General features: G+C 37.9%; 4 protein-coding genes and 2 long non-coding RNA genes across 9 annotated transcripts; 3 read left to right on the forward strand and 3 right to left on the reverse strand.

Annotated features, from left to right (window-relative positions):
• Nucleotides 1-1,932: 1,932 nt before the first annotated feature.
• On the reverse strand, nt 1,933-29,813 carry pld1a (phospholipase D1a). Its single transcript, XM_051868271.1, has 26 exons — nt 29,630-29,813; nt 23,848-24,025; nt 23,011-23,180; nt 22,798-22,940; nt 22,095-22,206; nt 21,558-21,623; nt 21,036-21,094; nt 20,460-20,552; nt 19,842-19,994; nt 19,600-19,749; nt 19,185-19,268; nt 17,101-17,182; nt 16,814-16,924; nt 16,543-16,734; nt 16,168-16,363; nt 14,858-14,986; nt 14,579-14,697; nt 14,292-14,405; nt 13,990-14,100; nt 12,365-12,453; nt 11,500-11,613; nt 7,744-7,793; nt 6,419-6,553; nt 5,279-5,432; nt 5,076-5,193; nt 1,933-4,062 (listed from the first exon to the last, which is right to left on the reverse strand). Exons 2-26 carry the CDS (start codon nt 23,942-23,944, stop codon nt 3,838-3,840), a joined length of 3,066 nt encoding a protein of 1,021 aa, XP_051724231.1. The 5' UTR covers nt 23,945-24,025; nt 29,630-29,813; the 3' UTR covers nt 1,933-3,837.
• Nucleotides 29,814-35,655: 5,842 nt separating this feature from the next.
• Nucleotides 35,656-36,802, forward strand: LOC127498325 (uncharacterized). The gene is made up of 4 exons (XR_007925846.1): nt 35,656-35,951; nt 36,059-36,145; nt 36,257-36,297; nt 36,680-36,802. It is a non-coding gene; the product is annotated as an uncharacterized LOC127498325 (long non-coding RNA).
• A 5,912-nt stretch (nt 36,803-42,714) lies between these two features.
• Nucleotides 42,715-46,913, forward strand: ghsra (growth hormone secretagogue receptor a). Its single transcript, XM_051865808.1, has 2 exons — nt 42,715-44,306; nt 45,594-46,913. Exons 1-2 carry the CDS (start codon nt 43,529-43,531, stop codon nt 45,896-45,898), a joined length of 1,083 nt encoding a protein of 360 aa, XP_051721768.1. The 5' UTR covers nt 42,715-43,528; the 3' UTR covers nt 45,899-46,913.
• Nucleotides 46,914-49,329: 2,416 nt separating this feature from the next.
• fndc3ba (fibronectin type III domain containing 3Ba) lies at nt 49,330-189,932 on the reverse strand. 2 transcript variants are annotated; one of them, XM_051917714.1, is made up of 27 exons: nt 189,757-189,932; nt 155,233-155,380; nt 151,432-151,602; nt 151,068-151,143; nt 106,026-106,102; nt 102,472-102,703; nt 101,191-101,466; nt 90,735-90,793; nt 85,677-85,834; nt 84,579-84,638; nt 82,631-82,769; nt 81,423-81,476; nt 80,958-81,082; nt 78,572-78,746; nt 78,106-78,192; nt 75,893-76,031; nt 74,807-74,878; nt 74,233-74,351; nt 73,065-73,170; nt 72,144-72,316; nt 70,943-71,056; nt 70,627-70,776; nt 68,450-68,730; nt 63,485-63,700; nt 58,884-59,050; nt 58,640-58,767; nt 49,330-52,986 (listed from the first exon to the last, which is right to left on the reverse strand). In XM_051917714.1, the coding sequence occupies exons 2-27, from the start codon at nt 155,350-155,352 to the stop codon at nt 52,675-52,677; spliced, it is 3,786 nt and encodes a 1,261-aa protein (XP_051773674.1). In that variant the 5' UTR covers nt 155,353-155,380; nt 189,757-189,932; the 3' UTR covers nt 49,330-52,674. The 2 variants fall into 2 exon arrangements, with proteins under 2 accessions (XP_051773674.1, XP_051773682.1); XM_051917722.1 differs by lacking the exon at nt 151,432-151,602 and having other exon boundaries at nt 189,757-189,924.
• Nucleotides 123,783-129,486, forward strand: LOC127525293 (uncharacterized). Its single transcript, XR_007933305.1, has 3 exons — nt 123,783-124,332; nt 125,666-126,072; nt 128,128-129,486. It is a non-coding gene; the product is annotated as an uncharacterized LOC127525293 (long non-coding RNA).
• A 7,167-nt stretch (nt 189,933-197,099) lies between the features above and the next one.
• On the reverse strand, nt 197,100-271,197 carry ppp2r3a (protein phosphatase 2, regulatory subunit B'', alpha). Of its 3 annotated transcripts, none has more exons than XM_051869048.1 (15): nt 271,003-271,197; nt 257,005-257,068; nt 227,545-230,187; nt 204,679-204,945; nt 204,139-204,242; nt 203,942-204,044; nt 203,302-203,376; nt 202,090-202,176; nt 201,824-201,980; nt 201,539-201,587; nt 201,360-201,449; nt 200,272-200,447; nt 199,732-199,850; nt 199,525-199,631; nt 197,100-199,383 (listed from the first exon to the last, which is right to left on the reverse strand). In XM_051869048.1, exons 3-15 carry the CDS (start codon nt 229,672-229,674, stop codon nt 199,287-199,289), a joined length of 3,561 nt encoding a protein of 1,186 aa, XP_051725008.1. In that variant the 5' UTR covers nt 229,675-230,187; nt 257,005-257,068; nt 271,003-271,197; the 3' UTR covers nt 197,100-199,286. The 3 variants fall into 3 exon arrangements, with proteins under 3 accessions (XP_051725008.1, XP_051725016.1, XP_051725024.1); XM_051869056.1 differs by lacking the exon at nt 271,003-271,197 and adding an exon at nt 257,195-257,231 and having other exon boundaries at nt 257,005-257,072; XM_051869064.1 differs by lacking the exons at nt 227,545-230,187; nt 257,005-257,068; nt 271,003-271,197 and adding an exon at nt 206,734-207,383.
• Nucleotides 271,198-283,723: the final 12,526 nt, after the last annotated feature.

Genomic DNA, 283,723 nt, shown 5'->3' on the forward strand with positions numbered 1-283,723 from the left:
GCTCTACATGATCCCAGCCGAGGAATAAGGGTCTTGTCTAACGAAACACTCGGTCATTTTCTAAAAATAATAACAATTTATATACTTTTTAACCACAAATGCTCATCTTGCACTAGTTCTGCGATGCGCCACGCATTACACAATCACGTTAGAAAGGTCACGCGTGAAGTAGTGATCCAGTGTCTACAAAGCGAACGTCCAAAGATGAAGCTAAACACCCTTTACAAAAAAAGGTAAAACAACAATGTCGGACGAATTTACAGCACCTTTCCAACATGATTACATAATGCGTGGCCGATCACAGAGCAGTACAAGACGAGCATTTGTGGTTAAAAAGTATATACATTTTTATTTTTTATTTTTAGAAAATGACAATCGTTTCACTAGATAAGACCCTTATTCCTCAGCTTGGATCGTGTAGGGGCTGCATTGAAACTGCGATTTGGACCTTCAACCCGTTGTACCCCAGTGAAGTCCACGATATGGAGAAATATTCTGGAATGTTTTCCTCAAAAACCTTAATTTCTTTTTGATCTTGGATGACATGGATGAAATTTTAATTCTGAAGTAAACTAATCCTTTAAGATCTAGTACGACCCACTAGCGGTTAATCAAGGGATAGTCATTCTTACTTTTCGGTATCAAATTAGGCCAAATTAGGTACGTTTTATGTAAAAAAGTCTTAAAGAAAAAATTTTGATGACTAACTTGTAAGTTTAGCTAGTCTTAGCAGCACCAGTGATTGTGGAGGCCTTTTGAGTATAGGGAACTCATTCTTATGTTCAAGAAATCAGCTTGAGATGACTTAAGCTTTGTGACATGGCGTGTTATCCTGCTGGAAGTAGCCATCAGAAGATGGATACACTGTGGTTATAAAGGGATGGATGTGGTCAGCAACAATACTCAGGTAGGCTGTGGCATTTAAATGATGCTTATAGTTGGTACTAAGGGGCCCAAAGTGTGCCAAGAAAGTATCCCCCACACTATGTCTAAAATGCAAGTTGCTCCATATTACATTAACTTCTTGTTTATTCAAGTGTTTTATAAAAGCAACATCATACTATCAGTCATGCTGTTGGTTTGAATATCAGTGTATTTGCTTGTGTGATTTTGCTTAATATCTTCTAGACTATACAAAGCTTTATACTGCATCACCGCAGACTTCAGTAGCAATACTGTATTTGTTTATATTATGAGAATAATGTGCAGTGCAAAAATGCATAATTATTAACATATGGACTCTGCATACTTGTAAACATAAATGTACATTTGCCAGAGAATGCTTTTCTCATTTCAGAAGAGGACAATCTGTTTAATGAGCCATTTCACAATATTAGAGAACTACAGTACACAGTAATTGAGACAGTGATTCTGTTTTCAAATGACACATATGGTTAGTGAGGCATGACAGCTCATAAGCAGATCGCGCTTGAAGAAACCAAATGCTCAAGGTCTGGATGTGTTGAGCAGCTGGAGGCTTTTAGACCATCAACGATAAGAAGCCATTAAGGTCACAGAGATAGATAATCTATCAACTCTTTTCACTCTTGATTTCAATACCTCCGAACGTGATTCCACTCAGAGGATGTCATTAACGTTAGCCACTCTTTATCAGGTGTCTCCTCCAATGAGGCACTTTTGGGGATGAGCCAGTGGCCAGATTTGCATTTAAATTGCTTCATAATGACCGTGTTTCAAGACTTCCAGGTTTGGGCACAGATCAGAGCCGGTTCCCCTTGCGAAATGACAACGTTAAAACTAATGTTCACAGGAATACAACTCATATATTTAAACCTCTGTCCCAGCCGCTGGTGCCTAAAGGGCATGTTTTGATTGGATTTCGGTGTTAAAATGGAAAGAAAGACAACATTAGAATATGATTTAACATAAGCTATTGCAGTAAAACACCCAAAGGAAACCATTCACAAAACGTTTTACTTAAGAGTTTTTGGATTTATTTGAAACAATTCTCTGTACAAATGCATTATCGAAATGGAGCCAGGGCTAAATACAGTTTGCTGTCAAATTCACAATTAATATAACTAGAAACATCATGCCGGTAATGAAATGTGCTAGAAAAGGTAGCACAGGAGTTCGTTTCTCCCTGAGAGCTCAATGTTATTCAGTCGGGTTTGGCTTTTCAACAATTCAGAGAAGATGCAGCAAGCTTTAATCTTCAGATATAGTGATATATGTTCAGAAAGAGAGCAAACAACATTCTTAACTCTTCCATTTTAACTGATTTAGAAGTTATGCTAAATCATTTTAGTGCCAACATGAAACATTAACAAAATTAAAATGGCCCCCATTTGCTTTCACAGTGCATATTCCAGCTCTAATTGTGAAAGATTCAGCTGTGCATTTTATACTTAACAGAAAAAAAAGAAAAAAATGCTTGTATTTAGGCACCATTATGGTTTATAACGCCCACATATTACAGATAGATAAAATTCTCATCGAGTATCCAGTTTCACTCAGAAATGTGTCACATTATGGCAGCAATATTGGTTGAAAATATTCACACACAACCATTCAAAAGGTAGGGGTCAGTAAGATTTGGAAAAAATGAATACTTTTTCAGCAGGGATACATTAAATTGATCAATAGTGACAGTAAAGACATTTATAATGTTACAAAAGACTTATTTCAAATAAAAAATTTTTTTTAAACTTTCTATTCACCAAAGAATCAAGGTTTCCACAAAAATATTCAGCAGCACAACTGTTTTCAACATTGATAATAAGAAATGTTTCTTGAGCAGCAAATCAGCATATTAAAATAATAACTGCTGCAAATTCAGCTTTGCCATCACAAGAATAAATTACATATTAAAATTAAAAACAGTTATTTTAAATTGTAATAATTTCACAATATCACTGTTTGTACCAACCCCAAACTTTGAATGGTAGTGTATTCCCATACAGTACTCTTTATTTGAGAGGGGAAAAAAAGAAAAAGCAGAAAAAATAAAAATCACAAAAACTATTTGTGAAAATACCATCAAAAATATGTTTAAAAAAATGATAATTGCAGAAAATGGCTGACCTGATGATATTCAGACACCAATGGACAATGTGAAAATGGCAACAAGCGCTGACTCGTGAAAATCTACCTGTGCCACATTTGTGAAGGGGAAAATGTAGGATTGGACGCCACATGTCGATGTTTGGTGTTGAGAAGCACCAATTTCCTTCAGTTACTCAGCACTTTAATTCACAGACAGATTGTCTGGTCTCCCCAGAGCGCCGACACTTAGACGCAGGCAGTGAAGCTGGACAGTAAAAGCCTCTGCAGACTCGGCCTAAGAGCAGGTTCACCAGACAGAAAACACATATCACTGTCCTCAGCCTGTCATGGATGCGCTTCCACTGGGGTTGCCGTGCTGAAGAATGGGCCGCAGTGACAAAATTATATCTGACAGGGCTTCCACTCTCCATTTTGCCCTTTATTTTGAGTGGTGCCTTTACAAATGAGCCAGCTCTAGCAATAAAAATCAAATGTACATTACAGTTATATTATTTACCTAAAAGCCCTTCTGTTTGGCATCTCAGAGAGGAGACTTTCATTTATACATTATAGTAAAAGCATGAGAATATGTGCTGATAATCACTGTGCTTATAAAATATCATTATGTACATTTAAAACATTGATAAAAGGTACAAAACAATATGAAGCTGTCCATTTCTTTCATGACAAAGGACAGACAATTTGTCCTTTGCTCCTTCATATCCGTTGGTGTGGCGTTTCACAAACAAAGTTTCGTCTGCCACAGTGGAGTTTTGTATCCCCCTAATGCTGGAAGCAGATGGTCTTTTTTGTGGTTCTGATTTGGCGCCATCAGGTCCAGATCTCAGTGGGCACCATGGCTTCTTTGGTGCCTACTGAGGGCATGAGGTTCTCCTCACAGAGAAACTCCAGTGGGAACTGGACCAGGAAGCCCCTAATCTTCTTCAGTAGCTCCAGAGCTTTAACAGGGTCCTCTTTATCAAGACCTGCTTTGGACTGGAAATTCAAGAGCTCCTGTTTGTTCCTCACCAGACTGGAGGGCAGACAGCGAAAAACCTGCAATTTCATCACATCAAAAGTCCTCAGTTTTTTGCTGCTCACATTGTATTTGGCAGTTCAGCACACATGATAAATTCTTAAATTTTTTTAGTGCACCAGAGCTGTTATTGTTAACTAAAATGATTAAAAACAATTGTTAACTGAAATAAAGCTGCAATTTAAACAAAAAGTTGAAGTGCTAAAATTACTAAAACTGAAATAAAAAATAAATTAATGCTAAATATAAATATTAAAAAAGAAAAATGTATATAACGAATTAAAATGAAAACTGAAAATAAAATTAGCATTAAAGGTAAAACCAATATTACAGTGGTCTATTATTATGCAAATCTAGGTTACTGATGGCGATGGCATTGTAGAAATGTGACATTTGACATCATGATTAATTTATTCTGCAAATAATAATTAGAGGAATTTGCATTTTATTTTATATTTTCTTTTAGATTTTTTTATTTTATATTTCAATTTTTATTTTATATTATATTTTATATTGTTTTATTTTATATTGTATTTTTATTTTATTTTATTTTTTTGCTTTATTTTATATTTATATATATATATATATATATATATATATATATATATATATATACATACACACACACACACATACATACATACATACATATATATATATATATTTATTTATTTATTATTATTTTTTATTGTATTGTATTGTATTGTATTGTAAACTAAAGCTTCCTAATTGTTGTGTGGCTGATGTGTGTGGATATTTATGAATTTTCCAGCCTACAATGATGGCTCAGAATAAGAATCTCTCGTTCCATTAAGCCTCATTATTACTGGCCTGCCATGAGACTGCCAAACAGCCAGCTGAGCCTGAGAGCTTCGGTGGTGATTGAGAGCAATCCCTTTCAGACAAATGACCAAGCAACACCTCTAAATCATAATTCAAATGTTCCATGTAATAAAAAGATGGAAAGTAGCCATCATTTATTCCATTACATGCCCAGGAGTGAGTGGAGAAAGACAAAAGGAATCACACACACCTTCTCATAGATGGTGGCATTCCGACCCGAGACGCTCATCCAGACGTCTTTGTAGAATCCGTTACTGATGGGGTCACTGACATCAATGGTTGGATCAGTAAAGGCACCGAGAATGGTTCTGGTTTATGGAAAGACAAAGACTTTTAGCTGTGATTCAGTTTTGTTGCCAACACTAGGATGGTTGACTTTCCATCATATCTTACTTGAAGCACTCCAGTCTGAGCTGCAGCGCAAACTTGCCAGCCTGGTACTCTTGACCATCCATCACTGATGGCGTTGTTTCAGAGTCCTCGAAAATCACAGCTACCTCGCTGTCCCTCTTCCCCAACATGCTGCGGTCATTGATGTTGGCAGAGCCTGTTAAAACAAAAAACAAAAAAAACAAAAGGTGTTTAAAATAATAAATATACACATTTTTAGTTTAATATTTGACAGAATTATCTATAAAAATATCTTAAATATGCCTAGTAGCATTAAAAGCAAGACAAAACAAAACAATTCTGAGCTGTATCATAAATTGCAATAACTATGAAAGGAAAAGGAAACGCAAACCGATCATGACTTGCTTAATCCAAAATATCAAGAACAATAATAATCACAGACAAGAAAACAAGATTTTTTTAATACTTTGCGATTCAATTTGATTCATTGTTTTATAAGTGATTGGATCTTGAGGCATTTAATTCAATAGCACACAAATCTTCCACCTACAGAATCAGAGATAACTCAATTTCAGTATGTGGCTAAATGTTCCCGTCTGCCTCCTTCTGATCTATGGCTTTCCTCATTGGATTTCTTATATCATCTGCAGAAATCTAAAGCTGTATCTGAAATGACAACTCGAATATCTTTTATGAGTTTCTTCCGCTCCTCATACTCCTCATAAAAACTTTTTTTTACAGATGTGATATGTCTTTCAGTCATGGTATGAAAACAGAGGACTTAGCTTAGATCTGCTGAGCAAATGTCAATACTGCACATCTGGCAGTGCAGTCATGTGTAAAATACACAGATCACATTGTTTCCTCATTAAAACTCACTTCTTTTGGAAACAAAGTCTGTTGACCTCATTTCAAATACACTATTTTAGGGAAATGACAAATGAGTGGACAAATGTGAAAACCAGCTATTTAGCTGCCAAATCAGTGATTATATGGGCCCCGGGGTCTTAGGAACTATACTTCAAAATCAAATGATGTACCACAGTGTTCCACAAGGGGGAGTAAAAGGCTCTAGCCATAAAGAAATGCACTTGCTCAGCGAGTCACTCAACACTTAGAGAGAAGCAAGCATAAAAACACCCTATTAATTTGTTTTGGCAAACTGTAATAATGTTAACTTACCAATAATGACAGTGTTGTCATCAGCGATGAGCAACTTGCTATGAACATAGATGAGTTCAGTCACCAGTCTGCCCTCCAGCTCTGCATGAGTCCTCAGACCACAAATCGAGATGTAGTTCATCCACTGGTCATCCACTGTGGGGGTGTCAAGAGAGAATCCGGTGAAATTAGGACTGTACAACACTGCCCAGAAAAAAAGCCATTTAGACCATTCTAGAAGATAGTATTTTCTGTCATGGATCCACAAACTTTTTTTGTGAGCCGAACCCCTTTGACACAAAATATTTACTTGAAATCCCCCCTGAGATTTTAACTCTTGTAAGCAGTTCGTTTGGAATGTACACTCAGACATTAAAATGTTATTTTGTAAGAAAATAATGTTGTTGTTTGTGTGTTTGTTTTTTTATATTTGTGCCGTTTTAGGGGAATTTATGGCATGTTTTAATTTCTAATTTTCATTCATGGAGATAACATGGACAATTTGCCATGGTTTAGTGTAAGATTTTACATTTAAAGCTCTGTTGGAAAACAGAGCTTTAAATGTAAAAAAATTATCACTTTCACCAATAGACTGCTATAGAGTTCCACTATTGCTATTTGCTATTTACTATGCTATTTGACATGCTTTTTCACTAACTGAATTCATATCTTGATATTATTCAAGATATGAAATCAATTATTACAATAAAAATCACTTTTTGTCCAAGTTTAGCATTTTTTTGTACTAAAGTAAGTTTTGTACTGAAGTTTGTGCTAAAATGTATTGTCTCATCCTTTCATCTCTCTCTTTTTTATGATTTAATTAATTATAAGCTTTTAAATAAACTCACAAACCCCATTTTGAGAAAAACTGTCACATGTAGTATGAAGGTCCCCAACTCAACTGTAAAGTATTTGCTTCAGATTTACTTCTACTGTTACCAAAAAAAAAACAAAAAAAAACCTTTCATATCTACAATAATATATTATATATTATATATTAGGCTGACAGTTTTGTCATTTTAAATCTTTCTTAAGCAGGTCAGAGGAATACTGGGAGTTCTGAGTTTAGCACAACAGCTTCATAAATTTCACCCCTAACCCCAACTCAATACTGGCACAAGCAGACAAGCAATTACAATAAGTCATAAATACAGTACTTATGTAACCATTTAGCACATTTCGAAACATATGATCACTAGTCTTACATATTGCAATGTTGTGGTAAACCACAGAAGAGAGCTCCCTGCCACCAGTTCACATTAAACTATGTCACAATCACATCATCATATCGCTCCTTCCCTAACATCTGACACACAGAGAGAGATGGAAACAATCAGACTTACTTTCTTTCTTCAGCTGAGAGATTATGGAGTACTCTCCTCTGTTCATGGTCCTAAAAAATAGACATTCAGGCCATGATTAGGTAGAGAACAAATGGTTTTTCAAATGTTATTGTAACATTATAGCAGCTCATTGTGCTCTCTCAATGACTTGACATTATTCTCTCAGTTACCATGGGTATCTTCCAAAAAGAAAGCTTATAAACCAGAAACATGTGGCAGAGAGCTGCAGCAAATGTATAAAAAAAAAAAAACTTGTAAATAAACCTTGCGGCAGTTTTCCATGTTTAATGCGACACTGAAGCACTGCTTATTTCCATTTATTTTCCAGAGGAGTGAAACAAGCATTTAACACTTGGCTGTGCCTCTTACGTGTGTAATGGAATGAACTGGTAAGCTGGTATTGGAAACAAAGGCGCACTGTCTAACACGGGGTCATTATCCTCACATCAGCGCCATTTACAATTTTCCTTGCCAAATTCCTCCTTTCATCCAAATGATATGCAGAGAGCGTGATTGGAAGGTTATCATGGAGATGAGGATGAATATGCCTGACTGCAAAATGAAAGCAGGTTTGTCTCGTAGATCAGGGCTGCTTGCGCTTCCTCTCTGATAGGGTTGAAAGAAGCTGTGAAGCTGTTTAGCGTGTTGTCAGACTCATTAAAGCTTAATCAGGGGAGGAGAGGAGAGAATGTGTCTGAGTTCACTAAAGAGGAAGCGTTAACTGCATCACTGGGAAACCAGCTACTGCTGTAAACTTATGAATGACACTGCAGAAACTGGAACAGACAGTCAAGCCATGCACAGTGTACATGATACATCCTACTTTTCTTACTTTTAAGAAAATGTAATTCAAGAATGGTTTGGAATATAGACATAAGGCTAGATATTTGGCAGATTATTGTAGAAGTGAAATAAATTATGTAAGTGAAAAAGTTGTGGAAGTTTATGAAAATGTAAAAGGTAAAAATATAATATTTTATATAAAATATATATTTTACAAAACATGTTTTATTCTAAAATTGCAAGAAAAGAAGTTGTGTTCCAAATTTTAGGCTGATTTCAAAAAATGAGCTTTCCGTAAGATTCTGTTTGGGTGCAGTACCAAAATGTCTCAGTAGATGACAACCAAGCTCCATTACTGACCATTTAAGGGCGCCTCCATTTCCATATATGGTTTGACTGATCTGAACCATATACAGTGGGTACGAAAAGTATTCAGACCCCCTTAAATTTTTCACTCTTTGTTATATTGCAGCAATTTGGTAAAATCATTTAATTTTTTTTCCTCATTAATGTACACACAGCATCCCATATTGACAGAAAAACACAGAATTGTTGACTTTTTTGCAGATTTATTAAAAAAGAAAAACTGAAATATCACATGGTCCTAAGTATTCAGACCCTTTGCTGTGACACTCATATATTTAACTCAGGTGCTGTCCATTTCTTCTGATCATCCTTGAGATGGTTCTACGGCTTCATTTGAGTCCAGCTGTGTTTGATTATACTGATTGGACTTGATTAGGAAAGCCACACACCTGTCTATATAAGACCTTAAAGCTCACAGTGCATGTCAGAGCAAATGAGAATCATGAGGTCAAAGGAACTGCCTGAAGAGCTCAGAGACAGAATTGTGGCAAGGCACAGATCTGGCCAAGGTTACAAAAAAATTTCTGCTGCACTTAAGGTTCCTAAGAGCACAATGGCCTCCATAATCCTTAAATGGAAGACGTTTGGGACGACCAGAACCCTTCCTAGAGCTGGCCGTCCGGCCAAACTGAGCTATCGGGGGAGAAGAGCCTTGGTGAGAGAGGTAAAGAAGAACCCAAAGATCACTGTGGCTGAGCTCCAGAGATGCAGTCGGCAGATGGGAGAAAGTTGTAGAAAGTCAACCATCACTGCAGCCCTCCACCAGTCGGGGCTTTATGGCAGAGTGGCCCGATGGAAGCCTCTCCTCAGTGCAAGACACATGAAAGCCCGCATGGAGGACTCCAAGATGGTGAGAAATAAGATTCTCTGGTCTGATGAGACCAAGATAGAACTTTTTGGCCTTAATTCTAAGTGGTATATGTGGAGAAAACCAGGCACTGCTCATCACCTGTCCAATACAGTCCCAACAGTGAAGCATGGTGGTGGCAGCATCATGCTGTGGGGGTGTTTTTCAGCTGCAGGGACAGGATGACTGGTTGCAATCGAGGGAAAGATGAATGCGGCCAAGTACAGGGATATCCTGGACGAAAACCTTCTCCAGAGTGCTCAGGACCTCAGACTGGGCCGAAGGTTTACCTTCCAACAAGACAATGACCCTAAGCACACAGCTAAAATAACGAAGGAGTGGCTTCACAACAACTCCGTGACTGTTCTTGAATGGCCCAGCCAGAGCCCTGACTTAAACCCAATTGAGCATCTCTGGAGAGACCTAAAAATGGCTGTCCACCAACGTTTACCATCCAACCTGACAGAACTGGAGAGGATCTGCAAGGAGGAATGGCAGAGGATCCCCAAATCCAGGTGTGAAAAACTTGTTGCATCTTTCCCAAAAAAACTCATGGCTGTATTAGATCAAAAGGGTGCTTCTACTAAATACTGAGCAAAGGGTCTGAATACTTAGGACCATGTGATATTTCAGTTTTTCTTTTTTAATAAATCTGCAAAAATGTCAACAATTCTGTGTTTTTCTGTCAATATGGGGTGCTGTGTGTACATTAATGAGGGAAAAAAAAAAAAAAAGAACTTAAATGATTTTACCAAATGGCTGCAATATAACAAAGAGTGAAAAATTTAAGGGGGTCTGAATACTTTCCGTACCCACTGTATTTCCATAATTTTCATGCAATTTATGAAGTAGACATCCTATATAGATGTAGTATGGGAAGTTTGCCAGAATTTGATATGAATTCAACCTCTAATAAACACATAATAAGAACACATATGTGCGTTATAGCTCACTGCCACATCACAAATGGAAAATCTGTTATGTATTTTCTTTATATTTAAAACATTTTGAGAATTTTTTTTCTCAAAAAATTGAATGGATGTTATCTTTTGAACTTATGGCATGAAAACAAACTGAGGTTTCTACCAATCTTTCATGATTTTTCATGTTCATCGCTATTTCAAAATAAAGGTCTGAACACGCCTTATGAGTATGAAAATATTGTTGCAAATTCATAAATCACTGCTCCTCTGTAATTTATTTTTTAAAATAAACTAGAGATGACGATTGTTGGCTTTCATAACATATAGTGTTTGTCAAGATTAACTATGAAATGCAACACAGTACAAAAATTAAATGTGTTGCAAATACTGTTTCAGTTTCACGTCTTAAACTATAAATTGAAATAATACAATACAATATACAGTAGTATATATACATAGTACATAATACAATATAGTATATACTGTATATATAGTAATACAGTATAGTATTACAATATAGTACAGGCATATACTGTTCAAAAGTTAAGGGTCGGTAAGAATTTTGGTACTGTGCCATAGATCAGATCAAATTCAATGTTTTTTTTTTATTTATTTTTTTTATCATCCTTTCCAAATTTTGATGCTGTTGTCTGTAATGAATATGTTTAGATTTGGATACTGCCCTCATGAAAAGCATCAATAGCAAAACATCCATTGCTAAAGTCTTACGGATGGATAACCTATGCAAGTTTTTTTTAATTTTGTGTGTGTGTGTGTGTGACTGTGCTGCCCTTTCTTTGCTCAAAGACACGTGCACAGAAACGATTTCATTCCTACCTGTAGTTGAAATGCATAACAGCCTGGAGTGCACTTCCTCCACCTGTGGTAATGTCTCCCTCAAATCCAGGCAGCAGGGGTGTCACCACATACACACGGAACTTTTTATTCTCCCTGTGATAAATTACAGCAAACATCAATTCCAAGACAGCCTGTGTAAACACACATATGCTTATTCTTAAATCATATACCCTCACTTCCATTGACATTAATGGTAAAAGATCCTTTCCAAGCCATTTCTCTTTAGCAGCATTTCCTTGTGTTCAATCGGTGTGCTGCCTCCATAATTATAAAGTCATTACGAATGGCTCTTCTCCCAGAGAGCTCTTTAAGCACATGCCAACATTGTTACAGCGCACACAACAGCGCACTATTTCAGTATTGAGGACAACGCCTGGAATGACTAAATGAAGAGTGGCGCACCCACAGACCATGTCTGGCTCACATCAGTGCGGTGGCAGGTGCTAGCTTCTCATTAGCCGTCAGTGCGCATTAAAGACAGGCCTGTCTCTGCAGCTGAGCCTGCGTGCCCGACAGCAGCGGTGAGAGACTCGTGTCTCCTGTAATTCAGATACTTCACAAGGAACTACAGTTTCCAGGACTCCATTAGCATGGGATAAGGCTGTACTTTACTGTTGATCTCACATGCTTTCAATAAAGAAGCGAGGCCATACTAATACTGTATGTCTGGGTAATATTGATATATACAGGAAAGATTGGTTGGCTTGCATGTGTTGATATGCATGTGTAGGGATGTCATACACCTATTTTTGTGTGGGGCAAGTAAGACAACCCAACATGATAAATTACAGTGAATGGTGATAAATTACAATCAGTGTTAATGCATTAGGATTCTCACACTTACTTGTGAGCTCTGATAATTCGCTCAATAATGGCATCACCAATCTTGTTGTAAACATGTTTGTTATCGGCACAGCTGATGAAGAACTGGTTCTGAAACAAAACAATGAAACAGGAACAATCAATTCAGTTTATCAGGCATATTACAGGGTCGGGAGAATGCTTGCATATTTTACTTCTGCTAGGCCGTGACTAGGGCAAATAATGGAACATTTCTGTAATCATGTATGTTATTTATGGCATGGATTTTCAAAGGGCCTCCCCTTTGAAAGAACCTACAAAACAGACTCCACTAATTGGTCATCATTTTGTCACTGATTTGCTTTGATTGCATAAACTGCAACATTCTTTTATTAAAAAAATTACAACCGAATTCCGGAAAAGTTGGGACATTTTTTAATTTTTACATTTTAATTAACTTAATTAGTTGCTAGATGTTCTCCCAGCTGAATATTTTCAAAAAGTTTTCCCACATTTAATCTACCCACATAACTATAGTATCCAGGATTTTGTTCTTCCCTAATGAAATAACATCCTCAGAGGCAGAGCTAAAGAAAGCAATTTTCTTCTTCTTTTAACATTACTTTTATTCCCTTTAAGGGGACCTATTATGCAAAATTCACAGCAGTCCACCATTTCGCTGTAGAAGCTGGAGATATACAATGTCAGCGCCAAAAAAAAAAAAAAAAAACACACATTACAAATGTTCTGTTATTGGATGTACCAGTCTCCATTGGCTCTCGGCATCTGAGCCACTGAGGACACTGTGGTTAAATTTAAATTTATGAATGAAATGTGCCAAAGAAAGTGTGATATATTTGCGCAAATCATTTTACGCCAGACTGCTTCACAAACGAGTGTCAGTGCAACGCTGGATTTGCACAAAAGTTTAACTTGACGGTACATGCCAGTCATGAGTTAAATCAACTCCACAACAACTACATAAATTTAACCACAAACCATTCAGAAATGTCCAGTTGCATTCTAAAAGTTGTAACTTCTTCCTAAGTCTTTTTTTAAATCAGTGTCTGACTCCGGTTAAAACAATGTAAGGCTGAACACCGCTACTGACAATTTCTGACAATTTGGCTGCGTGAGATTCTCCAGCTTTGTTGTTGTTGAGTATCCGAAGCACAAGCTGTTAAAGCTCCGCCCTCTTCTGGAAAGGGGGCTGGGAGCAGCAGCTCAGGGACATGCACAAAAATAGCATTTAAAGGGACACACAAAAATGGCGTGTTTTTGCTCACACCCAAAAAGGGGCAAATTTGACAAGCTACAATAAATGATCTGTGGGGTATTTTGAGCTGAAACTTCAGAGACATATTCTGGGGACACCAGAGACTTATATTGTGCAAAGGGACATAATAGGTCCCCCATTTAAATTTTATTTATTTGTTTTTACTTGATGAACATCCACGATATGGTTCTTCTAGAATTTCCACTGAATCATTCTTGGCACCTCCCTTGATATGCTCTGATAAGCACTGATGTATGCCATTCATCAATAATATGAAGCAACTGAAATGTCAAAAGTGTTTTATAACATAAATTGCACAACAATGGTTGTCAACACATTTGAAGCATATTAGTGAATGCTCACAGACAGCGTGAAAGCGGGAGATTGTGTACCTCAATGTAGATGAAGTGCTTGCTCTTGGCAATGACCTGAATATACGCATTATGAATGGACTCCTCATGGTGCTTGATTCCAGCCGACCAGTCTGCTGCTGACCTCAGAACCTGAGAGACCATTTACATTTATGGGCAATTTTATGGGCATTTATGGCAAAGTTACTTAGTGTTCATTCAAGGCATCCATTTTTTTTTTTTTTTTATCAGCAGGCATATGTGTGTTCCCTGAAAATCAAACACATGATGTTCCTGGCATCATGCTCTAATAGTTACATGTACAGCAAATGATGCTTTCTCACCTGGACTTTGGTCTGGATAGACTCTGGCACTTGGTACTTCAGATCATTGCCTGTGCTGTGAGATTTGGGCAGTAGAAATGGGTAGGAGAGTGATCTGTACTTTGGCTTCATTATCTAAAGGAGCAAAAAGTCTTTACTGTGACAAAATCGAATAATGCTTCATCAAATCTCAGAGCTTAAAGTTATATTGAAGAAGTTCACAAAGGGATTTCAGAAGACTGTCAAGCATAAATTAAGTTTAAATTGTGTGGGTCATGGCTCAAGCACAGGGGTGGTAAATTTCTCACTTTGGTGAAGTTCCAGCGTTGTATAAAGTGCCTGGCCACATCTCTGGCTGCTTTCCCATGCACCACTGAGGAGATGTCATGCCAGGGCATTCTGGGGGTTGTGTACCTGTCAATAAAATCTATAGTCGAGCACAGTGTTAAAAAGCAGGATTGTAAACATCCGAAATCCACTGAAAAGACTGCGTTTAATAACACAATTAACCTTGGAAAACCCGGATTAATGATCATTGAAATGAAGAAAGAAAACAAAAGCAGCCAGGCAGTAAACGTGTGGCTCACCATCAAAAGGCTTGTCCAGCTGAACCCAGTCTTTGTAGACAAAGTTGCAGTAGTCTTTGCCGTGCCAGAAGCGTGTGTTTCCCATCAACTCTCCAACTCCTGTCTGAAGACTGTGCACTGAGCCACTCTCTGCACACACAAGACATACAAATCTGATCAAAACACAAACAATATTTTGTAATAAATGACAGTTACTTTCAAATCTACTAATTTTACAAATAAACACAATATGTAAGAGAATAAAGGCTATGAAATAACTATAGAAAATAAAATAAAAATAAATAATTGTACAAAAGATGGTCATGTACAAAAATAGTGTCTGAATTAAAACAAAATAGTTCATAAATAGTTTAAATATAGACAGTAATTTACTTGTTTTTTTATTTTTTATTCAAGTTAAAAATAAAAGATTTTGATGCTTATAATTTTTCAGTGAGGTCTCTTTTGAACCCCACTGTATATGCTAAAATATGTACATGTTGCAAATGAAAAGGTTACTAAAACAGATTACTGTTAGAAATAATTAAATGCCTGACATCAGACCAAACAAACAGATTACTGACACATTTGGGCCATTATTTTCCATGTCAAACATGCAAGACATTAATAGCCACTGCACGTGTAGCAAAATTTTAGATTTATCCACAGTAAAAGGATCACACCATAGTCTAAAACTGAATAATTAGTGGGAATCAAAGGATTGGTTATCTTAACAGCAAATGAATGTGACTTTGGTGTAAGAATCAGTGACAAATGAAATCTATGATAAGGTCAAAGTAATTTCTTAGCCTTAAGCCAGTCTCAAATACACTTAATCCTCTCTCAGACAGACTGCAAACCGATCTATATGTTTCTTATATGGCAGGGAGAACAAACAGAGAGAGCTAAACCAAGAAAATGATGGGGCACTCGCTCGAGCCAGGGCAGGGTGTCTAGAGCTACACCCACAGTACTATCAGCCAGGATAAGCATCACTGCACAACCAACAGAGAGGAAAAATATAGAGATTCACACTGACTGACATTGACAAGTAACAGAGAATTTGTGACCTTTTTGCACAATTTACTGATCCAGATAGTCTAGAGATATAAAAGAATTTAGATTGGGAATATTTTATGTGTATATATATATATATATATATATATATATATATATATATATATATATATATATATATATGTGTGTGTGTGTTTATGTGTGTGTGTGTATATATATATATATATACATATACACATACATACATACACACATATAAACAGTTTGTTTTGTGGAATCAGTTTCCACAGGTTAGTTGCAGTAGATTCTCTTACTGTTCGTGCTGTCGATGCTACTGATGCTGTCAGCATGGTGAAGGCCACGTTGGATATGACGGTACAGGCTGAAACGTGTCTTGCGAGTGCGACCGATGCCTTTTAGTTTGGGCAGGTCCACTGAGTCACCAACCATCGACCGGCTGCTATTTCCACTGGAGGACACTTTTTTCCTGGGTGTGGATGAATCCAGTCCCTGAGTCCCAAAACAGCATAATTCCACTTCATTAAAACTAGCAGAAACCTTTAATCACAGTCTTTCATTTCAAACTTCAAAGCCAAAAAGTTAGGTTAAGTGTGTCATCCATGGGTGTGGCACAAAAAATGCAGCCAAATAAAGCATGTTTGTATAGACATGATGAGGCTGTCTCTAACCTGCTCTATGGCCTGAGCAACAGAACGTGTTACACTCCCCACGTCTGTCAGTCGGTGCTCACGATCGTCCCAGCGGCCGTACGCCAGGTCAATTCCCCCAACGAAAGCAACTGATTGGTCGATGACTACAATCTTCTCGTGGTGTGCCCATAAGTAGACAGAGGAGGACATGTGATCCGGGTGTCTCATCACCTTTAAGAGGGAGGAACAGTTATAATCAATAAGATGTCACAAGATATGCAAAAGCAGGTAAAAGTCACACACAGCTTACCTTTATGTTTGGGTGAAGGTGCATTAGTGTTCTTTTGCTGTATTCACTATTGATGCCGAGTGCCAGCTCCACTTCCTTATACAGCATAACAAAGATCCTCACTCCTTGTTGCTAAAAGTAAATAAATAAATAAAAAGTTAATAAAAATGTAAATAAATTAAATACTGTAAGTAAATAGGTTAATAAATAAGTTCATAAGTTCATAAATAAATAAATAAATGTGTATTCCACTTCACATTCATGTTAAATTGTGAGAAAGGTACCAGAATAATGTAAAGAGGACTTACCGCCTTGCGTTTCAAAATGCAGTCAAGCCTCCAGCGATTTCCTTCCACCACAGGTCTCTTCAGAAAGATCTCAGGGCTCAGCCTGCACATTATAAACACAATCATATAGCAAATACAACATAATGCACCACAAGCGTACCTCCTTTATAGTCTACATGAAATCAAAATGGACACAACTTGCTTTCTTAATACGCATTCCTGCTCTTGTTGTGTACATCATTATTATAAACAACATTTTTTTTTTAAATTACTTCATTAAAAAAATATATATAATTTCATTAAAAACGTAAAATAATATATCTTTAAAGTTTAATTGCTCTGCTGTTTAAGATACAACCAAGTGTCAAGGCGTCAATTGTTTTAAGAAGGGAATAGTCATGCATCATATTTAACTGCAAATAGAATAGTCATACTTAAAGGGATAGTTAACCCAAAAATGAAAATTTGATTTTTATCTGCTTACCCCCAGGACATCCAAGATGTAGGTGACTTTGTTTCTTCAGTAGAACACAAATGATGATTTTTAACTACAACCGTTGTGGTTTGTCAGTCGTATAATGCTTATCAATGGTAACTCCATCTATAAGAGTCAAAAAAACATGCAGACAAATCCAAATTAAACCCTGTGGCTCGTGACGACACATTGATGTCCTAAGACACGAAACCGAACAGTATTTATATAATTTTTTTACCTCTAAAACACCACTATGTCCAACTGCCTTGCGCATCCAGTTGGTGAGGTCTGAACGCGCTCTGACAACGGATATAAGCACGAGACATCACTTCCGTCATCAGAACGCGTTTTGAGACCTCACCAACCGGATGCGCAAGGCAGTTGGACATAGTGGTGTATTAGAGGTAAAAAATGAAATAAATACTGTTCGGTTTCTCACACAAACCGATCGTTTCGTGTCTTAGGACATCAATGTGTCGTCACGAGCCACAGGGTTTAATTTGGATTTGTCTGTGCATGTTTTTTTGACTCTTATAGATGGAGTTCCCATCGACAAGCATTATACGACTGACAGACCACAACGGTTGTAGTTAAAAATCATCATTTGTGTTCTACTGAAGAAACAAAGTCACCTACATCTTGGATGCCCTGGGGGTAAGCAGATAAACATCACATTTCCATTTTTGGGTGAACTGTCCCTTTAACTGCAATCTCACATTTAGATCTGGCTCCATTTTATAGTGAATGCCAATAAAATGGTTTTCATGCAGACTTAAATCAATGTTTGAATATTTCATATTCTACAACTACATCAAAAACACACAGCGATTTCTCATATAACCACCCACTCCCTCACACACACACACACAGACACACACACAGACACACACACACACACAGACACACACACACACACACACACACACAAGATTAGACCACTGAGTCTATTCCAGGAGTGATATTTTTGAAATAAGGTAGGCTGAAACTCAACACTAGTGAAGTAAGAGATACCGGTCTTGCTGTATAACAAACACCGCCCACTCTGAGCCCCTAATCCATGGCTACAGATTCTGCATGTGTGCACGTAATGTCTACTCTACAGCAATGCTACTACAAAGCATTACTAAACACAGAGAAATAAACACAAAATACCATTTCATATCAGATTACTAGATCATTCAGGGAAGATCAAAATCAATCCAGCCTTGCTTTCTGTCAATGTTTGACAGTTAACTGTGGCTCTTTTCTTCCATCCCCATTTCACACTAAACTGAACCACTAGACTATCCCAATAAAAAGAAAAAAAGTCCCCCTCTGGTCATGATTTGTCTCACTTACATGAGCGTGGACTGCCACTGGTGCCCCATTAAACAAATACATGCATGTCATGTGCTTTCTCCAATCATAGCTGATATGCACACACAACTACACATAAACTATTTATCGGTTGATTTCCAAGAAAAATTTAAACACTGTGACTGTGGAGTTATCAAAATATTGTCCTGTTTGTTGAAGTGATCTGTCCAGCCTGTGATAGCAATATTGACTCAACCAATAGTGTGAGTTGAGCCGAGACTATCGGTCTGCCTGAACATGTTTTCTTCCTGGAGGGTAAACAGTGAGTACATACCACCAGTCTGTAATGAAGATCTCCTCTTTGGCCTCCTCCAGTGCATTTGCAACATCCTCCATGTAGGTTTTGCCATTCACATACCTGGACAATTGAATTTCTTTTTCTTAGTTGTCAGATATCAAAGAGTAGAGGGTCAAAAAGAAAGCTAAACATGAAATTGTTTTTTGTCTTAAATGGAAAGTTCATTCAAAAATGAAATTATGTCATTGTTTACTCACCCTCATGTCATTAAAAAGCTGTTAGACTGTATAACAACATTGGACCCCATTGTCTTTCATTGCATGGACACACAAAAAAAAAAAAAAAAAAAAAACCCTTGTGATCTGAAAGTCATACAGGTCTGAAATGACATGAAGGTGAGTAAATGATGACAGAGTGTTTATTTTTGGGCAAACTCTTAGATTAAATATACCATTTAGAGGGTATGTTCTCCTCCTCCCTTGCAAAAGATCCAAAGCGGTGGGTCCTTAAAAAGGCCTTGCCATGTTTCCGGACAAAGCTTTCAATGGCCTGACTCCACCACAGTGCATGTCTGTAGCTATTAAATTTCAGCACTAGTTTCCTGCACAAGACACACAAACAAACACAAATTGTCTACAAGCTGAGAGAGAGACATTTATAAGTGACATTAAATTTGAGATTAAGTGAACACACCTGGACAGGTTCTCAATGCTCACTCCATGCTTGGTCTCTGTGTATTTGGAGTCCATTTTGATGCTGAATTCATTGTCCACCAGCAGGACAAATGAAATGGCACCAGTGTCTGGCTTCATGTACAGCAGAAAAGAGTCCTTCACAACAAGCCACCTAAACAGAGAGCACAAAAGAATTCATCATTAGACTCCATCACAACCATGAGGTCAAACCTAACCTAAAGTATGCATCTCTAAAGTATTTTTATACCGAGAGCAGTGGAAGGCAGCGATACGGTGTCAGTTTAATCAGAGAACGAAAGTAGCACGGTATCAGTGGAGCAGAGATAAACAGCTTGCTAGACTCAAAGAGACTGAATGGTGTGTGTGTGTGTGTGTGTGTGTGTGTGTGTGTGTGTGTGTGTGTGTGTGTGTGTGTGTGTGTGTGTGTGTGTGAGAGAGCAGGTGCCCGCTCTATCTGAATTGTGTATTTTCACAGATAACACTGCTTTAAAGAGTGTCTCACAAATGTTAAAGCTCAAAGTGAAGAGCACAGCCTCACTGCATGAATGCATTTCATCTGCTCTTGTGGTTTCCTTAAAGAATTCAGCAAAATATTTTGTGTTTTATGAATAATTACCTCTTGGACCAGCGGTAGCAGACTTCATTGCGGCCACAGCAGTTCATGCCTGGGATACGGTGACCTCCTGATCTTTTATAAACAATGCCTTCTCTGAAAGATACAGGTTTGTATGAGTGAGTTAAAGGGTGAATATCATGAAATCCATTAAAAACATTGCGTCATATTTCAGATAATAAAGGAGATAATAGATTACATGTTGCAAAACATTAAACATTTTAGGAGCATCACATTTTTTTCATTGTGACACTTTCATGACAAGCACGTCCCCTCCCAAATTCTTATGACTTTTGGTAATTATACATCATGGGAACATTTGTGATTTGTCAAGCATCCAGAAAAACATCCTGACACACGGTAGTTTGTAGCACATTAAAGAATTTGTGATTAACATGCTTAATTAAAACTTGTTTCACATGTGTTACATTGCGTCACAATGTAAAAAAAATAATAAAAAAAAATAATAAAAAAATTCAGAGACCCTAAATAAATAAAGTTGCATTTACTATGCAATAGTAAATGCAATTATTGCGAGGCAATAATAATAACAGTAAAGCAAAAAGCATGTGTCCTTACAAGCCTTTAGGGCCCAAGTCCTGAATGAAGGACAACTGGCTTACATCAATAAACTCCATCTGGAAAAGAGAAACAATTCTGCTTAAAACCAGTGAGACAGAGACGCAGCTTCAATTAAAAGAAGTTACACTAAATCCTCAGCTATATTGACCCTCTGAGGGTATTAAAAAGGAAGAGAGGGAACGGAGGAAGGAATTTGAGAGAATTTGAGAGAGAGAGAGAGAGAGAGAGAGAGAGAGAGAGAGAGAGAGAGAGAGAGAGAGAGAGAGAGAGAGAGAGAGAGAGAGAGAGAGAGAGAGAGAGAGAGAGAGAGAGAGAGAGAGAGAGAGAGAGAGAAAATTACGGATGTCCTTGATTAAAGCCATTGGAATTGCACTGCGCTGAGAGAAAAGGTTGCACATTAACACGCTCAGGACACACAGTCTCCATCTGTAATATCGATCCTCACGCTGCTGCTTCATTAAAGATAACTCAACGTGAGCTCCATCAGGGCCTGAACTCTATAATCAAGTGTGAGCTTACGGTGGCGTAGTATTTTCGGTACATTGACATCCTCAGCAGCTTGTTTAGGTAGTCTTCCAGTTGTTTCTGGAAAAAGAAAAAAATATTTGTTAGTTTGTTTTAAAAGTTTGATTCTGTAGCACCAGTTGTGTACCATGACAGATAATAGTAAATCTCAGAAAGTAAAAATGGCATTGAAAGGAAGAGCTGTACACTAGTTTATCTAAAGAATTTCCTTAAATATCTACAAAGAAAATGAACAGCAAATTTACTTCAGAAACTCAGGAGACTGAAAAAGTTTTATTCAACAGCTGGACACTTAAGAATTTAATCAGTAGATCATGAGAATATTCTCATGTGACTCACATGATATGATATGACAAGCAGAGTATTGTTGTATATGCTCAGATACCACTAAATCATGTCAATGACATTGTGTGGGAGAGACCTGACCACAGACTCACACGCCTTGTGATGATCCAAATTACGTCATGCTCAACATTGTCTGTGATCACTTCCTGTCATGTGATCAAGGGTTGGTGATCAAAACTGACTCACCCTCCGACTAGACACTTGCTCCTCTCGTGCCAACTCGTCTCTGCCTCCCCGAGGTAGTGCAGGCATCCGCCTCACCTCGCTCCTCTTTATGCTCTTCCTTCTCTCAGTATGGCTAAAAGACAGAGATATCATAATCATATCATCATATCATAATAAAAGATAAAGAGGAATAACAATAGCAATAGTAAATGATGAGAATAAGTAGCCGTTAAATCTGAGAAAATAACGCAAAGCAAAAAACTAAAGAGCACAGGGAGAACAAAAAAAGAAAAGAAATTTGATAGCGAAAAACAACAGGAAAAAAAAAGGAGTGTAGAGGAAGTGAGAATAATAGTTTCTATAAGAATGAGAAGAGTATTCACTAATCTGCTTCCTTTACACCTGGTATTAAGGGCTGTCTAGGGCCATTGAATCTCAAGTGGTCATCTGAGACGCATTACCGCTTACACCAAGTAGTAACGTGCATCTCTAAAGCATCTCTTGTAACCGCTTGTGATCAGGAGTGAATTTCAAACAGCATTGTTGAGACCTTAAAAGGCACAGTGAAAAGAAAATGCTACTCAAAGAGTCGTTCCAAATGAACTAAATCCCTTCAGGAAGGGATTTTTCACAAGGCCGTTAGAATAAGGTAGAAGAAAGTGGTTTGGTAAGAACAGGTGTAAAAGATCATTTAGTGAGTTTATCTGTAGGGCAGGGGTCTGACCTTCGGGTGGGCAGTGGGATCCTCATGAGGGTCTTGTATCGCAGAAGCTCTCTATGAAGGTCCATGAAGTGCTTCTCTTTTCTTTTGACTATCCAGGTGAAATTTCCATGTTTGAGCTCTATCTTAAACACCGCTGGCATTGCCTGTAGACACAGCAGTGATATGAGATCTGTGACATCTTTTAATCTTTTAACTAGTGTGCGCTCCACAGACCTTGGACACGCCTCTGTGTTTGGAGATTTTGAAGCGGTCCGGGGCCCTGGTGAAGCGTTCCACATCTAGGATCTTGGCAGTGATGGGGGCAGTGGTCAGGTAGACCTGCACTTCTGTCTCTTTAAAGCCAATTGTCCTGTACACGGCAGAGAAAGGGATACAGGAAGCCCCTGTAGGAAAACAACAGTGCAAAATGAGGCATGCCTGTGGGGAATGTGAGCTTCAGTGTGTGTGTGTGTGTGTGTGTGTGTGTGTGTGCTGAATACTTGTTGTGACGTGTTGCATCATGTTACACAGTTGTCCTCACATCACTTCCTCTTACACGTCCCATAGTTGAAAAATGCCTGATTAGACAGACCTACTGTAACCCTTTTCCACTTCCTGTCTGAAATATTATTGGCAAAATAAATCCTGTTTATCCAGTTTCACTTGTATCTAGTCATTTTGATAACTAAACAGATGAATTCCGCACACTGATATAGCTTGAGAATCTTAATTTATTACAAAGTTTCAGTCATGCAACCTTTATCAGGTATCATTTTCAAACAGAAAAAGCCGAGCCCACCCAGATTTAAAATACAAAGCAGCCAATGAGGAAATCATTAAAATCAACAATAGCCAGTCACATACCAGGACCGAAAAAGTGATAACCTACTTCAATGGATCAACAATCAAATACAATTATCCAAAATACATGCATTACACACTATACTTCCAATGCAAGACAAACAGACCATAGACAACAAGCCTTCCAGTATTATCTCCAACTACCCCTATAAAACTGATAGTAATACATCAAATGGATTATTTGGGTCTGAAATAATTATAATCACCTACCTGAGGGGTTGAACTTGCAGTCCACCTCTTCAGGTTCATCCTCAGCATCTGAGAACCCCAGATCCCTGGTGTCCAGGTTCTCCACGGTGTCACTCATGTCTGCTTTTATCAGATCGAGTTACTTCTTATGGGCTCAATAAAACATTCAGCACTCTCCAGCCTGAAGGACCAGCATTGCCTGTTTGGACAAACACAATACACACACGTTCAGTCAATACCCTAAAGAAATGGTACTCAACTACTGTAGAAGGGGGAAAAAAATAAATATAACTCAAATAATAATAACTAAACTAACCAAATAATCACGCATAATTAGGATTGTTTAGCTAATCATGTTTAGCAACTTATAAAAAAGGAGAAAATGTTTTAATGTCAATGTCAAAGCTGTATGTGAATGTAATCTCAATGTCAAAGCTGTATGTGTGTCCAATCAAACTCTAGTTTTGGCCAAAACTTATCTGTGACTTGGCAGAAGCTAGTAAAATTAGATAGATTCCATCATAGACGGGCTGTGTGACATGCACTCATTCTTAAGTCATGAATATTAAATACTGATTCACTAGCAATGAGGATAAAGTTGGATTGTGCAAACAATAATTTGTTTTCTGTAGTGAATCATTGCCTGCCAAGTGCATAAAATTCAATTTCGCATGATAAACAACTCCAGTATTGTGCTGTGTCACCACTTGATGTCCAATTTCAATTTTGGGTCCTGAAGCAAAACCAGCTCTAATCTAATTAGATTTGAGTTGGTAAGCAACCAATATGTCTTTTTCATATTCTTTTTCATTCAGAAATTAACGGGTGTCATGTTTCCATTGTGCTTGGTACATTTGTGTAGAATCATAGTGTAATTTAATTTCCTTTAGTCTTAAAAACCTTTGTAATTATATTATATATTATATTATATTATATTATATTAACCTTTATTCAACAAGGACACATTCAATTGATCAAAAGTAACAGTAACGTATTGTTTTGTTAAAAATTGTCTATTTAAACAAGTGCTGTTTTTTTAACTTTCTATTTCATCAAAAAAAGGGAAAAAAGTTTGCAAAAAATTAAGCAGTACAATTATTTCAACACTGATAATAAGAAGAAATTTTTCTTGAGCACCAAATCAGCATATTAGAATGATTTCCGAAGGATCATGTGACACCGAAGACTGGAGTAATGATGCTGAAAATTCAGCTATGCCATCACAGGAATAAATTACATTTTAAAATAAAATAAAATAGAAAAGTTATTTTAAATTTTAATAATATTTAACAATATTGCTGTTTTTACTGTATTTTAGATCAAATAAATGCAAGAGAGAGAATGGGTGATGCATTTTGCAAATGGTGTCTTAGCATTCCAGCAGGAAATGAATGATCCATGCTAACCAGCCAAACCTTGACCCCCTAGTTTGCTAATTTCTATTTAAAACATTTCCTCTTTCGATCAGGCCAAAGGTCAGAGGTCAAAAGTCTTCTCCTGTGGAGCACAAAGTCCCTTCAGTGAATATTAATCTAATAATAAACACAAGATCAGATCAGTGTCATTCTCTCACAAAAACAGCTATTAAAAAGGAAGCCACATCCTGTTTCCTGCAATAGCTCTGGGAGCAAAACCAAGAAAATTCCCTAAACCCCAAAACAGTACAGGAATCACACTGATAATTACTGTCAGAAATACAAAATCCAAGAAGCTGTTCACCGCTAATGCCTTTTTATATTCCTTTAATATTAATTTGCCAGTTAGTGGCATGACTGAGAGATTAAATATGAATTCAGATCTCTGAAGGTGACAGGATAGGTGACCCATCTGAAACTATAAACATACAGGTAAATCATAAAGTGCGAGGTGAGATGATGCCACAACAGAGTAATCATAAGCCACTGAAGCCATAAAAAATATTGCAAAATCATCACCAACAGAGTTAATAATAGATGTGTGGCAGAATGGAGTGCTTCAATAGCTCGATAATCGCAGATGTGGGTTTTATGTATAAAACAGAGTGTTCCATATGTGACGGAAAAAAAAAATCGAGCAACACAAAAGGAAAAAGAATGAGTCAAAAATATTAAAGAAAAATGCTGAAACTGAGCAGCTAAGTCAGCGCTTGTTACTAACACAACACAATTCACATTGGCAAGTTCAACTAAACTAAATGTAACCACTAACACTATTTTTCAAGCCTTTCACACAACATAAAGTCAACATTTGTGTTCTTAAAACAAAATTATCATTATTAGAGAAAATAAGAGGAAACACACAGGGCTGCTCTCTCAATTTCTCTCACAAAGACTTTAGTTGCTTTCCTTTAGACTGCAGTAATTTTGCTGCCAAGTGCATGTTCTCTCTGTAACTACCCCACAAAACCTTCTATTAAACATAATGGAACATTTTCTCCTCTCATTGGTTGGTTGCAGTGGGCTGCAGAGTGTAGATACTAGCTGGTCTATTCAGAGTGATCACATAATGGCCATTTTAAATGTGTGAAAGAGAAATAATGTGTCTTAGAGAGAAGCTGAAACGTCTAAACTTCCCATCTTACGTAAGGAGAGTCTAACAGTGAGGTGTGGCTCTATAATCTGAACTCGATACGACATCATCTTTTCCAGTCTAGCTACCTTTGGAAGCTTCTGCTTAACTCTGAGAAACAAAATCTTCCTTCAATCCTTACTCACTAGAGAGAAAGCCCTGAAATCCATTCACAGACAAAGAGACAACACTGGCATGTTTCAGATCATCTCACAATATGAAAATCCTTCACTACAATGTCACTGTTCACCAATCTGGACTTTCTTTCAGTCAACGTGAAATTGGAATTCCATTTACTTCCTCAGTGTACGTTCCTGTTCTTCCTGTGAATGATTGATCGTTGCAAGTGGTTTCAAATGAAAAAAGGTTTATCTTTGTGATATCAAATCTAAATATAATAACTTCCTTCTGCAGCTGACTTCATTTTGGCTTGTCAGGTTGAGGAGGCAGTAGGCAGTATTTTAGAATGCTCCTATTAAACTCACTCCATCCCCATGGTATGAAACTCCAATTTTCCCTAATCAAAATCAATAACTGCCCTTCATTTCATACAGAAATACCACACATAACAGAAGTAAAATAGATTGACTTCAATTTTTTGACTATGATGGCTGAGTTTACTGTAAACATAGAGGACGGTCTAGCTAGTGGGTAGTCTAAACAATAGTGGTACTGGTAGAGAGGTTCCTAATGGAAGGACTCATTCACTCTCTCTGTGTATAGGTGAACATTTATGACTGTGGTATCTCATGCGTGTCTCCCACCTGTGCACTGACCTTTAGAGGCAGCTTTAAAGAGTTGTGCAGGTCAGAGAGGGGCAGTGAATTAGATGCTTCAGCTATCACTCCGTTGGTACAATATTGCATTTTTATGATTCTTTAGATATCATCTAGCCCAACCCTTACAATCTCAGAATGGAGCATTCCTGAGAAAGGGCGCATATATTTACTGTTTCAAGATATATACACACACGTGTGATTGTACAGACAAAAAAGAAAGCAATCTAAACCCAAAACATGCTCTATTTAAAAGCAGCCAAACATACAATAACACTAAGCTACCATTTAAAGGGTTAGTTCACCAAAAAATGAAAATTCTGTCATTAATTACTCACCCTCATGCCGTTCCAAACCCGTAAAACCTTTGTTTATCTTCGGAACACAAATAAACACATTTTTGATGAAATCCGTGAGCTCTCTGGCCTCCGATAGACTGCAATGTTATTAGCACTTTCAAGGCCCAGAAAGGTAGTAAAGACATTGTTAAAATAGTCCATGTGACTACAGTGGTTCAACCTTAATGTTATGAAGCGACGAGAATACTTTCTGTACGCAAAAAAAAACAAAAATAACAACTTTATTCAACAATTTCTTATCTTTTAGTCAGTCTCCTACACTGTTGATGTTGTAAACACAGTGCAGTGCTTCCAGGTTCTATGTCAGAACGCCGGCTCGGAATTGGTCGACGCTGTTCACGTGAGCACCACGACGCATGTGTGTGATGCTGTGAGGCAGGAGCTGGCCATAAATGAGTCGCCGTTTTTATGTAGAACCCGGAAGCTCTGTACTGTGTTTACTACATGAACAGTGTAGGAGACTGCCACCGAAGAGAAGAAATTGTTGAATAAGGTTGTTATTTTTGTTTGTTTTTTGCGCACAAAAAGTATTCTTGTCACTTCATAACATTAAGATTGAACCATATATGCATTATGTTTGTCCAGCAGCTCTCTGAGAGATGTGTTATAATTCAAGAGGAAACAAAACAAAACAAAGATCATTGGCTCTCTGCATCTCTTAATAAACAAATCTTGATGTAAATTATCTAAAGCAGGACATAAGCCATGCAGTGAACTGTAGAAAATAACTGCAGTACTGTGAGAACTTTGAGCGCTCTACCTGTTAGACAAGCCAAGCTATTATAAACCAATGAACCATATGTAAAGTGATTTGAGTACCCAGAAAAGCGCTATATAAACGTAAGGAATTATTATTATTGTTATTATTATTAAACACTTTCAACATGTGTGCACCCCTCATTTTCAGTATTTTGTCTTCACTGCCAAGAAAAATATTAAAAATTTCTTAAAACAAGAAAATGTTCTTGAAGCAATATTATTTATATTATTATATTATACCAAGGTATTATATATATAGTATATTTTGGGTACTAAACTACAGAAATACACAGATAATGAAAAGTCTGTGAGAACATTCTGTGGATGGGATATCAGCTGTTGCTTCCTGCCAACAAGTTCCTGCCCATTGTAATTCGTCATGGAGACAACGCTCATAACATTTGGGAGGAGAGCAAAAAAAATATATTATGCAACCACATAGGTTAGAGCTTTACAAGTGTGCTACAGACAATTGCGTGTGTTGGGACATGCATGAGACTAAAGAACTGTGGGAATTTTTTGCATTGTCATTGTAAGACATGAATCCATAAACAAAAGTAGTCCATTCATCTTTCATATTAGGATGGGCTTTGTGTCATGGAATGACAGTCTCCATGTAAATTTAAAATGTCCTTGCCAATCTGATATGCAGTTTAGCAGGACTGTTTCTCCCGTTGAAAAAAAGCCTGATTTGTATTAAGATCTGTTTTCAGAGCAAATGCACTTTGTACCTGAAGGCTATTTATGACAGGACGGTGTTCACCAAACAAACCAGTACTACAGTTGTTCTGTCATGTGTCTTTTTACACATTTTAAAGATAGCATGAAGTTCCCAAACAGCTCAGGGTCAGAAGTCTCTTGCATTCGGATTAATGAATGACATGATTAAATTATAAGAGATAAGTAAACAACAAAGAGGGCCATTTAAAACAAGCCAGTGACAACAAAATTAGCCAAACTGACAAAGTGCAAGATTAAAGGGTGTACTGCATTATTATTTATATTAAATGGAGTTAAAATATAATTAGTATATTTAATTGTGTATTGTATCCCTGCCCTTTAGCACAGCTGAGAAAACAAGAGAGGGATTTTGGAGCCTGAGCAAAGCCAAGTTGACTTTCCTCTCTCTTGTGCACTGGTCACACATTCCACACTGGATACAAAAGCCTCTCACACTGGGGTGAGACAGGAACCAAGGCATATCGGTACCAGAAAGACTTTCACAGGTCACAATTAAACACACACACATTCATAACAGTTGCTAGAAATTTCCAAGTTTTCATTCCCTTTAACTCTGCAAGCTGAGACAGAAGTTTGAAGCAGAGCATGAAACAACAACGAACAGCACAAAGTTTCACTGACCTGCCCTGGTAGACGTGATTCCCACATGATAAATCAGCTGTGCTGTTTGACTCCTACAACAATGAATGACTTACTCATAATTTCGCAGAGAGCGTTAAAAGATTATCTCTCCTTTTCTGTGACTCCAAACAGACTAAACAAGAGGGCAGTGAGTGGAGAGATCAGTCATAGGCCAATGTGTTTGAACGGGGCGGGGCCTTTCCAGGATTCTAAAGTGTCAGTCACAATCGCTCAGCCAATCAAGTTCAGAAAGTCAAAATATGCTCCTCCCCTCCTCATCTGTTTTATGCATTAAGACTGACTGATATCTTAACATAGGAAAGAAGAGATGTTTGTAATGGTTCGGGAAATTTGATGTTTTTTTTTTTCAGCCTGTTGGGACACTATAGTGGGTTATTTTTTTTTTCTGTATCTCAGTTGCTGTGTCACATTTACTGTCAATACAACTGACGAACCCCCTCGCATACCTTCTCAGCTCTGGGTCAATGTAACCCAGTGTTGGGTAGTGTGTGCCAAACCTGATAAATACTTTTGTTAACGGTCATTTTGTATTCTGAAAATTTCCTGAATTAAATCAAATTTGAATTATATTACATTGTAGTCTCACATTTTACCATTTTTGTTTATATGTATGTCGCAGCTAATGTCGAACGCTAGGGATCTACTCTCAGAGCGAAAATCGCTGTCATATGTAACAAAGTTGCCGTGCGCTCCACTAACGTGAAGACAATAAACACGCGAATGCGACAAGATATGGATTATTATGTGTGCTTTTCAAGCCATCTCAAGGTATTTATTGACAAAGTATATGAACAATGCAGTGCTAATTGGCAACCTTTTGTTTTTGAAAGAAGTCTCTTATGCTCGCTAAGGCTGCATTTACTTAATCAAAAAATAGCCTACAGTTAAAACAGTAATATTGCGAAATGTTATTACAAATTAAAATGTAAATATACTTTAAAATGTCATTTATTCCTGTGAGTTTTCAGCATCATTACTCGAGCGCTGCGTTCAGCCCCGACAAAACGTTTTTTAAGCGGAAACGGTGGTGCGTTGAACACCCTGTTCTGATGACGCCGGAGTTGCAACTATGGCAGCTGAGAAGGCCATTCTTTGTGTTCTTTTTGAAGAATTTTCGGAGCCTGAATAAATCGGTATAAATACGTGTTTAATACTGCAAAATACGCTCGATGTTACAGTCACTACCCTTGCCGTCCAGAATAAAAGAGAACATCCCAATCGAGTGAAGGGATTTGCGAAAACTTCTAATTATTGTGATCCAACATTTGCCTTGCATTTCAGCATGAAAAGACAAACATTTCAGGTGAAGGATAATCCACTTCTTACCTCCGAGACTGTGTTGATCTATATTGGTGTATGAATGGGTATGAATGTAACATAAAAATACTATACATATTTATTTATTTTGCTATTGTATTTTGGAGTGACACTTTAATAAACTTTTCTATTCTCATCTGATTATATAATGGTAAATATTACAATATCATAGCACAACAATAGTGATAGTCAATAATGGTAAGCCTAATACTCACAATAAAAATAATAAGGTCATATAGATCATAACACAGTCTCGGAGGTAAGAAGTGGATTATCCTTCAATGTTTGTCTTTTCATCCTGAAATGCGAGGTTGGATCACAGTTTTCACAAATCCCTTCACTCGATTGGGATGTTCTCTTTTATTCTGGACAGCAAGGGCAGTGACTGTTACATCGAGCGTATTTTGCAGTATTTAACACGTATTTATACCGATTTCATCAGGTTCCAAAAATTCTTCAAAAAGAACACAAAGAATGGCCTTCTCAGCTGCTTGTGGAATTTTTTTCTGGATTTTTTGAGGAATAGAAAGTTAAATGAATAGCATTTTGCATTTATTGTCACTGTCACTTAGATAAATTTAATGCACCCTTAATGAATAAAAGTATTAGCCTAATATCTCTTTTTAATCTTACCACAAATGTTTGAATGGTAGGCCTATCATGGTTTCTACAAAAATATGAAGCAGCACAACTGTTTTCAACATTTATAATAATCATAAATGTTTCTTGAGCAGCAAATCTCAGTATTAGAATGATGTCAGAAGGATCATGTGACACTGAAGACTGGAGTAATGATGCTGAAAATTCAGCTTTGCCATCACATGAATAAATTACATTTTACAATATATTCACATAGAAAACATCTATTTTAAATTGTAATACTATTTCACAATATTACTGTTTTTACTGCATTTTTTGATTAAATAAATCCAGCCTTGGTGAGCAGAAGAGACATAAGCCTATTTCAATTGTACAATTACAATTGTAATGTTTCCAAACTTTTTAAAGGTACTGTATTTTCTGCCTTATTCTGTGTTCTTTTTTTTTTTACATTGTATAAAATCTATGAGGAGTTTTATACTTAATGCACAAGTGTTTGTAGTACATAAACCAATCATAAAATTGTCATAAAATATAGGGAAAAATATTAGATATTGGTTATTGTTCAGTAGTGTATTTGATTTCTTATTAAAAGCAAATTAATTTCAAATTAAAAGCAAGAGATGAGATAAAAAATAAATAAAATCTATCAATTAGACAAAGGTCAGATAAAAACTGGTATTACACCCAACATTTCTGTCCCCCTCACTTCTGAAATGATGGCTACGCCCCTGGTTGACAGAGATCTTTAATAGCCTAATTTAATATACCTTTACAGTAGTAACAATTAATATGATTTTTTATTATATGATATGATTAATAATGTAACATTATAGGCCTTTACTGTCACTTTTGATCAATTTAAACCGTCCTTGCTGAATAAAAGTATTAATTTCTTCATTTACAGTGACTTAATTTACAGCCATTGTAATTTACAGTAACAGCTGTGTAAAGTCCTGTTTATGAGGTCTCATGCATGTCACTGCAGCTACAGTATGTTAAAATGACAAACATCGTCCCTGATACTTGGAGGTCGAAATGTCAAACCAACTTATCTTTAGGCTGCTCAGCAGTCAAGGCCATAGTTTACCCTCGGAGCAGTTTGTTCTGCTTCTCAAAAAAGCTGCAAGCATTTTCCTGAAGCCCTTCCTCTCAAACAATCCATCTATTCTCCATGCTGAGGAGAGTTCCACTCCACTGTGTCTAAATGGATTAATCACTGAAGAACAAGAGCAAGACGCCACACTAAAGGACGTCCCAGCGTATCTGACGCTCTGTGGCCAACAACAAAGACAGAGGAGAAGATAGACTTCTGAGCACCATAAATCATTTATATTTTCAATTTTCCGCCTTGTCTGATGCAGGACCTCTGGTCTATGGAGTCTGTAATAATTACCACGGCAGGGTGTGCCACAGCGGCCATACCTTTGCTCAAATGGCAGGCATTGCCATTTATCACAGCTGCAAGCAAACATCTCTGTCTCTCTCACACCCACAAAACAATATCAGCTGAACCACAGACCTTTAAGTGCACAAGAGAGAGGGGGAATGAATATAAAGAGAGACAGTGCAATGTAAGGTAAACAGGGATTAAAAGAAAAGTTAGAGTTTAATGGCTTTGCATGGCAGCTAGTTTCATTACTACCACATGAGTCCATCTGCTACTAACAACACTCATAAGGAGCAAACTTTAACACTCTTTGACAAAATAATGATGAACTTAAGGCCATCATACTGTAAGTCAAGTAGATCATTGTGGACAATTTAGTGCCCACTATAAAAAATAAATAAAAAATTATATATATATATATATATATATATATATATATTTTTTTTTTTTTTTTCCCAGACTGTAAAATATAGTTCTGATAATGTAATATATGACTTGATATTACACACAGCTACATAATACCGACTACTGAATCTTGAAGGGTCAGCACAGTTACATACAGCGCTCTTGCCCTCTAGTGGACAGTATTTAAAAAAAAAAATTAAAAAAAACCATTTTTCTGCCCCTTTGAAACTCCATGCCCTTCTTAGTCATTTGTGTTCCTCAAACCCTTTCTAAAGAGCAATAGGTAAAACAAAAGCTGCTATGATTGGCCCTGCTATCTGTGTTTATAATGGTCTGAGCTCTCCAATTCCTGTCAAGCTGAAAATGAATTTCTTGCTCTTATGTGCTATAAAGATTGTATGTTGAATGTGATCACTAGATCACAGGGTGCAATATTACCGCAAATGTCAGCTGTTGATTGAAAACAGTTATAATGAAGACTTTGATCACACCACACCAAACCATAAAGTAATAACAACAACAAATATAGCTGCAAGCACTAATTATCAGGGCCACGCACAAAAATGAGTCATACAACCATGGCTAGGAGCATCAGACTGTTTCAACTGCATCAATAAGTAATTAAAAATTTTTTTTGATTATTATATGCAAAATGACTGAAAAATGGTTGATACAATCACCAGTAATAATATTTAATAGCTGATCACTTTTGATAAACACAATAGGTGGTGCTGTTATCAAATTATTATGGTGTGGTCAGTGTGAGCAGCGTTGTAGTGTTACAGCCTCAATCAGCTTGGTACCATGCTATCAAATTTGTTGATGAATTATTCAAGAATGGTTTAGTCAGTCGAAAAACTTTTAATAACTTTCGGCTGGCATGGTCTGAAGATGATCCGAACCAATTTTGGTAAAAATCGGCCAACGGTATAGAGTTCAAAAAAGTATGTTTTCAAAGAAATACAAATTGGCGGACAGGTTTGACCAAATATGGCATAATTGGCACCATTGTTCTCAGTATGAATCTATCAAAACCAGTTTCATTAAAAATGGCAAAATTAATCAAATGCTATTAGCATTTTTTGGAATTTCATTATAAATTCTGACCACAAGATGGCAGTCTTCTGAAACTTTTTGAGTACGTTCATGGCATAGTCCTGATGACGCATTCCAAATTTCATAATGATATGCTTATGTCTCCATAAAATACAGCAATTCGACGAGTAGCATCTGCCTGCACAACAAATTTTCAGGACCGCAGTTCTAGGACCGCATTTCTAGGACCCTAGATGTTTAGTGACAACGCCACCTACCGAATTACAGGACCAGTGACCGCATGCTTTTCGGAAGAGATGGACGACATTCAGAGTGTGAGTATCAAATGTAAATCAATTTTTATTTGTTTAACATTGAAAACAATTGTGATGCATTTAATTGCAAAGTGAAGTGATCGTGAGTTGCTAAATAGTCTTGAATGCACTTTATAGCCATCATATATTAGCTTCTAATGCTGTAAAACGAATTGTTAGCATATTCGTTTAACAAAACTGTAGCACGACTGGCAAGTGACTATGGTATGATTAATAATCCTAGGCAGTACAATAAACTGTAGCACTTCGTTGTAAAATCTTGTTAGTTACTCAATGTTTTTCCATTTTAAGTAAGTTAAAATTATCTTAATGTTTTAACTATCACATGCGTGCTCACTGTCAGCCTGCCCAGGTCAAAAAATACTATAGTAAATACTATAGTGTTTTTGAACCATACTATAGTAAATTGTAGTAACTTATACTGTATAAATAATACTATTTACAACACTTTGTTAATGAATCCTTCAGCATACTGTAGTATACAGTGAACTGATAAACTGTAATAAATACTGTAGTATATTTTTTACTACAGTAAACTGTAGTGTATTGTATATACCCTATAGTTGTAGAAAAGTACAGTATTGAGTAAAATAATTTGACTATATTACTATAGTTGTTATGTTACCACAGCAACTATAGAATTACCACAACAAATGAATTCAAGTACTTTACTATAGTATGGGTAAAAAAAAAACTATAGTATTTACTATAAATTACTATAGTATTTTTTTACCTGGGCATGTTTACCCTACAATACATGTTATGAGCATGTCTCTTCATTTTGACATTGTTTTTGTAATGTTGATTGAGGCATTTGACAATTGTAATAGTCAGACATAACAGAGAGGCCATCATAATAATAATACCACGTGTTAGATTGTGTCATGTACTGTGTTCTCTATAAGTGATTTCAGTGCAGGCAATATATGACAAAAGAATAATAAATAAATTGGTCAAGTACTAGGGTTAGGCCTAATTTATGTCTATTTATTTATATGAAATGAACTTAAAATGTTTTATTTGACCAATTGGACTCTCTCTTTTTCAAGAAACACATAACAATCCAAGAAGGAAGATCCTTTCCTGGACTTAAGAGATGCACCACATGCTGCAAGGAGTTCCTCTGCCCGTTCTGCAGTTCTTCTTTGTTTCACCCAACAAAGTTGAGCAAAGTGAAATCCCATTTGGAGAGCCATTTCAAATGCAGTTCTCTATGAAGGTAACATTTGCAAACATTCTTTTGGGAGATGCAATGTTATGATTAATTCAATTTGACCTCAATTCCTAGATCTGTGTATATTTCAATGAACAATTTTCTTTTGATAGACCATCATATATGGCCTGGCTGGGCTGCAGAATTTCTCTGTGGGATGTTGAGAAGGCCTTCTTCTCTGGTCCGGATTATCATCACATGTAAGAGTAGAAAATGTAATTTTTTACACAGTGTCCAATGTATCATTTTTTAAGCATTAACAGTATTTCTGTTAACCCAGCAGTGGTTATGTTCTCCATTTACTATTTTAGTGAAGTGGAAGAAAAGAGAAAAGAGGGGAGAGCATCCATTGGTAGGTAGTGCTGCTGCATACTTCACAATCTGTGCTTTAAATATTTAAAGGTCAGGAAAAGTCATGTCAATAACATGTTATTTCTATTCAGATTTCTTGCATCTCCCTCTATTATTATTATTTTTTTCTCAGTTCAGATGGACTTTATTGACATGAAAGTTTCAAGAACCTTTGTTCCCACAGCATCAAAATATTTTTTTTCCAAATCTTTGAACAGTATGCAATAACAGTAATATGAACATTAATTGGTATGAAGATTGATATAATTATTTTTGTATCGTATATAATGTGTGTGCTCTGTGGTGACTAAGATCTTTTAAATATGACATTTAAATATGACATTTCATTCACTTCTGTCTCTCTCTCTCTCTCTCTCTCTTAGGAGTCAGTGAGGACGTTGTCGCTGAAGTTCTTTCTGTGTGGTTCACGTCATGAACAAATTTGTTTTTGTGTGTTCAACTGTTGTAATGTATTATTTTATAAAATATACACAATCTTAAATCTACCCCCAGAGTCATCCTTGTGTTTCCCCTCTGTACTTGGAAATGTGGTTCATGTAGTGACTGAAAAGCTATACCATGATTCCTTATTTTACTTGATGGGTTATTATATTATACTAGTTAGTCACAATAATTACTCAACATTCAGCTCGTAGCAACCAGGTTTAATTGCAAGAATGAAAGTAGTATTTGGGTGTTATAAACCTTTAAAAACCTCTAAAACTCTTAAGTAGTTAAAATTGGGTGGAAATACTGCCTTGGTGGCACTTTTTTCAGTCCTCCTAAACTAGGGTCCTAGAACTGCGGTCCTGAAAGTGCAGCCTCCGGTTTTGCAGACGGATAATATTGAATTCAATGCCCAGAATGGCCTATATGGGAAAAATAATCATTCAACTCAGTATGCTGCTCTGAATCAAAAGCAAACTATTCAGAAGTTATATGCAAAAATAGGCATTTTTCATATCTCTTGACCAGTAGGTGGCGCTGTATCGGTTCACAGGTCATGTGATGACATGTACCAAGGCTGTCTGAAATCACTCCCAATACCCCTAATCACCCCCTATAATAGGGCATTATTTGACGGGACAGCCATTTGTAGTGGTGTCCGAAACCATAGTGGACGTTATCGAGTGCACTCATTCAATTCCACAATGCACCACAATAATGAGTGTACAGCCAACGTACATTCAACGGCTAGAGAATACCCTTAATGCACTGTGGGGGTCGTGCCCATCATCCATCCATCCAAACTGCTGGTCCAATGTCGGTACAGCGTGATATCATACAGGTATAAATTCCTTTTTAAATGATTATTAAATTGTTTAATTAAGGTTTATGCATGTTTGTTTCCATTATAGAGTTCAAGATCAATCTTTTCATTACTACTGGAGCTGCCAGTTTGCTAAGTTTCAAATATTGTTAAACAGCAAGCACAAACTATACAAACGCGGCAGCCCTTCTGTCGCACTTAGTGTTCGAATTCACTCACTCACTCATTTTCATTCATTCCTTCAAGTGGACTATATTACTAGAGTAAGGTAGGGAATAGTGAATGAGCGTAATAGGGGATTTCGAACACAGCTCAAGACTTGTCTCAATACGCTAAAGCATTGTGTAGATATAGCCTCGCATCCAGTTGGGTTTATCAAAACGCTTTTAACAACTTTTTGCCAGCATGGTCTGAAGATGATCTTAGCCAATTTTGGTTAAAATCAGATTATCCGTCTAGGATGGGTTCATAAAAGTTCAGAAAATTCAAAATGGCAGAAAAATTTGTATGATGGAAAATTACGTCATAGGTATTCGAATTGTATTGAGGCAAAGAATTAGAGGAAAAAAGAATTTTGTTTTTAGCCCTTACAGTTTAAAAGTTATTAGCACAAACAGAAGTGACATTTTGGACAGTAGGCGGCGCTAGAGGGATTGAGTTAGAGATTCCAAAATTGCTGTGGTTAATGTTCAGACTCTTCTCTATCAGTGTTCCAAATTTCACAACTACCATACGGTTCTATGGGTTCCCACAGACTCAAGAGCAGAAGAAGAAAAAGGAGAAGAGGAAGAAAACTAATGCAAACAGTACCCATGCACCTTTGATGCTTGACCCCTCACAACACCGTTTAAATCACATGTTGAAACACTAAGCTACATATTACATACACAAATGCACAAACTGTATAATACCTTGCATCTTTGATTTAACAGAAGAGAGGATAAAATGCTGAGTTAACATGAAGAAAGAAAGAAAGAAAGCATTTAGATCTCTGTTTCTTGTTGCTCATGCTACAGGATCAGGTTAGTTCTAGACATGATGTTTTATTAACAAAGTTCTGGAGGAGCACTTGCAAATGATCTATCCAATCAACTCATCAACAGCAATTACCATGTCTATCCCATCAGCATGGGAGGAAGCCTATATATATATATATATATATACAGGTGCTGGTCATATAATTAGAATATCATCAAAAAGTTCATTTTTTTATTATAAATTATTTTTAAAAATGAAACTTTCATATATTCTAGATTCCCTACATGTAAAGTAAAACATTTCAAAAGTTTTTTTTTTAAATTTTGATGATTAGAGCGTACAGCTCATGAAAGTCCAAAATCCAGTATTTCAAAATATTAGAATATTTCCTAAGATCAATCAAAAAATGGATTTGCAAAACAGAAAAGTTCAAGTTCTTTAAAGTATGTTCTTTTGTGCACTCAATACTTGATCGGCAGGACATATTACAGCAAATGACTTGCTCCTAGCACAAATTACTGCATCAGTGAAGTGTGGCATGGAAGTGATCAGCCTGTGGCACTGCTGAGGCACTACTGAGCCTTCAGATCATCTGTATATTGTTGGATGGACTGTTTCTCATCTTTCTCTTGAAAATATCCCATAGATTCAGGTCAGGCATATTGGCTGGCCAATAAAGCACAGTAATATTATGGTCAGCAAACCACTTGGAAGTGGTTTTTGCACTGTGGGCAGGTGCTAAAGTCCTGCTGGAAAAGGAAATCAGCATCTCCATAAAGCTTGTCAGCAGATGGAAGCATAAAGTGCTCCAAAATCTCCTGGAAGATGGCTGCATTGACTTTGCACTTGATAAAACACAATGGACCAACACCAGCAGACGTCACGGCCCCCCCAAATCATTATTGACTTCAGAAACTTCACACTAGACTTCAAGCAGCTTGGATTCTGTGCCTCTCCAGTCTTCCTTCAGACTCTGGGACCATGATTTCAACATAAAATGCAAAATTTACTTTTATCTGAAAAGAGGACTTTCGACCACTGTTCACTATCCAGTTCTTTTTCTCCTTAGCCCAGGTAAGATGCTTCTGACGTTGTCTCTGGTTCAGAAGTGGCTTGGTAGTCCTTTTCCTGAAGATGTCTGAGTGTGGTGACTCTTGATGCGCTGACTCCGGCTTCATTCTACTCATTGTGAAGCTCTCCCAAGTGTTTGAATCGGCTTTACTTGACAGTATTCTCAAGCTTGCGGTCATCCCTGTTGCTTGTGCACCTTTGCCTACCCAATTTCTTCCTTCCAGTCAACTTTGCATTTAATATGCTTTGATACATCACTCTGTAAACAGCCACCCCATTCAGTAATGACCTTCTGTGACTTACTCTCTTTGTGGAGGGTGTCAATGATTGTCTCCTGGACCATTGCCAAGTCAGCAGTCTTCCCCATTAGTGTGGTTTCAAAGAACAAAAGATACCCGGAATTTATACTGTAGGGATGGTCATTTAATCAAACTCAAATGTAAATATTCTAATATTTTGAGATACTGGATTTTGGACTTTCATTAGCTGTACGCTCTAATCAACAAATTAAAAAAAAAAAACTTTTGAAATGCTTTACTTTACATGTAGGGAATCTAGAATATATGAAAGTTTCATTTTTTAAAATAATTTACAATAAAAAAATGAACTTTTTCACGATATTCTAATTATATGACCAGCACCTGTATATAAAAACACAGGCGACTCACCTATGTTCCTCGACAGTTTTCAGCATCCCTCCACCACCCCGACTCGTCACTCTTTTCCTACTACAGCCAGGAATACGGGGGGAGTACTCTGGGTTTGGGTAAGTGTGAACTTGTGAAAGTGATGATGGCAATTTACAAAAGATCTCAATTTCAGCAGTTCAGTCCTTTCCAGTCATAAAATAGGTTAATGATCTATATCTTAATTCACGTCTCCACAATATTCAGTCAACATCAAAATCTAATTTGCATGAGATGCATATTTCTTTGAATTTGTCAAAGTGTACACATCTTCACTTGCCAGCAGAATATTTTAATGTAATGCTTGTACTTTGTACATTAATTAAAGCATCGGATGGGGTAGGCCTATAGTTTTGCACGTGCAATAGCATCTTGCTAATAGAGATAATTTCCTATCCTATTCATATGACCTGGAAAGGGTCACCCCTACAATCCCCCAGGCCAGGCTCAATGAATTTTTAAAGTTATGACTTTATGAAACCTAACATAATAGAATGAAGACAACACAAATGTAAAATTTCCAAAACATTGCTTCAGTTCATTGAGGTTTGCGGGCATTTGTTTATGCACAGAGATTAAGAGATTAAGATCCCGCCACAGCATTTCAGTCTTGTTGAGGTCTGGACTTTGGGCCATTGCAACACCTTAATTCTTTTCTTTTTCAGCCATTCTGGTGTAGATTTGCTGGTGTTCTTGGGATCATTGTCCTGTTGCATGACCCAATTTGAGCCAAGCTTTAGCTGTCGGACAGATGGCCTCACATTTGACTCTAGAATACTTTGGTATACAGAGGAGTTCATGGTCGACTCAGTGACTGCAAGGTGCCCAGGTCCTGTGGCTACAAAACAAGCCAAAAATCTTCACCCCTCCACCAGCGTGATGGACATTTGGAATGAGGTGTTTGTGCTGATATGTGTTTAGTTTTCATCAAACGTGGCGCTCTGCATTATGGTCAAACATCTCCACTTTGGTCTCGTTTGTCCAAAGGACATTGTTCCAGAAGTCTTATGGTTTGTTCAGATGCAACTTTGCAAACCTAAGCCGTGCTGCCATGTTCTTTTTTAGAGAGAAGAAGCTTTCTCCTGGCAACCCTTCCAAGCATGCCATACTTGTCCCGTCTTTTTCTAATTGTACTGCCATGAACTTTAACATGTAACATGTTAACTGTGGCCTATAGAGGTGTAGTTCTTGGGTGTTTTGCAATTTCTTTGAGCATTGCACAGTCTGACCTTGGGGTGAATTTGCTGGGACGTTCTCTCCTGGGAAGATTGGCAACTGTCTTTAATGTTTTCCACTTGTGAATAATCTTCCTTACTGCAGAATAATGGACTTCAAATTGTTTGGAAATGGCCGTATAACCCGTCTCAGATTAATGGGCAGAAACACTTGCTTCTCTAAGATCACCGCTGATGTCTTTTCTCCTTGGCATTGTGTTAACACACACCTGAAGGCTCCAGACCAGCAAACTGCCAAAACTTCTGCTTTTATAGAGGTGATCACACTTGCTGATGATCAATTAATCAAAGACATTTGATTAACAGTGCCTGACTGCTACTTACCCTCTTAATTCCTATGGAAGCAGTAAGGATGTATTTAGTTTGTCACCCATGGCTCTTCCATTTTGGCCTAGTTTTTGTAAATAACTAATGATACGATGTAATATGTCATGTGTTGTTGTTCTTCTGAGGTTGTATTTACCTAATTTTAAGACCTGCCAAGTTTGTATTATGTCCTGATATAAAACCATAGAATTCAATAGGGTGTCCTTTCTTTTTCACATGACTTAATTAAACTCCATACAGTTTACATGTATTCTTTTGTCAGCAATAACATAAAATAGGCTATTTATCATGTTTGGAAAAATTACCATCAAACAGTAATGAAGTTACATTAATTGGTTAGACGAAATCTGTTTCATTTTGACACGCTATAGGTTTAGCCATTGTAACAGACTACACAGATTCAAAGACTGCAAACGGATATTGGACAAATCAGCTGAGATAAAAGTGGCATATCTCTGACGCAACAACGCCACGCCCCCTGTATCTCGCGGAAAGAATTTTAGAAATCAAAATGATAATCCTTTATTCGAGAGACAGGCATATCAATTTTAGTCAGATGGTGTCTTTTTAGTCAGCTGAAATTAACTTTACAAGAATGTGTTACACTGCATTCTATCCTATCACCTCACGATGGCACTGTTCAACAAGTATCCATCTTCATCACCCTCCGTACTTTTTTCTTTTAAATAACGTGGCTGTTTATTTTCTATCCACTTCAGACACTCTACCCATATTCCGCATCCACTTAATCAATGATGAATCAATGACATCAGTAATGGAAGAGTCCTTCAGCTTTCACAGGTGACACGCCGCGCGCATTACGCGCCTCTCTCATCCTCCGCGAGGTGATTTCATCTTTCTGACACTTATCTTTCTTCCTACACCAAAGATGCCTTAAATAGCTTTAAGACTAACGATTTCCTGTCCAATGTGGACAGATAACTTGGCAGAAAAAGCTGGATTGCCATCCTTAAATCCTCTGAGTTTTCCTATCAGTTGGAACGATATTTAGACGTGGAACGGGGTAAGGATGTGTCATGAGGACATTTATTGGACAACTACAAATCTGTAGAATGCAACAGGGTGCGAAATACTGAATGACCTTCAGGGAAGTAGACTTTTAAAAGGAATTTCTGTCAGCAATTCTCTGGCAGGGCGCATGTTCGCGCGCGCCTCTGAAAGTAAGTTCAACTATTAAAAAGACGTTTAAACAAAACGACAAAATTTTTGTCAATATATTTGTTAAATCTATATTAAAGTAACAATGGTATTTTTCACGCGCCAAACTGAACAGAGCGCTCGAGCGGCTTACTGTTGCTATGGTTACTTCCACAGGCTGAAGCGACTTCTGTTCGCGAGCTTTTGTTTAGCGCACTAATGTGACTTTCCTAACGTTTAGAAAACGCTGCTGAAACATATATGTAAAAAACATGTTTTGAAGATTTATTATACCTTTTTTGACTGCTTTTAGGGGGCTTGACGCCGTTATTAGGAAGGTCAGACCCTCCAAAACCCACATAATTCGCACCCTGCAGTACAGGTTGTATAAGTTAAATTATAAATGTTGGGCAGCACTGAGCGCAGCACGATGGGGAGTCGGTGGGGAGACTGTCCTCCCCGAGCTCTCTCTCAGAGGAGAATCTAGACGCTCCATGATCTCTCAGCATGCCTGCCTGGACGAACCGGTCCAACTGTTCCTTCAACTGCAGTTGGGATGATAACGCGACATACTGGGGCGTCGAGCACCCGGTCAACATTTTCCCCATTCCAGTGCTAACCGGGGTCACCGTCACCTGCGTCCTCTTCTTCTTTGTAGGTGTAACGGGGAATCTGATGACCATTTTGGTTGTGACAAAATACAAAGACATGCGAACCACCACAAACCTGTACCTGTCCAGCATGGCCTTTTCGGATTTACTCATTTTTCTCTGCATGCCTCTGGACTTATACAGAATCTGGAAGTACCGACCTTGGAATTTCGGCAACATACTTTGTAAACTCTTTCAGTTTGTGAGCGAGTGTTGCACATACGCGACCATTCTGAACATCACTGCTCTCAGTGTGGAGAGATACTTTGCTATTTGTTTTCCTCTTAGGGCAAAGATAGTCGTGACCAAGGGTCGCGTGCGAGGGGTCATTTTGGTCCTCTGGATAGTATCCTTCTTTAGTGCGGGACCTGTATTTGTGCTCGTCGGGGTTGAGCATGAAAATGGGACAAACTCGTGGGATACTAACGAATGCAAAGCGACGGAATATGCCATTAGGTCTGGGCTCTTAACCATCATGGTTTGGGTCTCCAGCATCTTTTTCTTCTTGCCTGTGTTCTGCTTAACTGTTTTGTATACTCTCATCGGGCGAAAGCTCTGGAAGAGAAAGAGGGAGACGATTGGAGAAAACGCTACGAGTCGTGATAAAAACAATAGACAGACAGTGAAAATGCTGGGTGAGTGTCCGGTTTCATCACAGTATCAGGTGAACGCGATTAAGGTGTTTATCATTTGCGCACTTTACGCACAAGCGCACCCATTACGCACGGGGTGCGCTTGGCACAAAACAGCAGTACAGCCCTCCATACACTAAAAACCTAAAAATGGGAACCTAAAAATGTACTTTATATGGTAACACCTAAATTAAATGATTTTATTTAAGTAAAATGGGTACATTTTCAATATAAATATCTTTAAGAATTTCTGTCAGATCAGTTTTCCGTTTATTTACTCATTAAACGTAAAGGTCATGACACTATACTGTGTTTAGTACAAAAAGAATGGAATGCTGATATACATACATACACATATATATATATATATATATACACACACACACACACACACACATAGTCAAACCAATATTTATTCAGACACCTTGAACATTTCATTCATTAATACAGCTTATTCACTATAGATTAAAAAAAAAAAAAACGGTAATAAAATATGACAAGATCTCAGAGTTAAACTGTGTCAGAAAAAATCTTAATTATGTCAGATAACACTTAAAAGGCAAAACATGGCCAGATCAAAGTGTCTGAATAATTTTTGGTTCCCAATTTTTATCAATTTTACTGGTAGTCCACTGTATGAAGAATTTTTGGGTATATATATATAATCCAGCCTTAATTAAGTAGTTCTTTATTGTACAAAATAAAAGCAACTGGGCTGACCAATTAAAATTGTCTGTAACACTTTATTTTAAGGTGTCCATGTTACAGTTTAATTATACATTAAAGTACTGAGTAGTAATAATTAACATGTACTTACTATAGCATTAGTATTAGGGTGTGGTTTAGGGCTAGTTACATGTAATTATGCACAATTTATAGTAATTACTATAGTAACTATGTAACGTGTAACAAGGATACTGTAAAATAAAGTGTTACCAAATTGTCCTTTAAAAACAAACTTAAGAAATATAAGATAAGGTGATGAAAGAGGGGACACTTGTTATTGCAAAGTTTGCATTGTGAAAGAGTGATGTTATGTTTTATTTATTGAAAATGTTCATCATAACAGGGTTGACAACTTAATAAAACAAATAAAAAAATTCTTTAGAATATAATTAAACACATTACTAATTTTTGTGTGCTAAGAAAAGTGCTTGAGCGTGAGCCTTTTGTTATTGTTAACACATATGTTCAAGTTTGTGATATTTTTTAACAATATTTGCTTTTTGCAAAAAACCACTGTTATTTCAGTGTTCATTTACTTTCATTACCTCTCTCTCTCTCTGACAGCTGTGGTGGTGTTTGCCTTCGTGCTCTGCTGGCTGCCCTTTCATGTTGGACGCTACCTGATCTCCAAATCCACAGAGATGGGCTCTCCTGTCATGTCTCTCATCAGCCACTACTGTAATCTCATCTCCTTTGTACTCTTTTACCTTAGTGCAGCAATCAACCCTATTCTGTACAACATCATGTCCAAGAAGTACAGGATGGCAGCTTGCAAACTTTTCGGACTGCGTAATAACCCACGAAGAAGCACATCAGTGGCCAAAGGAGAGAGTCCACCGTGCTGGACGGAATCCACTGCCAGTGTGTGACTGCATGTGACAGACTCTCTTTATCATTAACAGCCATTTCAGACCTCATCTACCACTGCCATCATTTTATAAGATGATAGTCTCTTAATTAGACAAAAGATTTATATGAAGGTCTCGTTAATTTTCAGACAGATCAGGGAGTATTTTAGAAAGATGTCATTAACAGCCATTTGTCTATCCAAGCTCAACATTCCATTAGATACTTAGATGTTTTATAGAAATATGCTTGTAAATATAGAGATCTAAAAATGGAGAGAAAAAGATAACTTCAGTTGCCTTAAATCTAAATAAAATCTGGATGACAAAATTAGCACTGTAGATACAGCAGCATCCTCATGCGCCTGATGACAGGGACTGCAGAGGTGATGCCGTTCATTTGCCTCGTGCCTGAAAGCACGTCATGCTCTTTTAGCAAGTGTTGTCACTTTCTTTTCGTAAGGCTCTGCTCCACACCTGAAGCAATACACAGAATCCAAAAGCTTTTGAGAAAAGTTCATTGAAAACAAACAGTCAAAACTGCGTTGGTACATTTAAGTACTCGAACATCATAAAAGCTTGTTGTGTTTCATGTGCTAAATATGTGAACTATTGGTACTGAATTACACAGTTGTTGAGAAGAGTTTCATTTAAAACCACGGCAATAACCGTTGTGACAGTATATTTGTACGTTAACAAGTCCTCTTACATCCAGTATTATCTGTTGTGGAAAATGCATGTGTCTTGTGTCCTAAAATGATGTACAGTACATAAAATTGCATATTTGTACATTGTAAAATATGTAAATATACCCATGTTTAATTGGATATCAGCTGTGTTGGAGGTTTTCTTTTGTTGTTTGTTGGTTTTGATGGTAAGAACAATGACAGTTTGACAAACAAATTATGAGATAGATAGATAGATCGATCGAGATAGATAGATAATACTTGGAATAATAGTTCAGTTTAGGACTATGTGGTCATTTACATGATCCCAGAAATAGACACAGCTGACTATAATGGGCTTTAAATAAATAATAAGGAGAAAGTGATGCAATGTTAATTTGAGATGTTCTTATTCTTCATCAGAATCAATGGTTCATCGGTTTCATTATATCTCGTTAGAAATCCTGCTTTATGTCTTGTGTCCATCTGTGAAGTCTGACTGTTGGTGTTTTATTGATGTCAAATCAAGGTCAGAGTTCCCAGACGGGAGAGAAAGAGGATTATAGAGGAGAATGGTTTCATAAATCAGTCAGATCTCCTCATAAGGCAGAAGGTGACGCTGCAATATGAGATTGTCCACCATTCACACATGCCACTTCTGCCTACCATCACCATAAAACTTATAAAATATAAAAATACCACAGCCCTGATGGAGAGGGGGAGTGTAAACACTCTTCAAAGTGTCAATTACAGCAGGTCAATTAAAAAAGAAAAAGAGCATCATACCTGGACAAACCGCTTTTAACGTTTGACTTCAATTAAAAGGCTTTTGCAGGCTTTATAAAAGTCAGATTTTAATTAGTGATTGCAATTTATTTCCAAAAAACATAACTCTATGGCCCGATTTCACAGACAGGGCTTATGCTGCGTTGCAGACAGATCGGATTTTGGGTTTTTCCCACCTCCTACTAGGAAATAACGTCTGGAACGACCGAACGACACTCAAAGTCGGACATTCGGCGTGTGAACTCGGGGTACATCGATCAACCCCGACCTCAGCGAGACACTTCCAAGATGTCGGCGCGTCCTGCTTCCAATGAATATGAACGTAAAAACAAACTTTAATACATTAAGTTAATGCACGTAAATCTTACGTTCGTTTTTTGCTTTCGTGAGCTGTTTTCAAAGCGATTTTATGTTATTTTATTCTATTTTGCCTTAACTGACACAAAAACACGATATGCTCTCATGGGTCAACATGTGAACGTGACGTATTGTGACCGGAACGCACTGAGGTTTGAAGTGGGACATTTAATTTGGGATATTCCCACGTCCAACCTCTGGAACGCAGCATAAGACTAAGCCTGGATTAGACCTTGGTTTATTAGCGCATTTAAGTAGCTTTTATAAATGTACCCTAGAAAAAAAATATTACTGGTGTGCATCTTGAGACCAAACGCCGGCACTGACATATTTAAGATAAGTCAGTACAAGTTGCTTTCAGTTAAAACAGCTCAAACATGCATTTTAGTCTGGGACTAGACTTAAGCCTTGTCTATGAAACCGGAGGTAAAAGTCTTTATCAGTGTTGGGGGCATTACAAGTAACGCGAGTTACGTTACAACAAAATATCTGAGTAGCTTTTTCAAATAAGTAACACAAGTTACTTTGTTTTCCCATTTATTGACTGTCAGCTCTCCTGTCCCCATGTTGAGAGAAACTGTAAGGTGCAGAAGCATTGTGTGCGCTGTGTAAACATGATGGTTATTGTAGTTCTAGACTAAATGTGAGCATGCATTTAATCATCTCACTTGGACAAAAATAGATTCAGAATTCCTCAAAATGAATCAAAACAATGAAATGCAAACCTGGAATAATAAACTCCAGGTTTGGAATTTAATCTAGGCCTAAACCAAGATTAAGCCTTCAATTATGGCATTTAAGTAGCTTTTATAGACGTTCACTAGAAAAAAAGAAAAGAAAAAAAAAAAAAAAAACATTGCTGATGTGCATCTTGAGACAAAACAATGGCACTGACTTATTTTAAGATCTGTCAGTACAAGTTGTTTTCAGTTAAAACAGATCAAACATGCATTTTAGTCTAAGACTAGCTTAAGCCTTGTCTGTGAAACCGGAGGTTTATGTATTTAATCTCACTTTACTAACCAACGTCTTTGCTGCTGACCTTTAATGATTCAAATACCTGATACTAATAAACAAAATTACAACAAGCAATTACCACAAAAATATAGCAACATGATGTAACACAAACACAAACACTCTAAGACAGACTTGAAGCTAAAAAAATAGTCATCTATCATTAATGGAGAAAAATAAGTGCTTTACTTTTTAGGCATTCTGATGGTGTTTAAGTTATTCAATATTTATTCATTTTTATTCTTTATGAAGCTATTCATCATTTCATTCCACAACATGAATCTTTACACCGGTTTAACCCTTCTTTATGAATGACTAACCGCTTCAGCGTGTTTATACTGTATGAGGTACTTTTGGTGGTGGATGAAATTGGACTAGCAGCTTCAATGAGCAACATCTTTCTACATCAGACACGTCAGCACAATTGCAGAACAGCCTTTCAATAATGGGTTTTTGAGAATAAGGACATAATCTGAAGTTAGAAATGTAAAATAGCCGATCCAGTGAAGATATTGTGGTAGATGATCAGCATTTGTACTCATGGATTTAATATTCATGACATGCTGCAACAGACAAGAACCAGTGAGTGACTTCAATCATGAAAGATTAACATCTCCAGTACAAAATACAATCTGTCAGAAAAAATTAAAACATTTATTGGGTATAAATATATTACATACACGCTACAGATACAGATAAGTCTTACATACATAGGGTAGTATTTGCAAAAATCTATACATTAACATTGATATGGCAGTTTCTTTTATATATATGCATATGAAATTGTCTAACATTTACAATACGAGAAAAATTTATGACTTTTAAAAATTGTAGATCATGACAAGCCTGGAATGTTTTGTATATTTGTCCTTTTTCTGTCTTTTTTTTTTTTTAAACTCTGAGGTAAAAATACACTTTTTTTTGGAAAATAGTTGAATACACTTACGGTTCTATACATTTCTCTGGGATGACTGAGCTGATCGATCTCCAAACCATAATTTTCAAATTCATTTTCATATTTAAAACAGAGCACAAATAAAACAGAGATAAAACGGAATAAAATACAATATAAAAATACAAAACTATACTTGGGCCACAAAACTGTTTTGTGTTCTTTTTAAATTTTACAAGGACCAATAATAAAAAAAAAAAATTGAGATCATCGGTTAGGACCAAATACTACTTACATAATTTTGGGGGGAATACTAACAATAAAAGGACCCCAATGTATTTTCAGACTTTCCACTAAATGTGTTGAAGCCTGTGTGGACCAGTTTTACAGATATTTCTTACTGCATGATACTCTCGATTTGAAAGCAATAGCAACATTGACTAGGAAATACAGTTTTATCAAGATAAATTTAATAAAGATTAATGTTTCACTTTAAAAAGTGCTTCATTTCTGTTAGTTGTCATACTATATATCTATATATCTCTATATATAATTCCTTAGCAAAAATACTGGAATAAATTCACTATTGCGCTATGACATGTCCGGAAAATAAAAGGAAATGAGAAAATGTCACTTGCCTGAAAACAGTTTGATTGTTTTTCTTTCCTTTCGGTGTGAAGCGGCATGTAAGATTTCACCTCAGAAGGATTATTAAAATAAATGGCACAATTTTCACTACTAAAAAAGTGTAGTCACAGATGAAGTTTAACTTAAACTTATGTTTTTCCTTTTCAAGAAATTATGTTCTAATGTCACAAAGGATTTCTCAAGTAACCCTTTAAATAACAATAAAAAGCAACATAAAAGTGGACAAGCTTCCGCTTTGGCAAACAGTAAGATAACATAAGCGTATAACACTCTTTAGCAATGCCAAATGTAGCTATGTACTGTATGTCCCATTACACACTCACAAATAAAAAAAAATAAAAAAAATGGTTAAACATTTGCTACGGTTCTCTATGAAAAGACAACTAACTGGAGTTCGGCACTTTGTAATAGGAGATGAACAGACATTTGGTTATATATAAATGTTTCAGCATGGTACATGCTATATGTTCCCAATTAATGAAAGACATAAACATTACCAGAATTATGAAAGGAATGCTGGCCTTTATCGTTAATCTACAATACATAGAAAAATAACTGGAAAAAAAAAAAAAACATGCTACAAGAGAAGAAAAAAAAAAAAAAAAAAAAATAGTACATAACTACATCTCTTAATTTCTTGAAAAATAAATAAATGAAGATTGCACTTTAATTGCCATTTAAAGTACTGTATGCAATAGATAGTATAAATAACCCTAAAGAATGATACCTTACTTTCCCATTAACTTTGGCAAAGGTATTCTGAGCTAGTAAACGATTTGCTTACGAACAACTGGAGCAAGGCACAGCTTAGGTGAGAAAACAGATCAAATAAATGCATTTAAAACCGCAGAGGCAGATACAACGGAATGAAGCTACTAATGACAGCAATATCAGAATTACTCGGCAACGTTTAGTGTTTCGCAGCACCCTCTCAGAAACATAGTATTTACTTCTTCACCTCTGAAAAGTCCATGTCCCTGAGGTACAATACAGGCTGTCAGTTTATTTCTCCTTTTTAGAAACCTCCTAATCGGTTCTGCAAGAGTAATGTGGGAGAAACTCTTTGGATCGATGGGAACTGCTGGTTTGTACCTTTTACTTGGCTAAAGATGCACTGCAAGCACATCAGGCTGTTTTGGCATGAACATCAGCTGCAGCGGGTGGAGGAATTCACTGCTGCTTTTGACAATAACCTTGGTAAAGCACCTTAGAAATGTCCAACTGGCTTTTATGGATTCAAAAATGATGAAACATTCAATGCGTTGACACAGGCTGCAGAGAAAACACAACGGGCGACGGACGCCATTCACAGAGTGAGGAAACAGGCTATTTCGGTTTCACAGCTACGGACTGGCTATTGTGACTCCAGCCTTCAGCTGGTCCCTGGATCTACAGACACCACACATAGCCCAAAATCAGTCTGAGAGGGCGACGTTAGCCTAGCCTAGCCAAGTCATTTGGGGGGGCCGGAAGGCGAGAAGTAGCCCTGTGTCGCTGCACCTTAGGACTAGATGGCCAGTTTTCTTCGGCGGAGGGCGTTGTTACCGAACGAGTGGCACGTCAAACTTCCCTTACCCTCATCCGCCACCACTACTGACCACAGATAAAGCACCATAGATTGTGAATTGACACGCTCCAAAAGAGAGATCTACTTCAAACTCATCGTTACTTATATTACAATAGCTCTATAGAATCTTATAGATTTATATTTTTATCTATATATATATATATATATATATATATATATATTAGATAACTGATTCCGTTTGTAGGAAAAATAAACACACAATAGCAGCATCACTTAAACCACACTTGGATTGCAACTTGCTTTGGCAGCTTAATGCAGGGGGCTTTACAACAGTCTTACTACGGTAACAGTATTTCGTGTTTCTGAGAAGGATCGTGGTCATGTGTACTGTGACGTAGTACAAACAAAATGTGAACATCACGTGATTATGTATATTAAAACGGCATTGGGTGGACTGTGATCGTGGGTATTACACTATGATAAAGCTATGATTCCGACAACTCGTATATGGCTGTGAAACAAATGCTGTGAAGCACACAAAGTAAGGCCATGAACGTGGAGAAAATACCAATACATTTTCCTCCCAACATATACGTACACTTAAAGGGATACAAAAAACGAAGCATGCAAAAACAGGCCGTCGCGCAACTCTTTGTAAGGCTTGATGATGTGGTTTTGCTTCCCTAAGAGTTCAGAGCAAAATCCACTCGCTGTAAAAGAGTGGCACAGTGATGCACAGGCAGGCTGGAAGGCATCAGAGAGAGAGAGAAAGAGAGGATGAAAGACAAGAAGAGAGCCTGTATAACATACTCAGCCTACAGTACGTCGCGTCGGATGTATACTTTAAGTGTTCGTGTGTTACTCGAAACGTAAATGGCTGGCTGCTGGTTCTGCGTTGCTTTTATTATCTTCACTTCATGAAGAAGTATTCCACCACAAAAGCGATGAGGAAAGACAGGGCCGCGAAAGCCCCGACTAAGACCGCCGCGAAGCGTTCGTCCGTGGCGAACATGCCTCTGGGCTTCAGGGTCTCGGCGGAGCTGAGCTCTCCAGGTAGGGCGGGCTCTGTACGCCGCAGTGTGAAGAGTGAGGATGGGCTGAGGGGTCCGCACAGCTCCTGCGTGCTGTCCTGACACCGGCGACACACGTACACGCGGAAGCGATAGTCTGTATTGTTGTGCAGGCCCGAGATCTGGAAGGTTGTGTCCTCTCCCTTATATAACTGAAAGAAAGAAAGAAAGAAAGAATGTTTGTTAAAAATTCAGCTTCATATGCTCAAACTCTTTAAAACTCACTACAACGTCCAACTGGTCACCATCAGGAATTGTTAATGTTCACATGTTCAATTCAAGTTAAGTTTATTGCATTTATGTTGATTATCACAGAAATAATATTAGTTACACATTTTCACAATTTCTGTGTTGTAAAAGCAGAACATTGAAGCTCTTATAATACAATTATTAATAATAATATATAATTAACAATAATACTTATTAAAAATACTAGTAATTATTAAATATATGTAATTGTTTTTAAATAATAAACAAAAATTTGCATGATTAAAAAAAATATGAAGCTCATTTTTGTTACAATTTACATTACAATGACATTTTATAATAATAATTCTTTATAATAATAATTATGTATTTTATAGGGGTGTGATGAGATCTCCTGCCACCAGATCTCACGAGATTAAAATGTGACTAGATTTCTCAGTCTCGTGATACTGTCATGACGGAGCGTGGAGGTGAAATTAGGATAGAATATGTCACCACTACATTTACATTACGCCGCCACTGTCGTTTAATAAAAACCATTTAATTCAGTTGGATAACGGTCGCTTCAATTCTATCCAGCTCATTCAACACGAGCAGCAGAGCCGTACGCAGGAATCAGAGTTCACTGATCACGTGACGAGAGATGACTGACGAGACCATGGCGGAGGATTCGTTGCACAACACAGCCTAAGCGTCTGATAAAGGTCTTATCTTGTAGAATTCACACTAAGCACCCTCGCTCCCTAAATTAGGTCTCTATTTGCACTATGAATATTGAGAGAGTACTTTGATTATGGTTGCACTTATCGTTTGCACTTAAGACTAAGAGAAAACTGTGTTATTCATTTTTATTTACTGTTTTTTTTTTTTCTATGATCAATTTGTGGAAAGGAGTTCAGTTAGGAGGTCAAAAGATGTAGAAGCTCATAATTCATGTACAGTTCTAAGGTCTGAAGAGACTCATGTGAAATCACACAGGAGAGAAGCCAGTCAGTTGAGTTTGTGCCAAAACCTTTTACAGTGCTTAAGTATTGTTGTCTTTTATTGCATATGATAATTCATACTCACAAAGTTGAACTGAAATGACATTCAGTGCAAGATGATTAGTTAAAACATTTCAAATGCACCTGCAGACTATTTTTCTAGTCATGTATTTCGTCATTGAGGATTTCTTAAAATTACTGTTTAAAAATCTCGTTCTCGTGAACTCAATCTCATGTCTCGTCTCGTGAGCTGTCTCGTCACACCCCTAGTATTTTATAATACTACTACTATTAAATATTCAGTATTAATTAAAATAAATGTTATAAACAACAAACCAAATGAATGAACGAACGAATGAATTAAAGTTTGGATATAACTAGTGATTCTATCTATCAGGATAAAGTATAATTCACAAAAAGTAATAGTAGGATAAGGAGCTTTCAATATTTATTAAAGTAAGAGCAAAGGAAAGCCTTTCTATGTCAATATGATAGATAGTGGTCAATAGGGTGCATTCCTCGTGTGAGCAACAGCTTTCATATCCTGTAGTTTTGACAATGCCATTATGTGCAACAAAAAATATATATAAGGTATGAAGGAGAGTCTAGATAAGAACACTAAACAGAAAAGATGATTTTCACCAGGAAAACATATCTTCCAATTGCACTACATGCATGATATGCTGTTACTAACATTAAACATTCAATAAACATTCAAGGAAGTTTAATTAAAATGCAGAATAGGTCATGGGTGGGAAGAAAAGCCCATTTTAACAGAGCACTTGCTATGTATGAGGCTTTTCACATGTGGCTGCTTTTGGTTGCCAAACAACAGCTGTTCAATTTCACTGGAAAGCCACCCACAATTTTTAACCTTCCTTACTCACTACTAAGATGATGGACACGTTTTCATTTGTTGACACAAATGAAACGAAGAAAAATGCCTGAGTTTCTTATCACCATGCAGCTCTAATAGCACAGAGAAGCCAGGAGCTAAATACTTGCTTAGTTTCACAGACAGGGCTCCAGTATTAAGCCTTAGTTCATTTAGGACATTTAAGTAGCTTTTACAAACGTGCCTCAGAAAAAAACATTACTGGTGTGCGTCTTGAGACAAAATATTAGAAGATATGTCAGTGCAAGTTGCTTTCAGTTAAAACAGCTCAAACATGCATTTTAGTCTAGGACTAGCTTAAGCCTTGTCTGTGAAACCGAGCAATTAAGACCTTCATTGTTTATCCTATGAGTCCTTTTTTTCCCTCCAAACATTTGATTTCCAAGAGGAAAAGTAGAACTTCAGCTGAGTGCACACCAGACTTAGGCTACTTTTGAAAACACTAATGTATCAAAGATATACACAAGCTATGCAAATACATTTGGAAACTGTCCCTCTCAGCAGTATAATGCATTGAAAAAGATAAACTTAATAGAAGTTGTTTCTGGCAACCCTTTTTGACAGCTACTATTTCATTTTTCCATTTGCAGGGAGGAATGAAACCGATGCCATTTGAGTTCAGAACAGCATGTAAAATGGAGACAGCAACTGCGTCCGTAAATGAAAATTGACAAAAACAAGCCAATTACTCATGAGTAGACAAAATAAAACTAAAAACAAGCTGAATCTAATAGAACAAATAAATAAAAATACAATAAAACGAAATAAAGTACACATTCATTTATTCTGGAAGATTTCACTATTTGTATCATTTAGCTTCTGTTTTCAAAACAATACTGGATATAGAGTCGATATTGAATATTTTATTGTTCAAGCTCATTTCCCACTATTTCTATTATCTGTTGCTAAAATGTAATCTTTAAAAGCACTAAACATTTAATAACCATGTTAAATGTAATCTTTAGCAAATCTCAAAATGAATATCCATTTTCCATACTGTACATTATAATGTGTTGATGCCTAAACTCACTTTTTTTTTATTTTTTTTTTTATAATGAGTAAAAAAGTGCAGAATTGTAATATTGACCATTTATTGGTTCTCGACCATAACATGAAGAAAATTACAGGCCAAAATTGCAACTAACTTTAACATTAAATGGCAAGATGTCTTTGCTTGCATAATGTTAATTCAGTAATGTATAGTGAACATGCATTAGCTGTACAGTTAGCTGGGTGAAAATGATCTGAGATGTAGACGGGATTTGTGCTGGATCCCTGCTCTGTCTATAACTTTTACATGTTTTATATAGTAGAATAAGCTGGTGAAATTGAGACATACACTGGTTGCTCGCCACATTAGCAGAGTTCACACAAACACACCAGAACCAGAGCAAACAGAACACAGCCATTAAACGCTCACATCTCTTTAGATGCAAACAATCTGCTCCTGACTCTGCATCCATTTTAACAGCTGACAGAACAAGGCACACATTAGCACAGTAATAGGAACCATGCCAGCTACATTAGACATTAGAGCAGCAGCGCTCTCGCCCCTAGCAGATAGATATATAAGTGAAGAAAGGGATCTGATTGGTTTGCTTTGGTCATGACAGCAGCAGTCACGTAGAACTCCATGGAGAGACCGCATGGCCTTCAGAACCGCTCAATGCTCAGTGGATTTAGATTCACCGGCTGATCTACTAATGTGGCCATTAAATGTAAAATGATGGCACATTTGTAACAGAATTGACATAAAATGTGTCCTTACACAGACACACACAGGAACGTTTGAAAGCAGGCATCTATCAGCAGATCCCTAATATATCCGCTGATAGATGCCTGCTTTCAAGCACTCCCATGTGTATCTGTGTAAGAGCTTGATGAAGAGCATCAAAGATGTCCATTTACAACATGTTTTCGAAGTGTTGATCATTGTAGTCAATTACAGACATATCTGTTGAGCGTGTGAACACAATGGCCAATCAGAGGTGTTTAAGAATCCGCTCAACAGTGCTCAAAATGCTAGGGGCAAATGCTGGTATCGTCACATTTTTAAAATTTCAGTACCGACTTGGTACTGAAGTCGGTACTTTTGACAACACTACTAAAACACTAACCTAACAGTCTACTAATATTCTAATTAGAGTTAGTTGACATGTAGTTGCAAATTAACTCTTTCCCCACCACTGACTTTGGATTTTCCAGTAATAACCAACTGCAGAACCATACGTCACAGGAGTCTGAGGACAACAGCGCCAGGCCAGCAGTCTCACACTGGTGATGGGGTGAAGCATCATTAAGGCCAGGTTTAGTGGTTGGGTGGAGTTCGCATTTGTTAAGGTTGAGCTTTTAGTTATAGTGAAGGGTAGGGTTAGTTGTTGGGGCGGGTTACGCAATTGTCAGGACCACCCCAACTTCAGATCTGACGCTGTTGGCCTGGCGCTGTTGTTCTTAGACTGCTGTGACGTGTGGTTCTGCAGTTAGATACATCTCAAATTTTCCTGCTTTCCATGTTTTCATTGTTATTCGGTAGGGGGCGCTACTACACATCTTCTGAAAGTGTACAGAATCTCCGGATCAAAACACAGGCAAAAAAAGAAGCAGAAACAAGCAATAAAAGCATTGCTTACGCACATTGTAGTCTTCGACAAAAACACGATTTTCTCAGTTTGTGTTCAAAAATTATTATTTTTTTTTTATGAAACTTACTCACATTCAAGTGTTGATAAAAAAGAAAGCATGAAGCTAGAATAAAATGTGTTTTTTTTTTTTTTTTTTACATTAGAGGCTCTGTTCTGCAATATTTATGCAACAAAATATTCTGGGGGCCATCAAAGTTTTGTGAAAATGTTAATAAGAATTAGTTGACATGTAGTTGCAAAGTTACTTATAGTTAGTAGAATGTCTAAAGTTGAAATAAAATAACCAGACAGTCATTGATGCTTAAAGAGGCAACATACAATATTAGGTGTAAACTTTTGAACAGAATATTTTGTGTAAATTGAGTTATATAAGGATTGGTGTAAATACTTGTTATGCTCAATTTAATCAGACTAAACCTTTGAGCAGAACTGTATGATGTTTTCCTGTATTACTAGAAATTCTCAAAATCACAACCAATGCATTTTCAAGTCAAAAATAACAACCACAAAAGATGAAAGACAATTTGTTTTTAAATGCAGACTGTTATTTCCTTCAATTGTATCAAGTATGATAGATGAGCTGGTTGTTAGTCTCTATCAAGCCATCAGCAGTGGCATCAGCGTCAGCCGCAGAATACTAATATTCTCAGGCAGATGACACAGACCTAACATCCTACACTTATCTAAGACTTAGTCTGTGGGGATGACATCTCACTCTCTTTCCCTTTCCTTGAATAACAATACACTGCAAAGAGAAGCATGCATTTTCCATTTGTCAAAGTGTTGCCTAAAGCTTTGGAAATATTAATAAAAAAATATATATATATAAAAAAAAAAAAAATCAATAATGTTAAATTAATATAAAATAATCATAAATGACCCAAGAATGTTAATATGCTGCAATACAAACTAAATGTCTCAAACTAAAAGCAATTTTAACAAATAATATAAAAAAGTTAACAAATTTAACATGCACTAATGCATTTGTCTATTTTAATACAAAAATTCCCTCATTACATTTTTGCAGAAATATAGAACCTACTTTTTTTGCAAATGAGATGAGTAAATGAAATCTTACCTGTTTGTAGTCAGATTCTCGGCCCACCAGCACCTGTAGGATGTAGATGATGGGGTCTCCTCTCATTGGTGGAATGCTCTCCCAGCTGACCTCACACACATTCCCTTCCATCTGTACCACTTTGGGAGCTAAAAGATAATATACAAGTATAGCTATATAAACAGCTAATAAGTATCCATCCAGTACATGAACACATGTGTGTCATGAAGCAATATGTGGATGTTCTTGTACAAGGATACTTTACCCTTGAGAGCTGGAGGAACAGATTTGGTGGTATGGAAGGTGTGTATTTCAGAGAAAAGTCCCTCTCCTGCCTCACTCACAGCTTGAATCCTGAGACAGTAGCTGCTCGACTCATTTAGTCTCTGTACCTTATATGTGTGGCTTGGGCCTCTGTAAATAGTGACAAACCTAAAACACACACACATTTCATTTATGTTAATGATGCGTAATTCACCAATTTACTTAGTACCAATCAAACATTTGGGGTTGGTCAGATCTTTTTTTTTTTGACGTTTTCTCTATTTTGCTCTCCAAGGCTGCATTTATTTGATCAAAAACACAGTAAAAACAGTAATATTACAATTTAAAATAATTGTTTTCTATTTTAATATATTTTAAAATGTAATTTATTCATGTGATGGCAAATCTGAATTTTCAGCATGATTACTCCAGCCTTTAGAGATCATTTTAATATGCTTATTTTAATATGCTGAAAACAGTTGTGCTGTTTAATATTTTTGTGGAAACCATGATACATTTTGTTTCAGGATTCTTTAATGAATAGAAAGCTCAAAAGAACAGCAATTTGAAAATTTTTTTGTAGTAATCTAAAAGTCTTTAGGCCGGTTTCACACCGCACGTGCCAGCAGAGCGTAAGCAGCGCGTATGTTTTTCGGCGCCCATGTTAACAGATGAGAGCATTCACACCGCACACAGAGGCTGCGCGGCAGCGCGTAGCAGGAGCTGACGCTCAATTAAAGTGAAAGAACACCTTTGATGGACAAAATAAATATGATTTCACACAAAAAGTGCTCAAAACGCACAGAATAAGCATGTCTAGTGTGTTTTAACAAGAATTGGAGTATTAATATTAAAAAATATTTATAGAAGATTTACTCATTTAAACTTGTTTTTAATTATTCAGTTTGGGTTAAAGTATGGTGTATTATAAAAAAACTAAAGTAAACTGGCCAGAAAATATGATACATAAACATTATTTTAGTTATTACACAGACAGCTATAGGCTCTAGCATACCCAAATCAAACCCGAGTTTGCTGGCTTTTTTCGCCGAGTTTGCTGTCTTGTAAACATGTGCATGCGGCAGATGATGTAAAACACAAAGCTTACCTCATTTGCGTCCAGCAATGGATAACACAAGGCTTTTATTTATTTATTTTTATTTATTTTACGTTTATATGCGAGTGTTGTACACCTCCCCATGTTAACAAACTTTCAAGACTATAAATGACCAACTTGTAAAAACTAATTTATAGCTGTCTTTGTAAAGAAATGCTCACTTTATATGCAGCTTGGAGCCGCTGCTGTGACACTGTACAAAAGTCCTTGTTGAAATGTTTTTTTTTTTTTTTTGTTAACGTCCAAACTATTTATTTAATTAACCGATTTTGTTTACAATTGCCACCAGTTTTAATGATTAGCTACATTTGTCTAAAATAAAAAGCAAAAATGTCAATAAAATCATAAAAAAAAAAATGTTAAAGAATGCTCTGTTATGCCAATTTGTGTATTTCTAAGACAAAAAAGGACATAATGACATTGTAAGCCAGCCCCAGACATTTAAAATTTAATTTAACCTTTTTTGGTCTCAATTACGATAAATTAGGTGGAAATTTCTGGTATTGGCAGTGAGCTCTGGGTATCCTCATGCCATGTCCTGTCCTAGCGCATCACCATCCGTCTAATGCACAGCACCTCAACACCTCAGGCCAAAACAGAGAACAAAGCAACAGCTGCTATTTAATGACTGCTTCCAAAGGTATTTTGCCAATCTCGAGAAATTCCTGCCAGCTTGATATCTACTAATTAGATGAAGGTAACAGACCAGTGACCTGCAGTTCATACTTAATATTCCCACTGAAGCCTGTCAAACTCTCCTCTTCATGCTCTGTTTATTCAAGGCTGGTCTATTTTGGAATGCTGCCTAGGATCCAAAGTTCTTAATGTGCATATGAAGGAATAGCACTAAACATCAATCTTGTGCAGATCCAGCTCCAACATATGGTAACAGATCACATTCTGAATTTGAATTATAAAATGAAATGCAGAAGAAAGGATTTTTCAAAGAGAAGACTCACAGAGAAGTGGTCTGATTCAATATCTGCTATTGTTCGTTTGATGGATTGTACATCTGTGGTTACTATATGGTAATCTGACCAGAAATAAAATGTGTAATAGCAGGATTACGATTTCATTTCAGAGCCGTGCTGAATCGAGACTCTCCGATTGCGCAGTCGGCATCTAATTTTGATTAAGCAGCTGAATCAATCATTGTTAACATACATTAGCAAATACTCAAATAAAGCAAATAAAAAACGTTTACCAAACTCTAATGCACACTGATGATGGAAATTGGATCTTAGGCCTTTAGTAAATATGCTTATCGCTATAATTTGATCAGGACTAACACAAAGTCAAGGGGACATTATGCTACCAATTGATATTTGTTCATCTGTTTATGACTATGATGTTTCATTTTGTGACTTCCAGTCTCTGCACAGAATAAGACGCAGTAAACAATGGAAACAAACGGAAAAGCCTCAATAGCTGCGTTTCCACTGTCGGGCCAAAAGCGAGAGTACTAGTGCGTGCCAGGGCCAGTCTCGTTTCCATTGTCATGGCCACGTACACACTGTAAGGTTCAGGAGTGACAACTGCATTTAAATTATCGCTACATGTGTGTACGGAACACGACTCACTCTCGAAACTGCGATGATTGACAGCTTGGGAACCATAGCAACGTTCTGGCGTCTGCATGTTTGTTACCCGTTATTGTGACCAAAGTAATATTACAGTGACAAAATGCTCGTTATTTTCAGCAATTTAACAGTCGACGGAGGCGTCGTGTTTTGTTTATGCTTGTATGGTCTGTTTCACACAGAGCACACTTTTTCTGTGTTGCCATGATCCCTCATTATAAGCGTTTTTGGGCTTGTTGTTTAAACTCTGCTCATAAAGAGATCAAGTTTATGGAGTTATTAATGTGAGCAGACACGAGTTGTGATATTTTGGTCTTTTTTCAGCATAAAGCATTTGGATTTATTTAGGTTTATTATGGGCTTGTTCTTTTTATTTGATTTTTCTAGCAAGATCTGGCAACATGAATGAGTCAAGGCTCGTGCTTTCCCTGTGATTCACTGCACGTAAAGAAGAGAGAAACATCTCTGATGCACGTTAAAAAATGTCTCTAACAACTAGTTGTTCAGTTTGGTTCTGTACTACAGATTGCATAGAATTTCTGTAAATGCGGTTGTCACTACCTGTATTTTTCGCGAGTTAGGCCCCGTTTACACATTACGCCATTTTAAAACGAAAACGCATGTCACATGACCGTTCGTGCACACTGGGCATGCGCGTACAAGTACATAAACAGTTGCCTCTTGTTTTGGTCCGTTTACACTGAAACATTTTCAAACTAAAACGGGCTCTGCAGTGTTTCCAAAAGTCTACATTTTCAAGGGGCAAAAACGGCGGAGAAGTGTTTTAAAACAAAAACGCACTAATGTAAATGGGGCCTTAATTCGGTTGTAGAATGCAGTTGTCACTTCCGTATTTTACTGAACTGTGTGTGTAGAAAACGCAATTAAGCACTAAAAGGTGAACTGACAACCGAATTTAGATGTAGTGTGTACATGGCCAATAGAGATCAGAGACTTGTTATTAATGCTCCCCCGTTACTTTTATTAATAAAATAGCTTCACTACTGAATCGCTGCACATATTTCTTAGCAACGAGGGGGTAATATTGTTGGTTTTTAAGTTTTTAAAACTTGCAGTTTCACTATTAGTAGAAAGATGCTGCAAAGCCGCAGGTAATTCACACATGGATCTTTCTCTCTCTCTGTCATAATTAATTAAAATAAATGCTATTATTCATTCATTTATTTAAATGATTGTAATCTTACTACACTACTTTATCTCTATGTCTGATTTAAAGTGAGCAGAATGCTAGATCTAACAAGATGTAATTACCAATGAAATAACTGATGAAAACTAACTTTTAAACAGCACTGTATATAAAAACCATATAAACTACCCTTGGTGCATTTTTGGAGATAAATGCTTCTATCACCCGTCCCTTTGTAGCAAAACTGTTACTGGCTAAAGAGAATCATTAGAATAATTAGTAAATTAACCAGTCTACCATTAAAAGGATTTTTGACAGTGTTGGTTGGGGAATTCATTATATTTTTTATTAAATGCCCATCTGCCAGGCCTGTTGCCCATTCACAAATACTGCCAACACGCCACTCTGCCAAGGAAAACAATCAACAGTTACAATTAAATTAGGAAGAGAGTCAAACTGAAACTTGGGTAGGTTAAAAATGTAGTGACCTGACCGATCTACAGGTATGTCAGTACAGTAAGGCCTAAAGACCTATAATATACATCAGACCTCAAAGCATTAATTTCTAAAAAAAATAAAATAAAATAAAATAAAATAATAATAATAATAAAATGTTAAAAAAATACTGCTGCCATCTAATGACAGTTCACCTTGTCTAAATTATATGATTGCTCACAGCATGCTCTAAAAATGAATTCAATTTTCCTTTTAGTGGTGCCTCTGTTGCTATTTATGAGATGTGATTGAGATGAACTGACCTTCTGTTCTTGTCCTCCATCTGCAAGTTGTAGACCATCTCTTCTCCAAGCAGACTCTTGGCATTGCTGCTGTCTCCCCACTTGAGTTTGAGGCTCTGGGGTCCCGCGGCAGTGCACTCCAGTCGGGGAGGGACAGGTGGCAGTGGCCTGGTGCGGGCCAGCAGGGGAGGGCAGAAGGGACCGGCACCAATCTCATTCACTGCCTGAATCTGCAGACTGACAGCACAGAGAGTCTCATTTAAACCATGTACATCAGGTGATCTTCAGGGCTGGGCAATTTTACCTGTATAAATGTGTAAACCGCTAAAGATATACCATTTACATTTGTGCTGATAGTAGTGAGCAAGACTTCCTTATGTTATGTAAAAGTAAATAGTTTATCAAATGGACTATCAGGCATTATCACATGGTTATTTTTGCTGAATTTTCTCCAAAAATAACTATAACTGAGCTAATGTGTGAGTCACTATACTACACTGATTCATGTGCATGTGTTAAAACCACGACATTTCCCTCCGCTTACAGTTGCCGTTCATGCAGGAGGTGGGCAGATGACACTCATATGAGCAGCTTCATCTGAATATGCATGTATGGATGGAGTACATGGGGTTTCACATGTTTATCAACAGGCCAACAGATGTGCACCAGTTTTGCTGTTAACCATGTGTAACACTTCATGGCATTTCCATGGCACAACAAACATACAAAATCTGCTGTAGTAGGCACACTTTAATCAGTGCTTGAAGTGCATGGTAGAAATTATATAAATAAAATTTCTTATTTTTTTCTAAGACTGAATGCATTAAGGATGAAAAGGAAAAAATATACTTTGAGTCATGATATTAAATATATATATATATAAACAAACAATTACAAAAACAATTAAATTAGGCACCAAATGTAATGTTGACTGTTAAAACTTGGCACACTTCATGAACTAACTGTAGTAAAATCAAAAAAATATTTGTTTTTTTGTTTTTTTGAGACAACAGCTATTTTTTCAGTAATTTGTAGCTTCACCTGACTGAAACTTGATATGAAATGAGATTCAGTCGATCTCTTCACACACCGCCACTGTAAAAAGTAATAAGCCACGTCATGCTAAGTCTCGCTCACTTGAGGATGCAAATAACTTCCTTAACTTTCACCTTGCTAAGCTCAATCAAATTTATATTTGTTGGTTGAAAGTGCTTTGGGTAGGAGCCCATCATTCAAGGATAATGCCTTGTCATGTTATTAAATCAAACGGAACCAAAATCAATTTCTGGGTTTAAAAAAAAAAATTGGAGGGTTGGGAGTCTGGACTGGAATTAACAGCAGCTCTCCCACAACACCAGACTGTTTGGTTGACATTTAACTGAAAACAAAACATACTTTAACCTTTCACAAGATTTCATTAGTCTGTACGCCCCTAATGACAAAAGACAATTGATCTAGGAGCGATCAAGTGGATATACAGCCTGCTTTACACTGGGTATGGCTCAAAAAACTGGTCTTGATTCACATACAGTGGGGTTCAAAAGTCTTATGTCACATCGAAATCTGGAGATTCAAAATCTTATCTTCATTTTAATTTGGAACTAAATTATGATGGCATAAAACAGAGGTATTCAACCCTGCTCCTGGAGATCCACAGCCCTGCAAAGTTTATATCTGCTTGTGATTTTGAAGCGATCCTGAAGACATTGATTAGCTGGTTCAAGTGTGTTTGATTAGGGTTGGAGCTGAACTCTGCAGGACAGTTGGTCACCAGAAGCGGGGTTGAAGACCTCTGAATAATTGAGAATGAGTAAAGCCGGGTTCACACTGTACGATCTTGGCCACGATTTGGCCGCCTGACACAAATGTTGAGAATCCTATAAGATTTCTCTGATCCTAAGCCAAAAACTGAAGTCTTTGATTGCTATTTTGACATGTTCGCCAGCAGCCGATTAATGACCGTTGCGATCAAATTTTACCTTCAACAAAATTCTGCCAGTGTCAGAAGATTTGACGTACAGTCCTACATATGGTTTCTCCCACAAAAAAAAAAATCAAAAACTAATGAGCGGAGAACCTGATGATGTAATTATTGAGACAACAAACCACCTCTTGCTCCACACACATTGTCTCAATCCCGCATTTAATGCAGTTTGTAAGGTACAGAACGTGTCACGGATTGATGTAAAACTCCAGACGGGTCTTCTTGTATGCATCTGATTTAACACACCTTGCTGTACAGTCTGACATGAATAACAACAACTGAAATCCTATAGTGTGACATGGCTTACAGCTGGGATCATGTTCATACAGACTGACAAGCAAAAGTCATAAAGGACTATTATAAATCTTATAGTGTGCACTTGGTTTAAGACATTTTTGAGATTCTGCTCTATTTGAGGCCACTTATCACTTAAAGGTGCAGTATGTAATATTGACAGCTAGTTGTTGAAATGGGTACTGATGGGTAAAATATTGGAGAGAGTTGTTTCCCCCGCCCCCTCCTCCTCAGACTCAATGCTCACGTGAATTGCCAGATTGAGGACATGCATCAGGAATGAGAGCAATTGAAAATGGAAGGCGACGAGCACCTACACTAAGTTGATGAGTTGATTTATCTGCATTTTTTATATGTCTCTGGACATACTGGACAGATGGATGCTGAGGCTTTTTAGGTTGGGTAGAATCTACGATCTCAGACCCAGTTCATTTGCTTGCGTCCATGGCTGCAATAAGCTGTGTTTTCTGCCATCTGGCAACCCGGGGTGTCAAAATACTATTGGGTAAATTGGCAGTGGGCGGGATAACAGACCAAAACAAAAACGGCAAACATATTATGCTATTTTTATGCTTTAGTAAGTCAAAAAATTACATAAAGCACCTTAAGCAAATCTGTGACATTACTACCGTAACCCATTTGTGTGAATATGAGGTACTAGCTATATTGATAAATAGAAAAGAAAAAATATTGTCCGCACACTGAAGCTACTGCTTCATACAATATATTATATATATATATATATATATATATATATATATATATATATATATATATATATATATATATATATATATATATATATATATATAAACAGCACGTTTCGACTGATTAGGTCTTCATCAGGCACAATTTACAAAGTGAGATGCAACTCTTTATAGACACAGGTGAAAGCATTAAATATAATGAACAGAGAAACGGAGCTTCTTGTATGAGCAGGGGAAATAGCAGAGGTTACACTGCCATCAGGTCAGTCAGAACACTGGCAGTAGATTACTGAGATAGCCTGGTATCAGATAATGAAATCTGTGAGTGGACTCCTGCCATCGGTTTTATTTTTTAAATACTCCAAAAGCAAATAAATGAAAAAAAAACAAAAAAAAAGCATATGAAAATAAATAAATAAAAAGTAGACTGGACGTTTTTGTTATTGTTCCACAATGGCAGAAAAATTAAGCACAGTGAGTGGGGCATAATGCGTGGCTGAGAATGCTAACCAAGAGTACAACATTATTGAGAATAAGCTTCACGACAATAAATTTAAGACACCTGGGGGAAAAATGGTCATAAGGTAGCGAGACCACCCAGTCATGTTGTATGGCTTAGAGAACTTTCGTCCTATGTTCCTGTAGAAAAAAATGTTTACTCTGAAAATCTCTTAATCTCTTTTTTTCTCTTTTCTTTCTTACAAATCAGCCCAATGCCTTGTCATAATATCCATATAACTGTTCTGTCTATTGAGGGGTGAGAAAAAAAAAAAAAAAAAAAGGTAGCGAGACCTACACTACCGTTCAAAAGATTGGGGTTGGTTCCATTTCATTAATATTTTTGAAAGGAGTATCTTATGCTTACAAAGGATGCATTTATTTGATAGTTCAGTAAAAGCAGTAATATTGTGAAATATTATTATAATTTTTAATACCTGTTTTCTATTTTAACACTGTATATTCTTATATGTAATTTATTCCTGTGATGACAAAGCTGAATTTTCAGCATGATTACTTCAGTCTTCAGTGTCACATGATCCTTCAGAAATTATTCTAATATGCTGATTTGCTGCACAGGTAACATGTCTTCTTATCATCAATGTTGAAAACAGTATTTTTGTGGAAACCATGATGTGTTTTTACAAGATTATTTGATGAATAGAAAGTTCAAAAGAACAACATTAATTTGAAATAAAAACATTTTGTATCATTATAAATGTTATTATGGTCACTCTTGATCAATTTAATGTGTCCTTGCTGATTAAAAGTATTCTTTTGGGAAAAAAACAAAACAAAATTCTTACTGACCCCAAACTATTAAACAGAAGTATGAATTGAGTGTGAGTAGGCAGAAAGAAAATCATTAAGTGGGGATCAGGTGGACATACAGAAAAATCTAAAAATCTGCAGGACCCAGCAGAAAGTGGGATGAAACTAGGGGGGAAAAAAATGAATAAATAAAAACTCATCAGTCTCACGCAGATCTCTAATTTAAAGACTATAATCAAAGCTCTCAGACAAAAACATGGGTTGCATAAGCTGGCTGATGGAGGCACTTGTATGTGCACAGTGGTGGCCTCATGCAGGGATTGATGTCCTGTTATGGACACCACTTCGTAGATACACACATAAAATCTGCCCTCTGGCCTTCTCCTTTCATTAGCTACCGATTAGCGTCATTAACACGCTGCTGTTTACCCACTGTCTTCCTGGGTAAGGGGAGGAAACATGCAGTGGGGTGACGTGGTTGTGGCGTCACACTTCGCTGAAATGGACAACTTTGCTGAATGCAAATGAGACTCAAGATGGAGCGTAACTACTCCCTGCAGTACACAGATTTGGCTCAGAGGCAATCAGAAAGCTAAGCTGTTATTATTTAAGACTGTTTTCCAATATCACAGAAGTGCTTATGTAAATCACCAGATAAATGTGATCTAGTAGACAGACTGAAGGTGTCAGAATGGTTCATGGTTGTGTGTTTTAAGTGTGTGTTTTACATACCTGTATTCATTGTCAGGCTGTAGGTTCTGCAGCACATGGCAGGTGCTGGAGTCCAGGCTGATGAGCTGCTCTCCCAGTTTAAGAGTGTAGGACATGATCTCCAGTCCATTGTTGCAGGGCTCGTCCCATTTCAAAGCCAGGCATGTGGAAGGTGAGTAGACGCCGCTGTCTGTGGGGTCGTGCTCAAGTACACACAACACTGAGACTGGGTCGGGAACGGTGGCGGGGGTCTGACAGCTCATGTGCTCGCTGTACGGTCCTGCACCTGCTTGATTCGCCGCCTTTAAAAAAAAGGGACAAGGTTTTACTTGCAGTATAATGTGCTTTAATAATAATTTTGTTTTAGGGCTGTCAATAAATTTAAAAAAATGTTAAAATTTAGCTGTCACAGTTTTATTTAATTCAACATTGACATTTTATTCACTTCTGTGATTTCTAAAAAATTACAGTAAATGACAAATTATGCCAAACTGCCAAACATAATTATACTTAGGCCTGGTATTTAGTTTTCTTTCCCTAAAAAGGAACTAAATGTATTAACACTTTAACTATGAAAAATGATTGTATTGATTGAATTAAATAACAGAATTCATGTGCCCTAATGTGATTTCTTGTGCAGTAATGATGTCACCTAAAAATTACAAGAAAAATATTCTTGATTAGAGTGACATTTATTAACACAAACTTTCTGTGTTTTATTTCATCAGCATACATTTGAAATATTAAAAACATTAGTAAACATTAAATATTTACAAATTTTATTATATGTACGTATATATATATATATATATATATATATATATATATATATATATATATATCTCAGAGAAAACGTAGTTATCTCATTCCTTTTCTGGAAAGCATTTTGAGCTGCATGACAATATTTCCTAATAAATTAAAATGATTATAGTGATTATTAATCCTCACCATATAATATCATCTCGACATGACTGTCACTAGCTCATTTATTAAAAGCATAATGACAAGAACCTTTTTACAGCCTCAGTGCGCAAGAGGATACAGTTAATGAAGCAGCAACTTTCATTGTTCTTTTCAACATTTCCTGTCATACTTTTACTACTCTAGTCATAATTAAATGGGCTAAAATGGCCAAGAGCAAACGTTAAATACGTTAAGTATGGCACAAAAGTCTATCCAAAGTTAATCCATTCAACTTCTATCCAAAGTTTTCTCATTTTGGTTTGAGTCGTGAAGCTGCAGCAGAGCGACACACCACAGCCATGAAAAAGTACTATAATAAAACCACTTTGTGCGCTAATCAGTTATTTTGGCTTTGCTACTCCCAAGGGCATTGTGTCTTAAGGCTGATTTATACTTCTGTGCCGGACCTACATCGTAGCCTCTACGCATTGGTTTTCATTTATACTTCTGTGTTGTTGTCCTCGTTGACGTGCAATTACACATGCAGACCGCTAGTAGGCAGTGTCCACGAGCTTATGAGGAAATGTGACACTATTGCAGATTTTTGACCTGAAGGAGGGGTTCTAGCAGACCAATCACAGCACTTGTATGGGGTTAGAGTCCCGCCTAAAGTATTGCGGTCATGGATCAAAAAATAATAAGCATGAATCAAAAATTTAAAAACACATGTAAAAATATATTGCACAAACTGAAACAAATAATGCAAAATGATTAGAATGGCAAAGAAAGTGGTCACGGATAAAAATATAATAAGCGTGAATAGAAAAATTAAAAGCGCATTTAAAAAAACAAGCATGAATCAAAACTTTAAACACATTAAAAATGATATTGCACAAATCTTAAACTTGTGTTTATGTGTTTTTAAAAGTTGTTTTCCTTGCTTTTATTACTCTGTACTTTTTGCTCTCTTACATTTTTTGTTCATATTTTACTCTTTTGTACGCTTGTGCCGTTTTTCTCTTTGCTCTTCTTTCCATGTTTCGCTCTTGCGTTTCCAAATGTTGCAGTTCGAGTTTAATGTAAATTAGAGCGGGCTTAAGTGTCACCATTGGTCCACTAGTTCTAGATTGACAGCTCCTCCTCTAGCCAATCAATCGAAAAGATGGAGATGACATTTTGCACAGTTTGTACTGGCAAAACATTTCACATCAGCAATAAATTGTTCCGTACTTTAAAAGAATTGTTGAACAATAAATATGGTGTAAATGAAAAGAACCCTTCAGTGACAGTTATACCTGTAGTCTGCAGTAGTAATGAGTAGCAGGTGTCAGGTCTGAGATCTCACACTGCGTGTCAGGGCCACAGTAGATCAGCTCCATGGGCTCCTCCTCTCGGCCCCACTCCAGACGGTACTCAGAGATGTCGGCCCCTGAGCTCTCTGGACTCTGAAAGAGAGAGAGAGGGGCAGTGCATTAAAAAAAAAGCTATTGGCTGATTGTTTGAACTTCAGCTCATCTGACCATCAATAATGACAGTATTTCTTTGCTGAATGTGTTAATGTATGATCTATGTCCTATTATTGATGGGTCTGCTTTAAATATGATAAACTACCTCCCAGCTGACCAGCACACAGGTATTGGACATTAAGGTGAGGGATGGCGCCGCACATTGGCTGGGAGGACCAGCTGCGGTTGTTATTTCTGTTGGTTCAGAGAACTGCCCATACTGTGAGCAGAAGAGAGAGAGAGAGAGAGAGAGAGAGAGAGAGAGAGAGAGAGAGAGAGAGAGAGAGAGAGAGAGAGAGAGAGAGAGAGAGAAAGTAGTGCAAATTAATATTCAAAACATAACATGAAATGTCTCATAGGTGCATTTCTATCAGAATACAATATGAAAAACAAATAAAACACTTAAGACCGAGACAATCATCCTTGTGAAAACAAAGCATGTTTCCAGTACTGCAATCTGATACGAGACGCATCGATTCCTCACTTTTGGGAGTTTGCCTCACACAAACAATGAAAAGTAAACAGAGAAAAGGATTAAATTCAGTCCTTTGGCTCTAGCGCTTACTCTGAATGTTGTATTAACACTCCCGCAAAAGAAACAGGAAACTACTTAAATTGAACAAAGAAAAATATAAAGGAGAAAAAAGACAGCCATAGCTGATCTCTGCCTTCCTGAAGTAAATCATAATTATGACATCAATAATCATAATTCTGAGACATACCAAGTGATCAGATTAGATTAAAATTTTCAAATTATGACGAATTTAAAACTATAGAATACAAATTCAGAATTATCAGATAAAAAGTAAGAATTAGAGTACAATAAAACAATTTGGCTAAGTCGAAATTGACAAAAAAATGGGTCATAATTGACTGAATATTGCTTAATTTTGACTTTGTATCTGAAAATTTCCATTTTGTCAATTATGACTGTCATGATATCAACTTTTTGTCATAATTATGACTTATTTATGAATTATATCTCATAATTTCAACTTTTTATCTCACAACAATTATAACTTAGCATTTCATAATTTCAACTTTTAATCTCATTATGATTCCACTGGTTCCTCACATTCCAGATGGATTCATATAATGATTGGCTGGAGAGGAACGAGGTGCTGCGATCAACTGAAAACTGAACCTGAGGTGCATTATGGTAGGTTGTCTATCAATGAGCTAGTCGATTAGTGCGGTCGATGAATTTCTGTAGGTTTTTTCAGAAGTTTAGCATTATTATTATTAGTGGCTTTAGAAAACAAATGAAGAATCACAATTTGATTATTGAATTGTTGAGCATCACTCACCCCTGCCTCGTTGGCGGCACGCAGGCGAAAGCTGTAGGTGGCGCCGGGGAGCAGACTGCCCACGGTGCACTCCAGATCAGAGCCGTGATAGACCTCAGTGGGCTCTGACTCTCCCTCCCTCATTTCCAAACTGTACTCACTCACCTCACATGCCCCCTCAGAGGAGGGACAATCTGAGATGAGGGACAGAGACAAAGCACTTCAGTACAACAGAAATTACAGGTTCAATTCAACCTTTATAACGAAAGTAAGGGGTTTAAGTTCTTCTAAGACAAAGCAAATTTTACCACTTCTTTACAACTTCAAGCTTTACCAAGCTTCACAATTTCAGTTTAAAGTTTCTTGTCCAAAAGCCTGAATCCAAAGTGTTCACTTGGAAAGTCTGGAATCAGCAGCTCAGCAGACACAGAACTCACTCCCGCTGAGGGTGTTTAGCTTTTAACTCCCTACTGATAGCTTTGGCACAGGAAGTATGTGAGTCAAGCACACTTCAAGAGCACCATTCTAGTCTACAACTAAAAAAAATGTGCATGTTGAGAATGTTACATTGAGGAAATGTAGCAAAAATGGTGGAAATATTGATCTTACACTGTTTCTGGATATGACAAAACGGTTTACTTGTGTGAATGCCATAGAGGGGCTTGGTGAAATGTAATTACACATCATCATAAATAAATGTGAAACTGCAGAGATCTTGGGACAATGTAATTTACCAACTTAATAACGCTTCTTGATAGCATTACTTATAAAGCATTGTGTTAGTAACACTGTGGGTCACTACCTTGAATACAGTGTATGTTGCTTTGTATAGAAACATAAAATGCAAAAATGTGAACATGAAAAAGTGGCTAAGGAGTGAAAAACTCTCAGAAGTGTGATGTATTGGAAGGACAGAGAGTTTATGTATTCATAGAATCTTACCCCACTGTAAGTGTACTTCTTTGTGCTTGGCTTTACCCACAATTCTGGGAGGTTGGCAACGTCCTGGAGCTACAGATAGTGTACGCACAGGCAGACACTCAGAGCACTGCAAGGACACAAGCATAACAATTATGTATCTATAACTATAACTGTAGCAAAATGTACGGTAGTATAAATCACATACAAAAGGTTTCAGGTCAGTAAGATTTTTTAAGAAAGAAATTAATGCTTTTATTCAAAAGGGACACATTACATTGATCAAAAATAACAGTAAAGTCCTTTGTTGTTACAAAAAAAAGTATATTTCAGACAAATGCTGCTCATCAAAGAATCCTGGAAAAAAAAGTATCACGGTTTCCAAAAAAATAAAATAAAAAAATTAAAAATTAAGCAGCACAACTGTTTTTAAACATTGAAAATAACAAAATGTTTCTTGAGCAGCAAATCAGCATATTACAATGATTTCTGAAGGATAATATGACACTGGAGATTTAAGTAATGAGAGAGTAATGGAGTAATGATTGGAATAATACCATCACAGGAATAAACTATATTTTAACATTTTTAAAAATTGAAAACAGTTATTTTAGACTGTAATAATCATAATGTTACTGCATTCATTTTTGATCAAATAGCCTTGGTGAGCATAAGAGACTTCTTTCAAGAATACTAACTTTATCAACCCCAAACTTTTGAACGGTAGTGTATATAATGCATTTTGGACTGAATTTATACACAAATTGGCCATAAAATGTAATCCAATCTTTATTTTCAAAAGTCACAACATCAAACAAGCAATGATAAGTTATGATTTCTTTTACTGCTAACACACAAAAAGAGCATTTCACACCAGACTTCTCAAGAACATTGCTGAACTGAAACGGTTTGAAAATTTCTCCTGAACTTTTGTGAGGTTAGAAGGTTAATGGAGGTAACTGCTTTTAAAGGAAGGTCAACCAATTGTTAAAATCCAAACTTTTCCCACCCATGAATGTTTAAATGGTCTGTTCAAGTGAAAAATTAACAGTCTGTGTGTTTTTCTATTGTTGTACTTTTTTCCTGCAAATGTCCAGCTATAGACTCTCATTCTTTCTAAATGCATTTTTTTTTTCTCGCGAGTCCATTTGGACAGATGTGACGTACAGCTGTTGTAATAGATGTGAGTTACCTGGCTGTGGCCACCTGTGCTGATGCTGCAGGTGCGCAGTCTGTACATTGTGCCGGGTTTCAAGTCCTCACACTCACACTCTGTGGCAGGCCCGCTGTATGCAATGTCCCACTGATTGGCTACCGAATACAAGGCTTAAAAAAGTTAAACATTCGCAGGGAAATCACTTTCAAAAAGTTATTCAGTCAGTCAGTTATCCATGTAAACCATCAACTGTTCCCAAAGTTTAATTAATCCATTGCAAGATAAACACATAGGTATCAACGAACATGCAAGCATTGGGTATTTTTGGCTATATGAAATTCCTTTTAGAGAAATAAAAGCTCTGACAACATCTGTGTAAGAAAAGAAATACAGATGTGACAGCATGAGGACACAATAAGATTAATTATGAAATTATCTTATGTTTTTGTAAAAAAAATTCATGTGAAAAAGGAAAAAAGCTAGAAAAAGACTAGATGGATTTCTAAATACTTCTGAAATAAAATTAAGATGCAAGGACAAAAACATACTTAAACATGCAGGCAGATGGTGAATGACAGTGAAGCACTGTGACATATACATTAATACATACCATCAGAATTTCCTTCTGAAATCTCTAAGAGGTATTTCAAGATTTCTGAACCTCCATTGTCTTGTGGAGGATCTGTAGTGACAATACAGACAGGATATTATAAATACACACACACACACACACATATAGAGATACATTTGCCAAAAAACACTCACAGCCCCCCTTAAAAAGTACCCAAACAACAAAACACTTAAAATGAGACAGTGACTGACTACTAGCTGTTAGGTATACAATATGGTATAGTACATAACAGATAAAGTAGTATAAAAATATTTTTCATTTATTTTTTCCTGCTGTCCACTTAAAATGTTAGTAATGTTGTTTGCACCAAAAACTATTTAGTAATTTACAGTTTGAGCCAGAATTAAGCAGCTTGTTTTTTACTACTGTAAGAAATAAAACAAAGCATGGTCTTATTGTACGCTGAACTCATATTTTAAAAGATATAAAGGAAAATTGATTTCTCATGAAATGACTCTACATGTATTCAGACTTGATTTTTATTAGGCTGTTGTATCCCTTTGCATTGACTGAGCAAAAACTTTTCAAGTCTAAACTCCCTGAGTCAAAACTAAATTTTAGACATTGCCCTTGAAGTTTATTGCAGCTGTCAGAAATCTACTGTTTGGTTCGTTACTGTGGGGAAATAAAGTGGTATTTATCACGCACAGAACACAATACAACCGCAGACCTTGTCCTACTCTCCTTTGCAAACAAAGAACTAGACTGGAAAGTGGCAGAACCCAAGCAGAGCATCACAAAGAAAGACATCAAAATGAAGTGCAGTGTGACTCACACATCAGATAGAGACGAAGCTATACCAGTACTAAAGGACATTACATTGTCTATGTTTGTAAACACACAATTTTACAACTTTATTTTTAATATTAACATTAAATATTTGCAGATTTTTCTTCTTGATTTCCAAGATTAAATCTCAAGCTCGAAAGATCAAGCTCAAAAGAAAAACCGATTGCATTTGCCTCCAAACATAAATGAGATTTCCAATTTCCCCTCACAGCAAGAAACCAATTCAGCAAATGCAACAACTCCAACTGAACATTTTTGCTGCACAAACAGCCATACCCCATTTGACACTGAAGCTGTAGGGTCTGATAGAGCCCTTGATGCAGGGTCTGGAGGGGGGTCCAGGTTTGTCTGGACTGGTGTTACACACCAGCACCTCACTGGGACTGCTTCTGCCCTCCAAATTAGAGGCTATGAGCTGCAAGACACAAAAACAAGACAGAAGAGGCTTAATTCTGTACATTAATGATTTTCTGCCCTTTTAGTTCATCAGATGAACAAGTCTGATTGCTTAGAAAAGCACAACTCCTGTCAAATTGCATAATTTGAGATATCATTAACTCATGGGTTCATTCAAATCTTTAAGTCTAACTATTAGCAATGGACCCTTTTCACATTTCTGGGGTTCTCAGAAGAAGAAGAAGAAAAAAAAAGAAACACTTTTAGCTGTAGGAAGGTGTTTTGTCAGTGAATCATAATGAATAAATGAATGTTTACAGGTTTCAAAAAGTGGCAAATAAGAGACATGCATGATACATTTCAACATATAATTAAAAAAAAAAAAAAAAAAAAAATTTAGTCTCATCTTCAAGCATATAAAACGTAAGATTATCCAAAAATAGAAACCTTTACACAGCCTACTAAAGAGCTTCTGTACGCAAACAATTGATCACAAATGCAGAGGTAATGACATAACACATTTACACACTCCCATTGTTTGCACCTGCAGCTTTAATGGATGCCTTCACTTAAAAAAAGACAAAAAAACCCTAGAGGTGTGTGCACCATTTAGGGGAATTACTATTAATTATGAAAGCACTTAAGCCAGACCCACACACTGCATTACAGCAGCACTTGACGTGGGCTGCAGTTCACTCATAATTGGATAGGAGAGTTCTCTATATGAACGTGACAGAAGAAAATATTTGTGATGATAAAAAAACAACAACTGTGGTATGAGTCAGTGGAGCACAGAGAAAGGTTAAAGCAGTTTGTTGCCACTGTAATAAACAATGTATGACTCTAGCCTTAATTTGTCAGGTGTCCCTGTAACACAAACACGCTTCCTGCACATATAGTTACTCACCCACACAGTGGAACAAAAACATACAAAATGCTGTGTGTACCTGTGAAGATCATGTGTCAAACGCAGCACACTTCTGGCTAATAATTATTACAAAAGCGCTTGACCAAAACATGAGGTCACTACGACTTGGCAATTAATATTTGACCTGTACTTTAGAGAGAGCATTATTCTTTTCAAAACAGACAAACGCACCTCTTTGGTATTTTTGAGCTTGTCAGTGTTCCAATATGAGCTTTCAAGTCTCTTTAACATTTATTTGTGGTTTCCTTTTGTCAAACATTCTTTCATTTCACAGATCATACTGAATCAACAAGCTTTAAATATAAATTTACATATTCCTCGCAGAACTAAAACTTTATATATACAAAGAAGATGCACTCATTTTACTCGTATGAGAGAAAGTGCAACGCGCAATATGGCGGAATAAGTCCCGCCTTCTAAATAAAAGAGCCAGTTGATCATTGATAAAGTCAGTGTGTTACTGAAAATGCTGTTAAAAGCTCCGGTTGCTATAGAAACAGTCAGTGTTTTGAGACGTGCGCTTAGGATTGCAAATGTGCATTGGCTGGTCTAGCCTGAAATATACTTTTTTTTTTAACGCTATTTGAGCATAAGAAACACAATTTATGGGCAAGTCCACGTCAGATTTTGTTGCGGATTTGAAAAATGTTAATTAATTGTGAGTTCGGCAAGCATGTTTTTGAGATTTCAGGATTCCCCCATTCAAGTAGATAGGACTTAGTCTTGGATGCCTGAAAGAGCTGCCCAAGGTGTTGCAAATTCCTTGAAAGGGTTGCAGAATAATTTTTGTTATTTATTGGTCTGTCCACTCCAAATTTTGTGCACAATGTGATTTCACTGTAGGCCTGTTTGCATGGTTTTGTTATACTTGTGTATGAGTCCTTGGCTTATCCTGAGCAGTGAAGCAGCCAGTAATTCCCAATATGATCTGCACATTTATGTTCCACAGTTCCACAACGATGCTGTGATCCAGCTTTGTCCCTCAGCACAAAAGGGACTAAAAGGATATTAAAATTTTAAAAAAGAAGCAATTTTTATAATTTATTTTTATTTTAATGACGAGCATCTAACATCTAGGGGTGCATAAACTTATGAACTCTATAAATCACACAATGTCATTATTTGTGATATTCAAAGCTATACGTGGAAAATTGCATTCACTCACCCTGAATTTATACTGTGTGCTTCTCTTCAGACCCTCTACAGTACATGTCAAGTTTTCTCCAGTGTACTTTGGGTGAAACTCTGTTCCCTGCAGAAATAAGCACAAAAGCTTATGTCACTGTTTACGCCACAGCAAGTAGTGATGGGAATCTTAAAGAATCTATAATTTTTATTTTTAAATAACAATTCTTAATAAAAGAGCAACTCCTCAATATCTGGTTCCAGAGGCGGCCCTTTGCAATTCGGAGGCCAATTTCAAAGAAACAGTTGGAAGCCTCTCCTTGGTGGAACAATGAAAATGTCAAAGAAACACTAATGGAGTCGAATGTTATAAAAAAATATTTGGTTCAAATATTTTTTGAAAATTGGCAAAACAACCAAATGCCATGGGGGTTCAAGTATGTTGGACTTGAGTATGTGGAAATCATGCTATAACTGATGACACTTCTGCCATCTAAATAACGTACAATGTTCTCTTCCTGGATCTCCAGCGTGTATGTAACAGGTTCCTCTGCGGTACAGCCATCTGGCCGGCTCCACTCCAGCGTGATCCATGTGATGCCGGCACGCACCAGCCGAGGAGCGTGGGGCAAGTGGGGCAGACTTCCAGTCGTGTAGAAGATCACCTCAGGACTAAAGCCACTGAAAAACAAGACAGGAGACAGAAAATTACATACACACACACACACACACATATATATACACATACATACATACACAAAATCAAATTAAAATTTATTCAGACACCTTGAACATTTCATTCATTAATACAGTTTATTCACTATAGTTTAAAAAAAATGGAAATAAAATATGACAAGATCTCAGAGTTAAACTGTGTCAGAAAAAATGAATCTTAATTATGTCAGATAACACTTAAGCAAAACATGGCCAGGTCAAAATGTCTGAATAATTTTTGATTCCAAATTTTTATCAGTTTTACTGGTAGTCCACTGTATGAAGAATTTTTGGGTATAATATGTCACAGTTTACTTTATTTTGCTATCCTTACTTACATAAATGAACTATAGTGTCCTGCACCCACTAGTAAAAATATATCAAAAATGTCTGAATAGTTTTTGGTTTGACTACAATATATATATATATATATATAAAAAATATGTAGAACAGCCAGGAATGGAGATTTTTTAGTTTTTTGGTTATCCATCAGGAAGGTCGTATAAGTGTGATTTGTATAAACTTAAAAAAACTTTAAAAAAGCCTCAACATCTTATTGCAAGAGCTGTGTTCATTTGCATCCCTCAAAGGGCGGACACTTTGATTGAGTTTATTTTTAAGCACAGCTCCAATATGAATAACTTCCAGGCTGACTTATTGAATTTGAATAGTTTTCCTCTCCTCTCGATAGCGGCTTTAAATCTAGTTTCTTCCAATTAACTGTTTGTGACAAGTTTACTAGAGCCCTCAGTATTTACTGTGTGAGAGTGTCTATAACTGCCACTGGGAAACAGGAGATGTTAAATGAGCTTCTTTCAGTTAAGAAAGTAATAAAAAATGTCCCTTTAGACTGGGTGAAAGGTGGTTTGCTGGAGGTAGAGTCTCATATTTCAGCAGTGTTGCTTCACTCTCTGAATGTGTCTAAGGTATTAATGTCAGGAGATGGAGGAGATGAGGGATGGTGAACATCTTTCCTCAACATTTCTACCCACTGGACCAAACTTTACTTATTTTACAGATATATTCTATATATATTCCATAGATTTGGGCGGGAGGCAATTCATGATTTTTTTTTCTCCTCTTTTTAAAAAAAGAATATTATATACATAAAAAAAACCCATATTAAATTATATCAATAGAAATTATTTTAAAATTATTTTTGTATAATTTTTTTTTTCTATGTGTTAAAAAAATATATATAGAGGGGTAAAATGGCGAAATGAATAAATAGAGAGAGGAGGGAAAGAGAGAGAATGCTCCACTGGCTGTCTGTTCTTCTGCATCAAGGTGACTTTATGGCTCTCCTCCTCCATTATGACTTGAGGGATGGTGATACGATCAGATCACAGAAGGATAATGGGATTATTTTGTCACACACACAGGGTTTAATATGCATCCTATATGACTCATATTACCTTCTAATTCAAAGCTCAAATCATAGTTGGTCAAACAATGTTTGGATCTTTGGCTGTATCCTAGCTTGCACACAATCCATATTAAATACTACGAAAGACTAAAGGTTAATGTGTTTTAGTGTGTAGTGGGAGTATGTAAATTGGGATGCAGCAAAAGTGTGTCTGTGTATGTGTTTAATGGTGCTTTCACATTTGGTTTGATTGCCTGGTCCGAACCTGAGTTCCATTGCTTCCCCCTCCCCCTGTGACCACTGGACTGTTTTCACATTATATTATTTGGGTCCAAACCATGGTGTGTTTTCATAATCAAAGCAGTAGCCGTTTACCCTTGTTGACTGATAACGAGAACAAAAGAGAAAGCAGCAAATTGCATAGCGTTGCTCAACTCTCTTTTATATTTTTGTTTTTTGAATTTTTGTTTTCAAAGCGTCACACATAACGGCACTTGCGTCTATCTGCCACGAATGTACAGCAAATGTTCTCAAGACCACCAGAGTAAATTTCTTTTCAAGGCAAGCAGAAATGAGATATACCATCTCTCTGCTTGGAGTGCATCAGTCACGCATGTTAGGAAAGTGAGTGAAAGCACACACAAACACACAGTTTTATCAAATAGACTCTGGTACGGTTTGTGGGTGTGCACCTGAGTTCGGAAAACAGTTCACATCATCCAAAAGAACCAAACTTTGGCATCAATCGAACCCGGATGTGCACCAAAAGTGGTAGTGTGAAAGCCACCATGCATATGATTCTGCAGTGATACCTCATTCCTATGTCGTTGCGTGCCGCCACCCGAAACGTGTAGGCCATGGCTGGACACAGATGTGTGAGTTTGTAGTGCCTTTGGCTTCCGAAGTAACATTCTCTGAAAATGTTGTTCTTTTTGCCCTAATAGATAAAGTGGAGTAACACATACATTTCAGTCACTACATTACATAAAATCATTGAAGCCATTCAGCTTCTCAAAACCACTGTAATCATAGCTGGAGTGAGAAATGCATGAGTGACAACAGTGTGCTGTGGTCTGTGAAGAATGCAGAGACATCAGTCAGATATGAATTTTTAAATAGAGTGAATGTGAACAGTGCTGATGTCAAAGAGGCGTCATTAGCGTTGAAATGCAGTTCAAACAGGAGGCCCTTTTACTGAATGAAAAGAAACGGAATGATAATAATAATAATAAACCTTTTAAAGTCTTTCCTGTGGAAAAAAAAATATATAGTAATACCTCATCCCACTCTAAAAGGTAACTGGTGATTTTCGATCCATTATCAACTGGTGCCTGAGAGAGGAGAGAAATAAAAAGAAACAAATTAGAAGCAGACAAAAAGAAGGAAAACTGGAAGAAAACCTTATTTCCTGATAAAATTAGTGATATAACAGGAAGTACTGTGTACTGGACCATGAAAATCTATAAGTAGTTAACCCAGTCATTTACTCACACTCATGTTTTTCCAAAACTCTTAACTTTCTTTCTTATTCTGAACACATAAGAAGAGTTTAAGCTTCTCTTTGTCATACAATGAACATGATTTGTGATTAGGGACTGTCAAGCTCTTTAAAAAAAGAAAGAAAGAACCACACCATAACCATGTCCATATGACTTGTGCTATATATTCCATGATGTAGTGATGTAAAAATTGGTCTTAATATATACACTACTACTATCAAAAGCTTGGGGTCAGTAAATTAATCAAGTGTGACATAAGAGACATTTATAATGCTACAAAAGATTACTATTTCAAATAAATGATGTGCTCTGCTGTTTTCAACATTGATAATAATAATAAATGTTTTATGCGCAGCAAATCAGCATATTAGAATGATTTCTAAAGGATCATGTGACACTGAAGACTGGAGTAATGATACCGAAAATTCAGCTTTGTCATCACAGGAATAAATTACATTTTAAATCATATCAAAATAGAAAGCAGTTATTTTAAATTGTATATTTTTCAACATTACTATTTTTTACTGTATTTTGATCAAATAATTGTAGCCTTGCTGAGCACAAGAGACTTTCAAAAACATTAAAAAACAGTGTACCTTCAGAAAGCTTGAAATAGCGCACGAGTCATATGGACGCATATCTAGTCACCATTTACTCTCATTGTACAGAAAAGAGCAGCGTGAACATCTTTTTTTCTTTTCCTCCTCTTATATTCCAGAGAAGAAAGAAAGTCATACAGGTTTGGAACAACATGAGGGTCAGAATTTTTATTTTTAGGTGAACTATCTCTTTAATACTTCAGGAAGGTGGACCATCTCCTTTAAATCTACCAGGCTCATTAGGCTTGAAAGAGTTCTCATCCGTAATAAAACTTTACAAATTTTTTAAAAGAATTAACAAAATTAGTCCTATATGTCTGATGCCAAGGAAACGATTTGGCTATGGCTTTAACTTCCATACTTATATGGGATAAACAGCAGTCTCACCTTCCACTGCAGGGTAAGCGTGCTCTTTGTGCGGTGGGATAGTTTAGGGGGCAGTGGGCAGTCTGGGGTACTGCTGTGGGTGGTGAAGGCCCCCACCTCAGAGCACGAACCCTTCACAGAATTGCACACAGCATTCACTCTGAGAAAGACAAACACACATTCATTTAGAAGACAGAGTTCATTTAAAGTGATCTATACTAAATTTATAGCAGAAATTGTGAGGGGGAAAATAACCTTTTTGTGTTTTCCATAGAAGAAACTTACAGTGCCATTCGAGGTGTACATTTTAACAGTAATCAAACTCATGACCTTCTAGCGCCAGTTAAGTTACAGGAACAAAAGCACAGCTGTGCCTTGTTCAATACTCCACTACACTACAATCAAAAGTTCAATATATTTTCTGATTGAGTGCACATTGCTTTTACAATTCCAGGAAATTGCTTTTAAAAAAGGATGAGTTAAAGTCTTAAAGCGCTCCACTTCACCTCATTGCTTATTCTTGTGCTGGAAAAGGTGGGACAAAATTAATCTGGCCACACATGACATTTCTCAACAGGTCGCTTAGATTTATAAAGAGCAAAAAAATAATCACTCTTAGGGGCAAATGAAACATTCAGGGTCACATCTGACTGCAGAGACAGAGAGTCTCCCCACTATCCCTTAATCAGAACATATATTCAGGTACTAGTCCCACTGCTGCCAGGGGTCAAAGCTCGACCGAAAACTCAGCTGACAATTTCAATGCGTTTTAATGAGGATCCAGGAGGAGCACTGGATTCTCCATTAACAAGAGCTCCCGATGACAGAACAGACTAGCATTGCCTATCCCCGGCAAAGATTACATCAGATGGGCTTAGAGGTTCTTTGAGGACCAGTACATGCATCATATTTAAGCATGACCTTTCCAGCGCTGTGATGCACAGCACTTTTGGCTCAATTAATCACAGGTAACAGGCAGATCATTAGAGGGACATTTAGGTAGAGCTGAGGACATTAAACAAAAGTGGAAGTTAAAAATTATGACTAATATTCCATTAATGTTAACTTCGATCAATGACGCCTGCAGCCATATGACTGTACGCACTGTGTGTACCATGAGAGGGCACTAGTTAATGCCGTTTTTATTTTCACATAATTTTTAAATTGATTATTAATCTATCTGTGTACACTCATGACATATTGAGAAAGCAAGAGAGAATGAGAATAAATAAAGGTGTGCGTTTGTGTGTTGTAAAGTCAAATGTGTGTATGCGTGCATGGGTGAAAGGAAATCTGATTGGCTTATTTAGTTTTGTTTAATTGATGCTTTTTCCACACACACACAAAAAAATTAATAGTTAATGTTTAAAACCAAGCTCAACATGAGTAAACACTCTCTAAAAGAGCTAAACTTGATTGAAAAATTTGCCAAAGGGTCTAAAACTCCTGAAATGAAACCTCTTAAATCTTTGAAACATTTCTCTGTTTCAGGAAAAGATTCAAAGCATCAAGAGTGTCGAAAACATTGCCAGTCATAAACCCAAGTGCGCAAGCAGCTTTGTTTTTTTTTGTTGTTGTTTTTTTTTTATCCATTAAGCACAAATAAAACCCTGACAAAATGTGTTAAGTTTTCTGATAATATAATTCACATATTAAAGTATGGCAATAAATTAAATGTAACAACAACTATAATTGCAATAACACTAATTATAATATTTTCAACCAGTTCTGTGCGTACCGAGATAAAATCCTGCATGCGCCCCTGACTTCGATTACGTATAAAAAAAAAAAATAAAATAAAATAAAAAAAAGAGAGAGAGAAAACTGCAGATAACTAATGACAATACTGTTCATCTGAAATAGCATGAATTTCTGGGAAAATGGGCTCTACAGTAATAGTTTGAACTACTGTTCCTGCACATGTTCTTGCACAAGGCAGACTGCAAGAAAAAAAGTTGACAGCACTTACCTTACGTGGTAGTCTGTTGCTGGTCTGAGATCTTTTAAATTGCATTCCAACTCCTCTCCACTGAAAAGATACACACACATGATGGTTACTAACCTTAATGGATGCCAGCAATAGAGTTAGGGTGCTGTTCAAAGTGCAAAATTGACTTTCATAAGGAATGCTGTTCAGTTATTACTGAGCTCAACTGCTCAAGGGAAAAAAACTCTGAGTGGTTTTGGCTTGATAGATTTTAGGGTTTCCTGCGACCATTTTTCCTGCTGGTGTGACTATATTTTGTTAGAAGTCACATTAGAGTTGAAATTGCCCCATTCTTTTAGATTATGCTCTGTCATTTTCTTTTTGCGTGTGGGAAACAAACAAAGGCAAACATTCAAAAGTGGGCCGGAACAGAGCTACCCGACTGTGAGGCCAAATTGAACAGTGCTGCACAAACCAAATTTAAATGCAATACGAGTAGTGCATCCCATTTAAATATGAAAAAAATCTGTTACATAAACCTCAATGGGAATGGCAAATTACTTTAATATGCAAGTTGAAACCATATTAAACATCCATGACATTATAAACAGCACTGGTGAGGAAAACAGGAAAAATCTATTTATGCACAAACATAAATTAGAAGGTTTGTGTCCACATATCACCCTTTTTATCCATGGATTTACTGTAGTGACTATGGTATTTTGGCAGAAATGTTGTATATTTATACAAAATATTATTATAGTTTAATATAATACAATAAAATATAATTAATGAAATAAAATAAAATAAAATATAATATTCCCTATAATTTTCACCAGCACCACTGCTTTCATGTGTTAGTCTGGAGTCATGCTTTGAGACTCATGCTTCAAAGGGGTGATGACAGGGTGTGAGGGGTCTGATTATCTTTCCTGTCTGCTCTCTGGATATTGAATCATACACGTCCTGGTGGGAGAACAGGCTGCATCCAATGATTCTTTCAGCTCAATGGATGATGTGTTCATGTCTAATTTGCTCCCTTGTGGTGAACACTTGTTAATTTATGAGAACAAAGACTTCTCAAGGATTCTGAGCAGACTACACAGCTCCTCTGTGATTATATACTGCAGTCTATCTTACCTATAGATGACACGGTACTGGCCATTACGACCCTTGTCTGAGAGAGTGACCTCGTAGCTGCAGGTAAAGGGGTGTCCGTTACTGTGCCTGTCTCTGTTCTGGAGGCCTGCTGGTGGAGCCCAAGTTAGTCGAGCTGTCCGGGCCTGGATATTAATAGCCTGTGCAGCAAACACAGAACAAAGAGCATCTACTGTAGAATCTGAAACAATATTACTGTATCAGTCATATCTAGTGTCTCTGAATATGTGGGTAGGTGACGCACACAAGTCAATTCATTCTTTAAAAAAAATAATAAACATAAAGATAAAATGTGTAAATGTAAACAATTTTAGTTGCCATTACTGGTCATTATTTTTTTTATAGGAAAACGTTTGTCAATTATTCTGTCATCATTTATTCCTTATTAATATATTTGTAATATTTAAGTATAAATACTCGATTTAGTCTCTCAATTAATATGATCATAATACTGCAGGACATGCCACTATCAAAACGACTTCATGTCAACCACCACTGTATAAACATGCTGGAAAAACAAATCGTTGTTATAATCCAAGACTATGAATTCACAAGCGATAGACATTTTAAAAAAACACAGTGATTTTCTCAAAAACAGCTTTCAAATGTTGCTGTAAAGAGCTCCAGTAAAGCAGCCAAATCCAATTTAAGTCAAAATTGGAAGGAGCAAGTCATTTTGAAGAGAGTTTGTGGGATTGTCATTTCATTATGAGGTTAGCATACAGTTAACCCAACTTTGAAACTATTAATTTGCTAAACCTACCAGGATTATAGACCTGCAACAAAAAAAAAAAAAGAAAGAAAAAAAGTAACAACCAAAAAACAACAGAAAAAAACATGGCTAGTTAAGAATCTGTCCACCATGTCAGGTAAGAAATTACTCAAAAAGACTTTAATGTGACTGTGTAAATTATATTGTGAAGACATAAAACAAAACAAACATCTCCTCAACTTTTAAAGGGTTAGTTCACCCAAAATTGAACATTATCCCATTACTTACTCATCCTCATCTTCTTTCAGATGAACACAATCGGAGATATATTTAAAAATATCCTTGCTCCTCCGAGCTTTATAATGGTTGTGAATGTGGGGCCACATTTTGAAGGAAAAAAAAAAAAAAAAATTAATAAAAAGTTATCCATATGGCCCCAGTGGGTTAATAAGGGCCTTTTGAAGTAAAGCGATGGGTTTTTGTAAGAAGAACATCCATATTTAAAACTTTTTTAACTATAATAACTAGCTTTCGGCAGATGGCTGTACGCAAGTCAAGTTCCGGCGGAAGAGCAACCTTTGACCCGATGCATGATGTAATGACAAACGCGGAAGCGCGGAGGACAGAGGAAAACACTGGACACGAATTAGAAGTCTACAACGAGAAATTTTAAAAAGAAATGTTGGAGGACATAGAAATAAGAGAAGAGGAGCTTCAGTTTGTTGCACAGCCCTATTTGTTTAAACCGCGAGCAGCATTTAAGCTTACGCTACTCCTCCATCATACGTCGTGTCAGAGAATTACTCATTTGGCGCAAGTCGACTTGCACATTCTGCATACGGTCGTTTGCCGGAAGCTAGTTATTTGAATTTATGAAGTTTTAAATATGGATATTTTTCTACAAAAACACATCGCTTCGCTTCAGAAGGCCTTTATTAACCCACTGGAGCCGTAATATGGATTACTTTTATGATGGATGGATGCATTTTTTTTTTTTTTTTTTCCCTTCAAAACGTGGCCCCCCCATTCACTAATATTCTAAAGCTTGGAGGAGCAAGGATATTTTTAAATATATCTCCAACTGTGCTCATCTAAAAGAAGATAGTCATTTACACCTAGGATGGCTTGAGGGTGAGTAAATCATGGGATAATTTTCATTTTTGAGTGAACTATCTCTTTAACCACAGACTTTATTTAATCCGTAAATCAAAAGCTGCTCTTCTAGAAAACCCAACCTGGGAAAAAATGGGTAATACTAATTCCCATCCGTTTTTAGGCCTGCAATCTGAACCACTCTATAGCTCTGCAAAACCAACTATTTATGTCAAACACAGAAATGAAGGTGTAAACGGAAAGAGGCAGAGCGGCTATAACTCCTCTGTTAACAGGTCATTCAGTGTAACACTGCATATAAGGGTATAATGTCTATAGATGTCTCACTCTGCCTTCAGTCAGGCAGAAGCAATTTAATGCCAGAACCAAACAGCTCACCAATCCCCTCTCAAACGTTTGTCTGTCCCCTCGTAAAGTTTGTCTGTGGAAAAGCTATGGTTGTTGCTCTCGGATGTGCTCAGCTAGCATTGCCACTGGCACTTCTGAAGCTACAGCAATATGTTCTCAACAAACCGGCTGCCATCAGACCCGGCTTTCTCACAGAGATACTTTAACACTTTCACCAAAGTGAAAAGCTTAGAGACCTATACTGTTCAATAGTTTGGGGTAGGTATGATTTTTTAAATGTTTTTGAAAAGTCTTTTATGCTCACCAAGGCTGCATTTATTTGACCAAAAAATAAAGTAAAAACAGCAACATACATGTTAAAATAATTTTTCTATTTTAATATATTTTAAAGTGTAATTTATTCCTGTGATGGCAAAGCTGAATTTTCAGCATCATTACTAGTGTTCAGTGTCACATGATTTTTCAAAATCATTGTAATATGCTGATTTCTTCTTATCATCAAACATTTCTTCTTATCATCAATGAAAACAGTTGCTGCTTGATATTTTTGTGGACATTTGATACACTTTTTCAGGATTATTTAATCAATAGAAAGTTTAAAAGAACAGCATTTATTTAAAAGATTTTGTAACATTATAATTTAGAAATGTCTTTACTGTCACGTTTGACCAATTTAATGCATCTATGCTGAACAAACGTATTATATTCTTTAAAAAAAAAATTCTGACCCCAAACTTTTGAAAGATAGTGTGTGTATGCACCTGTGTATGCATGTATGTATACATTATTTGAAAAAGGTCATGGTAAGGACATCAAACAGGAAGTGATGCTCTGTCTTGGCAAAGATTTGATATGCTGAAATGAAATTTAGTATATGACCCTAAAAACATGCCCTTGGGGTAAAGTATGTTTGGGTGCAGTGCCACCAACTGGTCAAAGTTGTAAATTATGACTAAATCTGGTTATATTTGTAAAAACTGCCATAATTCTCATAGTGCTGTATTTCTTTGGATCACGGCTCAATCTTGGGCCAACTATAATGAGAAGTTGAGCATGAAGCATGAAGATTGCATGTGATTTTGAGAACATCACTTGCCATTAAACTTCAGCCATACAAAGGATTTGGCCCCAGTCTGTAGTATCCAGTGCGTTTCTACTCTCTGAAACACTCCATTTTAAGTTCACGAAGAAACTGATCAAGAAAGGCAGCTCCATTATAGGTTGTTGCAGAGATGAGGATGAGGGCAAATTGAAGTCCATGACTTCCATTACACATTAAGTCACAGATATTTTCCACCCTACCTGCCTGCATCCATCAGGCTATATTCCCTCGATATTCCTGCATGTTATGCCACATTTTCTCCCATTCATGGAGCTGCAGGTATATTTGACAAGTATATACGCTATCGTTCAAAACTGTGGTTTCAGTATGATTTTGGGATGTTTTTGAAGAAAGTCTCTTATGCTCAACAAGGCTGCATTCATGTGATCAAAAAATAGCAAAAACAGTAATATTGTGGAATATTATTAAAATTGAAAGTAACTTTTATATTTTAAAATTTAAATTATTCCTGTGGTGACAAAGATGAATTTTCAGTGTCACATGATCCTTCAGAAATCATTCTAATTTACTGATTTGCTGCTCAAGAAACATTTCTTCTTCTTCTTATTATTATTATCAATGTTGAAGACAGTTGTGCCACTTAATGTTTTTGTGGAAAGCGTGATGCATTTTCTTCAGGATTTTTTAATGAATAGAACGTAAAAAAAAAAAAAAAAAAGTTAATTGTAACATTTGATGGTTTTTTGCTGAATGAAAGTATTATTTTGGTAACACTTTATTTTACACTTTATTTTTATCCTAAACCAAACCCTAAATGTAACTCTATAGTAAGTAGATGTAGTTAATAGTACTCAGTACTTATTTGAGTAATTACAATGTAACTATGGCACTGTAAAATAAAGTGTAACCTTAATTTCTTAAAAAAAAAAAAACAACAACAACAAAAACAAAAACAACTTATTGATCCCAAACATTTGAACGGTAGTGTATATAGCGGCGTTTTTTTGTACTATAAACAATGTATAGTAGGATATAATATATAGTATTATAGGATAATGTATAGTAGTTTTCAGGCACAGACAGGATAGGATGGGTACGTCTAGGATGCCCCTTTGTTATTATTAAATATAATAATATGATCTGTCTGTCTGTCTGGACTATTTGTTTTATTTGCAGTGTTAACAAACAGATTTTTAACTTATTTACTGCCTTAATACCACTAATATTATGGTAATGAGGGATTAATCTTACGCTGAGGGAGTAAATGAGACAGCTGTTCAAATATCACACACACTAACAAATACATGCAAACTAAAACACAAAACAGAACAGATGATTGATGACTATGGGTTAGTTTCACTTATGGATTATCACTTAAAGGGACAGGGTGTCCTTAGATAATCCTGAACTAAACAACAGCAAGAGCAGCAGGCTGAGTGAACAGATGGGATGGGAAAAGAACAGAGCAAACATATTGGTCAGAAAACATTGTTTTGATGGTAATGTTCACCTAGCTCCCAATTGCTTGACAGTGGAACATAAAAACAAAACAAAATGCTGCCCCTGTGTGGCTGCAATGGGAACAGTTTGAAATTGTAAACAAATGTGAAAATATCACAGTGACTTTTACTGAATGTCTACTTATGACATACAAATTTAATTAATCATGTCATGTTTTTATGCCCACTTGTATTTGCAGCCTGTACTTTCTGTTGGCCGTTAAAGGACACCATGTTTATCTGATAACATTAAAACCATTAGTATTCTTCACTTGTGAGGTTTTTAACTCATATTCCAGACCCACCTGTGGTTTTTCCATTCCCGAGAGAACATCCTGAACTCTCTTTGCTTCTGAATCATGATCTGCAGTTGTGAGAAAAAAAGAAGAAAAAAAAAACAGAAAAACAAAAGTGTTATTCCATTATGAATCAGCAGGGGTCAGGTTTACGTCAGAAACTGAGCAGGAGATAAAAGCATGAAGTGTTAAAGGGATAGTTCACCCAAAAATAAAGAATATTGTGTCATCATTTATTCACGCTCATGTCATTCCAAACCCAAATGACAACATTTTATTTTTATTTTTTTATTTTTGGGTGAACTATTCCTGTAACCACTAGTAATCTTTTCAGGTCATGAACTTCTCTGAGAAAGAAAGAAATACACATATTGGTGGAGAAAAACAAGAAAGGCAAAGAAATAAACACATTTGAGGAGAAAACAGCATTATGTTTGAAAATAGAATATGAATTTGAAGAGAAAGGTGTTTTTGCCTCCCTACTTTCTGCACAATAAGGTATTAAAAAAATACATATATTTCATAACTGCAGACCCCACTGAAAGAGCGCTGGAACAGCAGATACATGAGCTGTTGGGAGTTTGCGTTTCTATGTCTCACTACAGAACCACGTCCATAACTCGTATGCAACTCCCATGCCAATTTGAAATCTGCACGAGGAAAAAATGCTCAATTACCTCATGTTCCCAAAGCCGGATTTGCTCACTTAATCTACCAGATCATCAGCGACAGACAGTCTGACATAATACCTTTAAATCTTTATTGGCCTGAGTGGTTATACACACACACACACACACACACACACACACAACTGCTCACTAACCCCTAATTTATCATTTCCACAGTAGACCCAAACACACAAGATCCACATGAGCAGATTCTTCTCTTCTGGGGAGTAAACTCTCGCTCGATTTCACTCTCTGGATGTTAGCGTTGTAAATTAGTGCATACGGGAGAGTTTGCGTGTGTGGCCTCCCCTTGGTATCTTGGTATAAAGTATATATGTAAAATAATTTTTAGAAATTATATAAATACACACACTGATGAGCCAAAACATTATGACCAGTCACAGGTGAAGTGAATATCGTTGATCATCTCTAACAAGGCCACATATCAAGGCATGGGTAGATTTGATGGCAAGCAAACAATCATTTTCATAATCAACATGTTGGATCATGGATGCAGTAAAAAATAGGCAGGAATAAAGATCTGAGTGACTTTGACAAAGGCCAAAATAATATGGCAAGGTAACTGGGTCAGAGTATCCATGAAACGGCAAGGCTTATGGGTTGCTCCTGGTCAGCGGTGGTGAGAATTTACCAAGAGTGGCTGAGGAGGGACAAACCACAAACCGGCAACAGGGTGTTGGGCAATCATCCTCATCGATGCACGAGAGCAACAAAGGCTATCCTGTCTGGTCCGAGACAACATAGGGTCTACTGTGGCACAAGTCACACAAAATGCTAATGATGGTTATGGAAGGAATGTCACAACACACAGTGCATTGCACTCTGCTGCATATGGGGCTGCGTAGCCGCAGACTGATTAAAGTGCCTATGATGACCCGTCCATTAACAAAAGTGCCTATAATGGGCACGCAAGCATTGGAACCGGACCTTGGAAGAAAATCGCCTGGTTCGATGATTCAGATTTTCTTTTGCATCACGTGGACAGCCATGTACGTGTGCACCATTTAACGACACCAGGATGCACTGTGATCGACAACAAGCCGGTGATGCTATTGGCAATGCTCTGCTGGTAAACCCTGAGTCCGGCCATTCATGTTGTTGGTAATGAGAGTGGAAGAGAGCGCTGTTCATTCACTTCCCCCACCTACATTTCCTGCCAGTACTGAGACTTGAACCCACGACCTTTGGGTTACAAGTCTGACTTTCTAACTATTAGGTCACAACTGCCCCCAGGTGTTGCCCTGGCCTCCAAATTCCCCAGATCTCAATCCAATTGAGCATCTTTGGGATATGCTAGACCAACAAGTTCAATTCACGACAATCATATTATCATGGTGATATTTTGTCAAGTCATAGCACCAATATGAGATAAGATAAAATTTCCTAAATAAAGTCAGAAACATTAATCTGATGCTGAAAAAACAGGTTTATAGACACATTATTTGTCACCCACCCAAATACACTACATGTGTATGATTGATGTGTGTATTTATTTCTAGAGATGATAGCACACAGAGTTCACAGCGCCTCTGGGCCTTCATGAGTCATGGCAACAGTGATGTCATACACAATAACCTTAACATGACCCCAGGAGGTAGGCACAGGAAATGTAGGCTTCCCCGAGAGACGGAAACCTTACTAATGCTGTGTGTGTGTGTGTGGGTGACAAATTGAGTTATTACTAAAAAAAGGAAAAAAAGATGAGTAATTGTGCAGACGTGGAAGAATATGAGCTCGCCTTGCTCTTTGCATTAAAAGAGCGCTCATTTAAACCCACCCTAACACGAAAGATGGAGTCATTGTAGAGCAGTCAACACCTGGTCACTTCAAGCGTTTTCTCTGATCAGACAGCTATCCGATAATAAAAAAGACCCGGTTTAAATGCTTTCGAGACAGATTTTTAAATGCAATCACTCAAACTACTTCAGGAGGTGGTTTGAGATGCATTACAACAAAACTGGACAAGTGTAAATGCATCTGTTTGTTGAAACCACATATGTTAATTTTACTCGTAACAAAATGGTAAAAAATAAAATATGTGTGAGGGTGTATTATAGGCTTTATGAAATGTTATAGCCAGATACGACAGCACCATTGCCACAGATATGGCCTGCCACAGATGAGTAGCTCAGTATTAACTCTATATGTAATTAATTTTACATATAGCGGGGGAATTGACGATCAAATTTATATTCATTTTGCAGAGACACATTTATGTGTAAATGGAACAGTTTTAACAAATTAGATAACTCTCCTATCAGTAAAAACGCATGAAGTGACCAGGTGTAAACAGGACCTTAATCCAAATGTGTTAGCTTTGAGATCATCAATATGCTAAAAGTTGACAAAATTAAGTTTCTTTGAAGATTTATCCTGCACTACACAGATTTTTTTTGTCCAACTGAATGTCTCCTGAATAAGAATGTTGCTCCCCCTAATTCAACCTGCTCATGGCGCATGGCTGTAATGTAACTAATACCCGTTATTAAAAAAAAAGGAATAAATAAATTAAAAAAAAACAGACAAGGATGTCGCTATGTCCTATTGAAACTTCCTATTTCAAAAAGAAATACATCAAGACAGGAAAGAAACTGGGCTCTTTAAGCAGTTTCATGTGGTCTGTAAGTCATCTCTGCAGGGGAAGGACTACCTGTTCATTACCTACACACTTCAACTAGCCATCAAGTCCACTACCAGTATGTCCATCCTCTCCTCTCCTTCCACTTCTGCCCTCTGAGGGAACCTCTTTCTGTTTTGCTGCTGCCAAACACAACACTCGACTTTCCAAAGCTTCACGTCTGTTTCTCACGCATGTCGTCTCCATAGGGAGCGGACGGTTGAGGCTAACTGCTCACTCTCTGTCTCGCCCTCCTGCCACGTTCTGAATAACTGCTGCTTCACAATATATAAATGAAAATAAATAGAGGAAGTGAAGATGATAGAAGAGGAGGAAAGAAACAAACACCTCTCATTTTAAAAGTAGAACTATTTAATACTATTCTGCATTATGCTGAATAAGTTTATTTCCTTCTTTCTTTCTTGTGTCTCTCTGGATATTTGGGGTGGAGAGGAGTTTCTGCCTTCAATTACAGGCCAAGGTCAAAGACGGGAGAACGGAAAAAGGGGGGTGGGGATAAGGAATGTGAAAAAAGGGATTGAGCTTAAGTGAATATAACCGGCAACATGGAAGTGACAGAATGGGAGGAAAGATAATGTGATAGAGGGGGAAAGAGAAACATTTGACCCAAGCTCTAACTGTAAGTTTTAAACTTTGATGTGTAGCACCTGCTTGTTGAAAAGGGTTGCTATAATCATGTTTTTTGCTAACAAACAACCTTAATACCCTACCAACCAAGTAGAAACTAGGGCTGGGACAATAAATCGATGCATCACTTGATTCTGAGATTTTCCAAGTGCATCGCGATTCTCTCTCGAATCGATTTTGAGCTTATATTTTAAACAGCAGATGGCGCTCTAGGCTAGTTTTTAACCGCATGCTCAAATTCTCACAAAGAAGAGCGTTGAAGAGCGCTCATGCGTTCTAGTCTGACATGCAGGGGAAAAAAATAGGCTAAATCGTGCGCACGATTTAGCAAATTGAGGGAACAAAATAGTAAATCGCACACTAATCTTACACCTCAGAATGCTTTCATGATGTGAGATTAATGTAAACAGCCCACTGCAAACGCCCTTGTAATTCGCTTCAACCTTATCGAACTTTATGAATGATTATTTTATAGAAGGTTCAAGTGGTGTGTGTAAGGAATTGGAAACAAGCAGAGTATGGCTGTTTCTAAAGCACACAGTGCAATGTGCTGTTAAAAACTAAGCTCAGAATCGATTTGATGCATTCAGAATCAATTCAGAATCATTTCTTGATTCACGATGCATCAATTTATTGTCCCAGCCCTAGCTAAAAACACTCTGAACAACTGTATAGCATCTCCCAGGGACCCCTTACATAGTTAATAAGCTGAAGGTCAAAGGTGATAAAGGCTATGCTTTGAGTCATGAGAGAGCTCACACTTGACCCTGCAACACTCTTTAAACCAACATGGAAATCTCTTTCTGGACTTCAGGAAGCATTTAAAAAAATCTGACAGTGGTCTAGAGCTGCAGTGTGAGTGAAGTGTTTGGGTGTTTAGCTCTATGTGAATGAGTGTGCATGTGTATGCAAGGAGGTGCTAGGTAAACATCCAAAACTGAATTTGCAGACTATTGGGAAAAAAAAAAAAAAAAAAAAAGGTCTCCAAGAACACCCACAGAGCTGCAGACGCCAAACGGTCAGGCCAGTAACTACACCCACATGTCTGTGCGTGCGTTTGTGAATGTGTGCGAGAGCTAGAGCACCGTAAAGCTGCTACAGGCACTTAAAAACAGCTCACATCCTCTAGCTAGCATCCTGAAATAGGGTTACAGATAGGGAAACTAGGCCACCACTATCAGGAGGGCTGATCAGTCAGACATAAACAAGTTTCACAGTCCCAAATTCTGTTAGTGGGGTCGATTTGTTTGTTTGCTTTTAGATTAAAACCTCCTGGAATTTTTCATGCATTTCACCCAGAAAATAAAGAGTTCTTTTGTGAACTCCATCTTTTGGAGTTCCATCTGCTAATTTCTGCCCCCTGGTGGAGTGAGACGAAACAGCACATTCTTGATTAGTGACGCTCGTTACACACATACAGCCTACAGGACCAGAAAGGTGCTGCTTTGAGTCCAATACAAAAATGTGAAAAATGACAGAGCAACAGCTTAGTCAACCAGAAAATCATTAGGAAAGACAAACTGAGGTTGTGGCTATACTAACGGAACACAGTCAAGATGAATAGACAGCTAGAAAATCAAACTTGGCATTTTCTTTTTTAAGCACTTTGTAATACACACTGCATTTTATTAAAACAGGTATTGCTTTTAAGGGGCAACAAGACAGTATATTGCCAGGTGATCAAATAAAACTTTAAGAAATCTTCATCTTACACATTTCTACAAAAAATATGTCACTAATAATGGGTCGTGAGGGAGGAGGGAGTGTGGGAGGAAGAGAGAAAAAGAGTTGCAGGCTCCCAATCGTTCTCATCTCTGCATAGCACACATTCCATCTGCTCAACAGCTGGCTGTCTAATCCCTCTCTCACACAAACCTGTGCCTCCCTGAGAACCACTGACACAGTGCGCTCGCTCTCACACTCTTACATAGTACAACTGACACAGCCATCGCACTCAAAACAGAATGTTGAGAATGTTGTATATTACACATGAACTGTGTAATATACACACACGCTCATATTCTGTATCTGTCTGTCTATCTATCATCTATCTAGAAAAATAGATAGACAGACAGATAGATAGATAGATATCAATCTACAGATAGACATCAGTGTAACTATAAGGAGGAAAAACCTTCCTTGGAAAGGTTGAAATGAGGACAAGAAGACACTCGGTCGGTCTGAGTAGATAAACTACTCAAAACGTTAGCATTGTTTATACCTGCTTTTTGATTTTTTTAACAAAAAGCATAGGTAGGACAGATACTGTAGGTGTGTGTGCATGTGTGTATAAACGTCTGACAAACTATTGTTTACTTTCATTTTAGTATCAGAGACCATCAGCCTCATCAGCAGAATGGATGTTTTTCAACAACTGCCAAGCTGGCATCAGTCTCTTGCCTTTAGTGTGCTAGCTCCATGTCTCTAGCTATCTCCAGAGGGACTCTCAGTGGCATTCGCTCACAGCAGAGATGCATGGCCTCACTACTGCCAAGGGACACAAGGATACGCCAGCGCTTCCTGGAAGGGAACTGGAAAGAATGGAGAAAGTTGGCAGAGGCTAGAAAGTAGGGATAGAGGGGAATGGAGGGAGGCGGAGGGAACGAGACTGCTGAGAGCTACAGAGGAACTGAACCGGGGTGACCTGCTCTGGACGCCCAGTGGCACAATCTCCACAGGTGCCAGTGTATTTTTGTATTTACTTTGTGCCTACTTATAGAATGTAAATAAGAAGTATATGGGGCTGGAGGGGGGGGGGAATGAATACTAAATCTCATAAAACCTATTTGTACTCTTGTATCTCAATGTCTACAATATTTTTGCTCTTCTTTTAAAATGTGCATCATGTGTAACAGGGCTTTGGACCTTGTGAGTTTCAGGTTAGTTGAAAAAACTTGCCCTTTTCAGCGACTGCTGCATCATCTCTGAATATTTCATGTGTGTTGATCTTGTTTATCCATTTGAAAACAATTTTATTTTGTGTGTGTGTGTGTGTGTGTGTACATGATGGAGTAATAAGTTGATTTGACTGATACAGTAGAACTCCAGCTATCTCTGAGTTGTCTTCACAGGTACAAACACTACTAATAACCCTGTCACAGTCAAACACTTCCGCTGAAACAGACGCAGTTTGTGCATTGTGTTACTGTAAAAGCTGTAAGAGAGACTTCCCAGAAAAACACACAAATGTTGATTTTGGCCCAGTTCTCAGTGCTTTCTATGGTAACTTCTTGAAAAGCAACCTACCCAGACTCATAAGAATCTCTTGATAGGTGAGAGTTCTGGCGTCCCAACAGTAAATGACAAAATAAGTACCGGCAGATAATAGAAAGGTCATGTTTAATTAGTTGAAGAGCTGGCATCCGGTTACCAGATCTTGGCTGCCCTCAACCTTCTCATCTTATTCAGTTTCCCCAAGTTGCGTCACCCATCATTGCTCCATTGCATGCTGTTATCGAAGCGACCTCAGGGCATAACCTTTCTCAGTGACTCATATGTTATGAGAGAGTGAATGTGGGAAACTGTTACCATTGTGGCAAAGACACAAAGCCAAGATTAAGAAACATCTGTTGCTTCTGGACGATAATGATGGAGTGAAAGCACGTGGCTGGAGGAAATGCACAGTGCCAAAGAGGAGCAGAAGTGAACATCTGTTTCTGCTGGAGTCCATGCAAACACAAGGAGAGCTGGAGATAGAAAGGAGTTAAGGTTGAAGTGCTGCAAGCCTGAGACTATGAGAAGGTTAATCTAGTGGCTAGTCTTCCTCTGCACACAGGCTTAGCCCCAGCCTAATCTAGTTAATGACAGTAGAGCAGTAAAAAGCACAAATATCCTTGCAGCTTAGGAACTGAGGAGCTGATGGGCCCCGGGATGTGGTTTCCTGCCTTATGTAATCGAGCTTCATGAGCGGAGGTGAGCGCGTTTGTGGCCATGGGGTGATCTGAGCAAAGACCATCCAGGCGAGGTGCTGAGAGAGAACAAGTTGAGTTGTTTTCACAGCTCCAGTCGTGCCTGGTAGCTAGGCCTGGATCTTCAAGCTGCTATGCCAACAACAAAGTATTTTCGACAGCTGGAATGTCTGCCCTTTTGTTGTCCATCTCTCTCTTTCATTCCCTCTATTTTGCTCTTTTTTTGTTCTTTTTTAGTTTTGAGAGTTTGATTACATTATTGCAGCTTCCTCTCAAAAAGAAAAAATTCTTAACCTGATCTCCAGCGTGATCCGGGGAGCCAAGTACTCTGCATATGTGGTCATGATGATTTATGCCTAGGAGCAAGGCTGCAGTGAGGCCCAGATGGCTGTAGCCCTCAGTAAGTGACGTGAGCTAGAAGCCTCAAGTTTGTTTTCTATACTTCATCAACCATTCAGTCGACTCCACAGTGGAAGGCTGCAAGCTGCAGTATCTTGAGACTCGACCCCAGCGCCTTGCTTCTGGTGATCTCCACAACATTCATCCGCTTGGCCTACAAATGAGTTCATTTACATGCAAGATTTTACACCAGATTATGCTTGATAATCTGATACGATCATTTGCAAGCTTTAAAGGGATAGTTCACTTAAAAATAAGAAGTCTAACATAATTTATTCACCTTCATGTCATTCCAAATCTGTATGACTATTTCTTCTGTGGAACATGAACATATTTTGAATGCAACGGTTTTTGTCAATACAAAGTTATTGAGTAATAGCTTCACAGGCAATCTTATCTCCTGGGAATTCTGCCACAGTCAGCATTCGCCTTTGATCCTGAAGATACTCTAAGAGTGAGTAACATATATATACCATATGGGTGTACGAGCACTTCTTTAGCTTGTTAGACTGTGAAGGCCTATCGCGAGCTGATCAAAGGACGGGCGGCTTGCGCTTCCAGCAGGCAAATCACGTTTCCATGATGTCAGTGCGCAATGAGTCAAGTCTTACAACACCTGCATATAATGCTACATGTTCTGCCTTTAACATAATACACACAGAGACAAATTATTGAATGTGGAATGCCTTTTTTTTTTTTTTTTTTTGAGGGCAAAAACAGCCTTTTTGGCAGATCAAATAAAAGAAGGGGTCATTCCCTTTGCCCCACTTGTCAGCACTTGCAAATGTGCATGCATTGACGAAACACCTGGGATCAGCGGCACATACATAATTTAAAGCTAAAACTTCAAGGACACTAAAGGCTGAGAGAGAAAAAATTGTCAGAAGACAGTGCAGAAAAAAGTATCGACCTTCTGGATTATAGGCATGTGTTTAAATCATTTAAAACAGTTATGAATGTATGCTCTGAAAAATGTTCTTGAGAGCAGAAAATGGCATGTGAACACCTTAAATGGAGCTCTTCTCCAATCAGCACTGCAGGAGGCCTGATAAGGCACATGTGGAATTGGTGAGGGTCGGTGGCCATGCTCAAAGGACCCCTTCATTGGGAGAATGTGACTCCACAGGTATGTGGGCTGCCTTTCAGCAGAGGCCCAACCTGAGATACAAGGGCCACATTGTGGGTGCTGGAAAAATGATAGCACCTTGGCGATTCCCAGCTATGCAGTTTCCGCAGCATGACGATCCCCTTTACCTCTATTGATGCACTTATCTTTTTCTTTTTAAGAGGAGAGAGAAAAACTTTGTGGCCACATTGAGAGAAACATGCATTACAGATGTCTAATGGAAGCCGTGAAACATCAGAAGCTAAATATTCTAGCCATGTACAAGATGATTTAATGTAACCACAACAACATCTATAATGTCTTGTGTAAACATTGCTGAGAATTTTTGGCACAAAGCAGAACTTAACCATCTCACTCTGCTCTGACTCTAAAAATTCAATGTAATGTTTCCTTTACATTATGAAAGAACAAGACTTTACATTGAGTTATTTTTTATTAAATAAATAATAGTAAAATAATATTTTTAAATTATAATAAAAATTAAAATATATTATGTTTTAATATTATTTTACACACAAAAGTTTGGGGTCAGCAAAAAAAATGTCTTATGCTCACCAAGGCTGCATTTATTTGATCAAAAATACAGTAAAAACAGGAAAACTGAAAAATATTATTACAATTCAAAATAAGTGTTTTCTATTTTAATATATTTTAAAATATAATTTATTCCTGTGATGGCAAAGCTGAATTTTCAGCATCATTAGTCTTCAGTGTCACATGATCCTTCACAAATCATTCTAATTTGCTGATTTGCTGCTCAAGAAACATTTATTATCATTATTATCAATGTTGAACAGTTGCTGCTTAACATTTTTATGGAAACCGTGTTGCATTTTTTTTTTTTTTTTCACGGTTCTTTGATGAATAGAAAGTTCAAAAGAACAGAATTTAAAATTGAAATCTTTTGTAACATTATAAATGTCTTTACTGTCATTTTTGATCAATTTGGATGAAAAAAATCTTACTGATCCCAAACTTTTGAATAGTGCTGAACATACTTCATAGTAGTATTTCGAAAAAAGTGAAGAGACTAATTTATAAATAGACCTGTTGACTAGACTACTGCAAAAGTTCTTACCTTGTAAGTCTGGATCGCTGGATCTGGGGCTACTCCGAGCTCCACGGGTTGTTTTTTTAGATCCAGGACTGCTTCCACCACCTCCACCACCCCCAAGATTTCCATGGACCTTGCCGTAGCCATTGTACATGTTGTTGCAGCCCACATTGCTCTTATAGATGGAAGGAGGGCTGTTTAGACGATTCTGACGCTCCAATCTGTCCTTCATCTTTTTTGGTGGTGGTTTGTATGGCTCATCCCGCCCAAGGTAGTTCATACCGTACACAGGAATTATCTCTGCAGCACAAAACAATCATTAAAACATGAAACTGCCATACAAGTCGGGAATAGGAAAAATTATGGTGCGTTCCATTTGTCCTCGGAAGTGGGAAATTCCTAGTCCCCAGTGGGAACTTTTAAGCGGAATGTACCTTGAGTCAGAGTTACGACTAAGAAACTTCAACAACTTTGACTTCAGAATACAATATGGCTTCTCAGCGCATCCACAGTAGTAATATATTGTTTATTAGAACTTCTGTTTGTCTGTCTCAATAAACTCAATGGTGCACACAGTATTATGCAACCTCTATTTGTGGACATGATACTTCAGCATTATCTGTGCAAAATACCACTTTTTTATGTGTTTGTATTCTGAAAGAGCAAGAACAACAAAAGTTCGCCTGGATGTGTCCATCTTAATTTTCTGACCTATGTACTAGAATGTTGTCAACTCAGGTGTGATGTCATTCCTAACTCCGACATCCTTCTTCCGAGGTAAATGGAATGCAGCATTACACTTACAAAAACACTGAAAAGGTGCAGAGCCCCTAAGGCGAAATGGTGCTGGAAAAAAATATGAGATGGGAGGAAAAATTATACTTCAAAGCTTTTGCGTTCTCTAGCAAAAGTATTTAATTTTTTCCTCCCATTTCATTTTTTTATTTTACCATCACCATGTCTCTTTAGTGCAGGGGTTCTCAACTCTGGTCCTCGAGATCCACTTTCTTGCAAATTTCAGCTCCAACCCTAATCAAACACACCTGAACAAGCTAATCAAGGTCTTTAAGATTACTAGAAAGTTATAGGCAGATGAGTATGATTAGGAAAGTGGACCTAGAGGGCCAGAGTTGAGAACCCCTGCTTTAGGGGCTAAGTTAACACAAAATATGATTTTTTTTTAATAAGTGTGGACAAAATCTTATCAGTTTTGGCTGTGGAACTGAAATATTAGATTTTTTTTTTGGTATCGTGACAATACCAGAATAAGAGGAGAGTAAGCTGTGATCATATATGCACTCCTACCTTCATTGTACATAGGCGGGATATGATGATGATAGTACTGGTGGGGGGGAATGTCCCCAGGGCTGACGGGTGGGTAGAAGGCCGTGTGTGAGTTAGGAATAAAGGGTGGTGGGGCCATGTATGGAGGTAAGTGATGAGTTGGAGAGATGGCTGGAGAATAACTGGGAGGATAGCATTCTGGAGACTGAGGGGTAACCACCACCCTCCGAACACCTGTGTTGTCCTCCAGCACCTTTAGTGAGAAACAAACAAGATTTTTTTTTATTTTAATTAATTTTCCAGAGCTGAAAATCTGGTTTTTAAAATTGCCTGAAATTTCCAACTTTTCCAGGACTGTGGTAAATTTGAATGCATACGAATAAAAAAAAAAAAAAGAACAAAAAGTAAATATTTATGCTAGGACCTGAAATATCAATACAATATCATGAAAAATGAATAACAAGCATTATTATTTCATAATACTAAGAGTAAGGAAAATACTGCATTGCAATACTAGAACACTACTCCATCTGTCTGACCTGCAGATCCTGAGAGTGTGTTTACGTGTGTGTATATGGCAGCCTGTTTGACAGGCCCATCAATAAGCAGACAGCAGTGTGAGAGAGAGGGTGTCAAGAGTGATCAGCGAAGCTCAGATCAAGTTCAGCCTTGCTGTGCATTCAGATGTTGAGCACACGGTGAGAGACACTGTTCCGTTATGCATGTCTATGAGAGACATAAGACTGAGGATGAGGAATGTGAGCTGAGAGAGGGTCAGTGTTATTTTATATTATTGAGATACTATTACAGTTTTTAAATCAATATTTTGAATCAGTTTTTATTTTTAAATTTTAATTTTAAAGTTTTAATAATATTGTTGTTGTTTTTTTGTCATTTTATTCATTTTTTAAAATATGTCTATATAGTTTTTATTTCAGTACATCAAATTAGATGAAATGAAAATGAGAAATGTTGTTTTGGCAACAAGCGAAAAAAAGTTTTTTTTTTTTTTAAATATTGTAACTTTTATTTTGTTTCAAGTAACAATTTTTCTAATGGTTTTGGTTTTGGTTTTAGTTAATTATAATTACCCTGCTCTGGGTCTCCAAATATGGTCTACTATGACTTTGTATTTCACAAATGTCCTCATTACCATGTTAATCCTTACAAAACATATTTAATTATGGAGGAGACAATATGAAGAACCCAATGACACTGCCAGATGCCGCAAGGTCAAGGGCGACAATATGACTGCTAAATATCAGAGGTTGTTATGATTTCATATTACTCAACAGAGGTGATCTCAGCTAGCCACCTGTTTGGAGAACTGTACTGTGCAATAAGGATGAATTAGTCTGAAAAGAAAAAGCTGCGATTTAAAGTCTGTCTAGATTCTGGTCTCCTGTTGTTAGACGCCCACAGCTCTGACGGCGTTTCCCGCTTCTATTTGGCACTGGCCTAAAATAAACACAGATACAATGACCTTTGGACAATTACCACATTCCTTCAACTGCCACAGGAGGGGTGAAGAGTCATGCCCATTCAAACTAAGAGGGCATGATTTTTAAGTCAAGTGGATTAAAAAAAAAAAAAAAAAAAAAAAAAAAAAAATCAAAACTTTGCAATGCAAAAACAAAACAAAAATAATGACTTTATTCAACAATCTCTTCTCCTCCCTGTCATTATCCTTACGCAGTTGCCGCAGTAAGCACAGTGAAGGCTTCCGTGTTTACGTCCATATGCCGTCTCAGTACTAGCCAAAGCTGCACATGTGAGCAGCATGATGCATGCGTGTGGTCATAAACAATGTATGAGAATGACACAGAAGAGAAGATATTGTTGAATAAAGTCATTATTTTTGTTTTGTTTTTGTGCACAAAAAGTATTGTCTTCACTTCATAAAATTAAGGTTGAACCACTGCAGTCACATTGACTGTTTTAACGATGTCTTTAGTACCTTTCTGGACCTTAAAAGTGGTGATTATATTGCTGCCTATGGACGAGTCATAAACCTCTTGGATTTTATCAAAAATATCTTAATTTGTGTTCCGAAGATGAACGAAGGTCTTACGGGTGTGGAAGGACATGAGGGTGAGTAATTAATGACAGAATTTTCATTTTTGGGTGAACTAACCCTTTAAATGCCCTAATTGAACTAAGGCCTAATCCTGGCTTAATCTAAGCCCTGTCTGTGGAACCGGGCCTTTAAGTATTATAAATTAAAAACTGTTTTTGCTTTGGTCCTGTCTTATCTCACCTAGCCGACTGAGTGAGCCAGGATTGCCACTGGCACCCCTTCAAAAAGAAAATAGGTGCATGACACCTTTCTGTTTTCCTACTCAGAGTACAGAAAAAATTAGGAAACCCACTATAAGTAAACAGAAGCCTAACCTTTATGTGTTCTAGTTTGCCTTTCTTGTAAACAGCATCACCAGATAACAACCTTTACTCATCATTGCTTACAGGGTCAGGTGGGGAATGTCTCCCCAACATTGCTTGGCCCTCCATGACATTTTAACATGTATTTACTCTCTGCTTGGCCCTCCATGACATTCTAGCTGGCATTTGCATCTTTTACATGAATGATTAAGGGTGCCATGAGCAATTACCACTGTGCCCTTGAGGAATAAATGCATGGCACCATCAATAGAAACACTGCGTGAAAGTCACAAAAACAAGACACACTACAACCCATTTTTTATTCTTCTTAACCTAGAGGTTAAGAACAACAGGTATAAATAAATAATCTTGTGAATAAGAAAATCAACTATAGTCAAAAAAACAAAACAAGAAAAAAAAAAAACTACAAATAATCTTAATAGTCCTTTCTAACACCAGCATAGAGCCAGAAATGGCATTTGTCAGTAGATGCTGAGGTGAGGTCTGTTGAACTATAAATGAAGACGTAATGTAACCACTAGGCTCCAGGCCCAGAGCCGTTGTCGTGCTGATTGTATCTCTCCAACAGCTACTGGTCAGGGGTCTGCTTTCATGTCTGGCCGATCATGAGCAAGATAAGAATTACGGTTTGGTGAGCTCATTCCAGATCAGCACTTGCTACATATTGATTACTCCTCTCATCTGCCAGATAGGAATAACCATGCGGTTTGGAACGACGACAGACTCTTGTATAATGCTTAATGGATCATAATAGAGATGTAAGAGCCCTGGACAGGCCACAGGTCTCACTTACAGAGAGGTAAGAGGATGGGAGGTAGGTCGGTCCTGTGAGAATTATCGAAAGTTTTTTGTTTTTTTTTAAAGATAGAAGCTTTTACACTTGCAAGCACATTCTCAAGTAACAACTCTACTAATTTATAATGTGTGGTGTCATTTAAATGAAGTGTAAAACAAATATTCCAGCTCATGTCTATGGACATGTGGGCATGTTGTTCCTGGCTTCCACTGAGAGGATATTATGGTTTTCTTGTTTCCTTCTTTTTAAATACTGAGGGAAGAGTCAAAATAATTGTAGTGGAAAAAAATAAATACATATTTTTTTCCCTTTTCCAAGCCATATTCAAGCTGAATTTGTAATATTTATTAATGATATTATTTTGAAATATTGCACTCACCTGGGAGATGTAACCAGGAGGCACATGGATGGGTGGGATGGATCCATTGGGTGACATCATCGGAACCTCTGCAGGCCCTGTGCATACAGGAAAAGAAACAAATGGTCAAATGTATGTTATAAGGTATGCTAAACATTCCTACTTTACAATCACTTGAGGAAAAAGGCAAAACAAAAGACCAGAATGAGTTTTAACAAGAAATGCACCCTCTTCTTGATAAGTTGACATGGTTACCACAATTCATTTGTGAACAACTGTTGTCTTGGTCTGCTATGTTGCTTTTGATTAAAACAAAGATTTTTTTTTATTTTTTTTTTTTATAATTAGTAATAATTATATTCCAGAAAATGACCGGCAGTGTGAATGAACCAAAATCATACAATCCTGGGACAAATCCCGGTATACATTATCCGTGTATTTTATGGAATCTATGTGTGAAAGGGGATTAAGTCTGGCATCTGATCAGCAGGCCCAGACTTCTGCAGAAAACCCCCCATATTTCCACAGAACTGGGTTGTTATTCTGTTATTCATTACATTCTGTGAATGTTCTGGCCATTGCATGTTCAGTTATTGAATATTTTGGCTGACCTGATCTTTGCTTTTAGAGTGCAGCATTCCTAATTCCATTTAACATTCGAATCAGATTGCCTAGATTCGACTGTTAGTCTGTTTGAGCACCCCATATCTCGTTTCATAACACCTCTGCGAAGATTCGACCGTGAGATTTGTAGTCGAATCAGGCTCCTCCTATCGAAGCATCGAATCGTCGACTATTCAGGGTCACACCTAAAATACATATATATCATTTCATCCTCATTGGTAACCGGCATAACTACAAGATACCAACCAGCAAGAAATAGAACATACAAACAAACATAGCAAACAGACAAATAAAGGCCACCCCACTTGGCACGGCACTGAGGGCTGTGGGTAATGGAACTAGAGCAGTCCAGACAGAGCATTATGGAGAGCTGGAAAGGACTCAAGCAGCATGGAAACTCTTCCGTTGCTGAGTGCCTCTCATCAGGCCTGATTTACTGCACACTCATTCTCCAGATCCCCTGCTCACTTTGATTGTATGACTGATGGGATCACCGTTCATGACAAGTCACGCACCTGTCTGAATACTTGCAACAAACTCAAGCCTGCTGTGAGACTTTACTCTAAATAAACATTCACTTTATTTGTTAGCTAGTATCATTTTCTCAAAAATATTTCAGAAACATTCACTAGGTTGTCTTGTTTATACCCTGAAGCTGTTAAGCAAGATAGAGAAGAAATGGATGGGGAAATGTATCATTTTAACAGCATTTCCAAATGTAATGTACAGATGTTTTTAAAGACAGAGTCAGCAGCTTGAACTCAAACCTCTAGGATAAAAGCATCCACTAGTTAGTCTAAAGTAAATCAGAGACAAATCCTCCATTAGCCATTTTTAGATTCACTGGAACAAATATATTTAAACCCAAGGCAAATCCAACTTGTGTTGTTGACTTTTCCACTGCGGTCTCTCTCTGCTCACAGTAGCGGAGGTCTGGCAAAACCTGGTAAAGACATCGTCCCCCCCTGAGACAGCAGCAGTCAGCTCTGCAATGCTTTGGCCAGTATAAATCACAGAATGGACTGTAATGAATTCTACAGTTCATTCTTCATTAGCTGCCAAAGCCTGTTCACAACAACATTGCTAGTCACTACTATGTCATATCCTGAAGAAACATTCCAGAATTGGTCAACTGGAACGTTTTTCATGAAAGAGGTGCTAGAATAGGAGTGAAAAGAGGGATGAATCTTTCTCAGAAGATGTTACACGTGTAAAGTGTGAAAAAATGTTTCCCTCTAAACAATATAATGGGTGTAACACTATCAGATCTTCAGCTGGAACTCATTCAGTAAAGCTGTGAGAAATCATTGGCTCTTTTAGATGTTCTAGTTCTCGTCACACTGTTCTGATTGAAAAGTAGCCTGACTGACTCTTGCTATAGAGTGCAACAGCTGGGTTCCGAAAGTAAAAATCACATTCATTTTCTCCAACGTGGGAATTAATTTAACAACTTATAAACTAATAGACAGACCTTCTGTGAGCTAAAAGGTTGTTAATTGACTGTATATGCTGTTCAGCCATCAGCCTGCAATGTTTCAACATATTGAATATATTTTTATATAATTGTGTTTTTAAAAAACATTACCACTGATTCTGCTGAGGAATCACTACTAATCAGGGAATCCAAACAAGCAATTCGCACCAAAATAATTCTTTAGCGCCCGCTCTTATCCATGAAGCACTGCAAATGATGTAGAGTCAGTTTCCTTAAGCTCTAGGGAGAAAAATACTTTTACATTTGTACAGTAAATATGTGAATAAACGCAAATAGCATGTAGCTAACATTTTCTAAAACGTAGCCTGACTGTATCCAGCTATTTACTGCTAATAGCAAACTCAAAACCGTAGCCTGACTGCAGCTAGCCACTTATCGCTTGCAGCCAACTACATTTTCAAACGAGTAGAGAATGACTGTAGTTTAAAATCATAACTTCATGAGTAGTTTGTAGTATGGAAAGCTACAGTATTAAAGTGTGAGATGATTTGAAGACTTGGTGAGACAAAACCTGTAAAGTAAAAACATAATTAACACAAAATCTTACAAGGCAACAGCGTATCAGTAGGGGTAAAGGGGTTTTCAGAAGCTGTTGTTCCAGAAACAGCTAGACTCCAGCTGACTTCAAAGGACTCTTTTTTGGTTAACTGGTGAGAACAGAGGAGGAGTCCTTACTGGAAGTGTGTGTACGTGTACGAGTGCTGCACAACAGGGGCCCTGTGTGAGTGGCCCTAGACGGTGACCTTGCCAGCAGAACAAATCCTTGTAGAACAAATTAGTCTATGATGATAAACACAAACAGCTTGTCAGTCAGAGCAAAGTCGAATGAGTGGGTGTTTGCCAGTCGAGGTGTATGTAAGTATATGAAAGTGTGCAAGTAGCTGGGTTTGCAGTACATGCAAGTTGTGTGTTTAGCCAACTTTATTTAACTAGTACAAGAAATCAAGGTCTGTCCTGTGTACACTCACCCACATATAAGTATTACACAAACACAACTGAAACAAATGTACTAGGATCATCATAATAACTGAAATAATTAACTCAGAGAATCAGCAGACAGACAGGGAGAGCTGTGGCTTCTTCAGATTATTCCTGCTGACGTAAATGAAATGGATTTTGCGCTCAATCCAACTGCATGTGGGGATCTTGGACATCTTGAACCAATAAATAAATGATGTCTGTGAAAGTTGTAATAAATGATATAATTTTCTCTATTTGTAAGCCATGGCAAAGGAAAATTAGGCAACTAGTCGTGGAAAAAAATATCAAATAGTGCTGAGGAGGGTTTATTTCTCCAGGCTTGGCTACAAACCTTACCAAAAGTGGTAATGCCAAAACTGTCAAAAGATGAGATATAGTCGCTCGCCATTTGACATGAGAACTGTATGAGCTGCGGTATCACCACAGAAAATCTATCACATGAATATGCTAATCAAGTACCATATTATATATAAACTAAAGTAAAATAATGGAAAGGAAAAATAAAAAAGGAAATTGAAATTAATACTCCTGACATGATATGGCACTCTAGTACTGCCAGAATACTTTTTCTTTGTACTGTTGTGTCAGAAGTACAGACTGGAAACAGGATGTATGTATTATATGAGGGACCTACAGTATGCTCTGGAGAGTCCATGAGTGTCCGGCACACGACTACGCAGAAAGGAAGAGAAAGGCTCTATCCTTTAATGTGAAATACATTATTCATCCCTTCTTTCTTCCACAATGGAGCACGGGGAACACATGTGGGCCTAGAGGAGTCAGTACGCTTTAATGAAGCGTTCAGTTTGAGGCCGAGAGCTGCCTGGAGCCACGGTCAGGCCTGGTGGAGTGCGAGTTGGTGTGCGTGCCGATCACACAGAGGATGCCTTTTCAGTCCTGCTCTCCCTGATGGCGTACTGTACATACACAGAGAGCACTCATGTGAAGTCTACACTGAGCCCACACTGGCAGCTTTCTTTCATCCATGCCACAGCAATGCAACAAAATTCATCTCCTCTCCAACATGAGTGTCCAGAAGCATGCCAAAGCTCGGAACCCTATTCTCCATTTATATTCTCATAGCTAAAACATTTGATTCCTTCGAAGCACGCTCCATGTCAGAAGTACACTCCAGTGCCGGTCAAGTACTGCTTGTTTAAGCAGATAGATGAATGATGGATGTCACATTAGGTTTTCATATGGGATCTTCAAAAGGACATAAGGACTTGTCAAACTGGCCAATGGAACTATGTAGGGCTTTTGGCTCTTAATCCAGGCCTTACACCAATGTGGCTGAGCAACATGATGTGTCTAGTTTTTCCTATTAATTCCAATGTGAAGCATTTGGAAAGTCCAATTCATTCACAGTGATAAACATAAAAATAAAATTTAATATAGACTTTTTTTGTTCAAATAAATGCAGCCTTGGTTGGCATGAGGCCTCTTTGAAAAGTATTTTTAAAAAGCCTTTACATTAAAAAAAAAAAAGCCTTCACAACTTCACAACAATGAGCTTAGAAAAAACAAAAAAACATGTATATCAGGATGGGACAGTATTTTACAGACTGCATGAGGCAGGCATATGGGTACATGGAAAGCAGGCAATTTGAAATATGATAAGAAATTCAAGGGCGTCAGGCAGGTTGATCTGGAAAGGAATGTCTTCCAATTTATCAGGCCCGCTAGAGATGGGAACAGCAGCGTATCCTCATTCTAAAACATAACTATAACCCAACACGCACTCTGACAAATCTACATGAATATGAGCAGCATTGGAAGGCTGCAGCACTGATAACAGGTTTTTAGGTTTCAAAAGGGGTAACAGTGTCTTCTTGTAGCACTTCCAGAATACTGGAGAGGGCAGTGGCACTAAGCGCTGTTGTCTTTACAATCTCAGTGGCCAGCTCTCCTCTCTCTCCGCACAAGAGGCTCCATTCAGGGGCCCGCCACTGAGGCTCCCAGCACAGAGACAGCAATATGCTCCCAGTTGGCAAACAGACGTGTGTTTGGACAGTCTCTGTAGTTCTCTCCACTTAGCAAACACCAGCATTCCTGCAGCTCTGCAGCCAACAGACACACGCACGCGCACACACACACACACACACACACACACACACACACACACACACACACACACACACACACACACACACACACACACACACACACACACACACACACAGCGCAAGAAGAACCCAATGAGGCCAAGTCTAAGTCCCTCAGTACCTCCATTGCAGCACCTGGTCCTTTTCTCCTGCATCAGCATTAGGCCTTCACAGATCCACTGGAGGTTCTGCTGCAAGCTGCATGCTCAAACAAGCCTTTATCAATATATACGTAGCCTGGGTCACTACAATAACACCTCAGTGATTTTGACTCTCAGAAGGGAAGATAAAAAGAGGAATAAGAGTAGTCCAAGACTCAATTTAAAGTGATAGTTCAGCAAAAAGAAATTTTAATTTACTTACCTTCATATTATTTTGTCTATAAAAAGGTAGACATTTTTGAAGAATCGATAGCTCTTGCCATACAAAAACAGTTTGTAGGGGCCATCAAGCTTCAAAAAGCGTATCAAATAACGTATCATTAACGTGGTCTATATGAATTCACTATATTCCAGTGTTCTAATGTCATTTACATTAACTTTATCTGAAACTCACAGTAGGTTTGTTTGAGGAACAGACCACAGGTGAAGATTATTGTCGTACTGACCACTTTTATGCTGTTTTAAGTTATGGTTCATGTTTTGTGGAGTTTGACAGTCTCTGGTGATCACCACAGTTGTGTAATGATTCTTCAAAATTATCAAAATGATGTAAAAAAAAAAACATGAGTTTCCACATTCAAAAGTTTGGGGTCGCTAAGATTTTTTAATGTTTTCAAAGAAGCCTCTTATTCTTAAAAAGGCTGTATTTAATTGCTCTAAAATTCAGTAAAACTGCAATATTGTGAAATAGTAAATTTAAAATAGTTTTCTATTTTAATATATTTTAAAATGTAAGTCATTACTCCAGTCTTCAGTGTCACATGATCCTTCAAAAATCATTCTAAAATGCTGATTTGCTGTTCAAGAAACGTTTCTTATTATCATCAATTTTGAAAACAGTTGTGTTAATATTTTTGTACAAACCATGATAATATTTCAGGATTCTTTGATAAATAGAAAGAAAAGAACAGCATTTATTTCAAATAGAAATTGTTTGTAACAATGTAAAAGTATTTACTGACTGCATCTTTGCTGAATAAAAGTATTAATTTCTTTCAAAAAAAAAAATAAAAATAAAAAAAATAAATAAATAAATTTCAGACCCCAAACATTTTAAAGGTAGTGAAACATAAGACAGAAAAAAAATTGTATTGTAATTTTAAATGCAAGTTGTACTGTACAGTATTGGTTTCCCATAATTTACCTCATTTATGTTGAGTTTTTCCTACATTAAAACGTAAAACGTAATGTAAAAAGCATGCATTTCAGATATTCTACTTTCCATTGATTTTTCCACTGAAATTAAGCCTTTTATTACAAATATTAAAATGTATATGCTTGTTTTATAGCAATATGGAACACATCAATTTGAATTGCAATATTTCAATTAATTGAGTCAAACCAGACTATAATTAGAGCAAGAGAGAGAGAGGTAGAGCTAGAGAGTGGAAACACTGTCAGCTTTCTTCCTTATATCTGGAGTGAGAATATTTTCCATCCTAGACCTTCACCCAGCCAATAAAATCCTTTAACATTCATTATTTATTGAGCGAATGCATCAATTTTCCAACAATAAAGAGATTTGGTGGATATTTGTTTACTTTCACAGCAGCCCTGAGGACATCGATGTAATTTTTATGACATTTCAATGAGCCCCTGTTGGAGGTAGAATCTATAAAACCATATTTGATTTGGCATAGAAAACACTGAAATTCCTGCCACAGACATCCAGCCTAGTCAAAAGGCTATAGAAATCCATGCCGAGCACAGCCTATCCTAAACCATCCATCCCACTAGGAGGAATTTGGGGCTTGAATTATGCTAGTATGTCACTCAGCAGGCCTAAATAAAGTCAAAAATGTATCCCCTAGCCAGCAATATTTCAATCTATCAGTTGATGGGTCACTGCTAAATTCAGTCAGTCAATGAGTATTATATTTGGTTAGTCAGTCAGTTAATCGGTCATCAGTGTATTCAGTCTTTCAGTGAGTCATCAGTGCTATATTTATAGTCAGTTAGTCAGACCAATGAGTCTGTTACACAGAAGATTCAGAGGGCTTTATGATGATGAGACGGCGAAAACCTTAAGAGCCTTGCCCAAAAAAAACTGGTATTTTAATCTTGGCATTCGACTTCCTAAAAAGGTCTAAAAAGCCAAATGACCTAATCTTAACATGGAAGGTCAATTTGAAGCGTGCCAATAACCACAAACAAGGTTAGCGTGGTCTGACATGTTTGTTGTGACTGGATAAGAATTGAATGTGCTTGACCAACTACAATTGGCTGACAGTCACTGACAAGTTTTAATACAGCAGAGACCAATTAATGCAGTTTGTGTTCCAGTCTGGACATAAAATTTATACTTATAATGAGGGTATCACATTTGATCAGTAAACAGATGTACTGTAGGTCCCTGAGGAGTCCATTAAAAAAAAAAAAAAAAAAAAAACTACATCACGAAAAAAAAAATTCTATACACCGTTCTAAAATCTGACATATTGTCAATGGAAAACACTTTATGACGTTTCAGACAACGTGTGTACTAACAGAGCAGGGTACAGTTTATCATGTTCCTTTGGTCGGGAATTGTCGAGGCACGCTCAGTTTGACAGACAGATGAACGTCAGAGTTTAACGCTGGGTTTGCATGTCTGGATTAGCACAATTACTAGATGTCAACACGAAAATTGTACTTTGACTTGCTTACGCCCTTGGACTCTGAAATGATTCGTTCTATGGCAACACTCATTACACCAAAATGAATCCATGTGAAGCTTTGTTGTTCATGGCAGCAAAATACAGTACTAAATCATATTAATGCACTTTTCTTTGTTCAACCAGAAATAAGGTTCCTAACAAGCTTTAACTGCTAAAGCTGCCTATATTTTGTTTTGAGCTAATGAATACGACTCATAGTTTCCAACTTGGAAAAAAAACTGTTCATAGAGTTGTTAGCAAAGCAGCTACGGTGGTTATAGCTTGCTAAATGTTTGTATTACAGCCTATAGGGATGTAACTACTTGCATATCCCCACAATATTCAGATTAGAGGTCAACCAATGTGTTTTCAACAGTTTGCTCTTAAATTTTTATATTTGGTTCACTAATCCTAAAAAAATATGCATGAGACTGAATGTATTAGCATGATGTTGCTTTAATCAACTTGATGACATGCATTTGCTGTTGCACAATGCAGATGGAGAGTGTCAGACACGCTCACAGTGTCGTGTTTACTGCTGCGGTTGACTGTAAAGAGAACTGAAGACATGTTTCAGCACAGCTGCAGTCTGTAGGGAACATCCTCTCAAACACACACGCACACACATTAACACACACTTTTACTTACACCATCATTAGAAAACTCTATTCGCATACCACATGATGCTTTAAAAGCTGCTCATCTGTCACATTAGAGGAGTACAAATGTAGTCAGGCCCTTTAAGGAGAGAAATGGGTCCATAAAAGAGCGTGATTTAGAAATCCAGTAAAGAGCTGTGCTCATCATCTCTTCCTGGCAGGATCTCAGACTTGATTCATCACTAGCTCCATTAGAATCTCATCAAGTGTATTATTAGAGCAACTGATGAGTATCTGGTCCTAACTAAACTAAACTAAGCATGACTTGGGATTAGGCGGTGTCACTCAAACATTTTCTGGAAGAGATTTCTGGAACCAATCATCACAATCTCAGTGTCTCTTGCAGATTCAGCTGGATTTGAAGCCTTATCTATGAGGCTACTTTGTGAAAACATAAGGGAAAGTGCAGGAACAAAAAACATCTGATGATTTATAATGATGTGTTTTTGAGGTCCGGAGGCTTAATAACAAAAAATGAAGTAGCAAAGAGGTTGAAACAGAAGTGAAAGCTGCTCGGCCATACTGCACACATATATCCATTTAATGAATGGCAGACGTGCACACCGCCACAGGCAGGGCAGGGTCGAGACACAGACCACATGGTATCCGTCACATCTGACTGTGCACGCCTAAGCTTGCTTAAGACACTTCCCTACTTACAAACACTTAAAACATCAAACAAGCCCAAATATAGAACAGTTATATCAATCCACCAAAGACAAAAGGGGTTGACCTTTGACCTAGAGGTCATAGACTGATATCACTTAACAACCCCAAGGCTTTTTTGCTACCTGTTAAAGTAAGGACATCCACTCTGTCACAATCTATATGTAAGAATTTTATCGGATGTGTCTGAAAAACTGAGACTGCACTAAAATTAGGATGGGAGAGGATGGTCGCATAGTTTGTTGTTTGATGATCAGGGTTTTTGGCCAGTTTATCTTCTTTTCTTTGTTTTATTTAGGTACTTTTAAACGGGTAAATTTAGTGATGCAACTTCAAATGGGGTTTTAGTGTGCTGATGGTCTAAAATGGGGCATTTAGTGAGCTTGACTTTATGTAAATTAGCAGTGACGTAACGTGGCATCGCAACATGCGCCAACCATCTTCATAGATTTATGAGAAGTGCTTATAAAATGGCTGCTGTCAATAGACAAGCTTTAAAGTCTCCCTGCAGTTTTCTGCCAAAATAAAAGCTTGATTGTTTAACGTTTGAAAATAAAGAAATTAAGAGAGCCATAAATATTAGTATTGTAATTTTAGTTGTACTGCAAAATAAAATTTTATTTTACACTGAAATATTACAACAGGAAAAAAAAATTATTTTGTTTAATATTTTATGTATTTTTGTCATATTGATATATAAATTACAAAAAAAACTGGAGCATAAAAAAACGCATTTTAAATCACAATTTTGAGGAAAAAATATTACCCCAAATTGTGCAGGCCTACTACTAACCAACACCACAGAACATCAATAGAGCAAAACAGATGTATGACAGGATCCCAGTGAACATTCAAACCCAAGTCAACACAAACATGCCTACACACCAGTACATTTATAAGAGATGACGTCCTCTCTGCCCCCTTGGTATATATTCCTTCACTCATCAAATTCTCTTTTTCTCTCAGTCGTACTCACTCAAACGCACACATGCCCTGCAGCAGCAGACAGTGAGCAGCTGCTTGCTCCTGCTAAAGAAACAGGCAAACGCTATGTTTCCTGAAAACACTCTGTCAAACATGGCTCCCAGTCATGAAGAGTGTGTGCAGCATGGGCCGTGTGCTGGGTGTGCTCCTGCATGTCTGTCCTTTTAAACTCTGGCAGCTCCAGCTGAATGCTGCACGTCTCCACCCAGCTCAGTAGCCAAATATCTAATACCCTAATGAGGACACTTTATTCTCTCTTACATGTCTGCTAAATACTGTAAGGCATCATTATTATTGTTCAAACTCCAGGTTAGTTGTTTCAACACCATTTGTGCTACAGAAAGAAATTATATCTTAAACCATGCGGCTTGGGCTACTTTTAGTAATTAAATTAGATGTTTGCCTGCTGGACAACAAAACAAGAAATAGCATAGACTCAAGTCTCTTGTTGTTTTTATTGTATTCAAAAGTTTGAACAAAAAAAAAAAAAAAAACATTTTTTTTTTTTGAAAGAAGCCTCTAATGCTCACTAAGACTGAATTTACTTGATTGTAAAAACAGTAACATTGTGAAATATTACAATTTGAAAACTGTTTTCTATTTTAATACACTTTAAAATGTAATTTATTCCTGTGATGGCAAAGCTGAATTTTCAGCATCATTACTTCAGTCTTCAGTGTCACATGATTCTTCAGAATCATTCTAATATGCTGATTTGGTGCTCAATAAACATGTTTATCAAAGAAAGAAACATTAATAATGCTCATGAAACATTATTATCAAATGTTGAAAAGTTTGCTGCTTAATATTTTGGTGAAAATTGTGACATTCTTTTTTCAGGATTCTTTGATGAACAAATGTTTAAAAGAAGAGCATTTATTTGAAATAGAAATTGTTTGTAACATTGTAACATTTAAGCCAAAATAAAGAAGAGTTTCGCTGGATCTCTTACACAGACAGGCTGCATACACACAGATTCTCCCGGTACTCATCTCTTAATGCACTTACATGATAAGAAGAAACCATTTACCAAATGCTTTGAATCATCATACTAGTACTAAAACTAAAAATGCGATATGGTGATTTAAATATTTGTGTTTTCTCTTTTTTTAGGAGTGCCACTCCAGCTTGTACGCGCTTCAGGTGATCAATGCAAATCAATGTTCTCGCGTGGCATGCACAAATATTTGAACGTCAGTGTTTACTACAGTTGGTGCGTTGATTAGTAAATCTGTTCATCATATAAAGTGATTGTGTCTTTTCAGAAGACATGGATTAAACCGCTTGATTGATTGATTGATTGATTGATTATTTTTATGACGCCTTTATGACCTCTTTGGGATCTTAAATTTTAGGGGACAGGACATGGAGGGAGAGAAATCCAGAAATCTCTCAAGTTTTCATTTGTGTTTGGAAAATGAACGAAAATCTTATAGGTTTTAAACGACATGAGGGTGAGTACAGAATTTTCATATTTGGGTGAACTGTAGCTTATAAATGCATTAAGCTTAGTCTTGGATAAAAACATATTTTTCACACCACCATTACATGTTGTTAAATCACATTATATCGATATAACAATATATCGTTACACCCACTGTCACTTATATATCATTACACCCACTGTCATTATGAGCAGTTTAACGCATACTTACTGAATAAAATTAATTTCCATCAAATAAAACTGGAATTTAGAATGGAAATAAAAGGTTATTTTCTAAAAAACAACTATAATATTTGTTATTAATATTAAATTGATGGACGCTGTATACCTCTATTTACCACAAATGTATGAATTGCAGGTAAATTTGACCAAAAGCAAAAGCACACTGTAGAAAATTACAATAAAAGAAATCACCTCAAAACAAACAGCTGGCAGGAGTGCATCTCTAAAGCATCAAAATGAGTGAGAGAATCTAATTGAATCATCTTTGTCCATTACTACCTGCCAGTATCCTCCACAATAACCTTTTTAACACAGAACCCTGCCCCTACTGGGGAAAGAAAAAAAAAAAAAAAAAGATGCCCCATACCTGCCTCCACCCTATGAAAGAGCATACTGAAGTATGCACACCCATCCTCACTCACAGGCAGGTCAAACAGCTGTAGAGGTACAAGGCCTCGTAAAGCTGAAACCTTGGGAGCATGTAAACCTTTGAGAACACAGTGCCCTGAGGAGGGCCTGTTCTCTCAGTGAGGCCCAGCCCCGGCTCTTCCCTGCCAGCTCAGTTTTCTATTACCCTTCCCCTGGGACCGCTCCCCTGTATAGTAGGCCTTTGTGGGAAAGGAAAGCCCCTGAACCGAGACTGATCCCCCCCTGAGAACACACGCCCCTCCTGACTTACTCAGGCTTTCTCTATATTTACAAAGATAGCTCATGCACGTGGACAAAACAGTGATGTGCACCAAATGTATTTTATGAATTGATGGGAAGTGAAATCATGAAATGATGGCCTCTTCAAACAGCTCCCTCCTGGACATTTGTTTCTGAACACAGGGCATACAATATCACAGCAATGCACAACATAATTCTCCAAAGTTTCGACCATAAATCACATATATCTGACCAAAGCTAGCAGCAGTAACAACATTGTTCTGAATATTTTATAAATAATAATAATGTGTTGCATTAATAATTGCATTAACAACAGTTATTAATGTAATAATATTACACAAAATTTGCTGTTCTTATGAACTTTCTATTCAATTAATGAATCCTGAACAAATGTATCACAGTTTCCACAAAAAAAAGCAGCACATAACTGTTTTAAACATTAATAATAAAAGGAAAAGTTTTTTGAGCAGCAAATCAGCCTATTAGAATGATTTCTGAAGGATCATGTGACACTGAAGACTAATGACTTTGCCATCATAGGAATAAATTAAATTTTAAAATATATTAATATTTCACATTTTTTAATTAAATAAACACAGCCTTGGTGAGCATAAGAGACTCCTTTCAAAAACATTCAAAAATCTTTCAGACCAAAAAACTATTGAACGGTAGTGTGAATATGCTCGCTAAATATTGACATTGCCATCAGCCGTTGGAAAACCCATATCCGTTGAGCACTAGTCAAGAGAGTGCCGCTTATGAACTTTCCCCATTAACTTTCCCAGACGTGTTGCTTGTCTCTGAAAGATTTCCTGAAAGTTAATGGTGTATATACACACAGGTGCCTTGACAATACAGCTCTGTAAACCTACTAATCATAAATCGCATGTATGTACACTCATGGGTCCATGCTGTTTACATGTTGTATGTGAGTGTGAAGAGTTCTGAGCCCAGAGACACAGGATTTCTCAGGGATTCCTATGTCAAGCTGGAGTCTGTGTATATTCCTGTCCGTGTGCAGATGAGCAGGGAGGACCGAAAGAGAGAGGCCAGAACATGGGTGGTCCTTCACCCTTCCAATACAACTCCTCCAACACAACATAAACCAACTGGACCTCCAGGGCCATGCTCGTCCTCCATCCATCAGCCTGGTACATGCACCACACCAAAAGCGAAAGATCTCCCAGAGAGCGTTAGAGGTGATATATGGATCTCAGCAGGGCCACAGAGACACACACTTCATGTCCTGTAAACACTGAATAAGCAGCAGGCAGCCCAGCTTAGTCAGATACCCAAATCAAGAGCAATTTACAGATTTATATCGGCCGCTGAGAAAAACAGGCACTCAGAGGGGAGAAACATTAATCTAGGAGCCGTAATATCTCTCACCCTCTATCTGTCTCTTAAACGATGCTCAGTGGCAACTCCCTGCTGAAAAATCCAGCGAACACCAGCATGAATTTCCACTGGCAGAGTATCAGCACATTTTGTAACTGAACAAAGGTGTAATGACCACTACTCAGACAACCAGGTACAGATGTCGGTCAATGAGAACGACGATATCTACTATCACTGAAATGACCTATCACTACTGTTGACCAGCTGATGATCTTTTCAGCAGTGCTGAAAGACATTTTTCCTTACAACATCCTGCCAATAGAATCTTCTCTTTCCGGAAGACGTTCATGTGACCATCTCTCAGTGATGCACCATGTACAGATAGGATGTCGAATCCATCTCTACAGTTACAGTTCCATCTCCTCTCCATGCCTGCAGTCCCAATCAGTCATCTTTCTCACAATAACTGCATCTCAGGGCTCTCCCCATCTCATGCACATCACAACAGAGATTATGACACGCTGAGCTGTGTCATGTTCTCTGGTGAAACCGGAGTGGGAGCTCTGGAAACCCACCTCTTTTTGTTGTCATTCTTTTAGGGTGGGGATAAAGACACGTCTGAAAGAACAGACAAACCTAGTTACAATAAGAAAACAACAGCCTGAGAACTGCATGTGGATTTAACACTTGCTTCATGCCCCTCTCACTCCCTCTCCTTTGCCTCAAGAAAAACCACACATGTGGTGACCACATTGAGAGGAAACAGCAAAGCTCCGGTGCGGTGGAGCTATATCACATCACTGCTGCTTTGTTTTGGGTGCTGACCTACATACAGGGGCGTACTGGAGAGAGGAAAACACCCTAGTCGGCATTAAAAAAGAAGGAAAGGGTGGATGTTGGGTCTAAACTGGTGTTCGACCCATCAGACACCCCTTTTCAACCAAAATGGTGCCTGTTATTGTGCCGGACCCAGAGCTTGTTTCCACTGTCTTGAAAGTCGAATCATGACATAACTGACTGTTACAACAAGACCACAAATAAACACCACATTGTAGTCTCTGTTTACGAGTGTTATGAGCTTGAGCATATTTTAACATCCAAAGTAATTTGATTCAGCATCAATGCCATTAGAAGCTGCTTTTGAACAGACAGGGCTCCAGACTGTGACTTTTTTTTCCTGCTGGTGCGAATACATTTTGTTAGAGGTAGCACTGGTGCCACCACCATGTTGGCCAACTGATAAGAGCTGCCATTTGTGTTGCATATGTGAAACATCAAACGGCAAATGAAAGTAGAACAAAACTGCGCTACTAATTTTAGCTGCGCAGCATGGACTGTTTATCAGCTCAGAGCAATAATAGACAGAACAACGCAAGCTCAGAACAGGCGCTCACGGGCCGATCTCAAGCACGCAACACCATTACTACACAGCGCTGGGAGATCCTGTTTGAATTCACTGCAGTATTAATAACATCGCTGCAAGATCTAATGAGAAGCATTCAAATACAGTGCAGAATTCTCTTTTAAAAACCATATCAGGTCAAAGAGTGCTGATGTAGAAACCAGGAGAAACACTGTCCACAAATAACCACAAATCACCAACATTCACAATGGATTTAATGTAGTAACGCTAACTGTAACCATGGTATTGTGGCAGAGGTCAAATGTTTTTTTGTTTTTACATTATTCATCTTCAATCTTCATTCATACAACTTTTTGAGAGTGAAATTCAAGCACTTTGAGGGCTAAGTACTTCACAACTTTTCCAGCACTTCAAAGCTCTAAATATTATCCAATTTTAATGTTATATTTAATGTGATGATTTGTAAAACTAAAAGTTTTAAGTTAAGTTAAACTACCACTATAATCAGTAGATGGCGGCAGAGGAGCACTTGTTGATTCTTATTGACCATTTCCATTCCCTAATATATGGAAAAAAAAGTAGGAAGTCTCATGAAAAACAAAAACTTTTCTTCCAATTGTGACTATATTACACAGAAAGCAAGTAGAGAGCTTCTTTTATAATCACTGAAGCTGTCAGTATGATACTTTAGAAGAACAATGGTACATTTAATAAGAGTAGAATATTTACATTTTCCCTAAAAAGTTTTGCACGTTATTGTTGCTAATAAACGTTAATTTTATCTGCATCTCAATTTAAGCTTAGTGCTTTACTGTCAAATTTCCAATAAACAAATGCAATATTATTAGTAACTGCACTTAATAATGCAAAACAATAGTAATTTTATTATTAAACTAACTTTATATTAAAAAATCCCCAGTGCTACCAAATTAGGTGCTGGTGCCACCATGTGTAGAACTTGGTGGCACCGGTGCTACTGCTCTCAAATGTTAGTCTGGAGCCCTGACAGAGTTATAGGTATTAGTAGTAGTAGTAGTAGTAGTAGTAGTAGTAGTATTACAATAATACAATTATTTTATAATATGATACATTTTCTGATTCATTTGAGCCTCAAGAACTGAATTTTTTTTTTTCCAGCATGATGTAAACATGCAGAACTGATCCAGATTGTGCACCTATTATTTTTAGTTGAAGTAGTAGTAGTATTAAAATGATAACTATATCAAATATTTAATTATATGATTATACTTTTTTTTTTTTTTTTTTTTTTTAGTAATTCGATCCACAATAAATAAATAAATATTTTTAAATTATTATTTAAAATTTAAATTGTTTTTTTTTTTTTTTTTTAATTAGTGGGTGGCTTGGACAAGGCCAGGGAGAAGGAAGGAAGTGGACATCAAAAGTGTGGTGAACAAGATGCAGATGTGTACTCAGGTCTGTTATTGTTGTTAGCCTGTTGTTGCTGCTATTGCTAGCCAGTCACTCAGAGAGCAGTGCTATTACACATGAGAACACTGAAAAAGAGAGAGGGAGAGCAGGAACTAACTGAGACAGGACACACTGCTGAAATAGCGGCGAGGCAGACAGAGTAAAGCATGAGCCAAATTTACTGCTGAACACAACATCACACAGACATACTAGCACAAAATGCATCAACTGCCAACCCCATTTGGGTTTCTTGAATGTTTCCTGGCATAGCAGACATGAGCGATCTATAAATGTTTCCTCAAAGAAACAGAGGAGAAAATAACAAGAATCAGCAGACAACTGGAGTAGGATTGAGTTCTGTTCACTCAGAGTCAGAGCTCTCACAGGCTCTCAATGTACTTGTAGCATTTTAAATTATTGATTTAGTGTCTTTAATTTAATTAGACAAAATGGTATACAATCAGAGATAACATGAAAACAATTATAACATTTAATATCAGTTTAATATCAGTAAATCCTCACTTCTCAGTTTTGTTTAAGCACTCTCCTACAATATCGTTAGAGAAATAAAAGAGACATAAATGAGACACCGGGTATTTTCAGAGCTGTAGATCATTTGCTTTGTTCCCTAAACAGGAACTTAATTTGTTACAATGTTGCATTTTCTTCTTGGTTTGGTTTGCTTTCACAAGGCAACATTTCAAAGCATACCAAAAGTTGTTTATGCAAGTCACATGTGAGTTAAACTGTCCTCTTATTGGTCAGAGTTTCTTCTGCATCATTTATCAAGATGGATTGACAAGTTCGCTCCGCGAGATTACTGTGACTTTATCTGTAGCTGTTGAGATACACGCAAACACTTACAATTGTAGCCATCATTCCAGCTCTAACAGATAAACTGATATATTATATATATATATATATATATATATATATATATATATATATATATATATATATATATATATATATATATATATATATATATATATATAAATAAATAAATAAAAATCCCCAAAAAAATTCAGGAGAAACATCTGAGAAAATAGTGGTACTTTAACAAAACATACTGTAACTCTCCATTTAAAACTTCTGAGCTATGAAAGAGCAACATCTGAGCAATTATAATTTATATAATTTTATCGGTATTGTAGATATGGCATTCTCCTTCAACCTTGTGATTGACATTTCTAAGCGAATCATCAGTGTTTGTCCATAATGACAGCTCATCTCTTCTCCAGCAGACCAAATGAAGCTGGGCTGTGAGAGAAGCATTTGAGAGACTGAATAAGTGTGTCAGGAGTCGTCTCTGATAAACGTTGTCTTTTTTTATTGTAACCACAGTTGCCTGGCAACGGTTCCTGCTCTTATCTTGTTCCGTCTGAGTCTGATAAGCTACTGTGAGTCGGAGGTGGATGGAGGTGTTTTGTAATAGAGAGTGATTTCACCGCACTGAGAAAATATTGCGACAGATGGAGATGTATGCAGAAAAACAGTCTAGAAAGGTCCTCCAAGTACAGGAAGAGGTTATGTGAAATAAAGGGATGGAGGTAAGAGCAGAAAATAATGTTTGCATCAATCTTTTTGAGCTATGACAACTTTGAATAAAATTATGTTTAACCAACAAACTAAAGTGATTTAGAGGAACTTACTAATTTGTAACAAACACAAATTTTTAAGTTGATTACTCAGTCCAACTACTTGATTTTTGCCCTGTAACCAATTAATCTCAACTATTTCAGTTAAAGCCCACAGATATCATAGCACATGCTAAATGTAACTTATTTAGCATGTAAATTTAATGAACAAGTAAGGTATTACTTGTCGCTGGCATTAGAGCAGTCATTGCTTCTTATAGACTCAATGCAGTTTTTACCTTCATATATCTACTCTTCAGCACAATGGTAGCCACAAAAACTTCAAAATTATACAGAAACTCTTTTAAATGTCATACTTAAAAGCATTATAAACTAACAGGTCCTAGAAATCCACTGCCCAATTTCCAAAGTTATCAAGACAATTCCATTAAGTTACAACTTTTCTTCAAAAAAATATTTGAGAGATACTTGAGAGTAAATTACAAACAATATTAAGTTAATGTAATAATCAACATTATAATGTAAAAAAAAAAAAAAAAAAAAACTGTTTGCAAATTAAAAGGTTTAATTAAATCATTAAATTAGAATTTTTGACTTGCAATCACGCATTTATCTAAGTTGTGGTAACTAGCAGGTCTCCTGAATTACTTTTGCTTTGGAGATGCAGACCCATAAGAAGGAAGAAAAAAAATCTCTTTAATACCTTATTTGTTTGTATTTGCTCTCTATTTAATGTAGCAATTACAGTAAACAAAAAGCAAATAGATACTTCCATAAGAATGGAGTACAATTATTAAATAAAAACAAATTAGTTCTCATTGTTGAAACTGTGTCTCTAAGGCAGCATTGATGGTAAATGGAGAATAAACAGAGACGTATGTAGGAAAAAATTTTCCGTAGGTAAAATAAATAAATAAACAATTGACATCTCATTTGAGATTTTTTCGGACAAGATAAAATGGATAGCTAATGAAGACTTTCATAAGAAATGGGGACAAGAAAAAAAGAAATCTTTAAAAATGTTAGTTATGTCTTCAAGACAACAATGAGAATAAATGGGTATAAATAGAGACGTTTGCTTTTCTTGCATCTCAGATGTGTCTCCTTTAGATTTTCACAACGCAATCAAGCCTGATATTATTTCTTAAATATTTCTCATATTTCTTTTCTGAGACTTATCCAAGTTATCTAAGCTACGCCATCCACGTTGTTCGAACAGCTCTACTGTACTTTTACTTTAGGACAACAGTGATCTCATTTGTTTCTATTTTTTATTTCCCCTAAGGAATTCTGAAGAAACATCAACAAACTTAACACATCAATGGAACTCTAGTGAGAACTTCATGAAGCCTCCTGTGAAATGATAATTTCCTCTGGGAATAATGAAAGGAGAGGAGGGGAAAACAATGCTGAGTCAAGACTTTTCCTCTGACCTCAATATTTGTATTCTCACTTAATGGGGGTGGGGTGCAGATAAACAAATGGACTGTGTGAATGTGTTTCTGTGTACTTATCAAGAGGAAATAGTCTTATCTGCCTCAGTAAACAATACATACACTTCCGAGAGGAAAGTTGTGGACTTCTTAACAGACACTTTCCAAGAACACAGTCACAATGATTAGGAAGTGCTCCAGAGGTACCTCCATATTCTGAGGACCAAAAGGAACAGCCATCAGCTCAATTTCCATACAGGTATGTTTGAACTTTGCGGAGGGTTTAGGGCCAGTGGACATTTAGAAACAAAAGCATGGTGGAGCAATGAGAGTTAGCAGCTGACCCTCCCTTTTTAGGGCCTATTTTTACTAACCTGACCTATTTCTGAGTCTGGAGGAGCTCCAGAGAGCCAGGGCTAACGTCATGTCTCCTGGGCCTGCAGGCCTGCCTTTGTTCCCCACTCACCCTGTTGAAGGGTGGAGGGTGGAAAAAGGCACACAACAATCACATAGCCGCTAAAAGTAAATCAGCCAGATGACAGTGTGAGATGTGTGTGTATTCAGTGTCTGGACTATGAAGGAACCCAACACATCTGCTCTTTCACAGCTCTGGAGACTGAATGGAGGTCTCAGTTTAATTTAAGTATCAATTTAGCCTCAGATGCTTCTTCTAAAATTCCTTGAGAGAGAAAAAAAAAATCCAGCTTAAGGTGTTTTGGAATATGGCAGCTGGTTTCTAGCAGGTTCAAGCTTGACTTTCATTGGCAGACTATCTATTATGTTCTAAAAAAAAAAAAAAAAAAAACAAACAAACAAACATTTATTGCTATTTATAAGAAACCTTTAGGATCTCATTTGACATTTTTACCCACCACATACAAGATCCAGTTTCCATTGGTAGAACTTTCAAGTGACAATGGAAAACACAGAGGCTGTATTCGAAATCGCCCCCTATACACTCATTTACTATTCCCTACATTACTCCACTAATATAGTCCGCTTGAAGCAGTGAATGAAAATGAGTGAGTGAATTCGTACACTGAGTGCGCCAGAAGAGCTGTCACTTTTGTATAGATTGTGCTTGCTGTTTAATAATCATTTGAAACTTAGCAAATTGGCAGCTCCTATAGTAATGAAAACATTTATCTTGAACTCTGTCATGGAAACTAACATGCATAAACCTGAATTAAACAATTTAATAATCAATTAAATAGGAATTTATACTTGTATGATATTACGCTGTACCCACATTGGACCAGCGGTTTGGAAAATGGATGGAGGGATGATTCAACTGCAGGCGCCATCTTCTGGTGAGACGCGGGAATTCATCCCGTGCGAAGGTCACAGTATTATGGGTATTATCTAGCCGTTGAGCATACATCGGTTGAATACTAGTTATTGCAGTGCATTGTGGGATTGAATGAGTGCACTCGATAATGTCCACTATGGTTTCGGACACCACTACAAATGGCTGTCCTCTTAAATAGTGCCCTATTTAAGGGTATAAGGGCGATTTCAGACACAGCCTAAGTCATGATTGCAATGCAATCAGATCCTGGAAGTCCCATAGCTTTAGCCAAACAGCATTTCATGTCACTCCGTGATCTGAGCATTGTCTTAGGTTGAGTTTGAACTTGTTTGAGACGACCTACTCTAAATAAAGATATGTGACTAATGTTTCACGAAGTTACAAAAACGTGGCGCAAAAGCATCACATGTATACTGTTTACATGTACGTCGGCCGTTATTAAAGCAGTTATTTTTTTCAAGCTGATGGTCATATTCCCTATATTCACTGTAAAGCCAAGCTTCTAAGCTTTAAAATGACATCTATTTTGTGTTGGTTGAGCAAGTGGTTATGTAACGTGATAACTTAGTAGCGGACCTCGCTTCAGATTTATGAGGTTAAGGTTAACGATTAAATCGATTAATTGATCGTTAATTTAAACAATGATCGATTATGGGACTTTATATAAATTTACATCCCTACTTCCAAAACAAAACAAAAAAAATCTTACTGACCCCAGAGGGAATATGACATTTCTCTTATGTGTGTGAACAGATGTAGACACACAAACACAAACCTTTGTAAGGACAGACAGGGGGAGTTTAAGCATAGCATGATTGGTTTTAATTATGGCAAGGCATTTTGTTGCAGTCTATTAACCCTAAATCTGGTGACTCATTGTTCCCAGCAGCCACACACACACACACACACACACACACACACACACACACACACACAAAAAAAAAAAAAAAAAAAAAAAACCACTCTCTCTCTCTCTCTCTCTCTCTCTCTCTCTCTCTCTCATAGAGAGGTGTCACTGCTGGAAGTGTGTAAACAGGCCCATGGAAATGAAAAATAAGGTCGAGAGCAGACAACTTCCTGTTTCAAAGTGAAAGTGAGGCCAGTCTACAATCCAGGGTTTATTGCTGCAGCTGAACCACACACTTTTCAACTGATGCTTACACCAACACCTGGATTAACTCACCCAGCGCTCAAGAACAGCACAGCTTTGGATCTCAGAAGTGAAGTGCTGGAGACCAGCTGACACCCTGTTTACACCTGGTATTAATCCAAATCACAAATTCCCATTATTAAACACAGGTTTAAACTGGGTTCAACACATAGTAACACACTGACATAGTGAGCGAAAATATGTCACAGAAGACACATTTGAGACATATTAATACCAGATATAAACAACTTGTCTTGACCACAGACGGATCTTAATTCCAGGTGTAAACAAACATAATACTCTTCTCTCTCCGTGTTTGGCAGACCTTTGAGAACGCAAGGCCTCTATCATCAAGTGGCAAAGAGAGAGAAAGAGCAGTTTCTCTTATAATTCTCTTCATCTATGTAATCATGACTCTGCACCCTTTCATCATTTAGAGTTTACATACCTAATCACTCTTTTTTTTCCTTTGTATAAAATTCTTTGTTGTTATTGGCTATAGTCTCACCAACAAAAGTTTTCTGAAAGAGAGAGAGGGAAAAAAAAAAAAAAAAAAAAAAAAAAAAAAGAGGGAGTTGGCTTAGAACTAGAAGTAATTGAGGGAGTGTACACGTGTACACAGCAGGGATGCAGCTCTTTATTTATTTACTTATTTTAAAATCAACCCTGCATCTATATAAGCCAATATAAAAAGTTATTTTTCCAAATAGAATACAATCTTTTTTTTCCCCTAATGCCAATTTTTTTTTTTTACAAAATTACTCAACCTTTTTGATGTCTGATTTTACTTCTCTACAACTTCTTTTAAACAAACAAACAAACTTGTCAGACATTTCCAGTTGCTTTCCTATCAGTCCTGATATTTTGTAAGAATATTACAGTTCAGTGGTCCCACTATGATTTTAAAGGCTTTGTCAAACATGACAAAATGCTGTTTTATTGTATTTATTGTAATTTATTTCCTTTATGCGTAACACCTGGACTTTGTAAGCACCTGAAAGCTTTTTGTAATACCGTCATCCTTTACAGTCATGCCAATGCTTTGCTGATTCAGACACTCTAAAAGAAATTAAAAAGAGCTCTGGTGGAAAGAGAGATCTGTGTAAAGGGATCAAATGCAGGTGTTACTGGGTGAGGGCAGTCATGCATCTGTCACAGGGAAATTTATATTTATACTGCACACCTTCAGAAAATAAAAGCAGCTCTCAACTTCACTAGTTCATTCATTGTCTGAACAAAACAAACAAACAAAAAAAAAAAAAAAAGGTAAAGCAATATATATATATATATATATATATATATATATAAAAAAACAAATAAAATAAAATAAAATGACCACATATAGAAAATGAACTAATTAGTCAAGAATTGCTGGGACCTTACTTTTGGTCACTGATTTTTCTGTGTATATTGATACTTTGGCAACACTGTAAAACAATCATATAAAGTTTCAATTTCGAAAATAAATGAGAGAAAGGAAGGAAGAGAGAGAGCATGAAGGAGAATCTGAACTCTTTGACTCTTGGGATCAAGGAAGAGGGACAGACAGCGCGTGTAAACAGCCTCTGACGATGAGCAACTCGCACCTCATTGTGATAAACAAGACCCAGCTTTAACCTTTATCTGCAAGCTGACTTCCTGTAAACTGTTGGCAGTGCCTTCAAACCCTCATTCACTGTGGCAAATATTTAACATACCAGAAAACAAGATCAGGACAGGGTGAGCAGATAACAGTTAATAAAGTGAGCCCATGATAGCAAAATTTTTTACATGCAACTCTTCTTGAATCAAAGAAAACAAAGCAAAGAACTTCATACCAAATCTCTCAAGCAGACGACAAATTCCTGAACTCAAGCGTCACATTTGGTCAGATCTAGACAGAAACCGATCCACTTTAATCTAGGCCAACCTGAGGAAGGTTTCCAGCTTAGAAGGTCTCAGTTTTTTCTAACACATTTCCCACATTCCTCGTGCCCACCAGTGGAGACAGGAAGAGAGAGAGCAATTTCATCTCTCCTGAATGTATGTATATTTCTTTTGAGACAATACACTGTTCTTCAACTGCTTGTGTCTACAATCACCATTGTCTGTCCTTGATAAGTTGACTCCAGATAAATGGTTTTTCCTCTTTCCCTCCCTCTTTCCTTCCTTCCTTCCTCACTGCAGCCTTTCATCCCTCCTATAATCAAAGGGAGGTGAAAGGAAAATGGTCTATTCAGGCACTGGGAAGTCCATTTCTGGCCTTGTTTACACCTGGTATTAAAGGGTTAGTTCACCCAAAAATGAAAATTCTGTCATTTATTACTCACCCTTGTGCCGTTCCAGACCCGTAAGTCCTTCGTTAATCTTCGGAATGCAAATTTAGATATTTTTGTTTAAATCCGATGGCTCCGTGAGGCCTACATAGGGAGCAATGACATTTCCTCTCTCAAGATCCATAAAGGTACTAAAAACATATTTAAATCAGTTCATGTGAGTACAGTGGTTCAATATTAATATTATCAAGCGACGAGAATATTTTTGGTGCGCCAAAAAAAATAAATAAATAAATAAATAACGAATTATTTAGTGATGGCCGATTTCAAAGCACTGCTTCAGGAAGATTCGGAGCATAATGAATCAGCGTGTCGAATCCGCAGTTCGGAGCGCCAGAGTCACGTGATTTCAGCAGTTTGGCGGTTTGACACGCGATCCGAATCATGATTCGACACGCTGATTCATTATGCTCCGAATCTTCCTGAAGCAGTGTTTTGAAATCGGCCATCACTAAATAAGTCGTTATTTTGTTTTTGTTTTTTGGTGCACCAAAAATATTCTCGTCACTTTATAATATTAATATTGAACCACTGTACTCACATGAACTCATTTAAATATGTTTTTAGTACCTTTATGGATCTTGAGAGAGGAAATGTCATTGCTCCCTATGTAGGCCTCACGGAGCCATCGGATTTAAACAAAAATATCTTAATTTGTGTTCCGAAGATCAACGAAGGTCTTACGGGTGTAAAACGGCATGAGGGTGAGTCATTAATGACAGAATTTTCATTTTTGTGTGAACTAACCCTTTAAGATGCACTTTGGTCGGATCACAAGCGGACGACGCTAAATACAGGTGTAGACAGTGTCTTAAATGTTTCAAGCTTGTCCACTTTCAACCACTTCCAGAAGTAGAAAATGCATTCGACCGGATTGCTTCGTAGTGTAGACGTTCATGTGGTCGAATGTGTTCGAACAACCACAAAAGACCGCCTACTCTCCGCCTACTGACCTTAATTTAGTTTAAAGATGAAAATGTACCAAGCACAATGTTCTCTCACCATTCCTGATTTCTAACGTGGTCTTGCAGCTAAATGACGATGCTTTCCGTATGTTTTTCCGTCATCTCTGATCGCGTTCATATGTAAATTGCGCAATCTTATATTGCCCATCAGGACAGAATTGGTTGAAAGTGGATAAAAGAGACAGATTAAAACACTAGGTGTAAACGGGTATGTCACTTCCTCGTCTACTTGTGATCCGATCGACCAAAATGCATCTTAATACCAGGTGTAAACAGGGCCTCATTTACACATTTTCAAAATCGACTAGCCAGAATGACTATTACAAATTAAAACCTCATTTTAATTTTTAGCTGTTGTTAAAAAACAAAACAAAAGCAACTTAACCATAGCATTTCATTGAAAATAAAAATCTTTCTGGCACATATAGGGATGCACAATATATTTGTCTTTTTTTATTTTTATTTTTTTTTTTATAATTTTCACAAAACTTTCATGGCCCCAAGAACATTTTGTTATATGAATATCTGAACATATAATATATCAAATGAAAGAACAGAGCCTCTGCTTTATATATATGTATATATACAAAAACATTTTATTCTAGCTTCATGCATTCTTTTTTTTTTTTTTTAAATCAACACTTGAATGTTGGTAAGTTTCATAAAAAATAAATAAATAAATAAATAAATAAAATTGCATTTTTGTCAAAGACTTCGTCCGGATCGGATTTAGAATGATGATCAAAACAGATCGAGTAGATCGCGTCCATCAACACCCCCAAAGTTTGCACAGTCCTATACTTTTTGTGGGTTTAACATTTCATTTACATGCTGTTTAAAGGGGTCATATCATGAAATGTGAAAAAGGACAACCCAGTAAGTTTGTTTTTATAAGCCTTTCTCTACAAGCATGTGAGAAATTGAGCCGTTCTGATTTCGCTCCCCTTGTGACGTAGGAAGGGGATCTTATTATAATATTACCGCCCCCTGAATCTGTATGTTTCCACCCACAGCACCGCCATTGTTTTCGCACGCGACGAGTAACACTGGTCCTGGAGTGCAGCAGCAGCAGCTGTCCCGCAGTTTAGCAACAACCCTGAAACACACTTGAATGTCTTCAGGATTACTAAAGCTATGTGAAGGAAGGTGAGTTGGGTCAGAGCAAAACTCTGCAGGACAGCAGCACTCAAGAACGACCGTCCCTGAGCTTGTGATATGTCTTAGCTATGTAAACATTATCACTGATCTGTTAACGGCTATAATAGTAAACATATGAGTCTCCATAAACTTCTGGCATCTGAGCCACTAAGGATGCAGTGGTGCAATTTTATTTATGAAGGGAATGTGGCTAGATAAATTCATATACCAGTATGTGTAAGTCATTAACACCAGAATGCTTCACACAATCGTCAGTAAAACACAGGATTTGCATTTGATTCTCAAAGATGGATCGATACCAACTGATCCAATTTCATATATATTTATTTCGTGATGTTTGCAAATTGTCTTCTGAATATGTTTAGTTAGCACGTTGCTAATGTACTGTTAAATGTGGCTAAAGTTACCATTGTCTCTTACTGTATTCACAGAGACCAGAGCCATGTCGTTATTTTCATTTTTAACCCAAAAACGTGTGTAGCCTGTATAATTCATAAACGCATCTTCATTCTTATTGAATCTCTCCAACAGTGTGTAGCTTTAGCCACGTTAGCCGTGCATCACGCTATCAAATTCAGAATCGAATTTTAGCAAACATCCACAAAATACATGCCATATCTATGTTATATGCTGCATCAAGAACAGTTTGTAACGATCCATTTTGCGAGTTATATTTGCTGTTAGCTTCTGTATTATGTATGCCTCAGTGTATTGGAATGATGAGCGAGCTTGGGGGCGGAGAGCACGAGCTCATTTGCATTTAAAGCAACCCACCCACAAAAACGGCTTGATTTTACTCACACTCAAATCAGGACAAATTTGACAAGCTATAATAAATGATCTGTAGGGTATTTTGAGATGAAACTTCACAGACACGTTCTGGGGACACCAGAAACTTATATTACGTCTTGTCAAAAGGGGCATAATAGGTCACCTTCAATATTTGATGATCTTGTTATATTCCATGTGAATAAAGTAATGCTTCTGTTGCTCATTTCTGCTGCTTCTTCACCTGTGTTTTGATCTGGAGATTCTGTTTTCTTTCAGAAGATGCGTAATAGCGCCCCCCTACTGTATAACAATGAAAACATGAATTGCCTGAAAATTCTGTCAATGGAGGGAAGCGTTGTCTCATAAATGATGGAAAACAAAAGCTTGCTAGCATGCTAGCTAATTCAAAATATTAACAAATATAATAGCATATAAATAATACTAAAATAACACTTTTGTGGAGGAGCCAGTGAATATGATGGCAGGGCAAAAAAATCTTAACTGTTGAGCCCCGTACAGGAACATGTCATGGTGACTAACCACCTGTACTAGTTCATCATCTGATCAGATCACTGCAGCTACACTTTAAAAGCCAAAATGTGTTTTTACAAGTCAAGTTCAATGGTGACACGTCAAAGTTGAATAGGGAGCACTTGTTTAAAACGTCTTTCAAAGCCTCCTTTGGGGATCATTTTAGCAAGTGTAATGTTTTTACAAGCTCATAACTCAGAGGAGGAGGATGAGGACTGGGGTGATGAGAGGGAGGAGGGTACAGCATGCATATGGGTGTGTGATGGCGTGTGTGGCGGCTTTGATGTGCTTCAAAGAGAAGCGACTCACAAGAACATGATTTCACCCTCATCTGCACATCTGCAAACATTACCTGCTCCACAGGTGTGTATGTGTGTGGCTCAGATGGTATACAGATGACTAGAGCATTCAGCCAGTTCTTCTGGCCAGCACTGTACTACTCCACTGGCACTCTGCAAGACATTCTGCTCTCTATAAACAACACACACTATGCTTCTCAATACCGGAAATGGCTCCAGATTTGCCAGAATACTAAAACTCAGTAACCTTCTATTCTAATGCTTGGAAACCTTTCTCACAGTCAAACAGTTGTAATGGCAGGATTATCAGCTAATTTAGAGCCTAAAAGGCTGTAAAGTTCTTAAGCACCTGCACTAGTGTTGAATAGCTTGGATAGACAAACTAACCAGAGAAAATGTCAATTCTAGAAACGTAGATGGGTTAATCAACTAATCAAACACCAGTTAACAATTTGATTGATGCTATTGGTTAAAAATTTGTCTTACAATAAACAACTAAACAGAGCAAAATTCATGAGCTTATGTAAATGTACATATGCATAAGTGAAGGCACTGTAAGTCATAATAATTTATATTATTAGTTATTAACAATAATGACAACTAACAATTACGAATTACAATAATAATAATAATAATAATAATAATAAAATAAAAATTTAATTATTATAATTATAATTATTATTATTATTGTTAATAAGATTATTTAAAAAAAAAAATCATGGGTTACTAACTAAACACACACAAAAATTATTATTAGTTTGATAGCACTGGTTAAAATGTTTTCCAATAAAAAAAATAAATAGAGCAAAATTGATGAGCTTATGAATAGAAACATACACATATGTACAAGTGAAGGCATTTTAAGTCATACATTCTAAGTCATACGTCTCAATCTGTTAAAGAAAATATGAAGCGTATAACTAAAAAGCGCTGTGTGTGTAGGACCAGTATGTGAAGATGACGTTCTTATGTCACATGTAAACAAATATATTCTATATGACTGTCTAAATAAATTCAAAGTACAACATTAAAAACTAAAATCAGTCATTTAAAATGTTACAAGTGAATTTAGTCATCACTTTACATTATATGTACAGTATGAATATATAAATATCTAACATCAACTAATACAAAAAGTCAAACCTGTGAAATTGCTAGAAAGACTAAAGGTGATGATACACGGGGCAACTTTTTTGAGCAATGTTGCTGGGCAATGTTGCCGAACGATGTTGCTTAGGCACTTTCCCATTGAGAATGGGCAACAAATTTCTATCTGGATACTTTAGATGGAAATTTGTTGCCAATTTTCAATGGGAAAGTGCCTAAGCAACATCGCTCAGCAAAATTGCATCATCATGTATCATCACCTTAAGGGTTTTACACAACACTGTTTTCAATTAAAAACAGAAAACTTTTTTTGTCATTTAGTGTTTTGGCTGCCTGAAAACTCAAACTTTTGAAAATCAGATTTAAAGTGCGAGTTTATGAAAATGATACCATTATCGTCTCTGTGTAAACTACAAAAACGCGAATTTGTGAAAACGGTGACAGCATGCGCATGCATATTGTATGTTCAGTTTATAGGCGCCAACTACTGGCATGGAAGTATGATACAACGTTTTTAGTCATTTTCACAGAACTGTGTGAATGGGTAACGTTTTGACAACATTGTTGTCTGTATGTGAAAAACGCAAAGGAAAAACTTTTCCGTTTTTAGTACATTGCTGTCGGGTAAACATACCCGAAAAGTGAAAGTGTAATACCTGTAAAATTTGCATCAAGCTAAAGGGTGCATTGTGATCACGTACATCTGATATACTGCTGCTTGCAGATGAAGCCCAGGTGGGATTGAGTGTCACTTCAAGCTGTAATCATGATTAATGACGCCACTTATGTTTTGAAAACTGCTGTTAAAGATCAATAAATGCAATCTGAATCACTTTCAAATTATTATTTATTCTCCCTCAAATAATCAATAAAAGAACTATTAAGGGAATCACTAAGAAACCGGAATCATTGAGCCGAAAGGGTAACGATTCCCAATCTTAGTGTCTGCTCAAATGGGTCAGGAGAAGCACTATAAACTAGCCTTATAAAGGTCTATGTCGGGAAAGCGAGAACTGGACTGTGGGAAGGGAAGGGCGGCTAGCGCTATGTGTTTCAACAGCTGTGTTTACTGCAGCCGTCTCACTCTCTACACATTCATCGCCCCAGTTACACACCTGGAGCCAGTGATGACGTTTTATTATCACACACACATAGGCTGCATCCTCTCCGTGTCTTCAGTAATGCCGGGTGTTTGGAGGGTGAGGACGCAGCCTGAGATCATGTGACAGGAATGCAGGGGTTGAGACTACACCATGTCCTGCTTTGCCCTTCAGATAAGCTCTCTGAAAATAGTCTGCTCTCACACTTCTCCTCATTAGTTCCCCTGGATACTGTTCCTCCCCCAATATCCTGTAAACAAAACAGAACTACGGTGTCCAGGAAGGTTTTTTGTCAATTTTGGCCTTGATAACTGGCCTTTAATAATGTAGCCAATATTGAAAACGAGCTTGAGTGCTCTTGCAGCCAGAGAACTGTGTATGATGCTGAAACAAAGCCAGAATGGCAATGGACCAGTGGATTTCTGCTTTGAATGCATTTTCAAATTCTTATTTTCAAGCCATGGCCTAACGATTAGCACATTTGCTTAATCTGTGGTGATAACACAGGAGCTGTGGGTCTGAATACGGCCTGCGTTGTTTTCACTCTCCCTCTCTCAATAAAAAAAAAAAAAAAAAAACACTACTACAACTACTACAATACATGCATTAAACCTGCACAGCTCTCCCCAGAAATACCGCTATAACATCTCACTCTATCGAAAGGCATTGCCTATTGTAACAGTAACACTGTTCTGGATATAAATTTTCATTTCAGCTGAGTGACTTCTGTAGTACTTATGAAAACTGAACTTCCATCAGCCAAAGTGCTGACGGATCCGGCCCCTTGCATCAGAATGCAACATTTCTGCTGGAATATATGAGCACCATGTGGCTCTGCGGCTATCGTTTCCATGATCTTCCCTCCTTTATTCTCTTCTCACCATGTGTAAAGCGGTTCAGACCCAGGGATGCATGTCTGGCGAAGGGCTGTTGTGGAAACTCAAACAAGCTCCATATCCTTCAAATCTCAGAGAGTCAAGCATCCAGCTCTGTTTCCCCCACAGCACCTTCACCTCACTCAGTCTTTTACATCAGCCAAGCCCCGCCAGCTCTATGAATCAAGCCAGGAGCTCTATCCAGCCGTTCTTGAGCACCTAAAAAAAGGATTCAAGCTTCTACAAGAACAATTATGCTTCCTTGATGCTGGTATGAAAGATGCCTGATTGACAGGCTTGTGATGGTGGATGCTAAATTAGTCTCAAATTAGGGCGGACTAATCTAATGGAGTTAATAAATGGAAATATTATGACTGACAGTAAATAACAACACATACCAACAGTCATCAAACAAATTTTAGACAGATCACCATGCTAGCAAACTGCAGTTCACAGCGCTGAAGACTCAAAAGACCAAACGTATGTGCAGCATATCTATCCTGAGCTTGGCCTCATTAGGCTCAAAGTCTAGCTGAACTTTCCCTGAAAGGACAAGAGAAAGAATGCCTGAATGCCTCCCAGGCTTAAGAGTGAGGATAAGCCCATGCTTCCCATAGCTGAAATTCACAGTCCCTCACAGTGCTATCAGACTCAGGCCTCGCATTCTTCTGCCTAATCTGCTATCTCTAGGTCAAAAGAACCAGATAAAAAGAAACAAACCCTTTAGCGATGCAGAGCTTGCTGGAACATTCAATCTGTGTAGTGACCATATTACACTATTGAACTGAAAAGTATCAAAAACAATCCCTAATCTTATTAAAAACTGACTATTTCAATATATGTGTGTTTTCTAACTATGTTTTAAGCTTGTTAGAATATCAAATTATTATCTTAGAAACACGAGTCAGACTCTGGAATCAAAAATGTGACTCAATTGTGTTAGCCACTCGTTTACATCTCATTTTGAGCACTATTTGTGTGGAGCACATGCATAAAGTTACAATTCAGTCATTGTCACGATGCATTCTGGGATTATGAGGTTCTATTTCAGTTAGCATGCTGTGATAGAAAGTACAGCTGACAGTGACTGCAGTTTGCTAGGGTTTAAAACTAATTTTACATAGCAAAAAACACCTGATATCTGACGCCTACTCTTATATTCCAGAATACTTATTTTTGTGAGACTAAAAACAGTCATTCCTTTAACGCAAGACACGTATGCACAAACACACACACACACACACAGTGGTTATGAGGATGTTACTGACTCCACAGCAAGCAAGTTAATGGATTCCATTACCGTGAGAGGAACCGTTAGGTTGGAGCCTGTGGCTCATAGGGAATGATTAGAGGGGAACTTTCAAGGGGGGAGGCTGCGTATGAACATGGTGTGTGCTATGCCTCAGGCATCCTCCTTTGTTTAATGTGCTTTTGGCCTCTTTGAATGCAATAGTATTTTGACACTAGCATAAGGTATGTGTTGAAATGAGACACATAAAAGACATTTCACTCTTCGATAGACAACAGAGAGGTTCATATAAAGTGCTCATCCACAGATCATCACAGACACACTGGGACAGTGTGATGTGTGTAAACATCATCTCTTGTACTATTCTGACCTGCCCACACGCTAAGGAGGATGCAAGGAGATAATGTCCCACTCACAAACTGCAGATTACTTTTAGCGGAAGACAAGACAAGAGGAAGTCCTACAAGACCTAAAGGAAAAGCTCCTGCTGAGCTCTCGTCCTCTTTTACCATATCCGCAAGGTGGGAGGTGGGAGCCTATAAAGCTGCTTAAAGGGATAGTTCACCTAAAAATTCACTGGAAATCTTGCCTTCAACCGTGGCTCTAACAATAAAATAGTGCATGTTCAAAGTATTGTGAACATCACAGGAGAGCAAGGTTAAAAAGTTGAGATATCACATTCAGAGACTCGGAATAACTTTTAAGCCAAAATAAGTTATTTCTGTACCACTACTATCACCAAAAGAAATTGCTAAAATAATACATTTCAAAAGGGTTTCCACAGAACACTTGTCCTGTCAGCCAGACATTCCCACCCCTCTCATGTCATTGGTTGAGCCAGTGTTGCCAGTAGGGCTGGAACGATGCATCAACGTAATCGATTACGTTGATTATGCACTGTTTATATTTATCCCTAATACTGGTCCCATGTCATATAATGTGAGAGCCACAGTGAACTGTATAATCATGATGAGTTTAGATTACTCAAGGGAGACGGAGAAATGATTTGCGTTCATCCAAAGATCCCCCGGAGCTGCAGTGGGTTTGAGCTGCAAGGCGTGCAGCCTAAATGTACTCTCTGCACTCCCTTCCTAAGCATTTAAAGTCCTTGCTGGTTGTTTAAAAAAGGGGTTCCCAACCACATTCCTGGAGCCCTGGAAGGGCTTTGTCATCGAAGTAGGAGCTAAATAACAATTAGACATTCGACCTGAATTATCATAGTAACACAAATTGTTTTCACTTATTGATGACATCATATCCTCGGGCAGCAGGCACAGCAGATTCCGCCATAGTTGTTGCCTGTGTTGCATAGCATCAAAGTCCCTTTAAGGCAAGTAATTTCACTCAGCGGCCATCTTTGAAACGCCTCTCGTTATTTAGCTATTCAGTTATGCAAGTGCAGCTCCTATCTCTTTGAATGGGGAAACATCAAATTCTCCAAAGCTGTTCACCAAGCTTACGATTAAATTTCATATTTGAAATCACCAAAATCTGACAAATGTATCAAATGTGGTTTCTTATGCTCGAATAGCATTAAAAAAAGCGTATTTTACAGGCTGGAGCAGCCAATGTATATGCGCAGTCCTAAGCGCGCATCTCAGAATACTGATTGTTTCTATAGCAACCAGAGCTTCTGACGGCAGCTGCAGTGACGCGATGACTTTATCAATCAGCGATTGGCTCTTTTATTTAGAAGGCGGGACTTATTCCGCCATATTGCGAGTTGCACTTTTTCCCCATTCATAGTAATACGAGTGCATCATCTTTCCATATATTTGATGCGATCTGGGAAAACCCGTCGGATGTCGCGATGGAACGTTTTCAGTAAAGTCAAAAATAGGTCGAATGTCTTTTTTTTTTGTCAAAATTGGGTTTTCATTAAATTATCACTCTAAACATCTTGTCTATCATCTCTGAAAATATTTTGGCAAAATTCACCTGTTAAGTGCAGAAAAATAGCGATTTATAGTGGCAAGGCTGTCTTTCTATGGAGGTGAAAAAAAAAAAAAAAAAACGGCCATAGCTTACAACAGTTATTTTCTCTTAACACTACAAAGACAGTTCACCTATCAAAATAAACCACAACATGTAGAATGAAGGTGTATTAATGCAAATTTCCCGCCAGTCCTTTATAAACTACGTCGCGCAAAGATTTTTTTTTTCCGAATACAACGTTATCGTATGAAGGCGGAGCACAAGAGAACAAAGGAGCTATAATGAACACACGTTCTAATTATGTTCAAGTCAATAACCGATATTTCACCACGCACACTGTGCATCCCCAACATAAAAGGGGGGAGGGGCGGGATTACACAAGATTGAGTAGATTATGTGAGAATTTTTATTTTTGGGTGAACTATCCCTTTAAACCGCCTGTCTCCACACAGAAGACTCCACATCAGCGGAATGTTTCGGAGAGACGTGTATATCATTGGCTCCGGCACAGACCACAGACTCAGCTGGAGTAGAGCAGGACAGACATGGTACAGCACCACACAATCCATACTCAACTCATATATGATACCAAGGAGGAGCGAACAAGATCCAAATGAAAGCAACCCGATCAGTATTAAAGGCCTGTGGGACTTTTTTTGAGAGAGTAAAGTACAGACTGCCAGCCACTGAAGCAGGAAGTAAAGGAGATAGAGGGAGGTAGACAGAGAGGGATTTCAGCAGCCCTGATATAGCAGAGCCACGTCAGCAGGAAACAAAACTTCTGCCAGGTCGCACTCAAGCTGTCTGGAGCAGACTGCCTACGGAGAGAGAGAGAGAGAGAGAGAGAGAGAGAGAGAGAGAGAGAGAGAGAGAGAGAGAGAGAGAGAGAGAGAGAGAGAGAGAGAGAGAGAGAGAGAGAGAGAGAGAGAGAGAGAGAGAAGAAATAAAGAAAGAAAGAAAGAGAGAGAGATGAGTGAGCAAAGAATATTACTGTAGAAGGAGGACTAGACTCCCAGTGAGACAGCGAGAATGCAGAAAGGCGTGAGGACAGATTAAAAACAGAAGACTGGACGCAAGCGTCTGGCTGAGGGGAAGCCGAGGGGAGGAGAGAGCTGAGGAAAAGGTGGGGCGTATAGCTGGTAGACAGTGCTGCTGACAGACTCGAGAAGTTCAGCTCAGTTTGAGATTTAAGAACAGCCAACCCAGTTCGGTTGAAGACCCCTTTATTTCAGAGGAACATTAGCAATCTTCCTTGGAAGAGTTACATCTGGCCTCCTAAACCTTTTAGACAGAATTCAAGATCCTGAGAAGAAGGAAATGAGTAAGAAAAGATGCATTGTCTCAGCCATTTGACTTCTAAAATCATGTTCAAAAACGGACTAATCCTGACTAAGCCTTCATTGGAAACCTGGACAGAACTACACTGGGTGTCAGAGAGCACCACCTAAACATGATCCCAATGAGAATGATGCATCATAAAGAAAAACACAAGGGTTTGGGCAAATGATGCTCTGTCACGCGACCACAAGATGAAAAAAATCACTGTTGCTGCAACTCCCTCTGACATCCAATGACAAATGAGAACTACAAAGAAAAAAAGTGCATCAGGCCAATAATTAACATATTTTAATTACAAGCATACTGTTGATGAGAAAAAAAAAATAACACCGCAAAATAATCGAGGTAACCCGACCTACCACACATATGAAATTTATCAGATATACACACACACACACACACACAGCAGCTTTTTTCCACTGTCTCAAAAGAATCTTACAAACTCCAACCCATCAAATGGACCTTTCTGAAAGGACCTAAAAGTTCAGGTCACAAGCACAGGAAGGCACTTCCAGATGTGCAATCCTTCCTTCTTGCATTCTGATCCTCATCACACCAACCACCCGGATGCCATACCAAGATGCACAGCTAAAAACTCACTAGACCTCACATTCTTTCCTGATGAAATCTAGTTTCCATGCAGGGTTTGGTCCTGGACTCCTGTACTCCAATATTTGGTTATGATATTGGAATGATCTGCAAGGAACATTTTTAGGATACATTGTGCTGAAACTGCAAAGATCTAAAGAGGCCATAGACCTGATGTGTTCACACTCTTTCCCTTCTCACTCGCTCAGCTCTGAGAGGGTGTGTCTGAGGAATGGGCAGCAGAGCTTTAATCTTCTGCCAAGCCTGTGAGGCACATCTGGAATAAGCCGGGCAAATCGTCTCGGGCCGTGCCTCTCTGGCCACCGTCACCGGGCCCTGTCCAAATGAACCCTCTCACCCCACACTGTTCTCCTCGCTTGAGCTTGGGCCAGTAGACAGGAGGAATTCTCTCAATTCGCCCTGCCCTTGATCTTTCTCAGAGAATCTGCTTTTCTTCATGAGACCTTTTTGGTTGGAAATTGAAGTTATCAAATACACGTTCCAAAAGTGTGTCAGTGTTTATTCTGTATCTTTAACAGACCGAAGAAAATAAGATCTGAGCTCATGTTCTTCAGATCACAAACCTGACCTTGTGCACCTTCCAGGCCAGGAGGCATATCTCTCTCTCTTTCTAGGATTGAACACTTTACAAAACTTCTCAATTAATATATTAGGCATCATGAAATAACAATAAACAACTTCTTAAGAGCATTTATTATTCTAAGTCAATGCTAAATTTAAAAATATACTATTGTTACTTGTTAATTCATGTTCATTCATAATACATGAACTTAATGTTAAAATGTAAATGTAGAAATTAACATTATTTATGCTTGCACTTGCAATAATTAATGTTAACATAAACGTATAGAACTTTTTTTGTAAAATGTTACTGAATTGTGCATGTACTCCAGGTCTCTGGGCTCTGGTGGAGCTCTGGTGGTCACTATCCAGCAAAGCAAACTCGCACAATCTGACAAATATGCACATTCTTCTTTGCTTTCTGGAAAACAAACATCCGCATATTTCACAGCTCGTACTGAAATGAGTCATTTCTCACCTCAAGTGCTTTTAATGTTTTTAAATGTGCTTTTTAAAACTATTCAAAAGCTCAGGGCTAGTAACTAAAAGGCAGCTGGTTCGATATCCACAAGAAGCGATCATCATTGTGCCCTTGAGCAAAGCACTTAACCCAGGTTGCTCCAGAGGGTATTCACCCTTTAGTAACCTATAAGTATACTATAAGATGCCTTTGAAAAAGTGCTTGCTAAATGACTAACTGACTTGCTTCCATCTGCTTTAAAAGGATTGTTCTGGGTTCAACTTGCCCCTCAATACTTTTCTAAGATGCAGTTACAGTAACACACTTAAAATGGAAGTATACTGAACAATAATAATAATATATAATATTATATATATATTATTACATATAATAATATATATTGTTAATAAATTTACATTTGTTTTCATACAACTTCACAGTTCCAAAAAAATCATATATACAAAATCCTGTTAATTAAACCTGAATTATTCCTTTTAATAATCAGAATCGACTCTTCTTCTGGGTTCCTTCAGAAAGTTATACTTCATCAACACATGCTATTGCACATCACCTGAGTGTCTTCTCCAGCTGACCTATTATCTAACACTAGATTGGTCTCTCAGGCGACGAGGCTCCCAAACATAAATAGAAACCCAGCTGCTTTGTGGACATAGATAAATAAACCCTAAAGGAGAAACTGTAACACACGTTCACCTCTGTAAAACCCCTGCGGGAGACAGGAAAGCTGGCTTCAGGGCTACAGTATGGATTCTGTATTGTATCTGCATGTTACCCTCTGATTTGTTTTAACAGAGTGCAATTATAAGCACATTGACTTATGACAAGGAAGATCATTAATCAGTTATGAAATGACTGCTGTTGGTGAAGTAAGCGGGAATAGCGATTGCTCATATGGGATGTGTGTCTTTATACAAGCACAAGGCTGAGACCTAAAGGGATGTGTATTTTACAAATTTCTACTACTTGAGGAGTACTCAACAGACACTGTAAATCAACCAAGCACATTGCTGTTACCCAGGTATTCGAGTCCATTCCTACTCGGTGGAGCCTGTGGCATGAAATGTCTGCCTCTCTGTCTCGGTGCTTTGTGGGAGTACGGTAAGCTGAGAAAGTCACTCACTTCATGCCACAATAGCCATTCATGGGGCTTTTCTAAAGATAGCTAATGACCTTCAGTCACTGTAGATACAGTCCGATGGCAAGGACAAGAACACTTTTGTCCTCTTTCAGTCGGAGAACGCAACATGTCTTTCTTGCTCATTTTTGTTTTTCTTTTTCTGGACAATATTGACTCCCATGGTCCCTGACAAATTCATTCAGCATGTTTAATTTCGATATGCTTTCAGAGGCATAAATGAAACCTTTTTGGTGTGTGTTGTGCAGAAAATCAGATTTAGCGCTTGCTGACTACAACGCTTTTGCTGTGCATCATTGCTAAATTACGGTGCGCAGATGAGAATAATGTGCTCTCAGCAAAAGCTGTAATTACACCAGAGAAGCATTTCTCCATGGCTCCTCAGAGCAGAAACAATAAAACACATTTAATTACACAAACACTCACAGAACAGACACAGATACTTTTTATCTGTCTTTTTATGTAATTTCATCAAGTTGGACTGAAGAGGACTTAGAAGCTTATTCAGCTGTGAAATCTTAATTCAACTTAGTAGCAAACTACCAAGGAAGCACTGCAAAAATCAATGTATACTAGTGATTTTATGTTCATATTTAATGAGATGCATTATGTCCCCAATTTACTATCACTGTGCATTATAAGCATGTGCAATTGTCCCATGTATAACAATACGCAAAACACGTTTGGGGCACTAGTGAGCAGGTTATAGAAAAGTTTAACATTAAAAAAATTATATGAAACTTTCATATATTTCATTGAAAAATGTAAACTTTTTGGTGCAGCATGATCAAAATACAAAGCAGCATATATTGCAAACTTTCATTTTCACATATGCATCAAGCAAACTTTCATTTTCACATTTTCACCAACTTGACAAACAAACAGTAGCTGCGTTTCCATTACCCTAAGTGCGCAAATTGTAATTGCGAATTGAAATTACGTTCAATGGAAACACGTCAATTTCGCAAAAACTCCCAAATATCGCAAAAAAAAGTTTTTACACTCGCATGAGGTGGTTTTTCAGGCAATTCGAAAAAGGATTATTTTGCAAAACTGCAATGGAAACAGTTTTTTTTTGCATTTACAGGTCACCTGACTTATAGTCACATCATCATTTTTTAAAGATAGCGCAGTATGTTTGTACAGAAGACAAGACAGGGGGTGCTTTTATTTTCTTATTTATGCATCTGTTTCCTCGCGCCTCAGCTTCACCCCATAGATGTAATGGGAGGATGCAAGAAAAGAAAACGAGGACGGGGTAGTCGAAGGAAATCTTTTTTGTATATTGGAAATTTCTTGATCAGTTCAAAGTGTCATCATCTGCACTCGAGCCTCGAAGGATCTTATGTAATACTAATAGTATTAATCTATCAACAATTAATAATTCACATAATAGAAACTAATAGTATTAGATGTCTATGCACCTGTGCATCCTCGCTCATAGCTCCTCAGGAAGCCTTCTCACTCCTCGTTCCTCACCTCATCGCGGTGCATTTATAGAATTGAAATGGCCTTCAAGATTTTCTTTGATCGGTTTCCAGGTCACAGGCTTGAGGATGGAGGAGCGAAGAAATGAGGAAGCATCCATTGGAGTACTGAAAGGCACCCAGGGAAGCATATGATTACGCTCCAAATAAAGCTCACAGAAAGAAGTATCTTTTAGAAAATGACTAAAAGAGTTTTCGTCGTACAGCATCAGTTAATGGAAAACCTGTCATTTCGCAATATTTTTTTTTAATCGTCATTTAGAACATATCACAAAAGTTTTGCGCAAATCTGTAATGGAAACGCGGCTACTATGTACAGCTTTCTACACCTATGAAACAACTTTCCTTTTCTGATGAGGTCACCTAGACCACACAGGCTATTAGATAATGTTAACCTGGTATCACGGCATGTAACACCCACTTTTTACCACCCAATCTGGTCCAATTCGATAAAATCTCGCCCCACCCTACATTTGTTCTCACTGAATATCCTGTTTAACTCAGAAATGTGTCACATTAAAGAATGCATTACATGTATTATTGTTTTTTTTTAATGTATATACACAGTTCAACTGCTCTTAAATACCCAAACAGTTAGTGCCTTATCAGCAGATACTGAGGAAAGGAGGAAATTTAATTAAAAATAGTTAATGTCTGTCCAGTGTACTGATCAGGCCTTGTCCTTGAACAGATGGATGGATCATGCCTTCATATGGAACCAGTGTCCCCAGTTAACCCCGAAACTCTCACTTAACCTGCTCATAGCACACTAGCAATTCATAAACACCACATCTCTCCACTAAGTTAGTCAAAACACAACTGAGCTCTTCCTCAGTGGGGAAATGCTGGAGATAACACACTGCCCTGACCTAGGAACAAACCAAAAAAAAAAAAGAAAAAAAAAAAGAAGGGGGCGTAAACAGAGAAACACAAAACAGACAACAACTAACTGAGGACAGACTGAACTCAAACAGCAGGCCTGCCCTCCATTTGCAAAAGTGTGGGAAAGCAGCACGAAGCGGCCTTACTGCCGAGAAAGGACACCGAGTTGTTAAGCGGTCCCCTGGAAAAAGAAAAAGGTCACCCTGTTTAAACAAGACAAAGATTACAGTTCAACCTCTTCCACTCTAATTAGCAGCGATAGGAGCGGGTTGGAACTCCAGTAAATACAGGGCTCCGAGAGCCGTAATGACCTGCCACTCAGCCAAAAAACTTAAAGACACTAGCGCTTGCAAGACCAACAATGGCACCTGGCAAACAAAGGGTTAAGATTAAGAAAGTTGGGTTAAAAAGTTGAGGCTTAACATGCTAAAAATAATAGCACAACATTCATCTAAGTGTGTCAAAAATAGAGGTGAGTGGGATCTCCATGTAGGAAGAGAGGAAAATGTGCAGCGAAAGAGGAGGATGGAAAACGACCAATAAGAACAGAGAATCCTTAATTATAAAATGTTTACCCAACAGCCTCCTCTTCAATTATTTCAGAGGCCTATGGAGTCAAATTACATGACACAAACTTTCATATTTAAAAGGATAGTTCACCCAAAAATGTAAATTCCATCATTAATTTACCCATCGTTTTGTACAACACAAAAGAAGATATTTTGAAAAATAGTGTTTTTTTTTTTTTGTCTGTACAATAATAGGGTCCAATGTTGCTGTTGTTTTGGACCACACTGACTTTCATAATTTGGACAAATTCAGTTAAAAACGTTTCTCAAATTCTTCTTTTGTGTGCCGCTGAAGAAAGTCATAGAGGTGTAGAACGACATGAGGGTGAGTAAATGATGCCAGAATAATCATGATTTTTGGGTGAACTATCCCTTTAAATTAAACCTTTTGACTCCAAATGTGATTTTGGCCCAAGCTTTTCAAAACGTTTTCTCTGTGCGTTGTGTGTTGCCAGCGGTCCACGGGCTAAACAGTGGTTACTTTATATAAAATCCTAAATCTAGGCTTCTGCTCTGAGGTTTGCATAATGACAAAGAAGCCTCTCTGTAAAAAGCAGCTACTTCAGAGCCTCTGCTTCAGTCGACACTTCTAATTAAACCCAGTGACCTTTTCTGTAAACATGTGCGTTTGAAATGCCCCTCTCCTCCGTGCACCACACCTTGTCCTTGTTGTTTCGCTGGGTTGCTTTTCATCGCTTTTTTCAACGTCGCGATGCCATAAGCCGAGCCTTTTCACTAAGCGTCGGATGTGCTTGTGTGCTTCTGTCCAACACAATGGGACGACCTGAAAGGCTTGACCCAAGTACTTCCTTCTTGTTTTTATCCTTTCACAGGGAGAGGTTAAAGCCAAATACAGTCATTAATTACAGCATTGATGCTTTTCTTATAGGAGGAACTGGTTTGACACAAATGCAGCAACAGGGATACTCAATCTGGCTGAGACTACAATGGATGAAAGTTAATGCTTTTATGCCACAAGAAAAAGCTATTAGTGAATCACAGGTGAAGACCTAAAGTTGATGAACATACAAAAAGGCACGTTGTGGAAGTGAGCAGGGCCAGTGCTACAGCCTGCGACCTGTTGTTTTATTCTTGTGTCAACACATGTTGCTGCCAAGCCCTGCAGAGCCCTGTTTCTGCCCCTTATCACAACATTGTGCCAGACAACAGCCCATCCACCACGTTCTACACTCATCTATTCCTCCACAAATTAAAGTTAACTTCTGAGCAAGGAAATCGATGTTATGTTACCTTAAGTGACCGTGTTTTCTTGTAGGACTGTGATTTTGCCTGCAGCGCGAAGCAGGTTGTTAAAAGTCAGAGTGGGTGAGTTCTCAGGTTTAACTGAAAATCCGAAGTGGATTTCTGTGATCTCTGTTTCTTGGTGACAACACCTCACGCTTGATGTTATAGCCTCTTCTGAAACTATTTTAGTAGTCGAAAACAAAAACTTAAACTTGCCAATGTCTAAACTAAATAATTATTGATTATCTTGATTGTACAGAACGGTTGTATGAAAGCAATAATAATACTCACAAAAGTCTGTTGGCATGGCTGAATCTTAAACTCTTCTATATAAGAAACTCTTCTAATAAGAAACATTTATTATTATTATCAATGTTGAAAACAGTTGTGCTGCTTAACATTTTTATGGAAACCATGTTGCATTTTTTTTATGAAGTTCAAAAGAACAGCATTTGAAATAGAAATCTTTTGTAACATTATAAATGTTTTTACAGTCACTTAGAATAAATTTGATGCATTCTTGCTGCATAAAAGTATTAATTAATTACTAGGGGTGTAATGGTACATGTATTCGTCTCAAACCATATGGTACGGACATCACGGTTCGGTGCATGCAATCAGAAGACGAATAAAGTCAGTCACGGGCGATCCACGCTCCAATCCAGAAGGGGGTGCGAACGGTAATGCAACACTGTTTGCTAACCACCACAACAGGAAAAAGAGCAGAAGAAGAAGTCCACCAGTCTACAAAGTCCACTCATGGACAAAGGAGAATACTTAGAAAGGCTTGCACACTCAACTGTGCGAGAAACGGAATGAAACGTGGAAAATCAAGTATAGGAGGGTTGGGCTTAAGCTTTGGGTGTTTAAATATAGTTTAAGTGGAGCAAACTGTAACACACCTAATGCACGAGTTTTATTTTTCATTATTCTATGTATTTTGTATAACACAAGTTACTTTTCAGATTTGTAGCTGATTGCAACCAAATACCTTTTGTTTTTTTATCAGCCCTGCAAAAAAAGAAAAAAAAAATATATATGATCTAAGCAAGAGTGCATTACTGCTGCTTAGTGCTTAATACACTATAGGAGGCTGTACTGTACCAACAAAGGGACTAAATGCCACTAGGGGGAACAAACTGTGATTGCACTACTGTGTGTTCAAATGAAATAAAAGAAACCTAGCATTATGGATTTGTTCCTTTGTCTAGTATCACTTTAGTTTAGGGTCCAATTCTCACTACTGGCATGCATATTACTAGGATATTGGCTGTTTATTAGTACAAGAGCAGATATTAATGCCTTATTCTGCATGACCATGTTCTACATCCCATAATCCTACCCAATACTTTAACTTAACTTCCTTACTAACTATTAATAAGCAGTAATTATGAGTTTATTAAGGCAAAAGTCATAGTTAATAGTTAGTTAATAGTGAGAATTGGACCCTAAACTAAAGTGTGACCATTTTTTATATTGTACTGAAATCGGATCAAACCGTGACCCCAAAACCAAGGTACGTACTGAACCATGACTTCTGTGTACTGTTACACCCCTATTAAAAAAATAATCATGATCCCAAAATGTTGGCATCGATGAAGGTATATTTCAGGCGTACTGATGGGGCTCATTCATGCCTTTTTAAGAGAAAATTTTACTGCAAAATCCCCTTCTGGTATTTTAAGGCAGCAACCTACGAGAACGTTCTGCAACTTCTTAAACTAATGTTCCCCACCGAGAGCGGTCCTTATCTGCACAGCTGTTCAGAGAACTCAACCGCAGCGTGTGCAAACAATCCATCTTGTCCATCGTTAATTAGCTACAAAGACACTGGATGTTAAAGAAGAGGGGTAATGAGACAAAGAGGCTTTGTAATCTGCCATTGTATACTCTGCCTTTTATATCCTCAGAAGCATGCCAGTCGTGGCCCTGCGCCCAGCCTCTCATCGGTTTACACCAGCTCCAAATCCAATAACACACCAGTCATGGTTTCGATTAGCTAGAAAAACAGCACCACACAAACAGAAACAGAGGGAACAACGCCACCATCCCACATTTCGCACCATCCTTAAACGCATAACATATATGCAAACTCGACACAATTCTAGAAACTAGCTCCAGAGATGACAGGATGGAGGAACCTGTTGCAAGTCAGACTGCATGAGACAGGAAGCACAACATACCTTGAATGCATTGCAGGGATCCATCCTCTGCTCTGATGGTGAAGGTCTCTCCAGGGTTGACTTGCACAAGGATCACCTGCGAAAACAAATGGAAATCAGACAGGCGTATAACTCAAAACTTCTGACACAAGGCCAAAGTTTTGTCCGCAAACACAATCCGAGAGAGAGAGAGAAAAAAAAAAGTTGCAATCCTTAAAATGCATTAATCCATAACTTTAAAATGATCCATGGAACATTTAGTGAACTACAGTCAACTCAACTGCCAAGAAAGCAAACATGACGCAACCAGATGTTGTGAAACAATATGTGAAACCCCCTCGAAACAGTCCGGTCGGCATGCCATCTTTTGCTCCAGGCTGCTTACCATCATGTTGTCAGCGCACAGGTTGTTGAGAGTGCAAACGTGCCTGTAGATGTGAAAAAGTTGGCCCGCCATGTCGCACGAGCCCCGGGTTTCCTCACAGCCCTGATGGTCGAGTGTCAGGCGGACCTCCCATCTCCTTGCTCTAGCCCTGGAGATCTGGGCACCTACTTCCTGCTTCCACACACACATACACACACTGTCTGCTGCTGCTGCTGCTGTTGCTATGGGAACGACGGCATGCACTGAAGAGTCAAGCCGGCTTTCCAGAGGAAAACCTTGTGTTCAAGCCCCCTCCCTTTCCCAGCACACACCTAATGCAGATAAAGGACTCTTCTGATGCAAAACGTCACCAGAATGCAAATGAACACTGGCACGACCTTACACAAACATCGCACCTTTGCATATCAGGCTGAAATCGGATCATGTGGGAGATCGAATGTAATAAATAATCAAGGGTGCCGAGTACATGCTGACAACTTCGTCATTGTGCCATCTTTTTTTCGTTTCAGTGATGCAGAGAAATGTGGACGTGGCTGAATCCAAAGCACTTAACCTTCACTATCTGCTGCAGACGCCCTTTTCCTTATCTCTCAAGGGTCTGATTCTCTTTCCGCTCTGGCCGGAGGAAACACGGCCGGGGCGCTGTATCTGCAGCACCTGGAGAAGAGATCAGAACAGACTGATCCGCTCTGATAGCGCAGATCTACAGAGAGATGTGTGAGGGAAATGTGAAGCATGCCTGAAGGCTCACTGCGCTCCTTGAATGTCTAACTTAAGATGACTACAAGGTTCCTCATTGACAAAAAAAAAAAAACTGACCTGGTTCAGAATGGATGTTTCTGGCTTTATTTTACATCAGGAATTAGTGAGAAAGAATTTAGGGTAATTTAGGCTGACCTACAAAGCTAGTCAACTTTTCACTTTCAACGCTCAAACTACTTATGAACTTGTGAACCTTTCCATCAGCACTGCATAAAACCACAGAAAAACCACAGCTCTTGAACTTGAAATGAACTTATTTTTGCAATGTTCCTCTTTAAAAGGTGAAGGTTGCATTTTATGTGCCAGCAACACCAAACGGAACTGAAAACATAAGACAGGTTTCTTCAAACAGGTTTCCTGAACACTGCTGGACGTCTGCTATTGGTCAGATAATCATGTGTCAAACTCATTGGTTGAGTCAGCATTGTTATATTAAATCATTTGCAGAACACAAAATTAAATAAATGGGTTAAATATTGACATTGTAAAGCCAAATGTGACTGATATTTATTATGTGAAAAAAAATGTTTACATAATGAGGAATCTTTTCTCTAATGAATTATAATTTAATTCATTAAATTAATTATTTGAAAAAAAAAATTTTTAACAGTAACAAACAAAACATACCTGCATATAGTTTTGTAAAAATATGTTTTGGTATTTATTTGTTGTTTATGACTGTTCATAAAATCTCAAATCTTTTAGAAAATATTTGGGAATTTTTTGCGTTTGTTTCTTCTCACCACCATCATCAAATTTAAGTTCATGATCAATTTCTAAAGTTGCTTTAAAACAATATTTGAAGTATTTGAACAATATAGGAACATATTTTGAATATTTGAATATGAAAAGCATTTTGCAAATTAATTGAATTTAAAATGTTTTACTACAGGTATATACGTTTTAGGGGTGACCCTGAATAGTTGACGATTTGATGCTTCGATAGGAGGAGTCTGATTCGACTACCAATCTCACAGTCGAATCTTCGCAGAGGTGTTATGAAACGAAATATCTGATTTTACATAGACCTACCGGTTCTCTCCCAATAGGTTAATATACAGCCTATTATTATGATAATGCTGTAAATAAAAATGTGAAAAGAAGCTTTTAATAAATATTTTTAATGTGAATAAATCCAACCACCCCTATGGCAGATTTAAGTTTCACTTCCATGATCCGTGACAGACAGAGGACGAGAGGAGCATCTTGGCGGTAGGGATTAAATCTTTAACCATGTCTGGGATAAGATGATCTAAAGTGTAGAATTGGATGCACTTTGAAATGGTAAAAGATGATCCAAAAAAATGTAAGATGCAAGTTGTGCCAACAGCTTATGTCCTACCGCTCAACAACAAACACGCACTTCTGCCGGCCAACGTTAACGAGTTGACTAGCGCGCTATTTGAAAAGACTCAAACGGACACAGGCAGATCGCGTGAAAGATTGGATTTTTTAGGGTACAAGTGATTTCAAAACATTTCAGCCAGTTCTAATTTGATTTTTTGGATGCTGTGAATGTTTAGCTAAAAAGACTGCCACGCCAGTTTAGCGTTTATTGTCTCTGCAGTTAAAAAGACAAAGTTGACAATTCTGGCTATACTTTCATTATTTTAATAATTTATTTAATTTTAATTTATGTATATTATCACTCTGGGTTATCTAATTTCACTATTTGTGTCTTGTGTATTGAATATATGTTCCCCTGCACTTCAGGCATTTTGCACTTGTGACCTGATTATGACTATTTCATTTTTTTTATTATTATTTTTTTTTATTTATTAGAACGGTATATTCTGTTCTAATTCAATTCTGTAAATTAATTTTTTATTGTTTTTTGGTGCATCGATGTTGCGCTAGAGTAGTTAAAGCTTGCTCGCACAGGCAATTTAGCCAATTTAATTTGATTTGCCGACATGTAAAATGCATATCTATCTGCATTTTTTATATATATATTTTTAAAGTTTATTGATCCAAAATGTTTTTATTAATTTTCTTCTATATTTTTGTGTGGTGTTCTGTACATCGTGGCTGTGAATGTTCATCCACATTGCCTTTCATTTCAGTTTAAAAAAGATTAAAAAAATCATTGTCAGTTTCGTCTATCACTTGACAGGCAGTTTGGTCGCTTTATTAGAAAGTTGCTTCTCTGTGCTGTGTGTGAAAGAAAATAAAAGTTGTCTTAAGCCGCGAGTATAGGCCTTTCTTCATTTTCCGCTCTGTCTCATGCACAGTTGAGCGCACAAGCCTTTCAAAGTAGCCTATACTCCTTTGGTCTTGAGCGCGGAAAGCGTGCACTATCTAGTGGACTGCTGTTTTTCAAGCACCCCACACACACACATATATCCAGATAGCAACATAGTGTGGCCCAGATCTGGCCCACATCTGGTACATGTGGATTACACACGGACTAGATGTGGGCCGGATCAGGGCTGACACTATGTTGCTGTCAGGGTATGATTTGACTATCAGTCGAATATAGGCGATCTGATTCGAATCTGATTCGACTATGTACATCCGGGGATACCTCTAATATGTTTACAATTATTCTAATAGTGGATAAAGAAGAGATACTCTATTAACATAATAAAAACTAGGGATGCAAATGGGCAGAAAATTAATATAAATTCCCAGGAAATTTCCAAAAACCCTGGAAAGTTTCCAGAAATACTGGAAATTTTCTAGAAATTTTCCACCCTTTTGCATCCCTAATAAAAACAAATATTTTTCAGATTATATTTATTTTGAATCCAGTGCAATGACATTATAATGTCAGTTATTTAATACTGCAAATTATTTGATACTCTTTTCTAAATGGGTCTTTCTACATGCATACTTTTTACATTGTTGAAATGGGATCATCTTATTAAGAGGTCCATCATGGCATCAACAACTTTAAAAACCCCTGGTCTATGAATGTGTAGCTTACATTTGCAATTATATGTATGCATCTGGCAGAGGCATTTATGCAAAGCAACTTCGACTGCATTCAAGGTATACATTAACAATTCGTGCACTGTCCGGAGTAACGCTCACGCTCACCTGTTGCGATCCATCCCCATTAACATTAATCATGTGCGGCATCATGGCCACCTCCCCGTTCAATAGTGGTGGCGGCAGGTCCAGCGGAATCTGGTCTGTCATCATCATTGTGACGTACATTCATGGAGAACTTTCCTGGACTGCCTTTCTGTGAAGACAGAGAGAAACAAACTGTCATGAAACTGAAAAATAAAGAATAATAGCTGCAAAATTATCTCATATGAGCTCAAATTTGCAAACACACCCTCTTTGACTGCCCTGGTTTTGTGCTATGAGGAAGAAGGACATGTTAATTTATTTAAGATGATTTCACAATCGTTGGTTGGTTTGTGACGTTTGAGTGACTGGGCTAAAGCATAAGTGGACGGAAGATGCAGAGTTGCACATGAGTGACTCAGCAGGCTACTGAAGCCAACCGTGGAGCACAGCAGTGTCATTGTGAGCTGGACGGCCCGAGGGAAGATCTCCTAAATGAGAAGAGTGTGTAACCGACACGAAAGTGTACTCCCACCCCCTAGAGTTTGAGTTTCTTGAGTGATTTCACCACTAACAATGAACTTGGTTTTGATAAAATAGCATTTGCGCAATGATCCACTGGTTTAGTACACCATGACTATGATCTAATGTAGGCGAGAGGAAAGTGTTTGGGGAATAAAAAGGTGACTGAGTCATCAATGAAGGATGAAGTGAAGGAACAGATGCACAATTTCTTTATTTTGGATGGATGCAAGGCCACCCATTTGCACATAAACACACACGTAAACAGTACCACCACTGTATTAGGCACAACATGTGGCAGAGCCCGCAGGACCAGAATGCAACCCCCTCAATGTCTCCATCCCTCCCTCTTTTCCTCAATCACTCACTCTTCAAGTAGAGAGAGAGACAGAGAAAGAGAACATTTCTGACTTCATCAGACCCTTGCACATGATTCACTAGAAGGCAAAAACTTACTATGCCTCATATGGACTGAAAATAGAGAAAGTTTTAAAGGGATAGTTCACCCAAAAATGATGACACAATGTTATCATTTACTCAGCCTCATGTCATTCCAGATTTGTAAGAGTTTCATTCTTTTTGTGGAACACAATAACTACATACCAGCCGTTAAAAAGGTTATTTTTTTTTCCAAATTTAAGACACAGTTACAAACTTGCTCGCTGCTTCCATGGGTCCTTCGCAAATTGGTATACGATGCAACTTACTTTCTTTGAATGGATTTTAACATTAAAGTCCCAAAGTGGTAGTTTTTTGATGGTCGCACCACATGATATTTCATAAAACAGACATCATCTGACAAAGTTTGTTTGTATATTATGATGGAAATATAAATACAAATGCTTTGCAATTTTGTACAGGATTACAAAACATGTTGGAAATCATGCCAAATAGTGCAGAAAATTAATTCGAATAAATTTAGAGTAATTTCAAAGACATTTCCAAAACAGAAGTTATGGCCGGACGGTCGCACATGATATTTTGACACTTTAAATAACAGAAAATTACAAATAACGAATGCTTTTTGAAAAGTTAAAGTGAGTACATGCACGGGAGAGGTACTACATATATATGGTATTTTTTTATGCATTTAAACCAAATTTTAACTGAAAAAAAATGCAATCGGACAGAAAATTGAGGCGTCACATCATTGACCCATATGCTGATTCAAGTCAGACATATTTTGATACAGCAAATATGCATTAAAATGATCAAAAATGACAGTAAAGACTTTTACCACATCACAAGAGATTTACACATCAAATAAATGTTGTTCTTTTGAACTTTCTATTCAAAGAATCCTGAAAAAACTTTAACAACTTTGATAATAGCAGCAAATCATCATATTAGAATGATTTCTGAACACTGGAGTAATGGCTGCTGAAAATCTGCTTTGCCATCACAGAAATCAATTACATTGTAAAATGTATTATTAAAAAAATAATAATAATAACAGTTATTTTAAATTTTAATAACACTTCACAATATTACTGTTTTTAGCTATTTTTGATCAAACAAATGCAGCCTTGGAAAGAGACTTTTTTCAAAAACATTAAAAAAATCTTAGCTACGACCTCACACTTTTGAACGGTAGTGTGTATATGTGTAAAAAATAAAAACCTGGAATAATGACTCCAAATCTCTAGCAACAAATGGTGCTTTTTCCCTAAGCAAGAACCAATAAAATGTCCTTCTTGGATACAGATAGCACACAATGTCCCATTTTATCCTCCATTCTGTTCTTTCCATTGATGTTAGATGGTTAGTTTTGTGTGAACCACAAAAGCCGAGAAATAAATCTACAGTTATTTGGCAGTAGTTGGTCCCCTTTAAATGAGAGGTGCAAACCCAACCAAAGACATTATAAAAGTTTGTGGACACCAAGACAGCAAAAATCTGATTCTTTCTCTGTGTAATAATGTGGTCCGTCCACACACTCATTGCATCTACATTCTGTTTAACTTTCCATCCATCCTTCATTACCTTTTGCCCACTGCTCATGTTCTGTGTTTATGCAGTGCATCAGGTGAGTTTGACATGGCAAAACAAGAGTAAACAGATTAAACAGATGGTGACCTCCTTTAGGCCCACTCATGATCCCAGCCTTTTTTCTGATGATGCTGTCTCGCAGACACATGTCTCTAATTGCAGTGAGGAGAACAGAATGTGGCTCTGGACTGAAAATGCAGGAAAATCAACCTGGAATGATCCATCTTGCATCTGGTATTCTAGCAGAGTGGGGACTAACAGCAATGTCCAGAGAGCCAGACGGACCTACACAACAAAACTGCCTTTACCATCTGATACTTGGTGTTAAAGCATTCTGCGTTGCCATTCATCTCAATGTGACGAATCACTCTGAAGCTACAGGAAAATGACATCCTGAAAACACTTACCGGCTGATGATACCACAAGTGCGCACACACAGTCCAAAACTCTTCAATAGCGACTATCCTGAGCTGACATTAAAAGGCAACAGACAAGAAAAACTAAATAAATAAATGGAATACATACACACAAACATTTTAAAAAAATGTGAACCAAGGATGCATTAAATTGATCAACAGCGACAGTAAAGATTTCTATTTTTGTTCAAGAATCCTGAAAAAAAAAAAATGTATCACCGATTCCACAAAAATATTAAGCAGCACAACCGTTTTCAACATTGATGATAATGTTTCTTGAGCACCAAATCAGCAACTTTTGAACAGTACCATTTGTACTATAAATATATTAAAATTAAAAAAAAAAAAAAAAAAACTGAATAATACATTATGATATGATATATGATAAGCAGATTAGATTGAGATTAATATTGTCAACAGAGAAGGAACTGCTGTGCAGATTAAGGGTTCAGCATAAAACACAGAAATTGACAATAAGAAATAAAAAAAGATGCTATCATTGAAGACAGCAGGTTAGAATGGATGGATAGGAAAATTGGCTTCTGAATGTGTCAGAACTATAAACAGACAAAATCACTGTAAGATACACCATCGTACATAAAATAGAGAAAGGAGCAGAGACAGACAAACAGGCCAACAGACGGCCACACACAGCGGCAAAACCCTACAGCTAACCAGAAATAATTAATGATCTTTTAAGAGCCGCCAAGCCACAGTCCCAGAGAGCTGAGGGGAAGACTCAGAGAGAGAGAGAGAGAGAGAGAGAGAGAGAGAGAGAGAGGAGAGAGAGAGAGAGAGAGAGAGAGAGAGAGAGAGAGAGAGAGAGAGAGAGAGAGAGAGAGAGAGAGAGAGAGAGAGAGAGAGAGAGAGAGAGAGAGAGAGAGAGAGAGAGAGAGAGAGAGAGAGAGAGAAAACAGCAAGAAAGAAATAGCAAAAAGAGAGAACGAAAGAAATGGAAATGAGTTTATGAGTTTAAATGACTAAACAAAGGCCATCAGAGTTAATTCAGTCAGCTGTCGGCTTTGAAGAGTGGTCCTGATGCAGTCCTGGTTTTAGGCGACAGGTTAAAGTGCTGGGCGGTTAGGCTGAGATTAGTTCAGTTGAGCGGCCCATGCTGAGCTGCTTTGATGCCTGGATCCCTCCTGCTTTAGCAGCTAATGGGGCCTATGCTAAGCCTCGGCCTCTCACCCACCAAAAGTTATAATTAGGATTTCCATTGAAACTGAAGCCTGCATTTATTTTAGGATTTGTACAACTTACAATGGAAACTTACAATGAGATGGATATGGATTGTGATAGCTTAATGGCTGTGTTTACAGAAATTCCGGACTAATATTTCATAAACTTTGCAGCCTTTTTATCTCTTTGTTTGAAATATCTTGTTTTGTTCTCTGGCTGGCATGATTGCAGTTGCGTCCATGGATTTTCATTATGAAGGTTGTTCCGACAGTAAAATCCTTGAGGTTTCCTCCTCTTCGAAAGAATGCCTGCTTAATAAGGTGTCGATTGAAAAAGACGATAAAAAAAGTTAAATTGAAAAATTCCTTCAAGGATAGGCCGCAACAATCGGGCGCTTGTTCGCTGGGGCTGAGGGAAGTGGTGGGATGAGAGACAGCCTTGTGTGAAGAAGCCAGGCTTGCTGCTGGAAGCGAAAACTGAGGACTGCCTTTTGAATCTAACAGAGGACGTAAAAGACGATAATTCACTGAGGTGTCACCTCATCTGCCAGTCGGGACCAAAGAGGCCCAGCTGAGCTTAAACCCAGAGCCCTGAGTCTGTGAAACCTTTCCATTCAGCTACTGACATCTGACCTTCACATACCTAAGTCAACAGCTGTACATGCAAAAAACAAAAGAAATACAAAATAAAATAAGAATAAAAGCAGTGAAAAATAATAAAATAAAAAAGTAAAAAATAAAATAAAATAAAGTAAAAAATTTAATTAAATAAAAAAGTAAAAAATAAAATTAAATAAATATAAAAAAAAAATAAAAAAAATAAAATAAAATAAAATTTAAAAAAAATTCCAAGAGGGTCCTCACACCATTGGTGCTCGGGCCCTAATAACTACTACACGAATTCTGTATGTACACAGAACACAGGCACAGGAGCCTCATGATTGGATGTATGATTGAGACTCTAGCCTTCTGGCTACTCTCTGTTCATTACCTCATTTTCACAGTAATTTCCCTCCACAATTTGAGAAACAAAAAGCAGCTCTGTTTGCAGCACTCACTTTCTTGTGCAGTCTGCCACACAGGCTCCTCCACCTTCTCTTTCTCCCAAGGTTTTTTTTTTCTTTTAATAAATGAATCAAGCCAGCTTGAGTAACAACAAACCCTATTAAACCTGAGAAACAAGGGCTGATTGAATCCATAAGCATGTACGTTTGTTTAATCTGCTTCCTCTGCAGCTTTCACAACACACAGCTTTCTAATTGGCATTTAGATTAAAGGTACTGTAGATGAAAACAGGCTGAGTATGCCTCATAGCAAGAGATGCAAGTGTACCTTTCACACTCATAAAGCCTGGTAACTTGAATCTTGAAGGGATCAACATCAGTAGAGACAGATAAAATTAAATGAAAACTTGACTCAAAAATGAAAGTCCCACCTTTCAGTTAAATCTGAAATCTATCTGAGGCATCACCCATTTTATTTAGCCTTGATTTATGTGCCACAACACGAAAACTAACAGCTTATCAGTTTCAGCTAGAATTTAAATGATCAGTTAACCATTATTTAAAGGCACAATATGTAATTTTACGCTGCTAGAGGTCGCTTTTTCAAAATAAAAGGCCTAGCTTGATGATGCCTTGATTTCGTGGAATCATGGTAAGTGTTGTCTTCACGTCTACAACCGAAAAGAGGTGGAAAAACAGTGGAAAAGGATCCAACGAGACTCTGGCGGAAATCATATTTATGGATGAGCTAATGTATTAAAGATTTATTAACATTACTTTAGGATGAATCAAGGTGTGGCTGAAACCCGTTGAAACGGAACGAGACCGCTGTTGTGATTGCTAATGAGAGACAAGCGCGACACACGGCTCGAGAGTAGTGGAGCATTTATTATGCCGCAGATAAGTGCTGCTTCTTCCGGTCATTCGTACGTGGGGTAACGCAACACTGTTTTATCATGTTATGGAGCTTTTCCACTGCATGGTATGGTTCGGCACGGCTCGGTACAGCTCACTTTTTGGCGCTTTTCCACTGCATGAGACGGCTCGGTACGGAACGATATGGCTCACTTAAATAGTACCACCTCGGTGGAGGTACCAAGTGAGCCGAACCAATACTAAATGTGATGTGTAAACACAGCAGATCACTGATTGGTCAGAGAGAATCGTCATCACCAGTGTCATTGGATTTGAAACACGAGACACCAAACCCGTTTGATTTAAATAGTCAGTAACAGCCACTGCAGTATCATTTGCTCACGTGACTTTTTTTTTTTTTTTTAACAACTTACTTTAAATGACCGTCGCATGCAACTTGAAAAAAGAAATCTTGGTTATTACACGAGGTGACTCGTTGGTAGCTGAGGAGCGGATTCACGGCAGTAAAGGTGGCACAACTATAACGATCAGTCTATAATCCCACCAATTTTGAAGCGGTACTAAACTGCAGTGGAAAAGCAAACTGAAAGTAAGCGAGGCGTGCCGTGCCGAACCGAACTGAGCCGAGCCGAGGTGTTCCACGCAGTAGAAAAGCACCATTTGATACATTTGTGTGTTGAAAGTTGATATAATGTTACTCTGTGCGTTCGCTCGGCAGCTATTATGAGACACTTGTTGCACACTGCAGTAAGCTAGATCAATATTAGGCATGGTAAAATCAAGTGCTCGCGGCAAATCAAGAAAACGAGATTTAAAATTCTTATTTCTCTGGATTTAAACATTCTTGGAAACATTTGTGATAACGTAAGTACACAAGTCAACAAAATATATAACATTGTTCTAGTGGTTTTTAGATATTTTAATCCAAAAATCTTACATATTGTGCCTAAGGCTAAAGACACTTAATTTGTGATACGACTGTTGTCAGATTCTATTGCCAATTTAAAAGATGTGATAGAAACAATCTTCAATCTTGACAAACAATTTTTAAAAATGAAATATACATGGATGAATTAAGTTCATAAGTTGTATTCAGAATTCACTGTACTCAAAAAAATTGATTTTTATTTTCATGCAGTTTTTAAAGTGTGTGTGTGTGCATTTGTGGCTGCAAGAGGTTTTGTGCTTTGACGGAGGCGAAAAATCTTCTAGCCGAGGGCAACTTGTAATGTTGGTGGTCCCTTACCACCAGCATCAAAAGCCACAAGCGGCACATAAATGTTTTATTTTTTTCGTTGTTCGAAATGCTACACTGCTCATTTCTTCCTCCTCAAATCCATCAAGAGTTCTCAGTAAGGTGTGTGTAACAGCTTAGCGCTGTTGCTAAGGGCTTCACTGTACTGTTGTGTTTTGTTTTGCTGTGTCTACCAATGGCTTTCCTTCCCTGCTAGAGTCTCCCTGTGGTGCAAAGACTAGTTCTCCAGATCTTGTGCTGAATTGCACAGGTCTGGGGAAATACAAAAAGGAAAGGCGTTTTTGAATGAAGGCGCAGGGGATTTTTGAATGACGGCTCGTGCTTTGCCTAACCGGAGATGAATATCACTGTCTCCCATTGAGAACAAAACACACTGAGCCACTTCCTGTTCTACAGCCTGCTCGGTGCAGACCGTATTTTTAACATTGTGAAGGACAATAAGGGAAGTACAGTACGGTCACACATACATATGCGTGCACACATTCCACTCAACCAGTTCACATGGTGGGTGATTTGCCACAGCGCCTCAGTCCAGATCTTGCACGGCAAAAAAATAAATAAAAAATTGGTCATGCACACCCTGACTTTCCTGTTTCCTGTCAGCCTGGCGGAAAGGGCCAGCTGTGGGTCATGATTGCACAACCACGCTAACACAACTCATCTGGAGCCTAATAAAGTTAGACGCTTTCACAAGAAACTCACACTCTTAATTCATGTACCATGCATTTTGCCAAGACGACGCATCCAAATGTTATCCCGGGACAACAACAACTCACTAACACCCTCATCACATGACATGAGATGTGGGCTAGCCACATCCACAACATTCCTCTCCCACAGCATGACACAATCATAAACATCAAGACAAAAGCATAAGGCTCCTGATGGCATCAATGGAACACAATGTTCTGCAGCTATGCTGTAGTTTAGAGCTTCAGAAATATGTTACAGGTGACAAAGAAGTCCTCGGCAACTTTCGAGGGACAAGGTTTCATGCAACACAGCTGTCTGTCTGTGGCTTTCGGAAGCCTGTCACAAGGCAAGAGATCTGTGGGCTGCAAGACTGAGCAAATATGGCAGCTCCCACTTTTATTTATGCATAAATATCACACAGACTAATTAAATCCTGGGCAGTCTGGGCAGCGAGGCGTGCAGTACAGCCAGTCTCTGTCTGCCTGTCTCTCTCACTCTTGTCCAGTACGTCCTGTCACATGCCAGCCAGCTTCCGTAGTCTACATGGGCACAAAAAAGGAACAAAAGACAAAACTAACGCTGAGGGAACGGGTCAGACGAACAGCGAGCAACAAACTGTTCCCGCCTTGTCCAGCACAATGGCATGGACCCTTTGAAAACTCAAGGACTGCATCTAAATTCCTCTACTTTCAGAGTATGTAGTGGGGAATTTGATGAGGAACTTGCTTCTCGATAGATGAGGAAGACCATTCAGAAGGTGACCCCATCTCCTTTTGGAAAGATTATGGCTTTGCATCCAATTGGTAGTTAGAGCGCCCTTTTTGGGAAAAGAGAAACAAACTCCCATCATCCTTTTCTCAAAAAAGCAGACTCTCTGTTGTGAACCACAGGACTTTTCTATCACCAGTAGTTGGCTGACAGACTCCCCCAAAATTACAGCTATTGACAGAGGCACCAAGACTCTTTGAAGAGCATTGATGCTTTTGAAAGTCCATCGGCGGGAGTCCGTCAACCTTGCAATGGTCTTGTACAAATACACCGAGAAGTAGCCCAAGGGCCCAATGGGGATAGGATCTCTTTCCCTCTTCATGCCCAACACTTCAGCATTGAAGTACAGGGAATCACCTGTAAAATAAGTTATGCCGCCCGCAGAAGTTCTCAGATGACTCAATTGTAGTGACTGTTGGCTGAAGATGGGCAGAAGGAAGAGTAAGGGAAATTAGTTAACAGCACGTAGAAGAGTTTGGAGAGAATTGCAAGCAAATCGACATAGCAAAGATAAAGGTGGTGGTAGTGAAAAAACAAGATCCCGTCTAGACTTTTGACTTGCCTATACCACAAATTCAGTCAAAGTTTTCTATGATGCTTAGTGGCGGACAAACCTGAAAACGAGTGAAGCAGAATATACAAATGAGCTTAACAGCCATGTTTCAACTCAAGGTGCAACTTTAGATCTTTCATTAATTGTAATAAATTACAAAACACTCTGAAGAACTTCATGTTTATTAGTGACTGATGGTAGATGTCAATCATCTAAGTCAATTATTTAGTCACATGACTTGGTTCAATCATAAAACATAAATAAAAGTATTCTTAAATTTTGGAAATTTTATTTGCATCATGGTGTCTCAATCCAGCATTTTATGCAATATCCCAAAATTTGCATAGAAATATGCTGGAAAATCATCAGTGTTTCAAACAAAGTGAAGTGAATCTCCTGCATTATATTTTTAAGTGGTGTGCTATGTTGGCTTTCTGGGCCTGGCTGTAACAAACCCCTCAAGCTAAGATGACCCTTAGTTATATTTGTAAGTGAATTTTCAGGGTTTTCTTAACTAAACGTTTTTTTTTTTTTTGCAACCGGCTGCTGGGAGTCAGGGATGCTAACAGGCTGAAAATGCTCATCAAAAGGCATGTTCTGTCATTGGGTCTGTCATTGGGTCTCTGGAGGGTGTGGGTGAGATGAGGAAATAATGAACAATGTCTGCCATCACCTCATGCTCAGCATGCTTGCTGAAAAGGACATTCAGCAACAGGATGATTCAACCATTATGTAATAGAAAGAGAATTGTCATTCTGTGTGCACAGGCAGGAGAACATAGACTTACTTTTGACTCCTCTGCCTAGAACTTCCTCTGTATAGAGTGGTGCAGGTATGACGTCAGAACCCGGAAGACTAATTTGCCGCTGGTTACTTCGAGATTTTCCTAAGGGGTTTTATAATGGGTTTTTTCGATTCATGTGTAAAATAAAGCCTGTGGTAAACATTACTTGGCTATACTTTGATGTTTTGTTCTACAACATAAATTACACACACTCAGTGAAAATACGAGTAACCAGATAAGACAACTTGGGGTGTGAGTGTGCAGTGTACGTTGTAAAACAAAACATCAAAGTATCGTCAAGTTATGTTTACCATAGGCTTTACTTTACCAGGTTCTGATATCATACCAGCACAACTCTATGTTCGACAAACCCTAAATATACAGGACAAATAAATACAGTATTATTTAGTGCACTGTATATTCTGGGTATTTAGTGCACTAGCCTCTAGTCAATTACATCTTAAAGGGATAGTTCATCCAACAAAGGAATATTCTGTCATCATTTACTCACCCTTTATATTGTTTCAAATCTGACTTACTTTCTTCTGCAGAACACAAAATATGTCTTTTTGTTCATAGAACGAAAGTCATTGGGTCCAAAACATTAGAAGCCAATGACTTTCACTGTATAGACAAAACAAAACATTTTTCAAAATAACTTCTTTTGTGCTCCACAAAAGAAAGAACGACTTGAGGGGTGAGTAATGTTAGTTAATTGTCAATTAATTTACATCGAACAGAACAGATATTTGAAAATATTTTAATAAAATAAATAAAAAATTGCTTTCGAATCAAATAAGAAAACAGTGAATCGAATCTATTGTGTCAACTAAAAGAATCACTTATATGTATAACAAAAAGAATACACACATACGCGTGTGTGTGTGTGTGTGTGTGTGTGTGTGTGTGTATTCTTTTTGTTATTTTATATATGTAATTATAAATAAAATATATATAATTTTCCATCATCACATCTCTGCCATTATATGTGGGGAAAAGTTGAATGGGCAGTCTAACAATAAGAAAAAAAAAACAAAAAAAACAATTGGTTCAAGTAAAAATGTCAGACCTCTAAAACAGAAAAAAAGAATCATTTAAAAAAAAAGAACAGGGTCTGTGTATCTATTCAATATTGTGACAAGACAACTTCAGTACTATAGTGCCTCAATATTTTTAACCATCTCTAACCTCCAAGTAATGTAGAAGTGTTTTAGAGTTTTATGACCCTTTAAGAGTGTTTAAAAAGCTCTTGTGAGGTGGTTTGTGATGGCTGCAGCCGGTACAGACTCAGATTAGGGCAAATCTTAACACGCAGAGCAGAAACGTGAGAGGGCCCATACGCACGGAAACTTGGGTTGTTTTGTTAGTTTCAGCACTATGGTAAACAGAGCAGGAATGACATCTTGTTTCCACTACCTTGTTTCAACTCTTCTGTTAAACTGCCCACAAGGTAAGCCCTAAAACCAGCTCACAAGAAAACTAGAGCATCTCAACAATGCACCACAAAAAGGTCCGACTAGATGAAGAAACTGACACCGTCGGCCAATAACCCAACAGTGTGCATCCAAAGGAGGAGGAGAAGAAAACGAGGACAGATAGAAACAAGAAGGGGAAAAAAATGAAAATGAGCCACGGGGAGACATGAGCTCTACCTGTAGGTATGCGCCCAGCTGGCTGCAGATAGAAGCATTTGCCAGGGCTGTCTGATATCTGCTTATTAGCTCTGTTTAATCACAGACTGCACAAAGCCACGTCGGACCCACTGCCTCAGAGAACGCCAATTACACTTTCAGACACACACAAGCAATTAATAAGATCCTCAGTAGCTGTCTGGCTCCTGCAGGCATAAGTAACCACAGGGAAAGAAGAGAGGCAAAACTGAGAGGAACGCTGATGCTGCAAAGCGACAGAAAAGACAAGTCAGTGACAAAGCTCCACACTAAAAAGCACTATGGTAATACTGTTGTTTTATGGTTTATTTAATGTTAAAGATTAGAATTCAATACTATATTACCATTTGTGTGTGTTTTTCTATTAAATATATTTAATAAACTTTACACAAAAATAATGTATACCATTTTATATGATTAAGGTTCTCATTCAGGTACTATAGTATCACAAGCACCAAGTGTTAGTAAAACTCTCGCTGTACTATAGTTCACTTGACATCTCATACGTATATGGATCCTATGGATTTTCTAATACCAGTTCAATGATCAAGGTTTCTTTTCATGAAAGCTAAGCTTTCTGCTTCAAAGAAAAAAGAAAATCAGCAAAATCTTGTAAATCAAGAGGTTGAAATGCAAACAAGAGTTCTTTTATAAACAGAAATAGATGAAAAGCAACCATGAAGATGATTCATACCATCGCTTCAACCATGAAACTCTCCATAAATAAAAGCAGGAGAGAGTGTAGTGTTCCCTCTAATAGGCTGCTTGGATTGAAATCTGCATAATGGGAGAGAAAGGCCTATAATTTGACCTGGAATGAGTAGATGATGTACTCAGAGGTTCAGCGTCCACCAGCGCTGTGTTTGGGTGTTCTGGATCTGGGGAATTGTGCATTTGGCCTGTTGTGGTTCAAAGTATCATTTCCAATGGCTCCATCCATTTTGAAACGCACATTTTCAAAAACAACAGACTAAAAGAGAGAGCGAAATTAAGTTGATATTGGAACTAGGGTAATATTGAAAAATGAAGATCTAATTGATGAAAAAAAAAAAAAAAAAAAATAGAATTTGCCTATTTTGGAGCCCAAAGTCACACTTTGTCACGGTTGACAACAATTGAGATGTTTGCCAACAAATCAAATGCCACTATATCTAGGGACCCCCACAAATATGAATAAGTACACAGCTCACCATGCAGACCAAAATAATAAACTGCAAATGTGGACAAATGTGTAACCTAGCAGCTGATTGTTGCTGTGTAGCCATAAATCATAAATCTAAAATGCATGGTTGTACTTCACAGGTGGGATGCTTCCATAGGAGTCTGTGTATTTTTATGCATGTTTATGCTGAAAGGAATTTCCCGGCAAGACACTCCACAGCACGTACACCTCAGGCAATCGGGTTCACAACTGATGTTTTCAGAAAACCGAATAGCGACACCATGGAAACAGCAGTCTCTCATAGCAACAGCATCTCTTTAAGCACAGACTTATCTTTTTCCAGGTCACACTGAACTTTTATGCTCAGCTTGAGGAAAAGAATGAATGTAGTCATGGAGCAACATGTCAAGGTGACTATAACAAGTGTTCTGTTTTTATAAACTAGGAAACAAAATCTTAACGATAAGCATGTTACCAAAATCACAGGCCAAGAAAAGTGGTGCTGGTGCTTTTTAAGGCTCAAGAAAATGAAGAGGGCACTGCACAAACAGGAAGTTCAGCTGCTGACCACAAGCATGTTTGGGGTGCATACTGCACACATTCTTGAAGTGACAGTAGAGTCCACAATTCTCACTGCACCCTAAAGCACAGAGCTGCATCTCATTAACAAACTACCTGCTCTATACTTGACCCATAGACAAAGAGAGAGATGACAGTTAGCATGAAATGCTGTAGACACAGCCTGGGGCCCCTTAAAATATTTACATTTAATCATTCAGCAGATGCTTTTACCCAAACTGACTTACAAATAAGGAATGCAAGGACACTTTTAGCTGTAAACTGCACTAAGATTGTGATATCTGCATATCATTGGCCCACTAAAAGGATTTATGCACTCGCTATTGTGAAATGGTTTCTTTCCCTACAGAAGTTCACAACATCCATACAGGAAGGGTTCTTCTCAGGTGTCACCATACAATGAAAGCTGGACCCTGGGGAATATTCTGTAGAGACATTCAAATCAGAATAGGTATTGAATGACTACACTGTTGGCTTATGTGAACCGGCAAAAAGTAAGAGCTTACTTTGAAGAACACATACAGAATATATCTCCTCTTTCTAAATATAAAAGCTAAAATGGGATTACATTTTTTTATTTTTTTATTCCCTTCCTTGTACATTGCTTACATTGCATGAGTGCCCACTACTGGCAGAAACTTTGCAACAGGCTATTATTTAATTTATGTACATTCTATATGTATATAGGTGTGTTTGGGTTGTTTTAAATATTAAAAAATAAATTAATATATCAGAGTTGTTTGTGGTGGGGTAAATTAAAATGCGATATGCGGTGACGTCACAATCGTGTTGCATTGTGGTATATGAAGCTGCCTGAAGTGTACATATGAAGTAGACTCCTTTGGTCAAAATCAAGGAAGCGAGGGTCTGTCCATATAAACTTCCCTCGTCCACTTCACGAAGTGGAACGCACTTCAAAATGGTAGCAGGGATTCCCCCGAAGGGAAGTGCTTAGGGAAGTTCGCGAGTGCATGTCTAAAAGTGGAGTGGAATGCAGCCTAGGGCACACTATAACCTGCATCATCCACATGAGCACCACAGCTCAATGATGTGGATAAATACATTTTTTAAAAGATAAAAAGGCTAAAAGTGAAAATAAAGTCTTCAAAAGTTCCTTTTCAAGAATTTATTAAAAAATATTTTGGAAATGATCTCATTTGGTACTGGAACTGCATATCATTTTTCTATAAACATTTATTTTTAAGAGAACTAAAAGAATAGTTAATGGATCCGTTATGGATCAGGAATAGTTACATTATTTACGATTCGCATTTAACTCACACATCTTTACGATTCTCATCTGATATGCTGATTCGGTGCTCAAGAAACATTTATCAATAATCAATTATCATTTATCAATTATCAATGTTGAAATTGGTTGTGCTGCTAAATATTGTTGTGGAAACCATGATAGACTGTGAGACTTCAAAAGAACAGTTTATTTTAAATAGAAATCTTTTGTAGCATAAATTACATTACTGTCACTTTCAATCATTTTTTTTTCGTCCTTGCTGAATAGAAGTATTCATTTTTTCAGGTCTTACTGACCCCAAATTATTATAATGTATATTAATGCTTAATATCAATTCACAAGTCAAAAACTGACATTTGGCTTTCAAAGGGAAACTGTAACTGTAGCATTCCTGTAGCTCAACTTGTAGAGAATGGCACTAGCAACATCACAAAATGCATTAACTGATAGCATGGGCACATGAAATGTTCTGTAAGTCACTTTGGATAAAAGCATCTAGGAATGGAACGACACGTCGACGTAATCGAATACGTCGATTATGCACTGTTTATGTTCATCCCTAACCCCCTGTCATGTTTCACACAAAACAAAGCTCTAGAGCAGATGCTAATGGCTAGTATGGAAGTGTCGCCTAACACGGTTGCGTTCATACAGTGTTTTATTTTTTGAGCGTGACAACCCCATTCTATAACCGAACTGAGACCTGCACATTTTCAGGACTCAAAACAGTGTTCTTGACAAACCTACGCTGAATGAACGGAACCGCACTGGACAACTAGTTGTCTGCCACATCATAATATGGGAGCCACAGTAAACTGTATAATCATGACAGGTTTAGTTTACTCACGGAGACAGAGAAATGATTTGTGTTTATCCAAAGATCCACTGGAGCTGCGAGGCGTGCAACTCAAACGTTCTCTCTGCACTCGGTTACTAAGCATTTAAAGTCCTTGTTTGCTGTTATCTCATGGATGAACTCGTCTCAATTGGACTCGTTTATTTAATAACACGCTGTCAATTGAGATAAAACTTCCAATGTTATGGACATCACCATTTTTGATACTGTCGCTGAATGTGGTCGTGAGTCCTGAAAATGTGCATGCTCTTATTAAGCGGAGCTGCCATACTAGCCATTAGTATCTGCTCTAGAGTTTTGTTTTGTATGAAACATGACAGAAAATTAGGGATGAACAAACAATGTGTAATCGACACGTCATTCCAGCCCTAAAAGCATCTGCAAAAAAACAACTAAACTAGTCAACCAACCATCACGTCCTAAAATGGCCAATAGCTCAATGACGGAGGCACCTGAGAGAACCTTCCCCCAGCTCAACCTTAGCCTGACCACGTCTCCTCTGGCAGTCAGGAGGGTACTCGAATTTGGTGGGAAACCGGCTCTCGCACGTCTCCCATTAAGCTCCCTGCACCCAACAATAGGTATTGAAAAGAGGGGAGCAGAAAGCCTGGCCCCAGAGTGGAGCACCTTTGTGCAGGCAGCTCAGGGTGAGGTGGGGCGAGGGCGGGTGTAGGGGGTTGGGAGGAATGCAGGAGACTTCTGTTAGCTTTTACACAGAGGCTCAGTTGAGAAGCGATGGAGATGTGTAATAAGGTCTCTCTGGAGCAGGGCTGAGCTAAATGAGTGCACCCATTCAGACTGAGCCAGGGAGTTCAACAGGTTCAGACGCTGAGGGCAGACACGTGCATACCTGCATAATGCACCGAGAGGTACGCACCTACCTGCCTACTTAAACTGCGCAGCATGGATGCAGTCTATGTACCACACACAGTAGAACAGTTTACTTCATATGAGAGAGAAAGAGAGAGTGACAAAGAGAGACTATATGTGAGGGTTTATTTTGGGGCGGCCCACACCGAACGGAGTGAAGTGGAGTCGACCCGTTCCCTGTAATTGAAGTAATGACATGCCGTTTATGCAGAGGAGCATTGGCAGCACAGGAATTTCTCTGCGCTAAAGTTACTCTCTACTACAGAAAAAAAAAAAAAAAGACCTCCCCCCGCTGCTAAGTCATGTCTCGACTGGTCTCCCTGCTGGAAAAGCTGCAGCCCCAGGGCAGGGTTTTGCTAGAAATGGGATGAATGGGGGAGGAGAGGTGAGGCGGGGAGGATGTAGAGGATTTTGTATATCCACACTTGAAAGAGGAGGGTCCAAGGACACTCACTGTCCTCATTCATCCTCGCTGTTTTTATTGCCAGGGTGGGACAAAAAGAAGCTTTTCACCTGATGGTGAAAGAACGGAAATCTTCCTGGTGTACGAGTAGGACCCTCAAGCTAGGGCTGGACGATTAATCGAAAAGTAATCAAAACCGAAATTCAGAACCTCTGACAGACGTCATTTTCCCATGTCAGTTATTTCGTTTTTTTTAATCATGTTAATACTTTCCCCTTAAAAACATACTACCGCGAGTGTAGTCATGTGACTCCATCCCGTCCAGTCAGCGGCATGGAAGCAAAACGGAGGCGAAATCAAACGCAGAAACAACACACAGACAGCGCGCGAACCCCAAAGTGAGATCTCTTTTGCTTGTGTCCTCTCGAAAGTCTGTCAATTGTATATTTAAAGGTTTGCCAGTTTGAACATTCAAGTGATTTTACACCATTCGAGAACATCACGTGAAGATCGCGCTCACAGAGAGGAGCGCAGAAACTAGAAATTCTTTGGGAACAACTAGAAACTATTTGGAAGTCATTTACAACAGAGACTGTGAAAAAGTACATACCGCCAACAAGAATACAAGCTGTTATCAAGGCCAAAGGAGGCCATACAAAATAAAAAAAAAAAAAATAATAATAAAAAAAAAAAATTATATATATTTATATATATATATTATATATATAATTAAAACACACAGAGCAGGAATAGCCTATAAGACTGCTTTCCCTTTAAGACATAATTCAAAGATCCAGTACACGGATACTGATACACATGCGCTGTCTGTCTCATTTTTCTCCTAAGACATAACCAACTATGTTTGTTAAGATACTCGCTAAGATGGGCACGTTGACATAATTTTTGTGTGAATTTGTCCGTTTAGGTGCAAGACTTGAAAGAGAATTTTCGCGAGAGTATTAAAGCGCTGTGACGCGGCTCTCCATGTACGTGCTTCGGATGAGTACACACACACACACACACACACACACACACACACAAATCTCCTCACAGCGCACGCGAGTTCTATTTCGCGTCTTACGGATTAATGTTTAAATTGGCAAGGTTTAAATGAGTTTAGTTTAAACACAAATAACAACGCGAGATGTTCAGCTCTCACCTGCGCTCGCGCGCCATCAACACCCGGTGATGACGGCGTAAATGACTGGTCATAGAGCTTTCGGCACGTCATTGAACATTTGTTTACAACGAGTGACTGTTTTGTCCATGTTCTTTTGATCATTGCTGCTGTTGTTTTTTGTTATTATGTGTGAATAAAGACTATTTAGTTGTTTCAGTTTGTTATTTGATTAATAAATGAAATTGTTAGTTTTAAACAAGTTTTTGACAGATTCCTAAAATATTTGTGTTTTCTCTTAAAGACAGGTGGTTTAATAAATTCGTTAAGCACTAATATAAGATGATTAGATAGACAGACAGACAGACAGATAGACAGATAGATCTTATTTTTATATTTTTTTATCATAATTGAATTTTTACTTTTTATTTGTTCCTTTTTATGCCACTGACCCAACTGCATGCACTGCTGAGTTGAGGGCCCCTCACAGACATCCCTGCTTCCAGGCATTGAGAGTTCATACAGCCTCAAGCGTTATCTGACTTGCTCTCTGCACTTTGGCAAACATTTTAATGTTAAGGCTAATCAAACAACCATTGAAGTTGCATTCTGTCAATAATTACAAGAGAGCTGTCAATAATTACCCGAGACCTCATCTTACTATGTTTTGATAGTGCGAGCAGCACGTATGCCACTTCAGATAAACAAGACTGGGGGACACTTGACTCTAAACCTGAAGAGAGGAGGCCTGTCTGACAGACTCAGTTTGTTGCACTGGGGAGTTGTCAGGAACAAAGGCTTCCCTGTGCATGGAGCCAGCCTGGGACACAAGCGTTTTTATAAGGCTGATTGAGCACAAGAGCACCTCAAGAGCCCTTAATAAGAACAAAGAGTGCAGCAGCAGTATGCAAGCGAAATGGCACATGAGGCCGTCTTGGATGAGGCAGTCTTGACATTTCAATGACAATTTCAATGAAAGACCTTCTCATTCCACAGCAACACCTTACAGTACCTCACCTGGCTTCCAGCAAATACCAGTCACTTGCAGAAAAATATCCAGGGTTCTTGAGTTCTGACATGTCCAGACCTGGCCTTGACAAATGGCAGCCTCAGCATTTCGTTCTTCCAAATCTACAAGTTTTATTGTACCACCATGAATGCACAGTTCAGAGTCATCATTGTCTCTCTTCAAATCTGTTAAAAAACAAAATCTCAGACCCTGTCAGTCTTTTAGCCCTAATCAAAAACATTCACATTCCAAACCAACCACACTGAAGCTGTAGAAAAATTCCTCCAGCCTCATAAAGGCAACCAAGCAAATGTTCCCAAAAGTTTTCAAAGGCATATTTTTGGAGAGAACGTGCTTTCCTTCAAACTGCTGGAACATCAGCTGGCACCAGCTTCTGCCTAACCAAGTGGTCCATGAAAACAACACTAAAAGAGCTGTGGCTTGTTCTGAGTAGGTGGATCTACATTTCTAGAGGTCCACTGACTTAAATGCATTAAAGAGGCCAAAATGATGACAGCTGTGGTTTGCTTATGAGAAAAAAAAAAAAAAAAAAAAATGTTGTCACAGGACCCAGTCTCAAGTATGAGAAGCCAATATCCCAAGTAATACACAACAGTCAGTTTTTCCAACAGTGCTTCCAGGACCAGTGCAAAAGAACAAAAGAGAGATTAAAAAAAAAAAAAAAAAAAAAAAAAAGATCTTGAAATAGTGATAGAACTGACAGAAATTAAATTGTTTGAGGTCTTTAAAGTCGGCATGAAAAAAATTCATCCTATTAATTTTTGTCGAACACGTAAATTAGTCGATTTGCATGGAATGCATCAATTCGTTGCGCTGTTTATGGTCATCCCCAATGATGCCGGCTTCATTTCCGACGGTTTTATGGACACCGCCATGTTTGATACTGGTTACCGATATGGTTAGTTAGAATGCGGAATGTGACTGTGTGAACAAACAGCTGAACAAACATACTCAAGCATCAACTTTAAAGGTATAGGCCAAATAAGAATTCTGTCATTAATTAGTCACCCTCATGTCATTCCAAATCTTCAAAACACAAATAAAGATCTTTTGGATTAAATCTTTGAGCTCTCTGTCCCTCCATAGACAGCTACGCAACTGACACTTTGACACTTCAAAAAGTTCATAAAGAGATTATAAAACTAATCCATTTGAATTGAGTGGTTTAGTCCAAATTTTCTGAAGAGACACAATCACTTTATATGATGAACAGATTGAATTTAGGCATTTATTCACATATATCATCAACGCACACATCAGTTATGGTAAACGGAAGTTCAAGCATGTTCGCTTGACGTGCGAGAACCAATGAGGTTCATTCTCGTGTGTTACACAGCACCTTTGAGCTTCCGAAAGAGGTTTGTTCCTGCGCATCAAGCAGGTTCGGTTGAGCTTTGTTTATGTTCCTGATCAAAGTTTATATGTGAATAAAAGCTTAAATTTAATCTGTTCATCATATAAAGCAATCTAGTCTCTTCAGAAAATTTGGACTAAACCACTCAATTTATATAGATTAGTTTTACAATCCCTTTATGAACTTTTTGAAGCATCAAATAGTCAGTTGAGGGACAGAAATCTCTCAAATTTCATCAAAAACATCTTTATTTGTGTTCCTAAGATGAATGAAAGTCTTACAGGTTTGGAACGACATGAGGGTGAGTAATTAATGACAGAATTTTCATTTTTGGCTGAACTATCCCTTTAATCTCCTGAATGAACAAAACATTTCAAGATTCACACTTTACCTTTTGTCATAAATAGTATCATTAGGTAAAAGTTCATAAACACATTAGTTACAGTTATTATTTATCGGTAAATTAACCAAAGGATTAATCAACAATTCAGAAAATAAATTATTAACCGATTAATTAAAAATAATTGATACATTAACCATTTGAAAAAAATAATTGTTAGTTCCAGCCCGACTGTGGTTACTGAAAGAGAATACAAGGCTTGACGTTGCACATTCATACAGAAGCAATGTAAATGATTTAAATGATGTAATGATGTAAGTGACTTAACTTCTATTGAACCCGGAATATTCCGTTAAGTAAGGTGAGTGAGAGAGGAGTTTTCCATGTATTGAAGGGTGAGGTTGGCACGATACAGCATGAGAGCATTCGGCAGCTGCTTTGAAAGCCATTACAGGATAGAGACAGCGCCAGGGCATTATTTACACCCTGTCAGCGAAGCACACAACACTTCCATGCATAATCACCCAGTCACAACAGCCAATGGGGCAACAGGCATCTGAGATCAAGCCGTTGAACGTCAGCTTTGTGGGAAAGCGATCAAGTTGGCTTGACCTGCATCATTTCCCATGTGATAGAGGAGTCAGTGAGTCTGGACCCGGCCGCATCATTGCAAAGGTCTCCTTGGAGCTCAGCTCGCTCCCATGGCAGTGGTCGGTAAAATGAGCTTGCAACAAGTCTGGGCACTGATTCAGACTCAAATTAGAGAAACCAGGAAAACTACACATGATCCTTTTGGGCATTGGATGTGCAGCAATTCCACATACACACACACAAAATCTGAGATTTAATGCCGTTTTTGTTGGGAGGGCCAGTAAAGCCAGCTGTTTTGGAACATCAGCAGAGAAGGTTCCACTCCACAATTCTTCCGGTAAACAAGCAGAGCAGATGTTGTGCACAGAATCCCAAAGCATGGACCTCAGCGCTGGCCTCACACCCCATTTGACAGAACGTCCTGCTCCACCACCCTATTCTCATCACATCTGACTTCAATGACAGACACTGTTACAGGCTGGATGAGAACCAGCTTAGGGGTCTGCTTTTACAGTAACACAAAGCCAGAATGGCTTTTCGTTTTTGGCATTAGTTTCCATCCCCCCTTACACATATGGAGTCTGCAGATGTTAGAAGAATGCGTGAACTGCCATTACACCTCATACATGCACACCTTCAATAACATTAGGATTTAGCTCTAGTTTGGCTGTCTATTTTGTCAGCTGTAAAGAAAAACGTTTACAGGGCATGTACCTTCACTTATTCAAGAAGAGCTGCATGCTGTTCTAGCAGTGGGTCAGATCCCACTTTGAGTGATACAACAACCTTACATCATTCTGATAGATTAGCAGTGAGACAGGTCACTCCTGCTTACACAACATCACTGCTGACAGCTGTATGAAAACACTACGACAGGTTGCTCCAGGGCTTACTGACACCGGCCCACCAGGTTAATCAATCCTTAAACAACTGTGAACTCTATGTGGCACAGTACTTTGACATTGTAAGTGGCAGGTGTCCCTGGCTCACTGCTGTATGTGCCTCATATTACCAATGAATAACACTTCACTTCTGCAGGATTTTACTGTGATGCTTTCTTAAGGTTATATTTACTGACACTGATTATTACATTTGTTCTTTTGTGAGAATTTAGTGTAGAAAACAGTGGAAAAAATAGTATTAAAATTACAGTATTATTCAGTTTTCCACCAAAATTAAGGCTTGACTTGTGAAGGTGAGAACAGAAATATTCAATAGCTTACAATATTCAAGCTTAAAGGGATAGTTCATCCAAAAATGAAAATTGTGTCATCATTTACGTAACCTCAAGTTGTTCCAAACCTGTATGAGTTTTTTTTCTTCTGTTGAACACAAAAGAATATATTTTAAACAATGTTGGTAATCAAACAGTTGACTGTAACCATTGACTTCCACAGTAGGAAAAAAAAAATACTATGGAAGTCAATGGCTACCGTCAATATGTTTGGAGCAGAATGAGGGTGAGTAAATGACAATTTTCATTTTGGGGTGAACTATCCCTTTAATAACAATTTGATTTTTAAGTTCAGCAGTTATATATTTGGGTTAATTTGTTTTGTACTGTAAAACGAAAATGTGCATAGTAATATATTTGTAACCTATAAAAAAAGACAAATTTTTGACTATTGTACTCTAAAATAAAAAGTTTATTATTATTATTATTATTATTATTATTATTATTATTGTTGTTATACATTTACATTGATTGGCTCCAAAAAGCTACAGTGTGCATGTAAAGTGAACGCGGGCACTCTAAAGACTCTAAAGTGGTATAAAAAGATCAACTTTAAAAGTTCAGGTTCAGTTTTGGTTTTTTTGTTTGTTTTTTTAACAATCATACCAAAAAATCCATGACAATGCATTAAACAAATTAAAAGGAAAAAATGTGGGCCTGCTTTCCATCACAGATGCATTGTATTAAGGATCAGATTTTTGCTGGAAAAGACCAGCTGCCAACTGTCCAGTCAGATGTTTCCTCTGCAGATGCAGTTCAAGATTGGCTAGTCAAATTAACCTGGTTAATGTTGGGAATCTGTGAGATAGAAATCTAGGTGGAAACTTAAGGGGAAGAAAGGATGCTGTTACACCAGCAACATCCCCAATAGGTTATCATAATAATCAACACATATGGGCAGTACGGACGGCAGCAACACTGCTTTCTCTGTTTCAGACAGCTGAGGAGAGGACTCGCTCCACACCACGTCATTCAGGAGTTTCCCCCACCCCCGACATCTCCCTTTTGCCTTCAAACAGTCCGTTGTTCAGGGAATTTCTTCACAGGAGAGAACTTTGCCTAGTGCTGGCACACAGCAATACAAATGATTTCAAATTTGCAGCTTGTGAAGTAATGATTCAAGCTGCACACAACGCCTCTTTAACATTTACCATTTTTCATGTGTGGGAATTCGCCCTGTTTATACATTCCTCTGAGGTCATAAAAACCCCAGGCTCTTGCATAGACCTGAGACTGGTGTTCAGTGTCACTAGGCTGATCATGTTTTGTGCCAATCCTATTTCTTCCCATACTACATTTTATCCCAGTAATAGCACAAATTAGCCTACTGGATGTTAGACGGGATTAGTTTTGGGAGTCTTGAGGGTACCTTAGATATTGCTGAGGTGCCTATATAAGACATTAAGGTTAATAGATTTGTACATCTGATCAAGGAGGCTCACACATTTGATGGTAATGAAAGCTGGCCCAGCTGGTCACCAAGTCCAGCATCCACACACAAGCCACACCATGAAGCTCGGCCAAACGAACCCACATCATGGTTTATAGTTTCTGCACCAGGCAATTCGCCTTTATGGGAAAGGAAAAATCTTCTCTGGAAAACTCTGGCCTATAGCCATTATATGAAAATGAGGCAATGGCCGCCCTGAACAATGCCATTCTTTCAGAGGGAAATCAGAAAGGCCTTGGGAACAGCAGCCTAACTATGCTTTGAGGCAATTTTGGCAGAAAGACAGGCATGGACCAATTGTACACGTTCTTTCTCATTCTTTCTGCCAACCATACAGCATCATTATCACCAATGGTTACCTCAGACTATTTCAGACTAAACTAAACAGGCTCCTGAAAACCACAGGGGTGAAAAGTAGCTCCAGTCTCTAATGAGGGAACAGACGTAGATGGAGAAACTTCTCCTTTAGGTACATTTATTGCTCAAGTATCTTAAATTGCCAACAGATCCTATTACTAATCAAGCAGAAAACTACTTCACCTTGAGTTTTTAGTAGACTAGCATTGAATTAATGCCTCTTCACACCAAAAACTATAACTTTTAAAGATAATTATGTGTGTGTCCACCCCAATAGACGATTATTATAAGCATGTGCTACAGTTATGTTGTCTACTGCTTTAAATGCTTGAGCTCTTCATTAAGATCAGGTGGATTTTGATTGGCTGCCAGCGTTTTTAATCATTCATCCGCAGTGTTGGGGAAAGTTACTTTTAAAAGTAATGCATTACAATATTGCGTTACTATAAAAAAGTAACTAATTGTGTTAGTTACTTTTTATAGAAAGTAATAAGTCAGTCAATAAATGGGAAAACAAAATAACTTGCGTTACTTATTTGAAAAAGTAAATCAGATATTTTGTTTTAAATTTAAAAGTAATGCGTTACTTTACTATTTACTTGGATAAAGTAATTCGATTACGTAACTCGTGTTACTTGTAATGCATTACCCCCAACGCTGTTCATCAGCTAGAAAAAAATTCTGAAAATAATTTCAGTGATGTCATTCCTCTATTTTGTTATCATTATAGTTGTGGTGTGGACTTCCCTATTCTCATAGAATTATAACAATTTTAAATAACTTGGTAGTCATTGTTATAGTTATTGTCCTTGGTGTGAACGGGACTTTAGCTTCAAAAACAGACCTGAATTAAATTTATATGTGCGCAACACCCACATTAAGTAATTTTATGCATAACCAAGAACAATTAAAAATCTTTGTTTGTCCATTTTACCATATTTACTCAATTAGTTTAATTCATTTAATTTTGGCCTGTCATTATTGGCAAGCTACTGCTGAAAAAAAAACTTTGATTTATTAATATTTGAGGTTTTCGTGTCTCAAGTGCCGTTACTCAACAAAGACAAGTTGCCAAGTTTTCAAAAGCTATTAAAGAAGAGAAAAAAACCAAGCTAAATGCAACAACATGAGGAACTTGTACTAGAAAAGTCCCATATGATCCGGAGGTCAGATTTTTGTAAACAAAGGTTTCCGAGTCAGGAAAGACAGGAACTCTATAGAGATATTTAATAGAAAATGGTTCAAAAGATGAAACAGTCAGTCTATCATTTAGCAGCAATGAGAGCAAAACGACTTGACACTGCCAAAGAGAGCAGGAGAGAGAGAGAGAAAACTCATCCAACCATCTGGATGTGGACTAGGCAGAAGTCCAGGAGGCAGTAAAATTCCTTCCAAGTCCCTGACCGACGTGCGACTGCCACGTAGCTGTTAATGCAAGAGGACAGAGAGGAGGGAAGAGGCAGTCTTACTCCTGCAGAAACACCTTCCCACAGAGCAACATAAGCACATCTGCCTGTCTGCCTACACAGCACACTGATATTGAACTGCAATATCACAGTTTTGATGTAATATGACAAAGTGATAATGATTACTTGGAGAGGTTCATAATAATAGAATGCGTTTATGGGCGTCAGACAAGTCTCTGACGTGGAGTTTAAGTCTCACGTCTTTGAGGTGGCATCCAAGCCTCAAATCCTTTCATAATATTTTTTATTCACTTCTATACACATTTATATACATTTTATAAGCATTGTCAAGCAGCCTAAGTCAAATACTAAACTGACTAAAACGAAAAGCTAAATAGAAATTAAAAAAAAACAAAAAAACAATTGACAATCAAAAATTACATAAAATTATAATTAAATAAAATTACTTTTTAATAATACTAAAAATTCATAAAAATTTTCTGACAATTCCATTAAAAGTCAATGAGGTCCATTGTTATTCTGTTTTTAACCACACTGACTTTCATTGACTTTCAAACAGCTAAAAACAGTCGTGTTCCAGACAGAAGTGATGACAGAAATTAAATTTTTGGCTGAACTATCCCTTTAAGTGTGATGTTTCAGACTTAAGTTTCCATTTCTGGGTAAATAAATGCTGCTCTGAAGGAGTATCCCCCTTATAACCACATTTAAAATGAAGAATGATGTTCAGTGTGTGACATTAAAGAATGAAGTTTGAAAGATACTACAGTTCTACAGTGGCTCTTGTAGTGGGTTGGTCTAGACTTGTTGGTGACTCAGTCTGTCCACAAACAGGAAAAAACAGTAACGTCTAAAATACCTTCAATATGCACCTCGCTACTAAGAGTGTAAACAGCCAGGTCATCACCACACAGCTCACAGATCTCAGCTCTCCTGAGCTTTTGTTTTTTGTTTTTTGGCACACTGAACTTGTGTTTAGACCAAGCTGAGAGGAAGCAGCCTAACTCCCACAAACACATGAAAATGACTCACTCCATACACATGGCTGTGCTTCAGGATTTTTCCTTCTCTTTTCCTTTTTTTCTTTGGAACTTAGGAAAAAGAGTTCAGATCAGTGAGGAGGATCAGTGCATGAATCCAGGGCAGTCAGAACATTCACATATGCAGTTATAATCGAGCTACAGTGGGTTTTCACATAGTCAAGCAGCATTCTTCATCTGTCTGTCCAAGTATACGACCAAATGTGTTATTGAATATTTATAATAATAAATATATGCTGTGCGCCACCTCTGACTTTCATAGAAAGAAAATCTGTATCAATTGATGGCTCTTCTACAAAGGTTGGGATTGAACTCACACATGCCATTTTTAAGCAGTCAGCTCTTTCTTCAAGAAAACACATTCGTCCAGGGGATAGATGTTTACCACGACAGTAAAGTATTTTCAAGACAGCAACTCATAAACCTCAAGTTTCCACACACAAACCTCTAGTCAAGGTTGCATTTCAATGCAGAAGCAGTCAGTTTTGTCCCAGAGTCCAGATTTGGATGGACATTTTATAGTCCTGGAATGCTGAATGAGTCAACACTTTGGTACGGCTGAATCCTATGCCCAAGACAACATTCAGGGCTCCCCAACCCCCAGCCAAATGAGGTGTGATGAATTCAGTCAGAAGAAGACACAGGGAATGGGGTGGGGGTGTTGAAATTGGGGGACAGATTTTGCTCATTTGTCCCACATGGCTGAGCACACTCAAAGAGGGCAGCTCAGTTTAAACAAACATAACCATTTCCTCCTCATTGCACACAAAGCCTTTAAACAGAAACCCGTCCGTCGCTCCTCACCGGGTCATTTGGGGGAAAGAACAGCTAGCCGCCAAAACACAGCCAGCCCTGTGTGGCTCAGCATCTGCAGACACCCTGGAAAAGCTCAAACATGGTCCTGCTTCTCAACTCCACCTCACACACAACACTGTTACAGCATCTGCACAGGGAATATATCCGGTCATTTGCTTAAGGACAAGAGCCTAGACAACTGTAAAGGCAGGAACACACCAAGCCAACGGTTGGCCGTCGGGCAGTTTTTGTTTGTCAGCCGACTAAGTTTTCTCAGTGTGTTCCGCACCATTGGCTGAAGCGGTTCCTTGTTTGCTTTTTTCGGCCGATTCGACATGTTGATCGTCGGCGCTCATCGGTCCATCTGTCCGTCTGATCATTCTGATTGGCTGTTCAGCTACTGCCACCTGCTGGTACGGAAAGGCATTTCATCTTACGCAGGCGCAGAACGGACAAGCTACTTGGCCGTCGGCTTTCGAGCGTCGGTTTGGTGTGTCAGGGCAACTTTGGACCCAGACGCTGCCGACGTGAGCCAACCCCACAGTCTGCTTTGGTCGCCACTAGTTCGTCGGCATTGGCTTGGTGTGTTCCTGCCTTAAGTCACTGAGAGAAAGGTACTGGCCTCAACTAAGCTCTCTAGTTTCTTCTAAACACATTTACAAATTAGGGTTGCATGAGGGATGCATGATGTACCATAATTGTCGGCTGATATTAGAGTTTTTTTATTTATTGGTGGATGTTAAAGCTGCAGTCCATAACTTTTGGTGCTCTAGTGGTTGATAAACAAAACTGCATGTGTCTTGCAGAAGAACATTGTAGCCGGAGCTACTTCTCTCTGTTTAGGTCTATGACGAGTCACGCAGGTATTGTGCTACTCCGCAGTGGTACGACCTGAACCAGTCTAAAATAGTCCGAATATAAAGACTTATTATAAGTGTACCGTAGTGATTCAGGATAAGACAAAAACACGGTTTGGAAAATGGATTCATGATGTATCGCTCATTGTATAATTTTTGTACATTTTGAACACAAAAAGAGTTACGGACAGCAGCTTTAAATAAGTAATATATAAAATAAATAAAGTTAATAAAAAAGATAATAGCAGATGTAAAACATTTTATTTCACAATATTATTATATTATGTAAAATTAAATTACCCATAGTATTCTTACCTCATTGCACTGTCATTTTATTACCAATGTGCAATATACCATAAATGTTTTTATATTAATGTGCAATATAATATTTAAGTGTAATATCTTCAGGTAAAATAATTGAATATATTTTACAAGTACTTCTCTGTAAATCTTAAATATTTTTTTTTATATTATTTAAGTGCAATGTTCTAAGTAAAAATTATATTTTTTAAATGCATTTAATATTCAGCAATAAATATGTTTATGTCATTTTTGTGTTTTAATTTGATTTATTTAGACAATACAGAAATTTTAATATTGGTCATTTATGGGTTATCAGCTATAACATCAAAATACTTATCGGCCAGAATTTTAATAACTGCGCGATAATGAGTGAATATACCAAACAAGAAAACATATAATTACAAAATAAATAAATCACATTGACTTAAATGTGAGAAATGCGAGAAACAGGAACTGAAACATAAATTACTGCTAAATCACACAGTCCCAAACAGGAATGTTAAGGAGAGCCTTTTCACCCCCTGGTGACTCTGGAATGCTGTAGAAAGTGAAAATTCTACATTGACACATTCCTCCAGTGCCACCTGGGATGCCATTGCCCTCACAGCAATGGCTGCCATTCTCATGACCTCCCCGTTTACTTTATTTTGGTATTTTGGTAATTTCACACATCCAAAACATGGCTACTGAACAAAGAGAGATGAGTGGTACTAATCCAAAAGAATAATATGAATTAGCTGGAAAAATTCACCAGGCTGAAAGAAATCTGGGCAGTTAGAATGGATAGCCCCCGTCCACCCCTCCTCGCTCTCAGAGGTCAAAGGGTGAAATTCCTCATCTTCCACCAGGCCTCCAGATTTCACACACTATAAGGGGGAGTGCTTGAGGAGGGGGATGGGTTAACAAGACCCGGTGAGATGGAGGGATTGTGGGAGGTATTGGTCTAAGGTCCTGCTGGTAGGGGAGTGGGCATAGAAAAACAGGAAGTCTGGGACTACAAATATATGCACAATGACACTACTGACAAGTGTTTGCATAGGGTAGCTTGAGAGAGGATCGGACAGAGCATACGTACATCGTAAGAGAGCACTGTATGGATTACAACAGACTGAAGAAGCAATAAATGCACCAATATAAATGCAGCATCTTATGCCAGGCTCTCATTGCACATGCACGGCGGCTAAAACAGTCTCCAGTCAAATAAAAGCGTCATTAATGAGCTGCTGTCGCATCTGAAGTTTCCATCGTCCAGCTAACAACGGCCGTCTCTGCACTCTGAATGCTAATGCAAGCACGAACATACACCATTGGCCACCTGACCAAACACTGAGTGTTTTTCCGCTCTGCTTTTAGCTAAGTGTGCAGGCCTGGCCATTTGAATAATGCATTGGCATGACAGAGAGGATGCATGTCAGGAACCAGAGTGACATGGAGTGAGTAGCAGCATCTCACTCTCTCCACCAATTGCAAAGAAAGAGATACACAAAGCTACGTTCTTTTGAGTTTAATTCTAGCACAATGGAATGAAACCGTTTCGATACATTTTTACAATTCAAAAAACTATCTGCCTGATAAGGAAATTAGGTCAATATATTTAAGTATATAAAACATGTTTTGTAATCAGTCTCACAATTTAACTTCAGTCAACTGATCAATAATTGGCTTCAAAATATATTATAATATATATATATATATATATATATATATATATTTTTTTTTTTTTTTTTTTTTTTTTTTAATATTTATCACTATTAGCCAAAGTTTCCATCACTACGAAAATTCTGTCATCATTTACTCACGCTCATTTCAAATCTGTATGACTTTCTTTTGTGGAATACAAAAGGAGACATTTTTTCATTGCAACTGTTTTGTCCATACAAAAACTGTCAATAAAGTTATGATAACATTAGCAAAATTTCAGCAAAATTTTGCAGGCAAAAATGTCAATAGCGCAGTGATTACAAAAGCACAGCTTATATAAAAGTCACTTTCAACACCTTCTGTGGGTCAGCGTCATGAATTCGTGTGACCAAAATCTGAATAAGGAACTTTTTCACCCTCGTGCAAAACTCCCAATCACACGTCTTGATTGTGCCAGTAAAATATCGCCAAGTAATGAAAAATGTGACCACATCTTAAGGGTCCAAAACAGCCTTGGACCTTAGATAAAGTCATACAGGTAAATTATGACAATTTTCTCTTTTGTGTGAACTATCTGTTTAAAAGTGCAACATACATGGCAGGACAAGTACCAAAAAAAAAAAAAAAAAAAAAGTTTAAAATATTTCACACAGTGACAAAAGACATCTGTCTGAATGTGCATGGCTGCAGCGGTGCTGCTGAATTTAAAGTTGGCATGAAACTTGCGATAGTGTTTTCTTCCCTATTGTAATGTATAATTGAAACAAGAAAAAAAAAAATGTATGGCGGGACTTGATTATGTCCATCGGGAATTGATTGAATCATTGTAGTTTGCTATTGTTCAATCTCATGTCGCCAGTAAACACTTGAGAAGAGAAGAGAAGAGAAGAGAAGAGAAGAGAAGAGAAGAGATTTTTGAGGGCACATTAAAAAAAATATATTGATGTGGACAGATAAATCATTTTATAATAAATACTTTTCCAAGAGGGTTTTACTGTACGAACTTGTAACAAACTAAAGCACAAGACGCTGTCAACATGTTAAGTTAAAGATATCAAAACTAAAATTTACATCAACTAGTCAACTCTCTTCACCTCTAGTCGGTTGTTGCATGAGATCCAAAACAAAGCAGCTTAAGAAGGTATGTTATGGCATCCAGCTAAAGCATCCTGCAGCTTGTCGCTTGCACTGTTGGTAAAGTGATGGGTGTGCAGTTAGGTGGAGATGGTGGGAAAGGAAGATAAAAGGCCTCTTTTATCTTCATCTAAATCAACTGTCAACAATAGTGTAAATCACCAAGAAGACAGAAAAGCCTAACATGCAAACATAGCAGCTATGTGCCAAACAAACATGCATCACATTCACCAGGAGAAGAAGCTGGAGTGCAAACGAGACGTGTGAGAGCCGACAGCATGAGAAAAAAAAAACCCTTGGTGATTACTGTTATGCAGATCTCTCCTTTTAACTCCTCTGAATGCCACTATATGTGGCCGTGGTTGGCTGATTCAAGATGAGCAGCATGATCCTGATTCATGGACCAGCTGACAGCCACATCATCTCCGCATGCATATTTCCCAAGCACTAATGGTTAAAGCACAGATACAAACTTGTTCTGTCTTGCTTAACAGTCAGAGAGACGCTGGATTTCTCTGCCTAATGAGGTCAAGGGAATAGAGTCTAATGATAAGATGATGAGACTTCGTTGACCAAAACCATCACTGCATTTCTACTCATCTACTATTTTTTTTTTTTTTTTTTCAAAACAATGCAGATGAATGCCACTGAATTCACTGGACAAAAGAATATAGTAATGAGGCATTGCTAGAAGAAATATCTCAACCTAGACAAGATTAAATAAATTGAATTTCAGAATCAATCTACCGAGCAATAAAGTGTGACTAAGAGATGTGAAGCTGCTTCAAAGGGCAACAGTCAGAGAAAATCAGGAAATGTCCTCAAGAAGGTGGACTCTCCGCTGCAATTAGGAACAATCACAACAGATTTTATCACGCTGCACTGCGTAACATCAGCACACATCAAAGCACAGAGCTGCTCCCAAAATGATGGAGAACTGTAGGGGGGGGTATGTGTAGTTTTGGGTAGCCCCTGGGGAAACAGACCTCCAGCTCACCAGGTACAACCCCATGACTTCAAAGGAAGAGCACATTCCTGCAGCTATGCCCAATCAGGAAGTTTAACTCCCGATGCCAGCTATCTCAGCGCAGGACCTGGACTGATGAAACAGAGGCTGCTGAAGACAATCCATCAGATATCGACCAAAAAAATAATAAACCTACTTTGTTTTGAAAGCATACCAATTATATGCTGCACACTGGGTACGTGGAAAAACTACAGTTCTACTGTTATTTGCTCTGCACATTTTCCTAGTTAGTGCATGCATTTGAACAATGATTCTCAACCTTTTTGACTCCAAACCCACACACTGTATTCAGATATATTTCCTATATAATATCCAGCAGCTTTTAATGACAATGGTCACCTTTACAGTATAATGTACAGTCAAACTGTCACTATAAATCTCATGAAATAAACCCAGACAGGGTCTTGTATCATTTTTTGCGATAACGTACAGTCATTTGGTCATTATTGCACTAGTGTTGCACAATGCAAGCATAAAATGCAGCCAGTCATATGTTTTGAGATTGACTTTTTAACATTATATAGAAAATAATTTTAAGCTTTGTGTGCATTTGACAAAAATGTCCACTGGGGAAAAGTAAATAAAAAAGTAGCAAGGACCTAAAACAAGCAGGTGGGAAAAAATCCATTGCAAGTTGTGTGTATCATTCCATGCGAAGTAAGGGGGGAATCAGTCCACATAGACCTCTATGCTGCAGTTAAAATGATGCATTTAGAATATTTTACCCATATTTAATTGTCTTATATAGCTTATTTTAAATCATCTTGTGGCCCCTTTGGAAGACTGACTATCGGGCCCCGGGCCCCTGGTTGAGAACCACTGGTTTGTAGACAGAGTCAAATAATAAGAAGGTGAGGAATGCAACATCTTATTTTCCTGCAGATATTTTTTAAACACAAGTTATCACGATCCAGTTCAGTAATTTACATTTTAAAAAGTTATGAAATCCCTCACTCAGCTGGAGAATGCAAACCTGACGTCATTGACTGCAGATCACATTTCTCCTCTCACAGATATGTTTCTTCTTTCTCTCCAATAAGCCCTCTGGATCCAGGCAGGAATGGACCTCATGGTACAATCTATCTTGAAGCGTCATTTCAGTGCCCAACAACATCATCCAAGAGATTAAAAGCGAACGTTCAGTCTTTTTCCAGAGCTGCTAATTAGTGCGCTTTAATTCCCGGCACGAAAGAGCAACTAGTACTTTTAACGTTTGGAAAAACAATGCACGGCGTTGCATTAAACCAAACCAATAAAATGAACAGAAACAGAAAGTAGTATCGAGAAGTATAGATACTTTCTGCACAATATATGACAGGACAAGGACAACAGCAGCTAATGTTTTCCTCCATAAACAGACACAGCTGTTGAAGAATAGGCTGTCTGGAATACTAGGGCATGATGGAGTTGACCAACTTCACTTCATCCATCATCATATTCCTTTAAATCTTTGCCAAATATTATTCAACATCATTCCAGCAAGTGAGTGTTTTGCAACACTGTAATCGCTATGGAAAGACAGCGAAATTCAGCATCCCAAATAAATTTCACCGAAACATTTGGTATCACTTCAAGACTGACGGATAAATACAAAATAATTTTTAATTAAGCTAAAGTGTAACTTTTTTTTTTCTAACGTTTACGTAACAGTACGCGCTAAATAAAAAAAATCCAAAATTCCAAAGTTGGAATTCAACGACGAAGACGTCAAACTATGAATTTTCTCGTAAATCGCGAAAGTCGTTACAAAGTTGCATGTCGAGTTTTAAGCATCTTCAGGTAAATAATGGTTTCTAAAAAAACAAATGCAGTGCTGCCTGTTTTCTTGAGGAATAACTAAGTTTTCCGTTTCATCTACTGGTTGGCCAACTAACCCAGACTCCCGGCGTCACCGCCATCCAGACACAAAAATGCACGCAACTTTCCCGTTATCAACATATTTTCATCGTTTAATTGGGAAAAAGCACACAAACGCGAACTGTAGCCAAAGATAGAGCTAGTAAGCGATAAGAAAAACTTACCTCGCTGCAATAAAATGATCTTGAAAGAAACTCCAGAGCTCCACTTTCACCCCAGACACAACTTTGGCAATCCTTGCTCCAGTCTGCTCCACCAGCGTTCAGTCAGGGGGAGATTCCGCGGCCATGTCAATTATGTCCCACAGCACATGTGAGCTTGATCCTGCCCCCTTTACCGTAAGCAACCATATAAACGAACTTCAGAGCAGAGGGGAACAATTCAAAGACGATTTAACCTAAATACCACCACCAGACACATGCACAGACACAGACACTATAGCCTACACGACAAAAACAGTAGCCTAATGCTTTGGTTCATGTTTGGTTCAATAGTCCCAGTCAGATTATAGGTTGTTTTTATGGATTTTTACAAGATTACATATTGATCATCAGGCAACAAATTGGTTCATTCTCTGATTAGCATTTTAAAATATACATCGGATAAATAACTTTCAAGGAGACACATGGACAATATAACTTTACAATTCAATTCTTACCTTATGTCATTGGAAAAGATTAGCTAAAAATCTTTACTAGCTCACTATTTTAGTGTTTAGTAAGTGTTCATTGGTACTTAATAAAATTACTGATTGGATTTTTATAAAAACAAGCTTTTCAAAATAATTCAAGATTATTCTTAACTGTGACTATGTGATTATAATATTATGTTACTGATTTTTTTTTTTTTTTTTTTTTTTTTTTTTTGTAATTTGTTAACAAAAGTAATCTACCCAAAACGGAGTATGGTATAGTTGGTTTTTATTGCTGTCTCCTGTGCTTTGTTGTTTATGCAACACTTAATAAGGTTCCATTTGTTAATATTATTAGTTAAAATGAACTAACAATGAAAAATTCTAATTATACCGCATTTTTAATCTTAGTTAATGCTAATTTCAACATTTGCTAATACATTATTAAAATCAAAAGTTGTATGAGTTAATATTATTTAATGGACCTGAGCTACAACAGACAATTGTAGATTTATGAACTAATTAACACTAACAAATATTAGCCTAAAAATATTGTAATAAATGTATTGCTCATTGTTAGCTAATGTTAGTTAATGCATTGTAAAAAGGGGTCACTAAATTTCATTCATCGATCAAAATGTTTTCCAATGGTTGAGTCTATAAATTTTACCCTTAGACCCCCTAAATGTGAATAAGTGGTTACATCCTTGCAGTTCTCCTGAATGTCATCATATTGTGGGACACTGTTTGCTGCACCATCCTTTGTTTGAATCATTTTGCAGATTTGCAGGCTTGTCTGCAAGCTTGCTAGTCAGTCATCACAAGACACATTTAGAAAATTAGATGGCTCATTAAACTGTCATTCATGTATGCAAACTATTTTAAGTCCACTGCATATCCGTGACTCATGGCATAATTATGTAGGTAGCTGAAAATACTTTTTAAATCTCAAAATCAGAGGAGCACAGCTGAACAAACTCGATGCCCCTTGTCCTACATTTCACTTCGCTGACAGTGGCAGGTAAGCCACACGGTGTAAATGTGTCTGCTGCCACCAGCAGGACAGTAAAGGTAGGGCAGGAGCTATTAATTGCTCACATTGTAACGTGTTATGATAACTAATTTTCCGTGATATTGGATTAATTCAATTTTTTATTTTTTATTTTTTTTTTATTGAGGCCTTGAAACAGACTTTCAAAAATATTTTAAAAAATCCTACTAACCCCAAATTTTGAACGATATAAAAATGATCAGTTTTGCCTTCTTTTAACATTAAAACGGTCACATACAATGACAAAGTTGCTTCAGTGAAGTCTTGGACATTTCTTTCATGGGAATAAAGTGAAATGACCTCACTACAAAATCCTTTGCATCAACCTCGAGCCTTTAAATGTCTGATAAGTGGAAAATGACTGGAGAGAGTGATTTATATTAGGCATTTTTAACTAGCAGCACTAGACAGAGGTCTATGCATAATTTTTTCCCCCTGAATTGCTGTATGTGTCTTATAAATCAACACTCAAGTTAAGTTCACGTTTTGAAAATTAATAATAATAATAATAATTCTGTCATCATTTACTCACCCCATGTTGTTCCAAACCCGGGAAACTGTCGTGACTAGCTAGTTTCTACAACATCACACTATGGTGGTTAAGCAGTGTGTTAGGTTACATTGTCCTTGTTTGTATGGGAAACGCACCACTGTATGATTTTCTTTCTTACGTGAAACACAAAAGGATTTAAAATGTTGTCAATTTTGATTTTATTTCTTGAGGGGATATTCGTACCCTTTAAAGTTGTTATGAAACAGAAGTTGGAGTAGTATGGCTTCTCGAACAAGAAAAAATGTAGGGCGCGACTTGTGTTTCGCTATTGCTGTGATGTCATGTGACGTTGTCCCGCCCTCGCGCCAATAAACACTTCGTCAGAGAATAAATATTGCTGCAAGAGGGAGAAAAGTTATTTTGATTAAAGATTATGAGGGCACATTAATAAAAATAAATAAATTGAACTGATAAATTATTTATATTAAACACTGCAATATTCCATTACAAAATAATAATTGTCAATTTTGATTTCATGGTCAAAATTCATGGTTTTTTTTTTTTCTCAACCTACCTTAAGATATGGTAGGTTTTACCAAATAAATGCATTGCTTTAAGCCTGAATGGTAATTATATTGATGAAGGAAGCAGAGAATGAGGTTAAGCACACTTAAATAAAATATAAGTTGAATAAAAATGTTAGTGTGGTGCAAATGTGGATCATGTCAATGCAGAGTCCAGGTGTTGTGTTCTGTGACAGTGTGAAATAATGTTGGTGTCATGGAGTGGCTGAATGGTCAGAGGATTTCCTGGAGATGAAGATTTTGAGTGAATAAGGACAACAATCATCTTCTAACGGATATGTGCTGCTCTTAATCACAGACAGCTTCTGGCTGATACGGGATAGGGTGTTCCCTCCTATTGAAGTTCCCTATAGTGTCAGAGGTGTCAGTCTGGAAAAGGAAGAGCTGTCTGTACACTGATTCTAACATGAAAGCGCTTTCCAGGGTGTGGAGTACACCCCCCCCCCCCCCCCCCCCCTCCTCCTCCTCTTTCTCTTTCTCTCTCTCTCTCTCTCTCTCTCTCTCTACCTTCTTAAGCTCAGGTCTGATAATGCAAGAGTGTGTATAGATGAAAATTTAAACATAAAACATGTACCTAGCTGCTACCACAGCAAACCATAATGACTGCATATTTCGTCATTAAAATCTGAAGGAATATGCAAACTGTAACTACAAGTAATTGTCCCTATGTTTCAGAATGTCCATTGTGAGGGCTCATCGACAGTAGATCCGTGAAGCCAAAGGTCAAGCTGAGCCAGGCATCTTAGCATCATATCATATTTTTCCTTCAATTTATTTTCATATTTCTGCTTATGGTTATGTTTAGGGGTGGAACTTCATGCTTTTTTTCTACAAATCAAAGGGTTTTGAATGAATGGCATTGTGCAAATTCATATGTATTTTCTCATGAGACTGGGTTGGCCAGTATGGAAACCTTTAGCTTTTCTATTGAATCAAACTGAAAACATTCCCATCAACAGCTAGAACATGTGTTTCTACTTTGTATTTACACCAGGGTAATGCAATCTTCTCATGTCTGCCAGAAAAGAGGTGGATGGAAAGTGATGATATTTCATGACACACACAAACAGAAAGAGACAGACACAAGTGTTTGGCTGTATTGATCAGATAACGTATTTCCCACTCTTGTTTGTTATTAACAGGACAAACATGAACTTTTTCCTGTATGGACACCTGGAAGAATGTTTTGAGATGGAATGAAAACCAAAGACATTCTTCAGTGAGACTCCTCTCTGGAGACCAAAATAGCGGAAAAAATGAATTGCACACACAGTGAAAAACAGAGGACAGATTCAAGATGGCCTGGATTTACAGGAGTTCACTGCTTGGGTTCCTGCCCAGAATTCAGAGATCATTCCGAAATGCTGCTTAATTTTTTCCTTGGAGACTCCACTACATCAGATTAAAAGAATTTGCCGGAAGGTTTATGTTCATTAAGACACATTAGATACACATTAGATGCTCACAGCCAAACTTTTTTATTATTAAACGTTTAAGGGTAACATTTCAGTCTTGCAAGGGAATTTGCCCATTTTCATTTGAGGGAATTTCATGTCTTAAAATGGATTTCAAAAGCGCAGCTGGAAAATTGAACTGTCTGATTGGACAATTTCATGAAAATGTATAAGAAATGTACTTCTGTCATGACAACTCTCGGAGTGACTGGCGTGCTAACGGATATGACAATGTTGATGTGTTCAAAGGTTAGTTCACCCCAAAATTATAATTCTGTCATTAATTACTCACCCTCATGTTGTTCCAAACCCATAAGACTGTCGTTCATCTTGTAAACACAAATGAAGATCTTTTTGATGAAATCTGACAGCATTCTGTCCTTCCATAGACTGCCGTTGCAACTTGATCTCTGATGCTTCAAAAAGTTCATAAAGAGACTGGAAAACTAATCCATATGAATTGAGTAGTTTAGCCCAAATTTTCTAAAGGGACTTGATTGGTTTTTATGATGAACAGATTTAATTCAGGCTTTTAGTCACATATAAACCTTGATCAGCGAACATAAACAGATGCTCAACCGAACGTGAATGACTCACGAGAACAAACCACATAAATTATTCTCAAACTGATTAAAGTATTTCAAGAAAGAAGATTACAAAAAAATGTAACATTAGACATTAAACTATGATGTTAAATCCACTATTGTTTTATATAGAATTGTTCTATAGTCTATACAGTAATTAATGCAATTACATCAGAAGTAACTGTAATTAAATTACAGAAAACTTAAGAGTACTTTTACTTTTTCAATTGAAAAGTACACTGTAAACCTGAATAAGTTGGGCTAACTCAAAAAATTTGAGGTAATCAGTTACATCAAATTTTTTGAGTTATGATGTTTCCAATTTTAAGTAAGCAGAACTATCAAGTTTTGAGTTTGTAGTACTCACGCATGATGATTGCTCCTAACTTACTGAGTAAGCTAACTCATACACTTTGATAGCAATTAACATAAAATATTTAGTTAATTAACTTTTTTATTTCGAGGTCTTCCAAATCAAATTAGTTATTCACTTCACTGTAAACCCTAATAAGAAAATTCAAAAAATGCCAACTTGCTAATTTGCTAACATGGTATTTTGCTAACAATAGCATGGTATAGCACTTACTGAATGAGTACAGCAACTTAAAACATGTAACTTACCTGCTCTCAAACCAAGCCGTATCCGTCACTTGTCACCATGATGGTAACTCTCTAAAAACCCATATTAACAGAAACTCTTCTAAATTAGCATAACAAAACATTAATCACGAGAACAAACCACATAAATCTCCCTTATCCATTAATTTTGCACAAAAAAACCCAAAACATTATATAACACTTAATTTTAGCATTTACTCTCCCTTTCGAGTGCCATGAGCAAAGCATGCTGGGAAATAGAAATCCCAGCCCAGTTTCAGTTAAACTTAAGTTAGTCTAAATTCAAAGAAATGAGTTCATACAACTCAAAACAATAAAACAGTTCAGAGAAAGTTCTAAATACTCATAACAGTTAATTTAACTGAACTAATTTGTTAAATTTAAGTTTGTCCTACTCAAAACAATTAAGTATTTTGAGCATTAGGGTTTACAGTGTAATTACATTACAGTAATTAATTACTTAGTAATGCATTACACCCAACATTGTTCTTATTAATTCAGTGTTTCTTACATATGGATCTAGGATCCCACTTCCTGACAGGCTCCAGGGGCCAGGGCAACATGTACCAATGTCGGGGTGTCCAAGCTCGGTCCTGGAGGGCCACTGTCCTGCCGAGTTTAGCTACAACTTGTCTCAACACACCTGCCTGGAAGTTTCTAGTATGCCTAATTAGACCTTGATTAGCTGGTTCAGATGTGTTTAATTGGGGTTGGAGCTAAACTCTCAGTGGCCCTCCAGGACCGAGTTTGGACACCCCTGCACTATGTGCATATAAAGTGCATGAAACGATATATGGCTAGAGCCCACTGTGTTTGATAATGGCTAGGAAAAGGGGTTTCTTCATTGTCATGGTCTAGGTAGGACGTTCATTCTTACAGTAGCATTATCCTGCAGTAGAGAATGTGATGAAGAGAGCTATCAAAATGCAATCTGATCCATGTTTAATTCATTTATTTTTAATTAGTTTTTATATAATTAGAGTATTTTATATATAACTATGTCTGAACACCGGCTCAGTATTGGCCAAAGCTGATCACGTGAGCAGCACGACACATGCGTGTGACGCAGGAGCAGGCCAATAATGAGTCGGCGTATGAGAACATTGTATGAGAATGACACAAAAGAGAAGAGATTGTTGAATAAAGTTATTTTTTTTGTTTGTTTTTGTGCACAAAAAGTATTCTCGTCACTTCATAAAATTAAGGTTGAACCACTGCAGTCTCGTCAACTGTATTAATGATGTCTTTACTACCTTTCTGGACCTTGAAAGTGGTGGTCTATTGAGGAGTACCTCTCGGATTTCATCAAAAATATCTTAATTTGTGTTCTGAAGATGAACTTACGTGTGTGCGGAACGACATGAGGGTGAGTAATTAATGACAGAATTTTCATTTTTGGATGAACTAACCCTTTAAGGTATTTATCAAATAAAATTATTTGGCAAAAAAGGGAAACCACAGCTACAGGTTTTATTTTACTATGTCAAAAAAAACCCCAAAAAAACAAACAAACAAAACAAAAAAAAAGCTCACAGGAAAAAGCATACATTGACTACAGCATGATCAGTTATTAAAATTACGTTGGTTCTCTCTTTTTTTTTATTGCATGTTCCAAATTTCTTTAAATGACAGCCTGGCTAAAAATGACGTCTGCAATGTTTAATCAAAAATAAAACATTTGACTCCAAGCACAAATATGTAATATGCTTACAAAATCTTTAACAATTTTTTTTTTTTAAATATTTGAATAAAAGGTGAAGATGTATTTTTTTCTAGGCCGAACATCACTTTTGGCCACTATATACAACATATTCAGTATGAATCCAAATTTGTTTTTTTTTTTAAATAAAAGTAATAATGTCAAAGCAACTTTGTGGTGCGCAGTCTCTTTGATGGGCCTCTTGTGCACCACAGCAACACCCTGGATAACAGTCTATACATGGACGTGGACTGCCTGGATGTGATGCACCTACATATAATATTAGTGTTTATCATAAGAGGATAGGAAAGGATTGTCGGCAGTTAAGTAAGGCCAACTTTGGCACATGCACCTCCCTACTACTGTCTTGAATGAAAAGCCTGTAGGCATTGCATGAATTAACATTTTTATTTATTTTCATAATTTTCCAAAAGAAAAAAAAAAAAGGGAAAATTCATGCGAACACCAGAGCCATCTCATCAGAGCACTTAAGAGATCACGCTACTTAAGTCCTGTCTTTCACCGTCTACAAGCAAGGCATATCAGAGCCAAAAGAAAAAAGAACACGTGGAAAGATATAAAACTCAAAAAAAAAAAAAAAAAAAAAGATAAAAAGAAGAAAAAAAGTTGCACACTAATAAGTTTAGTTGTTTACAGCTTCTTTAGCTGCCAATAGCTGTCCAGAAGATCAGATTTGCATAGCGCTCAATGTGCTAGTGATAAAAATGATGAACCAGGATTGTAGCGTTAGTCAAGTTTAGTTTCAGCTTTGTGTTTTAATGTCTAATAGTCCTGATAAAAATGTAACACACTACAGCAGTTGTATTGCTCTGGGTTTTTTTCTAAGAAGTGCTACTTGAATGTCATTAATCACAGAAACGCGTCCAGTTGATTGTCACCTGTCAGCAAATTCATACTGAATTCCTTCATAAAGCCCCTGTCCACTCAGCTTAATGCACATTATATAACACTGGCAGTTAGAGATATATCATAATTTAAACGTCCCCTACCACTCAGTGGCAGAGTCAATCACATGGGAAGAATAAAATACAAAGACATTTACAGTGGCTATATAAAATAAATGTCCTAGGTCAAAAAAGAGCTAGACTACAGTACAAGAAAAAGCTACTGGTAAACCATAAAAATGGCTGGCCAAACAAAAACAAACAAACAAATCCACTTCACATATATAAATATATTACACTAATTACATAAACCAAAGAGTGTGATCGAGTGGAGGGAGGTTTGGCCATCAAGCACACAGAGAGACATTTGTAAAACACTGATCTGAAGAGAAGTGTGTCATTTTGGATACTAAAATACTTTTTTCCAATCCCAGTTTAATGTGTAGAGAACTATAAGCAAGCGTAGGTTGATTTCCCTGTAAACATTGTGGCTCTGTGGCGCTTTCAACCCAATGCGTGCGGGGCGGGACTACCTGTTTGACCGACTAATGGCAGACCAATATGAGATGGTTATTTTTGCAATTTCATTTCGTTATACATTATGTTTTTGACTTTAAATGTGGAAACATGAGTTAATAGTAGAAGAAGGTACATAAGCACTAAATTCCATGAGGATTGAATTTTGGTGACTTGATTGAGTGATCAACCAAGGGGTCAGAGGGACTGTGAGTTAACAATGTCCACGCCGAATAAATAGTACGTTACAGCTCTCTTTACATGATTACAGGTGAATTAAATACATACACAAAATCCTATAGGACAAATGTCTCTGTACACTGAGGATGAAAAGCATGATGAATTTATATATATTTTACGTTTACATTTCTTGAAAAAGATGTGACCATTTCAACCCCAGATAAAAACATCATATAGCTGAGAAATGACATTTCTAAAAAGCAATTTCAAGTCTAGGATTGTCCTGGTCAGTTCATCTGGAAATATGTAAAAGGAGGTTTTATGTCTGTAATTAAGTTCAAACACTTAAAAAGTCACAACTCTCAGTCTTTTCTTTAAGCAACAACATGCAATACCATCAGTGACCACTGGGAGCAACAGGTTTGCACCGTTGCCACGTCCCTTAAACATATTGTGCAACACAGCATAGCACAAGATATGTGCTGATCTCATGACTTAAATATCTGATTTAGTCTGAGAGGACTAGTTTCCGTGAGTTACGTGCCACACAAGTATAAATTCTCTCTAGTTTTTCCCTCCCCACCCTTTAAAAATATATGGCAGCATTACATAGTTTCACTCACATTAAAGCACATTCTAAACTCATTCTAAAGTTACTAAAAAGTCTTTTCACATCAAAGTCTTTGTGAAGGGTGGATGGAACCAGCCGGCAGTTTAGTTTGGGAGTGGATGTAATTATCAGTAAGAGAGTGAAAAACATTGAGTTTACATTTACATGTTAAGACATATTGCACATAAAGCCTTTTTGTGGGTGTCTGAAGCCTTTTGGTTTTAGATGTAGTTCTATTGCACACATGCACACACACACAAATGTCCTTAATGAAATGTAGAAAAACGTTTTTCCCTTTTTGACACGTCAGGGAAATATGGCGTGGTGGTTATCCGTTCAATGTCATGGTGTGTAGACAAAAACGGAGACTTATGCCGATAAATCAGATATGACCAGCTTATCCATTTTACTTCCAATGTCTGAGGAGACCGTGAGCTCATCGGATTCGTAATCGTCGTCGAAAGATCTGCAAAAGCAAGCATGCAACAGTTACGCTTCATACTCCTCTGCTATATGAAGTTCAACCATATATAGTTTGTATCTTATCTCTATGCAATGTTATGAACTCCGTAGCGAATTCATTCCATTACAGAGTGCATTGACTCACCCCTCTCGTAGCTGTTCATTGGCTGTCTCCTCTGCCACAAGAATCTCATACTCTTCGGCAGCATACTTGTCCCAGTCCGAGGGCTCTGGACCATCACTATCCAAATCCTGACACACACACACACACTTACAGTTACAGAATGCTCAGAGTACAAATAACAGTTAGCACAGTGGATCTGAATATAAATTCAGCCCATCAAACTCTAACCTTCTGCACTGCAAAGGGATCTCTCTGCTCATGGTCCAGGTACTTCTCTAGATTGAAGAATGTGTCATAGAATATATGTGCCATCCTGCAGCGCTTCAGATCTCGAAGAGTAATTTTACCTGCCAAGAGACATCATCAATTGTTTACATTACATATACTGTACATTCATCGGACAGACACTTCAATTCAAAGCAAATTCCTGTGCATTCAAAGTATATAATTAATCTGTATCTTACATTGACATTTTTACATTTCGCAGACATTTTTATTCAAAGCTACTCTCAGTAAATTCATGGTAGAGCTTTTTATTGTCATTTATGGTCTTTTAAGTGATATGAAACTCTAGAATGACAGGAAATTTAGTGAGAAAAAGAGAAAGAAATGGGATCAGAACATGGTATTAGAGCATGTATACTACACACTATAATGGTGTGTGTTATTTCTACTTTAGAGGTAGCCTTATATCCTTCCTGTTTTGTTAGAATATCATATGGGTGAGATGATGCTACGAGTTTGAGAGGATCAGAATAGGTTCTTTACCTGGGCATTCTGGTTTAACTAAGTCCAGCATCTGGCACAGTAGATCCTGGAAGGGCAGTGGTTCAATGCCCATTCCCTCCATGCGTTCACACTGCTCCTCATAGAAAAACTCCAGTTCAAACATGGACAGAACACCATCTCCATCCATATCCATACAGCGGAACCAATACTCTATACTGAACAGAGAGAAAGTTATCATTATTTTAGTGAATAAGTCAAGATACATATCTAACTTCATTTGATATTCCCCTCTACTTTTTTTTACGCTGTAGACACAGTGCAGCGCTTCCAGGTTCTACATCAGAATGCAGACACATTATTGGCCGGATCCTGCATCAGCATCACACGCATTCATCATGCTGCTCACGTGTACAGCATCAGCCAATACTGACGTAGAACCTGAAAGCGCTGCACTTTGTCTACAATGTAAACAGTGTAGGAGAATGGCAGGAAAGAGAAGAAATTGTTGAATAAAGTTGTTATTTTTGTTTTGTTTTTGCGCACAAAAAGTATTCTTGTCGCTTCATAACATTAAGGTTGAACCACTGTAGTCACATGGACTAATTTAATGATGTCCTTACTACCTTTCTGGGACTTGAAAGTGGTAATTAAATTAATTTGTGTTCCGAAGAGGAACAAAGGTCTTACGGGTTTGGAACACAAGGGTGAGTAATTAATGACAGAATTTTCATTTTCGGGTGAACTAACCCTTTAATAGTTAGTTAATAGTGAGAATTGGACCCTAATCTAAAGTGTGACCTTATATTTTATTTCAGAATCATTTAAAACACCAAAAACTATAACAACACCTCTTCTTTTTTTTCTTTTTTTTTTTAAGTTATATTTATGGGCTTTTTGTGCCTTTATTTGGAGAGGACAGTAGAGAGCAGACAGGAAAGCACTGGGTGGAGAGAGGGGGTCGGGATCGGCAAAGGACCTCAAGACGGGAATCAAACTCCGGTCGCCGTGAACGCATTTGCGCCATATGTCGGCACACTAACAACTAGGCTATTTGCGCCGACAACAACACCTGTTCTTAAAACTGATCTAGAATTTGCAACTGCTATGTCTCTCATCTATGTCGTTACCTTGTGGGGTTCTTTTTATCCTCCTCTGAAATGAGGAACCAAACAAACTCAGCGTAGCTCATTCTTCCTTCTCTCTGCACTGAGTTTCCCCTAGAAGAAAGAACAAACTTGTACCATAAGCCACATGTATACCATCCAAGATCTCAGATAGTACCTTATTTCTCCTCAGCAGGTCGTACCTTGTGACAGCTCCTGAGAACAGCCTCTCAATGATTCTGCTTGATGAAGCTTTGCAAAGAAGAACAGAGCAGAGTTGCATCAAAAGCCGTTTCTCAGCACTACAAAGTCCATAAGTCAGTTTGGAGCCTGAATGAGACTCAAGAATTCATGTAAGGGATAGTTTACCCAGAAATGAGTAAATGATAACAGAACTTTCATTTTTGGGTAAATTATCCTTTTAAATAGCGATAAAAGCTAACAAATGACACCTATCTTGAGCAAAAACAAGTTCATTGTGTACTTACCATGGTCATTGTACCTGGCCAGGTCTTTGGGGTCGATAAAGAGGTCATGGTCAGTGTCCAGCTCCCAGAACTTACAGTAAATGACATAGAAGTGCTCGTAAGAGAAATAATCTGTAATTTGATTGATGTCGTCCTCTTCTTCCAGCAGGGCGAGAGTCTAGTGAGACAGCGAAAGTGGTTTCTGATGAAAAAGTCCCTTCAAGTTTTGAAAATTGAATTGAACACATTGAAGGTCTAGAGTTATAGTGCCATTTAATAGTGTTTACCTGGAGGAAGTTGCTTCTTCTGAGCTCTGTCATGTTGATCTTGCCTGTCCAGGAGCGATTAACTGTGTAAAATATTCTCTGAATCACCTGGAGAGTGGAGAAAGACATCATGGAGTTAAGGATGTCAAAAAGTTCATATGAAAACTTTAAAAAGACCTAGACTAAAGTGATTGCTTAAGCTCTGACGTAAACACTGACGTACTGCAAAGGAATTTCATTTTATTTGGAAACACTTCATCTAGAAACAACTGATAAAAATAATAATAATAATAATAAAAACTACTTTGGACACAGTTTGTATTTACTACAGCTGCACAAAAATATGTTGGTGGAGATGACAGATGAAAGCGAGACACTCTACATATGAAAGAATGATTTTCAAATATGAAGTATTATTTTATTATTAATATATATCTTTTTTTCTTCAAATTTTTCTATAGATATTGCAGTGTCATTATTGTGACTACTTAGCACCATAAAGGTTGCCCACATGACGTGTTCGCTTTATTCCAAGTTCTCTGAAGCTGTATGATAGCTTTGTGTGAGGAACAGAACTAAATTTAAAACTTTCAATCCATCACAGCTCTAAACTGTAAAAGGCATACAGGTTTGGAATGACATGAGGGTGTGTAAATAATGACAGAATTTTCAATTTTTATTACACTATTCCTTTAAAGGCTGAACATTCCATCCAAAGGTTCCTTCTGCCTGTAGGTAGAGTTATTTAGTGACTGGTTGTATGGAGACATACTGGGTTATATCTAGCCCTCTGGTGACAAAGGCCCCATGCTTTAGGCTCCAAGAGAAACAGTGACATCAGTGTGGATTAACATGCATTTCCTCGTAGATCAGTCCTCATAGGAGAAATTGGTACCGGGGTGTGTCATACAGTGCACCAGTGCAAGGAAGTGTCTAAATATGGGGTTGTGCAAGACCAGGGTCAGTGGCCTGTTGGTGGCATCCGTGTTTCCGTGATGTCAGGCCACTTTGACGCCATTGCCCTTCCCAACCCCTCCGTCTCCCTTCGCAGCACGTGTTGCAGCTGTCCCACAGACAGAAAGACAGGCGCACTGGGCTCCACGGCTCACTGTTTCGACGCTCCACCAAATTTTACAGCGTGTTTCAATGACATGAATATCACCAATCCTGTAATCATTTCCTATGCGATATCTTTTGCCTGTGTCATTGAGCCCTTCATGAAAAGATACTTACTGTTGTGATGTACCGGGAATGGAATTCAGGAGCATCTTTCAAAAACGTCAGCCCCGGATGAGTGTCCACAATGTCCTAATAAAAAAAACAAAAAAAACAAGAATGAGATGACTATCCTAACTTAGTTTAATTCTACAAAGCTCTTTTTGATAGCCTATTTAATGAATTTATTTATTTTACCATTATTTTTAACATAAAAACAACTAAAATAAATAAAAACAAATAAATAACTAAAATAAAAATAAAGCCTCTAATATTTATGGGCTCCTACACGGGACAGTCAGTTTTGAAAGCATACAATACAATACAATACTATACTATACAATACAATACAATACAATATAATATAATATAATATAGAGCAAGCAAACAAATATTTTTGTTTTTTCACAATATGGCATTTTTTAACAAAACAAAAAACTCGGCACCGTTTAAATCCTCTGTTGGTCGAATATTTTTGTGCTATGTGAATTTGCAATTAGGTTCACCTTTACAAAAGCCTTCATTTATTCATTATCATAATTTCATATCTACTTTTAGTAATCACTGATGCAGAAATAAAGGTGGTACCAAAAGGTTTGTTTTTACAGCTATATGCACTGTTAAAAAACACAATGCATTACAAGAGCAATGTTCCAACCTGTAATAGAGGGATGAAATCTTCTTGTTCCAGGTAATTGCAGCCTGGTTTGGCCAGCAAGTAAACAAACTTGGATGCATCATCATAGCAGCTGTGTAATAACCTGTAAAGAAGAGTTAAGGCAGAACGTCTCAACCCAATGCCACACAAGATGTATAAAGCACTTTTTTTTACTGAAAAGTGATGTGTTGGCTTACTTTCTCCATGTTGCAATGAACGAGTGAACAGAAACAAAACCCGTTCTTTCTCCGCCAGCACAAATGAACATTGGTGCTTTCCAATAGAGGGGACATCCGCATGCCTGTGAAATGAAATGTATGAATTTTTTGTTTTTGTTGTATTTTAAAAGGCATTGACATATGAAGCCCTAAGCACTACCATGTTTTGTCACAGAAAAAAACAAAAGCTTATGTAAAAGATAAGATTGATCCTCTTTAAGGGTCCAAATATCTGATTCTCAGAGTGTAAAATGTCAGGATGGATTATTCTGTTTATATTTCTTCATTATATGCTATTGTTCATATATTATTCAAAATGTGAGAAAATAAAATAAGATGTTGTTATAACACTGCATCCATCATAATGCTGTAGCAATACAATTTGGCAAGCAGATCTGTGGGCGAAGACTTCGCAAAACAAGTGTCAGCCTGCATGTTTAAAGCTGTCAATCTAAAGCTATTGAGAATGGTTCAGAGACTATGAATCTCATTTTAAAACAGTTCACAAATCATATTCACCTTTGCTATCTTCCCCATTTCATAAATGTCAGCTTTCTCCTCCTCAAACTCTGTGAAGGCTGCCTCAATTTTGGCAATGGCCTCGTCATAGTTGGCTGCACAGTTTGGAAGACCTTTGGGGAAGTAGAAGCGTGGAATGTTTATGGAGGAGGGTGGGGGCGTGGCCACCACTTTGGCTGGCGGAGGACTGGGTGACCGTGGGGTTGGCGAGGAGGGTGCAGGTGCAAGAACTGGAGGAGGTGTTCCAGGTTTCTTCTCAGGCTGGATCTATTGAGACGCAGAGAGAGACAATAAGAGAAAGAATAAGGATCTCCATTGGTGTGACAACCGTTTAGGCCAAGTTGTATATTTGCTTTACGAGGCCTCAAAGAAATTCAGCTGGATATGAATGACTTTCCACAACAGATCTAAGAAGACAAGCTAAAAACAAAGCTTAGCTGAAGATGTGCATGAAGCAAACAGTGGATATGAAAAAATGGTGTTAACAGTGGTTGTTAAATGGGTTTAAACTTCAGAATAAGTGTTTTTGCTTTCATTGGTCTTATATATACACCATGTTCACCTTTGCATGACAAGATGTAGATGTAATACAAATAAAATTTCAGGAATGACTTCAACCAATTTTGAGAAGACACATCAAAGCAGCACATATTTTGTTTATTTAGTGCACATCTTCTCAAAAGCGTTTACTTCAGCATCATATCCAAGCTCTATAGATGATTTGAAGCATATATAGTAATATGCGGTATCAAATCATCAAGTAAATAATGCCTTTAAAGTCTTCTATTACTACTTAATCACTAGCGATCTTTTGGAAAACTTTGTGTGAAATTTTCTTCCGGTACTTGCTGTGCAAGGATGTTGGCTCTTGTTCTGTATATTCATGGTGATCGGTCAACTTCGGCCTCATCAACTTTCCTGCCGATGTGATGACAAGAACTCCTCAGCAAAAATAAGACAGATATTTTTCACCTAATCTTCCTGCCCTCACCAACACAAGTCAAAGACTTCATTTCAGGGGGTTTGTTTACTTTTATTTATACCTACATTTATTTCTCATTGATATAATGGTGAAGTAGAGTGAATTGGGCTCAACGCTTTGTAGATTGGATAAATGATTGGGACATGTTTCATGATGCTCCAAAACACCTAAGGCCATTTATTTCTGAACGGCACAGTCTTACTGTCAATCAAACAGAGCTGTTGAAGTGCAACCGAATTTTGGAGAACTCTACTGCAAGCAAGACAGGGCCGAATGCACGTATTGAAGAGAACAGCTGTGGCTCGAGCCCGGCCCATACTGTTCCCTCCTCCCTATATTTTCCACCTAATCTTCCTGCCCTTACCAACACAAGCCGAAGACTTCATTTCAGGGGGTTTGTTTACTTTTATTTTTACTTATATTTATTTCTCATTGATATAATGGTGAAGTAGAGTAAATTGGGCTCAACTCTTTGTGGACTGGATAAATGATTGGGACATGTTTCATGATGCTCCAAAACACTGCATGCATACAGTCTAATTCACAGGCCCAACACTAACAGCTCATGTCAGTTTACTTCATTCTTTTCAGACGGGACATTGCGGCACCAAAGGTTAAACTTCTAATAACAAGCTGTGGAAATGTCCAACACATTCTATACATAGTCTTGACATACTGTTCTTATTCTGGACTCCGGGCAAAACCCTAGAGTCACAGCGTGCACCTAAGGCCTCTTATTTCTGAACGGCACAGTCTTACTGTCAATCAAACAGAAACAGAGCTGTTGAAGTGCGACCGAATTTTGGAGAACTCTACTGCAAGCAAGACAGGACCGAATGGACGTATTGAAGAGAACAGCTGTGGCTCGAGCCCGGCCCGTACCGTCCGCTCCCTCCTCCCTCCTCAAAGCTCCTGTACGAAACACTTGGACACTGTATTCCTGTCCTGCCTCACCCCCTTACACTATTCTATTAATAAACACGTTGGTATCTGCCTGTGAATAGTTTGTCTTGTCTGGCATGTGAGAGTTAGCTATGGCATTCTTTACTGAACTACAGAGTTTGGCTACTGACCTGGGCTTGCTGGAAAGACTTGAGCCTTTTCTTAAACCGTGACGGAAGGACAAAGTCACAGCCTCTGGCCAAAAAGGCCAGTTCGCCCCGCAAATCGGGATCCTCCCTTAACGAGGCCTCCTTGATCATCATATTGGCAATGTCAAAGGATTCAATGAGATTCAGAAATGAGAAAAAAACCCTCAAAATAAGGAAATTGGACAAGCTACTCCTACAGTAGGTCCTCAGGAGGATCAGCTTCCGTTTAGGAGCTTGCAGAGAACTCCGTTCTAGCCAGTGTCACTCGTATACTCTTTCTCCCAACGGTCCGATCACTTCAAAACTCTCATTTGCCAGGCTTTGTCCAGGGATGCAAGGTGGATGCGTCTTGGCGCACTGAACAATTCCTAGAATCGTGCCTGCTACTGTTACAGCTGGAATCCAGGAGCATTGTACCAAAGAGGCCAGGCCGCCAGCCTCCTGATTGCCTTTCGAAACTACAAAACACAAAATCTCAACTCAAGTCCATAGCCAACGGGTTCCCAGCCCTGCGAAACATGAGCCGCTCTGGGTTCTGCCTCCCGGACCAGTCCCCTCTCTCTCTCTGAGCCCGTCCTGTCCTGATGAGCAGGGGGGCTGAACGCACCGATACAGAAGGGAGGGGGATCAGCTGTGTCAAATGTCCGTATGGGTGAGCAAGTTGTATTATGGGAATGGAAGCCCCCTCCCACCCCCAAACAGAAAGGCTAAAGTTAGCCAGAGCACAGATGAAGTTCAAATTGCTCGATCAAGACTTTGTTTACGTGCAGAGGAAGGCAAAGAGAGAGAGGGGAGATAGCTTGGAGGGCCAGGCCCCTGCGATACACGGCTCCCGAGAGTTCATGGGGTGCACTTTGGGAGTGGAGTAATAGGGCCAGAAACATTTCAGGGCACTGCACCCACAGCATAATAACACTAATGTCTGGAGTGCACAGAGCTTCCTCTCTGCTCTAGAAAGATTCAAACTAACTGACATGAACTTCATACTCGAGGCAGACAAAGCCCAACTGGTGCAATACAAGAATATTCGAAGGCCCCATGACTTTTTCAGCTTTTCGTGATAAGGAGAAAAAAATAAGGATTTTTAAAAATATTCTTTTGACTCAATTTCTGCCTGACAAGATATTTTAGATCTCTGCATAACTAGAAAAATTTATATTTAATTTAAAAATGGCAATGGAGTCATACGACTTCAGATCTAAAAATCAAAAATTAAAATTAGACTACCTCATATATCTAGGTTTTTATTCTTCTACACACACACACACACACACACACACACACAAAAACAGTTGTTGAGGAGGTAAATCAAAACAATACCCCCCCCCCCCCAATACTTATTTTAATGCTTATTTTGACGCTGATTAAAATATTTAATGCTTATCTAGATGCTGATCCTTTGTTATGAGAGCACTCTCTTTATCCAGGAAAAATTATTACATATTATTATAACATTTTAAAATATATTTATTATTATTATTATTATTATTATAGTTATTATTATTATTATTAATAATAATATCTGCAATAAATAAATGTCTACTTTAAGGACAATGAGTATGAGAAACAATATCACACTCATTATTTCCCACACTGCCCTTCTCTGGGATCAAGCCGTGTTTGTGTAAACATTTTAACTTCTAGTCTACCATCCACTATACCTGTGTGAACTACAAAACAGAGAACTAAATAAGTATAGTGACACCTAGTGTCTGTGTTTATAAATTATCCAACAGCTATCTTTCCAGAAATTCACACATCATGGTGTGTGGGTTATATTGACAGACAGCTGTGTTAATCAGTGCCATGTTTACATTTTATCTGCACAAATAAACCAATGAACTTTTTAAGAAGAAGGAAAAAAAAAAAAAAAAAAAGCAGAGGTAATGGAGCTGATCTCTTTGCGTAACTAAGCTCTAACGCCCAGCAGATCTTCTCCGCTTTCCTTTAAGCCTTATAAATAACACCCTCTGTACAGGAGGCCTCCTGACATTTCAGCTGTACATAGCAATCCCAGCATTCCCTGTTCTGTCTCCGGCAGCTGTTAGAAGAATATCAAACGCATCAAGATTCCTCTGTGGGCAGGGCAGAGGGACAGAAAGAGGCCTGCCTGCTGCTAACACCATTAGCCATTGGAGGAGGAGAAGAGATGCATGCACAGTTTTAAGTACTTGTAATTAAATACTTATTCTTGTGTTGGGCAATTCTTATTCTGAAAAACAAACCTGCTTTAAATAGAACATTAATGAAGTTATCTTCCATGAAACAAGTAACCTCAGAGCCAGATTATAGTTAGCATGCTGTATTCTAGCACACTAGGGATCTACAATGGCCAAACTTGAACCTGCATCCTCACGGGAGCACTATGCCCATTAAGGCTCATGTGAGCATGTGCGCTACGGCTGCACCATGGTCAGGGTTGTAGTTAAAAATTCCTCCATCTTTTTTTAAGTGAAGTTCAGGCAGGGACAAGGCCTGGTGGATGGTTCACGTGTGCCAACACGTTGCATGTTATTATTATCCTTTCATCTTTCATCTGTTTTCATCTTTGTTCTCACTTCTTTCAACTTTATTTTAGCTGAATGACATAAACTGGTTTGCTCTTTTGTGTGCAGTAAATCAATTATAAGATTCAACAATGTTTCATTATGTTTAGCTTGCTGGTGAGAGTGTACTGTAATATCTCTTTGGTCAAAGCGAAAGGCTAGTTTTTAAGTGATGGCATTCATACGCAGGTCTTGTACCATGTACCATGCTTTCTTGACATGTGTGGTAAATTTACTTTTTTTGTTAAAATGAAAGCAAACCAGAAAGTATATCAAACAAGTGTTCGTATGTTTTGTAGCTATCGTATGGTATCATATCAGAGGCTTCTTTTCACCAACAAATCAATTCTTTATGGATAAAACAGTTTCACATTGACCTTTAACGCTAATAATAAACAATTTATTCTTAGATGAATGCATTTTTTACTACAAATAATAAAAATGAAAATTTGAGATAAAAATAAAAAGATGTTTTCCAGCAGATATTCCACATAACAGGCTAAACTAACTATGTGAGCTACAACAAGAGGATCAAGCACACATTGTATGAAGGATCTTAGGGCTTGTGTATTTTATTTGATTACATTCCCTGATTACTGGTCAAGATGCCTGACAAATCATGGCAGAATTCCTAGAAACACTAGGGCAGGCCAGGACTTTACTGTCCTCAGCTGCAGAACAATATAAATACAAGAGTGTCTCCTTGCCTGTGGAACCAGTGGCACTTGCTCTGGATCCAGGGTTACATTCTAAGACCTTCAATGAGTTTCCCCCCACTGTTGGCATAACTAATTCTTATATTGCAGTGTCCTTGACTCCAAGCCTTGTCCAGTGCTGCTGTAGCTGAGAATTAATACTATCATACTATCAGAACAGCTGGAATATTTCAGTGGGAGTGATGATCATTCAACTTTAGTTTAGGTGGTCTCTTCCAGACTGCAGGTAATAATAAATATAATATAACAAATAATACATACGCTACCATTCAAAAGTTTGTAAATGTATGGGCCTCTTCAGAAGTTTTGATTTAATAGGCTAAATAACCGCACACAATTTGCATATGAACGTGACCAAAGACAATAGGAAAACATACAGAGAGCATTTTTCATTTCTGCTCTGACAGCTCCGAGACCAAAAACAGAAACAGAAATAATTAGAGAACACTGTACCTAGTACGTTTTCATCTTTCAACCAAACTTATGGCTTCAGCCAGCAAAGTTTCAATACCGTCTGGCTAGCACGCTTCTTATAATGTTTATTGTGTCAGTAGGCGAAGAGCAGGCACTTTTCGAACACTTTCAACCTCATGAGCGTCTACACCACGAATGCAATCCGGTCGAATGAGTTTTCGACTACCTCTGGAATTGGTCGAAAGTGGACAAGCTCAAAACATTTTACACCCCGTTTACATCTGTATTTAGCGTCGTCCACTTGAGACTGGATCGACCAAAACGCATCTTAATACCAGGTGTAAACAGAGCTTTAGTAGACTGCATTATGAAACAGTTTCTGGATGCTAAAGGAGAGATGGGCTTGTCAATACTAGCATATGAGTGGATTCGCTGAGACCAGCAGAGCTGTGCAATGCTGGGAAATCCTATGAGCAAGGAGAGTTAATACTTCCACGGCCCTCCACTTCAACTTCAGAGTCACACCTGTCTGCCTGCTTATGCCAGGCAGCTTGTTCTAGGACGTGCTGTAACAGTGCCCGGGCCTCTCGATGGCTCTGCAGGTGCTGAGTATGTTCTAGCACTGACAGGAGCCAGGCTCATCACACCTGTCTCCTTCCCATCATCCCAGACACTCCAGCACCACGCTGAGTCTTCAATTAACAGCAAATCCGCTCTGTGGGATTCCAGAGGTATCGGAGTGCTGTATGGGTGTCATCCGTTCACTGCCATGACCTATCAAAATGATCTTCTTAACCTTAAGAAGATAGATTTCCACTACAAGAGCATTGACTTTCTAGGATTTGGAAATACTCATGGAGTATTGGTCGACATTTAGTCGAATAACCGGAGAATCCAGCTAAATTTGTTGCATTTGTGGGAGTAATAATGTTTTCATTCCATCAATTTTCAGCAGGTCTCAGTTGCACAGTGTTGGGATGCCATCGCCAGCTGAAGCCCGGTACACCCCTCTTCCCCTGCACACCACTAACATTATAACGTCACAATGTGCGTTCGGAGCTGGCTGTGTGACAGTCCCGGGTACCTCGGAGCCATTTGAAGGTGCTCTTCGTTCCAAATGCTAAGAAAAAGTGCATAGCTGCCTGAAAGCAGTTATTCAGAGTTTAATTTCAGCTTTCAAAGCTATGCTTAGTGTTTTGATTTATGGCACAGCAAGTGCAGCACAGGCCTCTGAGACGGGAGGATGGGGCACCGAGGAGGCGCACAGTTATATTAGATCCAAGTGAGGAGACAAGACAACAGTAAGAAGAGGATAGACAGATAGACAGATAGACAGACAGACAGACAGACAGACAGATTTTTTACTTCAATACATGCCACAATAGGGATGAAAAGACTATTGCAATTTCCGTTATGCATTATGGGCGTGAGGGAAAAAAAGAAAAAAAGAAAATCACATTTTTGTCATTAATAGCACTGAATTAGCACTAATCATTATCGATATTTTTCAAAAACGTTAACAAATCTGACGAAACCCAAATACAAGATGCTGCAAGATTGTATGGAGAGGCACTGACTGTAATCTATGGCTCTGAATTTCAGGTGAGGCCTGTTCACAGAGACTTTAGAATGTCAGCTGTAATTGATTGGTTCCCAGCAGGTATGACATCATGTCAATCAGGTATTAAATAATGCAATTTTAATATTTTAATCAGATGAATTAAAAGTACTATACTATAAAGCATCCTGATCTATTCTGAGTTATATAATAACACAACCATCCTGTTAATATCAACACTATCCTTTCAGCCTTTCACACAGTATTAAAGCAAACTGGTGTTCATAGCACATAAGCCTGTCTCTACACATATAACTCTGTTATATCATGTTGAACCCAAACAGTTGGAGTGACTGGGGGCAGATGGCAGAGGCCGTCTATCTCTCTCCACTGCAGGGCAGAAAGGACTGGACAGCCCATCTCGTCCTCACCCCCACCTACCCTCGCTCGCTCTGACGCAGGAGCGACTGCCATGTGTGTAAAATGATCCCCAAAGATAAAGCTTCTAATTTGCAGTTTATTTCTGCAGCAGGCACTGGGCAGACTTTAGAAACACATACAAATACCCTACCCCCACCACACACACTCACACCACTGTTTGAATCAGAGCGCTTGAAAATAGAAGTGCCAAATGCCATCACCATAGCGATAACCCTTTACCTGGACTTCTGAGAGCCTCTGAGGAATGTGGGGGCATGAAAGGGGCCTTATTTCCTCACACACACTCGGCAGAGAGTTGAATTGAGGAAGTGGATTTTATGAGGGCCTATTCTATTCCGAGCTGGATTTCCTCTATGAAAAGCCACACAGTGGGGACACTGAAAAAAAGTGCCATTAAAATTACAGCTCACAAAGGCTGGGCCCATGGAGGATGGGGCGGCTTTTCAAAAGCCAGAATATTCCAAATGAACGTCATTTAGAGAGACATGACTTTGGGTATTTACACTCAGTACAAGACAGGACATGTTAAATCAACCCCTCAGGTTGTGGAAGTGGAATTTCAAGCAGTGCTTTAAATATTCTGATAGTGACAGTTAAAGATTTTTTTGTAATGTTTTTATTAATTACATTTAATAATTACATTAATATTTTAATATATCAGTATATGTTTTTTTTTATTATTTAAACCTGGAAAAAAAAATAGAAAATTGATTTTGAAAAGCATGAACAATAATAAACATCATTATAAAAATATGTATTATTATTATTATTGTTTTTTTAAAATGACATTTAAATTACAAATACATTTGATATTTAATAAATGAAATATTTAAGATTCGATTTCAAATGCATTTATTTCATTTAAATGTCATTCCTTTATTTGAAAAAAAAAAAAACGTCATTAAAAAAAAAAAAAAAAAAAAAAAAAAATGTAGACCTAAATTGTGATTTCTTTTCAATTTTAAAAATGTTTTCCTTATAAGGCCAGAATTAGAATTGTGCATACAGCCATTTTACCAGTGTTTACTGGGGGGAAAAAAAGACAATATACATTATATCATGCCTTTCTATGATTTGTGATTAATACCGGCTCTCGTACTCACCATTGTATTTAATATAATTCCTCAGGATGGTCATCGTTATACATGAGAAGAAAAATGCATTCACTTGTTTCATAATGAAGGTGTTGTTAGGTAAATTACCTTGTAATTTTTTATTATTTTGTTCTAATACTTACAGTACTAGATCAATGACAAAAATTGGTTGTTTTCAGGGTACAGTCAGAGTTTGGCAAATCAGCCTTTTCCTATTTTGCAATTAAAGAATAGAATGAGCTTCAAAGAATCCCTAACTTAAAAACTCTTCCTACAATAAATGCTTCTAAATCTTTATTGGTTTTGATGGAGATTTGTGATTGTTTTAAATAACTGTTGTATTCCTAGTTCACTAATTAAAAAAGCTCATTTATGATTTGAACTTTAACTTTGTTGCTGAGAGAGTTATGAAAAATGAAAAATGTTGTATTAAATTAAAAAAGAATACAAAATAGAAGCAATTTCACAGTGACTTTAATTTCATTAGATCAATTATTATTAGTCATTATAATACTCCATAACTTGAATTATTTGGTTACATTATCAAAGACTGTTGATTGGAAAGTAGTAAAACAGTGCAGATATTTGTTGCTAACGTGAATAATCTGTCAGGACAGATTAACGAGTGAAGCTCCAAGCATAGATGAATACTTGGTAACTGACTGAGGTGGCATGAACATGCGGTATTGTTGCAATTGATTTGTGGTGGCCTTGCTCAATGTAATCTCCACATGCTGTTGTTTACTACTTGGCTGCCATCTATTTCAGGGCAGGTCAGAGCAGCCTGAAGTTGCTGGCCAAAGACTCTGCTCACGTTTTTACAACCAAATAAGCAGTAAGGGTCTTTACATTCCTGAGTTAAGAAGGTTCTGATCTTGAAAAACTTTTGCAAAGATGCAAATAAAGCCATACTAACATATGCCACTCTATTGATGCAGCTTTGTTTCTACGGTATATAGATGAAATGCAGCATGACCAGCACAAATTTTACGGTTTTCAATCATTATATACACTATATTGCCAAAAGTATTGGGACATCCCTCCAAATCATTGAATTCAGGTGTTCCAATCACTTCCATAGCCACAGGTGTATAAAATCAAGCACCTAGGCATGCAGACTGCTTCTACAAACATTTGTGAAAGAATGGGTCACTCTCAGGAGCTCAGTGAATTCAAGCGTGGTACCGTGATAGGTTGCCACCTGTGCAATAAGTCCATTCATGAAATTTCCTCAATACTAAATATTCCACGGTCAACTGTTAGTGGTATCATAACAAAGTGGAAGCAATTGGGAACAACAGCAACTCAGCCACGAAATGGTAGGCCACGTAAAATCACAGAGAGGAGCAGCGCATGCTGAGGCGCACAGTGCGCAGAAGTTGACAACTTTCTGCAGTCAATAGCTACAGACCTCCAAACTTCATGTGGCCTTCAGATTAGCTCAAGAACAGTGAGTAGAGAGCTTCATGGAATGGGTTTCCATGACCGAGCAGCTGCATCCAAGCCTTACATCACCAGGTGCAATGCAAAGCGTCGGATGCAGTGGTGTAAAGCACGCCGCCACTGGACTCTAGAGCAGTGGAGACATGTTCTCTGGAGTGACGAATCAAGCTTCTCTGTCTGGCAATCCAATGGATGAGTCTGGGTTTGGCGGTTGCCAGGAGAATGGTACTTGCCTGACTGCATTGTGCCAAGTGTAAAGTTTGGTGGAGGGGGGATTGTGGTGTGGGGTTGTTTTTCAGGGGTTGAGCTTGGCCCCTTAGTTCCAGTGAAAGGAACTCTTAATGCTTCAGCATACCAAGACATTTTGGACAATTTCATGCTCCCAACTTTGTGGGAACAGTTTGGGGATGGTCCCTTCCTGTTCCAACATGACTGCGCACCAGTGCACAAAGCAAGGTCCATAAAGACCTGGATGAGCGAGTTTGGTGTGGAGGAACTTGACTGGCCTGCACAGAGTCCTGACCTCAAACCGATAGAACACCTTTGGGATGAACTAGAGCGGAGACTGTGAGCCAGGCCTTCTCGCCAACATCACTGCCTGACCTCGCAAATGCACTTCTAGAAGAATGTTCAAAAATTCCCATTAACACATTTCTAAACCTTGTGGAAAGCCTTCCCAGAAGTGTTGAAGCTGTTATAGCTGCAAAGGGTGGGCCAACTCCATATTAAACGCTACGGATTAAGAATGGGATGTCATTAAAGTTCATGTGCACATAAAGGCAGGCATCCCCAAACTTTTGGCAATATAGTGTATCTTAACTGTGTCAGAATTCCTGTACTTTCATAGCATGTATTGAATTCAAAGAAGAACAAACCTCTCGACCACAGAAGTAATATGTTCTGCAGCTATGCAGGTGTCTTTTATAATTACATTCCCGGATTATACCATATCTACCACGTAAGCATTCTCCTTTGACCTGTACATTTATGATGTCAAAAGTGAGGTACTAACAACAGCAAAACAATCTACTTGGATTTATTTAAATAAATACAATTAAACAATGGAGAACAACTTGTTTGGGACTTGTACTTGACATAGTTCTACATTGTTTCTCATGATTGCGATTCCTGTATAAATAAATGTATGCCACCTCTGTACATCAGACTGGCTGTGTTTAGTATAGGCCTCTGATTCACAGAGTGTCCTAATCAAACAAAGCTCATTATATGTATTTTATATATGTATTTTATATATGTATTTTATATATATATATATATATATATATATATATATATATATATATATATATATATATATATTTAATGTCTAAATTTTGAATTCTACTTACGTGGCTGCATTTTTTCAAATCTACAGATGCAACTGGAAGTATCACTGCCTGTCTCCTAAAACTATTTACTAGCGGCAATAAACAGGAAAGAAACACAATAAAAACAGGCATATAACAGGCAACTTAACTTTAAGGTACATGATAACTGCTATGAGCTGAGGCATGCTGCACTTCACCAGCAGATGGTGGTATGAGCTTATATGCATACAGGATGCATGTTAAAGTTAAAGGGTAGTTCAGTCATTTACTCACCCTCATGTTATTCTATCCCTGCATGACTTTTTTCTTCTGAATATATTTTGAAGAATTCTTTAAATATGGTTATACAGGTTTGGAAGAACATGAGGGTGAGTAAATGATGACAATTTTCATTTTTGGGTTATTAACCCTTTAAAAAAATGGCATATTGATTCACATCCATAGGCACATTTTTGAAATTCATAATTTGAACTTAATTGTCCTTTTACTTGCACAATAACAGCATTTGAGAAAATTTCACAAGAACCTTTATACAGGTTCATAAAGAGAACAAATAATGTGCAGTTCAACCAAGATATTCCTACTATCTCTCAAACCATGTGAATGTCAAGCGTAGTGCCTGGATTGAACACAGAGGCTTTGAAATATGATGCGTCTCTCTCACCTCAAACAGTCATAGTCATTAGTGCCACATTTAAAGTGGTTGTCAGACTTGTTAAAACCATTTTAAGCTATGCCGTTTACCACTCAGGAAACACAAGGTCACGAACTCTGGGATTCTGAAATGGTTCATCTGCCCGCATACCCCGTCCATTTATCATTTCACTGTATTTGCCAACTCATATAAAACAGTTCAGGAACTTTACACACCTCATTTTATGTGGATCAAGGATCAGAGAGTTTTAACATAAACTGCACTGTCACATCTCCCAGCCTCAAACAGGGGATACGGTCTAGTAAGGGCAATATGGCCTTTGAAGAGTGAGTCTACCAGGGTGATGGAATCTCTGACGAGGATACAGCTTTCATTGGCCAACACCTCCCAAATACCCTGGACTACACTGAATCACAGGTGGAAATTACAGTCAGGAGTGAGTAACAGCAACAAATGACTTATTGGAAAAAGACCTTGTGATGCCAAGCAAACATTTGACTTTTTTTCCATACATGACATGCTATGTATATGCTAAGTTTATGTTGTGAGGTCTCTGTAAAACACTAGATGGCAGACTATGATTCTTGAATAAAATATGAACACCAGAATGATCTACCCTAAGAATAGTCTTTTTGAAGTGGACTTAAATGCCTTTAGACCATACAGTACAGTTAACAACTCTAAGTAAATTATAAATGAATATTTCACTCACTTTCTTGAGGTCTGGCTAGTTATTATCTGAGGACATGGGAGCATGAATCCTTGTGTCTGTTGTGGCCACCGCATTGCAAGTACTCTCTGATCAGATTATCTAGTTGTAGCTCTTATTGAGACCTTACTTTTCATTCCCCTTTTGTCTTGTGCTCTTTTCTACCCTTCTACTCACTCCAACCAGCAACATCAGCTGCAAATATACTGTACCCACTAACGTCAGAACTCAGTAACACTGTGACAAAACACTAAATCACAGAGAGAAACCGCAGCCAAAATCAAAGGCTTTCCTCCAATACAAACATATTCCTTTTTTGGATAGCCGTCGATGTTCCAGGTGCCGTGATTTGGAGATCTCTAGCAGTATGATCCGTACAAACTGTGGAAGAGAATGTTTTTACTTGTTCTAAAGATACAAAGGCTAATTTCAAATGAATATAGCTTGTTGTTCACCACCGATTTTATGTATCACAACAAATCCTGCGAGCTTCGAAGCAGGTTAAAGTGACCATGGCTATGACAAGACAAGGTTCATTATTATGAGAGGAGAGTCCATTAAAACACTGCTCCCTCCAGCGCTCAGCGAGCTGATAAAATCAGCCATTAACACTGTTCAATGACAACTGAAGTTTCTGAATTCAGCAAGCCTGTATTCATTGTCTCTTAATAAGCACTTGTGCTGAGCTTCGTGCATTAAAAGAGACACTGCTCCGATTATTCAAATACAAGGCACATGAGTAGTCTGGAAGGTTTCGTAACTCCATTATAAATGAGATTTTTGTCTTTCACACAGTTCACAGGATAATGGGTAATCTCTTGGATAACAACTTCCAGACAGCATGTTAAAGTGAAGGGCTCTGTCTGACTACTGGACACCCCCATGACATTCTGCCAGAACAATAAAGGCCTATATATAACTATATACAGTGTGTACACACACACACACACACACACACACACACACACACACACACACACACACACACACGTGCTCACACACGCACGCACGCACACACTGTGGAAACCATGATACATTTTGTTCAGGATTCTTTGATGAATAGAACATGAAATAGAAATGCTGGGTTAAAAACAACCCAAGTTGGGTTGAAAATGGACAAAAATGTGGGTTAAATGTTCGCCCAACATGCTGGGCAGTTTTATTTAACCCAACTATTGTTTAAAAATGACTATATGGCTAGCTTAAAATGAACCAAAAATAGGTATAATATAATTAATAGAGGCAACAATAATAATCAAAATGTAAACATTTATTAATAAGCAATTTAATTTAACTTATTAATAAATGTTCATTTATTAAACATATTAATACATGTTAATTTCCAACATATTTCTAGTTTAATTTTAAGTAAGCAATACAGTAATTTGTAAACAATAGTTGAGTTAAATAAAACATCCCAGCAGGTTGGGCAAACATTTAACCCAACCGCTGGGTTAAAACAACCCAGTTGCTGGGTTTGTCCATTTTTATCCCAACTTCACTCTAAAAAATAGCTGTAAAAAATGAAATAAATTTACACAGTAAATTGAACAGTAATATACCATAAAAACAACACATTCTGGGTAATACTTGTCGCTTTAAGAAAAGAGGCTACTTTCTCGAAAACTACAAATAATATTACCCAGAATGCATTGTTTTACAGTATATTGTTGTTTCAATGGAAAATGGTATTTTATTGTGCAAATGTTTTGTCTTTTTACAGTTATTTTTTAGAGTGTTGGGTTGTTTTTAACCCAGCATTTTTAGAGAAATCTGTAACATTATAAATGCATATACATATTTGATCAATTTAATGCGTCATTGCTGAATAAAAGTATTAATTTCTTTTAATAAAAGAATAATAACCCCAAACCTTTTACATATACATATTTTATAGCTTTGACCACATCCATGAGTTATTATTTCAGTTTTGTTTTGTTAAGCATTGATTTGATAACAAGAATGCCTTACAAAGCTCTTTGTAGTATATATAAAATAGTCAATATTTTGAAATATTGTTTTGCCTGAAATATTTCTTAAGAATTTCACAGCAATGCACCATCCAATTTCCAGAGTGCAGAGTAAGCATTATAAATTAGTCTGAGGTTTTAGTTTGATGGATTCATAGAAAAGCTGTTTAAGATGGCTGAAGATGTGATTCAGTTAAATTCTCTGACAAAAGCAATCTCATTTTAGTGAACTCAATACAAACCACTTGTGTCTTAATATTTTTAAACTTATAGTAACATAAGCACAAACACACATATATCTCACAAAACCACGCACAGAACTATGTGGTCTTCTTGTAAAAGATCTCACAAAACTATCGCTCTGACAAATAGCTGTAAAAATTACATAAAACTTGGTCCTTTCACAAGAAACCTCAAATCCATCCCATCAGACTCTTCAGCTAGCCATTACAAAACAAATAGTTTGAGACTATGAATGCGCAACAGATTCATTGTTGAAAAATAGGAAGCCACTGTTCAGGAAGTAACACAGAGCTCCTGTTTTTCTTCTGTCAATTCCCCATGCCAACTCAGGAACTTAAGCAGCCCCCAACACAAATGGAGGCTTAAGTACCATATTAGCACATCTCATCAGACATCCTAAACCCTGGGAAAAAAAAATCCTAAGGGCTGGGACAAAAGTTTTGACGTCACTTGGGGGTCTCTATCAGCACTTAGACTAAAACACACTGTTGTTTGGGGCTGTTGTCTTGCTGTCATGTACTTTTATGTTGTGTCAGTACCAGAGCTATAGCCTCTTCCATTACTTTTTGTATTGGAAACCCTTCACAAATAGCAACAGGCAGTGATTCAAAGGAAGATGTTGCACATAAGGGGGTTTCTTGGCTCAAACCTTAGCTGTGATTTCATTTCCTCTCAGTGCAGGGCAGCCATGCCGGTGATGTAATTCCCTGCTGACCCTATTCAAACAATTTTAACAAATAAGAAGGTGGACACAAAGGGCGTACAGGCACCCTCACTCACTTTTTTATTTTTTTTTATTCTGTCCTTGAAGGAGTTAGCAAAAAAACCAGTCACTTCTGATCAAAACTTGTGTGATTCTGAGTGTGAAAGACCGAAATATACTTTGAAAACTTGAATGCCAGATGTACAAACTAAGTTTACAGGTGTACAAAGTGAACAGTGTGAAAAATTCTAATCCTGTCATTATCATCAACATACTGCTGTTTCACCTTTGTTTTTGCTCTCTCACTCACTTTTTCAACCTGTTCCTTGTTTCTCTTAGTTCAATGCAGTGGTTTGCTCATTCTCTTGATTAAAGGGTTTGTTCACCCAAAAATGAAATTTCTGTCATTAATTACTCACCCTCATGTCGTTCCACACCTGTAAGACCTTCGTTAATCTTCGGAAGACAAAATTAAGATATTTTTTGAAGCTTTGCAGCGTTAGGATTATTCGGATTCGGATCGCGTGTCAAATCGCCAAACAGCTGAAATCACATGACTTTGGCGCTCTGAACCGCTGATTTGACACAAACTCATAACGCTCCGAAGCTTCATGAAGCAGTGTTTTGAAATCGGCCATCACTATATAAGTCATTATTTAGTTTTTTTTGGCGCACCAAAAATATTCTCGTCGCTTTATAATATTAATATTGAACCACTGTACTCACATCAACTGATTTAAATATGTTTTTAGTACATTAATGGATCTTGAGAGAGGAAATGCCATTGCTGGCTATGCAGGCCTCACTGAGCCATCGGATTTCAACAAAAATATCTTAATTTGTGTTCCGAAGATTAACGAAGGTCTTACGGGTGTGGAAAGACATGAGGGTGAGTAATTATTTTCATTTTCACTAACATAATTTCAGCAGGGAGAAAAATAAATAAAATTGCTGTGGCACTCAGCTGTGCATCAAAGTGTTGCTCTATGGTCATTTTAACCTTGGGTAGGAGAATTCATAAAGTCTCAGTTATCTGCAGATGTTAGCACGTGTTTGAATGAGGTTGAGGATTTAATATGGGTTTCAATGATGCAAAAAAATTGAGATGGCTAAACCATCAACATGTTATTTTTAATTACAGTACAGTAAGACATACAGTTTGTGTGATTGTGTGCTTGGCATGGTTGGAAATAGCATAGTAAAATGCATAATTATAGATTATTTAGAATTACCTGTGAAAAGCTCCAGCTGTCAAAGACATCTGAACGTAACCAAAACCTTACAGGATGCTCAAAAGCGAGGTGTGTGTGTGCATGTGTGTGTAAGATGTCAAACTTAGAAACAAAGTAGAACACTAAAATTTCTAAAACTAAAACTGAAATAAAAATAAAATAAAAGACAAAAGCACAAAAATATGAACGCTTGTTTCCGCCGCTGAACAAAAAATAAAAAAGATAATGACGACTTTTTATCTCACAATTCTGACTGTTTTTTCTCACAATTGCAAGTCTATATCACACAATTCTAAGAAAAAAAGTCAGAATTGTGAGATAAAAAGTAGCAATTACTTTTTTTTATTCAGTGGCGGAAACAATCTTCCATAACAAAATGACTAAAACTTAACAAAAGCCAAAGTAAAATATTAATAAATACTACAATAGTATATAAATAACACAAAAATAACTGCCTCAGAACAATGTTTTGGTGATGCCTGCTTTAACCTTACTCTGTGAGACTGTGTTGCTCTCACACACTCATTCAGAATTCAGGCCTTGTTTTCTAAATGCTAAACTCCAGTAAAACACGAGGGCACTCTGTAGCTTCTCTTCACTTTATATAACAGAGGTGTCATGTCAACCCGCTCTCAAATGCGGCCTGGCCAGTGGTGACCCAATGTGGTGTGTCTGTGGCTCTGAGCATGACTAGTTGGCTTGAGCTCTTGGAAGAGATCCTTCTGATTTATATTGACTGTAACACTCTCATTGCCAAGCAGGGTGTTCCCTGTCACCATGGAGATTAACAGCACTTCCTGACAGGTGCAGTGAAGGACATATTGCCTTGTCTGCACCATGTGGTCACACCAAGGCAAGGTCTCCAGTCCAACATGAAGAGAGCCGTCTCTAGGCTAAGAGGAGGAAGGTTTTACAAACAGGCCTCAAATCTGAGGGGTGAATGTACTGAACAGTTGCACCACTTTTGCACATGGAATTTCAGTGCACAAACCAAATGTGATTAGGTTAAATTAGGCATTAATTGTGCTGAAATAGCACTGCATGGTGAATATTTCAATTCATTCATTGTTATTCTCACAAAACATGCCTGATACTGATATTAAAATTCTCATTATTTTGTCTCAAAGGGGTGGTTGATTATGATTTCACTTTTTTAACTTTAGTTAGTGTGTAATGTTGCTGTTAGAGCATAAACAACGTCGGCAAAGTTATGATGCTCAAAGTTCAATGCAAAGGGAGATATTTTCTTTTTAATTCTCTGTTTAAGGACTACAACAAGCGGCTGGTAGGGAAGCTTCTTCCCGGGTTAGTGACATCACTAACCCTAAAATTGACATGCACCCTGCCCCCGAGAACACGCAACAAAGGGGGTGAGGCCATGTTGGCCAGCTTTAGAGAAGAGGAAGTGTTGTTGTAGTAGAGTGTTGTTACCATGCCGTCATTTTACACTGGACTGCTTCACAAACGAGGGTCAATTCAACGCTGGATTTGCACAAAATATTAACATGACGGCACATGCTAGTCGATGAGTTGAATCAACTACATAAATTTGTCTACTAATTTTTTAGAAATGTCTAGATTCATTCTAAAAGTTGTAACTTCTTTCTGAGTCTCTCCATCAGTGTCCAACTCCATTTTGAACAATGTAAGGCTGAACACCATTACTGACAATCATCATTTTGATTTATCCAGCTTTGTTGTTGTTGAGCAACCAAAGCGTGAGCTGTTAAAGCTCCAACCTCTTTTGGAAAGCAGGCCAGGAGCAGCAGCTCATTTGCATTTAAAGGGACACACACAAAAACTGTGTGTTTTTGCTCACACTTCCTGATTTGTATCATTCTTAAAGGCTTATGGGCACTAAACAACAAGTTTGTGCAAATAAACGCTAGTGGCCACAACTAATTTCATAAGTCATTGAAGGCTCATTTTAATTATCTTCACAATTGTCTACATGAATCATTTAGTTCATAGGTTTCACCATGACGCACATGTGAAACCAAGAAACACAGAGAAGCAGTAAATAAGCAATCTCAAGAGAGAAGTACTAGCCCCAGCATCCGGTGCAACAGATTACCCTGTCAGCTCTGAGACAGAGGCAAGGAGGCCCAAATCCGTTCGAGCGTCCACTTTCAACCTCACCTGCTGTTTGGTCTAGCAATGAGCCATGAGACGGAAAAAGATACACAAACAAAAAGACCACACTCAGGTCCTGTAGTAATGCACAACAGCAACTGTTAGATCTGGAGCTGCTTCCCTAGATGCTGAGATGCTGACAGATGACAGATGGGCCACATCTTGATCCATACAATTCTTTTGTGTTCGTGATGACACATGCAGGAACTAAATGAGATGAAACGAGGAAAAGCACTGCAGGTGCACTGTGTTAAAAACAAGACCCTAGATTCCCATCGTAAACAGCAAACAGGTATTACACAACTGCTCAGAGGGAGAACGCATGGGTTTAATGTTTCCGCAGCCTTGTTTATTTCCGTGATTGGCAGCTTTGTGTTTAAATGGGGCAGTGGGCAGGGCTCCTGGTGTAGCGCTCTTATTTTTATTGCTCCCTCGGGTGCCAGAGAGGTGATCGGGTTAGCAGAAAGCTATTCCCAAACTTAGCCGTGACCCCCACAGCAACACTGGGTCCGTTTTCCTTCTGGCGACAGCCAGTCTCTTAGCGGAATGAAATAGTAGGCGGGGAGTAAGCTGATTTAGTCTTCTTGACACCTTTGTCTGTGGATGACAAGGAGGAGGAGAGGTGCCCTAGGCAAATCAACACCATTAACAGTGTCTGTGCCAAAATCCCTGCTGCCTGCTCTTGCTATGACCTATCAGTGCTCTCGAAAAAGGACTGCGTGTCCTCCACACCAACTGCATGGCTACAGCATCACAACTCAATCCCAAAATAACATGTGGACCAATGAGAGGCAGTTACTAGGGGACGTGCATTTTATGAAAACATGTATGTTTTCTAACTAAACATCTCACACTTGCTATCTTTGAAATGAAGCTAATGTTCAAAGGATGTCATGCATACTTTAAATGTGAACTAATTCAACGTTGTTGTTTGAGATAAAACCTCTAGTATTTGAAATCTTGGGGAAACATAAATGTGCTAGTTTATCTGACACTTGTCTGCAAAACCTAAATAACCAGCCATCAGGTCATTTTTCTATACGTGCTTAGGGCTGTGTACGTGTGTGTTTGCGCGCAAGTATGCGACTCATCCAACCTTAAGGGTTTTTAGTTATGCGCTGAGCAGATACAGAAATAGGATTGGAGGAGGAGCCCCATTATTAAGGGGGTTCCACTCTTGACAGATGTCATGGCAACGTCATAAATAGCAGACCCGAGATAGAACCTGAGCTGGTATTGGTTTACAAAGCCAGAAAAATAAACAAGAGAGGATTTAACAGTGAGAGAAAAGGGTGGGAGAGAGGTAGAACACAGGAAACATAAAGAGCAAGGGTTAAATGTGCCAGGAGGACTAACACAAGATATAAACAGTTTGACAACACTTTAGAGAGCTGAGAGTTAGTAATAAATGGGTCATGAAACACTAAAATACATTCTCGAGACTTGCACTAGATGATGACCTAGGGTTTTTTGGAGAATTGAGAGTTGTCGTGCCTTTCCATGCACCTTTCACACCTTCTTTTTACACACATTTCAAAATTGTGATGAGAATTGACGTGTCCTGAAAAGGAGGGGTCATAATAAGAAGTCTACACTGAAAAAAATCAATGTCATTCATATATAAACAAATACGTCCAGTACGTTCCAGAGTCTCACCCAAGAACCCTGAACTTGAGTATAACAAACTGTGCCTTTCTTCTCCCCACCATGATGGATGTGCAGATAAAAAGGACTAAAGGTGACAGCCAGCTCCAAAGACACATGATACTGACCCCACAGTTAACTTCAACAAGCTTTTCTGCAGCCTGCTATATTCATCAGGGGTTAGAGGTTAAGGTTATTAGATACTTTTAACAAAAAGATATATCATATAGTTTGGACATCAACCTGGGAAATTACAAAGGTTTTAAATGAAAATCATCAAGTAGAACACATAATCAACTGACTAAACTGCAACGATTTGATTTGAAATTAAACCAAAAGATTAGTTAGCAGTGACAAATACAGACCTAAAAAATTATGATAAATTCCATTTCCCCTAAAGAATGCCTTTTCCCAGTTCATGCACATGCCACAGTATTTCAGAGAGGAAATTTGATTTAATGGTTACTGTTTATGAAGGCTATAATTTTGTGCTTCAGCTAATGGTAAAATGGATTTTCCACTTCCATTATGCCTATAAGCGATACAAAGTTCTGCTCATAGGTTATATAATAAATACTCCTTGGAGAATCTGAAATATATTTTTATATATTCCACAAGACAAAATAACTGAATTTACTAAAATGTTCCTGTTCCACTATATATGTCCTTGGTTCTTAATATTATAATATTATGTTTTGCCTCCTTAAGTATCAAAGACTGTTTGTAGTAGTTTGTTATAATTGTGTATAAGTCTCTGGTTTGCCCTTAAGCTGCTTACTGAAAGTTTTGTTTCTTAGCATGTTCTGCATTTAACTTCATCCCCAAAGTAGCTTAATGATGTTGAAATCCAGCTTTGTCACTGAGGACAATGGAAAGACTCATGCACAACAATCACAAAGGGCTGCAAACACCCATTGATGCTAAAGCAGGCAACATCAATGGTACATAAAATTTTAAACATGTAAATTTGTTTAATGCCTGCTACAGACTGTGCGATTTCGGCAATCCTATAAGATCATTACAAATCACACTGAACGACATGGATCTAATAAACTTGGGTACAACATGTATGTAGACTGTACGATGATGACACCCATTGAATTGTAGGCTACGATGCAAGTTTGCAAGTTAGTATAGAAGAATAAAACGTCATCAGCTTGAGCTAGTGGTAAACAAATAGAGCAAGATTAAATCGGTATGAGGTCTCTATGGAAAAAAAGGCGTTTCTCAAATTTGGAGCATTTTCAAACCGATAGCGGTTTCAACCTCTTTACCCAATTTGCTAAAACAGATTAGGAGACTCCCTGAAAAACACAGAGAGATCACCTGCATATAAATGTAAGCAGACTGCTGTAAACTAGCAGTTGTTTAACGTTTCATTTGTGTGAATTTGCTAGCTAATTAATTAATTAACTAATTTAACTAACTAATTAATGTGTCCGCAGTGTGTGAGAACAACCAGTCTCTTCAAACGAGCTGATTCAGATTATAGCTAGGGAAAAGAGGCCAATTTGGAATGCCTATTTTGCAAACGGAGCTTGAGGTAAGTAGTTTTGTGCTTTAGTGCCATGTCGCTTTCATCAATACGCCATTTCATGTTGCATTTTTATTGGCTAGTCTGAAGATGTAGGTCATAGCAGCAAACACACTGTGAGATGATCATGCTAAATTTCTGACAATGTCAGAAAATTATCACAGTCTATCTTTGGTCGCAAGACCGTGACGACAGCTGTCTTTGAACCTCTCTCACTGTATGATGTAGAACCACCACCACGATCGGTCATCTTTCGTCTGGGACAGCCCAAAATCATACAATGTGTACCAGGCACAAGTTTTTCGTTTTATTTCTTCTCATTTTTTCTTAAATTAGCACATTTCTTAAAAATAGCACACATTGCACAGATTCTGCAAGAGCTATGTCAACTTACGAAAACCTTACATAGAACTAGTTTAGCTGAACTCACCCTGATGACTTCAGGCGTCTGTTGAATGAGAAGTGTTGAGCCTGTGTCCCTCACAGTAGAAACAGGTGTTTGTAAGGCAGCAGGTACACTTGAGGGTATTGGTGCAGGTGTAGGTGCAGTCTCAGATGAAGGTACAGGCAGTGGAAGTGGAGCCACCTCTGCTTTAGTGCTGGCCAGTGTGTCCTGGAGAAGACGCATGACCTCTCGTTCCTTAGACTGAGTTCCTCTCCCAGCTCCACTCTCCACGAGCTCCTGAGCAAAGCTCTCAATGCTCTCAAGAATCCTGAGCAGCAGCGCTCCATCATCCTCTTCAGCAGTCTCAACCACTGGCTCAGGTGGCTTGGACACTGAGGGTCCAGACAAACCTGCCATGGGTAGATCTTTAGCTACAGTGTTCCCAATTAAATGCTGGGAAGAACCTGTCTGCTGGGCACAGTTTTTAAGTTTAGGGGGCAGTGGAGGCTCCTTTTGCATGTTCTGGGAAAGACACTCCAGGTCCATCAAAAGTTTATCTATGTCATCGGCTCCCCCTTTATTAATGTGTGAGTTTGACCTTGAGAACAGTCTAGAATCTGTGCTTTTTGGCAAGTACATCTGGTTGATAGTCGAGTCATTTTTAGGCTTGAACACAGTTCCGTTTCTGCTAAGCTCATGGAGTTTATCTGAAACACCACCACTAGGCTCAGAGTAGCCAGTGTTTCTTTTGGAATAAGGTCTGGGCTCCGAAAGACTACAGCTGTGCTTCCCATCGCCTTTAACTGCCCTGTCAGGCATCCTTCCCATATCTGAATCCTCCTCCTCGATATACAGAGCCTCCATTGCATCCTTACAGAGACTTTCGCTACTGCTAGACAAGAGAGAGTTTGTGGAAGAGAATGTGTCCGGTCGGCTGGTTGAGACCGTGTGATGGCAGTTAAAAGGCGTTGAACCGCTACTGGAAGCTGAAGGGAAACTGCCATGTGGGAATCCATTAGTTGATGGAGGTGCACGTGCTGACAAACCAGGGAGGCTCTGAATGGGTTTCACGTTGCCTGCAAGATCCCTAGAGCTATCTGGAGGTTCTGGCTGGGAGGGTTTAGTCCGAGGTTTCGTGGGCGGAGGAGACTGAACAACGTCCTCATATCGCGGAGGTTGCTCATTGCCAAAGATAGGGGAGAAGGGGATTTGTTGCAACCCGTGTATGCTGTTAACTAGTTCAGCAAGCTCGCTGTGCTCCTGCCTCACACTTTGCCCCTGTTCCAGCTCAAGAGGAAGCCTCTTCAGATAGTTGGAGAGACGAGCCATTACATTTTTATAAATGGCTTCAGGATTCCCAGAGTCGTCGCTGCTTCCACCCATTGACTTTCTTTTGATGCACTGTTTGATGATGTCCGTGCACTTCTTCAGATCTTCAGAACACTTGAGGAGAATGTCCAGACAGGCTTTAATGTCTTCTCCTGATGCACTGCTGTCAGCCTTGGTCTTCTCAAGTATGCGGGTGATTAGGTTCTCCTCGGTGAGGCTGTTCAGGTAGAGCGTGGCCACATTGTTTAGGTTCTGCTCCAGGGATGCGCTGCGACTTAGCTTATGCTCTTCGAGTACAGATTTCTGAAAGAGGCCAAATGGAGGACAGTTCTCATCATTGCCTGTGAACTGGCCGTAGATGATGTCGAGATCAGTGGATCTCCTGCTGAAGGAGTCCGGCCGAACCTTACGGCCCTTTCTGAAAGTCACATGACTGGTGGAGTACTTTATCTTCTCAAAAGAAAATTCCTTGATTTTCCCGCTGGCCAGGTTGATGGCTTCTCCTGTAATATCCTTGAGGCTTGCTGCGCTTTGGATGGCAGATCCTTTTTTGACTCTGGGGACGACCTGGTGGTAGTCGTCACAGAAGACCCCAGACCCAGTGTTGCCATTCTCCAACGTTTTAGACTCAAGAATACTGATGGGCCGGTCAGAACAGTTTCTGGATATGGGGGTGTCAAGAAGTTCAGCACAAGTGCTGCGGTGAGCCACTGTGCAGTTCAGTCCATGTTTTAGTGCACCACATGGTCCATTACAGTAGTGTACAGTGTGCTGAACACGACGGTCAATCACAACACTGTTGTAACAGTTTATGCTACTAACCACTATGCGATAGGTAGCCGCCATGGTCTTTGTTTATTCATAAATCTGAAAGTCTGTTTTGTGATATAATGCTAGCCACTTAAAAACAATAAATGCTATGAAGACACATTTATATAAAAATGTCAAAGTATATCTATCCTAAAAAGCAAATAAAATGTGCTTTACTTAGCCTCAACTGCTGCTTGAGCTCTTTCCAAGGAAAAAAAATGATTTCCATACCAATCCTTCCTCAGTGCCCCATAGTTAAAGGGAAGTTGCACTTTAACATTTAGTGGCAAAGCTATCCATTCCTTAGCATGGGCCCCAATGGCCTAATGATAGGCCTGTGTGCAGTGCTCCAGATCATCCCCCCTGTGGACAGCCGAGGCCTGTGGGCATGAAGACGTCCTCTGGCTCACTCTCCAAAGCCACAGCATACAGCCCACCTGGTGACAGCCTTCCGCTGATGTGTTCAGCAGATGTTCAACCCTCTCTCTCTGTCTTTATCTTGCTTTACTGGCCTGAATCAGATGTTTAAGCATCCGAAGTGAAAGCCACCTGTGAGTAAAAAGACAAAAATGGGTTAGGGGGAGAGAGAAGGCACTTATTTAGATCAACTGAAATACAGAAAGTCTATGAGACCCTAGGTTATGCTACTGCATCCTTGGGCTGATTGTGTAAGCAATAAACAACACTGAACTAACGGCCTCTATGTAAGTAGTCTACAACCACATACATGTCACTCTTCTTTTCTGCAGAGAACACAAGGGGAAAGATAGTAGGTTGTTTCTGCCTCAGGGTGAAGTATATTATATTATATTATATTAAATTATATTTACATTTGTGCATTTGGCAGATGCTTTTATCCACAGCGACTTACATTGCATTCAAGCTATACATTTTTTCAATTTATGCATTTCTTGGGAATCAAATCCATGACCTTGGCATTGTTAGCGCCATGCTCTACTGTTTGATATGGAAGTATTTTTGTAAGACAAAACAGTAACAACTCAACAAACAGTTAATTGGAAGAATTGTTCAATCACTGACGTGGTCACAAAAGGAAAAGAATAATGCACAGTTTCGACAGCACAAGTGAGGCGGTAGGCTATCTTTAATTATGTTTCTTTTAAAAGCAATCACTGTGCAGATTTAATTGTCCTAGGTTAATTTGTTTAACATCTCTCTTTATTAGTTTATGAGCACGTTACCCTTTTAACTTCTCTTTGGAATAGCTAAACCACATAAAATGTGGAAAACTACAAAGTGCCTAAAAGACTCTTCAAGCCAGCAGTGAACCACAAACTATCAAACAAATACGAACCGAAAAATAAAATGTGCTGTAATGCCTAATGCTGGTATGCGGTTATAAAATATACCTAAGCCTCAGGCATTTTAGGTCTCCCGTGTTATCAAATGTAGTTCTTAAGCCATCTTCAAAGCGGCCCACATCACTGGAAGCTGTTAAAGAGCTTGTGATGAAAGTACACAGACACTCTATTACTATTATGTGCGATGTCACTCTGCCTCTCTTCCCTATAAAGTGTGTTTACTCAAGAGAAAGCCGTTCAAATACACAAATACCATAATTGAACAGTTGCTCTTATAGCTTAGGTTTAACACCGAATTATTTCTTAGGAAAGGAACAATCTTTCTTTTATTGGCTCTGGTGACAGATTTTTATAGTGTATTATTGGAGACCAACACTAACCAACAACAACCTGCACAAAAGCAGTCTTCCTGCTTCTATGAGCAGGAAGCGTAACTTTACTAAAGCACTTTTTTTTTTTTTACACAAACATTTAGTCCATCCCTTTAACAGATAAAAGTTCTCAAAAATTCCCCTTCAGTCCATAGAAAAATGACATCATAAGAATTTGGAGAGACATGAATAAATAATCATTTCATGTCTCTTTTGCTCACTCTCCCTCTCTCTAATGATAATTATGTCAACAGATGAGTCATTGTGAGGCTGGACACATATTTATTTTTTTATACATATAAGGGAGTGAGCTCATTATTAGCATGTCTCAACCAAAACTGTTCTCCACGGCCAAAGCAATACGCTCCTTTTTTCTCCAATTCATTTGACTTTTCCCTCTCGACTTCACTTCTCACTCCTTCTGGCCCTTTTGTTTATCTTCCATTTTTTCTTTCTTTCACAGCAGGCCTCATTAAAGCCTTGTCTTCTCTGTGTCGCAGCAGAGTAACAGCAGAGAATGAGTCTCCAAGATGCCAACCACAACCTCACCTTATATAAACTCTGACTATGGCCACACAAGACATTCAGTATAATCTGTGTCCACAATATAGCCTCGTAAATGCATTACACTACTGTATTTCCTCACAGTATCAGAACAGTGGTCTCTGGTTAATGCTTTTCAGCATGGATTCATTACAGATGGGCACTAGAAAGGTGGCACCTGGAAAAACATTCAGAGAGTGAAATTTACAGGGACAACCCACACCATTCACAATTGACTGGTCCTGCTTGCCCAGACAGTTATGCTAAAAGCTGGTGTCGGCTGTGAGAACAATGACAGTTACTGCCTTTTACAAAAAGATAAAGAAGTACAGTGTATCAAATGCATAAACAACAGTCAGCCAGCTTCAGGATGCCAGGATTTACTTCTGGGATTCATTAAACTTACAGGAAACAAACAGTTTCCCCCTTTTAGTAATATGTACTTCTTTGAGAGGAAATTACATTTCCTGAACGTCCCTTATCTGCCGTAAGTTAAGAGAAACTGTGGTATAAAATACAAGAAGCAATGGAAATCTCCAACAGTTCACAAAGCTAGATTAATGAATACTTTGGGGGTTCAGATTTATTTATAAAAATAAAATAAATGAATCAGTTCTGAATCAGTGGTTCTTAACCAGGGAGCCGGGGCCCACTGGGGGGCCTTAGGAAATTTTGCATTTGCAAATTTTAATTGCAAAGCAAAATTCTTTAATTACTGTACACTGTTCAAATGTTTGAAGTCACTGTGATTTTTTTTTTTTTTTTTAAAGAAATCGATACTTTTATTCAGAAAGGATGCATTAAATTGAGAAATAAATTTATAATGGTACAAAAGATTTCTAAAATAAATGTTTCTTTTGAACTTTCTATTCATCAAAGAATCCTGAAGACAGATACAAATATATCTCGGTTTCAACACTTCTTTAAAAAGCACAACTGTTTTCAACATTAACAAATCCTTCTTAAGCACCAAATTGCCATAGAATGATTTCTGATAGATATGACACTGAGGACTGGAGTAATGGCTTCTGAAAATTTAGTTTTGCCATCACAGGAATAAATTACATTTTAAACACAATATATATGAACATATAAAACATTATTTTATATATTTATATAATACAAAAATCTATGAAATCTAAAATGTTAAAAACACACAATGTAATGTAACCTAATGTAAACTGAGAAATTGTTTTCATTGAAGAAATCCCGAATCAGAATATTGAAAGCATGATTAATTAAAATTAAAATGAAAAATTAATTAAAATATCAACACCCTAATAAATATCTTATCTTATCATGCCTCCTCTGTAGTTATTCTGAACACAATTTACAGTCAAACCAGGGATTTCCAAATTGAGGGACTAAGGAAAACATGTTGGTGATTTATTTCACAATTAATGTCATTAATGTTAAAATTAATGTCAATTAAATATGTTAAACATGACCTTTTTTTATACTGCACCTAACTCAACAGAATTGTTTTGAACAACAGTTACATAGCAATTGCTTTTTGTTAAATATCAAAGATTTAAAGTAAATCTAATGACACTGGTTGTGCGTGTTTCTGCTTACCATAGGCACCGTTGGCTTTCCAAGGCCAAGTCTCGGTACAGACACACTGAAGTTGTTTATCGTAGAATATAACACTCTTGAGCTTCAGTGTCCCCAAACAGAGCCTCTCAAAAACATAGTCTGCTTTCAAAGTGGGCTTTGACGTGGCTGGTTGTCAAGTTGGACTGAGCTCAATATGACAGTAAGAGTGTGTACCATAGCAAAGCAACGGCTTTTTAATGACAATTTAATGAGCTGATCAACACATGATCCTGCTCTCTATAATTTGCCTGCCGTTTCTATTTCCAGGCTGGTGGGGGTTAAAGCAGAAGCCTTCACACCTTCACATCACTCAGTCAGTGTGGACGCCCATACAAACATCTTATATGTCTGAAGGGAGTCTTCTTACCGCATAGGACCTCCCTAGGTAGCAGGTTTGGGCATGGCTGGTGTTGTATGAAAATTGAGATGAATGTTCCTAGAAGATTATGTTTTAATTGTCAGGCAACAGTCTTTATCTCAGCTTAATGTTGTAATTAGCATGCAGTGATTGTTATGGAGAAAGCAGAGCATGAAACGCAAACACACACTGTTTGGAGAGCAAGACAACATCCACCCACATTTTTGAGACTCACTCTACTGGCAGGAGCAAGAGTAACGAGGATGCAGCGGCCTCATTATCTTTCTCCTCTCGTCGCTTTCATGGCATCCATTCGTTCCATGTTTAATTACACTGTAGCAGTCACGCTGAGAAGTCGCACCCGTGTCCTGTCACATCTGCCAGTGCTTTTCAATTTAGTGTCAAGACTCTGGGCTATACCATGTTGTCAGCTTTAGAACATCTTCCTCGAAATAACACCCCCAACATACTATACTCAAAAAGAAAATAGATTTTCTTGTTATTTTTGCCAAGTAGAGCAATAAATCACGACGTGCTGGTCTTCTTATATTTGGCCCAATTAAGGGTTGAGGGATGAAGAACCGATATTCAGTACAATAGATCTCATTAAGGAATCACTGCAACTGAAAAAGTTTCCCTTTGGAAGGTAAATTGGGAGTTTGTGTAAGCCCTCCCTTGTTAGCGGTCAGGCCCGGTCTTGTTACTGTGCACAAGCTGCCGAAGGGGGGCTTGCCGTGAGCTTTGTTTGTCTCAGCTTGAGTAATGACTTTCAAAAGCTGTCGCTGCAAGAGAGAACCTGACCCCAGTGACAACAATACATTAATAAAGGAAGGATTACACACTCGCTGGCTACTAACTCCTTCACACGGTGACCAGGATGCACATTTAAACCTTCAAAGCCGCAAGGGGGAAAGCGAGAAGGACCGCACTGACAGGTGGGAAAATACAGATGTTTTAAACACTGAAGGTAACAATTCAGTGAAATGTTGCAAAATGTGACATGAAGTGGTTTATTATTATTCAGAGTGAGAGATTGGGAATGAAATGGAGTGCAGCATACAATTATCAAAGAGAAACAAAGCCTGAATCAATTTCATTATCACAATGACTATTATTCAAATTGCCTGGTTTTCTTTTGAAACTACCACACATATAAAATGTACAACAAAATTAAATGAGAAAAGAAAAAAAAAAAAAACTAAAAAGCAGGCCAAGCTACAAAGCTTTACAATGATTTAAGTAGGACATCAAATCATTTCTGGAACAGCATCCTTGTTGGTCTTTGAACAACATCCTTATCAACAATTAGATTTTAGGGTTAGTTCTTATCAGACAATCTTATCAAACTACCATTTCCCTCTGATTGTAAGTTTAAGACAATTTTGAATACTGGTTATAGATAGTATAGAATGACAGATATACTATATAGAATGATAGAAACACTACCATTCAAAAGATTTTTTTATGTTTTTGAAAGAAGTCTCTTGCACCAAGGCTGCATTTATTGGATTAAAAATACAGAAAAACTGTAATATTGTCGAATATTACTACAATTCAAAATGTTTTTTTCTATTTGAATATATATTTAAAATGTCACTTATTCCTATGACGCCAAAGCTGAATTTTCAGCAGTCATTACTCCCATGAATCACATGATTCTTCAGAAATCATGCTGATCCTTCAGAAATCATGCTGATTTGCTGCTTAATATTTTTGTGGAATTTTTTGGGATTCTTTGATGAATGGAAAGTTCAAAAGAGCACCATTTAGGCCTGTTTGAAATATATTTTTAAAGTCTTTACTGTTACATTAGATCAATTTAATGAATCATTGCTAATACTTTCCCCAAAACCCCACACTTAATATTAACAAAATGTCACACTTGTTCTTTTTCATTTCTAACAATAAGTCTAAATTAATTTTACAATCCTGTTTTTCTGCCAAAATGTTTTCCAAAGCTCTTAAACACCCTTTGGGAGCATGAATTACATCCCAAAAGAGGGACAGAGAGATTGCAGATTGTACTCCAAATTTGTTTTGCAGCAGGAGGAAACCAGCAGTTAGTAATTAAATCTTAATTAGCATCTATTGTTTTGAAACAGCATCAGTCAGATGGAACAATGAAGCGATGGCCATTACTATTCACACTCGTATGAAGATGTCACAGCAGCATGAATGCCTTACCAACAAAAACAGCTAATCAGCAGCAAAGGCCCTCTGCTACAAAGCATCCTCCGGAGGAAAAAAAAAAGCACTCTGCATTGATAATCATGCTTCAGTGCAACAGCTGCTGCAACAACAGAAATGACTGCATCCACTGTGCATTACTTTCTTATCTAACTGATTGGAGGTCACAAACGACAAAGTCAAAGGAAAGGAGAGGAGATATGTTGTCCATTTTGTGCAAACGAACAAAATCCATGATATTGTCAATTTCCAAGTAAGGGAACTGTACGACCCCAGCCTCACTCTCTACAGCAGATGTATCATATCGCTTGTTCAAGTTTTCATTGTATTCCATTCCTCCTCTTTTGCACTTACTCTCTTCCTTCACTCAACCTCCCTGGGGCCTCCAACAGGATTTAGATATGGTGAGCAGAAGCTTTTGACAGGAAACACAGACAGCATGGGAACAGAGACGCTGACCCAAACAGACATTTACATTATGCATTTGGTGACTTAATGTGACTTAAGGCACATATTTTATTACCCTGGAATGGGAACTTTACAGCAGAGAGAGGGGAAAAGAGCTAAAGCTTCAAACAGAGAGGAGACACATAAGAGAGAGGCACCAACCAAAAAGTGAGTGAAAAAGTTAGTGCAGTGAATGCAAGACACAATAACAAGCAAATGCATCAGAGGAAAAGAGTGTTATGTAACTCTTATAGGCCCCTAACCAGTCACAACTTTATGAAAAACCAGGACGGCATTTTGTCAACCGCTTGGTTAAATTTAATACCTTTATTCAGCATAGCTGCATTAAATCGATCAAAATTGACAGTAAAGACTTTTAAATGTTAAAAAAAAATGATTTAAAATAAATGCTGTTATTTTGAACTTTCAATTAATCAAAAAAAAAAAATATGTATCACTGTTAGTGTTTCCAAAAAAAATATTAAGCAGCAACTGTTTTTAACATTGTTAATAATAAGAAATGTTTCATGAGCATCAAATCAGCACTGAAGACTGAAGAAATGATACTGAAAATTCAGCTTTGCCATCACAGGAATAAGTGACATCTTAAAATATATTATATTAGAAAACAGTAATTTAAAAAAAATTTAATATTTCACAATATTAACTGTTTTTACTGTATTTTTAATCAAATAAATGCAGCCTTAAAAGATTTTTTTCAAAAACAAACAAACAAAAAATCTTACTGACCCCAAAGTTTTGAATGGTAGTGTTTCTATCATTCTATATGCAACATCTTTCACAATTTTACAGTTTTTATTGTATTTTTTAGCTAATTGCTAATGAATGCTGTCTTGGTGAGCATAATCGTTATGCCAATGTTAGAGAAATAGCCAGAATGCCCTCTGTTACCATGCAGACATGAGCTAGACAGGTATAGTTTTCCCAAGTATAGTCCAGAGCAGAATAATTCAAGTCTGAGGATCAAACATTCTTCACCTCTGAGCCCTGGTGAGCACATTATAAATGTAAAAAGCCTTCAGAGCTTATGAAGTCAAAACTAGTGCGGATATATCTCCACATTTACTACGTGAGTGGACTGTAAATGAAGTCAATCTCTATAGTTAGCTCTTACAAAGCTCCATCAGATGCCATCTATCAATAAACTGCATTAGATACACAAATGGTTTTGAGGCAGTTTTATCTCTAGAGTTTTTTAACACATGACTAGCTCATTGCTGCATTCTCATTTGGAATTTCATAAAAATGTGTTTGTTACATTTTAAGCATGAAAACAACAGATTAAGACAAATACATATTGTTCAAAACTCAGGGATCTGTATTTCCTTTTTTTTTAATAAAAGAAGTCTCTTATGCTCACCAAATCTGTATTTATTTGACCAAAAATACAGTAAAACTTTTTGTGACATTTAATTACAGTTTAAAATATTTTTTTCAGGATTTTTTGATGAATATAAGTTCAAAAGAACAGTATTTATACAATTGGGCATACTGTGTATTCACATATTTAATAAACAATTGGATGGGGGTGGAAGAGAAGATCCTAACAGAGACTGGCGCCCAGAAGGAAGTAACGTGAGCCTGGCTCCTTGTACCGCAGCGCCTCGCCACTTTGGTGACAGTGTAGTATGGCCATCCAACAGAGATGATAGACAGCCACAGGAGAGCAGCATACTGATGACACAGACCACCAGGATAGACACATCAGTGTCCGGTCCGGGAACGCAGAGCAATGCTGACTCACGCTCAAGCTCATACCACATAGGTGCTTTCTGCCGGTCACCACAACCACACCCGTTACCAAACAGGCGATGAGGCACCCTACAACAACGGGGTCTGGAGGCTGGTTTTCCCACAGGCTGGAGGGTGAGAAGCAGCGATTGTGGGCAGGTGTTAGTTCTCCAGCTGTCCAGAGACTTTCACAATTATTCACGGTGACTCAAGTCCTGATGAGAAAAAGGGCCACTTTATAGCAAGCACAGCGCATGTCATTTTCTCCATCCTGCACTTTCCAGACTTTGATTCACTGAGTTAAAGGGTTAGTTCACCCAAAAAAAGAAAATTATGTCAATTATTACTCACCCTCATGTCATTCTACACCCATAAGACCTTCAATCATCTTTGGAACACAAATTATGATATTTTCAATGAAATCCAATGGCTCAGTGACGCACAAAAAGTATTCTCGTCGCTTTATAATATTAAGGTAGAACCACTGAACTCACATGAACTGTTTTAAATATGTTTTTAGTACCTTTCTGGGCACTGAAAGTGTAAATTAACTTGCTGGCAATAGAGGCCTCACTGAGCCATCGGATTTCATCAAAAATATCTTAATTTGTGTTCCGAAGATGAACAAAGGTCTTATACGGGTGTAGAACAACATGAGGGTGAGTAATAAATGACATAATTTTTGGGTGAACTAACCCTTTAAATTCTCAAATTTCACCTTTAAGATTAATTGAGGGATCCTTAAAGCGATGGTTTAACCACAAATGAAATTTCAAGTTGAATTTATTTTTACTCCACATTAGTTATCCTTCATTGTCTTCTCCTAGTAACTTCTAGAGCGATTTAAAAGAACATTTCAAAGATGAGATGAACGCTGAAAGGAGACCCAGTTCAACATGACAGCTCCTAAAAACCACTATCAGGTACAAACCCTCAGCTGGAGAAAAACAAGGAACAGTGTCAAAAAAGCCTATTTCCCACTGAATAAAAACTGCGAAACTCTCTGAAACCTCAAGCTTTGGAAAAAGTTCTTCCATGTGTGTCATGTGGTTTCATATGGTTAGCAAACGAGAACAGAATAAGTATAGTGCATCATAAATATCTGTTCCACAAAACCACTTTCTTTATTACACAAAGGACATGGAGCGCTCATTGATCACAATTACATACACTGACCAAACCAGAGATATTAAATACAATGTCAATGAGAGTTCATGATTTAAAACAGACATCCGCCAGACTAATTAAAACAATATATTATAAAAACTATTTTCAGCAGCATTGTTGGGGTTATTCCAAACTATATTTGTGCAATGGCCTCAGCCCCCACAAATATGTCCTCTACAAATATTTTATAGGTTAGGCCTAAGCGTGTAATTTTTTCACCCGCCCTCGTCTTTCAAACAAACAGGAAGTCCCGCCCTCAAACTATGCCCACTGTCTTATCTACAAATAAGAATAGAAACAAAGTTTTCACATGAGGTTGTCTTGGAGAACTTCTCACTGTTTACAGCATGACATATCAGCCAGAGGTTTGCTTTAGAACATAACAGATGAATGGATTTGCTGAAACACTGTTAGCTACAGAATCCCAACATCTAATGAATAAATGATGATGAGATTAAACACCTGACAATGAGACTGAGAGCGAATGAGGGAATATGGGATAATGAGAAACATAACCTCATAGGTAAACTCTCCATTTTATAAATCTAAGGGAATGGTGCAGTACATAAACTACTGTTCAAAAATTTGGGGTCTGTAGAAGTCTCTTATGCTCTTTTGCAAGGATGCATTTATTTGATCAAAAATACAGTAAAAACAGTAAAACTGTGAAATATTGCAATTAAAAATTAATCTTAAAATGTAATATATTTCTGTAATTGCAAAGCTGAATTTTCTTGTCTTCAGTGTCACATGATTCTTCAGAAATCATTCTAATATGCTGATTTGATGCTCAAGAAACATTTTTTATCATTAACAAACTGTTGTGCTGCTAAATATTTATGTGGAAACTGTGATAATTTTTTCAGGATTCTTTGAAGACTAGAAAGTTCAAAAGAACAGCATTTATTTGAAATAGAAATCTTTTGTAACATTATAAATGTAGTCACTTTTGATCAATTTAATGTGTCCTTGCTAAATAAAAATATTAGTTTCTTTTTTTTTTTTTTTTTTTTAAATCTTCCTGACCCCAAACTTTTGAAGAGTTGTGTATATGAAAGAAAACTTTGAGTCTTGATCCTGCTCGTATATGTCAGTGACAGGCATGTCAGCTCAGCAGCAGTCAAGCCAATGTTGGTCGACACTGGAGTGTTTGCACTTGAAAAGGGACTAGCAGATAGAGGTGAAAGATAGAGAGAATGAGAGTGTAAACAGATAAAAGAGAGAGAGAGGGGAGTGAAAAAATTAAGATGGAAGCAAAGGAGCAAAAGCACCAGTGCTGTCAGGATTTATTTCACATCCAATGAAAAGAGGCTTAATACAGTGGCCTTTAAGTTTTTGATCAGCTAACTTTCATGTTCCAGACCAACATCCCTCTCTGGGCCCAAAACCCTACTGATCTTTATTTAACTATTCAAGAGTTTCCTGATTCATCTATGCTGTCTGACAGTCCATTTAACATCATGGCGCAGAGGTGCATTATATGAGGCATGGTTGGAAAGACTTGCTCCAGACCAACATTTTCTCTCTCACTGGCAATCAAGCACTTTTTTGCCCTCAGTCTGAGTCAGACTCTATTTCTTGAATCTAGCTACAAACGACACAGAAATAGGTTTGCGGAAAGTTTGTGAAAAAGCCGAAGGAGTAGGATGACAGAAGATAAAAGCCACTTGACCCAGACCAACTACTGCAAATGGTCCATTAAGAATTTGTTGAATTTTTAATGAACTTTCCATGTTTTGAGGAAAAGAAAGGTCAGGAAAAAGTGACATTGGTTGAATCTTGCACACATTTTATAGATGCTCAGATCAGTTTGATTTTTTTTTTTTTTTTAGAATGATGTCACTGGTTTCAGTTGTTATAAGGCATCCTAAAGACAGCATCCACAGGCTATATTTTGATACTGATTCACTCACTTATTTTTCACTCATTACGTGAAGCAGAGGCATATATTTGGAGACAACGCAGACGAATCTAATTCAGACTATTCAGTCGTACACTGTTTTAAGGACCTAATTGTGTGGTATGGAAAAACACAAATGGAAAAGGTAATCACACAACGGGATTGAGAGTAATGAGAGGGAAAGAAAGCAGACAAAAGAGTGGACAAATGAGATGACACCACAAAGTGGATTTAAAGATGACAAAATGTGTTAAACTGAGCTGAGAGTACTATACTCTTACTGCTATCTGACAGCACTATTTAATTGGCCCAAATATATATTTAATAAATGAAGGGGCTGGGGATATGAAAAACACAGATTCAGAGTGGACCTGCTCATTAGCCACATAAAAGAAACAGACAACAGGCTAAAGAAGCATAAAATACTTCATCTGCTAAGAACAATATTAAAGATTTTCTTTGGCATGTTCAAAATGAGAAACAATGAGTCATGCCTTTTCTTATCCAGCACTTCCTGACGTTTTAGAAGAGCTGGGCCTTATAAGGCTGAGAAGGCTTCTTTTCCTTTCTCCACCAAGCACAGCCTTAATAAACAATCACTCTCTTTGGGGTCGTGTCAACACAGGCCTTACTTTAGTTTGTCAGTGCAGAAAGACTGCCTGACACTTCAAAGCTGCTTTGTTCAGCAATCCAAATGTCTCTGCTAAAATAACAAAGACACCAAAATTCAGCTAGGTCAAGTTACAAACCGCAGTTACAATAAACACTGTCCAGAACGGTTAAACTGCACCTGCCAACTACAGAAGACTATGATTCTATGATTTTACTTTTGTGATCTGATGTGCCAATGTGAGAATTAAGCTCAACTGAAAAATAGAAAATGTACACATTACAAATTTGGGAAAATTCAAATAAAAACAGCATCAATGCCACATGTGAACATATGGGTCAAATAGATTTGCCAATAAATCTTTCAAAGTGTCTTTGCATAATCTGTCACTAACAAGATTAAATTAAGTATATATTTTATCCATAATATAATCCAATACATTATATAATCCAAACACATTTACATCAATGTATGAACTTTTACTTATGTAACACAGAGAGGTGCTAGTTGAAATAGGGATGAGTTTTTATGTAATACACCATAATTTGATTTGCTCATGAGAGGGCACTTACATCAGTGTTCAAATAACCTAGTGGAGAAATGTTCGGCTACATCAAACTAATGAGAATCAGACAGTTTAATTCAAGTCATTCTTTTGGTTAAGAGAACAGTGCATGAGCTAAATCTGTCCATTCACTTGAACACTATGACCCATTCTTTCAGGTCACTGGTCCTGTAAATGAAACGGAGGCACTTGAGTCTTCAATAAGAGACTGTTTTCACATCAGCAGATGTTACAGCTCAGCGCTTACTTGCACCAGAATAATAACAGGACCTAAAGACTGTCCCTCCCAGACATCTTCTGACTTTATGAAAAGGAGAGGTGCAACAATAAAAGAGATGAGTGAAATACCACACTACGTTAACATACACACACATATTACTGTATATAGATGTAAACAAAATACAGCACACCAGCACAAAATACCTTGGTATTTTAAATAAAAAATAATATAATTTAAAGCTGACTTAATCACCGATTTTAACTAAAAACACCCTACTTTTGACATTTACTGCAATATAGATCAAATACATAAAGATGAATAACTTGTTTAAATATGTACACACACATTTTTTTCAACAATTTATGGAGAAGATGGCCTTTTGTGAGCAGTTTTGCTGCAATTCCTGTTTCCACGGTAACATTGATGAATCTTCAGCATTACTGGTAGTGTTATTCTACCCTGGCAACTCAGTAATTAAACTTTTTTTAAGTGGAAATTGCACAGACTTGCAACATTTAAAAACCACAAAAAAAAAAACAAAAAAAAAGATCAATTCCTCTATAGAGAAAAATCAATGGATTTTTTTTACTTCTGAAACCTGGCTGTGCTCTGTAGCACGAAGTCATTGGGGGAGGAATGATGGCCAGACACATGGTGGGGTGAGTAAGGGGTGGTGTGACAGTGAGTAAAAGCAAGAGAGAGAGAGCTATGTAAGTGTGTGTAAGCAGAGAGCAGAAATTCCCTGCATCCTGGATCTCTTTTCCACTCTAAATAGTAATCATGTCCGACAGCTGACCTGAATTTGTCTGCAACGCTCCATAGCTGCAGCAAATGTGCAACCCTTGACCTCTTCACTACCTGCACACTTTAGCCATTATTAACCTTTCCACAAAACACTTTGTGTTTAGACACAATACTTTGCCTACGCACAGTACTCATTGAATGTTTATAAAATGGGGTTTTTACCAGGCTTTCTCTCTTACGTACTAGTACTAGTTCTAGTTAGGGGTGTGCACAAATAGTCAAATACTCGATCTGAGTCTGAAAAATAAAAATACTATTTATTTTGCTACATGTTTCTTTGCTGGCCGTAAATGCCATGAATCCATGATAAATCCTTATCATGCAAACTATAACTCACAGTTATAACTAAATGCACTGGGTTTACCAAACCATCGTTATTGACCAGTCAAATGAGGAGCAAAAACAGCTGTCCATCACTGCATTCACGACTGTAGGTAAGCGCAGCTATAACCCAGAGCGAGCCGAGAAGATAACTTATCTCATAGCAAAATGATTGAGACATATGCTTCCTTTAAGTTTCGTTGAGGGAGACGGTTTAAGAAGAGAAAACACAAAGTGCTGTAAAAAACAAACCTTTATGTCCCTGCAACGCCTGCGTAAGCAGAGCACATTTCCTCTACAGCCGGCCTTATTGTTATCAGACTGAGAAGCCAACTTTCACCAAGTTTCATCAAGACGTCCCTGTAGCTCACATGGTAGAGAGTGGCACTAAAAGCACCAAGTCACTTTGGATACAAGTATCCACCAAATGTGATGCAAATGTTTCAACTTTCAAAAGTGTGTTTATATGGGAAAAGTTGATATCAAAAAACTTTTTTATCATTGCATGAGATGTCCTTCTACTGTGAACTAAAAATCTCCACATCTGCAGTTGTTTCTCCAGAGGATAAAGTGATAAAGTGCTGTGAATTGTAGGCAAGCTTTGAGAGACAAGATTAAAGACAGGTGGCTGAGAATGTGTAAGCTGATCATTTCTTCCTCATCCTCCTCTGCACAGTCTGTAGATGCTGGATCAGCGACAGGAGCTCACTGTAACCTACCGTACGTCTGACCTGAGCCTCCCCTCAGACTGCCTGAAACTCCCAAGACAAACAAGAAGCTGCCCTCACTTAGAGTTGCTAAGAAAGTTTAAGAAACACAATGTGCAATGTGCCTATCAGTTAGAGCTCATGCTCCAATGCATTGAACTTTCCCAATATTATTTCCTGATTTCTTGTCATCTAGCTTCCACCCCATGAATAAAGATGGCTCAAATCAAGGAGGTCCATATTAACTGGAGAGTACTATCCATTAGCATTCTCGTTCATCTCAGCAGCAATTGCTCAGCTGGTGCAAATCTGGCATCTTTGTTCATAGGTACTCAGTTCTGGGACAATAGAGTGCTACAGGGTTGATGTAATTTTAAAGGCCAGCCTGGAAATTTGCATCACTCTGGTTCCCTTGACATAAAAAGCCAATAGGATTTTTCCACTGGCTTTTGGATTAATCGCAGAAAATAAGCTCTGTGACCAACAAAAGTTACCCAAAAAAAATGTTCATCAAGACAATCTACACAACTTTTATGATTTTTGAAACCTAAATACAATAGGCAGAAGTAAAAAGCGAAAGTTAGGCTATAAACGAACTACGCCACAGTCGCAAACAGCTTTTATGACGTATATTTTGCGATGGATCTTACAGAGCATCCAAAACGATGCTGTGTGCTGGGCTAAATGTGCTCGTTGCGCATACATCTGATGGTATTTTTACCAGCTGAGAACTCACAAAGAGCTTATAAAATGTGTAAAGGAGTCAAAACAGCTCTAGGAATTGCTCTGTCACACACACAAAAGAAGATCTGCTGCAAAAGGACGGCGGTTCTGATGCCTGTACTGAACTGTAACAGGCAATGTAGCTCCTATGATGAGAAAAAACAAGTATGCTTGAGCATTCTGTCCTTTTTAGAGTCGCATCTTGCAACATTATGTCCTGTTTTTGGTTCGTTTAGATGTCTTTGGTCCATTCGTTTAGATGTGTAACACGGCGTGCAAGTGAATTACAGCAAAGTAAGCACAGTGACAAAGCTCGCACGTAAAATTTAAACTTGCATAAAAGTCGCAAATCCCAAACTCAAACAAAAAAAAAAATCAACATGTTGTGAGGAGAAATGACAAAACGGCGACTCCTAACAGGTCTCACATGCGCAGAACTGACCACAAGCTTCGTTCATCTTCGTTCGGAGAGGGATAACAACAGCTAATCACAACAGGAGGACACTGTCAACGTAAAATAAGCAGCCAATGAACATAAGAGTTTCAGATAAGGCCAGCAGCCAATAGCATTTATCATCACATAGGTTTGGACCCCACCCCTATCAAAACTGACTTGTGTGCATGAAGATTTCAGCTTGCATGTGTGTGTTCTTGTGGTCAGTTCTGAGTGCGAGACCTGTCAGGACTCATGGTTTTGTTATTTCTCCTCACAACATGTTGATTTGTGTGAACAATCATTTTTTTTTGTGCGCGAGTTTGGGATTTGCGATTTCTGCAGGGTAACATTTTACATGCGAGCTTCGTCACTGCGCTCACACTGCTGTAATTCATTTGCGTGCTGTGTTTATGCACTTATGCGCTGTTTTGTCCATTATTTAAAGCCATAGCAGAAGCCCTTTTTAAACAACTTGTAAAGTAAAGTATCGATGCCACTCTCTAAAACCTACCTAAGCATCCTAAGTGCAAAAATCAAATTAGTGATTGCTGAACATAAAAGGCAGGGTGATGTGGACATTAGGGTGAAGATCTGTCCTTAAATGTCCATCAGTGGTGTTTTTCACCTCCTAATTAACCATCTTTAAAGAAACTGGATGCTTTTGAGTGAATGTTGATAAAATCCATGATTCTCTACGCTAGACCTTGAGCGAAAATGGGCAAATTTACAGGAAGAGCAGAGACAATGCTCTAAAAATGTCTCATAGAGGCTGCTTTATTTATGGCAACATAAGTGTGTGACTGTGAGAGCTATTAGAGATCAATTATCGCCACAGCTCCGTGAATTCTGGGCAAAGCTGGACGGCAATTATTCCGCACTGGATTGCTCTGGGAGCTTTTTTTTTACAGATCTTAACAGCATGAGAGTAGCATCAGAACTGTAAAAACACACATGAAACATCAGTATCCTGCTCTGATAAGCCTTATCACACTGCCCAATTGCTCTCAACCGACACGCATTGGCATTTCAACACTATCTATATATAAGAATCGAACTTTAGTCAACACTTTCCAGTGTTTTCCCAGGCCTGTTATCAGTTTATTTATTGAGGATCTTCTGCAATGAAAAAACAACCAGTTTCAACACCAGGAGACTCCACCCTGGCTATAACTTATCTGAAAACAACATGACAGCAATAGAGAGATGAAGAGTAAGCAATGCATCTGAGTGATTGTAGTCACACATTAATTTGCCATATCTGAAATAAATAAATAAACATACACACACACAACCAGTAAAAAGTTTGAAATAATTATGCTTTTTAAATGTTTTTGAAAGAAGTCTCTTATGCTTACCAAAACTGCATTTATTTGGTGCGATTTGATGCTTAATAAATATTTCTTATTATTATCTATGTTAGTATATGCGCAGCGAGTTTCTACATGGTGAAGTGAAGCACTGCGATCAGAGCGCCTCGGTGGTGTGCAGTCAATCCTGCTCCATCTTTGCAAACGCTGTGAGTTTGAGTCATATAACATGCATTTGAAAAAAGCAACACATGCCAAACATCTTTCAAAAACTTGTAATGAGAAGCATTTACAAACTTGTTGTCCAACAAAAACGAACATTTATTGACATGTTTTTACTCCAAACTCACTTCATAAAGTCAACGGAATATTTGAAATAACTTTTGTGATCTGCTGTGGCTTCACATTACAGAATGCGCCAGAAATTATATTTTATAGTATTCATTAACATTGCATTATAAATTTATACTTTATTCTTATATGTTTAGAAGAACACAGATAAACCATATATCACCGCAATTGTGTGTTTATTGTCTTTATGCTTCATCAGTCAGTATGTCTCTGTGCATTTTATTCTGCTACAGTGATTGCTAGATGCCTTTGTCGATATAAGGGATTTCCTGAAACGTCATAAGCTTTATGACTTCTATGAGTCTCTGACTTTCTGCGCGAGGGAGCCCTCCGGATATGAGTATGAATGAAACAGACATTACATTATATGTGTGTACTCACTAATGCTCAGTACAACCTATTTTGGGCGAAAATAGAAAAATTAATACTTTTTTCTAAAGAAAGTTGAAGAAAACATGAAAAGCCACAAGTTTTTCTCCAATGTAGAGAAGTGTGTTTTTTTTTTCTCTCAGATGATGCGATTTCCTGACAAAAAAATAATAAATTACCATCACAGATTTTTATCATAATAATTTCATATTTTATAATAAAACTTTAGACCTTTCTAATGATTTACAAGAAAATGAAGCAGTATTTTCAAGTGCTCAACCAAAACGGATTGATGTTTAGATTGTGATAAGTGATATTGGGCTATATAAACAAAGCTGACTTAATGTTAAGCAAGAGCTGTTATGTTCTGCGGTCTTTCTGACATATAAAGAAAATGTTTGTCTGAAAACATTTCTAGTTAAGGTTTGTATTTTGTGTGCCATGTATAGAACATTAATGCCCTTTGTCAATCACATGCCTGTTTAAGTGATGGTCTGCACTACTTGTGGTTGTTTTCAGAGATTGTTTCACAAGAATAAAGTGTGTGTTACTATTGTGTGGCCTGTGCTACAAAACTTTCAACCTCGTTAGCACCAGTGTCATGTGCGAAAAGAATTAACATACAGCCCTATATTTATATTAGATCAGGCTAATACCACAATAATACATCTACAGTACCTGTTTTTTAGTACGTCAAGATTTATTGGGAAAAAAAAAAAATGCAACTAGTGGTTGTTAGGTGGCTGTTAAAAGGATAGTTCACCCAAAAATGAAAATTCTGTCATCATTTACTCACCCTCAAGTTGTTCCAAACCTATATAAATTTCTTTCTTCTGCTGAACACAAAAGAAGATATTTTGAAGAATATGGGTGGGTAACCAAACAGTTACACTGACTTCCATAGTATGGAAAATAAAAAAGGAATTCAGTGGGGCCCATCAACTCTTTGGGGTTCAGAAAAAGAAAAGGAATAGAAAGCAGAGGAAAGAAATTGTAAAGTAAATGATGGCAATTTTCATTTTGGGGTGAACTATCCCTTTAAGGTCTTGCTTATGTTGCTCACCCCTATGCCTGTTGTATTCTGGTCCCAAGATATGGCTCTACTTCCTCCTTCAATGAAAACCTAAGAGCTTTTTCACCTGTTTCATTGCCAACTAGGCACATAAACATCTCCTCAACAAGCCACTAACCCTAGAGCAATGGGTTTCCATTATAGGCAAAACACACAAGTATTTTGTCCATGTGCTGCTCCAGAAGGAAGGAGGGGCTGCCAGAAGCCAGGAAACACCTGCTCTAAAACACACTGATGGGTCAGCCATGACATCTCATACATCTGCTTTATTTTCTCTTGCTGGTCTTGGAGGATCTTTGCAAACAGTGAATTAGCACATTTCCACAGATGTCATGTCTCACAGCCATTCATCTTCTGTAAACCGGGCAGTCATTACCTTACTTCTGCCGTCTGATGAATATGCCATGGGCATACTGCATAATCCAAATATTATTGCACCAACCAGGAACGCTTAGTCCAGATGCTACAAATGTGAGTAATGAGACACGGTTCTCTCATATGTCTTGCGTCTGATCCACAGCTGAGGTTCAGTTAAAGACGGCGTCTGTTTTGCTAACCTCAGCAATATGATTAGCCCTGCTCATGCTTCATAAACTTTCATAAATAAAACACAGGTGCAACTTAAAACATCATGAGACTTCAGGCAGACTTTCAGGAGGACGACCTCTTTATGGCGATCACCTTAATCTAATCTGCCTGTAATGCAATGGCTGAGAAGCTGGTAGGTGTAATTAGCAGATAATCGTCTCTTGTGGTCAAGATGAGAGGATTGCGTGGAAGGGAGAGTGTGGGATCAGGCTGGGTGTGCGCGTGACAGCTGCATTTGCTCCAGATCATCTGACTCCGAGATGGAGCCCCAGCGTCTCTTCCGTGCTACAGCTGGGGTGACACAAGACAAGACCGGCCATAAATTGACCCAACATCTATGTTAATACATCAAAAACACATACTTACAAACAGTAAACAAAATAATCCGGTTGAAAAATTGTTTTAGAATGTGGGAAAGTGGAGTCTTTAGTCTGGTCTGCATCTGGAACGGGCCAGACATACAGTGTAAACAAAGATGCTGAACAGGATGTCCTGTACTAAGATGCTCCATTAAGAGCCATTGTGCACCCTAAAAATGAATAAAACATCTGAGCGTCAGTGATCCAACAGCCCCAGCTGTATTTGCAAAGAGCAGCTATGGATGGGATACATTCTGGTATTCTGTGCTGTGAGGTTGGCCATTTAATGAGATAATGTCAGACAGAGATAATGTCAGATACCATGTGCTGCACTTATGATTAAAGCATTTCTTTCATTAGCACCTCTAATTAACACTGCAAACCAAACCAGGAATGGTGACAGAAGAAGGGCTGTACTGATAATGGGTGTGCTAAAATAGTAAGCGGGATGACGCTGACAAAATCATGGGTACCACTGGTGAAGTACATCTATTTTAGTTATTTTAGCTTTATTTCAATCAATGAAAACAATTTTTAATAGTTTATAGTTTCAGTTTTAGATAACAACAACAACACCACCGTATCTTATGAGAAAATGTAACTATGATTTTATATGAATTCATACAATTTCACCACCAATTTGCCAAAAAGTAAAACAGTTATGAATTGGCATAAGATGTGAGCAGATTTAGGCCTACAGTATGTGAAATGTTTTGTGAGTTCACTCAGAAAAACCCATCATATTATTCATATTTTAATTCAGGCATAATTGTGTGACAGTCTCTCTGACGGACTGTAAAAGGGTAAAAGCTTCATGTGCTTGTTGAAGGCAGCTGGCTTTTAATAATTTTTTTCCTCTGGGGTTCTCCGAGGAGATCTCGGGTGCCTAAGTATTCACTGATACTTTAATTCTGATGGAGCTATAAACCGTTCTATTCCTGGAAAGCACTTCCCTGATTTTATGAGAGACATATGTCTTCATCACAGGACTCATTACTGTCAAGTCTCTGTGTAAAGCTCCTTTCACCTAATGAGCATATATCATCATCTAAAACATTTAGCCATTATCAAATATACAGCAAGTATATTTAATCAGGTTGTTGCTCTTTTAAAGAAAGTTGTGTCCTCATTCTCAGACTGAACAGAAGCTGCGATAAAACAAAAAAAATTGTTCATGTAAGGTTGTGCTGTGTGACGGATGATTTTTAAAAATGGGCTTGGGTGGGTTTCCCTTGGATGCTGTGTGCTGAGGGTCCTAATGAAGTGAGGAAAACAATCATATAAATGGCAACATATGTGAGCCACAGCACCCTCACACAGGGGCTGCGATGTGGAGCCGGTGTTATGTTTTATTATGAGACTTGACACTGCTGGAATGTGTGCCCAACAGCTCTCTGAAGCTGACGATATTGGGCGGGGCTTCTTTTTAAAAAGCTTGTCTACATGTGGAACAACCACTTTTTAACTAAAGCCAAATCTGAAATGACTGGTATTTATGGTTTCTTTGTTAATACTGGCTATTCAGGTCTGTTTTTATAACTTCCTTATAATGGGTGTTTTAAAAACAAATTTACATGTTGATAGGCTACTTAGTACTTTACATATGGTTCTTCTCCAAAGCCATTCATGGTACACTAATTGCAGAGAACTTGGGGTTAAAGGGATATTTTATCTGCCATAATTTACTCATCCTTGTGTCTTCCAAATCTGTATGATTTACGTTGCATCGCTTCCAGGTTATATGTCTGAACGCCAGCTCAGTATTGGCTGGCTTCTGCGTCAGCATCACAGGTATGCTTCGTGCTGCTCATGTGACCAGAGCCGTCATGTTGACTATTTTAACAATGTTTTTACTACTTTTCTGGACCTTGAACGACAGTAATTCGCTTTCAATGGAGGATAAAAAAGCCTCTTGGACTTTATCAAAATATCTTAATTTGTGTTCCGAAGATGAACGAAGGTCTTACGGGTGTGGAACGACATGAGGGTGAGTAATTAATGACAGAAATTTCATTTTTGTGTGAACTAACCCTTTAAGCTCCTTAATTTCACATAAGACAGCAACCTTATAGCAGGTATAGCAGCATGGATTTTATCGGTTCAGCGTCATTGCACATGCTGCCAAATGTCCATTTGAGACTGAAGTACTCAAAATACTATTGGCTGAAAGAAAAATGTGGAATACTAACCTCTGGCAGACCAATTTGGTCCATTAGCTCCATCCTTAATGAAACTACTTAATGAAAGGCGAAATGTATGTAATCTATTCTTAGTTTTGTCTTGGTGCATGTGATCCTCAGATCAGGTCTGGAAAGCCGAGGTCGTGCCATGAAGGAGAGAGCACACAGGCTTCACACATCCATCCTCAGCTGTCTGACAGAGACAGGGTGGCTCCACTTCCCTAACGTCACAAGCCACTCTTGGAGAAGACAGCTCGGTTTTAAGTGCACTTTGTAACAGAGAAGTGTGATTTGCCTTCAGTAAATCCAAGCGCTGCCACTGCTCAAAGCTCAAAGTCAAAAGAAGAGCTTCATTTAATGTCGTTACAATGTTGCATGGTTAGATAGAGCAGCCTCACATGATTAGTGTTGTGAAAGCAACTTTGAATAATCTTCAAGTACAATCCCACACATTATAAGCAACCGTTTAATGCCTGGGACACACCAAGCTGACTTCAAAGAACTAATGGCGATGAAAACCGAAAGTGTTGTCGCCTCGCGTCGACTGCGTCTGGACCAAAAAGCTGCACTTGAACACACAGCACAGACTACTGCCGACTGCAAACTAGCATGTGCGTTCTGTGCCTGTGTGTAAGGAATTAACTGTCTATATCAGCATGTATCAATAGTCTGTATTCATCATTCAAAAGGAGAAACCGAAACAAGGATACAGGAGATATACGCAGATAAACAAAACATAAAGTAGCGCTTGCTTACCATTTTGAATATTAGTTATGTTGATAATGTTCTTCATTTTAAGCGCCTCATGTTGTTATGAAATTATTGGCATTTTGGAATGCTCAGGTAGGATAACATAACTTTAGATCAGCCTTCTGTCTGTGCCATCTTGACTTTCTTGCTCTCTTTCATCACTTTCGTTTTAATTCTCTTTAATTCTCATCACTTTCGCTTTAATTCTCGTTTGCTAAACTAAACATTCAATCAGAGTTCCCACTCTCACCGAAGGCCCAGATGCCGATTCAACATCTTTATAGAAATAAAAACCATTTAATTCAGTTAGATAATGGTCGCTTCAATTCCATCCAGCTCTTCCAACGCGAGCTGCAGAGTTGTACGTAGTGCAGCATGAATCAGAGTTCACTGATCATGTGATGAGAGTAAGTGATGAGATGACTGACAAGACCATGGCGTAGGATTCATTGCACAACAGAGCCTAAGCGTCTGACAAATGTTGTGTCTTGTAGAATGCGCACTCAGCACCGCCGCTCCCTATTCACAGAGTATGCGTGATCGCGAAAGTAAAGCGCGAGAGTGAATTCAAATATGATTTCAATACCCCGCATTTTGAAAGCGGCTCACTGATGCATGCAGGTATCTCCCAATATGAAAGCTATCTTAGGCTGGGCTGTGTAGTTGTAACTTAGCTCTCTTAACTCTGTATCATCTTGGAAGAAAATTTTCTCTCTATTTGCACTTGGAATATTGAGAGAGTACTTTGATTATGGTTGCACTTATTGTTTGCACTTAAGACTAAGAGAAAACTGTATTATTCATTTTTATTTACTGTTTTTATTTTTATGATCAATTTGTGGAAAGGAGTTCAGTTAGGAGGTCAAAAGTTGTAAAAGCTGATAAATCATGTACAGTTCTAAGGTCTGAAGAGACTCATGTGAAATCACACAGGAGAGAAGCCAGTCATTTGAGTTTGTGGCAAAACCTTTTACAGTGCTTAAGTATTGTTGTCTTTTACTGCATATGATAATTCATACTTAGAAAGAAGAACTGAAATGACATTCATTACAAGATGATTAGATACAACATTTCAAATGCACCTGCAGACAATTCTAGTCATGTATTTCATCATCATTCTGATGTACTCAATCTCGTCTGTCTCGTCTCTATTTATCTATCTATCCATCCATCCATCAATCCATCCATCCATCCATCCATCCATCCATCCATCCATCCATCCATCATCTAGTGGAAGCATTAAACAGAATTATCATATATATTTGCACTAATTACAACCAACAAAATGAAAATGAGTTATATTTATGGGCTTTTTGTGCCTTTTTTCCGATAGGACAGTAGAGAGTAGACAGGAAAGCATTGGGCAGAGAGAGGGGGCAGGATTGTCAAAGGACCTTGAGACGGGAATCGAACTCGGGTCGTCGTGAACGCATTTGCGCCATGTGTCGGTGCACTAACCACTAGGCTATCAGCGCTGACGGAAACATAGCTTGTTAACATAGCTACTATCATGCAACTAAAAATGTAGTCAAGCTAGTAATGTCGCTACTTTTAGTTAGTAATTTCCCAACAATGAGGAAGACTCAAAAATAGTGAAAGGCGGTCAAAGCTGGAGGGGGGTCAGTCTACACTATCTGGCTAAGAGCATCTGGAGTTGGAGTGGCTCAGAGAACTATATTTTTGTTCTGGAGTTGATTTAGGGAGAGGGGAAATGAGGCAGAGCATGACGTGCACACTCTCTGCAAACTGAGATTTATTAGTCTGACGCCCCCCCCAATCACTCCCAACACCTCTGTTACATGCATGCTCTTGATCAATTAAAAACAAAAAGCAGTAATAAATGCAATAATGGGGGTAAAGTCAAAATAATCATACAAATAAATGGGCTTGTGTCATGTGTCATTTTTGATGCAACAAAAATGATGCTAATTGGCCTTAGCAATGGTTACATAAAACCATTAAATGCAAAAACAATGTAGTCCGCCAACTATGTTTCAGGGAAAAATATTACCATTGCTATTCCACAAAACCCACGGGGCCACATGGAGACGTGCCTTAGGCACATCACTGCGGGCTGCTCGTCCTCGACTCAATCAGAAATGACAGACATAGTCTTAGTCTCCAACCACATGCTTGTGTTTTCACTCAAGCTTCACAATCCTTACACTGGGTTTACTCCCATCATGCATGATTGCACAATATATTACACAGAGGAGACCTCGGGACTTACTTTGTTAAAAAACACGGACTGAGGTCTAGACAGGTCTGAGTGAAAACACCTGGATGTTTTATTCTAAGAAATGGCTCTACGGCTGCAAGTCAGAGACTTGTGAAATATCGGTCTTTCAGAGAAGTTTGTCTTTTAGCTGGCACTGTTTTCACATGATCCATGTTCTCTATATAATCAACAAAAGTGTCCCTACCCAACAAGAAAATTTAGCGTTGCTGCAAACCTGAGTTTAAAGCAGTGTGACGAACACAACTTCACATGTGGTTTATCAAAACCACCAGCCGTAAATTACGACAAATGACTCACATATTGCAATAAAATAATGCCATTGAAGGCACAATAAGTAAGATTTTTTGGATTAAAATATCCAAAAACCACTAGAACAATGTTATTTATTTTGTTGACTTGTGTACTTTCATTATCTCAAATGTTACCAAGAATGTTTAAAAATTGAGAAATAAGCAATTTTAACCAGGACACAGACACGGCGTTGCCTATCAATGACATCATACCCACGTTACCCTCGGTTTCCGGTTTTATTTTGCAGAAAAAATGGAAACACCAAAGATTCTTTAATATGTTATGCGTTTTATTAGACAGGTGAGCAACTGTTTGGATCGATACATTCATTGACAATAACGTTAATAATTTCATCCATTAACATGATTTCTGCCTGAATCAAGTCCCGATTCTTTTCCACCGGCTGTAGACGTGAAGACAACACCTCCCGCGATTCTGCGAAATCAAGGCGTCATCAAGCTACGCCTTTGTTTTGAATAAGCGACCTCTAGCAGCGAAAATTTAAATAGTGTGCCTTTAAGACATTTCTTAGCCTGATAATTATGTCACTACCTGACATTCACTCTTTTGATGAGACTCATTTGACCAGGGAATAACTGATGATTATGGACCTCCGCAATGTAAAAATAAAAACAGTAATAGAGAGATGAAATTTTAAATAGTCACATTGTGAGATACAATGGCATTTTTTATACTCTGAGGCTTTCGTAGACAAGAGCAGAGGAAACTGAGTGTGTGATACATCATAAAAAATTAAAGCATTCATTTATGAATCTGTTAAAGCAGAATCTGCCTGATATTGCAGGATAAGAAAGCCAGTAACAGGATCCTTTCGCTTAAATACTTGCTGACCACATAATGAAGATTCCACACATCGACTGACTCATGCAAAAAATGCTGAGGAAAGACATTTCCACTTTGAATCACACATTTCAAATATATAAATAATAAAACATGTCAGCAGGCCTGAGGTCTTTCCTGTTCATTACAAAAATGACAACACAGTCTGCCTATACATTCGATGTCTATCTATCCATCTTTATCTATCAATTTCTATCTCAAACTCCATCCATCCATCATTATATATATAGTGTGCACAAACATCAGTGAATTTGATTTAGTTCTTTGTCTGTATCTTTTCTTTTAAAGGGAACAACACCAAGAGGGAGTGGTGACAGTATTTTCTCATAAAGAGAAATAATCCAAAGAACAAAATGCTGGGAGGTTTCCTGGGTCAGTCTTACCTCACTCCTTAAGAATGTCCCATGAGACTGAGGCCAGATTGTGAGGTTGTTATACAGCCGCAGTAAGTGTGACTCATGTATGTTTCTGAGCAATGGTCTACACTAAAGTGGACCACGCAGAAGTTTTTACAAAACCGCCTTAATTTACAGGTTATGGCTGCAATTCAACGCCTTCAGAGAATTTCTCTTTTCATCTGACTGGAATACGCTTCCTGGAGCAAGAGCAATAGGCTGTATCATTACTGCCATGTTTCAGTTTACTCAGTGGCATGTAAAAGGCCCCTTGTCAGAAATGTTACACTCACCAACTTATAAAACAGAGAAAAAAAAAAAGAAAAAAAAAAGAGGAAAAACTCGGTCCAAGCAGACACACAGGTGGTTGGTATAGTGCCTTTGGGGCTCAGAGGTTCAGAGGTAATAGCTACACTTTCTCCAGGCATTACGTTTGCAGAACTCCAGTAAAAAAAAAAAAAAAAAAAAAAAGTACCACATACTTCTGAATTACATTAGGCAGGAAAACAAACAAGCACCATCTGTCAACAATCACATGGGTTTAGTTTTAGCTACCTGCTACTTGGATTCATTACCTGTTTATTTTGAGTCCAGCTCTAGCACAGCGCAGCTCATGCAGTCCAGAGAGGATTCATGCACCTACCTGTGGAATAAAGAGCACAAAACTGAATAAGTTCAAAAGGTTTTGTTAATGTTCAACCTAACATTTACATTTTCACAAGAGAAAGAAAAAAGTATTTTTGTTTAAATAAAAGACAGACATACTGTGCACCACTTTCTGCTCCCCTGACTGTCTGCTCCATTTTGGGAGAATAATCAAATGGTACATTTAAGACTGTGTGAAGACTACTTTTCCCTTGAAAATGACTAATTCAACCCACAATGCAGTGCTACATGACACCATGAAACAGCAGAGTGCACAAACCACTCTATTGCATTTAAGTCTTAGTGAATCACTGGAACCAGTTTGCAATGCAATCACTGGACTAGTGGCCTACTTAACCCAGAAATTTTCTAACATTATGGAAAAACGGTTTAAATGCGTTCCTGTGTGAGCGTTCCCTTTATATCTTTCAATCTGCCATCCTTTCCTACTCAGCAAATAATGAGATTCCAAACGGCTATGTAATTAAAAATCAATTTCAGATGCTATCAGCCGAGGAGCTGAAAACGTTGAGCAATGTTGGATTGGTTCAACTGCAGTTTTGCCGTGACCAGTTCCATCATTACAGAGCTTCATTCACTGTAACACTGAGGGATAAATCACTTCACAAAATGATTCATCACATCATTACGACACACGTCACATGAAATCACAATTGCTGATTCATTCTTTCTGCGCACCCAGACTGGGTGGATGTGTTTATAAAAATAGGCTAAAAAGAAATAATCCGTGGCGTTTGGAAGACCCCTTTCCATACTCCAGAACTCAACAGAGTGACATATAAGCACTTGCTTATGCCACACTGATATATTTAGCTGTTTGCGTATACCGACTTCCCAAACTTAGTAAGTTTCGATGTAAGTAAGTTTCAATGTACATACGTATGGCAGAAACCACAAAGACCATAGCTTGCTCCCTGAATCAATGCCACAAAAAGGGAAAAGAAAAAAATCATGATCGAGTAGGTACAAACTTCTGTGGACCATGATATATTTTTCTTGTCAGGGGCATAAATCCCAGAAATTTTTCAGACTTACATCTTTCCCTAAATGTTTAACAAAAGGAAATCAACTAAATTAAGATATTTTTGCATTGTGGCATTAATTTCATTCAAATTAAACACATTTCAACACAATTTCTCAATATGTCCAGTAAAGTAAAAACAAAAACAAAACAAAAAAACAACAAGGTAATACATTATTTAAATCCAACTAAATTATGGCTGTAAAAGAATTCATTATTAATTATGATTACTTTAACATTTTCTTTTTTTTTTTTTTTTACTTAATAGACATGAGAATTGGGTGGGTTTACATGTGCTTGTCATGAAAATAATGTCAACACTATGGTCTATTTTTAAGATCTGAAAGTAGGCTTAATATTTTTAAGCAAAATATAATTTCTTTGATTTGAGGGTGAAATATAATCCTGACATGTTTTTTGAGGTTTTCATAAGATTCACCCAAATGTTTACTTGTGATAAACAATCTATCTGAGCAGCTACTGAACTTGTAACCTCAGAGAGGTTGGGGCTATTTCAGGTCTGTATTTTTGGAAACCTTCAGATGAGCTCAGTGTTGACCTGACCTCAAGGTAAAGATGCAAATATAACCCTTTCCCATTTTAAACACTGTGTGATAGGACCTAGTTTGGCAGATACATGTGATATAATAGCTAACAGTAACACTAGCAAAAATAAATAAATAAAAATGTCAAAACAACAAATAAAAAGCAAATGCTGAAGCAAATGCAGAGGTAATTTTTTTCCAATGCCATGGATGACTCACACAGGTCAAGGTCATCATAACATTTAGAGACTCAATCAACTGTTCAATAATAATAAAAAAAAGGATTAAAAGTCCCAATCCCTTTTACACCCTTCAAAACAAGCTCTTACAGGAAAGTTCCTTTAACGTCCGGAAAGAACGGTTACAAAACAATTACAATTTACAGCCATTAGTGACCCACCCAGGGAGGAACCATATGAGGACTGACTGTATCATTCATTTTAAAGACTGGGTGTGACTCCATAACAAATTCTGCATATTTAGATGTCTGAAGTGAAATAAGGCCATTGGTTATTGCAGCATCAAAGACAGAATAAGTCATATGGACTATTTTTATATTGCAAATTTGTCCTTTTTTAAGTTTGTCTGCACACTCTTTTTGACCAATGTATAGACCCATGATGTTTCATTGATTTTTTTTTTCCTCATGAACTTTCCAATCGTTTGTGATTACTGGATAAGGATTTTTCATTTTAGAGAGATTACTGGCCTGGGCTGTTTTCTATTTCTATGTGAGGCACCAATCTTTTGAATTAACATACTTAAAATGTGATGATATTTTGTAGTTTACAAACAGAACAAGAGCAGAAATTTACATGACTTTAAGATTTTACTCTTTTTCAATATATTTCAGGCCTGGACAAAAAAAAAAAAAAAAAAAAAATACATATACATTATATATATATACATTATATATATATATATATATATATATATAAAATTTAATTAAAACATTTTTAAACACATTCAAAATGCAGAGATTCAGAGCACAGATGTTTTTCGAATCTCCTTTTGTGTCTCACATAAGAATAATAAAGGGTTTAGAATGACTAAAGAAAATTATGTAAAAAAAAAAACTTTCATTTTAAAATATCTACTAAAATGATACAATAGGTCAGCCTTACACACTTAAAGCTTCCCCTAATCCTTTTACTTATTCAAACATCAAGCTTCACATTTCAAACCACAGTGAATTCAAGTTGTCCACCGTTACTTTGTTCTTCTCTCATCACATCCAAATCTCATCCTCAAATGTTCAGCCAAAAGAATATCTCTGTTGTTTCATGTTGATTCTTTAGTGTAAGATGAAATGTAGAGTGAATACATACCTTGCCTTGTCAAATGATTGTGACAGGCGCTTGATGTATTTACCAAAGGCCTTCCAACCAAAGCTTCAACTGGGAATCTCCCAACTTAGATCTTGTCAGTAACCCAACATCTTTACCTGGCTCTCAATTGCTCCCTATGCCCCTAGATGTGTTTCTATCTATTCATCTCTTCAATTCAGCTCCTCCTTTCTGCTCCAGTTAGTCCACACCTGTGACGGGATGCAACATCTGTGCAATCAAACTTCCTCTACTCTTAACTACAACATAAGCCTCCCAAAAAATCCCTCCCTACTGTGCCAAAACAAGACCTTTAGGGAGAGAGCAGAGAAAGAGTGAAGGAGGGGTGTTTGGAAGTACATTACTGTCCATGCTCTCTGCTCGTTTTGCCCATCCAGCTGCAAGAGCGTTTGTAGCCATGGAAACTACTTAAACGCAGCCTGAAGGAAGTGTGTCATTGTGTTTTAGTAATGCACCAGAATAAATAGGGTGAAAATAAGAACACAAGCAGCTAAATACTAATCAGGTTTGGCCACATGTAGCCCAAAGGTCTTTTGAATAATGCACAGTCATTTGCACAAAAGCTCCAGGCTTTGATAGTGCAAGACATAAGGTAACATAAACACAGCCTTATATATGAAATCAGGCATGTCTTGCATACTTGCTTTCCCCTCATCAGCAGCCCAGCATTGATATTACAGTCATGTCGACATGTTGTAACCTTCGCTATGTTACAGTGTGTTGCTTAACCGGGACCCCACCCATAATCAGGGTGTTTTCCGAGGAACAATCATTAAGATCTTTCCAAAAAAGAAGCCTCAGCACAAAGTTTATTGCAGTGCAGACAAACAAATGTGAGCTTTCTGCTCAATAGTCTCACAGTAATAAGGTTGTATTTTGCATTTACATTTCAAGAAAATACGGCATTGACTTTCACAGGAAACGCATCAGCATTCAACAGCAGTCCTCTGGGTATAGCTGATCCCTGATGAATTTTATAAATAGCTGTTTTGGGCAAAAATGTGAACTTCTCTTCCAAATAAAGCTAGATATGCATCAGAAAAAGTAGCCATGAGGCCTTAAGCATAAAGTCTTTCTTCCTAAATGTAAATCTAAATAAGCAAAATATACAAATCAAAAATTTTTTAGGGCCCTATGAAATCCATTTTATTTTTTTCCAAATTCCGTTTTTTCCGTCTTAATTTTTCTGGATTCCATTTTTTTTTTTCCATTTTAATTTTTTTGGACTTCATTTTAATAGTTAAATAAAATTTTAGTAATCAAAAAGCATGTCTAATTTATTGAAATCATGAAACTTATACAATTTAACAATGATTTATTAAAAGTTTAACAAAAATTACATTTTTAGGGCCCTATGAAATGCTTTTTTTTTCCCTCAAATTCCATTTTATTTTTACCAAACATTTTCTGGATTCCATTTTAATGGTTTAATTAAATTTTAATAATCAAAAAGCATTTCTAATTAATTAAATTCATAAAAACAAACAAAAAAAAAGATTGATTTTTTTTATTTTTATTTTTTTTTATTGTTTTTTCAGAAATTCAGTGTTGTGTATTTTAATTTTTCTGGCAATCAAATGAAGACATAAGTTAAATTTGATTGAAAATGTTTTATCTTTTAATCATAAAACATGGAAGAAAATTTGTGATTTCTTAAAAAATAGTTTTAATAATTTATTATTACTATAATAATAATAATAATAATAATTGTTAGTATTAGTATTAGTATTATTACATTCTACTGTACAACTGTAATATATTTCTGTCACAATTTCTTCAAGTTAAACCGAACTTTTATTTTGACGGGTTGCTGCCAAGACCTTTGTTGTTTATGATATGATGATAGACTTTCTCAAATGAAATAGTAAAATGCTCACGAAGGGACTCTCAGGGCGGCTCTGGAGATGAAGTTCATGCATTCATGTCCTTGTATAATGAGGCTGCAGAGGCTGAAAACACTGTGAGCGTCAACATGTGTGTGTTAAATGAAACCACGCGTCTGTGCCATTCATTCACACAGAGACACGCAGAACATGCAGGAATCATATTTAAATAGTCTTTTTGCAGTTTAATATTCACAGACACTAGTCTATATCGTGATTTGATTTAAATCTACTGACCTACTTATTTATTCATCAAAAATTTGACAAATTCCGTGACATTCTGCGTTATGCAGTAAATTTCAATTTTATGACTGGATTCCATGATTTCGTCTGCATTTTCTGCATCGCAGAAACCATAGGGCCCTACATTTGTAATGTTTAACCTTATTTTTTTTTTTTTCATGATATTCCAGCTTCTGAGACCTGGAATGTCAGAGCTAGGCTACAAGTGCTTATTATTTTCCTCATTTCACCTGTCTATGTCGCTCTCCTATAAGGTCCACAGGGGTGTCATTACTGCTTGTACATGCACTGGAATTGTGTGTACCAGCCTGCAAGGCAGAACAGATAACAGCCACCCTGAGCTCCATATCGACGCCCACGGACCACCTTAGCACGGCCTCAGTCTGAGAGCTAACATCCACACTTATTCAGCAATCAATAAACCACAACTGACTAGAAGCCATCATGGTATCAGACCCATCAGTATCTGAGGGAGGTATAGCATTCATAAACAACATCAGCAGCCGACACGGCCCGCATTTATTGAGCATGATGAAAGTTTTCATGCTGGTTTATGTCCTCTCACTTTCCCCTAGGGACAGATCTGATTTATGATCTCTGTTTCCCCCCACAGAGAGATGGAGCCATTAGGGTGGAGAAAGAGCAAACGAATGCATGGAGAGCACTTTCCCACTGACATGATGAGGAGGGGGGACCGTTACGACCCCTGTCCATTCCACAGCTGCTGGAAGGCTCTAAACAACAACACTTTCACATGTCTTCACCTCTTTCCAGATGGGCCAATCACACTGTATGGAGATGGACAGAAACAAGTCAACAAGGTGATAGAAAAGGTCATATTCTGCAGAAGGAGCAAACAATCTCCCAGTGTTATTTTAGTATCATTGTATTACTAACAATGTTTTCTTAATGCTGATATAGGTTTTATAAATTTTTATTTTAGTTGACTAAATGAATATGAGAAATGTTGCCTTGGCAACAAGCTGAAATAAAATAAGCTTCAGTTTTTGTTTATTTCTTTAATTTCAAGTAAATAAAGGGTGTTTTAGTTTTAGTTAACTAATAACCCTGCAATCTCCTGCATGTGCTAAATAGCTCAGTATCCACCGGTCATTGTGTTTTATTGTGGTGGTGACGCTTAAAAAGAAAATAAACAAGGAAGTGGGGCGGCACCGGCAACCCTCTGGTATTACTATTCCATATGCTCGCTGTTCACATGGACTCACCCCAGTGCAGGTTTTTCCATAATATAAAAAGAAAGAAACATTTAATGGCATTCTATCAGTTCTCAAAGTCATTGTAAAGTTCAAAAATCCCAATTTAGCATCCGAACCACAACAAGATCGTGCCAGAGGAGAATGATTCCCACTGTTAGAGGCAACGCCTTCCATAAAACATTTAACACAGCCTTATGAATAAAAAACTACAAGGTTCTCTGCCATTCAAGTCGAGCAATACGAGAAGCATGTTACTAAAGCCACACAATAGCTTTGTTCTCTTTCTCTTTCCATTTGCCCTCCTTCCTTTCTAATTTTCCTGTGGAACTCTTGGCAGCGCTCCTGGCACTGGAAGAATGTCTTTGCCTCCATGGCCGAGTGGAGCACACAAAAGGGCGCAGTGTTATAGAGTGGCGGACAGCGATTGGCCGCTCGACACATGGACATTTACTCATCCCGCTGCATTCCACACGCTACAGGCCTGTGCAATGACACCAGAGCTGCCCCGAGGAAACACATCTCGCTGTGAGTGTGAAGGAGCTCAGGCGATGGGCTCCGCTCCAGAAATGTGCATAATGTAGCGTTTATGAGAAAGACCTGTCGCTGGGAACCCAGCTAACACACCACAAGCCCTTGTTTGGTATTGTTTTAGAACTACACCAGGCTGAGGATTTACATTACTGTGGAAGTCACTGAAAGGAATACATTGAAATACAAGTCATTGAAAGGAATTTCTGAGTTTCAAAGGATAGTTTTGTCATTTGCATCAAAAACGAGTTCGTGGCATGGCCTTGTGGAAATGGCCACCCACCACACTGTGCATCTTGATTGCAGCATGAGGGATAATTCAGTGCTGAAACTACACTGACTAAAAAGTGATCTCCACTGTCTGATTGACGATCGAGTAAATCTGCGCCATCTCAAGGGACGAGATAAGACATATACTGATTCCATTATGTCATAATCATCTATTCTAGCTGAGATTTCTGTGCAAACAAGCATAATAGCCTAGGTCTATTCTAAAAACTGGTGATCTGTCTTATGAGGTTCCATCTCCGATAGGACGTTGATATAAGTGACCAGTTTAGAGCACCCTTAATGGGCAGCAACTCTGTATGCCACACAAATAACGCAATGCACAAGATACTTCACTAGCTAAAGGGATAGTTCACCCAAAAATGAAAAATCTGCCATGCTGAACACAAAAGAAGATATTTTGAAAAATATGGTTAACCAAACAGTTGATGGACCCAATTGACTTCCATAGTATGGGGGGAAAAAAATACTATGGAAGTCAATGGGGTCCATCAAGTGTTTGGTTTTCAACATTCTTCAAAATAACTTTTTTTGTGTTCAGCACAAGTAAGAAATTCATACATGTTTGCAACAGCTTGAGGGTGAGTAAATGATGACAGAATTTTCATTTTTGGGTGAACTATCCCAATCCCTTTAAGGCTGACGTCACACAACATTGTTTCTGGGTCCAACATTCTTTCAGACACCAAAAGCAAACAAGAAACGGTGCTAATATACATGATAATATACACTCATAGTGTGCTGTAATACCACCAAAAAAATCATACTGAAATCTCAAAATGACAGTTATTCATCTTTAATTAATCATTAAAATATTGGTGTCTGGGACCCAGTGAGTCTGAAGACTGTAGTGTACACAACACCGAGTTTTTAAAAGCTTAGCTTAGATGTGTAATATGAATAAATAGTGCTCATAAACTGCTGTTGAGTTTTCTTAATTGAAACGATTAGTGACGAACCTGAAATGATTGAATGGCCAACCTGAATTCATTCATTCAGGGCATGGGTATTCTCTAGCAGTTAACCGTTGAGTGTACATCAGTTGTATATTTGGTATAAATGTGTGTAGTATGAATGTATTAAGAACATACTACATTCGTCATGTTGTCATTGTCATCAGTTGCGCTGCTTCACTGCTATTCACAAATCCTCTCCTGTGGCCTCATGGGATATCGGATGTGCCAGAAATAGTAGGTCATCCGGGTACTTTTCACCTACTGTTTTATGAATATACTGTGATCACACTGTTCACATACTGTTTTTAACTGCTATTTAAACCGCGTTTCCACCGTAGGAACTTTTCCCAGGAACTAGGGACTTTGGGGTGGTACTCTGTGGGTTTCGACCACAGGGACAAGGGTCTAAATAAAGTTCCGGGTAAAAATTTCCCCCTCAAAAAGACCCTGCTCGCAAGATAGTACTTTTTCAAAGTTCAGTAACTTTCGGGGGTGGGACTTGGGCGCTGAACATGCTGATTGGTTGAGTTCATGCAGCATTTTGATTGGCTGACTCCTCATAGCATTTTATTTCAACCACCATATTTAAAAGTCTGTTGTGGTGCGTGCAAGTAAAAGTTGTTTGCTATTCGAATCAACCAAAAAATACAACAGATGGACCGACAACAAGGTTCAGGCTTTATTAAGCTTATATACAGCGGACAAAATCCAGTGGGAACTGGAAAGTTGTGCGCAGTCCTACGTCACCGGACTAATTTGCCTAATCTTTACGGTACTTTAGAACGCGATGGAAAGGCAAACAACAGCAGGTCTGGGGGAAAATGTTCCTGGGACAAATTGTTCCAGGTAATTTCGGTGTAAACACGGCTTTAGTAGTGAAGTATGCAATTTATTTCTTTTTTGCTCAGCTTGCCTCAGTGCATTCTGAGATTGCCATGATCTTAATGAAGTATACATGCAATGCTGCCTTAAAATTTGGTCAAAAGTTATTTTAGGAAGCCTACTTTTGGCACAGCCTTCGCGTCCATGATGCCTTGGTTTTGCAGCGGAGCTAAAATAATTAGATATGTCAGCAACTTAATAACTAGCCAAAAGGTTCCCAAGAGACAGGAGCTTAGCCTTGTACTGATTTGTACATAACAGTAATCAAGCTAGTAATCTAGACAGACTGTCATTAGTCATACAATTCTGCAGCACCAAATAGATGTCCATCATTCACCAGCTCAGATTATATCCATTACAGTTCATGAAAGCTCTCAGTATGACAGACTCACCTCCTCATTAGCTGCATTTAAACCTGAGGCACGTGCTTTCGCATTTCAGGTTCCTCATGCCTTATGAGCATCCTGCATTACCTCAAAAGGCTCATGTGAATCACAGGAAAACCACTCTCCACTTATAGATGTTCGATGGGTTAGAACAGATAAGCAGTTACTATGGCAATGCCTGAGTTTTAAATAAGTTGCAGGGAGCAGTTTTCAGATTTTTCCCTCACCTGCCATGCAATCTGAATGTTTACAGTGAAAGTCTGCACTCACACTTTCCAAACCACATCTGACTGAATAGATAAGGCCTGATATGAGTTATGAGCGGGAGTTTCCACATCCTGCAAAAGCAGCTGAGGAATGCTTGTGTGCCAAAAATCTCAAGTGAGTACATTCTAAATAAAAAAGGGTCATAATTAATTAATAGATCACATTGTTGTAACACAGCTTGACACTTGGGTAATACCATTGCAAGAGTGCAGGCAGGCAACAACAACAACAACAACAACAACAACAACAAAAAAACACTAATGGACTTCTATGAAATGTTGTGTTTACTTCTGTATTATGTGGTTACTATCAGGGGTTACTTCACTGTTATCACACAATGTGTGTAATACATGATTCACTGACGATCACAATGAACTGTGCATTTTCTCAAGCAGGCCTTTCAGCCTCCCTTGCAGAGGCCAAATTGATGGAAAAACTCCAATCTAAACACTCTGCCCTCTGACCAACCAGTACACAAACTTAACCAGCATTTTTCCCTCTTCTGCATGGCGCCACATGCATCTGTGAAAAGACACAAGTTTATAAAGAACTGTGGGAAAAGGACCTTGACCCTCAGAAATGCTCCCTATACACCAGGGAATACATTCCCAAATCCCCGTCTGCCACGTTCTACCTACATTCCACACTACAAATTGCCAGATCTCAACAGAAACTGCAATAATGTTAGAGCTTTTCTAAGATCTGTTGTTATGGTTTCCGAAAGATTTTGATCATAACCCCACAATTCCACCGGGCATCACCAGAAAGCTGTCACATCTTATTCTGCAAGCCTCAGATCTTAAATAGCAGCTAGTTTGTGCCGCACACACACTCGAGCCACGAGCCGCTAGTTTTATTCAGGGCACAGACAGCAGTGTTTTGTCTGTGCTGTATGGAAATAACAGCAAAAGGAGCAGGGCCTCACACAGCTAGAGCTTTTTTTGCATCTAAATTGAACTATATTCAGAATCAGAAGCCTTCTTGGGAAGCTGTCCCCCGAAGGAACACTTGTTTCCTGAATAATATCTCTAATGGCTGTGGCATGGAAAATCTTGTGCTCTGAATGGAAGTAAACAGGTGAAGAGGGCAAATGTAGAGTCTTGATAGAGACTTGACTACTTGCCTGAGGGTTTTCTTAATGCTGCACTTGAGATTGCGGTCAGTATCGATGTAAACCTTCTAGACTAGAGGTGATCCATTTTAATTGGCAAAGACAATGCTCATACGATGAGGGGTTTATGCTGAGAGAAGCTCACAGAAGGGACGAACCTGACATGGTGTCTTTCACTGACGCAAACATGCTGCTTACCAAGCCATTTTGGTTTATAAACACAAGCTGTGTTGTAATCCTAACATATCATTACAGATGTCATGCACAGAATGGAGCGGGTATGTGGTAGTTTAAGAGAGTGTTAGTAAAAAATAATGAATGAGCAATACATGTCACCTGTTAACGTTGGAAAAAAAACTCAAACAATGCATCTGAATATTATCTCATCCAAATATTGCTATTGATTGGAGAAGCAAAAAATTAAAAAGTTCAGCTACAAACCATCAAAAAAATACATGCAATAAACATCCAATTATTTCAGTCACTGCTGTATCTTTGATACTCTCCTTTTGTGATAAGCGCAAACAGACCACAGGCCCTGCTGGACAAAGCTGTTAAAGTGATAGTTCACCCAAAAATGAAAATTATCCCATGATTTACTCACCCTCAAGTTACCCTAAGAGTATATGACTATCTCCTTTCAGACTAACACAATCGGAGATATCCTGGCTTTTCCAAGCTTTATAATGGTAGTGAAGGGAGGCGTGATTTTAAAGCCCCCCCCCCCCCAAAAAAAATCTATCCATCATAAAAATAATCCATACGGCTCCAGGGGCTTAATAAAGGCCTTCTGGACAGAAGCGATGGGATTTTGTAAGATAAATATCTATATTTAAAATTTTATTAACTAAAATAACTAGTTCCCAGCAGACGACTAATTTATGATGTAGGATGTAGGATAGCGTAAACTTTCAACAAACTCAAGCTCCTCTTATATCGAAATCCTCCGACATTTCTCTTAAAAATTTCTCGTTTTAGACTTCTAATTCGTGACCGGTGTTTTATTTTGCTCTATCCTCTGCGCTTCTGCGTTCGTCATTGCGTCAGGTCAGGGGTTACTCCTCCACTGCAAATTGATGCGTACAGCCGTCTGCCGGAAGCTAGTTATTATAGTTAATAAAGTTTTAAATATGGATATTTTTCTTATAAAAACCCATCGCTTCGCTTCAGAAGGCAGAAGATAGTCATATACACCTAGGATGGCTTGAGGGTGAGTAAATCATGGGATAATTTTCATTTTTGGGTGAACTATCCCTTTAAGTTTGAGGGGTTCATGGGATGGTCAGTGCTGTCTGCTCGTTCTGAGGATCTTCCAGGTGTGGCCATCATGAAAGTCACTTAATTTCAGCTGTCATTTCCTGTCCTACATGATGGGACAACCATTTAAATCTACAGCATGCAAGTGTACAGTTGAGCTCTCCTTCAGTGACTGTTTACTTCTGAGGCGCACTCTGACCAAAGCTGTTGACATACAAAAAGACCTTCACAGATCTAACAGTCCTGACCTTCCTCTACTTAAAAACTTTGTCTAATTTAGCTCTTAAAGTGCAAAAATGCAAGTAGTAAACCCAGAAATAGACTGTACAGCCCAGCAAATGTTTCTAAAAATTACGAGGCTTTGCTTTACTAAAAACAAGAATGAGAGGAAGTAGACTGACTATGCAAGCAACATAATTGCATGCCTCGATAATTGCTATGTGCAAGCCTTTGTGAGTGCAATTCTGCATGCATGCCCAGCATGCACTGCAAAAGACTACTGATATATGCACACAGCCACACACACACACACACACACACACACACACATCACTTTAAATTGTATTTGTCTATATATGAGCAGCCTTGTGGGCTTGAGGACAGACCTCTGTGCAAGATGCAAGACCACACACATGTACTGTAGGAGGTGCCCAAAAAAAGCCTCATTGTAGAGGTCAGTGGTTCAGCTGTGGCCTTCATGTGGAGTTTAATGAGCTTCAGTCAATATAGTGAGCAGAGGCGGGGATAGGGTACAATGGGAAGAGCAGCAAACCACAGCTGACCAAAACCTCACCAATGCACTTCACTGTGGCTCGTTGGCAGCCAACCAGGCCCGTGCAGTCTCGGAGCGGCTGGATGTGTGGAGAGGAATCGAATCAGGTGCCAAATGACTTCACTCTCGGGATGCCAGTAAGGAAGCATATTTTCTGCATATTGTGCCGCTGAATAACTCAGTCTTGTGAGTGAGGAAAAAATACTGTGTTAGGACAACAGGCTGTGATTGACCCAGGACGATCAATTCCGGCACTTAGGAAGTGATTAATGCAAGGGAGCACATAGCTGTGATCCAAAGCTATTTTGGGCTAATTAGAAAGGAAACGATTCTGAGACTGCCCAGCCGTCTCAGTATCTGTCAAGTTATCGGGCTAGTGACAAAGAACAGAGCACAGCTCAAGGTTGCACTCAAGCAGGACAGGCATGCATTTAGTGCAGGCGGGATGCCCAATTACACCCACAGCAAAGAGACCCCACCAGGATATTTATAAAGACAGCATGACAGAGATCTGATCTTTCCAAGATGCACACAACATAAGCACAGAGCCAGTTCCTACTGCTCAAGAATGAGTTAAACAGCACCTCAGCCTAAATAAGCATTCAAGTCCGAACTGTCTAAAAGCAAAAACAAAAGCTTATCCACCTAGCAACAGCAAAGTATAAAACAGTTAATAAAATGCATTCAGTTTATGTAGCTTGAGGGAGAAAAAAATGCAACATTTTCAGCTTACAGTTCTACATCTAACTCTTAAGAAATGCAACACGGAGGAGAAATGTTCTCTTTTTCTGGTAAATTATTAACACATTAGTTAAGTGAAAGTGACAGACATTACATAATACAAAAGTGAACCTACAAACAACTAATTTAATGTGTATGTTGAGTACAAACAAAAACAGGCGTGTACAGCAGTCAGTTTACTGCGCGCGTGAGTTTGATACACAGCCGATGCGGTAAAATCACTCCACAATCACAACACATGTATGTATGAAACTCAAAACACTGTGGGATATCATCTCAAAAACAACCTACCGTGACTTTCCTCAACGCCCAACTTCGATAATAAAGTGTATTTGAACTTCAGTGCTTCTTTTGAAGTCACGGAGACATTTTATTTGACAATCACGCGTAGGCTACTGTAACTTCTACTTAAATGTACAGGGTATGTATAGCGAGCGGTAAACGCTCAATATATCAAAAAACACCTACCGTTTCGCTCCGGGTTAAGGCTTGTCATCTGAGGTTTTAGGACTGTCCGATATCCAAAGAGATAGTTTCATGACTAGCGCGTCAACACACGGTTTTGTGGAGTAACAGCGTTCCGCCTTGCCGTTCAGACTCTGCGTGCTGACAACAGCCAGTGCAGAATGAGCAAAGCTACAGCGCGCGCGGACAGGGCAGTTCCTCACAGACACACTGGGGCGGGAATATATAAACGGTGACACTATAAACGCTTACCAAAAACAGGTTACCTAGGAACCAGATAGGACGCTACACAGACAGAACGATAGATAGAATGACAGAACGATAGACAGAACTATGGAACGAAATGCCATAGATTTATTAATATTGATAATAAATGTTTAACCCATTATTTTTCTAACTGATGGTCTTACCCATGAGTGACGGGCTAGAAAAAAAACACTTTTTTTTAGAATCTTCTGATTTCAAATTTAATAAAATTAAACACTTGTTCAATTATCTGAATACATAATGCACTGTATGTAGGCTATTATAACACATAATTTGCTGAAGCCAGGAGAGACTAGCTTGATCTGAAAAGATTTCCTCAGTGCAAGCAAGAAGCCAGGTAATATGTAAATTTCTTGTAAAGCTTATACAATGTTTAAATGTGGCAATACATCTAATGTAATGCATCTAACATGTAATCTAATATCTAATATAATGCATGGTAACAATAAGTTCCAATCGAAAAGAAATTTGACATACACAATGTGGGAATCTCTTGATTACTTGACCTTTGTGTCAGAGGAGCTGTTAGTGTAAAGAACACATGCAAATGTGACCCTGGACCACAAAACCAGTCATAAGGGTCAGTTTTTGTAAAATTTAGATTTATACATCATCTGAAAGCTGAATAAATAAGCTTTCCATTGATGTATGGTTTGTTTATTTAGTTCAAATTTAGGTTAAATAGGTCAATATTTGGTCGAGATACAACTATTTGAAAATCTGGAATCTGAGGGTGCAGAAAAATCTAAATATTGAGAAAATCGCCTATAAAGTTGTCCAAATGAAGTCTTTAGCAATGCATATCCACTCACAAAAATAAATTTTTGATAATTTACAGTAGGAAATTTACAAAATATCTTCATGAAACATGATCTTTACTTAATATCCTAATGATTTTTGGCATATAAGAAAAATAGATAATTTTGACCCATACAATTTATTGTTGGCTATTTCTGCAAATATACCTGTGCTACTTATGACTGGTCACAATAAGTTGCATAAAGGGAAGGAACCTCTCAGAGGTGTTTTTTACACTCACATTGTTGTCTATCTGAGCTCTATAGCATTTCATATTCTACCGATGAATTCCAGCCCTAGATTGAAAAGATACAGATAAATATAAACCTCTGTATCAGTGCAGAGGTGAGAAATAATTGCTAAAACTGTCACTGTCATGAGTCACCAATCATTCTGCATGTAGGTTGAAGATATTATAGGGTTTGCCTGTAATTCATCACAAACTCTTTGACCGCTTGCAGTAGGTTCTTTGACCGTTTTCCCATAAGGAATGAATTCAATCCATTGAAGAGTATCTCAGATCAGATTAGCTCCTTAGCTGTGAAGTTTTAATGAAGCACAGAAGATTAAACCACACGGAGGAAGACACACTTATGGTTATTTCTGTGTCCCCTGGCTGTCTTTTCTCGTCTCTCCAGACAGATGACAAAGAGTATACAGGCACCTGACAAGGTGTGCAGGTCTATTTAAAGCTAATGGGCCTGTTAAGTTCAGCCGAGTCTGCTTAGCCTTCAGGCATCAGTTACCGGAGAAGACATTTGTGAAGAGAGGAGGGGGTTTTGGTCCCAGTCATGCCTGAAATTCTATTGTCCATGGTCTTCATGAAGGTAGAGACCCCTCATCTCTCTGCACCTCTTCCCTTCTCAGTCTTCAACTGTCACATATAGTCACCACCAGCCGAATTTCTCACCCCAGGCCCACACTAACCTAAAAGTTACCTCCATTATACATCTTCACTAAACGTCATAGACTAAGAAACTGTGGCAATGTCATGACCTTTAGAGACAGCTAGACAGGGACTCATTTGTCTTAAGGGATGATTGGGGCAGGAATCCAGTGTGTCTATTTCGGAAACACTCGGATGAACAATGATACACCCCAAAAACAGGTCACCACAAAGAGATTAGCTTTTAAAGTCCAAGTTTTCTTTAGTCTTTCATACAAATGCTGTCAGATACAGATGCAACTTAGAAGATAAAGGAAAGAATCAGTATTATAGAGTGGAAAACACATTGTGAAGTGTAATTTGGGAAAATCTAAAAACAATGTTTTATGACTCCAGTGAAAGGGTTAAAAGCATATGAATTGTGTACTTCGTTATGGGGCAAGACCATTTTTGTTGTATTACAGGACTAACACAATCTTTAGTAAAGTGCATATCCAGTAAAATTGTTGCTGTATGCTAGATATTTCACAGCTTGTTAAACAGCACTGTCTGCCTCCCAAACGGACTATGGTGCACAGTCTGTTCCTGAGGAGAGCCATTTCTAAACCTTCTCCCTCACTATAAACATTTTTTGAAATGCAGTATACTGATTTTTATGTATATTTTCTTGGCTTTTTCTATATATAAGTAGTAAACAAAATCCTAAAAGGTATTCTAACTTCTTGAACCCCAACCAAAAATACATTAGGTTTCCTGTTATATGTCAAACCACAGACACAATGTTTATAGCCATTTAAGATTTGAGTCCAGTGCACACTCCTGGATTTGATTGCTAACACCGTGCTATGCCAATATGTTAAAGTCAATGTTTTATCAAGATTTGATATATTACATTATATAGTCAGAAAATATTCCCCAAGACAGACTTTCGGTAATAAAATAACATTCATACAAATCATACTTGGCGCACCTCTGAAACAAATCAGATACATTTAGAATGTTTGTAATATACATCACACTATAAAAAACAGGTCATAGATTTCCCTTGAATCCATATGGCAAGCAAATGAAATAACAGAATGTTTAAAGAAAAGCTGAGCTCACTGGAAAAGGTTTTCTCTCAGTATGAAAGCAGTAAGTCGAGCCACAAGGTCAGCCCCTCACCCAAAATCAACATTTGCAGCAGGGGACATGAGAATCCTGGAGCCTCTTGGTTCTGAGACCCCCATTCGAATGACACTAATAGGACATTTTTAATTGCATTTGTTTGTTTAGCAGGTGCTTTTATCTAAATGAGAATAACATAAGCAGAAGCTAATTATTTAAAGTGCAACAGGCTAGTTAGAAAAGCACTTTTTTGTTGAGATTGCAATGGATTTCTTCAGGTTTAGGAGTTCATTCCACCACCGATTTTAATTATGAAATAGCATGAATGGATGCTCCCAAAGTGATGTTAATTCAAAAAGACAGATGTCTGACCAGCAGATTTTTGTCTGTCATTTATGGAATATTCCCACATATACCTTAACCACTGCAGCAGTTTCTGCTGAAAATGGAATCTCTTCGATTTACTTAAATGATAGGGAAAATAGGGGAATCATATAAACATTAGTGAAAAATTCCAACACCAAGCCCATGTTGGTTGCTGGTCCCCAGAATGGGAAGTGTTGGTGGACACACCAGCTCAGTTTTGCTTGAGAACAGCATGACAATGCTGGTCCACCAGCTAGAATAGTACCAGTACCAGCTCTAGCCAGCACAAATCGGCCTGGATTAACATGGAATTCAAGCTGGTTTATGCTGGATTTTTCAGCAGAGAACTTTCCCATTGACTAGTTTTGTTTTCCTAGGACTGTCCTGCTGTCCCCAGATCTGCTCACTGAATTACTCTGGCCCCTCCTCTTTAGTCACAGCTGTCTGTGCTCTGCGTCTACAGTCAGCCTACAGCTGGAACGGAACATCAACAAGGGGAGGAGAATATATATCAGAATTGGCCGGGCCACAGAGAGGAGCAAAACCACCATCAGGATTCAATTAAATCCCAGAGGGACCGGTGGGAAAGAGAGTGGAGAAAGACAGAGGAGTCAGCTGCTGAGACGGAAAGGAAGTAAAGAGCTCTTTCACTCAGGAAGAGGACTAAATGTCAAGAATCTGGTGCGCTGCCTGTTCTTCATTGTTCACTATGGGAGATGGTCAAAGTCAGGCCACTGGGCTGCTGTTGCCTACTGGCAATGGAACACAGTAGTCATTGTGCTTCCATGTCAGGGGTCAGCACTGAGGCATGAAGGCCTCCACATCAGAGAGCTGGACCCCAGCCATGAAAGATGACCTCGCTGCTCAGCCTCAAAGCTGTATGAGTAAAATGTGCTGCGATCCACTCAGAGAGACTCTAATGAACATGATCTTTCTTCTCATGGTCTGTTAATGAGCACAGATTTGTGGTTACACTCTTAGCCTCCTAGTCCTATAATGGTGTAAAACAGAACTTCTCTGGTCACTAGAAGTCAGGTGAGGGAGGATTTTAAATTCATACCCTGGAGAAGCACAATTAAGGCAGTTGTTATGGTTGTTCCACTTTATCAAGTGTAAATAATGAATGAAAACAACCAAAGAAGACAAGCTGAGTTAGTGAAGTGGAATTGCAGGGCAGAGGGGAGCCAAGAGAAAATGCTGCTTGTTTAAACTAGGTTTATAGTTGTTGGAAAGCATGTTATAATTTGTGTTTACTGCAAGTCTTGTCAAACTCTCCAGAGCCAGAGCAAACTTCACACTCAGAATGGCACTTTACATATGGCATTCACTCCATGCTCATACCCACAGCAGTGAATACTGAAAATGCATGGATTTTATTAGACTCAGACAACATCTTATAGAGGTGTATCTACTAGGTGATGCAGACACCTTATCTTGACGAAGGGACGTGATACAAGGTATGTTTTCTTTGAATTCCAATTTGAATTTCATAGTGTTTAGCATGTAAAACAAGTTTGTATCCTCTTCTCACCTCTTAGAAGCTGAAACTCAGGAGAGATAACCTCAGGAGATAGATAGATAGATAGATAGATAGATAGATAGATAGATAGATAGATAGATAGATAGATAGATAGATAGATCACTCTAAAAATGCTGGATTAAAAACAACCCAAGTTGGGTTGAAAATGGACAAACCCAACAATTGGGTTGTTTTAATCCAGCGGTTGGGTTAAATGTTTACTATATGGCTGGCTTGAAATGAACCCAAAATAGGTTGGAAATTAAAAATCAGACACATAATTACTAGAGGCAACAATAATAATCAAAAGGTGAATATTTGTTAATAAGCAATTTAATACATGTTTATTGTTTAATTATTATTCATTAAACTTGTTAAACATATTTGTTAAACATATTAATAAATGTTAATTTTTCAACATATTTTGGGTTCATTTTAAGGAAGCAATACAATATTTTTTAAACAATAGTTGAGTTAAATAATACTGCCCAGCAGGTTTGGCAAACATTTAACCCAACCGCTGGGTTAAAACAACCCAATCGCTGGGTTTGTCCATTTAGATAGATAGATAGATAGATAGATAGATAGATAGATAGATAGATAGATAGATAACTGTGAAACTGTGATAGATAGAGTCAATGGCACACCTCATTCTATCTGAGCCAAGAATAACAGTGACTCAAGCCTGCTGGATACAGAATAACTTATTAAGTGTCTGCTTTAGTTGTCTGCAGGATGACAGTGGCCTATATTTCCATCTGCTGAGTCCAGAAACTACAGCCCTAATCAAAGGCTCTTGGTCCAATGCCTTGGTGGCCCTGAAAGCCACAGCCACATTGAGCCCTTGTAGACAAACCAAAAACTAAGACACACACACACAATTTTTTCCATATGAAAACTTATGTTGATTGAAGTACCAGTGTTTGAATTTCAGTAGCTCCCTCTTGCATTACCACAGTCTGGCGTTGAATATCATTAATAAAACATTGACATAAATTCATACATTTTTCCCAACCTCTGGCATGACAGAATCAGAATGAGGAGGGTGGAGGGTCGCAGTCATGAGGTGGACAGTAGCCTATTCTTGCACAACATGCTTCAGAACTGTCTGCAAATCCCAAGTATAAAAAGCTGATGATCCAAAGTGTTAACATGCAACTGAAATAGAATGCGCTACTGTCGAGACTAATGGCACCAATGCAGCTGGATGCGAAATGGCACAGGGTGATGTGTTCTTTCTGTCATGCTGATGCAGTGCCAGTTTTGGTGTGAAAGGCCCCTTAGCTGAGCACAGACATTCTTTCTGTAGCTACAGTTTTCATTATTTGACCTTCTCGAAATGGCATTTATGTAATACGTAATTACTCTGGCACTTTGAGAACTATATATGGAATCATGAGCTGAAAATAACAATCATATCTCAAAATGTAAGGGTCCTATAATAATATGTTCAAAAATAGCATCAACAACTAAAGCACATATCAACACTAGCTGTCTACGCTCTGTCAGTTTCACACCTTTGCCTGGTTTGACTGATGGCTTTTCTGCGTAAGCTTATGAAGCGTTTTCTTTTTTTCAAATGAACTAAAGGAGCCTTGTTTCAGGAAGTGGGTTATGTGACATACCAGCATGACTCCTTTTGGTTTACCTAAAATGGCCTTGGGCTGCTATTATGTTCAGAAACTAATGACCACAGACAGACATGCAAACCTCTTTTCTGTGAGTCTTTAAAATACTTCTTTGAAATAAAGTGCACTGACATGAACTATAGACCAGAATGCAAACACATAAATCTCATGGTTTTGGGCTGCTGCTCTATAGAGGAAGGCTGGCGACTCAGACAACACTTCAGCCAACAAACCTCAAAGGGATCATTTACAACTGATGAATCACATCTCCTCGTATTTCTGTGAGCCATTAAATAAGCTGTGAACTAAATAAATCCCACGAGACAGTCAATAAAGCGTAGAAATACCAATACTAAGAAAGTTTTCTCAAGAGAAAAAAGTGACGGCAAGAATTTCAGAAAATACAGAAGACTTTAGCAAGCTACAGTTATAGCTTCTTGGTGTGGACGCTAAAATAGTTGTTATTATAGTTATTGTTCTTGGTGTGAATAGGCTTTAACTTACTATTACGTAAATTGTAGTTACTAGAGGTGTAACGGTACACAGAGGTCACGGTTCGTATATATATATATATATATATATATATATATATATATATATATATATATATATATATAACTAACAAATAACTCAATAAACTCCTTATTACTACTGGTTGTTACGTTTAGGTATGGGGTAAGATTATGGGATGTAGAATAAGGTCATGCAGAATAAGGCATTAAAATGTGCTTTATAATTACTGATAAACAGCCAATATCCTAGTAATATGCATGCTAATAAGCAACTAGTTAATAGTGAGAATTGGACCCTAAACTAAAGTGTTAGCAGAAAAGCAATTTAAAAGCAAAAGCAAAAAATGTAATTTTCCACGTTCCGTTGAGAGCGCAAGGCTTTCAAAGTATACTCCTTTGTCCGTGAGCTCAGAAAAACACATTTGACGCGTGCACACTATCTAGAGGACTTGTTTTCAAGTGATCATTCACACACATGCTGTTCTTCTTCTGCGCTTTTTCCTGTTGTGGCAGTTAGCAAACAGTGTTGCATTACCACACACCCCCTTCTGGATTAGAGTGTGGATCGCCTGTGACTGACTGTATTCGTCGTCTGACTGTATAATAATAATAATAATACATTTACTGTTACACCCCTAGTAGTTACTAATATGTTGTCAAAACTGTTGTTAACATGTATACAAATATGTAATAAAAGATAAGAAAAAATGAAGAACATTAATTCTCTTAATCTTTGATATAATCTTTTATTTTTATAATTTGCTCCCTACTTTTCATCACATTTAATTTAGTCAACTTGTGTGCAATGACTGATAACCTTCCAGTGAAGCTATTTCATTTGAGGCACCTTTTGGACTGAAGTCAATCAAGTCAAGTGACCTCTATTTATATAGCGCTTTATACAATACAGAAGGGCTTTTCACACTTGAAATACTTAACCCTGGGCCATTCTAAACTCCGGGTAAACGGAATCCTGTGTTATCTTGCTTCACGTTTCACACTGCTCATAATTTACCCGGGGTTGACAATTAATCCTGGGTATTCATAAGCGGACATTTCACAATTGTACTATATTTCTAAACCCTGGGTTAACGTTCTTATTTGCATATTTGCGGTGTCAGTGTCATTGATTGGATGAACGCAGCCCGCGACCTGTTTACATAAAAGCTCTAGCATTACGCATCCTGTATTGCCGACTATCGAGTTTATACTGAATGGACATTTCGGACTATAAAGGTAAGAATGAAACGGTCTCTTCTTCAGTCAAATTGTTGCGTTTTTTGTCAGCATTTTACATTTTTCCTCTCAAACGCTGAATTTACTGTTTAGGCTATAGCTACAATGCGCAGTGTTTCCGTGACTGTCCAAAGCAGGTAAATATGAATACGCGATAAGTGCAGTGCGATAAGCCCTAGGTAGTTGAGACAGAATCAAATTCTGCTGTAAAGCAGCAAAACACAAGACAATAGTGTCCTTATTCAGTTCCTGTCAGTTCAGTGTTGATTCAGTTCAGTTCAATAACTAAAGTTCATCAATTATGAAATGAGTTCAATTCATCTATAAGCAGCTCTATAGAAGACAATATTGTTGTTATTCAGCTCGTGTCAGTTCAGTGTTGATTCAATTGAGTTCTATACCAGTGTCGATGTTGAAAACTTTGTCAATTATGAAACAAAGTTCAATCAACTATTAGGCAGCTCTGCAGAAGACAGTGGTTTCATCATCCAGCTCAATTCAGTTCAAGTTTTGTTCTCATCCAATTCTGTCAGTGCAGTCAAATCAATAGTATCAAGTGTCTTTGAAACATTCCATTAAAAACATGGAGGAAAATCTAAAGAATGTGCGATTTAAAGCAAACCGAGTGAGAATGACCATGGACTGAAAAAGCAGAAGCAATAAAAGGGAAAGCGGGACGCTGAAATCTAGCAGTGCTAAAGGTTTTCAGCTGAAGTATGGGTGCAACGTTCTCTCGGCTGTTGATGAATGTCTGCAGTGATGTGTGCGAGGCTCTGCGCCAGACTGCTTCTTGCTCCAGCACCCATAAATACTATGCAGGCTGCCTTTTCAATCCTCAGTCACCACCAGCGCCACCATTCTGCCTAGAAAACACAGCATATGACTACACTCTTCCCTCTCCTTGCATCACTCCTCTCCCCTCCAGAAGAGTGAGACCCTGGTACAATGGAATTATTGTCATGCATGTCTCACAGGAGGTTCAAAGTGAGGGCTAGTGCTGCTATTATGATCCTAGGGGCAAACTGGAAATGAGGTGTCTTAAGGGATTTAACAGTACCTGACTTTTGAAGCATCAACAATGGAGAACAAACCATAACCGCTCCCAGCTGGTGGTCCATTTCTCATACAATCCCTGTCTGATTTTATCAGCCCACACTATCATTACCATCAACTTCCACTATCACTGTCCTCTCCCTCTAATATCACTCTTATCTCTCGCCTCTATCGCTCTGATCCCGCTTTGGAGATAACAACAATAGCAGAGAAAGAACTGCTCCAATCCTGTCAGAAACGATGACAGCTGTTCATTTATACACAACACAACTGTCAAGATGTTTCTAATAGCAATAACAGGCACATAATTCTAATGCAAATCAGTTACTGTGTGTCGATCGTGAAATGTCTAACCCCATATAGTTCATATTTGGATGGAGCATTTCATCAATATGTCATGTTTAACAAGAAGACATCAAAAACAGCTTTGAAGTAAAAGATCTTCTCTGCAGCACACTGTATCTTCTTCCATCGGCCCTTTGATAACATGGAGATCTGGAGCGGAATAAGGGCAGCTTGCCGAGGGGAGTGTCAGTGTGGAATTTGCAGGAATCTGATCTGGATGACTGTACAAGCGTACCTTCACTTCCATGAAACAATCCTTTGTGTACAACTCTTCCAACTGTGGCACTGCCTGGCATTGGCCCAAGTGCAAAAGAGGGCATTGTGTATCCTGCACATACTAACCCTAACCCTCCCTGACTTTGACATGTCAGAAATTAGATGTTTTTTAACAACCTACCTTGCTAACATACACATAAAGTCTAATACAAGTCCCATTAAATACAAAGAAATGAAACAAAAATGGACACTGTAATTAATGTAATCATTCAACTAGAATACATGTGTGTGGGTATGTAAGACATTTTGATGACAGCTGCAAGTTGTAACTCTTCTCGTGTTGATTTCAGAGACAGGAATGTCAGACTGCACACCTCTTTATTTGCCGGAGATGAAAAACAAAATCAAACCGTGTGTGTGTGTTCGCCTACAGCGGATGTAGTAGGGATGGTGGAGCACCTTCTCTGGTAAAATGAAAGCAGATGTGCACAGGAGAGCTTCTATTATGTGTACAATGTGATGTTTCCTTGGCATAACATAAGAAGAAAGAACATTTTCTGCAAAAAAAACAAAAAAAACTTTCAGATGGAATTGTGAAACTTATGGCAGAAAACAAAAACAAAGCTCACAATGACATTTTAGGGAAGTCGTTTATTTGAATTCGCTGACTGAAAGAAATTTACATTTTCGAAATACAAAAACAAAAAAAACTCTTTTTTGTCATCCCAAAACTGTATGACTTTCTTTCTTTTGTGCAACACAATATTTGTGACCCGTGCTGGCAAAATAAGTCACAATGAGCAATTTTTCAAAAATGAGTTATTGTTATTCTCACATTCTCTGGGCCTATTAAAAAAACCTTCAAAATCCCTGGTAATACCAACTAAATTGGCACAAACCAAGTCAAAATCCATATCTATAGGAAAAATATATTCAACTTTTTTTCCCATGATTTCACAATTGTTTGATTAACATTAATGAAACAGACAGCCTAGGCTATATTAAGATCCACTGTACCAAACGGATCTAATATAATGTTACACATCAGATGTTTTTCCCCAACAGTTAACCAAATGTTCACTTAACAGATAATGTTTGCGTGAATACTCGCCAAGACAGATTTTCTAAAATTCTGTAATTCTGTGTATGTGTATATCGTGAACGCGCGCTGAGGTGTCTTTGTGCGCACGCTTCGGATCTGTCAGTCAGCATGAGTAAGATCATTTTATTTACATCAGCTTGAGTTTGAAAATCACATTTCATTGGTACAGACTCATGCCATCGAGAATTCGCTATGAATATTCAGAAAGTTGGAATGCTGCGCTTTACAACGATACCAAACTTGTGCCGAGGGAAGCGCCAGTCATCCAGAAGCCAGCAGAGAAAAACAGCATTTTTCATGGACAAAGGAAAGATACTCTTCTCAGAAAATGTACAAATAAAGATACTTTTAGATGTTTAATTGCTATTTGGAGCACTGGGATCACTAGACGAGGGCTTAATGATTTTGTGAAAACCTCAATTTTGACCAAAATTGACATTTTTCACTTTTTTTGCCTGTAGCTCGAAATTAGCCCATGCGCATTCCGACTCATTTTGCCAGCACGGGTCACATATCATTTTTAAATATCTGTGTTTTTTTGTCCATAATATAAAAGCCAGAGGGGTCTAATGTTGCAAAAAAAAAGCAGTTTTTCAAAAGAAACATTATTTAAAATAAAGTTGAATTAGTCGAAAGATACTAAATCAAATTATTGCGATACTGAGTCATAATAACAAAAAAATAGTATGTCAAAACGTAATAACATAAAAAGTAGACATTGATATAGTAAGTCATTATGAGGTAAAACTCATAGCCTAATAAAAAGGTGAAATTGTGAAATAAAATATAAATTATGACAAATGTCATTTTGTAATTGTAAATGTAATTTTGTAAATGTAATTTTATGTCATTGTGACTTTTTACCTCATAATTGTCATAATTATGATTTACTTGGACGTTTTATCTTATAATTTGTCATAAATATGATAATTAACTATTCCTTTAAACAGTGTAGGTTCCAAAAAAAGTCCTCTGTGTGGAGCTCATAACTGTCATAATTATAATTTACCAAAGGAAATGGGCTTCCAAATGAGGGTGAGTAATTAATGAATTTTCATCTTAGGGTGGTGAACTATCCTTTTAATTCACCATGATAGACAGGTGTGTGCATAACATAATATCTATAAAACATATTTAAGAAAAATATGAATACTTTACAGTATTTTTATCCATATTTAAGGCTTTTTGTTAAGAGTTGGAATGGGAAACATCAACTCTACATCTGGATGCAAATATGAAGCGCCTGTTTGTACAAGTTCGTCATGACATATGAATCAGACAGGTGCAGGTTAGCGTGGCTTGGTTGTGACGCCTGAGGGTTATTTTACATGTTTTTATAAGACAGTGTCATGCTCAGATTTCTCTGAGCTGATCCCCTCAGCTCTGTTCCTTTCTTTCTATGTTTATATTTTTAGAATTTTGTAATTGAAGCTGCTACATGAAGATTGCAGGTACATTTTGTACATTCTTAATGAGCTAAATATCCATAACCATGACCGAATGTGGTATTTTAAGATTTGCAAATTCATTTTCAGAATTAATTTACAGGTCTAATTCATTTTCAGTCAAATAGTCCATGATCCGTTCATATCCGTACATTATTACTAGAATCCAGTGTGCTCTGGTGCTATGGAAACTAGCCGTCTGCATGCATGTACAGTGACCAAACAACTGCCTATCTGGAT

Source organism: Ctenopharyngodon idella, chromosome 2 (genome assembly GCF_019924925.1).
Source record: "Ctenopharyngodon idella isolate HZGC_01 chromosome 2, HZGC01, whole genome shotgun sequence".
NCBI lineage: Eukaryota > Metazoa > Chordata > Actinopteri > Cypriniformes > Xenocyprididae > Ctenopharyngodon > Ctenopharyngodon idella.

Excerpts from the sequence above, each read along its gene's own strand:
- pld1a (XM_051868271.1), bottom strand. The coding sequence starts at position 23,944 with ATGAGTGACACCGTGGAGAACCTGGACACCAGGGATCTGGGGTTCTCA. Across the intron at positions 20,553-21,035 it reads GACTTGGGCCCTAAAGGCTT|AGAAGGCATTGTTTATAAAA; the intron begins GTAAGGACACAT and ends TGTATCTTTCAG. Across the intron at positions 14,698-14,857 it reads GCTGGACAAGCCTTTTGATG|ATTTTATTGACAGGTACACA; the intron begins GTGAGCCACACG and ends GCTCGACTATAG.
- ghsra (XM_051865808.1), top strand. The coding sequence starts at position 43,529 with ATGCCTGCCTGGACGAACCGGTCCAACTGTTCCTTCAACTGCAGTTGG. Across the intron at positions 44,307-45,593 it reads ACAGACAGTGAAAATGCTGG|CTGTGGTGGTGTTTGCCTTC; the intron begins GTGAGTGTCCGG and ends TCTCTCTGACAG.
- fndc3ba (XM_051917714.1), bottom strand. The coding sequence starts at position 155,352 with ATGTACGTCACAATGATGATGACAGACCAGATTCCGCTGGACCTGCCG. Across the intron at positions 151,603-155,232 it reads ATGGGGATGGATCGCAACAG|GAAGTAGGTGCCCAGATCTC; the intron begins GTGAGCGTGAGC and ends GTGTGGAAGCAG. Across the intron at positions 102,704-106,025 it reads CTCCTGGTTACATCTCCCAG|GTGCTGGAGGACAACACAGG; the intron begins GTGAGTGCAATA and ends TTCTCACTAAAG.
- ppp2r3a (XM_051869048.1), bottom strand. The coding sequence starts at position 229,674 with ATGGCGGCTACCTATCGCATAGTGGTTAGTAGCATAAACTGTTACAAC. Across the intron at positions 204,243-204,678 it reads AAATGGGGAAGATAGCAAAG|GCATGCGGATGTCCCCTCTA; the intron begins GTGAATATGATT and ends TTCATTTCACAG. Across the intron at positions 202,177-203,301 it reads ATTCCCGGTACATCACAACA|GTGATTCAGAGAATATTTTA; the intron begins GTAAGTATCTTT and ends TCCACTCTCCAG.